At 44.4% G+C, this 240,700-nt stretch overlaps 2 protein-coding genes, 2 long non-coding RNA genes, 2 other non-coding genes and 1 pseudogene across 12 annotated transcripts; 4 read left to right on the top strand and 3 right to left on the bottom strand.

Annotated features, from left to right (window-relative positions):
* Positions 1-5,225: 5,225 nt before the first annotated feature.
* Positions 5,226-83,228, bottom strand: ERN1 (endoplasmic reticulum to nucleus signaling 1). 7 transcript variants are annotated; one of them, XM_038546867.1, is made up of 24 exons: positions 63,970-64,007; positions 61,003-61,111; positions 55,180-55,300; positions 46,760-46,818; positions 37,272-37,305; positions 36,006-36,078; positions 32,101-32,173; positions 29,638-29,760; positions 28,351-28,452; positions 27,232-27,493; positions 25,877-25,955; positions 24,891-25,056; positions 22,162-22,280; positions 19,160-19,351; positions 17,308-17,575; positions 16,475-16,565; positions 16,019-16,208; positions 15,133-15,232; positions 14,576-14,775; positions 13,958-14,105; positions 12,676-12,803; positions 10,887-11,010; positions 10,368-10,435; positions 5,226-9,811 (listed from the first exon to the last, which is right to left on the bottom strand). In XM_038546867.1, the coding sequence occupies exons 7-24, from the start codon at positions 32,102-32,104 to the stop codon at positions 9,599-9,601; spliced, it is 2,577 nt and encodes an 858-aa protein (XP_038402795.1). In that variant the 5' UTR covers positions 32,105-32,173; positions 36,006-36,078; positions 37,272-37,305; positions 46,760-46,818; positions 55,180-55,300; positions 61,003-61,111; positions 63,970-64,007; the 3' UTR covers positions 5,226-9,598. The 7 variants fall into 7 exon arrangements, with proteins under 7 accessions (XP_038402795.1, XP_038402797.1, XP_038402793.1 ...); XM_038546869.1 differs by having other exon boundaries at positions 46,767-46,818; XM_038546865.1 differs by lacking the exon at positions 46,760-46,818 and adding an exon at positions 56,206-56,310 and having other exon boundaries at positions 63,970-63,988.
* LOC119873254 lies at positions 66,012-82,904 on the bottom strand. Its single transcript, XR_005364302.1, has 2 exons — positions 81,976-82,904; positions 66,012-66,767 (listed from the first exon to the last, which is right to left on the bottom strand). It is a non-coding gene; the product is annotated as an uncharacterized LOC119873254 (long non-coding RNA).
* Positions 78,864-78,961, top strand: LOC119873466 (annotated as a pseudogene).
* A 16,135-nt stretch (positions 83,229-99,363) lies between the features above and the next one.
* LOC119873488 lies at positions 99,364-99,434 on the top strand. Its single transcript, XR_005365077.1, has one exon. It is a non-coding gene; the product is annotated as a small nucleolar RNA SNORD104 (small nucleolar RNA).
* A 199-nt stretch (positions 99,435-99,633) lies between these two features.
* On the top strand, positions 99,634-99,767 carry LOC119873504. The gene has a single exon (XR_005365096.1). It is a non-coding gene; the product is annotated as a small nucleolar RNA SNORA76 (small nucleolar RNA).
* Positions 99,768-100,658: 891 nt separating this feature from the next.
* TEX2 (testis expressed 2) lies at positions 100,659-202,204 on the bottom strand. Its single transcript, XM_038546863.1, is given in 14 exon segments — positions 100,659-102,308; positions 103,792-103,912; positions 105,809-106,018; positions 107,712-107,837; positions 113,521-113,653; positions 121,844-121,943; positions 126,452-126,598; positions 135,912-136,159; positions 137,433-137,772; positions 138,746-138,946; positions 157,095-157,613; positions 157,615-158,758; positions 200,887-201,104; positions 202,102-202,204. Coding segments are annotated over 12 exon segments (3,387 nt in total). The 5' UTR covers positions 158,734-158,758; positions 200,887-201,104; positions 202,102-202,204; the 3' UTR covers positions 100,659-102,185.
* Positions 202,205-202,475: 271 nt separating this feature from the next.
* LOC119873412 lies at positions 202,476-210,602 on the top strand. The gene is made up of 3 exons (XR_005364006.1): positions 202,476-204,950; positions 208,319-208,714; positions 210,329-210,602. It is a non-coding gene; the product is annotated as an uncharacterized LOC119873412 (long non-coding RNA).
* The last annotated feature ends 30,098 nt before the right edge of the window (positions 210,603-240,700 follow it).

The following is a 240,700-nucleotide window of genomic DNA, read 5'->3' as shown; positions in this document are numbered from 1 at the left end:
TAAGAAATAAACCATAGGCATCATGGAGGGATCAAACCCAGAGATCTAACATCCTACTTTGAAAGTTCCAGAAAATAAAAACAGAAAATGGAGGGGAGATAATTATTTAAAAATGAGACAAGCCAATTTCTCCTGGCAGAAAGACACAAGCCGTTGAGCTGAAAGGACAGTGTTCCAGCTCAAGGAAATAAGACTGACGCGCAGTCATGTCTTTGGGAACAAGCAATAAGGAGATCCTCCCCAAAGTTTCCATGGAACGTACCCTGCTGGGGGTGGGAGGGGTGCTGGTGGTCTCTGACTGAGGGCTTGACCACCTTCCTTTGGGGAGCCAGTAGCTAAGAAAACCAGATGATGAGCCCTTCTTCTCACCCCCACTCTCAAGGAATGTGATGACCAGCTATTTCTCAGCCCTGGGGACTGGCTTGTGGAAACCAGGATTTTTAATTTTAATTATTTAGTTTAAAAAATATTTTATTCAGAGAGAGAGAGAGAGGAAGCACACAGGGGGAGAGGGAGAAGCAGACTCCCCACTGGGGAAGGAGCCCGATACCGGGCTCAATCCCAGGACCCTGAGATCATGACCTGAGCCAAAGGCAGACGCTTAACCAACTGAGCCACCCGGGTGCCCTGAAACCAGGATTTTAAAAAAGCATATGCAATATCATTCAAGTTTGGACTTAAAAACTGATATACATTTATTTTTAATAGGTGAGAGACACACCAAAGCATTAAAGGTACTTCTCTTATGAGCTTCCTTTCTATAATAAGCACTATGGTCTAGATCAATGAACTTGGGTTCTTGAACTTTGGGGTGTGCCCAAATCACCTGGAAATCAAAAAAAATGCAGAGGCCTGGGCTTGTTGAAGCAGGATAGGACCCGGGCCTGTGTAGGTTTCCCCTTTCCCACAACACGAAGCTGATATGATCAGAGTTCAAAAACCACTGACCTAGCTAAAAACTCTGAGACCTACAAACAACAGCGCTGGGTTTGTCATCCATCCTGTCTAAGAGGGTTTCCTTTCCAACCAACAAGCCAATATTGCCACCCAACCACTGAAAGTGACAAAACATGGCTCATGTGTTGGAAGGGAAAGCAATATTTGCTCAGCAATAGCTGTGGTTCACTGTCCTGATCCCTGTCTCCTCTCTCTGTAGCACCAGAATGACAAGGTGGGCTTCTGAGCCTCCTGGAGTAAAGATCAGACCCTCAGCCAGCTCCATGCTCATGGGGCCTAACCTAAATTATCCACCTTCTGCCCCTTATTCCCTGCCTTTGCTCCCCCTAAAATTGTCCAGGGGAGGGCATCTGAGTGGCTCAGTGGTTGAGCGTCTGCCTTCGGCTCAGGTAGTGATCCTGCGGTCCTGGAATCAAGTCCTGCATCGGGCTCCCCCCAGTGAGCCTGCTTCTCCCTCTGTTTCTCTCTCTATGTCTCTCAAGAATAAATAAAATCTTAAAAAAAAAAAAATTGTCCTGGGGAGAGTGGATGCTAACAAGAGGGACTCTCCTTCCCACCTTCACCCTCCTCTGGTCCCTGCCAACTAGATGTCCCAAGCCCTGGGAGTGACCACAATGAGCCCAACAGGCCCTGTGGGGTCAAGGGAAGGCTGTGTGTTTGCGGGCAGGGGGTGCTATTGCCCTGCCCCTCCCACCTTCCCTTGCCAGGTTCAGCCACTTTTCATCAGGGGTCACCCTGAGCACCGCTAACCATCAAACCATCAGGTGGACCACAGGTAACCACAGAAGCCAAGCGGGGCATTCAGTGATGGGGGAGGCAGGTGGGTGGGGGAGCAGCAGGCAGAGAATCCAACTTCTTTCCCCCCTCAGATTGTTGACAGCACGAACTTTTTAGCTGGCTTAAGTCACGAATGGCTCAGCACTGTCCTTCACCTTTCAGATGGCACGTAGTAGCCTTTTCTGGGATACTTTCTTTTTAAAAAAGATTTTATTTAATCATGAGAGACACAGAGAGGCAGAGACTTCGGCGCAGAGAGAAGCAGGCTCCCCATGGGGAGCCTGATGTGGGACTCGATCCCAGGACCCTGGGATCATGACCTGAGCCGAAGGCAGATGCTCAACCACTGAGCCACCCAGGTGCCCCTTTTTGGGATACTTTCTACCAAAGTGTTAGTCAAGATGGTGTCAGCTGGGCTGCAGTAATTAACCCAGACATCTCAGTGGCTCAACACATGTGGGTTTGTTTATTTATCTATCTATTTATTTATTTAGCTGATGAGAAGTCTGTTGTAAGCCAGGTGACTTTTCAGGACAGCTTGCCTTCTGGGTGGTGACTGCACGATTCAGGTTGTTTCCATTTTGTGTCTTCTCAATACGTGGCCTCCACGATGGCCCATCACTGTTTCAGTGAAAAAGAGAGCTGGAGGGTTGTGCCCCAGCTCTTCAATGCTTGTCAGAATGCCAAGCCACTCACCTTCAATGCCACTCAGAAGTGGCACATATTGCTTCCACTGCCACCCACTGGCCAGTTAGTCACGTGCCCCAAACTAATTTTTAGGCGAGGCCGGGAAAGTCCTCTTCCTAGGAATCCAGAAAAAGGACAATAAAATAAAATAAGAGTTGATGAAAACATTCTCTCTGCCACTCTAAACCTCATTTTAAAAAGATTAAAGGCAATAATTTGAGATTCCTGTTAGTACATGGTTCTTTTTGGTTTTGTTTTTTTCAGTAGGCTCCGGACCCAACATGAGACTTGAACACACGACCTTGAGATTAAGAGTCACACGCTCCACAGACGGAGCCAGCCAGGTGCACCTGCCGTATATAGTATATGAAAAGCCCCTGAGTGGTGTTGCGGTGAATAGGAAATCTGTCTTTCATCCATCATTGCCCAAGTTATTTTTGTCATCGAGCCCTTTTTCTAAGCGCAATATTCCTTGGAACTGGTCCTTGGAACTGGTATACTGAAGCGCAAACTTGTCCTAAGTAAGTCAACTATGGCTTGTTTTAACCACTCGTAGTGCACCTGTGCCTGCAACACCAGACGCCCCTGGCAGGATCCCAGAGGACACCACCCCAGCCACCCTCCTGTCGTCAACAGCTCCTTTGCGGAGCCTCCCCTCCCCACTTCCTGTGATTCACACCCGGTCAGGCAGCCTTTTCCAGGAACTTATGGTGGCCAGGGGTGGGCCTCAGTCACAGATGCTTATTGAGAAGGGACCGGAGTTCAACTTCCGACCCAAGGAAGAATTTATTCCCTATATAAATTTATTCCTCATCCTAAAATGTTCAGGATGATGCCCTTCCCCTCTATTGGGTTCCTCCAGAGGCCCAGTGCTCACTCACTTGCCAAGCCTCCTCTGGCATCGTGGGGGCAGGTCAAGCTCCCGTTGGGACCATGTTCCCCACGAGGCCGGCCTAAATCCTCTGGAGCATGAGAGCAAAGCCAGTTCCTCATGTGACAGACGTCTGAGGTCCCAACAGCTCTCCCTTCAAGTGTCTGTGACCGTTTCCAAGCTCCTCACGGCCCTGCCCTCCACCCCCAACCCCATCGTCATCTTTTGGGTTTGAGCTCGGCCTTCCAGCTTCTTGAGATCTTCTGGAACCTCGATGGGCAGAGTCCCGTTGGCAATCAGGCACTCTTTCTAGGTTTGTGTTGCCAGCAGGCAAACCCAATGAGCGTCCTTCCGTGGTTTCATCCAAATCACTGAGCAGGCCTGAGTGAATCTGGAAAGGCAAAGGTTGGGGAGGGCAGGGAAGAACACCTACTGGGCTCACTCGCCAACCCTCTCAGAGGCCAAGTTCACTCAGCTACTGTCCTGCTGGCCCAGCCTCTTCTGTTTCTGGAACCTGCTCCCTCTACCCCATGCCATCTTTTATTATGGTTCTCCAGGGGCTGCCACGTTCTTACCAGCTCTGCTTCCTCCACCAACAGCTAACTGGCCCAGACACAAGCTCATCGCCTGAACTGTGGCCTTGGCAAAGGGTCTAGTCAGTGTCTCCCTAAAGCGAAAGATGTTGCATGTTTTTGGTCTGAAGGGAAATGTTGGTTGGCAAGGGGAGAGAAATAAGGCTGGCGTGTGATTAGGGCACAGGGTGCCCCGGCACAGTGCCTGGCCCAGTGGGAAGGGCAGACAGGCGGGGCTGTTAGTTGGCTCTTCATGAGCTCTCGGAGCTCAGGCACGCATCCGGCACAAACGACAGATGGGACAAATAACGAAAAGAGTACAAGTTAGGTGCCTTTGCTGATGAAATGCTGCCCTTGCACATTTACTTAATGGAACGTATCAAACATTCAGAGAAAAGCACCCTCTTTGCTGCCCAACACTGACCCAGCAGGCCCAACAGCAAACCCTGCCTCGGTGGTCCAGAACCACAGCCCTGGACGTGCCAGTGCTCGACTACCTGCTGGCCTCCCTCCTGCGGACCTGCACCTCTGTTCTCAGAGGCACTAAGGGTGCTGCTCTCTGTCCCCCTCCCTGGCCTGGGCCGGTTCAAAATGTGGCCCCTGCTCTGACTTAGCAGCTCTCTAGGGAACCCAAGAGCTGTTTCTTGCCAAGTGGCAAGAGGCAGCGAGCAGGCCTCTCAACAGCGTCCTGCAGCCCCTCGAGCTCCCTTGGGTTGGGGTGGGCCCAAGACACAGAGCTTCAGGGGTGGGGGCCCACAGTCCTCAGGGACGCTCCTGGTATCCTGCCGAGGCAGGGGCATGGGGTGGTGGCAGGCAGGGAGAGGGAGCCAGTCCCAGGGCTTTGTGAGTGCTCCCTTCCCGTGAGGCAAGAGAAGGAACCTCCTCTGCTCTTCCACCAGATGGAATGGGGGAAGGAAAGGAAGCAGCACACTGGCAGGATTCTAAATTCCAAGCAGACTGGCCTCTGGGCTCATTCCTCGGCGTGTGGATAGATGGATTATGTGTCCGACACACTCAGATCCTGGCCTTCCCAGCCCTGCGCTGGCCGAGTTACTGAAGTGGTTTTAACCCCTTCATGGGCTCCATGGTCCAGCATCCTCCTCACTGTCCCCCTCCCCAAACTCTGCTGGAGTCTCATTCTCACCATGGGGCATTTCGGTCCCAACCTGGCCAGCTTCCTGGAATTCAGCCCAAACCAATTCTTCTAAGGACTCTGGACAGTATTTCAAAGAACTTTATCCTGCAGCCACCAAGGAGGACATCCCAGCCCCTGGACAGGCAGCGCGTCCCTCCTACTCGTCCTCCTACAGCCAAGAAGACAGCTGGGAGTGACCCCTTGTCCTCAAGAAGACGAAGCCGACTTTCAGGTCTAAAACTATCTTTATTTGTGGTTGGCGCCACATAAGACGCCATCATCAATCAGCAGAATTATAAAACTGTACAGGAGGTACAAAAATAGGCTGTTTAACTTAGATAATTACCCTCACATCAAGCTTTAAAAATACACATAAAAATTGTACAATCTGGCAGTTTATAAAATATAAAGCTAAAAAGAGGATTGTAGGTTCACAGAGAGGATTCTATCACACAATTAACACATACCCATTAAACAACCGTCCACAGAGAAGACACAATGGCACAGAATTTGTTTTAAAAAAAAAATCACTCAGAAATGAAAATTCTTACCCTGACCAAATTTTTCACCCTTTAATGATAAAACTACTGTGAGGCGTCCATCCTGTGGAAAAATCCAGTATAACTTTTCCTTTTCCAGTTTTAGAGTGGTCAGGGGTGTGTTGTCCAAAACAAATCTGATGTGCTTTAAAAGCCAAGTGCAATTATAACTGGATATATTTCAGAGTAAAAATTAAATAAATATAAATAGGTTAAATAAATAGATCATTGCAAAAAGAACACTACGTAAGGTCTGCATCTGAGAATGCTTCTTGTTGACTGGTAATGCTTTCTAGGTAAGTGGGGACACCCCCGTCACAGCTTTTGGGATACTGAAAAGGAACACTGTACCCACCAAAGACAGGGCGAGGTGAGTGGGCTGGGGACTTTGGCCGGAAGTGTAGGTTAAGGCTGCCCCCGTGGGAGGCTCATTGCAGATGTGTTGTGGTTGTCCAATGAATACAGAAAGGATTTACATGCTAATACAAGAAACTGGAACCAGGGTTACCCATGGGGAAATCAATGTTTCATAAAGAATACAAAGTACAGGATGGAGGGATATTTTGTTTTAAAAGATACTGGTCCAGCCTTGGAAGGCAGAACTGTGGCTCATCTGTACGGGACACTCAGTGACTTTCTTCCAGGAAAGGCCCAGTGCCAGGCCTAAGAGGGACTACTCCAGGATGGTGAACGAATCAGCAAGGAAAAGACACAGGGATATGTGAAGAAAAGGGATTTCGGAAACTAAATGAGCAGAGAGAAAGCTAAAGCGAATTCAAAGAGGCTCTTTACAGGTGTGCTGTGCTCCCTCTCCCAGCTCTTGTGGCACGGAAGGCAGAAGTAGAAGCGGCCTTCCTTCCTCGAGGACCTGGAGCCTGAGGATCCGATCACCAGAGCTGGAGAATGAGAGCGGACTCAGGAAACCCACACCTGGCCAGAGTCCACCTTCTAAAAGAGACAGCGGCCAAGAGGAGAAAGGCCTACAACCCAGAGGCCCCCCATTCTGGGAGAGGTCAGATCAGCAGCCAATTCATCTTGCACTGCCGTGAGAAAGAAACGCAACGGTAAACAAATCGCATTCACACAAACCCTACCAAAAGCGGATTCTGATCAAGACCTCTCCTGTAGAGTTGGTAGGAAGAGAATACTTTGCTGGCCCACTGACCCGTGGATCTTCCACTACATGTTAACAGGTCAGAGTGAGTCTCACTGGCAAGAGCCTCGGCGGCTATGGCACGGAGAGGAGGGAGGAGAGTCCCTCTGCACCCGGGGTTTGAGGTCAGCCACTAGCTGATTAAGTGACTTACCACGGACACCAATGACTCCCCAAAGTGCAAGTGCTCTGAGGCCTTAGTGACGCGTGAGCTCTTGATAAACTGAAGTTAAAAAGACTCCAGGAGCAACAAGAGAAACTCTGGCAGGTGTGCCAGAGGCAGATGCAACACAGGCTTCACCACAGGATTTAGTGACAGCTTCCCCGGGATTCCCAACAGACGTGGCCACATTCTGTTATAAAAATGACGATAGTGTACTTCTGAGAAGTCACACAGCCTTCCAGGAATCGTGCTAAAGATCAAACAGCTCCGCTGTGACAGGATGCCTGAGGCTGCAGAACCCTGTTCCAGCAAAGGACAGAGACACTTTATCACGGTGCTGAGCACAACAGGAAGCCCGAATTCTAGAGACTAGAATGAGATGTGAGAGACGCTGCCCGAGGTGTGCTCATGACAAGCGTCCACACGAGACCTCTTCAAACCACTCGAGGGACCGTGGAGGGACCAGATTCCTAAAAGTAACAGAGAGAAGACCGATGGAGGATGGCTTCTCGTCGTCCCTGTCACCCTTACGGAAGCAGAGGTTTTGCCGGTCTCGGTCACCTCCGAGTCCCCAGCACCCGGGATCCCGCCTGGCTCACTCAGCGAGGACTCAAAATAAAATACATTGAGTACATGAGTTTGAGAAGGTGGGTGGTTAGAAACAAAGACGATAAGCAGCAAAGGAGTTAAAAACCAGTTGCCTGGCGACAAGCTGGGCCCAAACAGGGAGAGGACACAAGCCCCGGGCAGCCAGAAGTGACCTGGCAACCCTCCCAAGGACACCATTCAGCCGTGAGACCAAAGCAGCACAGAGCCGACAGCCCGGTCCACAGCTTATGGCACCTTCTCCACCTGACTGCCGGGGGTGGGGGGGGGGTGGCCATCACCACTCAGGCCCAGCAGCAAAGTGACCGCAGGGCCATAGGGACAATGGTGCGGATGCATCAGAGAGGGGGAGGGCAGGCATCTGGCCATGTTCCTGAAAAACAGGCAGCGTAGCAGAAGACGCCGTGATGCCAGCCAAAAACCGCCAGGGTTCCAAGGTCTGCGTGAGGTAACGGATGAGGTTTAAAGATGTAGGATGATGTTAATTTAAGAGGAAAAAGTGACTTCAGGCATTCTGAAAGGAAGGGAACTGAATTCTCCAAAGACAGAAGGGGACCTTTGGACGAGTGGCCCACAGGCAAACCCACCACCGGAAAGCATCTCACAGAAGAAGCAACAGCGAGTCGAGTCGTGGGTCAGTCAGTAGCACCCCAACTCCTGAGCGGAGTCTCCGAGCTCACCAGCGCTGAGCGAGGCGCCGTGATCCACTCACCCGGCTGGACGAAGGACATGGGGGACATCTCTTTACACTGTACCCTGATCACATTTAACCGCTAAGGCCTCTCGGTAGAGAAAAGACAGGAATTTTGGACTGAAACTAAAGCTAAAAATCATACTAATTTTAGCAAAAAAAAGATGGTAGTGACATAATTTAGGGAATATTACTTTGAAGTTGTTTAATGGATGTACATAGCCTTGCTATAACGTTTTACCCTCCAGCATCAGAGCGTGTTCTGAACGTGAACGCTCTTTCTGGAGGGGATGGAGACTTTTGGTATCACACAAAATAGAAACCGTATTATGTGTCTTGCCTTTATCTTCTTCACAAGTAAGCTCCAAGGTCAGCTTACTTATGCTAACGTAGCATTCTACAGTATGATCAAAATATAAAGTTATTAAAATCTGCCAAGAGAAACATAAAAGCCTGCCCACGAAGCAGGTGGTAACCCTGGTCTCAGCGCCCAAATACGCTGGCCTGTCTTGCTGGCTCCAGGGACGGAGGAGCTTCATTGCCCACTTGCTGGCCCGGGACTCTTCCAGGGTAGCTGTGTCCCATTTGGCCTGCTCCCCTCTGGTCCCCAGTAGGCCTGTTCCTGCCAGGTGCTGCTCTCCTTTATGGGGAACTTATTACTTCTTTCCCCAAATGCTCCTAAACATCCCCCAGAATCCACCAAAGGTCACCAAAGCACTGGGCTATACAGGCTCAGGACAGAGCATCCTCTTCATTTCTAAGAGATCTGCAGACACGGCCTCGTCTTCCAGTCTGTGTTGCTGACCTGCTCCAACGCTGCACCCCACACTCGAAACTCTCACTGCCCCGAAGGAACTCTGATTAGAGTGACCTGGGACTCTTGGGGCACGTTTGTGATGAGAGGCATCACCAATCCCCGGGAATCACCCCTCTGAACAACTTCCTTCTCCTCAGCACTCCTCGCCTCTGGAGCCCCACTTCAAGCAGAGGCTGCACCTGGTGCATCTCAGCTTAGCTGGTCGAGGAAAGATGTCCCACATGCAGGGAAAACTCGGGATTCCCTCCTTGCTCTTCCTCAACAGGCCCACAGGTGGATATCAAACAGGAAGTTTAAAAAAAAAAAAAGGTGTAAGTCTGAAGCCAGTGAGTCCAGGAGAAGGTGGAGGATGCTTCTTTCGCTGCCTCTGGGATGGGCCCTCCTTGACTGAGGACCCGCCATGTAAAGCTTTCATGGCCAGCATCTTCTCAGCCCCCTACAGGTCAGAAGGGGTCATGGTTCCCACTTCCGGGGACGGCATCATCCCCTGCGGGCTGCAGGGCGGGCAGCTCAAGGCACTTGGTTTGGGAGCCTGGTTTCCCTGCGAAGCTGGGAGGCGTCAGGCTCAGACACATAGAGACCAGGCCCTCAGTGACAGCTGGGGCCACCAGAATGGAGGGCCATCCTGGCTCAAAGGGTGTCTGGAGTCACTGGAGGCCGAGTGTCCGGGGGCTCGTGGAAGTAGTAGGGCTGGAAGAGCCTCTCATGGCTGCAAGGCTCCATGGCCCGGTAGGTGTGGGAGAGCAGGTGGGGGAAGCGGGACGTGAAGTAGCGCACAAAGTCATCAGGGAGGGAGCCCAGTGTCTCCCGCACCTCCGCGGGGAGCTCCCGGTAGTGGTGCTTCTGTAAACACGGGGACACATAGACACAGAGGTTAGCAGGTGGAAAGCCCAGGGAACACTGGTAGAAGACCCTCCTACTATTCATGGGACGGAGGATGCTGGCTGGTTCTCTGTTGAGGAGAAAATGCTCACGTACCCAGCAGTGCGTCAGCCCACCTTACCTCCTTCCCCTCAGTCCGGTGGAGGCCTCAGAGCAGAGTTAGGCCCAGGGCTGGGGAGGCAGGAAGGAGCTTCCCTACCAGAGTGGCCCTACTGCTGGCCAGGCTTGGGGGACAGGGGGAAGGTTCCCATAAAGGGAGTTTATACGGTGCTGTATTAGGTAGGGACAGGGCCCATCCAAATCAGCAGAGACCACAAATGACACCAGCATCCAAGAGCCTGCTTCCCAGAGCAGAACTCCTCACCTCCACATCCCGGAAGAGAAAACTTGCCTAAGGGAATAAGTTGCCCCTGCAAGGTGCAAATTCTAGTATGAATGGAAGGATCCAGAGAGAATAGAAAGGAGGAAGGCAGCTGTACCCCTATGCCTGGGCCCACCAGGCATTCGTGCCCCTTACCTTGTTTCTCATGGCTCGGAGGAGGTCTCGAACGGAGCCGCCTTTATAGGTTCTGAATTTCCGCAAATCTAGGAAAAACACAAGGAATGCAACATAAGAAACACATTCCTAAAGAAGAAAACTCCTGGGGCTCCTGGGTGCCAAGCGATCAGACTGAAACACAACATAACTGCACCAAACTTGTGGCTCACAGGAGTGGGTCCCCCAAAGTGAGCCTGAGGGCAGCACCAGTTTGAATTCCACCTTGTGGCTGCACCCACAGTCACGCATAACTACTAAGCACATGGCACCTGTCACTAACCTGTCATTTGAAGAGACAAAAATGAAACCCACATCAGCGTAATGGGGTGATTTGTGCCCGAACCCCAGAGAACACACCCACGAAAGCCTCAACTCTGTGAGGGGGAATTCAGAGCCCAAACGGCCTGAGCTACTACTTCCATGTTCACTTCTTAGAAATGGTTGCTGCTCCTGAAATGTTTCTGCCAAAGCGTACTGTCGGGGCTTTGGCGCGGTCACCTGTCTGCAGGGGGACGGTGATGTTCTCCCTCCAGTCCATCTTCACCACAGATCTCCCGCCCCGCTCCAGCTGCTTCACTATCGGGCCGTCCAGGGATTCCTTCTCTATTCGGTCGCTCACGTCCTGGGAGGGTGACACGGGAAGTGGATGATGGTCAATGTGTAGAGAACCAGAAGCTGGAGGAGTGACATGCCAAGTCACATAATGGTCACTGCCACATGAGCCTCCAGCCCAAGCTGAAGCCTGCCTTGGGACTGGCAGCGAACGTTCTGCCTCTGTCCCTCCTGATCCAGCAACCTCTCCCCTGGGAGCAGCCATGTCTATAGCTTGCTGGGGAGAGACCCACACAGACCATCTCCGTGACAGAGAGGGGTGTCACACCTCTCCATGAACCCTCATGCCTCCTCCACGTCTCACTCCATGCATACCTATCACATTCCACATGAGCCGTATATGCAATCTGTGTTCATCAATGAACCAACAACAACACAACAACACCACCAGCTCAATTTTGATTTGCATCTTGTGATTTTCTGTTTACCCAGGGAAATTGGACACGCTGAGATCCATAGCCAGTCATCACTTGTCATGCAAACAGAAAAGACAGATAAGCCCTCTTTTAGAGGAGGAAAGCTGCTGATAAGAGTGTGGGCTCTGGAGGCCCTGCCCAGGACTTGAACCCTGCTCCATGTCTGAGGGAGCACAAGTTCCAACAGCTGAGGAAATGGAGTGACAGGCCCCACACGTGTTAACACTGCACAGACTCACTGAGCACAGTCTTTTCTTTCTTTGATAAAGATGAAGCCAGATTGGCTGACTCTCAGACTTACAACTGCTAGAGGAAAGCCCTGGAGGGATTAGATCGTCACCTTGGATACTCTGGGGACATACACTTCCACCACAAAGCCAGTACCGCTACTTGATATGGTGGGAAGCGGGTGTGTTCACAAGATACAGGACTTAGAGAAACTAAGAGTTTAAATCCCAACCCTTGGTGGGCTGGAAGTCCCTTTGTGTGAGCTTTATTCCTGTTCTACACCTTGTCATCATCAAAGGAACACGGCTAGTTTTCAGAAGTCCTTTGATTGAGGACACCTGACCTCAGAACTGTCATGTTATGACCCAAAACACAGCGACCAATCCTAATGCTACCCATGCCCACTGCTGCCATGGGAAATGACATGAAACCCTCCCCTGCCCCAACCATCCAAATACTTACCAAGCACCTGCCATGTGACAGGCAGGCAATGACCCAGGCAGTGGAAACACAGCAATGAACTGAAAATCAGCTACTACCTGCCCTCAAGGAGCTTACATGCCGGAGGCTTCACCACAACCAAGGCTCTAGTCACACTCCAGAACAGTTTGAGGGTCACTCCTAAACTCAAGCTTCACTCCGACCTAGAGCCGGTAGGAAAAGCACTGCTCCTGTGTGCCTGCTTTTCAAAGCTGGTGTGTTGGGTAGGAGGTGTTCAGACGAGCTATGCTGAACTGATACCCGGGAGGGCTCTGAGAAACATGTTCCCTTTCCACAAAGCCACTGGCAGGCAATACCACTAAAGCCTTAAAACAGCCAAACTACTGATGGAGCTCATATCTACTGATCCTATGGTTTAACGTCTCAGAATCAACCTTAAGCAAAAAGAAATCTGGACAGAAATTGGGTAAAAGAGGATAGAAAGACTTCAATATGTCTTTTGTTATAATTTTTTAAATCTGGAAGAAGTCACATGAAGGCTTTAAAAACAAACAAACAAACAAAAAAACCCAAAAAACCAAGAGAACTACCTGAAAGAACTGGAGCTGCTTTTCCAGGCTCCAGAAGAACGGATGTTTTAGCACATGCTTTGCAGAAGGGCGTTTCTGAGGATCCATTGCAATCATCTTCTCTATTAATTCCCGGGCAATGACATCTTCTACAAAGAAGGAAGATAAACAAGTAACTCACTATCACTGGCCTACGGTCACAATAACATACCCGAACCTTAACAGCACACGTGCCTTTTGATTTAAGATTCTACTGACAGGAGCTTGTTGCAATAACATTAATTAAGAACTTGCACAGGGATGTCTGGGTGGCTCAGCGGTTGAATGCCTGCCTTCGGGTCAGGGTGTGATCCCAGAGTCCTGGGATCGAGTCCCACATTGGGCTCCCTGCATCTGCCTATGTCTGCCTCTCTCCCCGTCTCTCATGAATAAATAAAATATTAAAAAAAAAAAAACTTGCACAAACTTCAGCTGATAATGGGTGTCCTCAAAGCACAGTCTTTGAAAAGGAGTAATTGGAAATATCCACTATCAGAGGCTCCGGTAACAATGCCTCCAGGTCTGGGCTGTGCTCTTAAAATGATACCCAGGTGGAGCACTGGTCAACATGGAGAGATATTCAATAGCATGTACTATTTAACTGCATGTTTTACAAAAGGATGCGTTCCCGTCTAATTGGATGATTAAAATAAGATGTACAAAGATACTCATAGCATCACTGTGTAATGGAATTGTAGGTCTTTATGCTAACCTATTTTTTCTACAGAGAATAAGGAAAATTAATCCATGAGTAAAAGAATACTTTTTTCTCTAAAGATTTTTATTTATTGGGAGAGAGAGAGAGAGAGAAAGAGAGAATGTGCATGTGTGCACTTGTGAGCAGAGGGAGGGAGAGAGGGAAAGGGAAAATCCTAAGCAGACTCCACACTGAATATGGAACCCAACAAGGAGCTCGATCTCATGATCCTGAAATCATGACCTGAGCTTACATCAAGAGTCAAATGCTTAAATGACTGAGCCACCCAGGTCCCCAAAGATCCCCCAAACCTTGCCCAGGTTACACAGGTAATTGGGTGACCTGAAGGAACCTCAGAGCTGCCTGGCTTTAGGAGAAGATGCTCCAAGGCAACCTACCCAACCTCCTACCAGCTTTAGAATGAGTCAGCAATTCACTGAGGCCCACAGGGCAAGCAGATGGAATGAAGGGCCTCTGGGGTCACAGAGCCAGCACCTCCCAGGCCACAGGGGCCACCTAGGCAGCTGGGGTAGCTGCTGCACCCTCCTGTCCTTGCTGCCCGCTCACCGTGTTTCTCAGGATGTAAGCAGTCGAGGTTGTAGGCACCCAGGAGGATGTTGGCCTGCCGCTGCAGGGACTTGCCAAAAGGGTGGCTGCCCTCGGATATCACATAGTAAAAGACACAGCCCGCAGAGAAGATGTCCACTGTATAGGTCTGAAAAGAGATATAGGGTGTGAAAGGCCTTCTGGAGAATTCTCCCTCTCACTCAGCTATAGCAATGAGGATGGGAGTGTTGCTGCTGCTTCTCCCACCTTGAAAGGGTCTCGGGAGACCCAACTAGCATGCTGGAAGTGGCCAGAGCAGCATCAGCACCCTTCTAGGGCTGCGTGAGTTTTGGGTGCACAGCAGGGAACGTGGGCTCTAGAGCTGAATGGCTGGGGCTGGAAGTGATGGGAAAAGCTGAGGGGAGCAATTACCCACATTTGTCCCTTTCATTCGTCTGAACGGGAGACTGTATGGAAAGTGCCAGCAGCATGCTGTTCATGTAGAAGCTCTTTGAAAAAGAAACGTCATTCTCCAGCTACAAGTGCCAAAGCCCCTAAGTCTTGAATTTGGAGGCTGTCACTCCTGAAGATGCATGGGGCTGGTCCTGAGGCTTTTCGAGGGCTGTGCCCAGTACTCACCGGGTTGTCCTTGCAGTCTTCACTCAGCATCTCTGGAGCGATCCAGCCTTCTGTGCCCGGGACTCCTGAGCGGCGGCTGAAACTGTGTCTGCCTACCGCCAGCTTCTTGCAGAGGCCGAAGTCAGAGATCATGGCCTTGATCCTGCCATGTGCGTTGGGCATGGAGAGGAGAATGTTGTGGGGCTTCAGGTCTCTGTGAACTAATGTAACACTCCAGATTAGCTCCACGTTTACCGTGAGTAATGTCAGGGAGTACACCCTTCTCAGACTCCCAGCAGACCTGCTGCCACCTCTAAGGGTTCTGGTCTGCGACTATAAAAGATTTCTCCTCACGTTCTTATTGTTAAAAGACCACCTAAAAACCCCACATGCATAGAGCAGTGAAAGAAAGATTCTCAGCAGGGGCAAGGACCACCCTAGCAGGTCAGCTACTGCTACTACCACCACTGTTGCTGCTGCTGCTGCTGCCGCCGCCGCCGCCACCGCCGCCGCCGCCACCACCACCACCACCACCACCCCAACCCCGGGGTGTAGCCTGGTAAAGGGAAGCTTCTCACCGATGTTGAGGGAGTGCAGATGGGCCAGACCAGAGGTGGTCTGCTGCAGCAAGGTGATGGGCTCCAGGCCGAGGTGGGCAAAGTCCTTCTGTTCCACGTACTGCAAGAGACACGATGGCCAGGTCATGCGCAAAGTGCTAAGGGATGGGCCCCTCTGCACACACAGCACTTTCTTTCAAGTGATTCAATTTTATTTAGAAAAGTCCTGCCTGCAGGTTTTTGCTTTAGTTAATGTTCGGGATTAGGTCAGCTCATTTTCTTTGATCCTATTTTAAGAAAGAGACAGGAAGTTTTACTGACAACATTCTCTGCCCAAATCTACATCTGCCACCAGACTTTCTCCTGAAGCCATAGGCTAGCTTAAATAAACACAAGTTCCAATAGACTAGTGTACAGTGATAAAGGGAAGAGGACAAGGAACTCAAGTCCATTGCAAGTGAAACCAGCTGATACCAAGATAGGTTGATGGTGAGCCTGGAAACAGAGCAAAAGGTGTTCACTGGATGATCTCAATGTGCTGACTCCTCAGCCAGTAACCTGCAAGCCCACACCAGCCCTGATTGGTGATGAGAACAACTGCGAACCCTTCCAGAACAAGGGGTTCCTGGAGGCAGAGGGAGAAGATACAAACTGCGAGCAAACACTGCCCCACCCAAGTAAAGCTGGGGTGCTAAAATGCTCTCCATTTTGATGGTTTGTGGTCAAATGGGCATGTGCCCCTGTCAAATGCACCACAGTGTTCATTTAAAGGAGTGCATTGTGTTGTAACTTCAATAAAGTGAATATGAAGAAGTAAAAGAGGAAGAAATTGCAGTCCCTCAAGCCACCATGGTTGGGAGGAGGGAGGCTGCAGTGGTGATGGCAGAGCTGCCTCTGGGGCACCCACCTCCTGCAGGGTGGCTGCACACAGCTCGATGGCAATGTACTGGAACTGCCGGTCCCTCTCTGTGCAGAAGTAACGAATCACATTGGGGTGCTCATCTGATTCTCGAAGCAGCTGGACTTCACGATCAGCGAAACTAAAACACTCGGGGAGGATCCTCTTGACGGCCACGTCGCGGTTGTCAAACATGCCCCTGAGGATGAGGATCAGGGGTTGGTTTGGAGAGGCAAGCCAAGCAGTAGATAGGAGACCCACAGACCCACAGTATTCCTCATCCTGTGACGCAGCTACCTTGTGAGCTTCACAGCCCTGACCAACCACCAGGCGGCTATCACTTCCTCCTCGGAGGTAAACTCCTCCTTCTTGGTCACTGCACTCCTCTGGAGCCTGACATGCTACCTGTAAGCTGACAGGTACTCGGACAGGAGGGGAAGTTATAGAGCTCTCCAATCCACTCACCGGTACACAATTGTGCCCTCAGCTCCATGACCCAGCACGTCCTTGGGACAGAATGAAATTTTCCCAACTATCACCATGCTGGTTTCCTCATCTGGGACAAAACAGGAAGAAATTGTTTTAAACAAACATAACCTAAAACACTTTGAGGCTAGAATGGTGCCAGCTTCTTGAGCTCTGATTCAGATATGGGATCTTGCAGGCTGTCTGTTCCCAGCCCTTGGTAAGCAAGAGCCGGCGAGGTCTACTCCCCACTGACGCCCAGGGCCATGCCCCCACCTCCCTCCTGCTTTCTGCCCCCTGTTCCTGCCCCTGCATTACTGTCAGGAGATGGACTCTCCACAGATCCACCAGCGTTTTGCACCTGAAGCCTTCAGGGAGTGGCAATGGGTGTGCAATAGAGACTGGGGGGAGCCTCCAGGTTGAAACTAGGGCTCAGGTCTCTTGCAATAGCTCTGCATCCATCCCCTCAGAGTATCGCCTTGATAGCCAGTCTGAGCCAACCTCCCCGAGGAATGGGGATCGCCACCGGCAGCCCTCAGGAACGTTCTCAAGCCAGATAGCCAGGACCTCTGGTCAGCAGCAACTGTCTGCTCTTACACAGCAAGATGGAGGGAGGGCAAGGTAGTCCCCAAAAGGCCCCCTGAAGGGGCAAGGCCCTGGGATGGCGTGGAAGTCCAGCTGTTGGAGAGGGAATTAGGTGAGAATACAGTGCACTCTCAGAAATGGCACCCCATAACCCCATTGAGACTCCCCGGGAGGACATGGAACTTTAAGGTCCTCAGGCCATATTCAAATGAAAGAGAAAACACCACCAAAACAGCAACTGGCTTTACCCTCATCGTCCTGTTCCAGAAAGGGGCTGCTGCCAGCCTTGGAGGCAGAGCCACTGGAGTGGAGGGAGTGGTTAGAGGCTCTGGGGGATGTGTTGGGGCTGCTGGTGCCTGAGCTCTCCGAGTACAGGCCGGACGAGTCCAAGAGCTCAGCATCCTGAGCCACATCTCCGGGTGGATGGAAGGGCAGCTGCTGCTGTTGCAGGAGCTGGATTTTCTCTAGTTCCTTCTGGAACTGCTGGTGCTGGAGCTGCTGCTGCTGATGCATGCTCTGGGAAGAGAAACGCACATCCAGACAAGTGCAGCCTGATCCCTGGGACACAGGCAGTCTGGCAGGAAGAGGCTCCCTATGGCAGAAGAAGCAGGTACCCTTTATGTGACCCCACAGGTGGGCCAAAACCAGTGAGAAGGCACAGGAGGCAGGAGGGTTCAGTGACTGGGGATCTTCTTGCCAGTTAGGATTTCCTAGGACAGCCCCTCCCTGTTGGAGGGGCCTGGCAGGGGCAAGAGGGAGGATGCTGCTGTAGGTGGAGGCTGGGCCAGATCAAGGTGGGTGAGGGGGTGGGGGGTGTCCATTCAATTATAAAATTCTGGGACTTTTATGAAGGTCTAGGAGTTGTTACAAAAATGAAACCAAACAGAGCATGGTAGATACAGGAAGACCTGGGGTTGCTCTCTATTATGGTTGTACACTTGATAGAGACTAGCAGAGAGATGGTCACCAATACAGGCAGGAAGCAGCTGGGGCTCCCAGCCTCACAGCCAGAACACAGCTGAAACATGTGGTCTGGCCAAGGTCCCACTCCCCCCATTTCATCACGCTGCCTTCCCCACTCCCCTCTCATCTATTCTGGAAAATCTGTTCCATCATAATTTGAAGTAGTAGTGATCCACGATTATTACTACCTGTGTGTGGGAAAGGCCCTGAAGGGATGGGTTTGAAGCCAACAGCCCCTGGGACTCTTCTGGCTCTCGTGTACACCCCCACTCTCTCTCTCTGAACTTGAGTTCAAGTCCTGGAAATGCCATACACCTTGGAAAACCTTGAGTAATCTTGGGAAAGTTCTTTAACTTCCTAGAGCTTAGCTTCTTCATCTGTGGGTAGGGCACAGTAATAACAACCTCACAGAACTGTGTGAGGTAAAATATAAATATTTTTGTTATATATATATTTATAATCTATATACTTATAAATTATATATTTATCATACATAAATATAAAATATACATTTCATATAAGTATGTTTTATATATTTTTATATATATAAAACAACATAGGTGAACCCCTTCGCACAAATGGAAGGGTTTGTCATTCCCATTCCTGGATGGGACATGAGCTTTCTGGGCATTAGTATTCTAAGGTGATGACATTTCAGTGCTCTGAGCAACCTGATGAAGGAATATTCTAGAATGTTTTATCCAACCAATAACCTATTCAACTATGTAATTTTAGCTCACTCATTTCCAACTAGAAAGTGGAAGGGATGCCACCTCTTTCACTCTAGCTGGTATCTCTAACAGGCAGTTTGTAAGGGAGGAAAGTAAACTGGATTTTCATTTATCATGCCTACTCTTAAAAAAAGGAAAAGACAGTCAACTATACAAAATGATCTGCAAAAGCAAGGTTTACAAATCAGCTTTTACAATCTGTTAACTCTAAGACCTAGGTAAAATATTGTCTTTTCCTGAGAAGTTAGTGTCTTTTTAATTATGATGTTTCTGAAGAAAAGCAAATACTGACTTTGAAACGTGAAAGGAAACGTATCTGCTTGTTTGCCATGTGTCTGGAGCTCACGGACATAAAGGTGACCAGCATGGAAGTTCAGAAGGGCAAAGGGAAAGGGCAGAGCTTTACCAAGGGGTAGGTGATGATGAAGGCCACCCAGCCAATGAGCAGGAAGGTGCTCAGGATGATGGTGGCTATGTCCTTGAGCACGGAGTCCACGGGGGCCTCAGCCTTGGCAGGGGCATGCTCGTACTTCTCTTCCACATCCTGTGACACGGTGGTAGGTGCATTTTCTGAAGTCTGGTCAACCAGGTTGATAACCTTGTATGGGACAGAGTGACTACGTCACTGCAAAATTTCTAGCCAGACATAAATGAGCCAAACAATCAACAGTAGCCATGGGTACCAGGAAAAGACCATACTTTAAAATGTATTGTTGTTTTTTTTTAAAGCACATCAAAGATCACAAAGCCAAATAATCGTTGCCTTTATCAAAGTGACAGTCTCAAGAGGCCATGCTTTATTGCAGTGATGTTATCAGGACTCAAAAACAGTTCTAAGAGCAAAGTACTTTCAGAAGTGCCTTCAGATCCTATATGCTTTTGAAAATCCTCATTGAAGGCAAAGATTTCCCTCTTCGAGGGTAGACTTGATATTCGGGAAAACTCTGATAACACATCAGCGACAAAGTCTGGTGAAAATGTTGACAATTCCTTTAACAATACCATTTCATACTAAAAAGGAAAACCATGTGTGTGTACCCACATGTGGCTGAAGAGTAATAAAACAGCCTGCTTCTGTTCCTTGTAAACTTTCAGTGCAACTCCAAAAACCAAATCATTTTTTTCAGGTTTTCCACTGTTTTTCAGTTTCTGAAGAGCATCAGAATCTTTTGTTAAAGAAAATTTTAGTTGGAAGCCCAAAATTAAACCAGATAAAAGTGGGCTTTTCGGAGTTTCTAGGACTCCAAGAATAGTTTAGAAAAATGCATCAGTTGGTTCTCAGACATCTAGTGTCCTGGGAGTGCACCGTCACTGTGTGTCCAGGGAAGGAAACACACAGACTTTGAACAAGTGCAAGACCTGGCATCCCCCACCACACACCCACCTTTCTGCCTGTCCCAGACTTCTGCCTACGACTCTCCTTTCTAGCTGCCCCACACCCACAGTGTATGGGGTGGGGATGGCACGGCTTGGGGAAAGCAGGCAGCTGAGGAATGTCTGCGGAGCATGTGACCAGGAACAACACTTGGTTATATTCCCTTCAAATGTGTTTGTTAAAAAAGTTGTCTTCTTGCCATAAAAATGCACCTCAGAGTATTTTAATGGAGTCTTTAAAAACTCTGTTCTGGGATCGAGTCCCACGTCGGGCTCCCTGCATGGAGCCTGCTTCTCCCTCTGCCTGTGACTCTGCCTCTCTCTCTGTGTGTGTCTCTCATGAATATATAAATAAAATCTTTAAGACAAAACAAAACAAAACTTTGTTCAAGTTTGGATGATTATTAAAATCTTAACTGTGGGGCAGCCCGGTGGCTCAGCGGTTTAGCGCTGCCTTCAGCCCAGGGCGTGATCCTGGAGCCCCGGGATCGAGTCCCACGTCGGGCTCCCTGCATGGAGCCTGCTTCTCCCTCTGCCTGTGTCTCTGCCTCTATCTCTCTCTCTGTATCTCTTGTGAAAAATAAATAAAAACTTTAAAAAAATAAAATAAAGTCTTAACTGTGGCCATCTCTGGGCATTAGATTAAGGGTACTACTGTCTTATTTTCTTCTCTATACTTTTATTTTCTAAGGGTTCGACGGACATCCGATCGAGACGTTAAGATAGCAATGCTTTCCAAAATCGCTGCTTAGGACTCCATGGGCTTCTCCAATTGGCTACCTCCAGAGACGACAGACAACTCAAGATATTTCACTCTAGAATCTTAAACAGCTATATGACTTTTCCTTTCCTCTCTCTTTGTATAAAATCTGAACCCTACAGAGAACTTGCCGTGCTTGCGGTCCCCATATCAGGTAGCCCTTCTTGTCTTCCTCGGACCTTGCCCAGAGTCCAGGCCGCTTTCAGGCCTGGGTCCCCCATGGCAGGGCTGCAGGAGTTGCCAAGTCCAAATGGCCTCCGGACCCCCTCCCTACCCCACTGGCCATGCTGGAACCCCTTCCACAGAGCTACCCGCCTGCCTTCTCCACCTGCTCCATGTCACAGAAGGATGTCACCTCTGGGCATAGCAGTGGTCTCTCTGCCCTCTGGTTTCTGACTGGAACATCAGCAGATGGGGCAGGGGGAGGAAAACGAGGTCCGATTCTGTGGGGTTGCTGAGTATGTCAACTGAAGCTTCAGGCTCCTGGCCTGGAGTCCCTTTCCACTCCTGCCCACCCCCCTGTCCCATTTCAGGCTAAAGGATGCTAAGAGAACCCCTGGGGCTGTCCACATCTGTGTAAATAATCCCTTATTAAACTCCCCTCCGATCATCTTAATCTGGGTGGTCCTTGTGTCCAGCTGAGACCCTGACTGGCACTCTGTCTCCCCAGGGCTGCAGGAAAGCGGCCCAGGTCAGAGGCTCATGCCAGCGACCATCTGGGTGGGCCTCTTTGCTGCCCAAGTCTCCATCCTGTGGTCCCTGCCAGACCAAGCCTCTACCAGACCAAGTTGCCAAGCCGACTGCTTCTGAAGGGCCGCTCCTGGCTTCCTGAAGCTCCAGGTCTCCCACTTCCTCATTTCATCAACCATTTGTTCCACTTCCAGGTGTATGCAAACCTCACTAACATGGTTCTCCTGTAGCACGTGGTCCCAGTTCCCACTGCTCCCCACCTGGTGGCCTTGGCCCCCAGAGCTGCACATGCAGGATTAGTCCTTCCTCCAGGCCTTCATCTCTGCTGCTCTCTCCATCCCCCACCCTCTGGTGCCCTCTACCTCTCTCCCATCGGGCCAGCGCCCTCCCCTTCCATCCCTCAGCCTTCACTTCACTAGCGATTTGTCTTCCTCTCCACCAGGCCTTCACTGGGTGATGTTGGCTATGGATTCCTGAGCATTCCTCACCCTTCTGAGTCTACTGAAAACTCTTAAGGCAAGGGCAAATCCCATCCCCCCAACACCTGACAGGAGGAGCCAAGAACTGTTCATGTTCCCACTCACCTCCTCAAAGCTCTTCTTCTCTGAATCAGCAGGAATCACATTTTCCCGATGTTTGGGCAGGTTGTTGGGGAATCTCTCCAGCATCTTGGTAGATGCAGACAGGGGGGTTTCATGGTGTCCTGTGGAGGAAACAAACTTCCATGAGAACAGCTCTGTTTAGCTCTAATGTTAAGTGAATCCCATATTACTCAGAAGAGCCAGTTAACTCTCACGCTGTGCTGTTGGCCCCCACAACACACTTTCCTTTTGAATCTCTCAGTGTGATTCGGGTCACATCCTATGAGCTTTCCACTGTTGTTGCAAATCTATCAGAGATTGTATGGTCTATATTTCCTAGACAAAAATAAACAAGAACTCGTCTGCGCTATGAACATTTCTTGATTTGGAAAACTCTTTTTCTTTTAGTCAGTTCTCTATCTACAAGATTGTTCTTTCAGGGAAACCTCATTCTGTTCTGAACCATTGCCAGTTTCCCCTTATGAGAACTGTGAGACATGCTTTGCTGGGAAGCAGGATGTCTTCATGTGGGATCTACCTGCTTCAGACCCTGCTATCAGACTTGCAGATGTGGCCCAGGGATCTGAATGGGAGTTTCTCTGGCTACCTCTGAGGCTAACAGGAAACCTTCACTCTAGAAGAAAATAGGTTATCTTTCCACATGCTACTTTGCACTGTAGTGCCCTCCTTGTCCCTGCCCCCAGGACCTGTTCTCAGGGTTTTGAGTCCTGCCTCCTCTGCAGGGACTTAGTAACAGACCACAATGGAAATGATTAGCCTGGATCCTTCTTTCTTCCTGTACCTCTGTTCAGAGACAGGGGTCTCCCATAGCTGGGCCTCTGGTACTATCATGCTGCACACTAAACCAACTGTTTTATAAGCATAATTATAAGATCCCAAAACATTTTTGTACAAACAGTGGCCAGTCTTAATGATTTATCTATTCTATCATCATTGTATCCAGGCTCCTGAATCAGGATCTCTGGGGGTCACACATGTGTGTTTGAGGAAGCTCCCAGGGGAAGCCAAAGTCACCCAGGTTAGGGCCACTGCTCTGGGGAAACCCAGAGACCACACCACTCAAGCTAAATGGACTCATTTTATTTTCAAGACCAATGTGGAAGTGGAGATATCCTTCATGTCTTCCACAAAAACCAAATCAAAGGACACGGTTGGAAATAAAAGAGCAGCTCATTTTACCTGTGGCCCGGAGTCTACGCAAAGATTGTCAAGTAGTTCCCCGGCCTTATTTAAAGATGACTAGCTTTGGAGTTCCTCCAAAAGGCTTCAGAAGGTGGATGGTTCCCTAATGACTTCTTCATACTCTGTTGAGCTTCTCAGTTTTCTTACTTGGACAACCTTTCCATTTTAAAAGGATACCATTTTGTGACCTAGCCATGAAGACCTTTTTTCCATATTTTTTATAGTCTTATGTACATACTTCCTTAGTTCCCAATAATTTTTTCACTTCCTAGCCACCTTCGTTGGTGCATAAAACCATGTGACCTTGTGCTTTTAACAGCCTCCATTCATCTGCTACTTTCCTCCTCACACTGGTCCACTCCTACATGCTCTTGAAACTAGTTCTGGCCACAAAAAAGGGGGGAGGATTAGAATTCATTTTGTTATCTCCTTTGTCCATTATTTGGTAGAAATTATAACCAGAAGAAAAATGGCTACAAGGAGTCACGAAGAACAAAGAACAAGACCTGGACAACCATAAAGGGACTGATCAGGACTCCAGTATACTCAGGTTCTTGTCTGCAATACCCCGATACCCACTATGGGGCTGATGCTGAGGGCCTCCTGGGCCCACACTCTTCTTCCCAGTTGTTCCACATCCTCTCCCCTCCCCATGCCTCCAGTGCTGCCCTCTCTGCCCTGTCCCCCTCAGCACCTAGCACCCACTCGCCTCCTGTCCCCCTCACAAGGCTGCAACCCCACGTCTCACCACCTCTAAGGCTGGGTTGGGGGCAGCAGAACAGAGGGGATATGGGGCAAAAGGAAGGCAAGTCAAATTCGAGAAAACCGCCCTGCTCTAATTCCTTGGGACACTTGCCAGAGACACAGCTCCTCTCCTGTGACTCTGCCTTCATTGGTCACACTCACTGTCTTTGAGTGTCATCTCAGCTTCTCTCTGTAGCTGACAGGACCCCCAATCCATTCCGAGGGCCACTGGCAAGGGCAGCAAAAACAGAAGAGAAAGGAAGAGGAGATCCCTCCTCCCATACACACAGCGGGGACCTGTGCCATGCTCCCTGATCCAAGACCAGCCTTGACCTCTTCACAGCCCTTTATCCCTCCTGGGTCTCCAACCCTCTCCCCTCCCCCGGGCCAACTCCCAGGGAATTCTTCTGTAGGAATTACTCCAGTTTCCTGTAAGTGGAATAACATGGGTGTCTACCTCACAAGGGGCCACTGGCAGAAATGAGGCAATGGGTTCTACTCAGGCCTGGCACATAGCAGCCGGCCAGTGGGCCAGATAACTGCACAAAGGTTATGTCAGTCAGTAACTGGGTTTTAGAACATTAAATGATTTTTGAGAGCTGACTTGGTAACACAGCTACCCTGTTTATCTTCCTTGGGAGTAAAAAACGTTCCCAGGTCAGAAAGACTATCTTGGACCTGAGGGAGCACAAGGCCGAGTTGACCACGGTAACTAATAAGCCCTGGCCTTTGCCCACCAGGGGGCAGCACGTTGCAGCCTGAACCCAGGAGAAATGCACTCTTACCTATGAGAAGCCAGTAGTTCCTCAAGTAGTTGAGCTTGTTCTTCCCTTTGAGCCCAGGGTCAAACTTTAGGTCGGTGCTGGGCGTGATCACACATTCCCCTTTATCTCCAATGGTGACCCCGTCGGTCTGGGGGCCTTCCAGCAAAGGCAGAGTGCTGCCTCGGGGCTATGAATAAAGAACTGGTGTGAGGTCTGGGGCAGCCCTCAGAAACAAGCAAGGGAAGTGATTTCTGGTGTGGGGCTGGTCCAGGGCAAGACACAAAGGCCCTCAGAAGGCAGAAGCTCCTCCCTGAACACGTGACAATGTTGTGCTGACATCTTTATCGTGGACAGCTTCTTAAATTCTTATATCTGGGAACTGGGAAGAACGTGTGTGGAAATCTCAGAGGCCACTGTGAGAAGTAGAGGTAAGTGAAGGAACCCAGTCTATACGCTGACCCAGATGGAACAATCTCCAGCCAGGAGCCCGGTGCTGACTCAGCACTTTAAAGAGGCTAGTGAGGTCTGAGGAGGCCTTGAGAGGTTACAAAAGGATGGATTTGAGCAGAGAAAAGAAAGGAAGGGAGAACATTTGAAGCATGAGGCATAGCCTGAACCAAGGTGAAGAAAGGCAAACAGGAATCTTCCAGAATCAGGGAGAAGATGGACTGTACAACTCCCACAGAGATCCGAGTAGTGTGGTAGAGGGCCTTGAGGGCCTGGACTGAAGAGGGCATGAACACCAGCTTAGGCAGTTTAGACTTCAATATGAAAGCAAAGTGGAATGACCCTAGGCTTAGGAAGCTGCTCTTGTCATGCAACTTTCCTCAAGAAGTAGAATGTGGTATGGGCAGAAACTGAGGCTATGGGCAGTTTCTGAGGCTAAGACCTGTGTCTTGCATTCTTTACCAACGGGATGTTCAAATATAATTCACATTCTTTGCTAAAATGGAACAGGAGTGCTTGGGGAGGAGGCTGCACCTGTGAGCCCCCCATAGAAGACTTACCACCACGGCGACCCCCTCGTGAACCATAGAGGGGGAGGCATACAGGCTAGTAGAGTATTTCCCAACATATAGGGTGGGCCTAGGAGACAAGCAGAAACACGCATTCCATTTAATTTCTGCATTCCACAAAAGGCACCTTTCTGAAGAGAAGTATCCCAGCCCCAAATGCCATGCTAAGAATAACCAGATTAACCCCTAGCACCCCGAGCAGTGGGATGTGAAGGCAGGGCTACCATCCTGGGAAGCTGGGCTGCAGGCCCCAGCTGTCACTCACTGCCTACAGAGGTGTGCACAAGTCACCTAACTGCAAGCCTTGGTTTCCTCATCTGCCAAAGGGCAGGGCTACACTAGAGCATCCCCATGATGGCCTGCAGAAAGAACCATGTGCCGTGATAATCCAGGAAGGACTGAATGCTTGCAACCCCTGCAAAGCTGCTAAGATGGCCCTGGCCACAACATGCTCTGACAACTGAGCTGCCATTCTGTCTCATGATTCTTAGGGAGTCTAGAGGCTCTACAGAAGCCCTAAGAAATAGTCAACTGCTCTCATGTGGAGGACCACAACAAAAGGATACACAAAAAGTTCCAAACTGGGTGAGACTTCTGTTTCCTCAGCTGGTGGTCTGTCCCTGCCAGGAGCATCAAGGTGGGTGGGTGGGGGAACGGGAGGGTTTGGCTTTGTCTGTGGGGTCAGTGTGAAAATGTGGGGGCTGCACCTCCAGACCCTTGTGATTACCGTCAAGAGCGGGTTTGGGATTGGTCATCCACTAAGTTCTTGAAACCTCTCTCAACAGATACCTCATGTATGAAAGGTATCATACACCTTAGAGAGCACGGTCACAGTCTCATCTGCTCCCTCTGCAGTGCTGTAAAGTGGGAAACAGGGATTCAGCAAGGCCAAGGGACCAAGTTATAGTTTGGGAACAGGTGGGGATGGCGAATACAAGCCTACTGAGTCTCAGACAATACATGCAGTAACCTTCTTTCCCTAATTTTGGAAATGAATATAACTTATAATAAAAATTTGGGAAATACAGAAAGTTAAAAAGTAACTCTATTGCTATACTCCCGCCAGATCTATCCAAATTGTACTGTGGTTATGTATCGGCAGTCTCTTTCTTACCCCTGTCCATAATTTTACTTAATATTCAAGAATTCTGAAGTCAGGGGATGTCCCAGTTCTTATACGTATTGAGAGCTTTCTGACTGAGCCAGTCCTGGCCCTTCCTATACCTCATGGCTTCAAAGATGTGTGCCCTGAGCCCTAGAGTCCTGTGTACGGTATGCCACGCTGCAGCAGGACCAGGGTATTTGGGTCACAGCTGCCCTCTTCTGCCCCGGGTTCCTTGACTCACGTCAGCTTGCTCTTGGCCTCCGTCTCCTTGGGGAATGGGTACTTCCATTTGGTGATGCGGCCCACCTCCCCAGACATGAAGGTCAGATAGCGCAGGGTTTCCACGGCGACGTTGATGTGCATCACCTTCTTCAGACCCTCCCGCTGCCAGACATAGAAGGCCACCACAGGAGAAGCATAGTTTTGGATCCACAAGACATCACCAGATTCACTGTCCACCGTCACCACCAGCCCATCACCATTGGACACAAAGTGGGACATCTCTGTACAGATCAAATAAACAAAGCATGTGGTCTCACCCCGTCTTGTGACCACATCCTCTCTTAGCAGGTTGCAATCACTCAGCTAGAAGTAACAAGGCTTCTGGAGTATTCTCAGATACTCCTGACAATTTCATTTGTTTCCAAAGAACCTGTGTAGGCTCTACAACATCAAGGCAGTGAGAGCTGCCTGCTTTATAAACACAAGATAGGGTTGCTCTGTGGAAGGCAATCTACTTGGTGAGATTCTTCAGCACTCTATGTGATTAGTAAGAGTCAATAGTAAGAAGGAGGAAAGTGCCAGTGGAGAGGACTAGGATCCTGATATTTTATAGCTATCATTTCAAACCAATTGATCCAGTTGAAAGTCAAAGTGGACCACTGACACTGCCCACGTCTGCCCACAGAAGAGACTTCTGTCCGACTTTCAGGTGTCATTGTTCAGACAGCAAAACTGGCTTTCAGTTTTCATTTGACTTGGGGGAATGTTTATGAGAGACGTGAACTAGGGGATGAGTCACATTTAAGGGGTGGGTTGTTCATGTCACAGATGATACTTAATTCTGCCTCCCATGGGCTTTTGGTACATCCCCCTGTGACACAAAGGGACTCAATAAGACACATCTGTCCTCCTCCCAGGCTAAACTCCCCACCCACTTTACTAAAGTTCCCCTCCACCCTTCTCACCCAGGTCCCTGCCTTCAATGCTGACTGTCCAAGTATGTACTACAAATCCTTAGAAAGTCCAGAAGCTTGTGGCCAGGAGTGTCTTAAAAGAAAATCCAGCATTTTGGAGTGATCACTTCCTCACAGGTCACAAATACCTAGCCACCCTGGTGGAGCTGCCCAGGAGCACTTACTGTAGTCCCCGTCGTCCTCAGGCAGCGAGGCTGCATAGTCGAAGTAGGTGGCATTCCACCGGAGCTCCCGGGTTTTGGTGTCGTACATGGTGATGGTGTACTCTGGAGAACACATACCAGCCTGTTACCTGGAGGGGCCACAGCACCTGCTGAGGTGCTGACCTTAACTACATTGCAACAAATCCCTTCTACATTGTGTGTAAAATGTCTAGGCCATCCATGTGGAAAGAGAAAGGCCACGTGGACGAGAACTAAAGTCCCAGACACAGGAGTGAAGCTGGCCGACAGCATATGGAGCAAGGCCCAGCCACTCACACTGTGCCCTTGAACTCATGACTCACAGAATCAATATCACGGTGTTTATTTATTTATTTTATTGCACATCACTATTTTATTTTTTTGGTCACAGTTTCTTACAACCACCTATGTTATGGGGTGGTCTACTGTGTAGCCATAAATAGCTGATATTAGAAATCAGTACCTAGAAATGGGATAAGGACACTACAAAAAACTGAAACATGTGGCACTGGCTGGGACAAGGTGGCGGGGGAGGGGCTGGCAGGTTGGCGTGGAGACCAAAGGAGCAGTAAGGAAACTGCTCCTGGAAGTTGAAGACGGGGTTGCCCAGGTTTATACAGTGGTGACACTATTAGTAAGACTACTGTTTGCAGTAACTTGGAAAAGCACAAGAAAGCACCTAAGGGACTTGCAGATCTGGCTGAGATCTCCAGGCAGAATGCAGAAAGCACCAAGGAGTCTCTCTTAACTGCATATGATATAATGCAAGACAGATACACTGAAGACGACACTGTTCAGTTTCCAAGCTGAATACAGAGAAAAATATGGAGGCACCAGGACCGGCATTCCAGCTGGGAAAGAGTCTCACTATAAAAAAAAAACGGCCTCAGGATCAAGATTAAATCAAGGCAACAAGGTGCATACCTGGTGGAGAGAGACCCACTACCTAACGTCTTTAAAAATGGCACTGCTTATTCTGGGAACTGGAAAAGGTTTAAGTCCGGGAAATAGAGCCAAAGAGGCAGAAGAGGCAGTGGCTGCATCATGAAGGCTTTGCAGGCTGTAGTGTTTTGGGCTAATCCCTCAGGCAATGGGGAGCCATTGTGGGGTCTTCTAAAGGGGAATGACATGGTAAAAATCTGTGTTTGAAGGAGACAGCTCTGGCCATCTTCTAGAGAATGAAGCCCGGAGGAAGAGATCCAGAAGGTGCTACTTCAGGTCTTTTTTGGGAAATACGCAGGTTGAACACAACAGAAGCTTCCTTCTTACCTGTTCGCCCAAGATACAGCAGAGAGGTTGATGGGCAGAGACTGTCTGCAAAGGCCGATGACAAAGTCTGCTGCTTCTCCCCGGTCAGAAGGTCAATAACATACCAAATGTCCTGCTTTTTACCTGAAAGGTCACAAGGACACACTGGTTTACACTCACCCCATATGGGGGGGAGAAAGTATCTCTACCAAACTAGCAGGCCAAGATATTTTCTGTGCTGGGAGGCCTGGAGTCCTCCTGATGTTGAAGACATTTCTATGATGCTCTGAGGGTGACAAGGTGAATGCTACTGTGGAGATAATAAAACTTCTGGGGCTGCTGGGTCTTATAATAACTTAATAACCTAATGATGGTTTAAAAATGTCTTCAAGCATAATAACCTAATAAAACTCAGATTTCACTGCTTTGATTAATGACCTTAAATATGAAGACCTGGCCTCTGAAGGGTAATCCTTTTCCCACAGATGAGGATCTATATAAATATGGAAATGCACCCAGGGGTTCATCTCTCTGGTAACCATCATTCATAGATCTCCACACCCCTACTAATGAGCCCACATGTAAAGAGGATCTATAGCTACTGTTTGTAACTCTGACTGGTTGGTATCTGGGACTGAGTAGCAAAGCTGGTTGCAATCTGGTGCTAATGAAGCCAAACTTATCTCAGTCCCTGACCCCAGTCAGTAAGTTATTCCCTGGCCACACACTACACCCCTATATCTCAGTCAGCTAGATTAAAAGGTATGAACGAACAGGTGGACAGCATAGCCAAACAACATTACTGGGAAAACTTAAAGCATGTGCATCTACAGTACATACACCAGAGCAACTGGCTAATGATGGGTCAGCAGCATGGGCCTCCCACCTGAAAGTCAACACATTCACCATAAGGTATGTATGTCTGTTTTGTAAGGCAACACGTCTGGTCACTTGTATCTTCCTAACTTATTGGCCAAGAGTCCTATGTCAAGGGACTCTTGGAAGCAGAGTACAGAGATGTTGGGAAGATCACAGCGCATCAGAATTTCCAGAGCTACACTTAGTTCTAACAGATATAACATATATGCCTAGTCTACATATGTGAAACTTGTCCGTGGATGACAACTTTCTGTTCTCAATGACAAAATCTTAATATGAAAAAGATCTGCAGAAAGAGTGAAAATATCACCAAATAGCTCTGTCCATGATCCCTTTCCATATGATAGGACACCCTTCTGGTTACTTCGAGGGCTACTACAGTCTGAATAATTCGGCTACCTCTTAAAGGATGGACTGGGCAATTGCCAGTTTTAAATATGTTTAATGAACGCACTTAAGAGGTCACCACACAAAGATGATAAAAAAACACACTATCCTAAATGCATCATAAGTGATGAACCTCTGGCAAAAGCTAAAAACCCAGACAGACAACAGTGACACAGACAGTCGGAAGATGGCCAGGATTGGGGAGCCTGGGCAGCTCAGCTGGTTAAGTATCTGCCTTCAGGTCAGGTCATGATCCCAGGGTCCTGGAGTTGAGCCTACATTGGGCTCCCTGCTCAGTGGAGAATCTGCTTCTCCCTCTGCCCCACTCTGCACTTGTGCTCTCCCTCTCTCATATAAATAAATAAAATCTTAAAAAAAAAAAAAGTCAGGTAGGCCTGGAGCATGGCCCAAGGGAGAGAGAGAAAAAGCCTGTATTGATCACTTCCTTTGAATCCCGAGGCTTCCTCATGCGGAAGGTGTGGAAGAAAGCAATAGCCTCTGTGTCCCAGGCAAAAACTTAAAATCCAGCCTGTACTTGAGGCCCCAAAATACATATAAAGCTCCCGAGGCATGAATAGGCAATAACCACTTTCAGTTCCTCAGAAGGAAAGCTGCTATGTAAATACAGGATATTATTACTACTATGATTTCAAGATAAACACAGCTCTCCTTTGTATTACAAATGCATTTTTATTGACATTTTGGCAGCAAACACAGTAAAAGAAAAGCAGGTGATCTGATGCTTTCAAAGAGGTGACCCCATAGGTATGAAGGCGGCTTATCTAGCCAAGCTGTTAAGTGCTGTTTTATCCAATATTCTGATAGCAGGAAATACTATGAAAGTCCTATAATTAATAGGCAGAACCTGGCTTCCCTTTCTTGGCTCAGACTATTGTGTTCACTTTAAATTTCATCCAACTGCTTCTGGGTATGTTGCAATCTTTAAATCACAGGGGTAAGTCAACACAGCAACTAAAAGTTTTTAAATGAGTAACCATATTAATGGTGTCAAGTCTGCTCCCAAGGGGGGCGGGGGGCTTTCTTAATTGGTCAGCTGATCCTGGCGTGAAGAAGCATAATCAAGGCAAGAAAGACCTTTCTCAGAAGGGTTGGTGGGGAGTCACTGCACACCTCTCTCTCCGACGTGCCACTTTCCCAGATTCTGGGACTCCTTTCCAAACAGATCAAAGTTTCAGTGTTGAAAACAGGAACTCTTACCCATGTAGAGAATTCCATCTGAACTTCGGCATGGGGATGCCTGTACCAATTCTGGGATGGTAAAAGGAAGTTTCTTTACAAAAAAAAAAAAAAAAGAGGCAAAGGAAAAAATAAGTTAACCAAGTCTTGTGCAATTATTATAATTTTACTGCACAATCTGTTTCTGTTACCCAATTCTGCTAAAAAGAGAGAAGCAGTGTTGATGGCTGATGGGAGCTTTCCCAACTGGAAACCAAGGAGAAGGGATGCCCCAGGCTTCCATATCCACTTTGATCAAGCCTCCAGCTCTCAGCTCCCTGTCAGGAGCTCCTTAAAGTATCTTGTCCAGAGCACTTCTGGGGAAGACACAAACCTTTTCTGAAAAGACTTATACAAATATGGAGAAGTTACACAATCTTTGAAATTGGGAGGGGGATGGGACAGAAAGAATTCTGTCTTGGAAAACTGACCCAGAGCCAGCTAGGCTGAGTGGAATGACGTACTTTTCAGAGTGTAGGTGAGCCGTAAGATTAATTCTGAAGAGAAACAACCTCAGTACCCAGCTGAAGCTTTAAGGGAAAGAAGTCAGCATTATGCAGGTGACCTAGGAGTTCAAGGTGGAGCAAGTCGTTTTAATGTTTCCTTAATTAAACAATGCTCCACTGGAAAAACAAGGAAATTAAGCCTTTTGGTATTAAAAAGAAATTATGGTAGATGCCAGGAAAAAGAAACTCAAACTCAACCACATGTTTCAACTGCATTTCATCATAAAACTGATTCTTCTGAGTCTACAGCTGACATCTGATAAGTTCCTTTGGTTAATGTTCGTTTCGGTATACTTTATTTTTGGAACATTCTGTGTTCTTGAAACTATTCTGTAGATACCTGCTTCTACTATACTGTCATCTTTTTCTCCAAAAAAAGAGTTCTCTCTAGCTTTAATAAACAGAACTTTACATAATCAATCATTTGGATTTTCCGATTATCCCAACATTTAAACTAGGCCTTCGAAAAAGGAAAAATGCCACAGAGAGGCTGTCATGACTGACTGGGTTTGTGCCAGATGTTCTGGAGAATCAGAAAGTAGTTGCCAGGCTTCTAGTCTGGAGTCCTACAGTGTTTGCTGAGCGCTTCTACAGGTCTACCTGTTCAAGGCCCAACCTGGGAGACACCTGGTTCCTGGAACTGTTAACCTACAACAGGAAAATGTGAGGCGGAGTGGAGTGGTCAGAGCATTTTGGAAGTTCAAGCTCAAGTCTCAAGTTCCAACAATTGACGCTTTGGCCTTGGGCACATTCCTTCACCTCTACGGGCACTGTTTCCACGCCTCCTACATGGGTTACCATCTCTATTCCAGAAGGCTCCTGAAACATGAGACAACTTCCACAAATCGCTCCACATGGTGTTCAGCAAACAGAGTGTTTCAGAAATAGGTTCTGGGAATGTGAAGGGAAATGCTGATGATGAAACACACACACCTCTACGCAAGGCTTGCTTTCCTCCCATCTGTTCTGGTCATGGGCATTCAGAAGATTATGTTAAAATATCCCAATTAGAGCTCACTGCCAGTTACAGTCTAGACCACTGGTTCTCAATCCAGGCTGCACATTACAATCACTTGGAAGCTTTTTTTTGTTTTTTTTTTAAACTCTCTATTGAAGCAGAACATACAAACAGCACACGTGAGTATACAGCTCAGCTTACTTCAACTGTGCAAAGCATCCACATGAAGCAGCAGGATTTTTCCAGCACTTCGAAAACCCTCTTCTTGCCTTCTCTTCCAATCATAACTTTCCAGGGTAACCATTATCCTAACTTCAAGACAGCATAGACTTGTTTTTCCTGTCTTTGAACTTTATATAAATGAATCATTCAGTGTGCAGCCTTTCTTGTTTGTCATCTTCGGTCCAACCTTAGGTTAGTAAGATTCATCCATGCTGCTGTGCAGAGTTGCAGACTGTAGGCTCTCACTGGTGTAGACTATTAAATTATATCGCTATTCCATAATTTCTCTATCCTGTCCACTATGGATGCTTTCCTTATCCTGTTTACTACTGATGCTGTCTGGGTTGTTTTCACTTGTTGATTATTTTCAGTAATGTTGCAGTACGTTTGGGTAGCTGTCTTTAGTGAACACACATGGGTATATAATAAGCTGGGAAGGATTACTGGGTCCTAGGGCTTTACAGATTCTGCCAAACAGTTTCCAAACTGGATATACCAAGTAGCACTTCCACCAGCAGTGTCCAGGAGCTCTGATGGCTCCGCTCCCCCCCCCAACATCTGTTTGTCTACTTTCCTCGTTCTAGCCACTCTAGTATTAGTAGGGCATTGTGATTTTATTTATTTATTTTTAAATTTATGATTTTATTTATTTATTCATGAGAAACACAGAGAGAAAGGCGGAGACACAGGCAGAGGGAGAAGCAGGCTCCATGCAGGGAGCCCCACGTGGGACTCAACCTCGGGTCTCCAGGATCACGCCCTGGGCCGAAGGCGGCACTAAACCACTGAGCCACCCAGGTGTCCCAAGACATTGTGATTTTAACTTGCATTTCCCTAATGACTAATGAAGCTGAGTATTCTTTTCATATGTTTATTGACCATTTGGATATCCTCTTCTATTTCTCTACTGGGTTCTCCTTTTTTAAAAGTAATCCATAGGAGTTTGGGGTGCCTAGGTGACTCAGTCAGTTAAGCATCTGCCTTTGGCTCAGGTTATGATCCCAGGGTCCTGGGATGGAGCCCTGCATGGGTTCGCTGCTCAGCAAGGAGTCTGCTTATTCCTCTCCTTCTGTCCCTCCGCTCTGCTTGTGTTCTCTCACTTTCTCTCTCAAATATAATCTTTAAAAAATAATAATAATCCATAGGAGTTCTTTACATATTCTGAATATGAATCCTTTGTTGGAGTCACATATGTATTGCCAGTTCAGTGTATTCCAAATACATCCTGCCTTTCTTAATGATGTCTCTTAATTAAGAAAAACTCTTAATTTTAATATAATCCAATATATCAATTTTTTCCTTTATAGTTAGTGTGAGGTATTTCTGTTTTGTTTATCTTATCCTATTTAAGAAACCTTTTCTGGGACACTTCGGTGGCTCAGTTGGTTAAGTGCTGAACTCTTGATCTTGGCTCAGGTCTTGATCTCATAGTTGTGAGTTTAAACCCTGCACTGAGCTCCATGTTGGGTGTGGAGAAGGATGGAAGGAAGGGAGGAAGGAAGGGAGAGAGGAAGGAAGGGAGGAAGGAGGGAGGGAAGGAAGAAAGAAAGGAAGAAGGAAGGAAGGAAGGAAGGAAAAGAATCTTTTCTTACTCTAAAGTTGTGAAGATATTCTGTTACTTTTTTTCCTTAAAGTTTGGTTTCATATTTCGTACTTAGATATGTAATCTCTCTGAAACTGAGGTTTGTGTGTCTGGTGAGGGGTAAGAGTTAAGATACTTTTCATGGACATCCCAGTTGAAGGGTGAAAGACCACCCTTCCCCACTGCACACTGCAGCATCGCCTTTGTCATAAATCAGGTGATCATCCATGTGGGTGTGTTTCTAAATTCTCTTGTCCAGGGAGCTTTTAAAAATTGCTGATGACCTTGATCAATTAAATGGAAACTTCTAGGATTGGGATCCAGACTCAGTAGTTTGTTGTTGTTGTTGTTTTAAGAATTCTCCAGGTTATTACAATGTATAGCTAAGGCTGAGAACCACTGGGAAATTTGCTGGGGTGAATGGGGGTGGGGAATGCTTCAAACTACCCCCAATTTGAGAATCACTAGTTAGAGATCAAGTCCTGCTGCTAAAGGGAGTATTATACCTCTCTAGTGTATAGTAATTTTTTTTAAACTCTCACGGTGATCTCAATGTACAACAGTTGAGGACCACTGGTCTGGAACCTCTGAAGTACACAAAGAATCAAAATATACTCACTGTCAGGCCTTCGTTATTCTTGCCCCCAAGTGTATACAGACTGCCATCGTTGGGATCCGGGAGGAAAGCAGGCCTAGAGATTGAGCAGTAAGTATCAGTGATAAGTTATAGCCCAGGGCACAGAACAAAATATCAAAGCCATGCAAAGTCATGATTGGAGTGAGGGAGGCATGCGTGTGTATAAGACAATTCCACCCACTGCTCTTTCACTTTTAGCTACAAATAAAATATCCCTATGGTGATAGGCTATATTTGAGCAGAAAAAAGCAACCTGTAAGAAAAAAAGTAAAAAACCATAGAAGAGTAAGTCATCATTTGGTCAAGTACTCTGAATGATGATAAATAAGTGAAAAGGACCCAGGTAAGTCTGCTTTTCAGTTTCTAAGTCAATTGTGTATAGAACTTCAACAATTAATATTTAATAGCATGGAACAGTACATAAATGGTAGGACAAATCTACCTTCAGTCTTCAACAAACATGTATTTTTAAACTGGAGGCAATAAAAGCAGACTCTGAAAGCTTGACCTCAGAGAGAACTTGCCAAGGAGATATGGTGGTCTTTATTTTTTTTTTTTAATTTTTTTTTTTTTAATTTATGATAGTCACACAGAGAGAGCGAGAGAGGCAGAGACACAGGCAGAGGGAGAAACAGGCTCCACGCACCGGGAGCCCGATGTGGGATTCGATCCCGGGTCTCCAGGATCGCGCCCTGGGCCAAAGGCAGGCGCTAAACCGCTGCGCCACCCAGGGATCCCTATGGTGGTCTTTAACACGTGGCTTCCCATAAAGCAGATACGAGGTGATCTTTGATAAGGTTAATGTGGTGGAGTCTGAATTAGGACTAGGCACTCAAAAACCCTTTGTTCAATCTTTTCTGTACTTAGGATGTCCCATCATTTGAGCTCTTATAGGGGCTATAACACATACACTGTAGTAGCAGGTTACGCTCATGTTTCCTCTTCATGGTATGACACAATGAAAAGGGAGAGATTTAAACCCTTGGTAAGACTTTGGCAGTTTGGTAGGACTTAAACTCAACTGGAGTTTCATCTCAAGTAGGCCTTTTAGTATCACTGCCTCCCTTCCCTGGGGAACTGACTGCCCGACACAGGTCATAGCACCTGTAAGACTTCACGTCTCCGTCATTCTCATTATACCTTAGGTGTACGTATATATGTGCTCCCAGCAGCTAGCTTCTTAAATACTGACTGAATAGTTAAGAAAATGAATTAAAGGAAGGTATCGAAGCAAATTAGAAGACTTACTCTTCCACATGTGTTGGAACCTGCAGAACAGGATCTGTGCAAAAGAACAACAAATACAACATCAGACAGACTCTAAAATACCAGGATTCCAAGAAGGCCCCCAAGACAGATTCACAAGTGGTACCAATAACTTAAATTTCCCTTAAACTTACCAGATGAAGTATGTGAAGGGACTTTAGAAAACACATACCCAAAGACACAGATTGTCACTGAGATGGGATAGAGAATATAGCACAAAGGAACTGATGTCAAGAAATGTGCACATAGGGGCACCTGGTGGCTCAATCGGTTGAGCATCTGACTCTTGATTTCTGCTCACGTCATGATCAGAGGGTCATGAGATCAAGCCCTGAGTCAGGCTCCGTGCTCAGCAGGGAGTCTGCTTGAGTATTCTTTCTCTCCCTCTGCCCCTCCCCCCTGCCTCTCAAATAAATAAATAGACAAATAGTTTTAAAAAAAGAAAGAAAGAAAGAAAGAAAGAAAGAAAGAAAGAAAGAAAGAAAGAAAGAAAGAAAGAAAGAACGAACACATAACTTGGGGGATGGACAGTGAAGGAAGAATGAGTCTCAAAGCATAGTGGACAATGAGTCACAGTGTCACTATCTGACACATCAATGGCTTTTATAACCTAAACCGCCACCTTGTCACAGATATCTGGAGTGGCATTAGAAACTCCCATTAGGAAAAACAAAACTGTGGCTTAAGAACTAATCTTCTGGTTGATGAGAATTTGGTTGGTGATAAATGGATACATCCCACCGGGGCAGCAAGATGGCAAACTTGGAGCCTCCAAGTGCTTATTCCCCCTCGATTCCCTTTGATCCATCAATTCCATTTCTATAAAACCTAGTTTAAAAGCAATATAAGGGCAGCTCGGGTGGCTCAGCGGTTTAGCGCCGCCTTCAGCCCAGGGTGTGATCCTGGAGTCCCAGGATTGAGTCCCAGGCTCCCTGCATGGAGCCTGCTTCTCCCTCTGCGTGTGTCTGTCTGTCTCTCTCTGTGTCTCTCATGAATAAATAAAATCTTTAAAAAAAAAAAAAAAGCAATATAAAATATAGAAAATGCTTTGTGTACAAAGACACTCACAGTAGCATTACCAATGACATACCTAATCAACGATAAGGTTAAATTAGGGAATGTCTGCTCGGCAGAAAATTAAGGCTTCTAAAAGGGCTTATACAATTTAAAAATGTACAAATCTTTATACTCTGATATTCAGGGGAAAAGATAACATGATACAGAATATTAGTGCAGCTGAGGAGAAAATCTTCAATGCACATAGACAAAAATGATGGAAGGGCAAAAAAAAAAAAAAAAAAAGCCAATTGTAAGATATTTGTGTTGGAAATGTGACTCCTCTACCTGTATTTCCCCAAATTCGTCTAAGAACAGGAGTTACTTTTTAAACTGGGGGGAAAAAGTGTTTTCTCAAAGTCTCTTTTATACTTGCAGTAGGCAAGAACGGCAGAATTTTTCCCTCCCCAGATTCTCCCAGGCACGAAGCAAGAGGATGCTCCTAGTTCCTTGGGCTCGGTGGTGGTGGCCTGAGAGCGCACGGACACGAAAAGAGCGAACATCCACGGCCATGAGGGATTCCCGGCGACCCAAGCCCCGCGGGCCACACGGCGACACCGCCTGCAAGTTCAAAGCTGGGGTGAGGACGGCAGACACCGTCCCAGGATTGCGGATGCCCAGCTGCAGGCTCCGCGGGCCGTGCGCGACGTGACAGATGCCCCCAGTCACCCGGGATTCTCAGATGCAGAGAACCCTTTCAGGCCTTCTCATGTGTTGACTTTGCTCTACAAGCCCGGCTCCTACCCGAAAGGACACACAGTGTTCACGGGGACAGAGGTACACACAGCACGTGTGGCTGTGGGCGGCCCACAAACAATTCATTAAACCAAAAACATGTTAGGAAACAGGAGGAACTGACTGTCAGTTGGGAAGCCGGCGTTTCTCGTTCCCGTTAATCCCCTCTCGGTCCTCTCCCAGGAGGCTGATGCAAGAGACGGGGACGGGGCTCGCGGCGTTCACCTCCGGAAGAGGCGAGGCGCCCTGATGACCCCGCTCCCAGCAGCAGCCCCCACCGTGGCGGCGGGGAGAGCTTCACGGCATTCACAGACAAACACAGCGGGAGAGGGGCCTGCCGGATCCCAGCACGTCACCGGAAACCAGACGCGGGGCCTGACAGGATCTGGAGTCCCCGTCACAGGCTGGTCTTCAGGTGCAGACGTCCCTGGTTCTCTAGGGCTCGTCCACTGTCACCTGACACGGAGGCCTGAAGTCCCAAGATGTGTCCCGCACCTGACGGGTTCCAGTGAAGACACAGGCCACTGGCAGGAGCCGGGGAGGGACCCGAGGGACAGCTCTGCGTGCTCTCGTCCACTCAGGAAAATTAGGTCCCTGGGAGGAACACGCGCAGAGTAAGCCATGCACTGGCACCGCCATTCAAGTCAGCTCCGGCAGGGCAGCAAAGTCCTCTTGGCTTCTGAGGGGAGCAGTGACTATACCCTAGGTATAGGGGAGATATACTTCTTTTTTTCTTAAAGAATCATTTGAATCTGAGATTTGCTTTAAAATACTACAGAAAAAAGGTGCGCCTGGGTGGCTCAGTAGGTTAAGCGTCCAACTTTTTTTTTTTTTTAAGATTTTTTTTATTCATGAGACATACAGAGAGAGAGAGAGAGAGAGAGGCAGAGACACAGGCAGAGGGAGAAGCAGGCACCATGCAGGGAGCCCGACGTGGGACTCGATCCCAGATCTCCAGGATCACGCCCTAGGCCAAAGGCAGCACTAAACCGCTGGGCCACCAGGGCTGCCCAAGCATCCAACTTTTGATTTCAGCTCAGGTCATGATCTCAGGGTCCGAAATCGAGCCCCATGCTCAGTGGGGAGTCTGCTTCTCCCTCTCCTTCTGCCCCCCCCCCCCACTTGCTTGCACTCTCAAATAAGTAAAAAAAATCTTTAAAATACTACAGAATAAAAAATCATATGCAAGGGGAGATAAAAAATGCCAGCCTATTGGTAACTGGTAAAGAGGAACATGGCAAGACTGGGGAGTTTTTTTGCTATTCCTTCTACATATGCTTGAAATTTTCCATAACATAAAAGGATGAAAATATTTGGAAAGTCAGCGAAATAAAAGTAAACAGCATCATCTGAAAATGTGCAATGAAAGTCCAATGTGAAAAAGTGGTTGTTTTTATTTAATAATGAAAGCTGGTATCAGGTAAGATTCTTGTGGGGGGGGGGGGGGGGAGAAGAAAGAAAGAAAAAAAGAAAGATCCAGCTATGTGAAAAGCAACCTGGCCTAACTAGAAAGCTATAAACAAACACAGCTACAAAATAAGCCACTCTATCTATACAGAGACTGATAAGGATAAAAGCCAACCCACAAAGCTGTTTTACTTTCAGAAGGGAGAAAGGGTGTGTGTGGGGGGGGGAGGGTGGTAGTTACTTTGCAAGTATGAAAACAAGTGTTAATCAAGGTAAAGGTAAGGCTATCGCAGGAGGAACTGACAGGCAGAAACAAACCTGCTCACTGCTCCCCGGGAAACAGCCACCGGACTGGACCCGATTCCCCCAGTGGGTCCAGCTTGGGCTTAAAATGGCACAACCCTTACAACCCAGGAGACCTGGATGAGGTTGTGTGACAGCTCATTGATACTGCTGTGCTATTTGAATCCTCCTTTCTAACTGGGAACAGAAATGGCTCAAAACAAATATTCACACCCTTCCTTTGCCCAAATTCACAAGGGTGAAAACTTAAACATTTTTATCTCCCAAAGAAGTGAATTTTCATCTTTCCGTGAATACCTTTTTCACCTTTATTCTCCATTCCATCCTTTCTGGACCTCAGGCCCTCTCCCTCTGTACTGGATCACATGCATACTCTCAACTTTGCTGTGCTACAGGTCTCTGTGGCTCCATCCGCAGCACCAATAGCCCTACTCTCTCAGCTAGTTCCCAACCATTCGGGTGATCCCATGTGCCTGCTGCCCGGATCACACACCAGCAGGCAGCCCCTCCACGGTCACTTCTGGTTCTGTGGCTCGTCCCAAGTCTCTCATCTCTGTGGCCCTGCATGCGTGATTTCTGTCCCCCTTCTGTCTTAGCTCTTCCCCTATCTACTCCAACAGGAAGGCGCATTTCCAGGTTCTCCGGCCAGTTATCTCAGAGAGCACACTCATCCCTGAAATTTCAACCATAACCACAATGGAAGATTTCAGGTCACCATCATCTTCTGAGCTCTTCTTTCTGTATCAACTGGACCTTTCCACTATTTCCTACCAGCACCTCAGCCACCACCTGCCCAAAGTCATGCCCTTCATCTTTTAACTCAGACCCACTTCTACTCTTGACCATGCTATTTTGTTAACAGTACCACTATACTTTTAGAGGACAGACAGGCTCCAAATGACACTGGTGATACTCATTTCTCTCCAACACATCTCACCAGCTGCCAAACTCTAGAGTCTAATCATTTGTTTCCTATGCCCAGTATCCCTCCATCATCAGAGCACCTTCTTTTTTAAGGGCTCCTTCTTCTCCTGGTTTCTATGGCCTTTGGAATCAGATGAGTCTATGTTTAAATCCTAACTGCCAATTACCAGTTGGGTGACCTCAGCAAAATTACCTAATCTCTCTGGGCCCAAATTTCCTCAACAACAAAGAGAAAAAATAACACCACCAATCTCATGAGGCATCTCTGTGGACTGAATAAGAACTAAGTGTTTGTCAAGGCTTAAAAAGTCTGTGCCTTGACACAGAGAATGGTGATCCTTTTAAGGACAGAAGTCAGATTATTCTTCTCTACTGCTCAGAATCTTTTGGTGGTGCCTATCTCAATCGTAAAGATTGTCACACCGTAGCCTGCAAATCCCACACAATCCCACCCTCTAAGGCTCTCCCGCTATTTCCTCCTTTGCTTATTCCAGCCAAGCTGGCCCTCTTCATATTCCTCAAATACTGTCTAGTGTGCCCCTGCCTCAGAGCCTTTGCATTTACTAGCCCCCTGCCTACATCTTTGACCAAATATCACCATCTCAGAGAGGTCTTTCATGAATACCTCCTACCCTGTCCACCCCTCCTCCCTACTTGATTTTTCTCCATGACACTTATCACGTCTAAAGTACAGTATATTTTACTTTTAAAAAACGTTGACTCTAGCCACTGTTAATTACATAAAGACTGGGATTTATCTTTTGTTGTCTGCCATGTTTCTAACACCTCAAACAGTGCCTGGCACAGAGGAGTGTTCAACATATTGACTGAATGAAGCAATCAATTCATGTTACTTTCCTTCCTACTTCTATTCCTGCCCAGCCTGGGCATCCATCATTAATTACTTTTAATACTCCAGCAACTATGCTCTATCACCCCTCAACCCAAAATCTAATCAGCAATCCCCTTTCCTCCACCCAGGCTCTGGGCGCTGCTGAAGAAAACACTAAATCACTCTTGGAGAAACCATTCGACATCTATGGCCAGCTGGACCCCGTGTCATAGGAGATATACTTATCTACTTCCTGGTTGGCCTCTGTTCCCTGCTCCTCACAGCTGTTATTTCAAACCTTCTCTCCTTGACTCAAGCCTCCTCTCCACACCTGATTCTGCTTTCTGGGGGCACAGATGGAGTAAAAGGAGGCAGAGTGAGCTCTCCCAATCTTTCTACTCTTCTCAAGTTTACCCAATTCTCTATAAAAGGACAACATGTTCACCCTCGTATTCATAGATACTGCACAGCTCCCAGGTGGTACCATGTCTCCAAGGATCTTCTGGTCTTCCTCTGGCTGCCTCACTCCTTCTCCTCAGCCCACAAACATACCCAACCTCTGAGTTCTCCTTCACTCTTTGGCACAGGCTTTCCTTTCTCTCCTAATGCAGCATTTAAGTGTACAATTTGAGGAGTCTTGAGAAATCTACACATCCATGTAACCACCCTCACACCATAGAACGTTACCATCACCCCAAAGCATTTTCTCACACACCTTTGGATTCAATATCTCCAACTCCCACCCCATTTAGTCACTGATGGATTTGTTGTGTTTGTTCTAAAGTTGCACAAATGCATTTGTCTATTAGGTTCTCTTGTGGGCCTGGCTTCCTTCTCTCTGCCTCATGTTTCTGGAACTCATCTACATTGTTGTATGTATCACAGTTTGTTCTTTTATACTGGTTAAGTAGTGTTCCACTTTATGGATATGCCACAATTTCTTTAACTGCTGAGGGATACTGGGCTAGAAAAATGTGATTAAAGCAGTTATGAACATTTGTGAGTTTTTGTAGGATCCTAGGTTTTCATTTCTGTTGGGAAAATACCTGGAACATGGAACCATACTGTTTACAACTGACTTGACATGGAGCCACCGAACAGCTCTTGCAAGTGGTTGTGCTATTCAGGTTCCTGCCAGTAATGTGTAAGTGTCTGTATACTTTTTTAAATGTTGGTTCCCAGGTCCTTTCCCCAGGAAGCAGATTCTGTCGATAAGGCCAGGGAATTAGTGTCTTTAACTAGGAAACCATTGCTCTGGATCCTGTTTCACCTTCTTGCCTTCTGTGCCCTTCTCTACAGCCTGCTCTCTGGCCTCTACCCTCAGAGTAAGACCAAAACTTCCCCTGTCAAGTTCCAGTGACCAAATCTAACAAACACTTGCAAATCCTTCCTATTAGGTGTCCACATGGCAGTTTATGACGTTCTCCCATGGAGTCCAAGACTTGGTCCCACTTCCAGTTGCTTATGGGGTAGCTCAACCCCTGATGCCATACCCCCCAGAACTGGTTCTTCTTTTACATTCCCAGATTGGCTGGCCCCACTTGCACCTAGTCATATAATCTGGAAACTCAGAGCTGTCCTTGACTCTCCCCTTAATTTTAACCCACTCCCACTCAATTAGGTACTGAGTTATATAAGATTCAACTCAGTAAACATTTCTCAAAATCTGTGTCCTCCTTTACTACTGCCAAAATTAGGCAGCCACCATTTTTCACTGGGCCTACCCAGCAGTCTCCTAACCAGCTCCTCATCTGGGATCTTTGCCTGTCAGATATGCATTCTACCCACTGTTTGCAAGGATCTGACAAAGGCAAATCTGTTCATGTCTTTCCTCCACATAAAACCCTACAATGGCTCCCCCACTCTGCCTACTGAATACTTTCCATCTCTGTGGCTCAAGTCAAAGGATCCCAAACTTTCCTGGTTCACACCAGCCTTCATGTCTCAGTAATTTCTTCATAGGGCCCTAGGCCAAGAGAAATATCTAACAGTTCCATTTATTAAACAGTTCTACACAACCTAAGTATTTAAGGACTAGCAACTTAGAAGCCATGTGAAAAAAGGGAAAACACGAAAATGCAAAGAAAAGCCATTTATTTCATTCTTAATCATAATTACTTACTAATGGGATGTATACCTGCTGGGTGCCACACATATTCCAAACCTTATAATCGAATTAGACACTGCCAACCCTCATTACCCTTGATTATCATGCGGTATTTGAACTTTATTACAGCAGCCACCAAAAATCCAGCTCTGCAAAGCTCACCAAAAGGAGCACAACCTAATGCTGAAACTAGAAACTATCTCAAGCATGGTTCTGACCCCTGCGGAGTTCTCTTAAAAACTGGAAACAAGCTGTGGTGCCTCTCTGAGTTTTCTGTGGCAACCACAGCCCCTCAGCATGGTTTGAGAACCAAAGGTGTAGGCATTCAAGGGTCTGCAAAACCTGGGCCCAATTTCTTCTCCAGGATTTTCTTTCAATCACATCTCTTCCATGAACACCGTCATGGTGTTTCACGTCGGTCTCTGTGCTCCAGAAAATCAGAAAATTACCACCCCCTGCACCTGGTATGTTCTCAGGATGCACTGATCATGCTCTGCCAGGGTCAGGTCTCCTGGGTCTCAAATATCTGGGGGTTGGAATGAATTTTCAGCAGGTTGAAGGACAGACCATCTATGTTGCATCTAGTGAAATATACACAGAAATGTATATAAAGCTTATATACAGTTTAATGAGTAATCAGAGTGAAATCTGGGGTAACTGCAGCCCAGGCCTCTGCTCCCCTCGTATTTAGAAGGCAATGCTGTCTGCAGAATCAAAGGAAGTCAGTGATTTAAGATGTTTCAGAACTGTATGTGGGATATCATTATTTCAGTAAGTTTCTTCTAATGGAAAGGACTTTTCCAAAACAGAAACCTACACAATAAAAACTAAAGAGAGCTGCTATGCATGGTTCTGTTCACTCATGTTTTGTTCACTCATGTTTAAAAATTATTTAAATGTATGGGGAAAAAATGGTCTGATATTTGCTACAAAATAAAGTTGTTGAGGAAGGGGACTGCCATGTGCTGATTGCTATTGAAGTTGGGTGCTGGGTGCATGAGGGTTTCATGACACTATTCTACACTTGTGTGTTGAAGTTTTTATAAAATGAAAAAAATTTTAAAAAGAGAGAAGCTTACAAAAGCCATTTAAGGAAAGCCTTTCTAATATGTTCAAAAGAAAAGTCTGTTTTTCCTGCACTCACCTGTAATATAACCCTCCCCCTTTTTTTTAAAGGAATCTCTATACTTAACGTGGGGCTCAAACTCATGATCCTGAGATCAAGAGTCACATACCCTACTGAGCCAGCCAGATGCCCTAAACCTTCACTTTCTGAAGGTGAAGCCTAACCTACAACTTCACAGGGTTTGAAGGCACTGGAGGAAGATCTACTTGAAGAGCAAGAAGGACCCCATCAACACCCTGCAGGCTTCCCTAACGCATGAGTAGCAGAATTGGTGAGGGTATGGGAAAACAGGGGTGAGGAGTCAGCAAAACAGAAAAATGTCTCTGATGGAAGGCAATCAAAATTTAAATAAATAAGTGTTTCAAACCAGACTTCAAGTCTGACAGCTTCTTCCTGGAGGTAGCTCTGGGCAGACTTTCTTCCACGTAGGAAGGAATAGATTCCTTTGATTACAGAAGCCACAAGAACAGGTTGCCCATTTGACTGGGGCTCAAGGAACCTTACCAGATCACTCTCTTCTCTTTCTCAGATGAGCATTGATATTTCTGGAACACCCTGCTTCTCTTTTGGGATCTAGATGAGCACTGGTTTTTCTGCCCTGCCCCACCTCACTCTTCTTTCCAAAAGCACAACCACCTAGCTGACCCCTACTCACCTGGCATTTAAAACTGGCTTCCTCAAAAAAAAAAAAAAAAAAAAAAAACTGGCTTCCTCTTAGACTAGAAGACTTCTAGGTACAACTGAGATGTCACAGCACATTTGAAATTCTCCAAACCAGCCCCTTCTAAGTATACCTCCAGCAATGATCTGAACTCTTCTGAGTTGGCCTTTTTGAAAGGTATTTATAGATTTAAAAAAAAAAAAAAAGCAAAAAACAAAAATGAAGCCTCCTCATATACCAAATATTCAAGAGCCTTGTCCTTCCCTCCCTCCCTTTCTGAGAGTGTGAGAACTATTAGTAATTATCTGTTAAGATTTACCACACACAGCTCAAAAGCAAATGTTGGTCACTGCCATCAGGTTGGTTCTCTCCTCCATGCTGTGTGGGATAAAGAAAGAAGTTTATAAAGTCAATATACGTGAACAGTGTATAATGAACAGCCAAAACCTGCGGTACATACCACAGGATTTCCCAGGTGAGGGAAGTCACTGAGGGCTAGTGTACTCAGAGAAGACAAACTTCATAAAAAAGGCTGACTCAGAGGGTGGGGATGACCAGACAGCTTGAGTGAAGAACTATCACCCTACTTGTGGGAATGAGGACACAGGCTTGGCGAGTGTGAAATGTTCTTCCTGAGGAGCGATGCAAATAAGGGAGCAGGCAGTGAGGCCATGAAGCAGACAGTTGTGCAAACTTTGTGATGTGGTACAGTGGGCACTAACCAGGGGGTGACTGGAGGCTTCTGAGCAAAAGAGGGATGTGATCCACATCCACTGAAGGAAGGAGAGACAGGCAGGCATCAGGGTACAAAGTGAACGAGAAAGGGAAGGAGTCACAAAGGGCAGTGAGGAAGGCAGCCCAGTAACCCCAGTCTGACAGCCTGTGCCAGTGTGGGGGCAGGAGGAAGGCAGCAGGAAGGGTGGCAGGAGGGCTGGTCAGAAACCAAACGGGAGGGGAAAATGTAGCAAACAAAACCTAGTTCTGATCAGAAAAATGCAGTGGAAAAAGGACCTAAAGAGGACATGGAGATACAATCCTAGCAGGTAGTGAAGCTAGACTGGCTGGTCTGAACGCAATGAGCCACTGGCATGTCCTCAAGAAAATGCTTAAGGTAATACTATTTTCTTATAAAAATTATTAGTAGAAACAAGATCATTCACCCTCCCTAACTCAAAAGGTAAGTTTCCCAAATATGTTTCATGCACTCAAATGAACCAATTAGGGAATACTTCTCCCCAGTGGCAGCTCATTTCCTCCCCCAAAGGAAAGGTACTTCTGTAATCTAAACCTTAAGTTCCCGTTAAAGTTGTGAGGTCCAATGTGTAAGATAGCAAGTCTCAAATATTCTTCAAAGTTCAGCTTTTATAGGGAGAACATTTTAAAGCAGGCATCTAATCAAAAGCTGATCCTCAAATTCCAAATCTCACCAGAACTGGGAGACGACGTAGGAAGGTTTTTTTTTTGTTTTTTTTTTTTTTTGCAGGTGAACCTCTGCAAATCACCCAATGCCATGTCTAACAAAGACAATCATGTAGAGGTACCAAAGGACTCTGAAAAACCTCCCATTCTAAAGGCAGTCAGATTCTACTATGTCCTTACTTACCTACCTTCACCCTGACAGAAATAACTCGGACCTAAAAACTCACATTGATCACTATAATCAACAGTGAAAGAATTCAAGGAGGATAAGACAATTCAATACGATGGCCTGTACCCAAATGCCTCTAAAGATGTCAGACCTTCACAGAATTCATTCGTGAGCTATGGGAGTGCCATCAAACCTGGTGTGGTCATCCCAAGATAAAAAGGACAAGTAATCAAATCACAGCCTTCAACATTCACAACTGTGTCCCAATACAAACCTAGTAACATTGCAAAGAGGATCCCTTGGAGTTGGAATCTAGGCTACTATGCATGGAGACTACTGTTTAAGAGACCCCCTTACAACGAGAAATGTATCACTCTGAGGAAAAGCCCAGGCTTGAGGGGGGACATCAGAGGGGTTACTGATGAGACTGAGCATGAGCTGATACTCGCTGGAGCTAAGTGATGAGTACCTAAATTTGTATCTCTACTCGTCTCTAGGTTGGTCGTATTTCAAATTTTCCATGATAAAAAGGAAAATACAAGAGAGAAAGAAAATACATCTTCAAGATACTCAAAAGTAGAAACTGGCCTCTCTCATCCCCTCTAACAACTTAAATTTCAGTCCTCCAAAACAATGCAGGGCAAATTAATGCTTTTCTTTACGTAAGCAAGGAGGTACAAAGACAGTTGATGCAGATCTGAAGCCTAGAAAATTCTGAAAGAAAATACAGATTAGAACTGCTAACAAAGTACTGTCCCTTCTTATAATTCCTTTGTTTCCATCACACTTCTGAAGGCAGATCTCAGGACTCTTTCAGAGGAACATGCATACAACTTAAGGACAGGACAGAAAATCAACAGCAGAAAGTCACAAAAAGCCATGTGAAACTCAAGATCAGGAACTGGAACTGGAACGTGCTGTGACAATGGTCCAAGTGACAGATTATGCATCCCCACGGGGCAGAGTCTGGGCTCATCTGTTTCTCAGGCTTCCAAAGGACATCTAGTGGGAAGGGTTCTGGAACCCAAGTCAGCATTAGGTGCCTGATATATTTAGTGAGAACCCCTGGCTCTCTAGAGAGCCCAGCCTCAAGAAGTTAGAATTCAGAGGGCGCCTGGAGGCTCAGTCAGTTAAGCATCCAACTCTTGATTTCAGCTCAGGTCATGATCTCAGGGTCATGACATCAAGCCCCCTGTCAGACTCCATGCCCAGCATGGGTCTGCTCAAAATTTTCTCTCTCCCTCTCTCCATCCCCCACCCCAGCTGCTTGTGTTCTCTCTTTCAAAAATAAAATAAAAAACAAAATGTTAAAATTCAGTGGGAGGACAAATGTAAACAAAAATTCACAACAGTGCCCCAGAATCCAGATGAGGAAGGGGCTCACTCTGCTTGAGGGGTCAAGAAGGTAGCCTGTGATCTTAACAGAGTAATAGGAGCCTGTCCAACACTGCAGGCTGATGGAAGGGGTGGGGTACATAAGCAAAGGCCCCACATCTCTGAGGCCTAGAGGGATGGGTGAGGGCCAGGATGGTGAAGAATCCTGCACGTGTGCCAATGAGCTTAGACTTGACCCAGTAAACCAGTGCTTCTCCAACTGTGGCAAAGGACCAGCTACTGAAAATTCCAACCCATCACAGATGACACTTAGGATCCCTTCTGTACTTCTTGCAGACAGGTGGTCAGACCACACTGGGAGCACCGCTTTAGACAGCACCAAGGCTCTCAGCAAGGGTGCAGCACAGTACATGGACTCATTAGGGGACACATCTGCCAACAGCATGATGGCTGGAGGACAGCCAGGAAGCTGCTATATTGGTCTAGGAAATGGATGTTGAGAGCCTGGCTAAGACATTGGAGGACAGGGAGAAGGAGTCAGAATGGAGAGACAGGACTTCAGTCCACATAACACAACTCAGTGACTAAGTGGCCAAGCATCACTCTACTTTCCAGACTAGGTAAGCCATGGCTGTTAGCACCGGCAGGAAACTATGGGAAGAGGCACATGGTAAGAAAGGCAAACTTAGGTGAAATCTGAAGAAAATCTTTCCCTATAACTCTAGTTTATTCTTTTATTCTAGCCTATCTACTTTAGCCCTTCAAATAATTCTAGTTATCCAGTTAATTTTAATAACTAGCATTTCAAAGTGAATGCAAGAAGACTTAAAGCAGCCCCGTAAATACCAAAGGAGACCCCACCAAGCAAAAGCAAGCTTTAGAAAACCAATCTAATACCAAACAGAACAGCAATGTTTCCTGTTTGCATTTGGGCTGAAAGCATAGAAATGAAACATGTTCGACTGTCTTCACTGTGAAATTTCAGACAAAAACAGTGGTGCTGCTACAGTCACAAAATCACAGCCTAGAAAGATTGCACCTCACTTGGTATGTCAGAACTCAAGTTTCTGAAAACAAAACTCGCTTTTTGTACTCGGTGCAGTTTGCTGCTATGGTGTAAGAAATCTCCATTTCTGAGAACAGCAACACGTGTGGGAGAGGAACAAAAGCACCTGCCAAAACCAATCTGTGGAAAGAAAAAAAGAAAACAAAACTCTGCCAGTTTGTTGGCCCCTATAATAAGTAAACAGTCAGGAAACCATGAAACAGTAACAGGTATATATTCTGCATAACTCTAGTCTGATGAGTTACTGGGGTCTGTTTGCATCAGCAAGTTTCTTCCATTTGCCACTCAGGCCCAAACCCATGGCCTCCCTTGCCTGAACTGGTGCAGTAGCCTCCACCTGTTCTCCAGCTTCCTCTTGGCCTCATCAGCTGTCTCAACACAGCACCTGCTGACCCTGTAAAGTGGAGGCCAGGTGTCTTAGCACAGGCTGCCATAACAAAATACCACAGCCTTAGTGGCTTCAACAACAGATATTTATTTCTCACAGTTCTGGAGGCTACAAGTCCAAGATCAGGGTGTCAGTATGGTTGGGTTCTAGGGAGAGCCCTGTTCTGGCTTGCTGATGGCAGCCTTCTCAGAGTGTTCTCTTATGGTGGGAAAGAGCAAGAGTTCCGGGCTTTTTCTTTTCTCCTAAGGGCACTAATCTCATCATGGGGGCTCATCCCTCGTGACCTCATCTAAGCTAAATCCCATAAGCTCCACCTCTAAATACCATCACATGGTGAGCGGTAAGGCTTCACCATGTGAATTTTGGAGGGACACAAACATCAGCCTATAAAACCAGGGCATGTCACTCCTTTGCTCAGGTATCTCCAAGGGTGGCTTCAAAAAAGCCAACATCCTTGCACCAGCCCCCAGGCCCTAGACCTCTCGGGGGAGGATACAGCTTGCTCGACAATACTCAGGAAATTTGTGAAGGCATTTCTTCATGGCCACAGGGACTGGTGGGGGGGTTGGGGAGATATGGGGGGATGGTGAAGGGGTGGTAAGGAACACAAGAGCTAAGTGTGGGGCAGACAGCACTGCACAGCCAAAAATTATCCCAAATCTATACACTGCTTCATGTTCTGTCAGGCTCTCCCATAGGCCGAAAACCTTCAGTAACTCCCTGAACCTATAACAGCACTTGTATAAAAGCACAAAAGCAATTTTTGCATAATTTTATACAACTCATCTTCTCAGAATGTAATAACTCCTGTATGAATCAGGTAAAGTCACACTGCTCTTGTTTGGTGCATTACTAAGAATTGTTTGCCATCTTGGGAATCCAGTCACAAGTATCCTGGTGTTTTGATCAGTCTGCATCAGCAGGCACCACACTCACTCAGAAGTGGAGTGTCACCACGTTTCAGAGCATTTTCGTGTTAAATTACATCTATGGGAGTCAAAATTACTTTTCTATTATTCCAGTGTTAGATTACCAGCTGGGTAATACACGCATTTCTTTCTGTAATTGTATGTGTGTAGGTTACGGTCGCATACATTTCATTCCGGAATAGTAGTGGGGGCATTTTTATAATAAACAGTATATGAAGACAGCACTATGTCCCTGTGGGACTGGTGCTCTAAGTTCATTTCCTGCTACCCTTCCTCTCCTTTACCCCCAACTCCCCCCCTCCAGCCACTCCAAGATGCTTCCTCTACCATACAAAGGACTCTCCCACCTTTGCCCCTGATAGGCCTTGTCTAAAGACTCCCCTGCTACCTTGAGTTCTTGCTCAAATGACACCTTTTCAATGGGGCCATCCCTATCTAAAACTGCAGCTCCCCACCCCCACCCTGATGCTCCCTATTCCACTTCCTTGCTTTATTTTTCTTCAATAAAGTCAGCTCTTGTCACCACTACAAATTTATTTCCTCCTGTTTTCCACTAGAATGAAAAGCTCTATAAGGGCAGGATTTTGTCTGTTTTGTTCACTTCCCATATCCTCAAGGCCTAGAACAGCATATGGATATCTTTATAGGTGATTTACAGATCAATGGCTTAGAAATACCAATTTTGAAATCTTTAGTTAGAATTGCAAGATTAAAATTGAATCAAAAACTCAAGGTCTCAGGGCACCTGGGTGGCTCAGTAGATTAAGCATCTCCTTTTGGCTCAGGTCATGATCTTAGGGTCCTGGGATCAAGCCCCAACATGGGGCTCCCTGCTCAGTGGGGAGTTTGCTTCTCCCTCTCCCCCCCTTCCTGCTTATATTCTCTCTCAAATAATAAGTAAAATCTTAAAAAAAAAAAAAAAAATCAAGGTCTCTATACATTACCACTTTTAATCTTTGTGTAGAAATACATATATATATACACATATATATACTGTAATAAACACAGTACACAGATCTGTAGAAACATATTTTATATGTAAATATATAATTATATTATATATAATAATAAAGTATATATGTAATAGCTATATTATTATATAGTTTTATATATAGATATAGATATTGGTATCCAGGGCTGAATTTAACTTAAAAAAGCCAGTCTTAAAAAAAAAAAAAAAAAAAAAAAAGCCAGTCTATTCTAAGACAAGGAGACTTAGAACATATGAAATATTACTTGAAATTACTAGACCTTACTGAGATTTCTCAAATTCTCCCCTTAAGCATCTTTTAACACTTCCTTGCTCTGCCTCCCTAATCCGTTGCTGGATTCTACTGACTGTATTTCTGTGCCACTTCTTCCCTTGCCCCTGGCCCCCTTTTCAGGTGGACTCCACAGCTCTGGCCTCCCAGTCGCCAGCCCACACTCCCACACTCCGCTGCAGGATTAAACCTGTTGAATCACTCACCTGCTCAGTCATATTAATGGTCCCAATGTCTGTTCATTCAAGTATAAGAGCCTCAATGCTACCACAGGGCTCAACATCCCCTCCGCTTCTCTCCCATCCTTAAGCTCCTCACACCATAGCCCTGCTGCCTCCTTTGAAGGCTTTTAAGTCCCGACCACCTCCCTTACCAAACCCTGGCTCTGTGCTGAAGCTCTGGTACTTGTCACTGCTCCCTATAAGGCTGCAGGCTCCTTGAGGGAAAGGATGGGCTTTTTCTTCTCTGTGTCCTATAAAATATCCTTCACAGACAAGATTCTCTAAACAATGTTAAGTAAAAGAGAGGACAATTCTTAAGCTCTAAAGAATGGGAGAGAAGAGACTGATTCTTATGTTTAAGTAAGAAACAAGGTGAAATACAGTTTTGCCAGATACAGTCAAGACTACTTGTAGAAATTAGGATTTCGACAAGATCAATTTAAAACAGTACAGGCAGGGGTGCCTGGGTGGCTCAGTCGGTTGAGCATCAGCCTTCAGCTTGGGTCGTGATCCTGGAGCCCTGGGATTGAGCCCCGAGTCCAGCTCCCCCCCTGCTTTTCCCTTTCCTCCTCCTCCTGCTTGTGCTCTCTGTCAAATAAGTAAATCAAAATAAAATAAATCAATACATGCAGGGAAAAGCAAAGTAGAAGAATGAAGTAGCTTGGGGCAAAAAAAAAAGCCCTGCTCCGGAAGGCTGAAACTGAGGGCCCAGCCCTAACAGTCAACTATAAAAATGATGATCTCAATCCTTCTTGTTGAGGATTTGGTGATCTCAACTTTGGATAGAATCAGAAATTGTGAAATTTAAAGAACTCTGTTTTTGTTTTTAAAAAGCTAAAAGGCTTAAATATGAAGGAGAGACATTATGGATAATATTCTGGGAGCCTGTAATGCAATGCCAAAAGCCGGCTCTATGGTCTTCTCATGGCCACTTGCTCCAAGAGCTGGTCCTTTCAGTTGCCTAGGGTTCTTGTATATCCAAGCAGGACCCAGACAGGTGAGGCAAGTGGCCTGTGGTACCTCAGCTGCCATCATCTCTGGGTGGTAACCAGGTTTGCTGTCGAACTGATAAAATGATGTGTGACCTTCTGACATATGCCAATATTTTTCCATCTAAAACACTGTTTTGGAACATTTTATTATCAAAGGAAAAACACTTGCTATGCTCACGAAAATAATGAGTCACAGATCAATGACGAAAGAGAGCATGCTGGTCAGACTCTAATCTAAAGCCAAATCAGAATTATTACTGGACAGAAGAATAGAGAGGACTCTGAAAGCCCCAAATCCTTGGATTTGCATGGCTTTATCCAGGAAGATCACTTTGGAAATCAAATACAATTTCCCAGCTGTAGGACTCCACTCTGCTAACTATCACCAGGAAGACAAGATCATAAAAAAGGAGACATGGCAGATTAAATGAGAAACAAGCTCAGTCTTTCACTTCCCTCAACGTAAAGACCCAATAAAGTGGCTAATTTGGATGAATGTCAAATTTTACAGCCCTCAAGTATTTCAGCCTCTATAAAAACAAATGAGTAATTTGAGGTTACAGAAGATAGTTCTTATAATTATGATTACAAGATTCTAATCATTAGCTAGAACTTAAAAAAATTTTTATGCAGCATGTCTTTGTAAAAGGCCTGCCAGCCAGAACTATTAATAGAAAAGCCTAGAGCAAAAAAAAAAAAGAAAAGCCTAGAGCCACTTAAACATGAAATCTGGAAAGAAAAAAAAACAAAAGATAAAGCTTGCCTTTTTAACTGATGCACTTAGTTAATAATCATAATTCAAGCTGTATACATTCCCTCTGAGTAAATTCCCTCTCTTCTCCTTGATTCCACTATCCTTTTTTATTAAAAATGTAACTTTTTCTCTTTTTCTGGAATAGGTGTCCTCCAAAGCAGCTGAGCAAATGCCCGTGTCACCCAACAACTAAATCCAAATTACCTTCTTTTAAAGTCCATTTGATTGAGCCTGTCCTCTTGCTGACAGCATGCAAACTTCCATCCAGAGTTGACACAAACAACAAGGTTTCAGGAAGTGTCACTGTGCTGGGACTTCCAAAAATCTGCAATGAGATATAGAAGAATCTTCGTGTACAGCAGGATTCTTCATCTTGGGCATGTACAACCACATAAAAACCCCCTGGGCACATCTCAAAGTTATCCATCTAAAATCCACCACCTTACAGATAAAGGCATTGAGGTTACAGAGCCTACTATGTCTAAGGGCACATGTCTAGACAATAGCTGAGTCAGGACTAGACCCCAGATCACTTTATGGAAGCAGCAATCCTTCCTGCAGACAGGCTTAGAACCTGACATGAAGGACTGGGATTCTGAAATAACCCACAAGCAGTCTCCACTGAAACAGAGGAAGAAGTATGCTCAGCTTTTAATGGACTTCCTTCTCTTGGTTATACTTCACTTTCTAAAACCTGGTCCTCAGGGCACCTGGGTGGCTCAGGTGGTTAAGCATCTGCCTTTGGCTCAGGTCATGATCTGGGGGTCCTGGGATCAAGCCCCGCATCAGGCTCCCTGCTCAGCAGGGAGTCTGCTTCTCCTTCTCCCTCTGCACTCTCTTTGGCATATGCTCCCTCTCAATAAATAAAAAATAAAATCTTAAAAATAAATTAAATAAAACCTGGTCCTCTTGCAAGGCTCCAATATAAAGAAGAATGCCAATACACCCACATGCAATTATGGAATTTTACAAAGGCAAAGAATTAGAAGAAAGCATTTAAAGCAAAATAAGAAAAACCGCTCTCATTACATAAAAAATTTATATAATAAAACACCAAGATTTCAAGAGACAGGTTATAAAATGCATGAAAAACATAAACCAAATTGTTCTTCGCCTATAATCAAAATTTAAATAACAATGTAACTTTTATGCTGAGTTACACACACACACACACACACACACACACACACACCCTCTTTACAGAAAATAGCCAAAGGTGGTGATATTTACTTTCTCATCCATCATTGGTGGCGATGAAAATGATAAGTTAGTGCAATCTTTCTGGAAAGCATAAAAGGGCTCAGATTTTTGATCCTGTAATTCCACTTCTATATCCTAAAGAAATAGTTCCAGATAAGAAAAAAGCTGTGTGCACAATGATGGTCATTGTATCCCATTTACAAATACAAAAACTGGAAAGATCTGAATTTCCGGTAATATCTTAATGACTGAAATAAATTATGACACATACACTTAATGGAATATTATGTAATCATTAAAATAGCACTTAGGAAAATTTACAGCAATGCTTCTATAGGTCTTCATATGAAAAATACAGAATCCAAATTTTAATGTAAACTGCGGTGATGATGATTAAACTCGATAGATTTTTTTTTTTAGTCTGCCTATCCTCTAGCTTGGCTAAGAACTGCACCCTCATCCACATGGTTTCCACAGGAGCAGCTGGGTGTGTGCACACATGCACGTACACAAGTGCAATTCACACATGTGCAGGTGATAGCTAGTAAGGTTTCCTGAAACAACATGCCTTTGATGTATGAGCTCATTCAGCAATGCCTCCTTGTAGTAAGATTTCTCTTTGTCAGTATACTATCCCACAAATTATCTGCTTCCTGTGGGTCTTAAATTAAAAATGGGCCACACACTCTGAAAAACAGTATGGAGGTTTCTCAAAAAGCTGAAAATAGAGCTACCCTACCATCCAGCAATTGTGCCGCTAGGTATTTATCCAAAGGATACCAACATAGTGATTTGAGGAAGGACCTGCACCCCAATGTTTATAGTAGCAATATCCATAATAGCCAAACTACGGTAAGAACCCAGATGTCCATCAACAGATGAATAGATAAAGAAGATGTGATACACACATCCACCATGAAATAGTACTAAGTGATCAAAAAAAAAAATGAAATCTTACCATTTGCAATGACGTGGATAGAACTAGAGGATATTATGCTAAGTGAAATAAGTCAATCAGAGAAAGACAATTATCATATACTCTCACTCATATGTGGAATTTAAGAAACAAAACAGGATTATAGGGGAAGGAGGGAAAATAAAACAAGATGAAATAAGAGAGGGAGACAAACCATCAGAGACTCTTAATCATAGGAAACAAACTAGGGTTGCTGGAACGGAGGGGTGGGAGGATGGGGTAACTGGGTGATGGGCATTAAGGAGGATACCTGCTATAATAAGCACTGGGTACTATATAAGACTGATCAATCACTGACCTCTACCTCTGAAACTAATGATACACTGTATGTTCATTAAAAATAAGAATATAAATAAATAAGTAAATAAGGGCCAACACAACTTGCTTAATACTCTGAGAGTTTGGATTTTGGTGCAAAATTTTTAATTTTGCAAAAATTTTAATTTTTGGCTTTTAGCACTAAATGAAAGACTGGGGGTTTACCTGTGCATGGCAGCCTGACCCCAAAATACCTGCCCACTCTTGGTAAGAACCAGGATGGCACCTAGTTAATCCCTTAGGAAGGAAGGCCCAATGGCTGGCTCCCTCTAAAGCAGCCTGAGATGGCAGGACAAACATCTTGGTCCCTGCATTCCTTTTCCACTGTGGAAACCCACTGGCAAAGGGGGTGAAGCAGCTACCAGAACCTCACTCTCTCCTCCCTTGCCTGCTCCTGGCCTAGAGGCAAAGAAGTTCCACCCTTTCCTTTGCCCAGAGCTGGGGCCCACTCACCTGGAATGGGACACACAAGAGCAAGCTTCCTCACTACCTGCTAAGTCTGTTCTCAGTGTAAAGCCTCAAGTCTGAGGAAGAAGAGTCTCCTTTTTACCTGGCTGGGAAAACAGAAGCCTCAAGGGTAGTGTCTGCCTTAGCAGGGAATCCAGAGGTCAAGCACACCCAATGTTTGGGGGATGAAATTATTTTAGTCTACAGTGTATAGACAGTGACAAGCCTCATCTGAACCTGCTCACACCTGAACCAGAGAAATGCACCATTGCCCAGAGCACACGGGCCTGCAGAAGAGTGGCCTGAAGACCAGACCTGAGGGCTGCAGCTAAGGGAGACGGAGGACTGTCTCTCCCTGAGAAGGTGGAATGGGTTTACAGCTGATGTGGGACAGGGAGATTAGTAGGGGAGGGAGGGAGGCAGGCTAGAGACTGAACAAATAAAAAGGGAAGAATGTATGCCTCCCTGGGACCAAGAGGTGGGAAGCCCCCCCGAGTCCCCTCCCTCTGTCATAGTTCTCCCAGGAACAGGTATTTTGTACAGTAACAGGTCTTGGGAAGACACAAGAATTGTGTTGAACTCTGAGTCACTGATCTGGCAAGAAATTAAACTCAGGAGATCTCTGTGAATGTTTACTGGATGGGAGAGACAGATTAAAAGGGAGAAAGAAGCCTGAGAAGAAACACAGCTGAAAGATGGGGAGAGTGCCCTGGCTTCCACGCTTCCTCAAGGACTTGGGCTTCCAGTCCTTGGGCTCAGAGAGCCTTACAAATAATTCCCCCTCTTTGCTTATGTTTCTTGGAACTAGATTTCTGTCACTTGCCACCCAAAACTGTCCTAAAACAAACACACATAAACATACACATACCCCTTTTGTTTATTTACATAAAGATATATTATATATATATATAAAGATGAAGAAAATACTGCAAAATTATAGCAACAGTTTTTTTCTATGTATTCTAAATTCTCTATAATAGGATCGTATAATCAGTAATGAATTTTTCATAAAAAATAGAAAGGAGATGGGCAAGTTAGCAGGTTAGCCCAAATTTAAAGGAGCTTCAGCAAGACCCTAAGTTCCAGATGAAGTGCTTCCCATATCAGGACATCAGACAACCGGACCACTTTTGATCATTAATATCCACCAAACAGAAACAAAAGTTTAGCAACAAAAAGGTCCCTTGGTTAGACAGGGTGTATCCAGGAATAGACGAGTTTTGTCATGGTTATTAAAGCCTACAGTACAATTATAATGAACTAAAATATCCCCAAACATATCTTATCACAGTATGAACATTAAAATGGGTCCATATTTACTAAAACATATCAGTGCTGCTTCATTACTGGTGTGGAAACAAAAGCCACCTGCCTTGTCTGAGCATCTTAGAAACCACAGGAAGAGCAATTGTCTATGGTTGGTTGGTGAATCGAAAGAAGACCATTAATCACATAACTAACACAGTCCTCTGAAAATCTCAAAAATACCAGGTTTGGCTAGAAGTTGAATTTAGCAACCAAGAGCGCTGATGGTTAATCATAGTGTCCACACTGACGTCACAGACCCTGTCACAACAGGCTGCTCTCTTCTTTGGAGGCTGCTGATGGTTTCCAATTAAAATGTCCAGGGAGCTACCCTGAACAGTGTTATTCTCTCACATGGCAAATTACCATCACAACATTTCTGGCTCTTCTCCCCCAGCATTTTTGAAAGCATGAAAATGCCTGCCTTCAGATACAGTCGCTATTACCAAGCTGAACTAAATAAGCTTCTAGATGCTTTTCGGGATACTGAGCAGGCTGAGAACCATTTGTACCTGAACATCTAAAACGCTGCTTCACAACGATGAACTCGCAAGCTACCTTCACCTGGCCACTTTAGTCCCTGGGGCTCCCTTATCTCTGTGATGGATGAAAGGGCCAGAGGCCCACTGTTACACACACTCATTTCCAGAGAGCCAGAAAATGGAAACAAAATGCTGATTCTGTAGATCTGCTTCAAGTTGACTACCTGGAATCTAACTCATTTTTCCAAAGAGGAGGATATGTACTTCTGGCTTCAATGGCGACTTCTAAGAAGTAATTTCAAGGACACTGTGGCCAAGGAGAATGCTAGTAGCTGGTAACTTAGTCTAATTTAACACTGAACATCCATTAGCCATCTGTTCCTTGTGGAAACCCAATCACACACACACTCTCCCAGGAAGTGATCCCAAGGTAACAATGCTGGAAACACCCAGCCCGAGGAGTATGAATGAAACCTGGCAATTCAGGGCAGATGATGCTGGGCAGTTAAGTTGCTAGTAAAACCAATTTGTTTCATGTAAGTTCATTCAGTGGTGGTAGGACAGCCTCACTGCAGCCCTGCTTGGCCAAGACTTCAACGAAGAGCCTTCCTCCCATGAAAACAAATGCAGTACTGGGACTGAACCCTCATGCTCATGGTTCTGATGGTAAAGCAAAGTCCAGCATCTACATCATTTCGTAAAATGCACCACTCACTTTGCCTTTACTCTTAAGACGTGGAAGTAACTACCAACAGCTTATATAGAGATGATTAAAATTAGAATTTCATTCTAATATTCTAAACTCAGCTAATTGTTAGTCATTCTTGCATTAATTAACTCCTTATATTTTAGGTAAGAAAAAAAAATCTTTCCTAAAAGTAGTTCTGAAATAACTTTGTTTAGAAAATATCTTCAGGGGCGCCTGGTCTGCCTTTGGCTCAGGTCATGATTCCAGGGTACAGGGATCAAGCACCATCTAGTTGGGCTATCTGCTCAGCTGAGCAGGTCTGCTTCTCCCTCTGCCTCTGCCCCTCACCCCATTTCTGAGTGCTCTCTCAAAAAAAAGATGATGATGATGTCTTTAGTAAAGAGAATCTGACACGAGATAGGGATGTGTTGAAACAGCACAAAAACAAATGAAACCACCTCTTACGAAAAAAGCCCACCCATTTCTGAACAAGAACTTGGGGCTCATCAGGCAAGGCGGCAGCTCACCAGTGCCTTAAACAACCAGCAAAGCCCAGGGCTTGGTTTCAGGTGTCACATCTACCACCGGGGCGGCTGCTCATTTCTACTCACCCTCTGCCCCCTGAGGAAGAACAGCAGGGAAGCACACCGCAAGCTCCTCCAAGATTCGGAACATGGGAGAACCCAGTGGTCCCCATCAGGGTTTTCAGAAATGCTGCATCTTCCAAAGAAATACAATGCTTAAGTTTCAGACACACATTTCAAGAAATAATCCACACACACATTGACTCCTAATAACAAAGGTCATACATAAGTTAATAAAAACAGATTTTTCATCCTGAAATCAGTGGGAAGTAGTAGTGCCATGCACACCTGGGTCTCACACCAGCTTTCCAAAGTGATCTATAGTTGATAAATATAGGACTGCTTGGTTCTGTTTATGGCACTGGTGATGAATCAGCCCCACAAAAGAGGTGTACACACACCTCCAGAGGACCCACCACTGGAACAGGAAAGCCACATATTTCTCAGATAGCATACAAATCAATCAAGGCAAGCCCCACTACACCCCCAGAAGTTCAATCTATATGGCAACACTGTAGCACTAGCTTAGTCAGATAAGCAGAAACAGTATAGGGAGTTAAAATCTTTTCAGGGGCAGCCTGGGTGGCTCAGCGGTTTGGCATGGCCTTCAGCCCAGAGCATAATCCTGGAGACTGGGGATCGAGTCCCACATCAGGTTCCCTCCATGGAGCCTGCTTCTCCCTCTGCCTGTGTCTCTGACTCTCTCTCTCTCTGTCTCTCATGAATAAATAAATAAAATCTTAAAATATATTTTTTTCAGTGAATCTTCTCTACTTCCGACTAGCACCCCAAAGACCACAGTCTTTATAATAATTTTAGAATTATTAAAATTCTAAATTAATTTGTTATTATCTGGTTAACAGATAATTAGTTAAAATTAATTAAAATTAATTTGTTGTTATCTGGTTAACAACATAATGATTTTTTTTTTCTCTTTTAGGAGTACTACACTAATTTCCAGGCTATGTTCAGAGGCCATTTTTTTTTTTGTTTTACTAATTTTTCCTCTATGTTCATTGGATTACTGTTACATTACATAATCTAAACTTTAGTTTTCTTTATTTAAGGCTAAGAAAACCATTCCCCCAAACTAAAGGTACAATACTGTGTTACTCCAGCAAGGATACTGGCTTGCTTCCAGTAAAATATTACACAAGATACCATGTACCTAAATTCCTGGAACCTATAACCTGCCATCAACAACCAGTCTGACTTATGCAGTGCAGTGGCTCCTTGCCAGGGCTCAAACCAGCTGGGTGCCAGCAACAGAGGTAAAGTGACTTACAATTCATTTTGGTCGGTTAATACATACACATTATAGTTTTACAGGTAAGATGTAAAACAAGTCCCCAAGTGAGGGAAGAATTAGATAAGAAAGATTTCCACAGTGTTTTTGTTTTACTACTTAAGGGTATACACAATCTTGAGAAGAGTTAAAGCTGCATGTCACCAAATGTAGAATAATGTATTTTTTTTTAAAAGATTTTATTTATTTATTCATGAGAGACAGACACACAGAGAGAGAGGCAGAGACACAGGCAGAGGGAGCAGCAGGCCCCATGCAGGGAGCCCGACATGGGACTCGATCCTGGGTCTCCAGGATCAGGCCCTGGGCTGAAGGTGGTGCTAAACTGCTGAGCCATCCGGGCTGCCCTAGAACAATGGATTTTGAATGGATTAGATGTGCTAAGGAATCAGAGTTTATAATTATTAATCTTAGCAATAACACTCAGAGGTGAGAAGGGCATTCTCTGTGGGGGATGTACAATACCAAAAGAGGGGAGAGAGACTGTGTGTGTATATGTGTGAATACGGTAAGGGAGGTGGCGTCTGATGGATAAGGCGGCAGAGGTGAAGGGTAACAACAAACAGACTGGAGTATTCTGCTGGCCATAATTAGCTGAAAGCTACAGGATGGAAAAGCCAATTTTAAGAGAGATCAATAAAACACTTTCTAGCATGCCATAATAGGCCATCACCCCTATAGGACTTTACACACACACACACACACACACACCCCAACCTGTGCAGTAATAGGTCAATTCAGCATGACAGACCTTAAAATAATATTCTGAAACACAGTCCTCTGGCAGGCACTGAACAGTATTCAAGAAAAGGACATCTGCATCTATAATTCTATTTGCAGCAATATCATCTACTTCAGACTATATAAACTTAAAGTCTGGCTATTTGCAATTCTGGCTGCTTTATAAAAGCATCGAACTCAGTACTATTATTCCAACACCACTGATCCTACCTAGAAGACCATGTAGATGATGGCCAAAAACCATCAAGAATTCACCAAAGCAGCTGTTAAGACTGAAATCAGTGCCCAGTAAATGTCAGCACACACCCATTACAAATAAAGGTCTCTTGTTGACAAAAAAAAAAAAAAATTCCAAGGGCACCTGGATGGCTCAGTCAGTTAAGCATCTGCCTTCAGCTCAGGTCATGATCTCGGTGGTCCTGGGAGCAAGCCTTGTGTCTTAGGTTCCCTGCCTACTGGGAAGTCTGCTTCTCCTTCTGCCTCTACCCATTACCCCCAATTGTGTGTGCCTGCTCTCTCGGTCCCAAATAAATAAATAAAATCTTTAAAAAAAATTCACATGAGTTTAAGCCTCTTACTAATCCGGAAGACGGGGCTAAACGAGCAGATCCCAAAGGCCTACCTATGAGGATATCATATGTAAAAGCCTGATTAGAGAGACAAAGATTTTTATTCTAATCATACTCTGCTGCCCAGCCCCCATCTCATTACATGTCTGATCCAACAGTGAAGTACTCGTTCCAAACACAGAGACTTCTGGCTAGCCAAAGGTACAATGTGGCACACAAAACTCATTGTGTTTAGTCTCCCATCTGCTGACTTAGGAGAAAGATTAAGACAGAATTAAGACATTACTGACATTAAGAGACTTTCTGGTTTAATTGTGTCTGTTTTAGTGATCTCAGTCTACTACAAAATCATTCCAAACTCTATTATACTTTGTTTACCTGCAGGTAGGTCAGCAATAATCCATCAACTATCTAGTTCCTTCTAACCAGACTATTGGCTGTTATGCTTCCTGGTATTAAGTCAACAAAGGTAACCATGACATTTGCTTTGGATGGGAGTCAAGTGTCTGGTTGGGATGCAGAAAAGGGCAAGGCCTAACTGAATAGTCCTGTGTGGTTTCCAAGCTAAGCAACTAAGAGAGTTAAACTTGCATTTGTGGCAATTCTTCTGTGTGGTGTAATTAACCACCACTCAAGACAGTTACACTTCTTCAGTTTAGGCTATTCCTCTAATGGTTCTCATAAAAGGTTCCTCCTAAGTCCACTTCATTCCTGAGCTCGAAGATAGGTTACTTTCACAACAGGTGAATATATTTCCCCAAAACTGGTTCTGATGCCCCAGGCTAAGTGTCTGAGGTCAAGCAGCTGGCAGTTTTGTTTGTCTTCATGGTCCCTCTGCCATTGGCTTATATTGATACCATGAGAGAGGGAAATACACTTGGGCATGAAAGATGCTCAGTGAAACCCTGTAGCAAACCATAGCCAAGGAAACAAGCTCTTATTGTTTCGAGGAGTATCAAATCCCTAAGGTCCCAAAGCATTTTATGAACTGAAAACTAAAACCCAAGGTTACACAATCATTTAGTGGCTGAGATTTGGAATGCAGGTGTTGCCACTCTTACTTCGTTGCCTTCATTAAAGGGAAACAGCAGCAGTTTGAATCTCAAAAATTCAGAATCCTGTGAGGCTCACTTATCTTCATTGAGCAGCGTGGTAAACAAACTGATCAAGGTGAGACTTCAACCATCAATGCACTGGGAGACCACAAACCTCACAGAAAGCCAGACTTCATCTACTTGAGTCTGCATACTCATCTGCAGTTAAATGTATCATGAGGAAGCCCCCCTATGAAAACCCCAAGCAGGATGGGAGGACTCCATTAGATTCCAGATTTTTCAGTCCTGATAGTTGCAACTAAGTTGAAACTGTCAATTTTACTCTTTACACTGGCTAGAGAGTTCTTTGGCGGGGGGGACAAGAACCAAGGGGGTCAAGTAGAAAGTGGATAAATGCTCTAGTTAAATAAAAGCTATCTACAAACAACTGTATTTATGACCCAATTGCGACCTAAGCTTGCCAGATGTTGCCAAGCTTTATAGTAGAAGTCAAACACTATGAAATGCAGCTCTAGTTGAGATAGATACCTGGCCAGTCAGTTCTCGCCTAGACGGAATCCCCACTGTTTCAAGTACTTGAGGATTATTACTTCCCTACTGGCCCAGTGCACCACACCCATTCTTCTCTCCTATCAGCCGGGAGAGTCAACGGAGCCCATATGGTTCCATACGACACAGATCAAACAGTAGGGGCTGTTTACAGCTTCTGGGATAGGCTATTTTAGAGATGAAAAAGAGAGGAAGTCAAGACCTAGAGAAGTAGGGACTTGCCCAAGGCACCAGAGACAGTTAACCGTAGAGGACTGGAACCAAGGCCTCCGCCTCTCCGTCGGGTCCTTTGCCCACTACACCACACTATAATTTCACTACTTTAAAATCACGGTTCTCTAACAACCATAAGCTTAAATTACTTCAGGCCTGGAGCTCCTCCTTGAATTTTGCTGGGGCAGATGAAGATCCGCAAGTACCCTGCTCCGATATGGGGGCAGAGCTTTAGGAGGAGACCAAAATGTAATTTGTGGATTCTATATAGACACCCAATATACCAAAAGGCACTGCAAATTATACAGGGTGGGGTCTTTAAAAAATGTTCTGGATAAAAATTCCTGAGATCCCACTGGAGATCCAAGTGGGTGGGAATAACACCAGAAAAAGTTAAAGGTCATAGCCTTGACCACCATAAAAAATTCCTTCAACAGACATTTATCCAGCCCAGTTCCAATGGTTTAAAAAAAAAAAAATGCTCTTTGATGATGATGATGATGAGGATACTGTAGCCACTGCCAATTCCTTTGATGAAACGAGTCATTCTTTTAATGCCAGTGCCAAGGAAACACACATTACTGATTAGCACAGGACAACTCCTTTGAACAGCGAGAACCATTTTAATGACCAAACATACTGACGAGCTTCACATAGTAAGCCATGAGTGCTGCACTTAGCAGGAATGTGAGGCTCACAAAAAAGGAAGGAAATGCAGATCTGAATATTGACTTTTTCATGTGGAAAAAAAAATCTTATGCCACCAGATTTCCAGAATTGCAGCACAGGTTTCTATGTTCTAGGCTTCCTGGAGAGGCAAGTGTACACCTCCCTCTGCAATTCTCACACATCTGGACAGAGCTAGGAATGCAAAAGAGACTACTTGGAAGACTGTGTTGGCACAACCAAGTCTACAGAGTTGTGGTATGAAATCTGAGTGCTGAGAAATAGGCGAAGCAAGGGGACTGGCCCAGGTGCCACAAGGCTGCTTTCTCCAGCTTCCTGAGGGGTAGGCAGAGAACAGAAGCAGCAAGGCATTACCAATGGGGAGTTACCAAGCCTTTAGGGTCAAGGAAGAAGCCCTTCCAGACACCAAGGAGAAGAGAACTCCCCTCCAGACAAAGGACAAATGACCCTCTGGCACAGGGATGGGAGGATGGTGGTCCACTCGGCTGCCAGCAGGCTCCATTTTCCCAGGGACCTGTCTTCTTAAAGTCCTCATACTGGTCAGGCTTCTGCCTCATCTGGAGGTCATCCTATCTTACTGCTGATTTCTCCAGGTCAGAAAAGTGGCTGAGAGGGCATCCGCATTGTGGGGCAAGGCGGCTAAGCTCCCAACTCTGTTTTCTCTTTTGAAAACTGAGAAACAAAAAAAAAAAAAAAGAAAGAAAACTGAGAAACAGCAACTAATTTTTTTTTTTAAGATTTTATTTATTTGTTTGACAGAGTGAGCATAATAAGCAGAGGGAACGGCAGGCAGGCAGAGGGAGAAGCAGCAGGCTCCCTGCTGAGCAAGGAGCCGGATGGGATGCTGGGCTTGATCCCAGGACCCTGGGATCATGACCTGAGTTGAAAGCAGACGCTTAACGGACCGAGTCACCCAGGCACCTCGGCAACATCTCTTTAAATGCTAAGAAACCAAAATAAATGTTAAGAATGTCAAAGACAAGAGTTATGTAAATATTAGGGAAGATCGTTATATTAAAGAAATTGGTGGTAGCCAAAGATGCCATCAGAAAGTAAACACACTCAAAAACCTGATTATCTACTCTTTCTCTAGCCTCAACTGCTCCCTATTTACCCTCATGGGCAGACAGCAAGTAGACAGTGGCTGGTGCTGACAATCTAAATAATTATGAAAAGGTTAAAATATGTTTGTTTGGTGGTGTTTAAGCAGGAAGAATAGAACTACTGAAGAGGTTTTCATCAAACTGTACATTTCAAGTTCAGGGACTGAATGTGAATTATCTGGAAACTCATTCATACGGTACCCCCCATTCTCTGATGATGCTTGATAGTCCAACTTCCATTTGTTATGCTTCATTGTAGTGCCTGCCAGTACCCTGTGGCTGCTAGAGGGGCAGACTCTGGAGCCAAACCATCCCGGGCAGTCGCTTAGCTCACTGCGCCTCAGTTTTCTCACCCACAAGATGGGGACGGTAATAATATCTACTTCAAAGCATTGTTAGGAGGTTTAAATGAGTGAGTACATGTAAAGTTCTTACAACAGTGCCTAGTATACAGTGAGCACCATGTAAGTGCCAGTTATTATTATGACAACTCATTAAGAACTACATGAGGCAATAGGATCTAATAACAGATCTATTCCTGCCCCAGTGGAGTTTATAGACTAATAAGGGACCAGAGTAGTCAAATAATCATGCAAACAGAATGACAAACTGCAGTGAGTACTATGAAAAAGACATACAGGGAACCCTGAGAGCCTAGGAGAAGCTGCTCTGGTCCCATGATGGGGGTGCACAGGCTCACAGTGTCAAAGGTTCTCCTAGGGACCCCTCGGGTGGCTCAGTGATTGAACATCTGCCTTTGGCTCAGGTTGTGATCCCAGGGTCCTAGGATCAAGTCCTGCATCAGGCTCCCTGCAGGGAGCCTGCTTCTCCCTCTGCCTATGTCTCTGCCTCTTTCTGTCTCTTTCTGTCTCTCATGAATAAATAAAACCTGGAAAAAAAAAAAAAAAGAGGTTATCCTTAAAGAGTGACATTTGAATTAAGATCTATAGGAAGCAGGGGAAGGAAGGGAGGAATTGCCTGGACAGAGGAAACAGTCTCTACAAAGATCCTGGGACTACAGATAATTTACTGTGTTTGAAGATCTGTTGGCCCAAGCTGCTGGAGAAAGCAGAGGGAGAATGGGGAAGCAGACAGAAGCCCAAGCGTGCATTCATGCAGAGTGGGCCACAGAATCAGAACCTTCTTCACATGCTTATTTGTTACCCTTGCAGCTTACAGAAAGGAGAGTGGGCTATTGTGATGGGTGTAAAGCACATCTTGGGGCGGGGGGGAGGGGGGGGAATCCCTCCCCTAAGGTGAAATATTTGATATGCCAAACACAATCTGTGTTCACACCACAGGTGAGTCTTCTCTGGTGCTTTAACTTTTACTAACGTTAGACTATGTTTCTTACCGGTTTCACAGCTGAGTATGAGCATAACACACCAAAACTTCATGGGCACGTTTAATAAATCACTGTTGTGGTGAAATATGGCTACAGAACGAACCCCAGAACAAGGGCTCTTGTGTTATGAGGCCCCTCACCTGAGGGATCTCTCTGGCCAGCCACCATGCGTGGGATCAGAAAGCTCCCTCTGAAGTCTTTTTAAACTTCTGGGTGTTCCATCTCCCCAGTATCCTGCTCTCAGTTCCAGGGCCATTTCTGTACTGCAGGCAAAAAACTTGGTACTAACCTTATAAAATGGTAAGTCACCGGCTCACAATCACAGATTACTCAGGCAAGTTGGCAAGGATATGAAGTATTTATCAATCTCTTCCAGGCACTCCCTGTTTCACACTTCTTCCTGTTGGATTCTTCCGGGCCTCATATACCGGCTAGTTCACTCATTTCAACCCCACCCCCAGGCTGGACTCTCTCTTATCCCACAGCTATAAAGAAAGAGGGGTCGTGTCATACATAAGGCACTGGAGCTCCAAGGCCTATAACACTCCTGCCTTCAAGGAGTTTACCATCTGGCAGAAAAGTAGTACAACACAAGGGAAAAGATGGCAGGGTCCACATGCATGCCTCCTGGCAGCAGACCTGGCGGTGTGCCTAGGCCCCGCCTGGACCAATTCCCTACAACTCTGAACCCCTACTTCCCTGCTCAGGCCTTCTTCTCCTCCTGCAGGCTAGCCTGCATTCGTGTAACTCCAAAGTCTGTTAATCATGCTCTCAAAACCCCAAGTTAAAAACCCCAAATTTCCTCAGGTATCCTCAAGAGCCTGGGACATGCTCAACATATGCTTTTGGCTGAACAAAACTGAAAGGAAAAGGGATGGGATAAAGGGTATGTGATAAAGGGCGGGCTCTGGGCAAGTCATTAAATCTCTCTGGGCACCAGTTTCCAATTCTACAAAGACGGCGGGGTTGAATCTGCCTGTTAGCTCAGAAATGGGATGATCCATGATTTACCAGGCCTTCATCCCTCCTCAGGCTTTACTGCAGATTCTTCTAGCCCCAACCAATCAAAACATGCCCAAAACCCACATAAGAATTTGAGAGAGTTTAGAAGTCTTGATGCTTTTAAGCAGAGTCATTCCCAATCCTGGTCTTTCAACATCCCACTGTCTCCACTTATCTTAAAATATTTCAACATTGGAAATTAGTAATAATCTGATTCACTTAAGGTTCAGGGTGGGGAAAAGAAATACCAATAGAAATCGACTAATGTTATGTGGGAGGAAGTGGGTGACTCCTATGCGCACATTCTTGCTGTAGATACTAAAACCAACCACCTCCTAAACTGAAAGGGAGATCTCAGTCTTCTCCAAACCACAAATCAGATAAGTGATTGAACTTTACCCAGGCCCCAAAAGCCCTAAGATTTCCAAGTACTGAACTAACAGATCAAGAGGACTTTGGGATTGGTTTTCGAAGCAACTGTGGTTTGGTTCCCAGTCAGCTGAGTGGCAGAACTACAGATAAACTTGTTCTTAATCTCTATGCATAAAGGAAACCGTTTTCTGCTTTGCAAAACCAGACCACAGCAAGTGGAAAATGAACCCTAACACAATTATAGGATAAGGTCACTGTATTGCTCAGAGAAAGGTGGTGCCTTTGAAGTCAGAGATTCCCTGAACCTGGCTTTACATCTTTCTTGAAGTATTTAAATTTATCTGGAGAGCTTATAGATACTTCTACAATGGGGAAAAAAAATGGTTTAATCTTGTGTGTAAAAAACATATACATACCACATGTATATTTGGGACCAGAACCATCACAAAAATCAAAGAATTGCTGGCTCTGTTCCCTGAATTGCAGAGGTTTCTGAGATTTCCTTGACAGATTTTTAAACTTATTCTTGTCATTAAATTGGCAACAGTTACACTCAATACCTCATATTTGCTCAGTGCTTTCAAACATATGTGAGTTATCAATACCAGTCCTTCAGAAGAGGAGATGAGAAATAAACTAAGGCATAAATCTATATATTAACCCCAACACTGTGTGATATGATGCCACTCAGAGTAGGGGAAGGGCTCTTGTCTAGGAGAGGACAGTGATTAGCGAAGGACCCACACTCTGGCTGGGCACTACAGGATAGTGAGAGACACCAAATGAAACCACAGCAAATGAAACCACAGGGGTTCCTGGGTGACTCAGTGGTTGAGCGTCTGGCTTTGGCTCAGGTCATGATCCAAGCCAGGGTCCTGGGATCGAGTTCCGCATCAGGCTCCCCACAAGAAACCTGCTTCTCCCTCTGCGTAGGTCTGTGTGTCTCCCATGAATAAAAAAAAAATCTTAAAAAAAAAAAAAAAAAAAAAAACCCACAGCCCATTGTTGTGGCAACTCCCAGGCCCTCATCTCCCTTGCTCGCTCTGCTCTAGGTTTTCTTTCTTTCCATAGAATTTTATCACTTTCTTACAAACATATTTATGCATTTATCATGCTATTATGGCTTTACTCTGTCCACTAAGTAGAAGTTTCCTGGGATCCCTGGGTGGCGCAGCGGTTTGGTGCCTGCCTTTGGCCCAGGGCGCGATCCTGGAGACCCGGGATCGAATCCCACGTCGGGCTCCCGGTGCATGGAGCCTGCTTCTGTCTCTGCCTCTCTCTCTCTCTCTCTCTCTCTCTGTGACTATCATAAAAAAAAAAAAAAGCTCCATGAGAGTTTGGAGTCTGGATCTCTGCATAGCACTAGCATGTGGTAAATGCTCAATAAATGTTTAAAAAAAAAAAGAAAGTAGAAGTTTCCTGAGGGCACATGCCCTTGTTTTATTCATTAATGTGCCCCCAGCACCTCAAACGTGTTGGCCTATAATATATATCCTATAAAACAGGTGAATGAATTAATTGATGGAATCTACTACATCTGGGAGCTAGGGAAGCTGGGAGGCCCAAAGCAAAGCAGCCTTCCTATCTTTGACAACCCAGGTAAGAATGGATGTGAAGCTGTACAGTGTCAGGGGGACTGGTCATTTTAACCTAAATGGTGTTCCCAATTTGGAAAGACATTTAGGAAAAGGCCGGCCTAGATTTTCTAGTTTCATACCTTATTTTACAGAGGAAGAAAGAGAAAGGAAATAACTCATCTGCCCAAAGTCTCCTAGCTGGCAAGCACCCAAACCCTCACCTCCCACTTCCCACTCATTGAAAAAAATACGATGTGTATCGTATGGGTTAAAACACACATGAAAACAGAAGACTGTGCCTACAAACTACATCTCAAAAGAGCTAAAATGACAAGCTACACATATCCGACTACCTGAGGAGAACAGAACTGGGATTTTTGGTCAGAAAACACAGCCTCATCCCGAAGTTTACCCAACTGTTAGGTCAGATGCTCAGCCCCATGTAGACACTGTCATCAAAGAGTGACCTCCCAATCCTACTGACATTTGTCACCATTGATCCAGCCAGGCTTTAGATTTGGTCAAGCCCAGTCTACGTGACACTCAGAAGCGAGGTCCGCTTGTTTCTAAACTACCCATTTGAATTCCTAGGGTAACAACCAAGGCCAGTCCAGTTGCTGAGACACCAGGCTCACCAGCTCCTGCATGCATTCTACAATCAGGCCCTTCAACGTACCTGATGCAAAATTCCTGCGGGCTGATGAATAATCCAGATACCCAGCCCTCCCAGGAGAAGGGGAAAGCAGGTATCACAAACCATACCCTCCCACAGTTTGCTTCCAACCCACATTCTCACCCTGATAAGAAAGTTCCTTTTTGTTTATATGCTTCATTCTTGTACTTTATTGAACCCACTCCTTTCACAAGTTTCTTCCAACACCCACTCCTCTTAGCTGCTTCACTGTGGCTCCAGTAGGTTATTTTTATTTATTTATTTTTAAAGATTTTATTTATTCACGAGAGAGAGAGAGAGAGAGAGAGGCACAGAACACAGGGAGAAGCAGGCTCCCTGCAGGAAGCCTGACGTGGGACTCGATCCCAGGTCTCCAGGATCAGGCCCTGGGCTGAAGGCAGCGCTAAACCGCTGAGCCACCAGGGCTGCCCTAACAGGTTCTCTTAAAATCCAGAGAAAGTACTGTGAAGGAACCTAGAAGCCAGTATTGTTCGGATTCCTTAGGCCTCTTAATATATGGAGAAGGCAAAAATACTAGATAAGCATGAAGTAGAACTTTAAACAATTCTAAATATCTTATAATTCATTGACTAAGTGTATTTAATACAAAGCCAGAAAAAAAAAAAATACAAAGCCAGTTTATAAGTTAAAGCTGATTTCTTAAAAAGCAATTTCAGTAGTTAGTACTCAGAGGAAAAAAAATCTCTCTCTGGAATTACCAGTTCTTCAAAAGTTGGGTACTACAATATATTGGAAAAAGTACAATGCCAGCTTGTCCATTACTAGTTCTGCCACTAACTAGCAGGACATATCAATCCCAATTTCTCTACAAAATGAGCCAAATCTGTCTCCAGTCTGGTCCAGTGTTCTGATGTGACAAGGCACATGGAGATACATTTGCTTGTCCAGGATTAAGGTACAGGAATTACCTGACAGCACATTAGAGTCCCCTGGGGCTTGAAAAACTTTTTTTCAAGTCCCAGATGTCTAGTTAAGAAATGGGCAGAAGACATGAACAGACATTTCTCCAAATTAGACATACAAATGGCCAACAGACATATGAAAAAGTCCTCCACAGCATTTGGCATCAGGAAAATACAAATTAAAACCACAATGAGATACCACCTCACGCCAATCAGAACGGGTAAAATTAAGACAGGAAACAACAAATGTTGGCGAGGACATGGAGAAAGGAGAACCCTTTGCATTACACTGTTCGTGGGAACGCAAGCTGGTACAGCCACTCTGGAAAATAGTATGGAGGTTCCTTGAGAGCTACCCTACAACCCAACAATTGCACTACTAGGAATTTACCCCAAAGATACAAATATAGTGAAACAAAGGGGTACCTGCACCCCAATGTTCATAGCAGCAACATCCACAACAGCCAAACTGCAGAAGGAGCCAAGATGTCCGTCGACAGATGAATGGATAAAGATGTGGGTGGGGTGTGTGTGTATATACACACAAACAACAGAATACTACTCAGCCATTAGAAAGGATGAATACTTAACCATTTATATGGTCATGGATGGAACTGGACAGTATTATGCTGAGCGAAATAAGTCAATCAGATAAAGACACTTACATGGTTTCACTCATATATGGAATATAAGAAATAGCACAGAGGATCATAGAGTAAGGGAGAAAGAACTGAATGGGAAGTCATCAGAGAGGGAGAAAAACCATGAGAGAGCCTTAACTATAGAGGGTTGCTGGAGGGAACATTGGAGGGGGATGGGGTAATTAGGTAATGGGCATTAAGGAGGGCACATGATATAATAAGTACTGGGTGGTAAACACAACTGATGAATTACTTTAACACTACATCAGAAATTGAGTATGTATTATAGATTGGAGGAGGGAGGAGGGAAGGGAGGAAAGAAAGAGGGAGGGAGAGAGGAAGAGAGAGAGAGAGAGAGAGAGAGAGAAGAAAAAGCTAGGCTCCATTCCTTGAGATTCTGACTTCAGTCACTTTAGGTGGCACCCCAACAGAGGGTTTTTAAAGAGCTCCCCAGGTGACTCTAGGTGACTAATTCAGCCTGGGCTGAGAGGCACTGCCTCCAGTAACACATTCCTAGCTGCAGCTGTGGCCCTGCAGACAGGTGTTTCTCTCACTCCTAGAGGCCCCTCAGGCCTGATGGGCTATTTCCTTTGAGAAAAGAGATCTGACTCAGTTTGGTCAACGAACTCCTATGACCCAACTGAAGATCAATGACAATATCAGGTTCTAGGAATTCTGACAGCACCATTTGTTCAGAAAATGTATGAAAAAATTTGGTTTCCATGACAAACACTTCTGCAGCCTAGACAAACAATTACTCCCTCATCTGAAGTAGAGGGGGGGAAATAATCCACTGGAGAAAGGGGTGATTTTGAATTATAATTATAAATTAGTCTACTAACTAGGGAAATCATGTTTAATACATAAGAGGACAGCCCTAGATCAAGGTTCATTTTTTAACAATGAAACATCATGCTGAGTGAAAAATGAAACTGACTTGGAATAATCACAAACCATTTATCATACAGGGTTTGGCAATGGAAAAATTAATCTCATTACTGATGTGAGGAGCCCATCAAGAGGATCTCACACACTATGGTTCATGCCCACCCAATCAAGTATCCTGGAAGCCTCCCTCACTCTGTAGAACACTACTGATGAGATCCCATTAAAGGATACAGCAACATCTTCCATCCCCCTTCTCTCCCCCTACAAAAATTCATAACCCATATGCCTGATGATAAAACAGCTCCTTGTTTCATTGGTCTTAAACAGCTTCAAAAAGGAATATTCAATCATTATCTGCTGAGTGCTCACTACAGTGGGTATGGCCAACTCACCATGCTGAAAGCCACAGAGGATACAGATAAGCAAGACAGGGTCCCTGCCTTCCAGGGCAAACCAGCAAGAGAAGTGACAGCCCTCTTCCCCCGCCCCCCACTTCCTGGTAGCCCCCTCTCTCCCTCATTACATTCTCCTGAGACTCATCTAACCTAATCTTCGTCCCTCCATTGTGGTCCAAGGCCAAGGCCACTCTCTCTCCTGTCACCACAGACCCACTTCCTGGTGCCAGAACTGCTGGAGAGGTAAGGGCCTCTGCAAATGTGAACAACCCAGGCCCAACCTGATGACTAGAGGGTTATCTCTTTTCAGGATTTAATACCAAAGACTGACTGCACCATGGAAGAGCAATTCTGGTTAAAGCCTTCTAAGACATGAACTTTCAGTTTTGCTAGTTCAGAAACATTTCTGGGCGAGATCTTACCGAAAAACATGCACCTGCTTGGATATTATTAGACACAAGCAAAGAAATGAGCTTAAACTATGACCCTGTTTGAAGGGCCTCTGAATCTCCACTCTACCCACGATCACTGGACTTAACTCCAGAGTTGAAAATGGTTTTTCTCGCTGACAGAGTCTCTCAGATGAAAGCAGTGTTTCTAGCTCAAAGCTGCATCTTTCTACTACTGGAATAAAAGGGTTAGAGGCCATGACTTTCAAGGGAGGAACAAGAGCATTATCTGAGCATGTTCCTGAGCTTCCAAGAAAGTCTACTTCTCTCCCCTATCCTCTGTAAAGCCAATCTCTCCTTGCAATATGGTCGGTCACCCGCTCAAAGTGTGACTGGGGTAAACTGATGGGTTCTAACAAACCCACCAGAACATAAATAAGCACTGTAGGAGCTGCTCTTCAAAGGGAAACAGAAGGATTAGATTCAAAGTTCAGTTCCACCACCAAAGTATGACCTTGGACAGGTCACCAGCCCTCTGTGGCCTCAGTTTCCTCATCTGTCTGCTCTGGGGAACACAGCAGAGCAACTATTGTTCAACTTGGGAGGGGAGGGCATGGTATAGGCCCCAAATATCACCCTCCAAGGTTCTAATCAGCTCCCACTGTTACTGATGGATGCACATCATCCTATTCCTTACTTGGGGTGGGGAAAATACTGAGACCCATCGGGCTAGATCAACAAAACTCCTTCTCTGACTCTAGTTATCTTGAGGGACTATCCATTTACTCATATATGCTCCCACTGCTCACAATACTTCTGGAGTTTTCTGGAAATCCCCTTCAAAGAATATACTTTTTGAATCCCCTAAGTGATAGAAAATGTTTAGTTGGTTTTTAAAAACAAGCAAAATCAAATCCAAGTGTCCTCAATAAATTATGCAATCAAGCTGATGAACAGTTTTGACTAAAATTTCAGCATGAACCATGTAGAAGTTATATTCAAGCAAACACCAGAAGGAATTGGGAAAGGTTTTCAACTGTGTAAGGATCATTGGCTTAAGAGTATATGTTTGGGGCAGCCCCAGTGGCGCAGCGGTTTAGCACCGCCTGCAGCCTGGGGTGTGATCCTGGAGACACGGGATCGAGTCCCACGTTGGGCTTCCTGCATGGAGCCTGCTTCTCCCTCTGCCTGTGTCTCTGCCTGTCTCTCTCTCTCTCTCTCTAATATATAAATAAATCTTTTTAAAATAACAACAACAAAAAAGAGTATATGTTTGCTTTTTTGGAGTTCCTTGTTTTAAAGTTGAATGACTAAAACGGTTAAGTAAATTCCTAAATGAAATACTGGAAAATTTAAAAAAAAGTTTTTGAACTGATTTGTATGACACGAACCCTGACCCCCGAGGGGGCGATTATTTGGAAAGACATAACATTCTCTTGCAATGAATTAAGTTTAGGTACATTTGTGAAAAGACAAAACACCACTAAAGGCATTACTCCATCATCAAATAGTACCGCAATCTTCCCAGGAAACACAGCTGTATGGACAAGCTATAGGTTTAAGAACTATGGCCTCCACCAGGGACATTCAATGCACCAACTCCTGATTTATTAAGAGGCTTGAGGCAGAAGTTTAAATGGCCTCATGACAAACTACAGAAAGAATCTCGTCTGCAAAGGGTTGGCTACCCTCAAAACCAAACTCGCAGAATTATCCCGAGGTATTTCAGGGTGTTCATGGGAGCCACATCTGCTAGAAAGCTGATCTGAAACCACTGCAGACCAAAGGACTCTGCAAACAAGTTACTTAACAAATCAGAATAAAACATTTCTCAGCAGCTTTTAGGTATATAAGGTGTCATCAAGAGACTGCTGTGGTTATTTACATCTACAGCATATAAACAAAACAAAATCTAAACATTCCATTTTCCTTTGACCTAAAATCCACACTGCTAAAAGAAAACAGGTTACTTTAAAATGATTACTATAAAACCAATTTAAAGGGTAGTTTTGTGCTTTTAAAAACCTCCAATGTTGCTTGGAGTCTGGGGAAGAGGGCAAGAGTAAATAAGATTAGCAAATTCTGGTTCTGAGAATTTATTCCAAGGAAATAATTAGGTAGTTAAGATATACTTAGCAACAAGAGGGCTTATCACATTGCTTTTCGGGGATTTAAAAAAGATTTTATTTGAGAGAGAGAGAGAGAGAGAATGAGGAGCAGGGGGAGGAACAGAGGGAGAGGGAGAAGTGGAATCCCCAGTGAATGGGAGCTGACACGGGGCTCGGTCCTAGGACCCCAAGATCATGACCTGAGCCCAAGTCAGATGCTTAACTGAGCCACCAGGCACCCCATCATACTGTTTATAGTAATGAAAATTAAAAACAGCCTCAAAGTTGGTTGGTTGATCCAAAAAAAAACAAAACAAAACATAGTATATCCATTCAGAGAAGTAATATACAGCAGTGAGTATAATGTTGCAGAATTAAATTTATTGACACAGAAAGATCTAGGATATGCTCCAGAAGAAAAAATATCTATGCAAGTATGTGCACAGAAGAAAATGTCTAGAAGGATATATATCAAGATATTAGATCAGCCGTCCAGGAAATGCAAATCAAAACCATAATGAGTTACCACTTCACACCCACTAGGCTGACTACAGTCAAAAAGAGAATATCAAGTGTTGGTGAGGATGTAGAAAAATTAGAACCTTCTTACACTGCAGGTGGGAATGTCAATTAGCACAGGTGCTTTGGTAAATCGTTTGCCAATTCCTTAAAAGGTTAAATATAGTTACATGACCCAGAAATCTCACGCCTAGGTATATACCCAAGAAAAATGAAAATACATGGCCATTAAAAAAATCTGGACATAAATGTTCATAGCAGCATTATTCATAATAGCCAAAAGGGGGAAACAACCCCCATGTCCATCAACTTAAGAATGGACAAACACAACGTGGTATATCCATATAATTGAATATTCAGCAATAAAAAAAGAACATCAATACAACATGGATAAACCTTGAAAACATTATGCTTAGTGAAAGAAGCCAGTTACAAAAGACATATGCAGTATGATTCTGTTTTTATGAAATGTCCAGGACAAATCTATAGAAAGTCGATTCCTGGTTGCCAGGGGCTGGGAAGTGAGTGGGAAATAGGAAGTGACAGCTAATGGGTAAAGTTTCTTTTGGAAATGATGAAAATATTATAAAATTGACTATGGTGATGGTTGCACAGTTCTGTAAATATACTAAAAACCACTGAATTATACACTTTAAATAGGTGAACTGTAGGATATGTGAATTATAGGTCAATAAAGCTCTTTAAAATGTTAGCATAGGTAATGCTTGTATACTATGATTATAGGTTTGGTTAATTTAGACTTATTTATGATTTTTTACATTTCTATTAAAAATATGATTACTTTGAGGGATTTTTTAAAAATTTCCCATGTTGTGCTCACTTCAGCAGCACATACACTAAAATTGGAATGATTTTAGTGTGGCCCCTGTGCAAGGATGACAAACAAATATGTGAAGCATTCCATACTTTAAAAAAATCTTCCCATGTTACCATAGAAAGCAACACACACACTAAAGATTTAAAGAAAGGGAAATAACCTTTCCTTATAATAATGGGAAAACTGGAAACAACCCATAGGACCTCAGAAAGGTGGTCACTAGGCAAAGCATGTTTATTACCATATCAATCCTGGTCAGTATGACTATAGTTGCCAACCTCAAGCTGGGCACAGAAGGCTCAAATGCTTTTGGCAAGGGATGATTTAATAAGGTGCTAGTGACAAATGCAATAACATACTCAGAAAATTTCCTAACAGTTATAGAAAACTTCTGTGAAACTAAACATAAATGTAGAACACATATTTTTACACTGTTGTATTTGCTTTGTGTGAACAAAGATCACATGATAATCAGAAGTGATGCAGAGGGGCGCCTGGCTGGCTCAGTCAATAGATATTGCATGTGACTCTTGATCTCAGGGTCGTGAGTTCAAGCCCCACTCTGGGCATAGAGCTAACTTAAAAAAAAAAAAAAAAAAAAAAAGAGATGTAGAGACTAAAAATAAATTAAAAAAAAAAAGGAATGGAAGCAGGGAGTTTATGATTACTTTTAAAAATTCTACTTTTCCCAATCTGGTCTGTTGCACTGATTTGAATATCACTAAGACTGTGTTGCTCTGAGGCAGACAAGTCCGAAACCAAACCGGGTATATAGGTAAAGATAGAGATAGAAAAGAAAAAAAAAATCCCCAACCCCTGGGAAATACAGCCAACCAGCATGTTTATTATTCACAAACTATGATTCACTGTCCCTATTTTTTTTAAGCCAGCATCACACTCTAATCATATTGCTAGGTTACAGGCCCCTAGTTATTTGTGCATAATAAAAACGGAATCCATTAAAATGATACATTACATTTTTCTCGTCTATATCATCTCTTTAGGGAGACCATTTGACCATTATAAAACATAGACAATATTGAACCTAAAGATTACTTTGGATCCCCAAACCAGAGAGGTTTCCAGCGAAAATGAAATCATTATCCAAAGATTCCTCAATCTGAAAAACGGAGTCAAAATCTGAAGCAGGCAAAGAACGGGTTTACCCCAGGACCACGCAGGCGGCGCTACTCTGTCCAGGCAAGAAATCTTTACGTAGCTCACTGGTTTTACATTTAGGAATACAGTCTACTATTGAACTCTCTCAAGAGGAACTCTCATACACATTTTCTCTTGTGCTCTGAGAAGCTAAACTACTGTGGAAAGCCCAACTGGCAGGCAGGTTAATGAAACAAAAAACACACACGTGCACAACTACAGTCCAATTTCATGATGAGCAGCCCTGATCTGAGCTTGAGGAAACATTCTCCTCACGGCGTCAGCATAAATACTTGATAACTCCTACTAGGATAATTCATGCAGGTGATAACTATCAGAGCAAATGATAAGCAAGGACATTCCTAGTTAAGACTTGCATCCCAGATGGTATCCTCAGTGTGTTTTTATATATACATGGTCCTCAGTTCTTGGTGACATTGTTTATTCTCCTCTAAAACTGAAACACTGGTTATTAAAAGAAACTGTATATATTATAGTTGAAGAAAGTATTTTGCCTCACGTACTACAGATCTCTCTGGTACTTGGCAGAAATGGCACATAAACACCATTAAGTAAGGACTGTGACAGCGATGATGTAACGCACACCAACGTTAGGTACAAGATCCAGGTCTAGGAAGGAGGGAAAAGACTCTAAATAAGCACAATTTGGATTAACAAGAGACAGCCTGAAGTTAGTAACACTGATGTTACTGCATTTTGGATATGATAGCCTAGAGTCTCAGCCTATGATGAGTCAATGTCTGGCTCAATCAGACACACACTCTTGAAAGAAAATCACAGTATTGCTTCCAACGCACTAGTTATTTCATCAATCAAAAAGAAACAGCACTGGGGCACCTGGCTGGCTCAGTCAGAAGAGCATGTGACTCTTGGTCTCAGGGTCATGAGTTCAAGCTCCATATTGGGTATAGAAATTACTTAAAATAGATTTAAAACTTAAAAAAGCATTGAAAAATTTCTTGCTGAGGCACAGTATAATTTTTTTTTAAATGGACAGTAAAAAAAACAGGGACGGGGTTTATATTTACTACCTATGATATGCAAGGTGCTTTCACATGTGCTAGTGATCCTCACTTCACATAACAGAAAACAGACTCTCTGAGAAGTAAAATAACTTGTCTGAGGGCACAGCTAGCAAGCGACCGGTTTGAACTCAGGTTTGTCCAATTTTATACCCAATATGTTCTGCAGGACATCACTGCTGCCTAGTTTAACTGCAAACTCTGCAATGGATTCCACTTAGAATATAATAGTTCTATGTTTGAGGATCAAAATTTTTGCTGGTAGATAATTCTAAGAGTGAAATTCTAACATTTTACTTACAAAGCAGTTACGTGAAAATGTAATTTTTTGATAAGGGTCTGGAATATTTTACTATGAACTTTGAGAAGTTTGGATTTCTAAATACAATTTGGAAATATTTACACAAACTGAAACTATAGTCCCAAATAAAGCTAAATAGTTATTTTTGGCTCTAAGTTACTCAATAACTAAAATACTAGAATCCTGTGAAAGAACAACCCACGGAAAAATGTGGCGAAGACCATATATATACTTAGGCCCTGATACAAAATGATCAATTTCCATAACATTTGTTTGGTCCTTCTGTTTATATTCTTATTTATGAACAGCTGCCAAGCAACAGTTAACCAATCCAAGGTGAAGCGAAGTGTTCAAGTTCAAAGTGTGACCCTAGTTATGAAAGTGGAATTTTTTTTAATTAGAGATAAAACTTGGGGTGCCTGAGTGGCTCAGTTGGTTTAGCATCTGCCTTGTGCTCAGGTTATGATCCCAGGGTCCTGGGATGAAACCCTGTGGGGCTCTGTGCTCAGCGGGGAGTCTACTTCTCCCTCATAGCGGGCCCCCCCCCCATATTTCCTTCTTTCTCAAATAAATAAAATCTTTAAAAAAAGAAAAACTTAACTTACATGAGTTTTACTGTGAAGTGTGTACAAGTCTTTCTCTAACCCCCATCCTAAATTTGAAAAAGGTGATCTTATATCTTCATCTGTTTCCAAATTCTTGTTACTCCGAGAGCATGGACTATTATTTACCAAAAGTGCATAACCTCCGAAGACTTCACAGTGTGGTACTCAGGTACACACGTGTCAGTTCTCCACCTGGACACACCGGGTACACGATATACCATATTAAAGGGTACAGTGTGGAAGTCATTAAACAGAACCTGAACCGATGTACCATACCCACATCCTGAACAATGCGTTTTTTAAAAACCACTAATTTAGGTTCTTTCAACTAGAAGGAAAAGAGGCAACTCTGTCCACAAAATGTCCTCCCGAGACACGGAGCCCATATCCACAGGCTGAGTAGAGGCCTTAAATAGTTAAATCAATGTAATCCAGGCGCTTCTCTCCAGGAAAAGATGAAAAGAGGTTTCCAGACGGCTCCACAGAGCTCTACAAGAGGAGACCGTCTTTCATTTCAAGTTTTGAAGCGGCTCCACCGCTGTCCCACATGGGATCTTAAAAGGAGCGTAATTCCCACAGCTTAACTTGCTTAGCGAAGTCGTGGTGCACAAAAGGAAGCCCCTTGCCTCCGAGTCCTTAGAAACCTGCAAGGCAGGTAAGCAGAACCAACCTCGCAGGTAAAAACGCTGGCCCGCTCCCAGCTGCATTCGTTTCCCAAAGTTCTCGCATTTTCAAAAGTTCAAACAAGGATTATAAACGCAAGACATTCCCTTCCCCCCGATTACAGGGGCCCTTTTCCGTCCTTGCCCCGGCGCCACGCCAGGCAGTGCCCGCGCCCACCTGCGGGAAGGGTCCGGCAGGTGGGGCGGCCTCCCAAGCGCCCCGGGCCTTCCAGAGGCCCCGAAGTTGTGCGGGAGCGCCCGGGGCCGCGGGAGACGCAGCCCGTGACAGCGGCGCTGGCCGGCGAGGCCCCTCGGGAGGCGTGCGCGGCGGCCAGGCCGGCCCGGAGGGGCTCGCTCCCCGCCCGAGCCTCGGCTGGGGCGCGCGGGGCCTCGGGCCGCCACCGCCACCGAGCTCCCGGCTGGACCCCAGTCCCCGCGCGGTCCCCCACCCCGCGCTCCTCCGGTCACTCACCCCGGGGCCGGGCAGCAGCAGCGCCAGCAGCGCCAGCAGCAGCCGGGCCGGCATGGCGAGGACTTGGGCCTGGCTCCCGGCCCGGCCGGCCGGCTGCGGGGGGCGGTGCGGGCGGGCGGGCTGAGGACGGGGCGGGGGCGCCGCGACGACAGCGCCGCGGCGGCAGGACTTCAGCGGACGCAGAGCTGACTAGGCGGTGGTGGCACCCCCATGCCCAGCCCTATAAGCGCCGGGTGCCGGCGCTTCTTCCGGTCGGGGCGGGGCCGGGGGCGGGGCTGACCTAGAGGCGGCCCCGAAACTGGGCGGGAGCCGGGCCTGAAGGCGGAGCCGGGGGCGGGGCTGTGCCGCCGGGGCGGGGCCGCGGCGGGGATGCAGCGGAGGGGGCGGGGCCGGGCCGGGGGCGGGGCCGCGGCGGAGGGGCGGGGCCGCGGCGGAGGGGCGGGGCCGCGGCGGAGGGGCGGGGCCGCGGTGGAGGGGCGGGGCCGCGGCGGAGGGGCGGGGCCGCGGCGGAGGGGCGGGGCCGCGGCGGAGGGGCGGGGCCGCGGCGGAGGGGCGGGGCCGGCCTCCTGCCCGCGGAGCGTACGCGGCCCGGCCTCCGCCACTGGGGAGAAGGAGCAGGCCTGGGTGTCCCGAGTCTGGGGCGCTGAACGAGTGAGGCAGGGAGCTTTGCCGAAGGCTGAGGGAGGCGGGCAGTCCCGCCACGCGGTGCACCCTGGCCCCAGGCTGTCCCACCAGCCCCGCCCAGAAACCCGCTATGTAGGAATCAGGGGAAAGGCCAGGAGACGGGCGGTGCCGGCTGTCCAGAGCCCGCGTCTTTCCGTCGTGGTGGAATCGTGGGCGACCTCCGGAGCCGGGATCGGGAGCTGGCAGGGAGTCCAGCAAACACACTTCAGCCCATGCGCTGAGATCCGCAGCTCTGGGGTCCTCCAGCTGTGCCTCAGCTAGCCCGAAGGCCCCTTTCTGCCCTTTGCCCTCAGGAATTCCCCTCAACTCATGTCCAACAGCCATCTATTCCCTCTGGAATAAACTACAGACAAGTCATTCTCCAAAAATTATAAGCAAAGAAGGAAACCAATTCGGCCCGTTTGTATTGTGTTTAAGTGGCATTTAATAGATGTGACATTGTGGCACTAGAAATGACATGTGCCACAATTCATTGGAGGGAGTGGATTGAGGACTCATACAGGATCTATTTGAGGATTATGGACTATTAACCTGAATTTAAACGTCTGGCACCCATTTGGTCACTGGGTCCCATGCTGCTCTCAACTTGAATGGAAGTGGGGAGAGAAGACATTGCTTGTAACAAGAAAACCTAAGATTCAAAGCATAACATTTACATATCCTTGGAGAAAAAGAAAAAGGGGAGAGCAATTTCTCTAATTTTTTCTGACTTGCTCACATGACTGCCTAAGATTTTTCAGGGTTTGGGGGAAAGGTGTGGGCAATGCTAGAGAAAATAGCAAAGAACTAGCAGGAGACTGACCAAATGTCTGGTCCGTGTGCACTGTGGATCAATCCTATTCAGGTATAAGACAAATACTCGTTGGAAGTCAAAATCTGATAAACAGAATTCCCTATTCCCAGCCTCCAATGCCTGGATGGAAGTCAAGGGATTAATCTGTACCAATGCTGGAGAATCCAACACCAATTTCTAAGAATGAATCTTGGCAACTGTGAAAGTGGCAGGCACATTTTGAAAAGTGTTATCTGCATATTTCAATGTGGAAAGGCTTGGGACTGACAGATGTGTGGAAGCAGAGGCTCCAGGGAGCCCTGTAGCCAGGTGTCCAGGGAGGAGCCTACAACACAGAAACTGGAAGGAGCTCTTTAATGATTACCTGTCCAGCTTGCAAGCTGACAACAAGATCTGCAAGACCACGTTTGAGTTAAAAAAGGAGCTTGACTGGAAAATGCTGCTTTCACATCCCTTCTCTGTTGCTTTTTCTCAGAGTAAGTCTAGGAGGGGAACTTTCTGTGCTGGAACTCTGGCAGCCTTTTGACAATTCAAAATGTCATTGTGACCCTGTAAACATAGTAGATAAAACACAAAGGGAATCTAACTCATCTGACTCATAGATCGGTTTTAAAGATCTGATGAAAAAAAAAAAAAAAAAAAAAAAACCTGTTCCAAGGAGTCTAGGCCAGGTAGGTATATTTTGTATCTTGTACTCAGTCGGACCAAATCAGGCCTTAACTGATGGTCTTAACATGATTATAGGTTCTCAGACTTTCTTATGCACAGTTAGATTGTTTTTACACTTAGTCGGTTCCCATGTTTTATGTGCTTCTCCACTTGATTAACACTCATATGATAAGCTCTGGTTTTACTTATGGCAGCACTGCCATAAGTTAAGTACTATTTTAACAGCTTTTTGCTTATGATAAAGCAACAGCTGGCATCACTGATAAATACAAATAGAAATGGAAATATTTTGTTGGTGCCTTTGAAGTGGATCTGCCCAAACAAAAGACCTGAAAATGTGCAGTAAGTGACCTTTCTGGAAGTTGCATTAAATAGTATGCACTCAACAAGGCAAAGGTCATGGTCTTTGTGTAAAGATAAGCCCTCTTTTTTCACCAAGGCAAGAAGAATATGTGTATCAGATTTGACAAGGACTGTAGCAGGACCTGGATGTGTCTGAGGAGCTGGGGGGTTGGGAGAAAGTGAGTTTGCCAAATCTTATTTTCACTTCTCTCTAAACCAGTGGTTCCCAAACTTGGAGAATGTTTTAAAAACAGATTTCTGGGTGCCTGGGTGGCTCAGTTGGTTGGGCAGAGTCCTGATCCTGGGGTCCTGGGATCGATTTCCACGTTGGGCTGTGGGAGGCCTGCTTCTCCCTCTGCCTGCAGCTTCCCTTGCTTGTGTTCTTTCTCCCTCCCTCTCTGTCAAATAAAATCTTAAGAAAACAGAACAAAACAGATTTCCAACACCTTTTGGTGCCCTCATCCCTCACTGATTCAGCATCTCCAGGGGTGGACTCCAGAGCCTGTGTGCTTTCCAGTTTCTGCAGGTGACTGAGGGAAGCCAAGATCCTGGGCCCCAGCTCTCTCCTGGTGTCCGGTGTTAATTCCTGTGGCTGCTAATCCCTTTTGTTTATTTTAACAAATGTCGCCCTCTGCTGGAATAAATTATGACTCAGGCTTTAAAGGGCTTGTGCCTCTTTCTGTTTGAAACCCTTCAAGATTTCATTTAAAAATGATTATGAGGTTGATTTGCAGATAGCTATTTAATGAGAGGGTACCTGCCTTTGTAGGAATCTTCTTTGTAATTTAAAATCAATTTAATTGGGACATTTGGGTGGCTCAATGGTTGAGTGTCTGCCTTTGGCCCAGGGCGTGATCCTGGGGTCCTGGGATTGAGTCCAACATCAGGCTCCCCTGCAGAGAGCCTGCTTCTCCCTTTGCCTAAGTCTCTGCCTCTCTCTCTGTGTCTCTCATGAATAAATAAATAAAATCTTTTTTAAAAATCAATTTAACAGATAGTGTATTATTATTTTCAGAAGTAGAATTCAGTGATTCATCAGTTGCATGTAACACCCAGTGCTCATTCCATCACACGCCCTCATTAATGCCCATCACCCAGTTACCCCATTCCCCCCAACCTCCCCTCCAGCAACCCTCAGTTTGTTTCCTAGAGTTGAGAGTCTCTCATGATTTGTCTCCCTCTGTTTTCGTCTTGTTTTATTTTTCCTTCCCTTCCCCTATGTTCATCAGTTTTGTTTCTTAAATTCCACATATGAGTGAAATCATATTTGTCTTTCTCTTGAAGGATTCTTGAAAGGAAAAAATGGTAAAACCACAAAGAAAGGCCATGGTTGGCAGTTCCAGGAACGTCTCAAAGGGAACAGCGTCTTTATTAGAATAAGTTGACTTTTTTTTTTTTTTTTTTTTTGTGATCTTGCTGCTGCTGCTGCTGCCACTTACAAGCGGACTTGAACTTTCAGCGTGGGTCGGGTAGTTCCAGAATAAGTAAAAACAATGAGGCAAGAGTCTCTGGTAGCAAGTGAAATTTTTATCTCCTTCGTGTCCTGCCATTTGAGGGAAATTTAAGTAAAGCCCTTGTCACTGTGGGCAGTTGCTTTTAGGTAAACAGAACTCTGGTTCTTCCTGTTCCAGGATGACTGGATTTGAAAAGACTGTGACACTAGTCTGAAGAACTTCTCTTTACCACAGAAGCCAGCTCACTGAGTGCTTTCTTGTATCACAAAGGGGAACTTTTTCTCTCTTTTTTTAAAAGATTTTATTTATTCATGAGAGACACACAGAGAGAGGCAGAGACACAGGCAGAGGGAGAAGCAGGCTCCTCGTAGGGAGCCTATGTGGGACTCGATCCCAGGACCCCAGGATCATGACCTGAGCCAGTTGCTCAACCAGCGAGCCACCCAGGCGTCCCTGGGAACGTTTCTTATTATCACTAGTGAATTACTGGCTGTTTGCTATTGTTTGGAAACGCGCAGGTACATGCTTTGTGGGATCACCTCATGGTACCTGCATGGTAGGTCCAGGGGTAGGTGTTGTTCACCCCGTCTTACAAATGGCACGTGGAAATGTTAAAGGGTTAACCATCTGGTGGGGTAACGTGCAGCTAGCAAGAGGCATGACCTGGCTTAGGACCCAGCTACCTGCATGACGTCAGAGTTTGCCTGAGTTTGTCTGGTCCACCCCAGATGCTATAACATGGTCCCCCATTAGGTGCTTATTATCCTTGCTCGTCCCACAGCATCATGACAAGGTGCCCTTATGTGACCTGTAAATATAGTTAGCAGCCCAGCTTGGCATTTCCCTGGAGTACTGATAACAACCAGAAATTCATCCAAATATGTGAGGATGAGGGGCATCGCCTCAAAGAACACGTAAGCCTCCTGGCCTCCTCTGGGGCTTGTGCAAAGGAATGTGAATAAGAGAGCAGCCATCTGGGAGAGAAGAGTGAGCTTCCTCCTGGGAATTCTGCTCTGTGAGAGAATTCAGTCTAATCCTGACTGATTATCTGTTCACTTGCCTGTGAGCTGTCGGATCTCACACGGTTGTACTGAGTCCGTGTGCCACCATGGGGAAGCACCCACAGGATCACCGTTCATCATATATTAATATTCTCAAAAGGTCAATGCAGCACTAGTGTGAAAATGGCTGTCCTCTCAAAATGCCTCCACTTCCTCACTGGCCAGTCCCTCCTACTCCCCTGGGGTCTGGCTTATTTCCACAGAACTCTCTGGAACTTCCTTCAGGCAGCTCATAAACATTCTTCCTCTTGTGAAATCCCAATGGCCATGCTTCATCTACTTTTCCCTGGGCCTCTCTTCAGATGTGTTAACAGTTCTCCTTTATGAACTTTCCCTCTCTGGATATTACCATTTTCTGGCTCATTTTCCTCCCTCCAGACTCTGTTTCGCACAGCTTAATAGGTAGACCTTACCTACTCTCTCTCCTTTCTCCCTAGATCTCATTCACAGACATTACCAGATTTCAGAGCAGAAGGCAATCTTAGTTATAATCTAGTCAGCTTCCTTTTGCAGATGACTTCATCTCTGACTTCCACACGGTTGATGACTACTCATTCATTCATTCTTTTAACAAATATGGCCAAGGGCTTCTGAGCACAAAGGATTGGTGCCACGAGGGGACTATGATGGAGTTTGCAGGTTGGCAAAAGTGTTAAGACATGCACAGAGATGAGCACCATGAAAGGCTGACTGTGAAGAGTTTGAGAAAGCAGGAGTAACTCAGAAGCAGAGCTATGGTGTTCAAGAGAGCAATGGATCGGTGGAAGGAAGGGAGTCAGATGGATAGAGCAGGAGCAGGGGGGCTTCATGGAAGAAGTGGTTCCTGTGCTGAGTCCTCGCGGATTTGGCAAGGGAAGAGGAGGTCAGAACGAAGGCATGAGGAAGAGAGGACACCGTGTGGCTTCATGGGAGCCCAAGCTGACTCCTCAGTGAGCTTGTGCTTGGCTTCCACACAGGAGAGCAGTGGGCAATGTGGGGGGAAAGGCAGGCAGGATGGGCCAGTGGGGTGCCGATGTCCGGCTGGGCTTTGTCCACTAGGAAACAGTGTCAGGACTGAAGCTGGGTGTCAGGGGAGAGTCAGGGGAAAAGATAGGCATTTGAGAGACTATTAGGGCATTGTTAACAAGGCTCACTTTGGTCTTAATTAGAGCAAGAAAAGGAAGTGGGAACAAGTTAGACACAAGAGACCTTGCCAGGGCAGAATGGAAAGCATTTGACTGGTGCAATTACATGCATAAGATGGAGAAGAAGGAATAGTTCATCAAACATTAGCCATGTTCAAGGGGCTCTTCTCACTGCTAGGATGGCAGAGGGAGCAAGCGAACAAGAATCGGGGCCAGTCTTGCAAGAGGAGCTGATATGCTAGGTGGTGTACAGACCTGTTGACTGTCTCCTAGTGGGCACCTACCAGGCTGGGCCTATCAGGTCACTCTATTGTGGTAGCTAATTTTCAAAGATGGTCCCCTAAACAACACTCTCTGCCCCTTCCCCCCATATGCACATGCTGCTTTTCACATCAAAAGATAGAGCTGTTTCAGGGCACCTGGCTGGCTCAGTCGGTAGAACATGCAACTCTTGATCTCAGGATTGTGAATTCCAGCCTCATATTGGGTGTAGAGAGTACTTAAAAGTAAAATCTTAAAAAAAAGTAAGAAAATAAAAACTTTAAATTTAAAGAGTTGTTTCTCCTCCTTTGGATCCCAACTGGCTCTGTGACTGGTCTTGACCAGAGGTGACATTCAGGGACTTACTTACCAGCTCCGGTTTAAGAGGCCTGGCAGCTTCCATTTCCTTCCTCTTAGAATCCTCACTTTGGGGACACTCCTTCTTGGAATGTGGTTGCTATGTTGGGAGCAGCCCAAGCCACACACAGGCCACATGGAGGAATGGAGTTGCTCTAATTAACAGCTCCAGCTGAGCTCCCAGTGCGGGGGGCCAACTCCTACTGTCTGCCATCTGGGTGAGCCACCTTGGATGTTCCAGCCCAGTCAAGCGCCTAGGTGTCTTCAGCGAACACCACGTAAAATGGAGGAATTTCCCAGCTGAGCCTAGTTAACTCACACAATTTGTAAGAGATAATAACCATGGCTGATGTTTTCATTCCTGACTTATGGAGTGGTTTGGATATGCAGTATTAGTTAAGCAAAACAGCCACCCATCTGGCCACCTTCACGTGACCCATGAGTAGGCTTCTACCCATTCTGACTCCAACTAGAGGCATGAAAAGAAACTCATTGCCTTTCTAGTGGCCAAGCCGGAGGTATGAGGCCCATCCAGTAGAAAGCCAATAGAAAAGAAAGAAGTTGACGAGAGGGATCCCTGGGTAGCGCAGCGTTTTAGCGCCTGCCTTTGGCCCAGGGCGCGATCCTGGAGACCCAGGATCGAATCCCACGTCGGGCTCCCGGTGCATGGAGCCTGCTTCTCCCTCTGCCTATGTCTCTGCCTCTCTCTCTCTGTGACTATCATAAATAAATAAAAATTAAAAAAAAAAAAAAAAAAAGGAAGTTGACGAGAAAAGCACAGATGCAGTCAAGGTGCCCCGGACAAGCTTACATTCTAATTGGAGTTGGCTTGGGATTGGCCTGCCCAGCCCCACCTCCCCTATTTAACCAGACCTTCCCCCATTTACCTCAGCTAGTTTAAGTTGGGTTCCTCACTCCAAACCAATAAACCCTGATTAAAATGCTGGCTCAGCATTTCTAGGAGGACTAAATCAGCAATGCAAATGACCACACCTGGCCCACGGCCAACCTTCAGTAGTTTTCTTTCTTTTTTAATATTTATTTATTAATGAGAGACACGCAGAGGCAGACATAGGGAGAAGCAGGTTCCCCACAAGGAGCCCAATGTGAGACTTGATCCTAGAAATCCAGGATCACTCCCTGAGCCAAAGGCAGACACTCAACTGCGGAGCCACCCAGGCATCCCTCTTTCTCCTTTTCTCTTCCTCACCTACACCTGTACTCTGAAGAAGACTGGTTGAAGGAGGTTTAAAGAGGGACATGAAGTGCAGAAAATGTAGGGGTTTTCTTTTCACCCTCAACTACCCGGTGGACTAATTGAAGATAGGGACTGTTTGCTCGACATTCATATTGCCCGATCCCAGAACTGGATCAAGCATGGAAGGGGGACTCTTAAAGTGTTTCTTGAAAAAGAAAGTGAATGAGAGGCCACATCTTCTGAGACCAGAGAGAAGGGTCTCAAGGGTTGTGTTATGTTGAGGTAGAGAAGAGGAAAGTTGAGGGAAATCACACAATGGGATGATTTGGGTCCCTTTCAGCTTCCACACATCACCTCCCTCCACACATACACACCGATGGCAACCATACGAGCAAGTCACAATGCTGGCTAGATGACTGTTCTAGACAGTGTTCTTGGTCTTCTCCATCTTTCATCCCTACATGCTGGTGTCCCTCTCACTTCCCAGGAGCCCTGTTCCACATTCACCTCAGGCCCTCCCAGATTCAGTACCCTCCTTGACTCTCCCCCGAGGGCCTCGGGTCTTAGCTACTCTGTATAACATCTGGGCCTTCCTACTGTTCTGAGTTAGGACTCCCCACCACTCCTCCTGCTCCTGGTCCCTTAGTTCACTGGGTAGTTCATGGTGTGGGAGGTTAGTGGCCCTCTCTCAAAAGTGAAATGTGTAGGTATGTATGTTGGATGAACTCAGCCTTCTCAGACAACAAGGAATAGTTTTGGCTAAAACAAAGTTTTGCCCTTAGGAGGGTGCATGGTGTAGTGATCAAGGAGCATAAGCTTTAAAATCAAATTGTTAGGGGACGCCTGGGTGGCTCAGTGGTGGGATCCTGGGTTCCCAGGATCGAGTCCCACGTCGAACTCCCTGCATGGAGCCTGCTTCTCCCTCTGCCTATGTCTCTGCCTCCCTCTCTCTCTCTCTGTGTCTCTCATAAATAAATAAAATATTTTAAAAAAATCAAATTGTTATGAGTTCAAATCCCAGCTCTGCCTGGCCATCTATTAATTATGCAAATGTAAACAAATTACTTAATCTCTCTGAGCCCTGGTTCTGATTGTCCTGGGACTTACAGCTAAAGACCAGAAATAGCATTCCCTACCTTTTAGGACTGTCCCGAGAACTAGAGTTAAAATGTCAAGCCCTGCCTGTGGTAAGCACTCCCTTATTAGTAGCTCATGTTATTCTCAAGAGGGGAGATAAATCTGGATTGTGAGATGTCACAAGGAGCTTGAACTCCACCAGACTGTCACTGTCTTGCTTAAAACCCATCAATAAATTGGATTTCTTTTTTTTTTTTTTTTTTGGATTTCATTAAAATTTAAAATGCCTCCTCCTTGAAAGACAGGAAAATAAAAAGGCAAAATATTCACAACACATAGATATGAAAAAGGATTTAAAGAATTCATATAATTCATTAGTAAGAAAACAATTTTAGAAGTGGGCAAAAGATCTCAACACTTTATAAAAAGAGGTATAGTAATGGTCATGTGAAAAGAGGTTCAACATCTTTGGTTATCAGAAAAATGTAAATGAGGGGCACCTGGGTGGCTCAGTCAGGGTTAAGCGTCTGCCTCCGGCTCAGGTCATGATCTCAGGGGTTTGGGATCAAGCCCTGCATCAGTTTCCCTGCTTAGCAGGGAGTTGGCTTCTCCCTCTGCCCCTCCCCTTGCCCCTCTGCACATGTGCTCTCTCTCTCTGCCTCTCAAATAAATAAAATCTTTAAAAAAAAGTTTTTAAAAAGTGTAAATTAAAACCACCATGAATTATCACATTTCTACTAAAATGGCTAACATTAGAATGAGTGACAATAACTAGGATTTGAAGTAACTAGAACTCTCATACGTTGCTGGTGGGCATGTAAAATGGAAAATAGATTGGCAGTTTCTCATAAGGTTAAAGATATATGCTTATCACATGATCTAGTAATTCCACTCCTAAAAGGAAAGCAAATGTCCATAAAAAGACTTCTACGCTGATGTTCCTAATAGCTTTATTCATAATAGCCCCAAACTGGAAACAACCCAAATTCTGTAAACATGTGAATGGAAAAACAAACTGGCATATTCATAGAATGAAATCCTACTCAGCAACATAAAGGATTGGATTACTGATACAATAACATGGATGAATATGAAAAATATTAGTTTAAGTGACAGAAGTCAGACACAAAAGTACCAATTGCAGGAATCTTTTACAAGAAAATCTAAAACAGGCAAAAGCATTCTGTAATAACAGATCATGGACTAGTGGTTGCCTGAGTTGGTGATTGAAGGGGCGAGCACTGACTACAAAGAAGCAGGAAAGAAGCATTTTGGAGCGATGAGAATTTTGTGTCTTGATTGTGGGGAAGGTCATGCAAATGTGCCTATTTGTAAAAACAAACAAAAACCAGAGAAACAGACACTTAATATGGGTCCCTTTTATTCCATAGAAAGTTGAATTTTATTTTATTTTTAAAATATTTTTTATTTACTTATTTGAGAGAGCATGAGAGGAGAAAGAAGCAGGCTCCCTGCTGGGTGCTCCCTGGCTCCCCTCAGGGCTCCATCCCAGGACCCCAAGATCATGACCTGGGCTGAAGGCAGATGCTTAACCATCTGAGCCACCCTGGAGCTCTAAAGTTGAATATAAAATTCAACTTTATTTTTCAAAAAAAATTCATTTTTATTTTTTTATAAAGTTGAATTTTAAAAGAGCAACAACAGAAGAGAAAATCTGATTGTCAGCTGATTGGTCAATGGTCGTATAAAAATATATTAAGTGCGTTAAAAAGTTAACTACAATGAGATACCATTTTATATTCATGTATGAAAAGTCTGACAATATCACTAATTGGTGAGGATGTAGGCCAATGCCACAATGCAAAGTGGAGCATTCACTTTGGGAAGTTATTTGTTATGATTTAGAAAGTTGGAAATGTGCCTACGTTACCACCCAGCAATTGTGCTTCTATATACCTACCCCAAAGAAATTTTTTTGCGCACACACACAAGAATGTTCAGAGCAGATTCATTTGCAATAATGAAAGCTGTAGCTATTTTAAACATCCGACATAAAGAGATGTGTAAAGTGCAATGTAATTGTGTACTGAGATGCTACACAGAAGTGAACCTGGTTGCATTACTACAATTACTGACTGCATATATACAATGTGAATGTCACCAATATTAAGTAATAAATATAGTAAGTCATAGAAGATGCATATATATTCTATTTCTATAAAGCTCAAGATCAAGCAAAATTAAATAATATATAAATATATGAAGGAAAAAAAAGGAAACAAGACAAACTCCAAACTCAGGATGGTAGTTTCCTCTGAGAGTGTGCGAGGGAAATGGAATGAGAAAGGGCAGAGTGAGCTTTAAAGCTATTGATAATAAATAAATAAATAAATAAAAATAAAGCTATCGATGATGTCATTTTTCTAAAAGTGGTGAGTATATGAATGTTCAATTTGTTAATAATCTCCAAACCACACATATGTTATATATGCTCTTTTGTATGCAGAGACATTTCATACTAAAAATCTTAAAAGGTAAATATTGTCACATTGGGTTAACCATGATAAGCCAACCATGTACCTCATACAAAGGACACACTGAAAATAAAATAACACAGAAAGGTTAAAAATAAAAGGATGGGCAAAGTTATATCAGCAAACACAAACAAGAAGAAGACACAAGTAGAAGTGCTAATATAAGACAAAATAGAACTAAAGGCAAAAAATAGGAGTGTTATTTATATTTATATATTTATAGATACATGTAATCCATGATGGACTATCATCAGCCACAAAGTGCAATGAGATAAATAACATAGCCTCAAAATATACAAAGCAAATAATAGAAGTTATCAAGGAAAATGACTGAAGCATAATTTTTTAATTTTTCATTTTTAAATGTCACACTGTAAAGTGAAACCTTCTGGGGGTATAGTTCTATGAATTTTGATAAATACATAAAGTCATGTAACCACCATGATCAAGATACAGAATAGTTGTATCACCCTCAAAAATGCACTCCTGCTGCACCTTTGTAGTCAAATGCACCTGCACTTCCAATTCCTGGAAAAATCTTTCATCTGTTTCAGTTCCTATTGTTCTCTATTTTTAAAATGATTTTATTTATTTGAGAGAGAGTGTGTGTGAGAGTATAAGCAGAGGGAGCAGCAGAGGGAGAGAAGCAGACTCCCCATTGTGCAAAGGAGCCTGACTCAGGTATCCATCCCAGGACCCTGAGATCATGACCGGAGTCAAAGGCAGATGTTTACCTGAATGAGACACCCAGGCACACCGCCCCCATAGTCTTCTTTTTTCTAGAATATCATATAAATAGAATCATATCATCTTTTGAGTCTGGTCCCTTTCATGCAGCATAATGCCTCTGAGATACTTCCAAGTGTTGCATGTATCAATAATTCATTCTGTTTTATGGTCCGATAGCATTCAATTGTATGGATGTACCACAATATTGCTTAAGATTCACCCAATGAAGGGCTTTTGAGTAGTTCCACTTTGGAAGCATTATGAATAATGTTATAAATATTTGTGTATAGGGATTGTGTGTAAACATAAAATTTTGTTTTTCTTGGGTAGGTTGACTTTATGAGAAACTGTGCAAATTCTTTTCCAAAATGTATGTACTATTTTGCATTCCCAAATAATAATGGAGCAAAATTCTTGTTGCTTTGCATCCTCCCCAGCATTTCATACTTGAAACATAATCTTAACAAATCGCAGTCAATGACAGTACATATACCCTCCTGATCAAGAATAAAATAGATAGATGTTTGGACAATATGATTACAACACAATTAAGGTTGAATTAATAAATACTTCATGTCAATGTACATGATAGTGAAAACATCTCCATTCCAAGAATCCATGGAATATTTATTTATTTAAAAATATTTTTAAAAGGTTTTATTTATTCATGAGAGAAATAGAAGCAGAGACATAAGCAAAGGGAGAAACAGGCTCCATGCAGGGAGCCCGATGTGAGACTCGATCCTGGGACTCCAGGATCATGCCCTGAGCTGAAGGCAGACACCCAATCGCTGAGCCACTGAAGCATCCCTCTTTATTTAAAATTTTGCTTATTGGGATCCCTGGGTGGCGCAGCGGTTTAGCGCCTGCCTTTGGCCCAGGGCGCGATCCTGGAGACCCAGGATCGAATCCCACGTCAGTCTCCCGGTGCATGGAGCCTGCTTCTCCCTCTGCCTATGTCTCTGCCTCTCTCTCTCTCTGTGTGACTATCATAAATAAAAAAAAAAAATTAAAAAAAAAATTAAAAAAAAATAAAATAAAATTTTGCTTATTTATTTGAGAGAAAGAGTGCACTCTGGCAGGGATGAAGGGAGTGACAGAGGGCGTGGGGGGCAGGGAGGGTTGTGGGTAGGCAGAAGGGTAGGGAGAGGGAAAGATGGAGAGAGAATCTCAAGCAGACTCTATGCTGAGCTTGGAACCCTTCTTGGGGCTGGATCTTATGACCCTGAGATCATGACCTTGAGCTGAAACCAAGAGTCGTCCAATGCTTAACTGACTGAGCTACTCAGGTGCCCTGAGAATCTCTGGAACACTTATAAAAATAGATCATATTCTAGGCCACAAAGAAAAGTCGTATTCTTTTCCTAATGTAGAAACTGTACCACAATGTAATAAATATAGAAAATAATAACAAAAATTTAAGTAGCAATAAAAATGATTGCATAGAGGTCATAAAACCATTTGTCAAAATAATAATTACTTTGGGTCATAGAGGAATTAAAAATTTTAAAATTTTATTAAAGATTTTATTTATTTATTCATGAGAGAAATAGAAGCAGAGACATAAGCAGAGGGAGAAGCAGGCTCCATGCAGGGAGCCTGATGTGGGACTTGATCCCGGGACTCCAGGATCACACTCTGGGCCAAAGGCAGGTGATCAACCACTGAGCCACCCAGGCATCCCTTTAAAAATTTTTTTGAGTAATTTTTAAATTTAACCAAAGACTGTGTAGAAAATAATGAAAATAAGAGCACTTTTCAACTACAAGCTCAGGTTGAAATGCTCTTCTTATTACATTTTCTTTATTAAATTAGGAGGAAAAAAGGAAAAGATCTCCCAAAGAGAACATTGAGGAAATAAAGAAAGCCAGATATTGTGACAGTCCAGTTGCGGTTCTCTCTCTGGGTAGATCAAGCTCTTACGGGGCAGGGCCATATCATTTGCCATCACAGTTGACCCTTGAAGAACATGGGTTTGAATTGCAGGGGTCCACTTTTTTTTCCAATACATACCGTATAGCACTGCAAATGTATTTTTTCTTCCTTTAGGAGCTTAAGAGGAAGAGAGGGAGAGAGTGTCCATGAGCAGGGGGAGGAGCAGAGGGAGCAGAGAGAGCAGAGAGCATCTCAAGCAGGCTCCACACCCAGTGAGAGCCCCATGTGAGGCTGATCTTAGCACCCTGAGATCAAGACTCAGATGCTTAACCGGCTCAGGTGCCTCTCCTTTATGATTTTCTTAATAACATTTTCTTTTCTCCTACTTTACTGTAAGAATGTAGCATATAATACATGCAATGCACAAAATATCCGTTCACGGGCTATTTATGTTATCCGTAAGGCTTCTGGTCAACAGTCAGTACTACTAGTTAATTAAGCTTTGGAAGAGTCATAATTGAGTAAAAAATTTTCCACTGCCTGGTGGTGGGTGCCCCTAACACCTCCCTCATCCCCTTCCTTGTTGAAGGGTGGTGAAGAGTGTGCCTGACTTTCAATATGAATTCAGTACTTGGAAGTACTTTTCACCTTCCCAAAGTTAGCCATTCTCTCCTTGGTGCCTCCACAATAGGGTATTTTAGCATTTATTAAAGCGCTGCACTCACATAAGCTTCCCACATCACGGCAGTCCTTTATTTATTTATTTTTTTAATATTTAATTTACTTATTCATGGTAGACAGAGAGGGAGAGAGGCAGACGACACAGGCAGAGGGAGAAGCAGGCTCCATGCAGGGAGCCGGACCTGGGACTCGATCCTGGGTCTCCAGGATCACGCCCTGGGCTGAAGGCGGCTCTAAACCACTGAGCCTCCCACGGATCCCGCAGCAGTCCTCTAAAAACAATTATTCTGGGGCACCTGGGTGGCTCAGTCGGCTAAGGATCCGACTCCTGAGGTCATGATTTCAGGGTCACGGGATCCAGCCCCACGCTGGGCTCCGTGCTGAATGTAGACTCTGCTTTAAGGTTCTCTCTCTGGGGCACCCGGGTGGCTCCGTGGTTGAGCATCTGCCTTTGGCTCAGGCCGAAATCCCCAGGTTCTGCCATCGGGCCCACATCAGGTTCCCCGCAGGGGCCTGCTTCTCCCTCGGCCTATGTCTCTGCCTCTCTGTGTGGCTCTCATGAATAAATAAATAAAATCTTTAAAAAATGATTTGGGGGCGCCTGGGTGGCTCAGTGGCTGCCGTTGGCTCAGGTCATGATCCCAGGGTCCTGGGTTCCAGCCCAGCATTGTGCTCCCTGCTCAGCAAGGGAGTCTGCTGCTTCTCCTCTCCCTCGGCCTGCTGCTCCCCCCTACTTGTACTCTTGTCAAATTAGTAAATAACCTTTAAAAAAGATAAACACAACTGTTTACCACTCAGAATGCACCAGGCAACTGACGTTACTTAATCGTCATAACTTTTTTTGATATCATTTTCCTCAAACTGAGGATCGTATCACAAATTCGTCACAAAGACAGGATTTGGTTGCACACCCTCTACTTTCAAAAACAGGCTCTTTTTTTTACCCAAACAGGTTTTCAATTCAGGAACGAGGTTAGGCTGCCACCCAGGTACGCTCAGCTCCTCGCCTAGCTCCTGGCACGGAACATCTCAAACAAGTGAGCGCCAGCTGCGTCCCGTTTGCAAACTTCCCTTCGGTGTACCGTACAGAGACACGCTAATTACGAGCACCCGATTTACGCACGGAAAGAAATCCACAATTTAGGACACAGCGCGCCTTGCGGCCCTTCTTTCACGCCCGTCTCTATGGTTGGCAGGTGACCACTCTACACTCTGGAGGACTCAGCGAGGACAGCCTCTCCTGAGGCCCCTTTACCAGCACGTGACCGGAAGTCTGGCTTGCTATTGGCTAGAGCCGGTAGAGCCCGCCCAACCGCCTCCTGTCAGTTCCTTTAAGTAGAAGCCAGAGGCCCCCGCTCGGCCTTTCGGGGACTGTGACGCCGGACCGGCCTGGTGCGTTTGTGTTGGGCCCCGGCGGGCCGGCCCGCAGCCTGGTGGGTCGCGGGGGGCGGCCTGCAGTGATGACATTCCAGAAAAATGCACGTGTTAGACTGCTGACGCGGGTGATGCGAACTACAGTCTGAGTCGGGCCTCCGCGGCGGCGGGCAGGAGACGGGCAGGCCCGCGGGCGCGCAGCCGCTAACCACCGCTCTCGTTCTTGCAGGTTCCGGCTGGGCCGAGGACGTCGGAGCTTCCTGCCCTCCTCCCCGCCCACCTTTACCCCGAAGCCTCGCAATAAAATGGTTTGATCCAGCGCTGGTGTTAAGCGTCTTCGTCGTCCCGACGCGCTGCCTTTGAGCCCCCGCCGCGCCTGCGCGTGGCGCCGGGGGTCAGGCTGCAGCGCCAGAGCACGCGCTTGCGCATAACTGGGGCCGCCCGGTTCCCCCGCCGGCGGCCCTTTTAACCGCGAGCGACACGGCGGCACCTGCAGGGGACGCGAGCGTGGGGCGGGGGCGATTTGCGACTCCAGCCTCAGCCCTTGAAGCCGAGGCTGAAACGCCCCGGGCAGACGCGGCGATCCTCTAGGCCCCGGTACTCAGGGCCCTGCATGTTTCCTGGAAGTCCTGGCCTCCGTGGTCTTCGAGACCTGCAGGCTAACCGCGGCGTGGGTGGCCTCTGGAGGGAGGGAGGGAGGGGGCTGTCCGTGAGCAGCTGGAAGGGCCGCTGTATACTTGACGGGAACTGGTTTCAGTCTTGAATGCTTCCATGAAGTTACCTCACCTGGTTAAGGTGTAGCAGCGACCCACTTCGAGAAACTACAATTTAGGGTCAACTGCTTACCTGGATACTGTGCCAAGCATGGGAATAAAAGCTTTGCAGTTTAGCCCAGTTAGCCTAAACAAGGTAGTTCAGATGAAGTAGATCTTATGCATTGCCGGGCACATCAGGCACCTAAGTAAATGCACAGTCCTTCCCGGTCCGGATGATTGGTGGTGGTCTCCTCTGGGTTTGGGTGAAATATGCAACTTCGAGTACCAGGCAGCTCTGTTGACGGGCAAGGATGCCCAAGTGCAGTGTTTAACCTGCTTTGGCATGTAATAACTGGGGCATCCGAAGTTAACAGGATTACTAGGCTATTGAGGGTGTAAAATCCAGCACAGAAACAAAGACGGTCGCCCTCAGGTTTTTAAAATCCTTTGAAGATCACACCTACCTCCTAATATTAGAAAACCCATCTGGTGATCATACCAGGAAATGGAAGCTGCTTTGGCAGCTTGAGTGCCCAAGTGATCTGTACACCTTGTTTATCCTCTCCCTATTAATCTAAAAAGGAGGATTCAGCAAAAATAACTTAGATGCTTATCTAGTATTTGACATTGAGATATTTATTTTGTGAAACAAAGCAAGCGATTGTAAATCCCCACATACTATTTGAGTGCAATAGGGTAGTCGTGTGTAATCTCTTTACACAGTAGTGCATCTAGTCCTTTGCCTTTAGTTATTGCACAAAAATTATAGACCAGTGAACAAGACATGCGGACTGACAGGCAAATTGGCCTACACATTGAGAAATTAGAAAACAGTACACCAACTGGAATGATCAAATAATTTAAGTCAAATGTTTTAATGGTGCAATTAAAGTAATCAAGGGTTCAAATATACTTTTTCAATATATTAGTTTCTTTATCTTTAAAGTCCTGTTCAGGCAAGGTGCTGTTTAAAAAACCACTATTAGCTTTGTCCACAGATGTTATCAAAAGTTATCCACGGTAGTTCTGATGTTGAATGCAGCTTTAAACAATAAAAAATTGTGTTTAAAGAGTACTTCTCAAAGCAAATTACATACCTAGGGAGCCCCAAACTTATAAACTAAAGATTCTGACACAAATGCACAAAATAAAGTTGGCAACATTAAAGAAAGGTCACATGAATTTTGAGATAACGTAGTGTTTAATGTTGAGCAAACTTGGTCGTGACTCTCAAAAGTGATAGAGTTCTGTTTTGGCTGTCAGAGGAGGAAACTGCCCGCAACCTCAAAATACAAATCAGATTAACAAAGCATTTTAGATGCCTATATAAAGCACAGAGCACATAGGAAGTGCCAGATAGAAAGATGGCTCTGGCTTTCTGCTCCCACCTCAATCCATTATGTGCAGTATTTGACATTTTCACATCTGCTCGTGTCTCAGGAAAACATTTGGGATTAGAAACCAGGTGATTGTACCTCATTGGTAGAAGGCTTTGGATGGTTTGATCTCATGGCTTTGCCTAATGTTCACATAAATCCCACTGTCCCCACTCGAGCTGATAGTATGTTAGTGTGTGTATGTTCTATGGCTACTTGCTTCCAAAATGCACAATAGGAAAAAAGTTGCTATGCATACCTCTTTTTTATCATCCATGAAATGGTTCACACAAAATTCCACTCCCCACCCTCCACACATTCCTGAATTGACATTCAGGAAGTATGGAGGGCTGTATCACCTATAAACTAGGAGGAAACGTTCCATTGTGCACTGGCCGCCTGAGGAAAAGCTTTGGAGTTGAGGCAAGGGGAAAGCCTTCCAGCTGTATAGCTTTGCTTTTACTGTGCTCTTTGGCTGCCACAAAAACTGGTGGACTCAAAAAAGCCATGGTGTGAGTCATCTGTAACCTCCAGATCCACTGTGGTGACTCTTCCACAGTCTTCTTTGCTGAGTCAAAGCTTTGCAGCAAGGCATTTTGGGCCCCAGTTCCCAGATGCGTGGAATGACGACACGTCACAGTGGAATGGGCACCAGCAGGCAGAGGGCAGAAGCTGTGGCACGAGGAGGGGCCAGTGCTACAGCACGGATGGCAGCCAAGAACCCCACACCTTGAGCTAGATCTAATACTGGGAAGGTCGGATCTTCACCCATCACAACTGATCAGCAGCCTCCACCAGTGAGTCTTTGAGGAGGCAGGAGGCGGAGCGAGGGTCCATGGCTGAGTGCATTATAGGGATATAGACATCATCCATGTTTGGCATGACAAAGACTTTCTGAAGGAAGAAAGAGACATGTAGAAGAATGCTTTTAGATAAGTTTTAAAAGTACCTTTTCACATACATTCTAAACTAGCTCCTGTCACATTTAAAGAGTTGAATCACATCAGCACACGAATACAAGAACCCAGTAAGTCAGCTCTGAGGCAGAAGCGCCTTTGATTTCATGACATATAGCGACATTACTCATGAATTCATCAACCTTCAACACCATTACTTTAACAGAAATGGCTTAACCTGCTCATGGTATTTCCAAATACTATGTCCAGAACACATACTCCAAGTGAATTTATTCATTTAAATCTTAGCAACAAAATGTAAGCTAAGTTTTTTCACCCCCGAACAAGACAGCTATATAAGAAGGAAATCCTACTCTAATGAACACACGAAGAATAGTGATTGATAGTAATGGTGCTTTGCCTATCCTGCTTATAAACTAATTTTACATAAGTGAATTTTGGCAATGCACTCATGAAGTCTCCAGTAATACCCTCTTATGAAAGCAAAAAAAGGTGGCTATGGGAAGTGGTAGCAATTACCCATCAACTTCCCAACTTGCCTCAAAATACCAGGTGCAAAACACATATGGTGGCTTCCAGAAGCCTGGGTGGCTCAATCAATTGGGTGTCCAACTCTGATTTGGGCTCAGGTCGTGATCTCAGGGTTGTGAGATGGAGCTTTGAGTTGGACTTCAAGATGAGCTCCGTTCTCAGCAGGGAGTCTGCCTGAGATTCTCTCTCCCCTCCCCCCCAATAAATAAATCTTCAAACAAAAACAGGTGCCAACCTCTGTCCCTTTGTCTTGTCTTTTAGCTCCTTGTACCCCAATACCCCTGAAAGAAATGGCCTCCTCTAATTCCTATTATAGGATCTAGGAAAAGGAAAAAACTAAAGGTTCAAATTACTTTTCCACTTGGTGATATTACTAAACTTTACAGAAACTGGTTTTCAGTTAATGTTAGTCCATAGCCTTTAAATATAAGCTTTTATTTATAAATATAAACTTTTAAAGGCAATAGCTCAAAGTATACCATGGCAAAAATTAGTCTCCTTCAAAAGGTGAAGTGCATTATGAAGTAAATTGTTTGCCAATCCATAAAATCTCAAAACACAACTGTGCCTCGAATGTGATAAAAATTTGGTAGAAGTAGTCATCCCAGGGCCTCGACTACATTGCTTTTAGCTCTGGTGACAGAAAACAAGGCAGACATGGAGAATGAGTTCTGGCTTAGTGACTCACCTTTTGGGTTTCCTCTGAATTATTTAACAGGGTTCTGTGGATAAGGTTCAGGATTTCTGAAACTGGACCTAAAATGTTATGCCTGTTCGATCATGACAGGTACTTTCCTAGGATGAAGGTCCAAAGCTTTCATTAGCTTCTCAAAAGAAGATCCTGACCCAAATGAACTTCAGAACCTCTGTTCTGCTCTGAGCTTTGAGAGTCAGGTGAAACGCACACCAGACAAACACCACATGTTTACCTGAAACTCTTGTTCCAGTTTCTTCTCTATCCAGTCTGTCACATGAACTAAAGTCACTTCTCTCTCTCCAAGTTTTGGCCGAGCTTTCAGCTCTACATATGGTGGCTTCCGGAAACCATACCTTTTGAAGAAGACAAGTAGTAAACAATTACATTTAGACATTTAGATGCAAAGAAAGGAAGGACATAAGTACCAACAGCAGACCTAGTTCACTTGCCCAGGGCTTTATCACTATTTTAATTGTTCTCTTACTCTGAAGATCCCCTCTAAAAATGATGCAAAGCAGCCAACGCAAATTGTGAGCTCCCACATCCCCGGGCCGTGTGTAGGACTGTGATGATCTGACAACAGTCCTGACAAAATGGTAAAGTCAGGAAGCACCACTGGAAAAGTCTGTGACCTGGGCACTGCTTTCCGGTTTTTTGTTTTTCCTGAAACAGCAAGGATCTTTCTTGTTTCTTTTTCAATAAAGGTAGTGTACATACACTACAAAACCCAAAATATACATGTGTATAAAGCATAAAGGGAAAGATACTGCCTCTCTGAATCTTACCCCCAAGACACTGAGAGAAGGACTACTGAGAGAAGTGGGGTCGATTTTCCCCACACTCCTACATAAATAGAGAATATTCTATAACCTGCTTTTACGTTCCATACCCCACGGCATGCTTGTTAAGGCTTCCTAATGGAGCAGACTGACACTCAGCTGGTAAAGGATCCAGACAAGAGACTGTGTGCTATCAAACTACCTAGAAGTTTTTCGTCCATCTGTCATGGATCGATGTTTTAAAAATTACAACAAAAATGTCAAATTGCTATAAGCATTTCTAAATCTCTCAATATCTATACTTAACTTTATGGATTAATAACAAATGCAGTGGGTAGTACTACCCCAGAAGCCTTTAATTTTATCTTCCACTTGGGCCCCCTGCTCAGTAGTGAACCTGCTTCTCCCTCCCTCTGTCACTCCCCCTTGCTTATGCTCTCTTGCTCTCTGTCAAATAAATACAATCTTAAAAAATTGTTTTCTTTTCTTTCACTAAGCAGTAGCACCTGTAACTGATTTTTTTTATTTGTTCCCACTTTTCTTTTTACAATGAAAATACTACTGTCTCACAACAAAATCTATAAAGGTATTTTAAAGTTTTTACTGGGAAACACCAATATCATCATCAAATAGTCAATTCAAAAATCGCCTTCTGATCATTCTTATAAACCCTTCCTAATGCCAGGGATATGCACTAGCATGGAAGTTTCACTCTAGGATAGAACAGAGCTATCTTTTTCATACCATTGTAATTTCTGGTACAATGAGACCTCCTACAATCACTGTGTACACTTATGTACATTTTAAAGGACCTAGAATGCCAATCTTAAACTTCAATTCACAGATAGTGATTTTCTTCTACAGGACCCATGAATAACAGGTTAGTTCAGTGGTTCTCAATCTTGGCTTTGTCCCCCAGGCCCTGGATTCTGGGGACTGGGTGCATCTTTGTTCTTACCAAGTCCCCAGGTGACTGTGATATGCAGGCAGGGTTGAGAACCACCAGTTCAATGACAACTCCTTGGACAGACCTCCTACCACAATTACCAAGTGCATAAGCTCTGCCTCCTTAACATCTAGGTCTAACCCAAGGAGTCTTCCCTAAGCACCACAGGCTCTGCTGCATGCATGAACCCCTTGTGTAAGGTGGGGTAACAGTGCTACCTATCTCTGCAGGATGCTGTGTGGACTGACCAGGTGAAGCAGCTACACCCCAGGCCAGGCAGAGAATAAGAGCTTTACAGATGGTGGAAAGAGCTGGCTTTAGAAGACTGAGAAGAAAAACATATGAAGATAACACTTAACATGTGAACGAACCATTCACAGAAGAAAATAGAGTTGGATTTACAACAGACATTACGTTCCATGAAAAAACGTGTGAAAGTGCTTCTGCCCAAGAGGAGGTACTTCCCATAATGTCAAGGGTAAGCATGCTGGGATCTTTCTAGCCATACAACAGGCTGTACGCACCATATCCGGTCAGTCGGCGGAGGTGGAATGTTGACTGCCAGGGTTCCTCTGCATTCTTGTACTTCCACAGTTAGCAGCAGGGGTGTATTGGAGACTTCTTCAATCTTCTTCTTAATGAACTCTGTCTCAGTTGCTTTTTGGAAGTATTTTGACTTGGTAATCTTATCAACAAACCTCATAATCTTACTTGTTCGATGACCTCCCACATACCTTTAAATGAGGGACACAGACAGGTGTTAGTATAAATTTTGCTCCTCCACACACACAAACTCTGTGGCTCTTCGTTCACCTCACTTTAGACCAGAGTTTTTCAACCGAAGCATTACTGACATTTTGGACTGAGTATTTCTCTGCTGTAGGGTCTGTCTTGGGCACTGCAGGATGGTTAGCAGCCTCAACCTTCTAGATGTTAACAGCAGGCTTCCCCCAGTCATGATAATAAAAAATTGTCTCTAGACATTGCTGAATGTCCACCGGGGGTGGGGGTGGGGTGCCGGCAGGGGCACAAAATAACCTCTCAGTGAGAAACTACTACTTTAGAGATGGTATGGGGATCAGAACCCAAGTCTTGACCCATGGAGAGACAAAGTTGTCACAGTGCAGAGAAGACATCAGACCTTTCCTCCTTAATAACCCTCTGCTAGTGACTGTAAATCCTGTGTCCTCTTAGAGGAATCTCCCCATCTCTACACTTCAAAAAGGAAATCATGCTGCATCAACAGAGACATAAAATACAGTATTTAACTGACTGTCTTTTAGGTGATATATCAATTTTAAATGGCAACTACTTTTCAAAGGGCTTAGAACTTCTTTCTAAAAAAAAAAATGCTAATCAAGCTGGCATGCTAGCAGGTCAAGAAAGCAAGCTTTTCTATCAGGTCATAGTTACCATAAGACTGCTTTAAGAAGGGAAGATATTTGTTTTTTAAAAAACGCACACATGGGCAGCCCGGGTGGCTCCAGTGGTTTAGCGCCGCCTTCAGCCCAGGGTGTGATCCTGGAGACCTGGGATCGAGTCCCACATGGGGCTCCCTGCATGGAGCCTGCTTCTCCCTCTGCATGTGTCTTTGCCTCTCTCTCTGTGTCTCTCATGAATAAATAAAATATATATTTAAAAAAACCTGCAAACTTTAGATATCAATTTCTCAAATGTCTGGATTCTTTTCATATTCTGTAGGATTTCAAAAGTGAATAGGCTGATATCTTCTTACAAGTGCTTCTGAATCTCTGGTTTCTTTACAATCTTATTTTCTTCAACTCACCTTAAATAACTAACAGATCCTTACAGAGAAGCTATTTAACACTCTGATTATTCCAGAGTCCACATAACAGTCAAAGGGAGCTCTGAAAATGAAGTCATGATCTAAAAGATCAGCTAAGTGACCCACATCTTTAAAACACACCAAAGAAATCACTAGACTGTTCCAGCCTTGCTAGAAGGAACTGGCAGGCAGCTCAGCATAATTGTGACCCGACTGAAGGGGAGCAGTGCTCTCCACCCGGCACCAGGGGGAGGTGTTGTATAAGCTGTGCCCCTTGCGAGAAGCTCGCCTTTCAATTCTCTATGCATAATTTTCTTATATTCAAGTGATGCATCACTAAATTCTACTCAAACTAATACTACAATATATGCTGAACTTGAATTTAAATAAAATCTTTAAAAAATACTTTTTTTTTCAATCGCCCAAGAAAGCCATCCAGATGGGGACCTTCTTAGCTAAGAAAAGCTATTTGGATCTTTTAGCTGTGGGGCCTGGAGTTTCTAGCCACTCTGGGTTCTTAATGCAAAAACCATTCACTCGATGTGAAGGAGGAAGAAAGATTACCAGGAAGAGGGGGAAAAAAGCTCACTCCCAACTTGGTACCCCAACCCCTGGAGACCCTCAAAACTGGATCCACTCACCCTTCAGCCCCCGGGAGAAGTGGTTTGTCTCCTGCGCTGGGCTCTGGAGCGTCGTCTTCATCAGAGGAGCCAGCACTGGAGGACTCCTCATCGCTGTCCGCCAGACAGTACGCCCTGGGCCTGCAACTGATCAGGGCAGAGTCACCACCGTAGCCTGTCCTTCAGGCTCTGCTTAGAAAGAGAACACACATGCTCCACCGCTAACAGGTCCTCAGTCTCCCCACTCTGCCCAGAAAAGAAGAGGCCCAATCCAAGAGTCCTCGGATTGGTCAGGCTACCCAGGAGGCTCTTCAGTGCCAAGTTCCCTAAGAGCAGTGCAGAGGACTTGGACCTCAAGAGTTCTATTTTGTGCATGCGTCAGGACAGGTGGTGGGAGTGTGATGCAGTCCACACAAAATGCAGGGATCTCATCAAAGTGCAGCAGGAGCCAAGTGGGAGGGTGAATGGAAAGAATGATGGTTGCAGGGGTGAGGTGACAGCTTATGTTGGCGACATGACCTCCCCTCACCCATGACGGGGATGTTCAGGCAAGTCCCTTGACTCTGGCTGAGTTTAACAGCTATGATGCTTTCTTATTCACCTCCACATTAGTTTTGACTCGAGACTCCTTTCTAGTGAAACTACATATGTTACCCCATACCTGCCCTAGCCCCTAAAGGCCATAGAAAAAGCTAACAATCACACATGACAAATCTCAAGGGACTCGGGGAATCAACTGACAGGAGAACCCAGGAAGTTTTCTGGAGAAATACAAATTTAAAAACCATTTTAAAAATAAAGTAATAAAAGCATGTCTAGGTGGTTCAGCAGTTGAGCATCTGCCTTTGGCTCAGGTCATGATCCCAGGGTCCTGGGATACAGTTGCACATCGGGCTCCCCACAGGGAGCCTGCTTCTCCCTCTGCCTGTGTCTCTGCCTCTCTCTGTCTCTCATGAATAAGAAATAAATCTTTAAAAAACAACAACAACAACAAATAAAGTTATGCAAAGCCTCATCAACAAGCAAAGTCTCTCATTCATCTTCCCAGGTTGAATACTCAGTTTCCAGAGGCATAGGGATTACTAGATCACCAGCAGTGGCAAGTGCCCCTCTAATGGTATGGGACAGGGGAGGAGGATTCTTGGCTGAGCTTCAGCCCCATAGAAGGCAATTTCCTTCCTGGATGGTGGCTTTGCTTCAGAGAAGCAGAGAGGCAGGGTCCATCCCTGAGCCTCAGAGACTTAATTGGGATGAAGCGAACAAGAGACAAAGTAGTCTCTGAACACACTAAGCAACCAAATAGTCACAAAGCAGAGGCAAGGCCTTGTATTTTTGATAAGGACAAAATTACCAGGAGAGAGGAGGGCAGTGGAGCTTAGGTCCTATCCTTACAGGTGCAATGCCTTTGAGGTCTTCCTCTGATCTCACATCGAGCAGCCATCCCTTGGCCAATGGGGACCAAGGGCACCCAGGGCAGAGTACATACAGGAGGGCAGACTTGAAGGCCCAGCAGAGGCCCCAGCCCTGGAAGGGTGGGGCTGAAATCTCCACCCCTGAAACAGGAGCTTGACTGTAAGAAGACCCCACCAGTGTCCTCCCTGGCAGGACACCCGGATCTTCCTCAACCCCAGCTCTGAAACATGAGAGCAAGCTGTTTCAGCCAACAGGCTTTCATGTACAGTTAAAGGGAAACTCCCCCTGCAGATACAAAAGGGCATGGGGATAGCATCTAACTGATTCTTTCTCCTTCCGTTAGAATCCTGGCTAGTCCAGGAATGTATATGGGTGCTCATTGATCACAAAGCCATTTTGGAGCTTTCCATGGTTAGGCAGTCCTCACAGAGATCTTCTCTTATATAAAATGTGCACAGCAAAATATTATTCCCAAGAAAGCCCAAATTGGGTGTTGAGATGAGGAAAGTTGGGGAGTCAAATCCCCAGATAACACAACCAGCTGAGACATCCATTTTCCTTGTCCATAAATACAATGACTAGGCTCCCTGGGTCTCAGACCTAGAGCTATCAGATGAGGAGTCTGTGTCCTGACTGCACAGGTAGCCTGTTCCCCATCCACGCAGCACTAAAAAAGCTGCCTTGAGATCTGGGACTGCAGTGAAACCTGCTGAGCCACCATCCCCTCCTGTCCCCCCCACTGGTATTTGTCATCTGGCAGCCTCCAGACTTGAAGCAAAAGATGCCAAAGGCTGAGCACTGCAGAGAGCTCTCAGGTTCCCAAATTAATCCTCTGCAGGATAGAGAACAGGATAAATTTTTGTGGCTGAAGTTAATAATTTAGACAATGCCCTATCAGTTAAAGTAGATTAGGTGACATGAAATTCTGATTTTGACCAAACAGTACCTCTATGTGGCACCCAATACTTAACTAATTAAATGGGTAACTAAATGTTTGGCTGTTACTCAGTTTTATAACTGAACATGCATTTTATGATATCATGATGTCAGTATGAACTTCAGAGAAAAATACACTGCACATTCTTAAATAAGGTGTGCTAAACATAATAAGCCTAATTTTTAAAAATGCTTCTTAGAATCCAGCTATGATATCCTTTCAAAGAGCCACCTTAAAGGGCTAATTCTAGTTTTGCTGCCTCTGCTAAAAATCTATTTGGATATGAACTTGGAGTCAGATACATAAGAAAAAGTGAATTAAGCACAGCCCTGGTGGCTCAGCGGTTTAGCACTGCCTTCAGCCCAGGGCGTGATCCCAGAGTCCTGGGATCGAGTCCCACGTCAGGCTCCCTGCAAGGAGCCTGCTTCTCCCTCTGCCTGTGTCTCTGTCTCTGTCTCTCTCATGAATAAATAAAATCCTAAAAAAAAAAAAAAAAAAAAAAAAAAAGGATGCATAATTAGATTAAACAGCACAGTGAGGTGGCCACACAGGAGAATGTATTTTCTTGGGAGTGAAATTGGCACCATTCATTTGCCACAGACATGCATGTGCGTATACCCACAGAGCGAGACCAAGTCACAGTGTGGGCTGCAGGCACTTGGCTCACAAAACACAGGAGCTTCAGGGTTGTGGTGGTTGGGAGTATACTGTGACCTAGGGACCCAATTCAGAGGTCACAATGGCCCCCCTATGGGGACTGTCCCACCAGACCCAGGCTGCAGTGGAAGAACATGAACTGGCCAAGTGCCTCCAAAGCCACAGTTCCTTTAGAGAGCAGCCAGCCTGTAAAAAATTCCCCTTACTGACTCACTCTGGTCCTCTTCAAGTCACTTCCTAAAGTTACTACCTGAATTCCACTTTGAGCACCTTATTGCCCCAAGGTGATGTAAACTACAATATGTAAGAGGGTGGCTATTTGGGAAATAGAGACTAAAGGAAAAATGTCTACAGATATAAAGACATATTTCAGAGAAAGGACTTCACTAGAATAAAGCAACACAGATTGGCATTTCTCACTATCATCCTCAGGATAATAACGTGAGGACATGAACAAACTTTCTAACAATAAGTGGGGCTTCTCACAGGTTGAGCAGCTTCTTCTAGAGACTCCCCAGGCCACAGTCATTTGCACACTTGAAGGGGACTGAAAAGAAAGCCATGAAACAAAGCAGAGGCCCAGCCACAGCCTCCACTTTGGAGAGATTTGCCAATAAGGAATTTCGGTCTCTCAGTATTTAGACTTAGGGGGATTCTGATGTGCTCATGATTGAGGAAGTGATGAAGTGGGTTCTAGAATCTCTTCTGGGATTAGGTTCTTAGTTATGGATGGGCTTTCAGAGGCTCTCAGTGCTCCCAGAAATTGTGAGTCAAAACCGTACAGGTATAGACATTTTCAGGGAGGATCCAGAACTCCTGAATTCCTAAAGGGGTCCTTTATATATATATATATAAAGTTAAAGATCTATCTTTCTAGGCCTTTTTCTCTCAAATGAAGTACTTGGAATGGGTTTTTTCCCTTGCTTTTAAAATTAAATGACAGCCAATTACCCATCAACATATAACGTAACACCATAGGAAGAGGCAAAACATTTTATACCCGCTCTACTAGGACAAAAATGGTACTTCAGAAGTATATTACAAAATATACCATCATATTCCAAAAGCAGAGGATTTTTTTTTCATGTAGTCTGGAGAAGCACTGCTTACTCAGAAACATGCCCATCCTCTTTGATCAGCCAAGGTTTATGAACTTGAAATTGTGCCAAGAGAGTCACATGAACGTGGCACACCTAAATGGCCAAGATCTCAGGGACCTGGCTGTGTTGGGGCCCCGTCTGCTACCCAAGACACCCCTTTCTAAGGAGTCCAGTCACCCTGTGCTGTTGAGAATGGACTCCTTCCACAAGGCTTCTGACATTTGCTCTGTCCTCTCCTGTATAGTTAGAACTCACTTTCAAGGCTGCTTCTGCCCATGGTGCTTTGTCTTACAGGCTGGGCAGCTAATACACAGCTGTGCATGGCAGTGGGGTGGGGGCGTCCAGACACAGGAAATTGAGTCTGATTAGAGAACTAGATCAAAACACCAGCAACTCAGATGAGGGAAGTTGGCAAGACTTTCCCTCCCAGGAAAGCCTCTTATGTACTCTGACCTCAATCCTCTTAGGTCTACAAACTGAGCCTTTATGTTCAGGGACATGATGAAACGACAAGCTTCCTAGTGGCGTCACATGGGACCAAACAAGACTCAGCACCTACAGGGTATGAAATGCTACATGGAGAGTTGATAAACACCACTCACCAGAAAATACAATCCACAGATTGCCGAATCCAAACACATTTTAACAAATAGCAGAAAAGTGAAAGGAAAACAGCACAGATACAGGTTAGATTGCATACAGGTAGGGAAATTCTCCAATTGTTAAAATAACATTTCATTAAGTAACTGGGAGAAATCAGAATAATCTAAGTAAAAGCACATTCTCAAATGTCTAACCATCCCCCCCTCTGCCAATCTGCTATGACCATATGTATGAATACAAGCACTAGGTCAGCATCATAACCAAGCAAAAATCTAAGAGTCTGTGTGTCTTATATATAGACCCTGCGAAGGTGGCTCCTTGTGGGGTTTTTCTGTCATTGTACTGTTAATTCCATGCCAACAGATAAAAATGTGAGAAGTAGACTCTAATCAGTATTTTTAGTTTGGTCAAAACAATAATATAAAGGAGTATTTTAAGGTGTATGGAAAACTAAAGTTCCAATTTATCCATTCTAGGCCTCTAAGGGGGAAAAAATAAACCTTTATTACCTATCTCACGAATTTGAAATATTTACTAAATCAAACAAACTGTGGGCAGCAGATGCAATATCTTCTACAAAGAGGAATTTACTAAGTAAATCAATATTTTATTATTTAAGGAAAATACATCTCAAAACACTTTAGAAGCACCCTGTTGGCTACAAGATCAATTGAAATAATTTAGACTTTATGATTAAAGCAGATGGACCGACCCCCCCCCCCCCCCCGCCCCCTCCAGGGACCTTAGCCTTCCCACACAATGCTGTTTGTGGCTGCAAGTTGACAGAGGAAGTTTCTGAATGAGGATTCTTTTCACAGAGCATTTTCTTGTGCAGATGAGCCTGCCCTACTGGTCTGAGTCAATGATGCTTTCTGAATAATTGCTCTGTGTGCCCCCCTGGCAGCAATGAGGCCAAAAGGTGCTGAGCAGAGGTGGGGACTCCCAGTCTTGGGGAGATGGAAGTCGGGAACCCCTCCCTGAAATCCTCTGTGGTCCAGAAGTACTTGCATGGAAGCTCACTCAACATCCGAGGCTATTACACATCCAAGTTGCTTCCCAAAGGCTAGAGGAAGAGGTTGGTTCCCCGGGGATGGGTTAGTAAATTTGTATGGCCCCTTACCCTTCTTTGCCAATTTCTCCAACCTTCAGGGCTTCAACAAGAGGCTCTTTACCTAGTTTGGTCAAATTCATTTTGGTCTCGAGAGTCATCAGAAAGGACCCATTGTAGGACATTTCCAAATCAATCCACAGTCCTGGAGAGAGAAACAGTGAAAAAACAGAAGGTTCCCATCCCTGCCAAAAACACGACTATAAGTGACAATATAAAAACTTACATTTTAAGGTACTGAAGTAGGTATCACATTGAAAGCCTGTAGATTTATATTGCCTGTACTATCAATGCATGCAACAGGAGGTCATGTAAAGAAAAGCTCCTGGAAATGGTTCAAGTGTTTGTCACTTTGCCAACATGTGAATATCCATTAAAATGGTGAGCTCAGTGCAACCTGTCAGTCCTGGAATGGTCCTGTTCTCTGGGTTTTTCTCGCATTTATTTATTTAATTTTAAAAATGATTTTATTTATTTATTCATGAGAGACACAGTCTTCTCACATTTAATAAGAAAATACACTCCCAACAGGAGGATGGCTTGACCTAGGGCAAAACCAGGACAAAGTTGCTGATTCCCAGCCAATTATGAGGAAGAAGAGAGGTGCGGAGACCTCACTGAATGCTGGGCTATTCTTTAAAGCCACACATGAGAACCACTGCCTTAAAATAACCTCATGTTGGTGGGGGAGTGGAGCACAGGAAATGTTTCAGACTGAGCTCAGTATGATTGGGATAGGGACAAACATTTTTAGCACCCTATTCTTTCTGGAAATTGCTTAGTAATGGAAACAAAAGAATTAATGTTCAAGCACCATAATTATCCAGATAAAGTGGGATAACTGCTTTGTACCTTAGTTTAAAACCCTGTTCCTTAGAAAAGACACCAGTATCAGTGAGATCGTATCTAAGAGGGTTTCAACTTTGTGGAATTTCAGTGGGATGGCCCACCAACAGAAGCAGTCACTGACCAGAAGTCCAAAATGCAATCAGAGATTATCTCCTGACCTTCCACACAAGGACTCTAGGATTTGGGGTAGAACATGCTACGTTGTGATTTTTAGACTCAAGGTTCTGTGACACTTCATGGACTTTCAGTCAAAATGTGATTGTTCAAGTGGGTGTTTAAATGTTAATCCACTTTATAGATCCTCATAAGATGCATGACAACATCTAAAAGGAAGCAGGAAACTCATCTAAAACCATCGCTGACACAGAGCAGCATTTCAAGCAATTACAGTAAATAATCTATCCCCTATTTGGCTACCATTTTAGATAAAAGCTTTGCTTAACCTCAAGAAGCACTAATGGTGTAATTCCTCACTACAGGCAGAATAATTCCCATTTTGTTTTCAACAAATTCTTTTTATCATAATTAAAGGTAATTGTTTTCCATGAATGACATTAGGTGACATGTAGGTCAATTGTGACTTTGTTTGTAGCAACTCACAAAACTGCTTTATTTCTTGCTTACATTAAGCAGTTAAAAATCATCAATTAGCTTGCTCTTCATAGGTAGTTACTGGAAACAAAGGGTACATCTGCTTTAATGAAGACATTTAGTCATTAATCACTTCCAGTGGAAAGGGAATAGGGCAAAAAGCCAGATATGAATAGGCTTTAAATTCAGTATAGATAGAACATCAATAAAGAAGGTATTTATTGCTGTATAATATGTCGACCTTTTTTAAACTTGAGAATCGATAGACCCCAACTACCTGGCTGCTGTTATGTATTCAGAAATAACTTCTGAGAATCCTGGTCAGGTTTCTAATAAATATTAATAGTGTATGTAGTGCCTTTGAAGATTGTCATAATAAAGGCAATGCAGAATTTTCCTTCTTATAAAGTCCAAGGTTTTGTCTGTCTGTTTTTTTATGAGGAGGTGTGGATACAGCTTAGTGCACTGCTGACTTACACCCTGGTAACTGGAACATCCTGCCCAGTGACATGTGGTTCAGCGCTCCCTCCGCCAGGAGTTGAAGTGAGGCAGGCAGAGGGAAGATGCATGTGGAGCCCTAGCACATGGACCAGGGCTGGAGTTCCCTTGCAAGTTTCTAGATCTCCTCATGTGCACAAGGGAGGGACTGCACTGCCTCTTCAGGGGAGGGCTATGTCCATCCTGGCCAGGGCTCGTCCCTCTGCTGTCACCAGCCCCATGTCCTTACTTCCAGGACTCTCTGCTCCAGCCTAGTTTTCTGCTGCTGCCAAGGCAGATGGGGACTGAACGAGAGAAGGCCACTGGGCCAAGGGGACACAGGGCAGGCAGAGAGCCCTGTCTGGGCTGGGGAGGGTATGAAGCATGGACATCTGATCCAGCCTCTGCATGAGGAATGGGGTCGGTTTTTAAATGTCATTATACAGGCCCCAACAGGCCCACCCCCAGGGCTATGTCCAGCCCTGGCTGGCGGGGAGAATATGAAGGAGTCAAGAAGGTCTTGAAAACTTTAAAAAACAGATATAAACTGCAACCATTCCAACAAATTACTTGACACACTTGCTTGCATTTAGATGAGGGTAAGGAGACTATTTTAGCATTAGGTGCAAAGAACAACTTGCTTCTGTGACAATGATTTGGCGAGCCAAAGAGCCCCCCGAGAACCCTGGAGCACACACAACCTGGAGCCGAGAACGACCAGTCACGTCACGGGTCAGTTGGGAGGCTCCTGCCTGAGAGGACTGGACAAGGAAATTAATGGCACCTGGGAGGCTGTCTTCTCCTTGTGGACAAATGTGTCAGCAACGTAAGGATGGAGACACACCCTGTTCCACCAGCGGTGTCTTAACCAAACTGAAGGCCACTCGCCTGGATTAACGTGGTTGCAGAACTCTCTCTTTTGTGCTTCTGACAAATGTTAAGACTCCTGTGAGGCATTCCACTTAAAATGCTGCTTTCTGTCACGATCTGCTCTTGCTAGAGCTCAGGGACAAAAACCAGAACTTGAGCAGAACAAATTTTTAAGCCTTTAATAGGAGTAAGGCTGTCAGTGCATTCAGAGGTCTCCAGAAAGGCCATGAAAACAAAGGGTCTTTGTTAGTCTGCTTGGGCTGCTATCACAGAACACCACAGATTGGGCGGCTTAATCAGCAGGCATTGGTTTCTTGAAGCTCTGGAGGCTGGAAGTCTGAGATCAAGGCACCGGCCAAATCAGTCCCAGTCAGTGTTCTTCTGGCTTGCAGAAGGCCACCTTCTCCCTGTGTCCTCACACGGCAGACAGAGAGAGCAAGCTAGCCCACTGGTCTCTGCTCATGAGGGCACAGTCCCATCATGAGGACCCATCCCTCATGAACTCCTCCAAACCTAATCACTGCCCCCAAAGCCCCACCTCCAAATATCATTACATTGTAAGTTAGGCCTCTAACATCTGAACTGGGGGGAACAGGGGAACACAAGCGTTCAGTCCATAACAGATCCTCCCCCACACAAGAAAGGGTCCTTGTGCAAAGAGGATGTCCAGTGATGAAGAGTGGCAGCTGATTACCAACAAGTCCCTACAAGACGGCACTTCATCTGGCAAGATGGGGAACAAAGTGACGATAACAACTTCAGTCAGCTTTCATGCCAGAACCTGTGAGGAGCTCAGATGGCTGCTTTTCTGCTCTTCCGCCAAGGGCAGGATCAGTTACCACCATCACCACTTGGAGGGACACTGCAGCAAAAGTTACAGCCTGTTCCACTGAAAATGTTTTTCGAATTCTCAGTGCAAGACATTACGGCTAAAGACACTGAGATACATCCCCGCCTTCAGGCACCTTAGGCTCGAAGATGAATAAAGATGGCCAGGGGCACCTGGTACATGGGAGATAAGCATGTCTTAGCATGTGTCACCACGGACAGCATGAAAAGAGGCCCTTCAGCCTTCTCTTGGTATTCTATTTGACAGACACCATGCCTCAGAACAGTCTAGCTGTGGCCATGGATATCTAGTCATTTCACTCGGCAGCTCATTGTTTTATTATTATTAAAATAGCTAAAAGGCATCAGTCTCACTGGAGTAGGCTTAACAGGATACCTGCTGTTTAAAAGGGGTAAGAGAACCCAAAGCCTTGCTCACCTGAGCTTGGCCCTTATGTTATCTGCTCCTCCATTTCCCTCTAATTGTGACTATTACTGGTTGATTTTCACTTTGAGAGGCACCATTTGTCATCCAAAGAACAAACTTCTTAAAATGGCACATTTAATAACATATCATGAACAGATGTTGGTTAATGGGTTCTTAGAAAAGCACACCGGTGATTATTTTGTTCCTGGTGCCATATTGCTCACTCAAATACCACAGAAAATTAGCATTCCTTGTATTAGGATGTATCTTTTAGGACAGATGCTCTCTACCTGCAACTGTTCTCGGAAACAGCTCTGCCTCTCAAGATTGATCTAGTCACAAATCAGAGTGTCCTCTCTTCCACCCCAACAGAGTTCCACAAAATGGTATTTTTCTCTCTTTTCTGGAAAAAGTAATTTTTCTTCCTGCAACATGATCTGGTTAGAGTGTGTGGGTCCATTCCTGTCAGCACTGAGCCCCACGGTCTGGCCCTGTCGCTGTGCTCAGCCCTGGGTTGGCTGCTATATTTGCTCTTAACAAGGGCATAGTGGAAGGAATGGGCGGGCCACAGACAGACTCTGGGTCCAGTTTTCTGCAATACTCAGGGGCAAAGTAACTTCAGTTTCAGCACTGGATAAAGGTACCAGGCACTAAAGGTTAAGGTCCAGAAGATGATCTGTAGATGGCGGACACCAGCAGTCACAACCAAGGGCATCTCCGAGAACAGACAAGGTTCCTGTTCCTGTGGGACACGGTATTCTTGCCATAGAATCCAATACCTTCTGTCATGTGTTAAACACATGCGCCGCACACCCTGGAGACTAAATGAATTAATCTGAATCTGAGGGGTCACAGCCCACATCCATGGTTCATCCTGACATTGGGTGACATGCCTGCGGGTACTGCCCAGGTGTCTGGGCCCACTGTGCAGCCTAAAGGAAGAAAAAAGACCTATACACATCCCTCAGTCAAAGGTGCACATGGAGTGAGCAGGGCTCAGAGATGAGGTGGGAGGTGCACAGCCAGTTTCCAAGGGACAAATCTTCTCTATCTTCCATCTACCTGCCACTGGTAGGAAGTGAAGACGCCCCTGGGAAAGGTGGTCATTCAACCTGAGGAAACTGGCTGTGTGTCCTGGCACTTGGACAGGCCAATGGTAGCCAACATGTGATTTCAGAACTATAGGCGTTGCTTAGTGGCAAGGCCACAACAACTGAGAATGGCCTTTTTCTTTCCATTTATTCCTGTAAAATGGGTCAACTGGGCACCAGAGCCACCCACATTCTAAGCTCTCCAAGAGCAGCAGCAGCAGCGAAGGTGCCACTACTAATGGTAAAAGTAACAACAGCCGGCACTTCCCACGCTCCTCTTCCAGGGGCCTTTCATGCACTAACCCACTCCACCCTCAGACCAGCCTAGCCTACCAAGTCATATAGTCTCCTCACTGGAGAGAGCAGTTAGCAGGGTTTATGGAACCTGCCCTAGGCTGCAGAGTGGTGAATCCCAAAGCCTGACCCCAGAGCTGTGCTCAGAGCCACGGGTCATCCCCTCATCCCGAGGATGGAGTGATCCAACCAGCTGTGGTCCCAACAGCCAGCCCCCTCCACCCCCTGGCCAGGTGCTTCCAACAAACACGCACAAGTTAGGAAACATTTAAGAAAGAAAAAAAAAGGGTATGTGTGGGGATTCCCTCCCTAGAGATCTGGTGGCCGCCTTTACAGGGCTTGCATTTCCTTGGAAGGTGAGCTCTGCTTTCCAGAGTCAGTGTTAGCCAGTCACCACTGATTTTCATTTCCTTCAAAGAAAAGTTTACCTTAGAGCAATGGAATCCAAAACAACACATTTCCTTTATGTTTATTTCTATTTTGACTATCACATGCATCCTTTGCAGACTTGGAAAAGCCTAATTTGATGGAACTTTTAAAAACCACAGGCTTTATGTCTTTCATCATTCCTTTCTTTCGTAACATTTCCTCCCTTGTTACATAAGCAGGCAGACGTCTAAAACTTGCCCTGAAAGGAGTTAAATAAGAATCAAATGGATTAAAAACCAGCAAAGCTTTGATCTGGGTAGAAAAATGTCTTGCCCCAGAGGAAGAGGAAAGAGACTTAAGCATTTGGTGAATGTCACTCAAAGCCTGACAAAGCTGCCCTGGGAGGCCGCAGAGTTCAAAGCTATAGAGACACTCCTTAGATGCCGCAAAGCCCAGTTATGGCCCTGCTTCTTTCTTGCTGGAAATTTCTACTAATGCAACAAAGGACAGAGATAAGAGACTGCTAACACATTAGGAAATAGAGCATGTCCACATATTATTTACTTTATTTAAGCTTGACTCTGTGGAGGTGTACATTAGCTGATCATTTACCAGCTTGTTACAATTCCTAAAAGGGCAAACAGCAGGGCAGCCCGGGTGGCTCAGTGGTTTAGTGCCGCCTTCAGCCCAGGGCGTGATCCTGGAGACCCCAGATCAAGTCCCCCTGCATGGAGCCTGCTTCTCCCTCTGCCTGCATCTCTGCCTCTCTATCTGTGTTTCTCATGAATAAATAAATAAAATCTTAAAAAAAAAAAGAAAAAGAAAAAAAAAAGGCAAACAGCAAAGGCGAGTCCAAAGCCCACCAGAGCCAGAGGAAGGCAGGCAGCCATCAGGTGGATGAGGTGGAGATCCTGGCTAGGTACTCACCACACAAATAATGTATCTTTTAACATTTCATATGCTGTTAAAAGAATTCTAGCTAAACTGTCTGCAAATTACCTTTTCTAGTTTTACCCTCAGTGAACCAGAAAACAGCTAAATCAGGAGCACATGGATTCAATAAAGTATAGGCATGGTCAAGGGGTTCCAGGTGTTCTCAACACACAGGTATTAGGTGGACTTTGGCATTTGCAAATAATACTCTGGTCTATCTCTGAAATCCACGGGATGCTAAAAACATGGAAATACAGGCTCAAAAAAAAAAAAAAAAAGAAATACAGGCTCACTGTTGGCTGAAATACTGCTAAAGAGATCATCAGAGCTGCTAATTGTAGGGCTAGAAAAAAATCTCTGTATTTACATCAAATGTATACAACACAGAGAGTGATTTCACTCAACATGATTCAAGAGCCATCTGATACAGCCATGCAGAAACAAAAGTAGATGCTATAGTCTCTAAATTTACAAAACATTTACTTTGAAACAAATATCAGTCTCAGAAAGTTGTAATTATTTTCTCCCCTACCTTGGTCCTGTGCCTTTTGAGGAATGATGTCAATCCAGTTTAGGTGGAAAGAGGTATATAATGAAAAGGACTACTACAGAAAAGAAGTCAACTGCTTCCACGGTGGGAAGATTTTGCCTGCCCGTTCACGGACTATTCTGACTTACTGGCCTCATGCCTATTTTCACCCCACTCCTGTGTATTAAATTTTCCATCATGGTCCTTTTAAGCCCATGTGCCACAAAAGACACATAAATCTTTACATCATAATTTTATTTAAATGCTATATATCCGAATCAACTCTTCCTGCCCCAACCCACAAGAGTAGTTGTGAATAACGTGTCAGGAGTAGGTCTTATTTTTTTTTTAATTTTTTATTTTATTTTATTTATTTATGATAGCCACACAGTGAGAGAGAGAGAGGCAGAGACATAGGCAGAGGGAGAAGCAGGCTCCATGCACCGGGAGCCCGACGTGGGATTCGATCCCGGGTCTCCAGGATCACGCCCTGGGCCAAAGGCAGGCGCTAAACCGCTGCGCCACCCAGGGATCCCAGGAGTAGGTCTTAAAACTCAAATCTGAGCACCTTCCCCCAGCAGACAACCATATTCCCAAAATATTGCTGACAACACCTGTTTTCATTTTTAAAACACTTACTGAGCACCTACTAGGTGTGGAAAGGAACAGCAAGATGTAAAGCATGAAGGTCAGAGAACTTGCAACCTAGGGGTTGGGTCAAGGCAAAGGTGTGAGTGCGCACAAGGAACAGTGGCAGCTCTTGGTGAGAGCTGAGGGCTGCTGGCTATTTTCTAAATCACATAAAAGCCAACAGGTATAAAGCCATGTCTGGGCTGGGGCAAGAATGGTAGTGATCCGAGAGACTAGAAGGATTAGCAGGGAGATCTATTCCTAATCTGTTCCTCATCAGCTGAAAGCAGTGACTTAACAACAGAAAACAATCAAAGTAAGACAGATGCTTAAAATGTCCCTGAACTCCCTCCCAACACAAAGCTTTCATATTCGATCTGCAGAGATGGAGACATTTCGACACTCATATAAATGGTCAGTTCTCTGCGAGAGATTATTAAGAGTTACCTTGGTGATCAACGTAAGGCTTGAAGGCCTGAAGGATTTTTGGCATAGCCACCCCCATGTCAAGTTCCGTCAGAGTTAGTTCATTCATAAAGTAGGGGAGCTGGAGGAGAAAAGTAAACAATGAATGAGACATTAGTAACCTGGTCAGTGTTAGAATTCAGCATCTGCTCAGAAGGAGAGAAGGTCAAGGTTTTGGGGACACATTCATTTCCCTGAAATTTACTGAGTACATACTGCATATGAGGCATCATCCTACAGAGAGAGCTGTGGACAAGTCAGGCAAGCTCCTTGCTATCCTGGGGTTTATGTTGGAGAGGTGGTAACAGATAAATAAGTAGATAAATAAATAGTTTGAGAGAGTGGTTAGTGTTACAGAGACAGTAAGGCTAGTGGTGGGACAGAGGGAGCCAGGATGTGGGTCGGGGGTGGCTATTTTGGAAGTTGGAGAAGGCTTCTGTGAAGAGTGCCGATTGGCCAAAGACCTGACTGAGGAAGGGGGAGCCAGCCATGCTGGTCAGGTTAACAATGCCTGGCTAGAGTGTGGGAAAGTGGATCCCTCTTAGACTACTAGTGGGGAGTTAAGAAATTGCTGTAACATTTATGATAGGCAAATTCACAATATTTATTAAAATGCTTGGAAAAAAAGAAAATTCACATCCCTTGATACAGTGCTGGACATTTTCTGTTTGCACCCCCTGGATTCAAGTTCTGAGAGGCTGGTCTGTGCAAAGCACACCGATGGGCTCTCCTGCCCTCTGGCTTCTGGTTGGGCTGGCCGATGGGATCCACCAATGCGCAGGGAAGAGGGGAGGTATTTGGAAAAGAGTGCTGTCAGGTATTTGTCCCCTCCCTCTGTTGAAGGCCACAGCTCCTGTCAGACAGGCAACCTCTCCACACAGCCATGGTCTGGTAACTGCTCCCTGCTTTCCCCCTACAGAGAGTGCTAAGAGCTCCCCACTGCTGCCAGCCCTGGGTCCTGCCCTGTTCTTGGTTTCCTTACATTGCCCCACACATTTATAAATCTTTTCCTTAACAAACTCTCCTCTCAGGTGATGCCACTTGAGTGTGCCATTTGTTTTCTGCTGGGACCCCAACTAATACAGTGTCAGTAGGAACCTGCTCTAAAGGAAATAACAGGAGTACTAATATCATGCTTAGAAATTCCTACTTTGCCTTGAGACTGAGGAATTAATTCATCTATTTCTTTCACCTGAATTTAGGTATGTGTATATATTATTATTTTAATTTGTAGTCTAGTCTTCATTTTAGTATAAGATATAAATCAGGGATCCACTTTAAACTTTTTTCCCAATGCCTTCTCAGGCGTCTTATTGAACAACCAATACTTTCCCCACTAACTCGTAGCGCCATCTTTATATATGAGATTCCCATGACACTGGAGCCTATAATGAGCCCCCAGTTTTTCTACCAGCATCAAACTGGCTTTTTAAAATACATATACACTGAACATTTCCCATAAAATGTGGTAGCATTTAGCCAGGCATGGATTTAATGCCTATTTTGGCTGGACCTCTTCAGCTAAGTTGTACACTTTGACAATTCACCAGAGAAGTTTCTCCTTCTCTGTTTTTCTGCAGGGGTGGGATAGTTAAAGAATTATGACATCTGTGATGAACAAAATGTGACCAAAGGCAGTACTCAAATGTGCATTTTGAATTGGTGGTTGCTGGATATGGAAAACCTTTTTTCCAAGGCATCACTGTTATGTGGTGGCTGACCTTCCAATCAGCCTACTTGGCCAAGAACGTAGCCAGATTCTTGCACCTTTGCCCCAGACTGTCTATTATTATCACTCTAATACCCAGTGAGTCAGGAGCATGCTGGGTTTCTATGGGAACAGGAGTCCAACACTGATCAAGGGGAGTGGATGCAGAGATGGCATTCCCAGTCCCCTGTCCAAGCCCTCCCACTCTGTACTCTGTGGTTCCTACAAGGGTAGAGGAGGGACCTGAGACAAAGGGCTGAGGGACCAGGGACTGGGAAAGACTCAGCAGGGTTGGGCCAGGCCTAATCATCAGTAGGCAGAATGAGGAGGGGCTCTGCAGGGCCCAGATTCCTACTTATTCACCTGAGTGCCTAACTCCAAGATTCTAGAACATCTCTCACCCTTCCCCTCCAAATCACAACTGCTTTGAATAAAAACTCTTAGAACAGGCCCCCCAGCCTAGTCAGCCTCCTTCCTACTCTGCAGGGGAAGGCAAGGAAACGTCACTCCTTCTGCTCTTTTCTACCAGAAACTCTCTTCTTCCCACCCAAAGGCATCACAGAGAGACAAGAACCCACTGCATGTTCTTTACCCTCTTAAGTGAACCCAACTGGACATTCAGGTGAATGGAACATTCTCAGGTTGGTGGGAGGAACTGCTGGAAGCTGTCTGCAATAACAACATTTGCTGACACAGGCATAAGAGGCCCATGACCGAGGGCCCCGGGGCAGTGTTGGGAGGGGCCGGCTGAAGCCAAGAATGTACTTGCTGTTGGGGCAGAAACCCAGATTGTTTTAAACCATCACTGGGCACCAGATACACACACAGGGCTGCTCTTTCACAACATGAGTCATTATCACATGTGAGGGTGACAATCTGAGACCGCAGGGCAAAGCCAGCAAAGAGTTCTCCATATGTCAGGCCTTGAAGGGAAACCAGGAGATGGGAGATCTTTGTCAAAGCTCAGGCTCCTCCGGCTATTCTGGCTCTTGTATTGGCCATTAACCAACACTCACTACTAGATTTAGTTCTTTCCAGAATATGTGGCTTTCCAGAATATGATGATCAGAGTCTTTTTGGTAGGGGTGGCAACAGGTTCAGAATTGGTAGGAATATCCTGCTGCCTTTCTGTTTATTCCATTATATCCAGGGTCTCCTCTAGTCTTGCAGGACACTCAGGTATTGACCTGCTGGTACTACTGGAGCCAGGCCATTTTTTCCATCCTAACCTTCTAGCACTTCTGACCTCAGTTTTAAGTCTGCAAACTGAAAAAGCCCACATGACCAGCAAAGGGAGAAGATGAAAATAAAAGACTTTCCCTCAGCTTCCTCTGGAATGAGAGAGCCTATCATTCTCCAAGACGGTAGAGGATCCATGGACTTCCAGCACTCAAGAGAAGCGTGGGACAAGACCCTGCCTCAGTTTGTTTTGGAATGTGTGTAATTGGGACAGCAACGTCCTGTCCGGAGTTGAGGCACGCCCTGCTTTCTGCCTCCCACTGCCAGGACTCCCAGCCCTCATGTTCAGGGAAGGGCCCCCAGCAGTCTTTGGGAAAAGAAGAGGGCCAGCCCCACTTGCGTGTCTTTACCCAGAACTCATCAAGCTCTCCATAATTTTCTAAAAAGGGGGAAGAGGTGGAGTGAGCTCCAGCTTGGCTGCTTGTGTGCGAACATGGAAGGGTCACTGCTGCTTCCTACTCCCAGTTGGACCTGGCTAGCAGAGTGGTTTCAACCCTCAATCTACCTGAGAAACAACAGGCTGACCCAGGTCAACTGAGCCCTCCCAAATCCTTGCCCTGAATTCTGCACGAAATCCACTCTTCCAGCTCAGATGGTGGTCTCTTTTCTTCATGTCCTCTTAGGGAAGAGAGGACATGGGCCTCCAGCTTGCCAGAACTTGACTGAGCCCTTAAGATCCTTGGTTTGCCACCCAAAGGAATTACACAAGTCACACTGAAGTTTCTTCATGCCTGCATTTTCTAATGAAATTTTACCTTAGCCCACAGTTCCTAACCTGGAGTCCTTGAACTCTCTGAAGTCATGGGCAAAATTCTGCATCACTGTGCATTTTTCTAGGGAAAGGATTCATCTGTTTCTGCATCTCAAAGGTATCTCTGACCCATAATGATCTACAGCTGCTGACTGTGCCACTTCTCAGTGAAAATTTGGGGACCAAAGGGACTCCTCCTTGGCTGGGTCTTCCTTGAGTCAGAAACTTACTTCTATGTAACCTTAGTAAGGTCTCTGGGTTGGCAGAGGTGGTACTAAATGAGTCACTTAGTGGCAATCATGAGGAATATTTATACAGTTTAAACTTATTTCCAAGTGGACCTTGATCAGCACCAGGACTGGTGTTTTCAGCAAAGAGAGAGCCCAAAATAAAATACCATCTGGCCACAAGTAAAGGTCAGACCCAGACACATTTGGAGTGCCATGCTAACTTTCCCAGCTTGGAGAGAGAGCATGACTTGGGAAAGAGGTCTGTAGTCTGGCACTTTCTGCAGCAGAGATAGAACAGCCCCCAGACTCTGAGGCCGGGTGGGCTCCTGAAGTATGATTTAAGTTCCTTACTGATTTAAAGACAACAGAGGTCTACATGACACACCAGCTACAAAAGCTCCCATTTTCCCAAACCAAATTCTGGATTATCACCTAGAGTGGGTAATAATGAGGGGCACACAAAGGAAAAAGTAAACAGGCACATTCACTAGGGTCCCCAGGTCGGGTGAGTCCTACAGTCAAGGTCACAGCTCAAGATATACTGTGGTTCTCATATGTTATATGCTTTAAGCCAAGTTTTTGTCCCCTTAGGATATAATGATACAAAACTTCAAAATTAAGAAAGATGAAGAATTGGAAGCCTCTTGGGTGGAAAACGGTACCTTTATTTTGCTGAGTTTCATTTGGATTTTCTTAGATACCAGGTCAGACCAATATTTCTCTCCTAAGAAGTCCCAAAACATTCTTCCAAGGAAGGCGTTCACCCAGGCTTCCTGTTCTTCCTCCTCAGAGGGCGGAGCCTCTGGCAACTGGCAAAAGAAAGAGAACCAAAATTAGCTGGAAAGCAACTGGAGAATAAGACAGGTGCTTATTTTTACAAAGTCACTGAAGGTCCTTCCCTATAGAGATGGGCGGCCACGGGAGTTTTATTTCTCCCCTACAAATTACAAGCCTCATGTTATGTCAGTGAATAGAAAAAGGGAGCAACAAAAGCCACCATCACAGATAAAAACTCCTATTTGTCTCTTTTCTTTTTCTACCAGTCTTCCTGTGAATGAGCTAATATTTCATACAATTAGCTCAACCAGATTGCCCTGCCTCCCAAATGAGCTTGGTACCCACTTCTGATTAATGACACCTCTGATCAAATGTCTGCCTGTCTTCTTCCAGCAGAGGCTCCCTAAAACATATAACCATCAGGCTGGTCCTCCCAAGGCAGCCCCAAAGCCTCTAGGCCCAGGACTCCCTCAGTCAGCTGTGAACACACAGCCCTCTTGGGCGTGGGGCAGGGAGCTGTTTAAAAACACTGGTGCCTGGGCCCTACACCCAGAGGTACTAATTTAAGTGGGTATCCAAATTTCCAGCAGCTCTCTCACTGATGTAATGAACAGGTGAGGCTGAGAACCACAGCCTCAGATTAGAGAGAGCCTGTTCTCAGGAATTCTGTGAAAACCCCTCCGGCTGTTCTCCCCAGTCTCAGCCCAATGACATACCCTAGACCTCACCACCGCTGGGTACAATCGGTCTTAAACATCTAGCACAGCCAGTATGCGAGGCAGGAGGAGAGCAAACGTGAGTTAGTCTCTGATTTCCAAGGCTAATCATCAGACGATGGACCCTTGCCCAGAGAGGGCCACGTGGGGTGAAGCAGGAGGGAAAAATAGGTGGCAAGGTACCAGCAGTGCAGGTAATGCTTGCAGACCACAACTGTCGTCACAGGTGCCACCAACTGACCCTGCGCCAGGCCCTGATAAGACAACTTCTCAGGCTCCCTCATTTATGCCTTACAATAGCCCAGAAAGACGGAACCTTTACTTCTATTTTAGGGGTGAGGAAATGGACTTGGAACCATTCATGTCCTGCCTGAGGCCCCTCGTTGATCAGTGCAGCCTGACTCAGAGCCTCTTTCTCCCTGATTCCTGCTCTGTCCTGAGGGCAGAAGGTGGTGTGACCAGCACCTGGTGTGACAGACATTTCCTTATGCTGAGATCTCTAATTAGACTACAGCCTTACTGAAACAATTAGCCTGGAAAGCAAAGACCAAAAAACCCAGAAATGCAGAAATGAGCAAACTGTTTACCCTTTCTCTTCCCTCTGCGGTTTGTACAAATGCATCTGCCCTGACCTCCGGGCTGCCTGCAGCCATAACACACATCAGACTCCCGCAGTATCTCCAGGCTTGCTGCATGAGCTCACGCTAGGGCAATCTGTGGTGGGCGGCTGGGTCTAGGCCAGGGAGACTGTACCCAGGTGGCCTAGTGCTCATGCATTTGACACCTGGAGATGTGATGACTTGTGAGTACCCCAAAGGTCTATGGCATGTACCCGTGTGATTTTTCTGGAGCCTGGAGCTCTGTGGGTCTGAACCGCTCACTGAGCTTGTGCAGGGACTGGTGGACTGCCCAGCGCCCACCTGTCCACTAGTCTTGTCAGAGCAGGCACCGTTTCTCTCTTTGGGGGTCTGGGAGTTTGCTTGTGTTTTTATATTTAATGTTCTCACGTATAAGGGGAGATATTTTATGTTCTAGGAGTCCTTCAAGTGTGGGTGTTTTTGCAGGTCTCCCTTAGGAACGTTGGTGGGTCTCATTTAAAAAAAATTAAACTCTGGTTTAAAAAATAATACATGTTGGTCATTCCATTTCAGAAGACATGGCTCTACCTCACTGGTTTCAATGGCTGTACAACGCCTCTGTCCTTTCTAGTGCTGTAATATCTTTTGTTATTAATCAATACTTTTTTTAAGATTTTATTTTTAAGTAATCTCTATACTCAACGTGCAGCTCAAACTCACAACCCCAAGATCAGGAGTTTCACACTTCCCCAACAGAGCCAGCTGGGCACCTCTCACCCAAGACACTTCTACCACCAGGTCTTGGGTACAAGAGCAGAAGTCTGTGATCACTGGGCATTTGGTCATGCTACAGGTATTACATGTTTTTTGGAATCACTTTTCTCTCTGCCTGAACATCTGCGCCCACCCCCCATGGGGATCTGGTCCAGCTTTTCTGAGGTTACGGTCTTTGAGTCACATCAGATAATCTACACAGACTTCCGAGTAAACACCCATCCAAGGATGATGCCCTCCTCCCCCAGGTATTTAGGCAGTGCCAAGTTGTGCCCACACCAGGCAGTGCATGTCTTGCTTAGATCTGGAGGCAACATAAGAGAATTGGTCACTTTCCCCCCTCTATTAGCCTTTCTTTGCAACCCTAGATATTCACAGCAAACAGGTTTGGCACAAAAATAGCAAGGAACAAAGGGCTATTTCAGAATTTACGTCCAAGCCGAAGGCATATGATGTGGAAACACATTTCTGAAATAACTGACAAGCAGGTTGTTTTTTCTTTTCAACAGTTCCTTCTGCAGGCTTCTCTCCACAGATTCACTGGGAACAAAGAAAAATCCAAGAGCAGCAGGACATTGACAATGCATCAAAGCAGCTTTATGAACAAAATCTGGATTCACTGGACTACTAGAAAGAACTCACTTCCAATGAACGTCATAAAAATTTAAGAGCTTAAAGAATAAATATGCATGCGTTTCCTAACACTGCCATTTGCCTGCAGGAAGGAACGTGAGAATATTCATTTCACCATTTCAATTGCACATGTACATGTAGATAGGGTACCTTTCTCAAAATGACTGCCAAAAAAAAGGTCTGGAAGGTCCGACAGGCAGAAGCTAAAGGAGGCTACCAGGCTTGTCTGAGTAGCTTTTGGGATATAGTTTATTATAAGCTAACCTCCAGAGTAAAGTACAAATTTACTTAATTTTTTAGCCTAATCTTTGCTGTAACAAATGGCCAGGAGGCCAAGGCCAGCCCAGCTTTCTTTGTTCCAAAGAGAGCTTAGTGCCTCTGCTCTAAAGGTTTGGTCACACACAATCTGGTGCCACTAGGGTTTCACAGAGGACTACTGGGTCCAGAAGACACAATGGAAGACCTTTCCTCCAGATCTGTTAGCTGTTTCCCCAATTATAAAAACAATACATATTTATTGCAGAGAACACCCATAACCCCACTATCCAAATGTAAGGCTGATGAGAATCCAGATAGCTGACAACCTAGGGACAAAAGGAATTTGGGGTAGGGGGATTCACTGGTTGTAAGAAGAGTTCTATTTTCTTTTTTCTATCAGTTTTTTTTTTTTCAATGTATGCTTTTAGGATACTTTTTAGGATACAGAACTTTTTAAAAAAACAAAATTGGATCAAACTAACATGGTTTTGAATCTTCTTTTTTTTTTTTTTTACAGCTTTACAGAGATATAGTTTACATAACACACAATTCACCCATTTATCTAAGAGTACAATCTATGGTTTTTAGCATATTCACAGAATTATGAAGCCATCACCACCATCAACTTTAGAACATTTTAAAAAAATCTTTGAGAGCGAGCAAGCACACACACACATGTGCAGAAATGGTGAGGGACAGAGGTAGAGAGAAGAGGAAGCAGACTTCCTGCTGAGCTTGGAGCTCCCAGTGGGGCCTGATCTCTTGACCTAGAGATCACAACCTGAGCTGAAATCAAGAGTTGGATGCCTGACTGAGCTACCCAGGTGCTCCAACTTTAGAACATTTTAATTACCCTCCAAAGAAACCCTGTATCCCTTAGCAGTTACTTGCCATTCTTCCCCAACTCCATCCCTGCTACCACCGTTTCCACCGGCACCATCCCCATTAGCCTCATCCCCAACACCAACACCTCTCCCCACAAGCCCCAGGCAACCAACCACTAATATATCTCAGCAAATTCACCTATTCTAGATATTTCATATAAATGGAATCCTGCAACATGTTCTTTTGTGACTGACTTCTCTTGTAAGCATAATGTTCTTGAGATTTACCAATGCTGTAGCAGGTGCTGGCACATTATTCCTATTACAGAATAACATTCTATCGTGTGTATACACCATACTTGATGTAAGTTTCAGTTGCTTCCACTTTTGGCTACTGTGAATAATGCTGCCATGAACATCTGTGTACAAATTTTTGTGCAGACATAGGTTTCTATTCATTTCTCTAGGATATATACCTAAGGGTGAAATTGCTAGATCACATAGCTATATGTTTACTTTGAGAACCTACCAAAGTGCTTTCTACAGCAGCTGAATCATTTTACATTCCCACCATCAACCCAAAATGGTTCTACTTTCTCAATATTCTAATACTTGCTATTTATTATTATTATTATTATTATTATTATTATTAATTCTAGCCATCCTAGTGGTTGTGAAGTGGTATCTCATTATGGTTTCGAATCGAATTTCCCGGATGACTAATGACTGAGTATCTTTTCTAGGCTCACTGGCCATCTGTATTTCTTCTTTAGAGAAATGTCTATTCAAATCCTTTGTCCATTTTTTTTAAGGTTTTATTTATTTATTTGACAGAGTGTGTGTGTGTGTGTGTGTGTGTGTGCACAAGCAGTGGGAGCTGCAGAGGGAGAGGGAGAAGCAGGCTCCCCACTAAGCAGGGAACCAGGTGCAGGGCTTAATCCCAGGCAAACACTTAACTGACTGAGCCACCCAGGCATTCCCCTTTGCCCGCTTCTTAATTAGGTCATTTACCTTTTAAGTGTTCCATTTTAAGTCCTTTGTTTATTCTAGGTAACAGAATATCAGATACATGATTTGCAGATATTTTCTCCCATTCTATGGGTTGTCTTTCACAATCTTATTGGTATTGTTTGCAGCACAAAAGTTTTTAATTTTGACGAAATCTAACTTATCTTTTAAAATGTTTTTGGTTGCATGTACTTTTGGGTATCTTATCTAAGAAAGTTTTACCTAACCCTAAACCACAGAGATTTACTCCTGTGTTTTCTTCTAAGAGTTTTATAGTTTTAGCTCTTATATTGAAGTCTACAATCCTTTTGAGTTAGTTTTTGTATATGGTGTGAGGTAGGGGTCCAACTTCATTCTTTTGCCATGTGGATACCAGTTGTTCCAGCACCCATTTGTTGAAAACACTATTCTCTCCCTCCTACCTCCTTGAATTGTCTTGGCACTCTTTTCTGTATCCTTTCTAAAATTTATGTTTATTTTTTTTTATTTTTTTTTAAAGATTTTATTTATTTATTCATAGAGACAGAGAGAGAGAGGCAGAGACACAGGCAGAGGGAGAAGCAGGCACCATACAGAGAGCCTGACGTGGGACTCGATCCAGGGTCTCCAGGATCACGCCCTGGGCTGCAGGCAGCGCTAAACCGCTGCGCCACTGGGGCTGCCCTAAAATTTATGTTTAAAATGGCTCTATGGCTTCATATTTTTTATTCACTGTATGAAGAGCACTTTTTAATTCTACTTTTAAATGTCTGAAAAGCTGACTTTGAGCAGGAAAGGGGAAGCCTTGGAAAACCACTCTGCCAACTAAGATTTCCTGGTTTCTGTTGGATTCCTATTTGCTTTTTTTTGGGGTTCTTGTCTCATGATCCAGTTAATAGGTGACAAGATAATTAGTACAACTGTAATAATGAAAACAGGGCTCTCCAAACCTGGGAAGCTTACATTATTTCTAAACATTTAGGATCTTCCCTGAATGAGTGTGGTAGTGTGTGACATGATCTGAATACTAGAGCCTTGCACCTGCCTCAAGGATAGGCAAAGCACTGCCCCACCGATGGTCCTCTCTCCCAGGCAGGCCACTCTGGGGCACACAGAATTAGTAGCCTCTCTGGCCTCACACCCCTGAGCAAATCTGCAAGCAGCCTGTGTGGTCTCCCTTCTTGAGGTAACCACACTAGGGGTAATACTATGCCACCCTTAGACTTTTTTTAAAAGAGAGCTTCCCTCTTAACATACAGTGTGCTCTTAGTTTCATAAGAGTTTCCTTATTTTCTGGTTTTCTGAATTACTATTAAAATCTCCTCCTCCAACCAAGCCGACTACCTTGACAAGACAATAAAGCTCTGGTCTCCCCAGCCAGCCTCATGGTCTCTCAACTACTCTAGAGGTTAAGTTGCCTGAACAGTGAGAAAATGGCTCCAACACCATAGAGATTCAGAGGCTTGCACAGTCTGTGGCTGCGGGACAAAGCAGTCACAAGGGCAAGTCAGGGCTCAGTGGCTGGTCACTAACCACTACACATCTGGAGAACCAGGCCCTTCCCCCAAAATAGTAATTTTATGATTCCAATTTTGAGCTCCAAAATGGTTTCAATATGCAGAATCCCCTGGTTATGTTTTTAATAATAAATATTTGTATTTATTATAATAAATAATAGTAAATAATTTAATAATAAATTATACTTTAAGGAAGGATGATCACCAAAAGTGTTTTAGCATTGTTTAATGCAAACTTTGTCTATATTTACTAATTATACCCTAAGTGTTTTTAACAGTGGTTTGACTCCTGAGCCCCAGTGGCCTTATTTACCTCCAAACCTAGCTTAGCAGTGGGTGACATGTCAGAAAAGAGGCCCAGCGGGTGGAAGTTGCCATTAGTCTCAGAGCCCTCAGGGTAAGATACGCTTTGACCATGGCCAAAAAGAGGCAGCAGCAGGGGGAGAGTAGGGAGAAGAGAAGTTGAGGCAAAATCTGGAGCTGTGTCCCCAAGCTCCCTCTCTGAAAGAGGAAGGGGCCTGCTACTCTGGGTAAGCTCTGGCTGGTGGCTGACACTGACTATGTGACACTGTAACATGAAGAGATGTCAAAGGTTCATTTGTGTCTCTGAGCCCTTTGAGTTTCTCCTAGACTTGTGATATCAGAGGCACAGAGTAATAGTTAAATAACAGCTTATTCAAGACTGTCTTAACTAGCAGACCACCCGAGAGCCAGGACATGGCCCACACACGCTTCAGGCAGGTCAAATGGATGCGGGAGCCCAGCAATGGACCTCATGTGCTTTCTTCCAAAGATCCTTTTTTTAAGGACAGTCATCCTGTTTGCACAATACTGTATTTTTTTTCCCCCCAATTCTGGCTTTCTGGTTTCCCAGCCTACACAAACTAGAATTGTTATATTAAGGGTAGGGGTGGGAGATGGGCATTAGCACTCAAGGAAAATCCACTAGAAGGACATATACCAACACCAGCCAACAGACAATCCAGAGAAACTACTGCACAATCTGCAGCCTGGGATAGCTCAGATGGGGGTGAAAGGTCTCCAAGCTCAAGTAGGCCTGCATGACGACAAGCCTGAATTTCTGTTTGTTAAGTCCTTAAATTATCAAGATTAAATCATCCATGCCTGCTCTGCCTAAGGGGGCCAGGAAATGCAATGTGGTTTTTAAAGATTTTCATCAGATTTAGGAAAGGAAAGACATGTTTTGGTGCTTAAAGAGGTAAATGCCAAGTACTCAGAAAGGAGGTTTGCACTAGAAAACTCTCCCCTGCTTGGGGGGCAGCAATGCTGGGTGGAGGGGCTGTGTTATGTGCCATTGGAGCCTCCCAGCCCATCGTGGGGTTTCCATAGACTCCAGCAAGGACAGGACACACATACAGGTAACACACTGAGGAAACTATGTTCAAAGACATGTTTTTGTATTTTTAACTTAAGGAACTCTTTTAAAAAGCAAGCATTATCATTAGACAATTTTCTTACATTAGTATACAATTCTCCCCCTGATTTCCCTGAAGCTGATGAGAATCCAGATAGCTGACAACCTAGGGACAAAAGAAATTTGGGGTAGGGGGATTCACTGGTTGTAAACAGGACATTCCTAGAATAGTCTTTTATTACCCAACTCCACCCTAGAGGAAGGCCTACTTCCCACTCTAGTTGGTAACTTAGGTCAGAAAGCAGAGGCAGTGAGGAAGGGACCAGCTGAGGCACAGGGTCTTTTTGGCCTGACAAAGTCAGCTGAATGACGGTTCAGGGGCCTCTTTCCCACTGAAGAGGATCAACAGAATTAGTCAAAACCCATGACTGATGAACAGCACAGAGAAGGCACCGAGTGCTTCCCATGAAGAACAGAGATATGGTCACTTGAAGAGGTCAAACATTTCAGTAAGTTACTGAACAGGAGAAAAACGGGTTTTGTGCTACACAGGCCAGAGGTGGTGCTTAGAGCATGAGTGGAGGAGTGGCAGGAAGCCTCAGGTCCAGCACCAAAATGGCAGTGGTGGCAGCTGGGGGCCTACGAGTGTCAGATCAGGTTTTGTCTACGCCATCACTTAGCAACTGTGAAATTAAGCTACTTAATTCTTGTGAACCTGTTTCCTCATCTACAAAATAGAGAATACCATTCATCTGCAAGACTGTTGAAGGGGTCAGAGTAATTCTATTGCAGTGCCTAATAGAATCTGGCATATGGCAGCTTAGATTAGCTATCTTATTGCAAATGATCCTGAGTCAATGGCCAGCTTGTTACTCTACAGGAGGAATGCTCGTGGTAAATCTTCAAAAGCACTGGACATAGCTAATGAGTCCAAGAATCTGAGAATACAAACATAACTGAGGAATTAAGACCTTTATTACTAATGATTCTGAGAACTTCCCTGATTGCCCAGTTGCTCAGGTCAAAGGCCCCTCTGGTTCTCTCATACCCACATCTAATTCATCAGCAAATCCAGCCAGCTCCCCTCCAACACATATCCCAACTGCAGCCGTTCTCACCACCCACTGCTCTCCCTCATCACAGCCCCATCCCCCACAGCCCCAAGGGTGCCCCCTGCCCCCCCACTCTCCATGGACAGCCATTTTTAAACTTAAATCCTCCTTAGAACTGATCCCATGAGGCCCTACCTCTCCGTCATTGCAGGGCCTCATCACAGTTCCTTATACTCCAACCACATCCCTGCTTTGGGGTCTTGGCACTTGCTGGTCCCCTCACCTGGAAGGCTCCTCCCACACACAGCCCAGGGCTCACTTCCTCACTTTGGTCAGGTCTGTGCCCAAATGTCACCTCCTCAAGGAGGCCCTCCTGGACCACCACTCTAAAACAGCAGTCTGGCCACTTTCCATTCCCCCTTACTTGGCTTTATTTTAATTCTTGCCACCACCAGATGTTTGTTTCTTGCTGTCTCCCTGACTAGAGTATAAGCTCCCTGAGGGCAAGGCCCTTATCTATCTTGGTCATTACTGTGTCCCCAGTGCCTAGAGCAGTGCTAAGTGCTTATGTATGAAGAAATGAGTTTGAGTAGAAAAGCAGTATAGCCACAGCCCAGGCAGCCAGCTTTACCTTCTTCCCAGCCGTGGGGCTGCTTTCCGCACTCTGCACAGGGCTCCTCTGGGGGCTTCGGTTTTCCTGGGGGACACATCTGGCCATGTACACACTGTAGTCCAGAAGCATCTTCTGCCGCACACTGCCCACCAGCTCCTTCTGCTTCGGCTGGGACATGATCTCCTCCACGCTGCCTTTGCTGCTGCTGCGGCTGTGGGTCAGGTGCCCTGAGGGACTGTTGTGTCTGCTGTGTGAAGGCAAAACACCTGCAGCAAAGAGGGGCTGGCTGTTAATGCACGTGAAGGAAACAATTGCAAAGTCAATGGTACATCAAACAAACCTCCCTGGGCTGAGTTGAAAACTAGCTAAAATGCTAACAAGTGAGTGTTTAAAAAAAAATATTTATAAGGTTATTTCCTATCTTGGAAAATATCTTCCACTCTAATAACAGATCATTTTTTAAAAGTTTTTATTCTTCCCTAAGACAATTCAGAGGAACTGAAAGCCATGAAGTCCATGTGGTAAGTACCTTTTTCTTTTTTCCTTGTGATCATTTAAGGTCAAATACGGAACTGACATACCCCATGGACAAATGAAAAGTGGGCAGAAAGCTAACTGTTCACCCATAGCTCATGGCAATTCCAGACCTGTCATCTTTCATTTAACAAAGATTTTTATCAAGCAGTTTCTCTGGGCCAATTCCACATGAAACAAAGAATAAGACATAATCCCTGCCCTTGGGTTTGGGCACCTAGGCAAGTAAATCACAGCCCTCTATAAAAATCATTGTAACTGAAGCATAACTAAAGGACTTTCAAGACAGAAAGAAGAGGGTGACTATCTCCACCCAAGAGAGACCAGGACTAACTTTCACAGATAGTGTCCTCTGGGCTGCCTCTGGAAGAAATAGCTGGCATTTTCCTGGTGCAGGTGGGAGGAAGAACACTCCAGGTAGAGGGAAGAGCACATGCAAAAGCAATGACAGATCCCAGTATGTCTGGAGAATGCTGAGAGGTTCAGTGAGGGTTCAAGTGGCATACATGGGGCAGAAGGACAGGAAATGAACAGAGGCTCATTTATCAGTACAAATATGAATCAGGAGGCCAGGGGACTCTGCATTTTTATGGTGATCTCAGGTTTAGAGAACCATGTTTACAGCCAGGAGTTTGAGAGCACTAATCTGATATACTGCCCTGACTCATCCATCTCCTTATCACAACCAGGATTCTCCTGAGGTTTCTTCTCTCAGAGGAGTCAAAATATAAAGTACAAATAAATATAATCCTAAGGAACCAACAGAGGTGAAAAACTATATATCTGCAAGCTGTTCCAAAACTGGTTAAATGGTTTGGTACACAGAGCTGCCTAGAAGTGATCAGCACAGTGATCAACCTAAAAGGTAAACAACTCCTAGGTACACTCCTTAGGTAGCAGACCATCATCAGTTCAGGGTGGCTTTCCTTCCTTCCTACCTGGGAATCTCTCTCCCTTGCCTATGTGCCTTTTAAAAATACTGGAGCATTTAGCACGTGTCATTACCTGGTTTACTTCCAGAAACACCAGGTGGCTTCTTGATTTCTGACTTCAGTTTAGATGCCAGAATAAATCGCCTAAACCACTCCTCTTTCTCTCGGCCAGTTCTCCCAAAGAGATATAGTATCTGATCTCGCTGGCCAGATCTTGTTCCCTCCTGAGGATGGGGTGGCTTCTTAGGGTCCTCGCCTCCCAGCTCTCTCTCAGCTGGTGGCTTTTCTTCAGAAGTCTCTTTATCAGTCTGGGCCTTAGACATAAAGTCATCTTGTCGACCAAGTTCAATGCAAATGGGGTACTTTTTATTCCAAATTCGTTTTCGAGCCAAACTTTTAGGCACAAGATAAATCTACAGGAAAGAGAAATGATGATTGACATAAGAAATTAAGAACTAGCCACACTGTGCATTAATATTATGCAGGAAACAAATGCAAACTTTATAGCTTTTTTGACTAAAATAATGAGCGTAAAATAATTACCACCCATCTACAACAGGACTATAGAAACTGGGATAAATTTTTAGAAGTGACTTGTTATTCTTCAAACCCATTCCAGAAGTAGATATTTAAGAACTTTGCAAGAATTACAAGTATCTATAATTTTCAGGTAATAGTGGCATAAAAATTATTAAGCAGGTTATCATCAACTAAGTTTCATAACCCTGGATCAACTTTAAATTTGAAAAAAAAAGAGTTTATCGAACTAGATCTAGATGGGAAGCTCAAGTTTATCAGTCTCAAGTTAAGAATGAATTTATACAAAAATGATTTTAAATACTTCTGTCATTCAGGGTAAACTTAAAGCTCACTCATTTGAGTTATAACAACAGAGAACATATAGCTTTTTTGGAATAATAAACAATTTACATTCTCACAGTAGTATATAATACTTATCAAATGTAGTTATGTTGCATAACCATAATTTTCAGAGTCTTCATTCATTATTACCCTAGCACCACTACTCATAGCTTTTCATTGGACTGAAAAAGTTAACTCTCAAAGTCAGATGAGTGTGCTATGCCTTTGTTCCTCAAAGTGTGGTCCATGGACCAGCACCAGAGTATCACCTGGGAGCTCATAAAAATGCATCCTCTCAGGCCCTATTCAGACTTGCACTTAGAATCTGCATTTAAAAAGATGCTTGGGGGATTTGCATGAAGGGTACTGCCCTAAATTATAATAATACTTTAAACACACGCGTGCACACACATATATACATATTACACAATACACATACACCTTTTTGAGGGGAAAAATGCAGTAGAACAACCAAGATTCCAAATGCTTTTCTTTCATTTAAATTTCTCAAATTAGCAGGCTTACCTTGCTGTCTGAAAGGTCGTAGATTTTCTGGCTGATGTAGGTAACCTCTGGCTTTGTTTCATTGTAGCTTGCCCTCCTAGATATATTTTTATTGGGCTTTGAAAGTCTTAAGGTCCCACCCTCAAGTCGAACAAAGACTGAATGTGTCAAAGTTGCATGGTAGGTTTCTGGATCATAGTTGTAAATCTCATTCATCCATCCCTGATGGAGAAAAACTTCCATTAGTGAAATTAGAATAAACACAAATCTTATTCGATACAAAAATGAAAGTATTCGGGACACTGAAACCAAATCTGTGACGCAAGTATCAAGGCATTGGTAACTAGAGGTTGCTAAGACAAATGTGAAGCTTGAAGAATGATAATCAGTGTTGAGGTGTAATCTGCTAGGTTTTTGATAACTAAAAATCTGAATTTGGAGGGATAATGATAATGTCCATTTCTCTAAATAAAAGGTTCCTTTCTTTTTTATTAATTATTTTTAAAAGATTTTTATTTATTTATATGACAGAGAGAGAGTGAGCACAAGCAGGGAAAGTTGCAGAGGGAGAGGAATAAACAAGCTCCCTGCTGAACAAGGAGCCTGACATGGGGCTTGATCCTAGGACCCTGGGATCATGACCTGAGCCAAAGGCAGACACTTAACCAACTGAACCATGCAAACTTTCTTTCCTTTTTAAAAGATAACAAGCAAATCAGGAAACTCAAACGTGGTTTTTTTTGTTTGTTTGTTTTTTTGTTTTTTCAAACGTGTTATTCATGTAAATAGAGAAAGTCTTTCAGCCTGACCTCTAGGTGTGAATAATCCCACCCCGTCTGGCCTTCTTCAATTTGCCAAACTCATCCTCTTCTCAGCTCACCTGCAAAACATCTTTGGAATTTTACAGATCATATTCATTCACGCTACCATTCCAGGACTGAGAGAACTACCACTCCATTACTAACTCACTGAAATCACACAGTAAGGCAGATGGTATTAGGCATTAAGTATTATAGATATATGATCAATAGTATGTCAAAATCAAAAGATATATAGTAACTTAAATGAGTTATATTATGCCCCAGGTCCCCCTCAATCAACACAAATGTACTTATACATTGATCTTCAAAAGGAGCACATATATTAATATGTACAGGACAACACACCATAAAATTATGCTAAAGCTATTCTCATAACAATACTCAATATTTATCATCTAATACTCTACCTGCCCCACAGTCCCTTTTCAGATGATATAGTGGCCCAGATCTTTTTAAAAGAAGTTCTCTTGGGAATTTTAATTGATTCCCTTCCATACCCCTCTTTTTTTTTTTTTTTTTTTTTTTTTTTTACGATTTAGAGAGAAAGTATGCATGTGCACATGGGGGAAGGGAGCAGAAGAAGAGGGAGAGAGAATCTCAAGCAGACTCCCCACTGAATGAGGAGACCAATGCAGGGCTCAATCTCAGACCCTGAGATCATGACCTGAGCTGAAATCAAGAGTAGGAATGCTTAACCAACTGAGCAACCTCAGCACCCCTATACTCCCCTCATTTTATACATGTTTTTGAACCAGAGAGGTACTAAAAATCACAATGCAACTGAGAACGTCCTTCTTTTCAAAGAATGGCCATTTCCACAATGTGTACTTGAGCCTCACACTGAAGTCCCGACCTGAAGCCTCCGCAAATGAGGAATCCTTAGAATTCTTTTTTATTTATTTATCCATTCATCAAAACATGCACTGAGTCTATATCCCAAGTAATGTGTTAGGAGTTGATTCAAAAATTTTTTAAAGGACAGGATTTTTGACCCAAGCATGCTCCCAAATCAATAGAGAATTAGGTCTTCATTTTTACAACCCTCCTGGAGTAACCGTTAAAAGGTCATCACCAGGTGCCTGGATGGCTCAGTCAGTTAAGCATCTGCCTTTGGCTCAGATCCTGATCCCAGAGTCCTGGAATCGAGCCCTGCATTGGGTTCCCTACTCAGCAGAGAGCCTGCTTCTCCCTCTTCCTTTGCCCCTCCCAGCTCGTGCTCTTTCTCCACTCTCTCTCAAATAAACAAAATCTTAAAAAAAAGAAGAAGAAAAAGGTCATCACCAAGAGTATTCTGAATGTTAAGTAAAAACAGACAAAAGTACTTTTTCGTGGGGTGTGTGTGAAATTTATGAGCTAATTATATAATTTTATATATCTTAGCACAGTTTTATGGGGGTTTTTATTTTTTGTTTTTTTGGGGGGGTTTTTTTTTGCATGAGTTAGGAATATCTCTCCTTCCTCCCAGTGCATCACTGCATTCATTAAAAATGTTGAATGAGCAAGCAGTGGCCACAGGAAGAGGGTGTAATCTAGGTGTTACAATGATCAGAGCAATGAAATGAACAGGGGACAAGCGACACAGAGCACAGTGGGACCTGGAGTGGACTGTACTGCCAGGGTATCAGTTTGGGTAGGTTTATTTGGCTAAGTATAGAACCAAGCACATCTTTTGGTTCATAGTTTTTTTGCCTTTTTACTTAGTACATTCATTGATTTTTGAATGTTGAAACAGTCTTACATTCTTAGTAAAATTATGTATTGGTCACAATGTGCTGAAGTTGGATTATCCCAGCTCACAAGAGCTAATTCTACACATCTCTTCCTGACTCTGTGCTTGGGGACCTCACAGTGGTAGCTTACAACTGGCCGTGGTGGGAGTTTTTCATTTTTTTGTGGGATTTTCTATACCATGGAAATCAGTGAACAGTACAAAGAGGGCTTCCCCTTAACCCAGAGAGCCAGTTTACCAGCACAGTACTATAATTATCCTTTTCATACATTGCTGAATTTGGCTTGCTAATAATATTTTGTTCACTTGTCCCTCTAAGCTCATAAGGGAAATTGATCTATAGTTTTCTTGCAATATCTTTCAATATTAATTAGCCTCATATAATAAGTTGAGAAGTGTCCCTTCTCCTATTTTCTGGAAATTTGTATAAAATATTTCTTCCTTAAAGGTTTGGCAAATTTGCCAAGGAAGCTATCTCAGCCTGGAGTTTTCTTTATAGAAAGGTTTTAAACTATGAATTCAATTGAATTTAAATAACATAAAAATATAAATAAATAAATAATAAACTATGAATTCATTTAAGTTTCTACTGGAAATTACACTATTTCTTCTCGAGTGAGCTTTTGTAGTTTGTGTCTTATAAGGAATTTGTCTATTTCATATAAGTTGTTCAACTTCTGGGCATAATGTTTGTAATATTTCCCTATTATGCTTTTAAGTCTGTAGAGTCTAGTAATATTACCTAATATCAGTAATTAGTACTTCTAAAATGAGCACTTAATGCTATTAATTTCCCTCTAAGCACTGTGTCAGCTGTAAATTTTGATATGTTATATTTTTAATTTCATTTCATTAAAATATTTTCTACTTTCCCCTGTGGCTATCTTTGGACCAACAGGGTAATTAGAAGTATGCTGTTTAATTTCCAAATATTTGAGAATTTTCCAGATATCTTTGTTATTGGTTTTTAGTTTAATTTCATGATGGTCAGAAAACATGCTTTATAAAATTTCCGTTCTTTTAAACTTTATTTTTTATTCACTAAGTTTTTGAAGTTCGTTAAATTCAAACATTCACTATAATATGGTGTATCAGGTGAATGTTCCATGTACACTATAAAAATATAGACTTTCTATAAAGAACATGAAGCAGATCTGATTTTTCTGGACTGCTTCAGAGCCATGCTCAAAGGCCAGGCTGTATTTACTTGCAGAACTACTAAATCCAAGAAGAATCTGTGGAGGAAGGGATGGAAGGACTGGTGCTTAAACATTTCTTAGTCCCAGGGAATGACAATGAGATTTCATTTATTTTTCATTTTATCGTGTCATTTATGAGCCATTTAGCCATGCAGTCCTCACTTGGGAATGCTCTTCTTGAATTATTTCACTCTGAGTGTACATTTCCTACCTAGAACACAGGCTATTTGAGGTGACACCCTCTGTGGGGTCCATATTATATCTTAGCTGAGATGTTAAACCTTTTTTTAACTGATTATTCAGTTATAATAATAATTTGATATGTCAAAAGTTTCTACAATATCTCCATATAAGATTTTTCATTTGTTTCTAGCTATGTAAAATTATAGAACTAAAAAGCCAATAGAACTAACATGATACTGGAATTTTGGCTAAAATACCCAACATTATAAGTTATCATCTAGATATCACCAGATTAGAAAAGGCTGAAAGAAAAAAAAAAAAAGCATATTATGAAGTTATTCTCAAATAACAGGACAGTTTCTGAGAAATAGAGTAAGTAGTGTGAGCTGTTTTGAAACTTCTGAGATTGCACAGGTTAAATGATTTATGAATAAGAGACATTTTGAAAAAAAAAAATTAAGAGACATTTTGGGGAAAAAAAGGTTGTTTCTCTCCAATTGCTTTCATTTTATTTTTCCTAGTAAGTCAGAAAATGTAGAGTTGTCCCGGGAAGCACTATCTGTTGGAAATATAATATAAACCATAAATATGCATCATGAAAATATCTAATTTTAAATTGTCTAGTAGTAATAAAAAAGAAAAAAAGTGAAATTAATTTTAACAATGTATTTAACTCAATACAGTTGACCCTTGAACATGGGTTGAATTGTGCAGGTCCACTTACGTGCAGATTTTTTTAATGAATACAGTATATTAATGTAAATGTACTTTCTCTTCATGATTTTCTTAATATTTTTTTCTCCAGCTTATTTTAAGAATATGGTATACAATACACATACTGTATAAAATATATGTTGACTATTTGTTATTGGTAAGGCTTCCTGATCAACAACAGGTTATTTGTAGTTAAGTTTTAGGGGAATCCAAAGTTATACAAGAATATTCCCGACTGCACAGGGAGTTGGTTCAGTGGTCCGTATACCCAAATATTATCATTTCAACATATAACATTAACAATTTCTAATTATATTTTACATTCTTTGTTTTGTACTAAGCCTTCAAAATCCAGCACATATATCACACATAGAGCACATCTCAGTTTGAACCACCTGCACTGCAAGTGCTCAACAGCACCATGTGGCTAGCAGCTACTTATATTAGTACACATCCAATACATAGGTTCTGGCTTTTGAGCCTAGACACCAGGCTCAAGCAGATCGATCAACATCCTCCTCTCTTCTCTTACTGTACTTCCAGGATTCTAAATTTTATTTTATTTTAAGCAATCTCTATGCCCAACATGGGGCCTGAACTCATGACCCCAAGATCAAGAGTCATATGCTGTACTGACTGAGCCAGCCAGGTGCCCTTCTTGCTCAAACCTCCAACACATGCAGTTTTATGCTGTGTTCTACACTCTGCTTTACCAAATTACATGAGAGAAGATAATCTAAGTAATCTCCAGATGAAACATCCAATCTTAGAAATTCAAAACCACTCTAAAAAGCTAACACGCAGGGCAGGGCATCTGGCTGGCTCAGTCAGAAGAGCACATGACTCCTGATCTCAAGGTCATGAGTTCAAGTCCCATGTTGGGTGTAGAAATTACTAAAAATAATAAACTTTAAAAAAAAACTAACATGCAATCTTAAAAAGTATAGAAGTAATCTAAGTAAAAGGCTAAAGTTTTTGAAAACCCTTACAGTTCTATAAGATCATTAAAAGATACTCAATTTGTGAACAAACTTACATTAAGTTTTTGCTTATTCCTCTGTTTTTTTTAGTAGAAAAGACAACAGAAAAAAAAAAAAAGAAAAGAAAAGACAACAGGACACACAGGCACATGTATTAGGACATAAGCATGCTTCAGCTCACCTGTTTACAGGATCACTGGTGAAGAGCCATTGCTCAGTACTAGTCTAACGAACTGCTGCCCCATTACTATTCCTGGTAAACTTCCTTTATCTGGTTAACAAGAATAACCATTTCCACAGTGCTTCAAGGATTTGCTCTCGACCTAGCAGCCTGAGCTCCTACCCAAGCCAAGAGCCAGCCCTCCAGAATTCTTGTTGGGCTACAACCCAAGACCCCCAACATGGCCACAGTTCCAAGATGATATGTGATTGTCCTTCGCTGACTGCTCTGACAGGTCACTCTCTACCACTTGCCAAATTGCAGCAATATTAGAACCACTGGATATATAGAGGCATGTGGAGGAGAAAAGAGTTTCAAGTCCTACACAGTTTAGGAACAAAACCCCACACCTGACCCACCTCTCACAGCAGTGAGAGGCGAGGGTAGGCCTAGGGAAACATTCTAGGAGATGCCTTCCCTTGGGAAAGGTCATGGGAGCTCCAAGTTCCCTTCTGGTTCAGGGCTGGCTTGAGCCTCCTCTTCCCCACCCACTCCTTTCAGAACCACCAGTGGCTGCATTCCAATACAAAGGGCCCTGTGACTTTTCCTTCCTTTTATCTTCCTGCTTCCTGTGCTACCATTTTCTTTTCTTCAGGTTCAGGAGCTATCAGAGGCTAGAGCCCACAGCTGCCAACAAACAAATAAATAAAACCCATGAATCAGGATTTCAATTGCACGTCTATTGTAGACAATCATTTGTTAGCTTCAGTGAGGCGTGACCTTGATTCAGTGAGGCCTGAATACTTGATTACATGACAGACTGCTGGTCAAAACACATGCACTGCAACCTACCCACAAATATTAGCAGAACTGCTGCATCTGACACACCTGCATTCCAATCCTGGCTTCACCACTTTCTAACTGCCAGGCTGGATGATGCTTATCCCTAGACTCTCAGTCTTCATGCCAGTGAGATGGTCTAACATGGCTTACTCCCCAGTTCCATGCCTCCCCCATCCCCACATCACCCTCTTCTCTGGCCATTATGAATTTCTCCATGCTGATGGTACTTTATTGAGGTATAATTTGCATGCATACTAAAAGGAAGAAATCTTACTCATAGGATATTTAAGAATAATTGTAATAATAGTTGACATTTGAGCTCCTAGTATGATCCAGGCATTTCAGGTACATTAGCTACCTCAGCCAATTACCTAAGATTTTCTAAGAGAGGTTGAGCGATTTGCCTAAAGAATGGTTAAAAAAAAAAAAAAAAAAAAGTGGCCCAGAGAGTGGCAAAGCTAGTACTTAAGCCAAGTCTACCTGACTTTGAGCCCAGTCTCCTACCTCCTCTCCATGGCATGGCCCACTTTCTGTCTGGCTAGTCATCCCCTAGGTCGTGGCAAAAGTGACATTTCTTCTAGGGAGCCTCTCTGATCACTGAGGCTCTGTTTTCTATTACCTTCCTCCTATCACTGTATCTGTTAACTGCCTGGTCTACTTAAGTACAAACACTGCAAGACCATTGGAGTTATAACAAATGTTCGTTGACTCAATACATGACTGTAGCCTAATTTGGACAGCGCCTATGGGGATTACATGAAATCTGTACAAGTGAGTTGGACAAGCTGGTGTCCCCTTCACAGCCTGCAGTAGTATTCTAGCTGCTAAGTAGAAAGAAGCACAGAGAGTGGCAGAGGTTACTTTGAAGTAGAAGGCTTGACCACTGCTCCCAAGGAGAAAAACCAAGTTATAATTGCACAAAATAGCACAGAACAAGAGAAAAGGAAACCTCAGGAAGAATCTTAAAAGATGTTAAAGCTTTTCAGGACAAAAACTGAATTAGCTACTACTCCTCTGTAGCAGAGAGAGGCAGGTGTGATGACTGGTGCTCAGGTTTCCTGATCCTCATGCAGGGCTCCTTCCAGAACATCACAAGCTTTGAGAGGAAACCTGGAGAGACTCACAGGGGCTGCTACTTGCCCCATGTCAATCAGGCAACCAGGATGCTGATGGCCATTGGAGGCTTGGGCCAAGAGGTGGCCAGGTATGATTCTCCCGCTTCTGTTCCCAAACCACACAAGTCTGTCCTTGCAGAAAGTGATCTCCCAATTGCCTTTTGATACCATCAATCAGCCAATTTCTCCCCTGTGGCTTGACCACCGCCCCAGATTAAGCTGCAAGTAGAATTTCCAGAGCTAAGCAGTCAAAGATCAAATCTTGAGAGCAGTGCAGCAACTTCAAGGCCTTCACTTGGTTCACCATATAGTGCCCAGCTGTCTACTGCTCAGCTGTTCAATAACTCTTAACCCTCAATTTCTCAGTAGGTAAGATATTTCTCTAATTTTATTTTGTTATGGGACATGGTAGTGGGGATAAAGAGTTATAGTATAGAGTTAGCAACTCATTCCATTTCAACAGCTCAATTAAAAAACTCAGAGATGCTCTCAACCCACACTAAAGCAGCTCAGACAAGCCTTGTTTCTTTCTGAGGCTGGAAATGTTAAAATGGAGACAGTGCACACACTGGGGGGACAATGACCACAGTCAGCCGGGCTGCAGCTGTCTGGCCCACAGACTGGTCCTGTGATCCCCTCTGTAAAAGGTCAGGGGTTTCTCTTCAATTCTCCACTGGATTTAGAAGTCATATCTCTCTGAAAATACAAACCACAATCTATAAATGGACTCATTTAATGCTTGGAAAGATTAAAAGCTGCAATTAACCTTTTGCAAAATAATAAAGTCTGCAAGAACTACTACTGTGTCTACTTTCAGTTACAGGGCCAACCAGTAGGTCAAGACCAACGCTCTCTTGGTCAGCTTGATGCTGTGCGGACCAGAACAAAGTGCCAGCCCTTTGGCCTGGGGAAGCTATGGGGCTTTCCCTATCTATCTTCAGTGTCTTGTAGGCTGACATTCCGCCATCATATGGCTGTGCTGGTATTTGAGGCTGCCTGTCACTCAGCTCCCCTGCATCATTCCTTCATCTAGCCTATCAGGGAAGGAGCAAATCCTAAACAGAAGGATGGAGCCAGGGCTTGGGGCCCCTGCTGCTGGAAATCATCTCTGAGGAAGATAAAAAAGTCATTACTTTTCTGTCGTCCCCAAAACTAAAACACAAGCAAGGTTTTCTCTTTGCAGGTTTCAACTCTTTTTGATGTGTTAATGGTTTAGAACTGGAGTCATCAGTCAAAACATGATCTCACAGATCATGGACTTAGAGAATATGGCAGGAACAGTCTCCTTAAATTTACAGAACTTTAGACACAAATTTGATTTTACCTGTAAAAGACAAAAAAAAAAAAAAAAACCTACAGACATATAGACTTCATGCTATGAATTATTGCCTCAAGCAAATAATCAACATTCAAAATAAACACTACTAAAAGACCTCATCAAGAAGAGAAAAAAGCCCATCAGGGGAGAGAAGCACCAGCATCAATACCATCCACATCCTCCAACTGCCTACTTCACAGCCACATCACTAGAAGCAATGGAATCAGAGCTAAAGGCACAGACTCTGCCTGGCAAAATGGCCTTGATCTCAGCTTTTCCTATCCTCCAGGGTAGCATCTACCCAATTCAGAAGACCAAAGAACACTTTTTAAAAAGTTTTTATTTATTCATGAGAGACACAGAGAAGGAGAGAGGCAGAGACACAGGTAGAGGGAGAAGCAGGCACCATGCAAGGAGCCTGAGGTGGGACTCGATCCTGGGTCTCCAGGATCATGCCCTGGGCTGAAGGTGGCACTAAACCGCTGAGCCACCCAGGGTGCCCCAAAGAACACTTTTTAAAACATACTGGTAAATAGTAGGAGAAGTAAGAAAATGAACATTAAAAAAAAAAAAAAATTGGGGAGGGGGGCAGAGGGAGAGAGAGAGAATCTTCAGCAGACTACACACCCACTGCAGAGCCCAATGGGATTTCAATCTCACGACTCTGAGATCATGACTTGAGCTGATATCAAGAGTTGGACACTTAGGGACGCCTGGGTGGCTCAGCCGTTGAGCATCTGCCTTCAACTTAAGGCATGATCCCTGGTCCAGGGATCAAGTCCCACATCAGGCTTCCTGCAAGGAGCCTACTTCTCCCTCTAAGTCTCTGCCTGTCTCTCATGAATCTTTTAAAAAAAAAAAAAAAAAAAAGAGAGTTGAACACTTAACTGACTGAGCCACCCAGGCACCTCTGGACATTCAAATTTGAAAGAAAAATAACACGATCTCAGATGAACCAAAATAACCAAGGTCTTATTTATGTTAATACATGATAACCATTAAATCATATTAACAAGTTTTGAAATTATAAAACAATAGATTAGCAAGCCAATAATTTAGTAGCCTCTAAACTTTTTAGATCATACCTCCTTATCAGCTAAAAAAGTTTAAGTATATATCCACAATATGTCCATTTACTTATAAGTTATATATATATATATTCTATCATATTACAGCTTTTATGAAGGGTAAAAAATAGGAATTAAGAGAAAAAATGAAATAATTAGCCTTTTGGTAATTTTTAGTTTTTCCTTCCTGATAGCTTTGTACTCTGTTCAGCCGACACCTCAATGCATAATAATATATACTTAGGGTAAAGCTCATCATTAATGATAATGGATATAAATCTGTATTTCAAATAGTCTTTTTAAAAAAATATTTTATTTATGAGAGAGAGAGAGAGAGAGAGAGAGAGAGAGAGAAGCAGGCTCCATGCCAGGAGCCCAACGCAGGACTCGATCCCAGGACTCCAGGATCGCGCCCTGGGCCAAAGGCAGGTGCCAAACCGCTGAGCCACCCAGGGATCCCCCATATTTCAAATAGTCTTACTGATAATCATATATTGACCTTTGCTGAAATACTTAGAAATTATCTGTATGTTAAATATTAGCAATGCTTATTTACTTTCTTAGATGGAAAGAATAACAATATATACAAATAGAGACTTTAATACTTTCTTCGTGGATAGTGTCTTCAGCAACTCATCTTGGAGACCATTGAAAAGAAGCAAAAGAGGGATGCCTGCTTGAGGGTTTGCCTTAGGTTCAGGGCATGATCCCAGAATCCCAGGATCAAGTCCCACATCAGGCTCCCTGTGTGGAGCCTGCTTCTCCCTCTGCCTATGTCTCTGCCCCTCTCTCTGTGTCTCTCATGATAAACAAAATCTTAAAAAAAGAAAGAAAGAAAGAAAGAAATGAAACAAAAGAATGAAACAGTTTACAATAGCAGCCTCAGGAACCTCAGGAACCTCCTTTCCTTGTCTTTGGGGATACAAATATCCTCTTAAAGTTTAGCTAATTTTTGGGGTGGCTGGGTGGCTTAGTCAGTTGTGTTGTGACTCGATTTTAGCTCAGGTCATGATCTCAGGGTCGTGAGATTGAGCCCTGCATTGACTCTGTGCTGGGTGTGGAGTCAGCTTTTCCTATATTCCCTCCTCACCCTCTACTCTCTACCCCCACCTCGCACATGCACACTGCTTCCAAATAAAAAAAAAAAAAAAAAAGAAGATTCTCTCCGCCTCTGTCCCTCTCTGCCACAGGCTAACTATTATATAATAAGAATAGTCTTCAATGAACTTAGTACCTTTTTTATACGTTAAAATAAATTTTAGAGTGAAAAGATATCTAGCATTGATTTTTTTCCATGGTTAATACCCTACTCTTCCAAAAAATATTATTGAGAACTTTCAGGCCCACTGTACCCACAGTCTCTCTCCCCACCCCATACATAAAACCTACAACAAAACTAAAAAGCATAGTCCTGAAATACCTAGCCAGAATTCAAAATACATTTTCTCAAGGAAATGATGCTATAAACTTAGTCATATATAAGTGAACTGGAATTACTGCTTAGTCATGTTATAAGCTGATAAGTTGAGTGAGAAATTGGCAAAATGTTGATAATTGTTAAGATGAGGCTGGGTGTTGGGTACATGGAGTTTCATTATACTATTCTCTCTACTTCTGTGTATGCTAGACATTTTCTACAATAAAAAGTTAGAAAATGAAAGTTCAAGAAAAAAATTGTTCTGTAGTCACCTGACCTCCTTAGCCACATTGTTCCTATGTAATTCAGGAAGCATTTTCTACAGAGTTAGCTCTCCAACCAATTTTAAAACACGGGTACCTGCTTGTGAGGGCTGCCTGCAGCTGATACTTCTCAAATGACAAGGGATGCTGGGAAATAGCCATGTTTATAAAAGCCATCCATAAAATTCAAGTGACAGGATGCCTGGTGGCTCAGTGGTTGAGCATCTGCCTTTCAGCTCAGGGAGTGATCCTGGGGTCCAGGATGGAGTCCCACATCAGGCTCCCTAAAGGGAGCCTCCTTCTCCCTCCACCTATGTCTTTGCCTCTCTCTGTGTGTCTCTCATGAATAAATAAATAAAATCTTAAGAAAAAAAAAATCAAGTGACCCATTACGGGAGCAGGATATTTTCAGTTCAGTATAATATAGAAAGAAATGTTTTTAAAAAAATAATGTTCTCCCAACAAAATTATTTTTACATATCAAAACCAAAGCCTATATTTAGAGAATGCAATTATTTAAAAAATCTATCCCTCTTACTAAAAATCTAAATGTGATATAACCCAAGGAAAAAAGGTTCTCCAAAATTCATTTCTGTTAGTCTTGCAATGGTGGAAACATAATTTTAGTCGGCCTTTTGGGTCATATCTTTTAAAAAGAGACAGATCATCATTCCAGAAACCAACATTCTACTGTTGTGTTCTGCAAGTGGTCTGAAAGTCTGAGATAAAGAATTTACCTGTGAATATAATTCAAAACTGTATGAGTCATATAGGCAAACATAAATCCAAGAACCTTATGAAATCTTCAGGAAACTTATCATTACAGACATGTAGAAGCATCAGTGAGCAGGAATAGCACTGAATTAATTAAGTACACTCCTGGTCAAGTGACAAGTACATTCTTCGAGAAGTAGCAACCAATTTGCTTAAGAATGCTCAGGAAAAACAAATATCCCAAATGCAATGTTAACGCTAAATGGCTCACTCTCCCCATTCCCAAACCTACTCTTTCCCAGGGTTCCCAACTCACAGTATCTAGCTAGTCACCCAAAGTAAACCTCCCAGAAGGTTACCACACAGGAGCTGCTGCTCAAAATGAAGCCCTGGGACTCTGCAGCACACACACGGCTGGCTCTGCCTTGAGCTAACAAACCCAGGCTGCCAAGCTTTCAGGCACATTAGCGTCTCCTAACATTTTGGTCTCACCCACTGGCTTTCACGCATTCCACTTGTCACTTGGTGGCTGTCTAGCCACCTTTCTCCTATTTGCTGCTTCTCAGCATCAGCATGAATGTATGAATTCATCAAGTATGAAGATTAATGTATGAACATTAAGAACAAGCAGGCCTTGGAGGAGGCTCTAAGAGTCGTTCTGTGGGCTCTGTGACAACTATTTGGCCTCATGGAGGTTTTGACTGCTTCTGTGCCAGTGGAGAGAGCTGCTGACTGGCAGGGTTGAGTGAGAGATAGTGGAGGGTCATGAGGCCAAATCAGCTACATACCAGTCTTTGAGAACAGCTACTCCTTGGCCACTAACCAATCTTTGTGGCTCTCCATCCTACATACTCACCACAGCAGCAGGGTCATTCTTTTAAAGATTTTTAAAAATTCATTTGAGAGAGAAAGAGAGAGGGAGCAAGAACATGAGCAGGGGGAGGTCAGAGGGAGAGGGAGAAGCAAACTCCCACTGAGCAGGGTACTCAATGCTGGGGCTCAATCCCAGGGCCTTGGGATCGTGACCTGAGCCAAAAGCAGACACTCCACTGACTGAGCCACCCAGGCGCCCTTGTAGCAGGGTCATTTTAAAATACAAATGTCCACACTAGATGGAATGGTAAAATCACCTGGATAAAGTACAAAAGAGCTTTACTTTTCTCCTTCCTTTCATCTTCATGTGAAGTCTCATTGAAGAAAAACTGCAGTGCTTTCTGAATTGTTTATGGAGCCAATTTAGGACTCCGACTCTCAGTCCTGGACCCATCAATGAGAACTTACATGCCTCAGAAGTTTAAAAACACACAGTCTCCTAAAATAGTCCTGGAGCACTAACTCTCCGGCCTGTCTGGTTCATGGGGTTCCCAGATAAGAGTCTGCTTAGGGCATGAAGTGCGTAGGATCACTGTCAATGGGCTGTGCCTCTATACTAGAGATCTTTATCACAGGCAGGTTTTATAGCCTATGTCTGTGAATTTTTTTTTAAAAGTTTCCATACCTTCCCTCAATAATTGCACCATTACATCCTCTATAAAAGCCAATGGAATAGTACCAGATCCACAGAAAATAATTCAAAACCGCTAATTCCCTAAACCAAGCTATTTTCAAAAAGTGGCTTTTTCAATCCTAGAACAGGTTCACAGATCTGTTTCATAAAGAAACCAAGGCCAATCTCCTACATCTCTTTTATTTTATTTTTTCCCCCAGTTTGTCCCCTTTTTAATTGTACACAGAAGGCAGAGTCGGGACAATCTACATCTCTTTTAAAGCCATAAATCTAGACAGCAGAAATCTAGAACCTGCCACCATTTCCATTTCTCTAATACTCGACTCGGCAGATGCCAGCAGTCATTTTCCCTTGAATTCAGGAGGCCCCCACTGTATGAGTGCAGGTAAGAGAAAAGCAGACTTGCTGCCAGATGATTTCTAAACAGTAAACACCAATTTCCAGATCCTGTCAAAGATGGACCATCTTGGCCTTTTCACTGCAGTAGGAAAAGAAAAAACTCTTCATAACCTTATTTTCTAGTAATTATTTTTTGTCTTCTTAAAAGACCACCCCTTTCAACCTGACTACATTTTTTCCTTAAGTAACAGGGATTTCTTATAAAAAGCAACTTCATTAGGAGATGACAGGGTCAATATTGCCTCACCAGTTACATTTCCTAATAAAGCCTCATTCATTCATTCATTCATTCACTCATTCACCATCCATCCATCTACCCACCTATTCATCCAATAATTATTTATCATGTGCCCAATATGTGCCAGGTGCTAAGGACACAATGATACAATGGACATGGCCTGTGCATTCATGAAACCTATGGTTACTGGAAGAGATGAACAATAAACACGCATATAACTAGGGCTCTTATAAGTACTATGAAAGTGAGGCAGAGAAGGCTAGCTGTGCTTTCAAACTTTGGGCATTTTCTTCCTCTAGCTGTTGCAGGGAAGAAGCTGTTCATCCAAGTCCCAGAACCCCGGACATTTTGGAGGACCATGTGACTAGCTAACAGCGGAATGTGAGTAGAAATCACGTGTGTCACTTTCAGGTCCAGGCATCATCAGAAGGTATGTCTTCTTCTGCTTTCTCCTTCTCCTTCTGCCAGCTGAATGAAAGAACTCTAACACCCTAGGGCAGGGGTCAACAAACTGAGCCTGAGGCCTATTTCTACAAAGTTTTATTGGAACAAGGCCACACTCATTTATTTATACATTGTCTGTGGCTGCTTTCCTGCTACAATAAAAAGTTGAGTGACTGCAACAGAAACTCATGACCCACAAGCCTAAAACATTTACTATCTGGATTTCTGAGAAAGTTTGCTGGGCCAGAAGCTGGAAGGAACTTGGGCCTCTGAATCAACACGTGCGGATGGCCACCCACCCACCAGGAATAGCCATACTGAACTGTTTCGCAGGCAAGATACAAACTTCTAATTTGTTAAAATAGCTAGTGTTATCCTACCTCATATAGAAAGTAAAGCACAATGTCCAATGAGAAAATATAACAAAACAGATGCTCGAAGTTAGACTCCAGCATACTTTCCTTTTCTCACTACAGCATTTGAGTCCTAAATTTAATGTCAACACTGCTAAATACTTTAAAGTTGTCATATTTTTAAAATGGTGGGATCCCTGGGTGGCGCAGCGGTTTGGCGCCTGCCTTTGGCCCAGGGCGCGATCCTGGAGGCCCGGGATCGAATCCCACGTCGGGCTCCTGGTGCATGGAGCCAGCTTCTCCCTCTGCCTGTGTCTCTGCCTCTCTCTCTCTCTCTCTCTCTCTCTCTGTGACTATCATGAATAAATAAATAAAATCTTTAAAAATAAATAAATAAATAAATAAATAAATAAATAAATAAATAAATAAAATGGTTCCCAAGAGTATGATCTCCAACTCAGTAAAATTAATTGGCCCAAAAAACATTTACATTTGAAGTCTTTGGCTTACAATATACAACCTACCCTTCTAATCTGTAGTAGTGTCCCTTTTTAAAAATAAAGTATTTAGCCAGGTTTCTAAAAAACAGCCCTGTATACCCAACAAAAGAACTCAGGCTAAAATATAACTTTTCCTCAAGAGTAATGAAGCCATACCAAACAAGCTAAGGCTAAGAAGGAAAAAGAATTACCAAAACAATCAGTATTGTTCAAACATCAATCAGAAAGAATATTCATAAAACAGCATAAGATAATTTGTCAGTCCATGACTGCATTTAAGGAAAGTTAGGGCAAAACATCTTCCTCTTTAAAAGAATAATTAGTACTGCTTGGCCCGACCACTCACAGGCTATTAGTCAGGAGCAAGAAACCTAACTTTCTGTGCCTCCATTCCTCATGAGCACTCCCTAATTAAAAAGGGTTGGGATGAGAATTAAATGAGAGAATGTACCAAACACCTTTTTCACTATAGGTGTTCAGCATCCCAGGGATGCCTTTACTGCTTCAGTGATGCGATCAAAACAACCATACATATTTTCATAATAAAAATGAAACCATCTTTGAACTACTAAAAAACTACCAAAAAACAAAGAAATAAACAAACACACCAAAAAACAAGCATTGGCAAGGATATGGGGAAATTAGAACTCTTGTGCTCTCTCGGTAGGACAGCTAAAATGGTATAGCCACTGTGGATAACAGTACAACAGTTCCTCAGAAAAATAAAAACAGAATTACTATCTGATCCAGCAGTCCTACTTTTGGGTATATACTCAAAAGAAATGAAAACAAGATCTCAAAGAGCTATCTATATACACCCATGTTCACAGCAGCATTATTCAGCGTAACTATAACATGGAAGCAACCCAAGTGTCCACTGATGGATGAATAGATAAGGAAAATGTACCATATATACACAATGGAGTATTATTTGGCCTTAAAAGAAAAGGAAGTTCTGACTAATTCTGATTATACTAAATAAAATAAGCTAGTCACAGAAAAAGACAAATGCTGTCTGATTCCACTTTATGACATACTCAAAGAGTATTCAAAATCAAAGATGAGTGAACTATGGTTGCCAGGGTCTAGGAGGAAGGAAGAAATGAGGAGTTACTGTTCAATAGGTATAGAGCTTCTGTGGTACAAGATGATAAGAGTTACAGGGGTGGGTGGTGGTGATAAAGTGCACAGCAACGCAAATGTACTTAATGCCACTAAACTGTACTCTTTAAAATGGCTAAGATGGTAAACTGTATGTTATTTGAATCTTACCACAATTAAAAAAACATATATAGGGACACCTGGATGGCTCGGTGATTGAGCATCTGCCTTCAGCTCAGGGTGTGATCCCAGAGTACCAGGATCGAGTCCCACATTGGGCTCCTTGTATGGAGCCTGCTTCTCCCTCTACCTGTGTTGGGTCTCTGCCTTTCTCTCTCTCTGTGTCTCTCATTAATAAATAAAATCTTTAAAAAAAACCCATATATATATATATATATAAAACGTGTATGTGTGCCTATGACTTACAAACTATATAAGCTACAACTATATATTGTGTATATTTTGAGACACATACACAAAACCCAGAAGCTTTTTAAATATGCAAAAGTAAATATGAACGGAAGTTCTAATATTTTCTTCCTGCACCAGGATGGATCAACCTGACACCCCTTGAGAGGCCCAACCTGAAACTGTCATGCACCGGAAAGTGAGGTCTCTTTCTCCAGCCCACATCTCACTGCACACATAGGAAAGAGCAGTGCCAGCCGTGACCAGCCACTGACATCAATTTGCCTTCTCTTTCTCCTTTCCTTCTCTGGCATTCCAGGAGTGCTGAACCCTTCTCCAGGGTCTCAGGAATAGGCAATCCTAACAGTCTTAGCTATAACAAATCCTCAGCAAGTAACAAATCCCTGGAAAGTTTAAATGTTTTTTTTTTTTTTTTTTTTTTTTTAATTTTTATTTATTTATGATAGTCACAGAGAGAGAGAGGCGCAGAGACACAGGCAGAGGGAGAAGCAGGCTCCATGCCCCGGGAGCCCGATGTGGGATTCGATCCCGGGTCTCCAGGATCGCGCCCTGGGCCAAAGGCAGGCGCCAAACCGCTGCGCCACCCAGGGATCCCCCCTGGAAAGTTTAAAGACTGAAATACAAACTGGATGTAAATGCTACTCTCTAGCATCGCGGAGATCCTTGAAAAACTACTTGATGGATTGGTAAAACCTGAACTAGGATGAGATTTACCAGAGAAGTCTCTCGGGCATCCCAAAAACAGGGAGATCTAAAAGCCTTAAAAACAGTGCTGTGTGAAAACCCACAACAATCAACTAAAATAATGAAGTTGGATTTAAAATCAGGCTGGATGGGAGAGAGCACGTGTGCACGCCAGCTGCTGCAGAGACTTACCTTTAGTATTTCTGGTTCTTTGATCTCCAGAGATCTTGTGTTCCGGTGTTGTAGGTTTTTATGAAATCTGTGATATTTATGAGCACTTGGTGGTGTAAAAAACCAAATCATGCAAACCGCAGTCATGAATCCAAGACCAATTCCCAGAAAGAGTCCACTCACATAGTGGGGTAGAGGGAGGATGAGGTACCCATAGACACACATTATAAAGAAGCCCAGTGTCTTCACTGGTAATTCTGGGTGCTGCACGGCCAAGTGGGCCTCGTCCTCACTGTCAAGGGTCAGACCATCATCTGCCAGCACCTCCGGCTTGAGAGGGACATCCGGGAGCTTATCAACTGTACTCTCCACCTCCGCTTCCAAATCAAAGTCCTCGGTGTACAGTTCGCAAAACTCTTCATCTTCTTTGCTCACTAAGGCAGACAAGGAGCATTTCTCGAGCACAAGAGAGCTGGTCTTCAGGCCTAAGTCCTTCAGACCGCTTCCCTGGGATGCTTTAGGCTCCGCCTCTCGAGAAGGGCTCATCCGAGGACCTGGGGTGGTCACTTCCGGGGACACTGGGGTCACTCCCGGAGCCGTCCCCCTCGGAATCACACTCCTCCTCCTTGATGCTGTAGTTGTTATTGCTTTCCAAGTGGCCGTTCAGGCTGGACAGATTGGAGAGTTCTGAAGCACTTGAAGATAAGGCTTTGGGCCTGTGGCTGCCACTCTCTTCCCCGATGATTTTACTGAGGAGCTGAAGGGGCTCACATATGACTTCTGAAAGGCGGCGCTTCGTGTCCTCAATTTTAGCCTCCATTTCGGGCACTTTAAAAAAGGAGCGTGTGTCAGAGGGAGAAGTGAGTGGGGAAGAAGGTGCAGTTTTGGAGTCTCCCCCTGTGTTTCGCGGCTGTGTGAACTGCTTGAACAGGTGTAAATTGAGCTTGGAGTCGGGTGGTTTGTAGGACACGGTATCTGACTCCTGCCTGGAGGTGTCTGTGGACAGAGACTTAACTAATGTCTTCATCAAGTGCCTGTGCCGCGAGGGGTGTGGGGATTCTTTTGGCTCCACCTCGGTCGACAGGGACTTCACAAGGCTCATGAAGGGTTTTGCACTGGAAAGCGTGGAGGATGAGGCACTGGATGAAAGGATTGGAGACTTGGAAGGAGAGGACAACGGGGAGGAAGAACTGGTCTTCTGCTCCGAAAGAGATGACACGCTGGGAGAGCTAGCTAAGGGCCCTGACGAAGACGACCCTGGGGAAAGAGCCAATGGCACTGTACTTAATACTTGCACTGCTGGAGGAGGGGACTCCAACAGCTTTACAGTGTTCTCGGAGACGGGCAAAATGGCAGGGGACACGGACAGTCCATCTGCCAGGATGGGCTGGGCGGCAAGGCCAGTGGAGTCATGGCCACCCTGGGATTCAAGATAAAGGTCTTCCTTGGCTTCGAGCCCCGTTACAATGCTTTGGTCGTCCAGCCCCTCCTCGAGGTACTCCCTGAACTCCTCCTCCTCTTCCTCCTCCTCCTCCCCGGATGCCGAGAAGTGAATGGCGATAGTGTCTCGGGACACGGACCTCTGCACGTGCACTCTGGGGGCTGATGGTTTTGGCATGTCAATGGTTTTCTCGGCATGGCGACCATCCAGACTTGTCATTGCCGGCTTCACGAGGGCTCAGGCTCTGTGGAAACAGCAAGGAAACCAGAAGTCAGAAAGCCTTTTCTCCACAGGAGAGGCTGTCATGTGCACACTGGAGCACAGATGAAGCTCACTTCCAAATGGTGATTATGCTTTTACTTGGCAGATGGCCACGGTTTTTCACTTGAGCAGGTTTGATGGTTTAATTTTCACCAGATAAATCCCAGTTAGGCATTCTCTTTTATGAGCAAACTACAAACCGGTACTATAAATGCCATGCAATCTATCTGACTTCACAACATCTGAGTAATCGTTTCCTCCCTCTTAACTGGCTCATTTCTACCAGCCATTCTATATTTCAACACTTGGAATACCCGCACAATAGATGTCACCAACATTACTTCGGAAGTCCAACAGGATAGAATGCAGCAGCCTGATGATTTTGAGGATCTTGGAACAAAAATTTCACCACTGTTTTCTAGCTATAAAAAGCCAACCCAGGAGGATTATTGCTTCCATTGCTATTTTCCCAGCAATCCTAACAATTATTTGGCTTGCTTCTCCCACCAGGACTCATAGTATCCTGCCACTGCAAAGCAGCAGCAAAGTCTCCAAGGGTGGAAAGGGAAATCTCTAAATGAATTGCTATCACCTGTTGGCTTCTTTATTCCCCAAACGGCAGAGTACTTAGGGAGCCATGAAGACATGGCCATATTCTGGGGCTTCAGGATAAAGGAAACATATTTTAAACTGAAACCAGGATTCAGAGGGCAGGGAAATTAAGTATCAATGCTGCAACCTACCACCAACCAAGAACTCTGTTAAGGGCTATGGTGAGAGACATGGAAGCTATGCTTCCTGCCCTTCTGGAGCTTAGCAACCAGCTGGGGAGAAGACAGCTGAAAAGCTGGGGAGCAAAACAGAAGACACCAAGCTGCCCCTGTGACATCTAGTACATTACCTCTCTCCCTATTCACTAAAGGCCCCTTTACTGGACACCACACATCGTGACCCTACAAAATGGAAATTAATACCACAATCTGGAAAGAGACCCTGTCAAAGGAGCTAAAACACACTTGCGGAATGAACTTCAGGTGTTCTGAGGAGGCTGAGACCAGTGTGGGAAACAGGACACCTGCTCAACTTTTAAAACTGATGGGTAAGGGACACCTGGCTGGCTCAGTCAGTACAGCACATGACTCTTAATTTCAGGGCCATGGGTTCAGGCCCCATGTTGGGTGTGGAGTCTACTTAAAAAAGAAATAAAAATAAAATAATAAATGGATGGGCAGGTTGTGGAAGAAGGGGCATGATCAGAAAGCAGTGAGAAGGTGTGAAGATGAGCATGGGCATGATATGTCCTGCCAAATGGGTCTATCCTTTACCTCCAGGAGGGTGGGTAGGTGCTGGGGAGCAGTGGGAGACCACCAGTACAAGAGCGGCATCATGGGGAGTGGAAGAGCAGCCTTGGGAGCTGCTGGTATATACATGCTGGCAGGCAAATAGGGCTTCTGGTACTTGCTCCTTTTCCAGCTGACTCTGTGGGACCTTGAACAAGCCAAAACTTCTCTGGTTCTCAGAATCTTCATCTGTAAAATGGAGGATCAAGAGTTCTTTCCAAATCTAAAATCCTACATGTTTATAGATTGTATAAAACCCAACATTATACCCTTATACAAGTAATCTACAATAGACAATCAATGTTACATTGCTTGCTTGTTTCTTTAGTATGAAGAATTCCTATATTTGAGTCTTCTGTCAAATATTCATGTTCAAAATGCTGGCACCTGATACAACCAACAAGAGAAAAAGTAAACTTTTTGTGGGGGTAGAGGGTCAGTGATCCTAGGTCACCAGAACAGAAAATACCCCAATAATGAGGAGAGTTACCATCCAAGAGCACAGTCACAACATGGACACATCTGAAACTACGCCTTTTTAGCATCAATACCTAAGAGAAGTTACGTTCACAGAAACTTTCCAACAGAATTTTGCCCATGCTCACCATGACCCTCAGGCTCTCCTACCCCAGGAGATTCAGGAAAACGAAATGATCTTTATGGACAAAGCAATTTAAATCCAGCAGCTGAAGGCAAAATGAAAAGACATAGGACAATCCTTCCTGGTTATCTTTACACCAACAGGTTTATAGGCTTAGTAAGAAGAAAAATACCAAAGTGCAACACATGTTTTTCATTTAACTTTCACCTAGTTTTATAAGAGTAATTTAAAAAGAAAATTATAGAGGTAATTTAAAAAGAAAAGTATGATACTTGATAATTCTCAGTAGGCTGAAAAACTAAGCTTCACTTAAATTGCTTTAATAATGGGGCACCTGGGGGATCCCTGGGTGGCGCAGCGGTTTGGCGCCTGCCTTTGGCCCAGGGCACGATCCTGGAGACCCAGGATCGAATCCCACGTCGGGCTCTCGGTGCATGGAGCCTGCTTCTCCCTCTGCCTGTCTCTCTGCCTCTCTCTCTATCATAAATAAATAAAAATTAAAAAAAAAATAATAATGGGGCACCTGGGTAGCTCAGTCTGTGAAGTGTTCTACTCTTGGTTTCGGCTCAGATCATGATCTCAGGGTTGTGAGACTGAGCCCCAGGTTGGGCTCCCTCCTCATCATGGAGTCTGCTTGAGATTCTCTCTCCCTCTGCCACCACCCCCCACCCACTCACACTCTCTCTCTCAAATAAATAAATAAAATCTTTAGATTGCTTTAATAACATAAAGGATGACCTATAAGGTTCTGCTATTCTGAGGCTGCTCCCTGGGTAGCAGTGGCCATGTGTTAAAATGACTGTGGGCACAGGTGTAAAGGCAGAGCATCACTTGGGGGGCTGAACAGTGTGAATCGCTCCTCTGGGGGAGCAAGGCAAGAACGGAGAGGCCTGTCTGTAGTTGAGGGTGGGATGGCCTGGGTATCTGCAGACAAAGTCAGGTCCAGGCAGCAGCCAAGGGGAGAAAATAGTAGTGTATTCAGCAGCCTGTGGTAAAATGAGCAGGCACCTGCCCAGGATAGACCACCATCAGGGGCCTACTTGCCCAATCCTCCTTCACACAGTCAGGCCCCCTGACTTGGCAGTTGAAGGGCTTCTACTAATCTCTCATCAGACTGTCTCAAGGCCTATGTCAGCCAGTAGAGCTCAAGCTGGACCCCAAGGAGAGCTCAGTGCCAGGTACCAGCTAAGGGCAGGCAGCCTGGCTTAACATCCAGTGTCTTTCTCCAGAGCTTGGGTAGCAGTGTCAGAGATCTGGCACAAATTCCCCCACATCCGAACTGACCAAAGCCTTGCTCTACTTAACCAGTTTGGGGTTTTTTGTATGCTTATTTTTATCTGTTGTATCTGGTAAAACATTGTTAAAACATACCCTGTGAGGCAAAAGCAGCACTTCTATTGCTTAAATACAAGAAAATCTCAGGACCCTGTTTGCTCATCTGCAAAATGAGGGGATGAGGCAAAAGAAAAACTGCTTCTAGACCAAAACTGCTGGATACTTGAGGGAAATGGGACCAGAGTCAATGGTTTTGGGTTCTAGACAAGCCATTGAGTGGTCACTCCATCCTTGGGGGCTAATGCAAGCACCCACCTTTCTGTTCTCCAGATGGCTAGCTGCTGGGTCCAGAAAAACCCATCCTCCCACAGCCACAGCCCTGCAGGACAACCAAGATCAAGAGCAAAGAGCACCTGACTGTTGCCCAGGAAGATAACATGGTTTGTCTAAGGCCACAGCACTGAGAAGGGGGAAGGGAGAGACAGTTAGATGTGGGTTTTTTCTTTTTTTTTTAAAAAAGATTTTATTTATTTATTCATGAGAGACACAGAAAGAGAGGCAGAGATACAGACAAAGGGAGAAGCAGGCTCCCTGCGGGGAGCCCGATGTGGGACTTGATCCCAGGAGCCCGGGATCACAACCTGGGCCAAAGGCAGATGCTCAACCACGGAGCCACCCAGGTGCCCCTAGACGTGGGCTTCTGACACTGGTGTCCTGATGTCTTTTTCACCACAGCAAACTGCCTCCTCCAGCATGTCATGCACATTCTTTAGGACTGCTTTGTCCTGGACTTGGCATTCGCCCTCTATGCTCCAGCACAGACAGCTCTCCCAGGAACTAAAAGCTCAGTTCTCACCCACCAGCATGTGACCAGCTGCATGGAGAAATGAAGAGTCATCTCATTATCCATCTGACAATCTAGTATCCTAAAAAAAGTAACTAGCTCCTGCCCTCTACTATTGGTACAAACTCAATTATAACCGGACTTCAAAAAAGGAGAAAACCTTATCAAGCCCTCAGCAACTGAAAGGCCAGAAAAAGAAATTTCCTTCCCAAGAGGTCTCCTTCTTCCAAAGTCACCAGCAGATCACAGGGCCCTGGGCTTTTTTGATACTGGCTCCTGAGTCCTACGAGGGGTGGGCCTATAGCTCCCCTTGCCACGTAGGTGGATTTGTGGATTTCCTGCCAGAGGTGTGTTGAAGCAAAAGTTTGATTTGGTCATGAGCAAAGTGAGGCTGAAGAACCACATCCAGAATGAATGTGGATAGCAGAGGCAACATTGATAAACTGAGGCCAGAGGTCTGGTGTCTAGGAAGGCAATGTCTATCACCAGGCTCACCATTCTGCTGAAAACAACTAACACTGAATTCAACATTAAAAAGAAAAAAAAAATTTTTTGGAAAGCACTGAAACTTTAACCACTGGGAAAAGAATAACCAGGCTGAGACTAAGGCAAATGGGAACCCAGAGAAGAGCTCTAGACAAGCCACTCTAGCCCTCAAAACACTGGACGACTCTGACAAATTGGAACGTTAATTTAATGATCTCCTGAGCAGAAATCAAAGTTCAGGCCTGGCCAAGATGAAGCCCTAACTGAAGACCCTTCTACAATGAGCTGGAACCATAAAGAGCTACTACATCTACTCAGCAACGAGGGAACGAGAGGCAAAGGGGGCCCTCCCTAGATTTGAGAACTTTGAGGACGTTCCATTAAGTGAAGAACGTACGTCAGTCACAAAGAGACAAATACTGAATGATCCCACTTACCTGAGGTATCTCAAGTGGTCAAGCTCAAATAGAACACAGAATGGCAGTTACCGGGGGCTGAGGGTGGGGGAATTGGGAAATTGTTCAGTGGGTACAAATTTTTGGTTTTGTATGATCAAAAAGCTCGGAGATTGGTAGCATAACAATGTGGATATACTTAACACTACTGAATTGTACATGTAAAAACAGCTAATACGGTAAAATTTTATGCTATGTGCATTTTACCATAAATTCAAAATAAAAAATGTTTTTAAAAATATTCATTCAAAACTTTACAATGAAATAATAAAACTGCCAACTGCCCTCCCTATCATGAAGTCTCTCAAACTTAGTACAGTCAAGGTTAAAGTATGAACCAGTTATCATGCCAACTAAAACAATTCTACTCAAAAAGTTCACATTGTTACTTAGCATTCACCCATGGTTACGTTCTAAGATAACAAACGCAATTGTATTTATGTTCCCATACTTCTTGGGGGTCCAAAAAAAAGCTATTTAGACACCAGTGCTCTTCGAACCTTAGCCTTGGTCAGGTTTATGTTTCAGAGAAAAAGGACATTTCAAACTTTTGCTGATGGGTCTTTCCTAAGGTCCTGACTACAATTCTCCACCAAAGTTCCTATGCCTTGTAAAGATGGCCACTGTTCTAATTAAGACTGAGAAAGCCTCCTTTATAAATAAATAAGTGGTGCCTGGGTGGTTCAGTCAATTAAGCATCCGACTCTCGATTTTGGCTCAGTCATGATCTCAGGATCGAGAGATCGAGCCCTGAATCAGGCTCAGCACTCAACATGGAGTCTGCTTAAGATTCTCTCTCTCCTTCTTCTTTTGTCCCTCTCCCCCCTAAGGCACATGCTTGCTCTCTACATAAATAAATTAATAGACTGTGAGAGTCTCAGAGAAGGGCTTTTCTCCCTAGCATTTATGCAGGATTCTATTCTGTCCAGACTAAAGACAAGGAATAAACCGATGGCTTAGCTCCCATCTAATCTGAACTCATTAAAAAAAAAAAAAAAAAAGGACTTTAAACAGGAAGCCATTAGTCAACTGCCCTATCATGAAGTCTCTCAAACTTAGTACAGTCAAGGTTAGAATATGAAACATCCATGAAATTTATTTTATTTCTAGTCACTCAAAAAGGTTAGCATCATTAATTAGGCCATGAAAAACCAATCAACAATAAATCAGACTATATAATGAAAAATGAAAAGCTATTTCAAGATTCAATGTTGGCATTTATTAACTCAGATATAATAACATCCCTGAATTCTGGTGATTTGGAGGGGGGGTAGCTAATTTTCTAATAAAAAATTGCCCTTCCTACCTCCAATTGTCTTTGAAACAAGTCAATCCTGGGATCCTACAGAGCCATAAACAGAGAAAATAGCTCCTTCCAGGTCACTCACTTATCAGCAATTCATCCACTTGGTCCTCTCACATTAAAACAAATAGTGAGGGGCACCTGGGTGGCTCAGACGGTTGAACATCCAGCTCTGGATTTTGGTTCAGGTTATGATCTCAGGGTCCTGAGTTATTTTTTTTTAAGATTTTATTTATGTATTCATGAGAGACACACAAAGAGAGAGAGGCAGAGGCAGGCTCCCTGCAAGGAGCCCAATGCAGAACTTGGATCGTGGTATCAGGACCTGAGCCAAAGGCAGACACTCAAGCACTGAGCCATGCAGGCATCCCTCGGGGTCCTGAGATTGAGTCCCATCGGGCTCCACGTTTGGCAGGGAGTCTTCTTGGGATTCTCTCTCCCTCTCCCTCTGCCCCTCCCCAGCTCACACACTCTCTAAAATGATAAATCTTTAAAAAAGTAGTGATGTGGCCATTATTATTAATTTCTAATTCGTATACTAGATTAGAGGAAGTGCTGGAGGAAGGAAAATGAGGAGAGAAATACGGAGGGAAGAGAACAATTTTGACTGAAAACTGAACCAGTCTCCAGAGAAAGAGTGCACAGTAATATAGCAAATCTTAGGAGGCAAGCCTGTTTGGAAAATGCCTCATTTCTCAGGAGCATCACTAATCCTTCAAGATCATTATTAAAATGCTTTGTCTTTGTAAAATTCAGCATGTTGGATATTTGCTGCCTCTGAACAAACTTGCACTTGGATATGTGATGCTAGCATGGGTTGTGTCAGTCAATAATTTCAATTCAAAAACTTCTCTTGCCAGGGGAAAAGAGGCAAGCTGCATTGTGTGGTGGAGGATGGCTTAATACCTCTTATCTGTGTATTTTTAAATAGGATTTGGTTTTTATAAAAAGTAGTGACGAGGCCTTAAAACTCCCATTTTAACGCCTTGATGCTGCAGAGGAAACAGCTGAATCTGGTCAAATCGACCATAATGGGAAGGTCTGATCTAGCCTAAAAATTTCAGGTGCGTCTTAATAGCTGTCTCTTGATTCATTTAAATTCAATGAAGCAGCTCAGAATTGCTAGCAGCCATTCTAATCTGTTACTACTCCACCTTGCAAACAAAAATCAATATTGACATTATAGATAATGAACTAACTCTGGCCTTAGTTTCATTTAAAAAAAGAAAAGAAAGAGGAAAGAAAGTACCCTGCTTCCAGCACAGGCAACCCTTCCAAGGCACTTTGTCAGAAACTCAGAATGCCTTTCCCATTAGTTATTAGGTTCCAAGACCCACACTCCAAAGTCTCTTCCAACCCAGCAGGGTCTTGTACCTCAAACACAGGCTTTCGACTGTCCACCCTCTTCAGCCAATGCATGGACCCTCTACCTACCACAAAGAAAGCCCACCCAGGAGAAGTGCCATAACTATGGAGGAGAAAGGTGTTCAAATGCATCAACCCAATTAGAATTTTGCATTATAGACTGCTAGCTGGTTCCAATAATGAAATCCAAGTTCAGTTCATAGTATCTCATTCAAAACCAGGTCACACCTCCAGCACAGCCACACAAGGCCCATGGAGGCCGAAAAAGGGTAACACCGATGCTACCCATTGTGGGGAACTCAGGAGATAACAGGTGGATATTGTGTATGACATCTTGAAAGCAAGAAGACCCCAAAGTAAAATAAAAAGTTAGAACAGGCTTGCCCCAATCAGGTGGTGGTAATCAAGTAAAGATGTCTGGGAATATTTTCTTTTAAAGCAGAAAAGTCATGTCTCTGGCCTAGACATGAAAAGAATATTGCAGATATGAAATATGAATGCAATGGCAAGGCACTTGGGACAGAAACAAGTTAGAACAAGAGGGTGGGTCAACAGCTCAGTTAGCTGTGGCTGTGGTACCTGGCAGGAAGGTGAATATCTGAGTTTAGGGGCAGGGAATCGATTATTCAAAACCTTTAAAGGCTAAACATTTGGATTTATATTTAAATCTTAGGAAACAGAACCCCTGTGGATTCTTGAGGAATTTGAAAACTGGGTGTAGATGTTTTTGCTCAGTGAATGCCTGGAACCTAGGAGACTGGTGCTGGGAATCTGGAAGGAGGGTAAGAAAATAGTTTGTTAGTGGTGTGGTCCCCACATAAATGCATTTCAACAACTGACGTTCATGGGGTCAAATGTTAACAACAGGCCAACCTGGGAAAGGGTATATAGTGCTCCTTATTCAGTTTTTATTTTTGCAACCACTTAAAATTTTGACATTATTTCCAAGTTTAAACAAAAAAAGGCAGTGTTCCCTCGCCCTTATTTGGCTTTGGATCAGTTGTCAAATGTTGCTCCCTCCCACCTCCCACTGGCTCTACTAGTCAGAATGATCAAGGCCAGGTAGAGGTACTAACAGGAGGGAGCCTGAGTTTTAGCATACCTTGAACTTTTTTTAAACTTTATTTTGAAATAATTAGAGGCTCGCAGTAAGTTGCAAAAGTAGTACAAAGAATGCTATGTACCTTTCGCCAATCATTCCTTAAAATTTTTTTATTTTTACTTTTTTAAAGATTTTTTGAGAGAGAGGAAGGAAAGAGGCAGCAAGGAAAGAAGCAGAGGGAGAAGAGACTCTGCTGAGCAGGGAGCCCCACTCAGGGCTCCACCCCAGGACCCCAGGATCATGACCCAAGCCGAACAGATGCTAAACCCACTGAGCCACCCAGGTGCCCCATTCCTCAAATTTTAAGGCCAAATCAATCCCAAATGGTTAAGAAATCAGGTTTTAAGCACAGACCACCAATTCATCCCTGTAAGAAAAATGCATTCCACCTGAGAGTGAAACTTCCCCTTATAATAAGGACTGATAGTTTTTCTTAAGGTCTTAAAAATGGTCAGGTTTAGGAAGATACATATCATCAATAGGTAATTCCCAATATATCATCACAAGATACATAAACAGACAATTCACCCAAAAGTTCAAGTGGCCAACACACAAACAAAAAAAGCTCAACTCATCAAAAACAACGGCTGGGAAACAAATCAGTGAAACAATTTTGGTCATCAACGCCATCATTCCATCATTAAAGTGTGATGCTGTCAAAGGCACATTGAGACAAACCCACTATTGCACTAATGGTTGGAACATAATTAATAAGAACTTTTCAGAAACCAATTTTGCAAGTTCCTCATTCCAGGGGCACATGGGTAGTTCAGCCAGTTAAGAGTCAGGCTGTTGATTTTGGCTCAGGTCATGGTCTTAAGGTTGTGAGATGGAGCCCACAATGAGCTCCGTGCTCGTCTGTCCCTCTTCCTCTGCGCCTCCCTCCGCTGTGTGCACGCTCTCTCAAGCAAACTAATCAAATTTTTTTTTTTTAATTTTTATTTATTTATGATAGTCACACAGAGAGAGAGAGAGAGAGAGGCAGAGACATAGGCAGAGGGAGAAGCAGGCTCCATGCACCGGGAGCCCGACGTGGGATTCGATCCCGGGTCTCCAGGATCACGCCCTGGGCCAAAGGCAGGCGCTAAACCGCTGTGCCACCCAGGGATCCCTTTTTTTTTTTTCTAATAATGTTCATTCCACACATACACCAAACAAAAATACTGTTTTAATGTCAGTTTTGCTTATCAGTAATTTTTATTTTTCCAGTTTTAGGTGTTTCCAAATATTTTCATAATCTAGAAAAATTACATGTAAATGCATGTCAATCTTTAAAATAAAATCGCGATCTTTGGAAAATAAAATTGCACTAGCCCATCCCCCTCAAGTTATCCATCAGAAAACTAAGGCACAGAAAGATTCATTTTTATAAAATAAGACACACCATATGCATTCATGCAATCTGTTTTTATGCAAGATTATACAGTGATCTAGCATATAGGTATCAATGAGGCCTTTGGCTTTCAGTTCCACCAACCTAGGAGTATGACCCTCAGGCAAATTATTTACAATAATTAAGTCTCTGTTTCTCCATCTGTAAAATGGGAATTGCAAAAGACTTCAGATTAAATAAAACAATTTATGTAAAGCACTGAACGGTCCTTGATACAAATTAAGCATTCTCTAGATGTTAACTGTGCTTATTAAGTATTTCCTCAAGTCAACAGAGATTCTTTTACAGGTGATTTTAAATAGCTACATAAAATGAATTTTCCATAACATAACCCTTTCAACACAGGATACTATTGGAATATGTTGCTGTTACAAACAATGCTACAATGCATTATGATTCTATACTAACTTTTGGCTGCCTCTGATTATTTTCTCAGTAAACAGTTTTAGAAGTGAAATTACAGGGTTACATAGCATCTATACATTTGTATTCCATTTAAAAAAACAAAACAAAACAAAACAAAACGCAGTTTTAAGCTCATTCTAAAAACCTTCCCAGGGGATCCCTGGGTGGCGCAGCAGGTTAGCGCCTGCCTTTGGCCCAGGGTGCGATCCTGGAGACCGGGGATCGAATCCCACATCGGGCTCTCGGTGCATGGAGCCTGCTTCTCCCTCTGCCTGTGTCTCTGCCTCTCTCTCTCTCTCTCTGTGACTATCATAAATAAATAAAAATTTTAAAAAAATGTTTAAAAACCTTCCAAAACTGTTCCCCTCAAATCAACTGCTTGGAATGTATCTTTCCTAAGAGAAAAGGAAAAAAGAAAAGAAAGAGGAAAAAAAAAAAAAAAGAAAAGAAAGAGGAAGAAAAGAAAGAAGAAAGAAAAGAAAAGAGGAAAAAAAAGGATCCTTCCTCCTGGTCCTTTTGTATTTATAAACAAACAAACACATAAAGCTGTTTGTTTTTAGTCTGAAAGATCATACTATACATACCATTTTGCAGTTTGTTTTTCACTATTTTTCCTAAGATTTTTATTTATTTATTCATTTGAGAGAGAGAGAGAGAGAGAGAGACTGAGAGCACGAGCACGAGTAGAGGAGAGGGGCAGAGGGAAAGGGAGAAGCACATTCCCTGCAGGGCAGGGAGCTCGATGCAGATCTCAATCCCAGGACCCCAAGATCATGACCTGAGCTGAAAGCAGACAGGTAACTAACTGAGCCACCCAGGTGCTCCTCGCTTACTATTTCTTGGATTTTTTCTTATGCCTATATATATAAATTGACAGGTATACATATACACACATGCTTTCTCTACATAGTACAAATATACCATCATCCACTTACTCATTCCTTTGGTAAAAATTAGAGTTTTTTTTAGTTTTCACTATTAGAATTAATGTTATCTTGAAAAGCCTTCTATATAAATCTGTACAAGCAGGTCTATCTGTAGGATACATTTCTAGAAATGGAATTGATGGATCAAAGGAGGTGCATATTTACAATTTTGGAACTGCCCTGCCAATTTCCCAATTTAATAATTACACTCCTACCAAAAGTGTAGAAAGTGTCCACTCTGAACTTTTGTCAAGACTGAACATTTTTAATTTTTGTTCATCTGATAAAAAGGCATCTCGATGCTTTAATAATCATTTCAAGTTTTCCCCCCAACTGTTTCCCTTCTTCTGTTAACTGGTCATTCATAGTTCTCGCTCAAAGATTTTTCTTATTCACTTTTTGAGTCATGAACAGTTACCACTTTGTCTATTGCAAATATTTTCCCCCATCTCTGACCTGCCTTTTAATTTTTAAATATACAAAAGTTTTAAATTTTGAAGTGCTGAATCTCTCAATCTCTTATAGTTTCCGGGTTTTACAGTCCTGAGGAAGCCTTTCCCATTCTATCAGCATAAGAGCATTAAGTCTGAAATTATTGTAGAAAACAATGACAATGGTAGATGTAATGTGCATATTGTTCTCTGGTTCCCACACAAGGATCAAACTCTTCATTTTAGAAAAACTGACAGATATGAATGATCACTTCTCTGTACTTTCTAACTATAATAAATAGCAAAAGTATTTGGATTTTTACCCCTCCAAATCATATTAGTAAACTGGAAAACCTAGTTCACATACCTGAATCTATTAGTACCTACAGACTGTTCAGCTTTTCCATGTAAGTAAAGTATTTCAGATTAATTTTTCACAAATTAGTAAAACTCTTTTTTTTTTTTTTTTTTTTTTATGATAGTCACACAGAGAGAGAGAGGCAGAGACATAGGCAGAGGGAGAAGCAGGCTCCATGCACTGGGAGCCCGACATGGGATTCGATCCCGGGTCTCCAGGATGGTGCCCTGGGCCAAAGGCAGGCGCTAAACCGCTGCGCCACCCAGGGATCCCACAAATTAGTAAAACTCTTAAAGAAAGGAAGCAATGGGTGGAGGTAGGGGAAGGTGACTTGAAGTTTCCCAGAGGTGTGTGTGAGTTGGCCCTTGAAGACTTGACAGGCTCTCGCCAAAGAGACTCAGTGTTGAGAGTACATTCCAAGTGAAGGACAGCAGCCAGGAAGCAAGCAGCCACACTGTGGCTCCCTCCAAAGAACATTACTTGCCTACAGGCCCCATCAGGTAATGTTCCCCACCCCATCTCCTGCCATCCTACTCAACCACCATTGAGGGTGACAGGAAGGACGTGACCTGAGAGCAGCCCAATGATATGACGCAGCCCAACAGTTCTATCCAAGTGTGTGATTTTGAGAGTTGTTCAGCTAGCAGTGGAATCAGCCACTGAAAACTCATACGAAGTGAAGCCATGAGGCAGCAGGGCCAGGAGCTCTGAGGAGGACCAAGACCCTCCAATGACAGTACCCAATTCACTTCCCTGACCCTGAACTCTTCCACTGTAAACTGAGGGGACTCTCCTCATCTTCAAGGAGTTTTCCAAAAGCTCTAAATTCTATGTCTATGGTCTGTGATTCAATGTTCATGGAACAGAACCTACTGAGAGTTCCTACTTTTTCATTTTGCCCAGAGAAATCCCTGGCAATCGCTCAAGTCAAGCAAAGGAACCAGAGTACACTTGAAATGATTAACATGCCTAAGGCAATTAAGTCAAAATATTTTTCTACTAATATTGAAACAGTTCATCTTGCATTAACAAATACTTCTAAATCTTGTCTTGCTTTTAGTCCAGCTGTGGAAACATCCCTCACTTCTGGTCATAGGTGGAGAGTCTGCCCAGTCTACTAAGAATGAGATGCAAATAATCAGCATTTGCATGTGCTGTAGCAACAGAAAGCCCCACCCTCTTGCGGATTCAAACTATACCTCCTTTATATTCCCACCGATCCTCACATAAGGCCACAACTCCATACCCCCTCCTACTCTGCCTGGCTCTCTTTTTTTTTTTTTTTTTTTTTTAATGAGAGAAGAGAGCAAGGTAAGAGAATGGCTGGCCTAGTTTTTAAGATGAAACCACCATCTGTATTTTCAGACCAAACCACCATCTGTACTACTCTCTAAATCATTAACACTGCTATCTACTGCCTGCGAGACATCCCCCCGCCCCCATGCCAGCAAGTCACTCCCACTGCTGGGGATCTCCATCCCAGCTAGGGAGGGTGTTGGGGGAGAGGGTTGGGTGGGGGTTGCTTCAGATCGTAGTCAGGAGGTGAGTACAGCATGCAGACCTAGCATAGGACATGGCTGTTTCCAGAAAATTCCTGAATTAGTTCATTGATTTCCTGGTCCGATCCCCCCCCCCCCCCCCCCCCCCGCCGTGGTGTGATTCCAGGTCTCATCTCCCATCCGGGCATCCAATTTTCTCTCTTTTCTCCCTCTAAGCAGATGGGCTCGCCCCTAATTCACTGGGAAGATGGTAGGAGTTGCCATCTTGTCTCTCATACCTAACTATAATACACGAATCACTATTCCCATCCCTTGGCTAGAAATTCTTCTAGCTGTTCCTCTCTAATGTACACCCACACACAGATCCTATCTCAGTCCAAAGAGGCCTAATTCTAAACCAAATGAACCCATCTGTCCCCTCATTCCTGCCCACCCAACCCGACCCTATACTAACTTCCTCTCATCCATCAAGGGACCACTGATTTTCCAACCACCAAGGCTCCAACCCCAAAGGGTCATCTCTGATGTTCTCCTCTTCTTTATCCTCCAAACCTCTTTTGTTCCCCAAGTCTTGTTGATGGAGTTTTTGTCCCATCTAATCTCTTTGGCTTTTAGGCTCCAAAGTAACCCAAGCCCCTCTATCCATTCAACCTTATTTTCAGTTACTCTCCAGTGTGTTCTCAACATTCTGGTTGGGTCTGATGATCCACTGGCTCATATAAAAACCATCCACCTTCCCACTTCCTCTCATGCAGCTCCCTGTATTGGAAATCCCTTCCACTCTCGCCTCTGCCTCGTCAAGTGCCAATATCCTCCATGAAGCTAGCAATGCTTGAAATGAACCCCAGGCCTTCCTCCTAGACAACTGTGGCCTCTCAGCTGACCTCCTACCAATATTTATGCCACACAAGTAATCACAGAAAGTGAGTTCTCACCCAAGAGTAGATTGTGTCTCAAAAGTTCATCAGCAAAAAGTTCAATTGTTTGAAATTCAAAATCCATTTATCCTGAAGGAAAATACATGGGAAATAGGTTCCTAGGCCCACAAAACTTATGCAATCCACAATGTAACTTAACTGTGATAAAAATGTACCTTTCCAACCACACAGGACATAAAACAAAAACATATTCTGAATTTAGATAATGCCAGGACCCTAGAATTAGGGCCCCCTGTCCACACTCCCGAAAAAGACAATTCTAGAGAATGGGAAGACAAAGGCCCAGGGTGTAAACCCAGACACTTCTTACCCATCTGACCCAACCAGACTTGTAGAGTCTGAACTCCAATTTCCAATCCAGCCCAAGGACATGAGTCTGTTTTAACTCATGTGTAAAATTTTCTCATTCAATAGAACCAAGACCCTGGAAAAATACAGAGGAATTGGAACTTGCCTGCCCCCGAGACACACAGGGGGCCAGGCAGCAGTCACAGAAAATGCTTCCTCTTGGGGCCCTTCTACGCAGCAGATCTGCTTCGATGACTTCCAAGCATCACCATGGCAAAAGGCATCAGGGAGAACACGGGGAAACTTTTTAAATTTGTCCAGAGGATAGAGCAAGGCACACAGATAACTAATTAAGAACTTGGTGGCCACTCATCAGTGGGGATTAGGTTCTAAGGTCAAGGCAAAAAGCTATCAAGAGCCAAAATTACTCCACAAAGTACTATAAATAATGCTTCAGGCAACTCTGTGCAGTCATTGTGCCAAGAAACGTCAAGATAGGACGGAACTAAGGAAAAGACCGTGGGCTGGCTGTTCACCCCACTCTTGCCCCAAGGAAGACGAACAAAGCTCTGACTCCGATGGAAGGTTCCCAGAACTTCTGCTTGCCTGCAGCACTTGTTCTATTTATCTACTTATTTTAATACCAAGACTCTGTGACTTTACTGCACACTAACAGATGTGTTTGTTACGAGGATTAAGGTGGAAGGTGGTGAATTGTCTGGTCAGAGAAACTTCATTAAGAATTCAAATGCAGGATCCCTGGGTGGCCCAGCGGTTTGGTGCCTGCCTTTGGCCCAGGGCGTGATCCTGGAGACCCGGGATCGAATCCCACGTCGGGCTCCCGGTACATGGAGCCTGCTTCTCCCTCTGCCTATGTCTCTGCCTCTCTCTCTCTCTCTTTCTCTCTGTGACTATAATTAATAAATAAAATTAAAAAAAAAAAAGAATTCAAAGCCTAGGGATGCCTGAGTGGTGCAGTGGTTGAGCGTCTGCCTTCGGCTCAGGGCATGATCCTGGAGTCCCAGGATTGAGTCCCATGTCAGGCTCCCGGTATGGAGCCTGCTTCTCCCTCTGCCTATGTCTCTGCCTCTCTCTCTGTCTCTCATGAATAAATAAATAAAATCTTAAAAAAAAAAAAAAAGAATTCAAATGCTGCAGGCCACCAGGGTGGCTCAGTGTTGAGCATCTACCTTTGGCTCAGGTCGTGATCCCAGAATCCTGGAATTGAGTCCCACATTGGGCTCTCCACCGGGAGCCTGCTTCTCCCTCTCTCTGTGTTATTTAATCATGATTAAATAAATAAAATCTTTTTTTTTTTTTTAAAAAAAGAAGGAATTCAAATGCTAGCATTAAACTAACCCAGGTTCAGATCCCAGCTGCACCTCCCACCAGCATCTGACTGAACAAATTACCACAAAAAAGCCTCTTTCTCCTCATTATACAAATAAAATGGAGATAACAGTGCCTACCTCAGAAGGGCTGCTGGAAAAACTAAGAAACAATATTTGGCATATGTAAATTATTATTATCAGCATTTGCAGCAGGCATGAGCGCATCTTTTTTATCCATGCTGACTATGCCACCCAGCCATGTCCTCAAGGAACAAATAGCTTGTCTCTGGCTTCTCTAACTACCCAAATTTGCCTGTCTGGACTGTCTGACTTCAGGTTTAGTTCAGGCAACTGTGACCATTAAGAATTACAAACATAGGGGCAAAGCAGAAATATGGAAAAGTCTATACATTGTAGCACATGAAAAAACAGAACTTGGGATAGTGTGCATGAAAAAAAAAAAAGGGTACAGCCAACAGGATCCTAGGATCCTACACAGACTAAAGCTTAATAGTTGTTTTTCTTTTAATTTATTTATTTGACAGAGACACAGAGAGAGTGAGTATACACAAGCAGGGGGAGAGGCAATGAGAGAGGGGGAAGCAGATCCCCATTGGAGGGGGAGCCCAACACAGGGCTCAATCCCAGGACCCCAGGATTATGACCTGAGTTGAAGACAGACACTTAACAGACTGAGCCACCCAGGCACCCCAATAGTTGGTGCTTTAGTGTGGGCTGCCTTCTTTGCTTTTACTGCAGACCTGGTTAAAATGATTGCTTTAAAAATGAATGCACTGGAGACACCTTGTGGGGCTCAGTCTGTTGGGCATCTGACTCTTGCTTGATTTTGGCTCGTCATGATTTCAGGTTCATGGCATCAAACCCAGTAACAGGCACTTTGCTCAGCAAGGAGTCTGCTGGAGATTCTCTCTCCCTCTCCCTTTCCCCACTCGTGCTCCCACGCTCTCTAAAATAAATAAATATTTAAAAAAATAAATAAAATGAAGGCACTGAATGAGATCTGCAGTATGACCAACCTTTAAAAAAAAAAAAAAGATTTTATTTATTTATTTGTGACAGACACACAAAGAGAGGCAGAGACACAGGCAGAGGGAGAAGCAGGCTCCATGCAGGGAGCCTGATGTGGGACTCGATTCTGGGTCTTCAGGATCACACCCCGGGCTGAAGGCAGTGCTAAACTGCTGGGCCACCAGGACTGCCCCCCCCCCTTTTTTTTTTTTAAGATTTTACAACCTCTTTTTTTCTGTCCTTTCCCCACTTTGGCCACATGTTTTTGCCAAATTCTATAAAACGATATTTAATAGTAATTGGTTAATTCTGTTTACTATTTTTCCATTTCAATGCTGATCCAAATTTTAACCAACAATCCACATTTATAAAGGGTTTTAAATAACATTATGAAATCAAATAACTGCAACAGGTGTAATGATGATAAACACCGCTAAGTAAGCAAGAAACAATCAGTTGCTTAACTTGGACAGTCAAGGTCAACCTCATTCTAAAGGCAGTGAGAACATTCAGTTTGGAGAATGAGACCTGATACCAGCTCTAATAACAATGTCTAGAATTAGACCAATCCTGTCTCAGAAGTTCTTATTATGTCATCCACAGCCAATTAGAACTTGGAATCAGCAAGAAAACATACAGACTTGCAATTCCAAACAGAAGAAAAGAAACTTGATGATTTGGGTAGCTTTTGTGTCCTTATCCTGGGTAAATGCATAGTTTCTATTAAGTCTTTTGAAATCCTGAAAATGGCCCCCTGGCTCCCATGGGTTCCTTTGCAGATGTCAAGTTAGAACCACCAGCCTCTATCAGCTCCACCCAGCAGACTGCAGTGGGACAGCTGATCAGTCATCTCTGTGCACCTTCTCATTCCTAGTAATCAAAGGGCAGGTACATCTTGATATTGGGTAGAAGGCAGGTGTACCAGAAAATCTTAGGAAATGTATTCATGCAAACATGACATGTCATACACAGCCACCCCTTCCCATCTCAGGACCTGTCATACTGAGGAGGGGGCATCAGAAGATAAATAGTTTGAAAAAAATTCCCCACTAATCACAGCCTATGTGTGTGCATACACATGCCCCAATATCTACCATGGAATTGAGACTAAATCATCTTGGAATATCCGGAATGCAGTATACTCACTCACTAACTTATACACACATGGGAGAAGGTGATGAAATAATAAAATCACCAGAACTCAGCTGGAGATATGGTACCAGCTATTCCTTGGCACCAACAATTAGTTAATCCAGTCTACATCTATGTTAGAAGGCACACCTTAGGGGCAACTCCTTTATAAGCGCTGACTTCTCTATACCTGTATTAAAAAAGAGGGGCAGAAAAAAAATTAAAAAAATAAAAATAAAAATAATAAAAATAAAAATAAAAAATAAAAAAGAGGGGCAGGCCTATCTCCATAAAGGCTAATCAGTGAACTACTTCGGGTATTTCAAATGAAGAACCATAGGTGGGCCACTGCTTCCATGGGCACATGACCCAACTGGACTGAGTTTTGCTTTTTTTTTTTTTTTTTTAAGGATTTTATGTATTCATGAGACACACACACACACACACACACACACACACACAGGCAGAGACATAGGCAGGCTCCCTGCAGGGAGCCTGATGGGGGACTCAATCCCAGGACCCCAGGATCACGACCTAAGCCAAAGGCAGATGCTTAGCCACGAGCCACCCAGGCACCCCTAAGTTTTGCTCTTGATCTTTGATACACTTGACTGTGCTGTTTGTCCCTTGAGTTTCAGCCTCATCTCCTGGGGCTGGTCTGAGCCACTCCCCTCCCCAGACCCTAGGTAGAGTTGACCCCAGCCAAGGCCTCCACAGCTGCCCATTCCTGAAGGTCTGTTTCATTACCATCTCAAGGACCAAAGCAGGACAGAAGGCAGAAATGAAGGGCAAGTGAAATAAGCACTTGGATGCTCAAAGTAACAAGAGAAAAAGGTGCTTCTTGGCAGATCAGAGAAAATAAACACAAGGAGCATTTCATAACCAGAAATACGAGTACACCTCTTGGAACCAAACTGCCTCATCTAATTCTGGAGGTACTATAAACCTGACAGGGGCTCCATTTGATGTTTCAAAGAAGCAAACACTATAAAGTGTTGATCTTGATGTTCTTCTATTCACAGGTCCAGCCAACTGCCTAACAGCAGCATCCTGCCCTTTGTTTATTTCCCTTGCCCTTTCCAGATGACTAGTGCTGAGTATGTCATTGGGTTTTGTCTTCCAGCTCATGTGGGTCCTCAGAGAGTAGTCTCTGCCAAAGCAAAATGCCAAAACAGGAGCAAAATTTTCGGGCTGTCCATGTGTAATCAGGATACCTTAAAACCCCATAGAGATAACTCAACACCCAAAAGTGTAGCCCTGGACAGCTGAGGCTAACTGGGAAGAGCACCAGTTTGGGAGCAACCTCGCTGGGACTGCATTTCATGATCTGTCAAATGAGGGTCATGATGATGAAAACCCACACCTCAAACTGCAAGGAGAAAGAATAAATGGGACAGCACTTCATAAACTGTGAAGTTCAGGCACTGACAGCATAGCAATGTTATAAGTAACCACGATGCTCTCTCCTTATGGACAGGATGGAGTAAAGTATACCAAAAGAATATTATTGTTCTCAGAAGAACCTGTTTGGCAGTTATTCTATATAAAGATGTATCATGGTCATCTTCAGAAGACACAAGAGGTTTTTTCCCCTCCAAAAACTTTGTGACAGCCATTTAAATTTCCATGGTAAAGAACATCAGCTATGTACCGGGTAGCACATAGCCCAGTCACTTAAAGCTGCAGCAATTTTTTCTCGGATGAAAGGAGGGCCGGGGCCCATACAGATCCAAGTCAGACACAATCTGGACTTGAGAGGATGTATCAGAGGGATTCTGAACTGATAATTAACTTTTACATAGGCCAGGCCTCAGGGCCTTCCCAACAAGATCTCATATATAAGCTCATGACTTGGCAAGGTAAGTACTATTATGATTCCCACGTTTCACAGGTGAGGAAAAAGGATGAGTGGTTTGCACAACTTATCCAGGCAACAAAATCACTGACTAGCAGAGCTAGGGCTCACACTCCAAGGCCATTCCTCTACACTCCTCTACTAACTGCCTCATTCAGGTATTTCCAAGGACAAAAATCAATCCCTGATCAACAAAGGCTCTCTACAGGCGCTCTGTGCTTCAAGAAAGACTTCCATCCATTCATTCAACATTTACTGAGCACTGGCTGCACGCCAAGCCAACTGCTGACAGACAGACCTTCACACTGTCCAGCGGGAGCCTCAATTCCAGGGGGGACCCTGAGTCTAAAGACAACTCAGGAAAGCAATGAAAAGTACTTTTCAAAAAGTCCCAGTAATTCACAGAACAGGCTATAAAATACTTTATTTTCTCTATTGTTATAGGCCCCTCAAAGCTGGCTTAGGATAATCATCCAACTAATAAGGAAATATGTTCCACATTGGGAAGACTTTCTTATAGTACGGTAAACCACAGTCTACAGCAAAAAGAAATCAGTAGGCTCATATCAGCCCTCAGCACTACTTGTCCTACCCACCCCCCTTCTTCATTGCTGTATATAAGTAAATGTTCTATTGCATATACTAAAAATCTTAAGAAAGCCCTAAAAATACTGCACATCCCTTTTTGTGTGCTATGGGAACATATTTCCATCTTAGGGAAGTTGGTCACAATTAGCTGGGACTTCACTGAACCAGTGAGAGGATACATCAGATGAGGCTGCTGTTTGCAGCAAATGTTCCACCCATGTTATTGATTTACCTGGTGATTTTATTGATTTCTCTGTCTTCCCTTTTATACTAGCCATCTCTGGCGGTTGCTACCACAGATTTCTCCTATGTAAACCACTCCACAAAATGCTCCTCTACGTGTCTCAAGGTACTAAGATACAGAACCTGACTTCAAAAACAACACCTAAAAAAAAAAAAAAAAAAAAAAAAAAAACAACACCTAAGGACAAACTGGTATTCCTCTCAATTTACTATGTATAAAAAACAAACATTTGGAGTTGATCGTAGATCTAAGGCTCCTGATTTTACAATTTATGCACGGTACAGGTCTGTTTGCATGAACCTTTTTTCTAGCTGGACATGTGGAATTTAAGCTCTGAAAACAGAGACACATTTCAGCATTTAGCACTTGCTATTCATTTCCGGCCTTACCAATGCACAAAGCAACAGAGTACTGGAATGGCCCTCAGGGGGCTTAGAGACGGATAGGGGGGTGGGGGGTGGGGCATCAAATAATCAATGCAAAAGCTGTGAAGGAACGTGAAGAGTGCCAAGAGAGCACAGCCAGTAGGGAGACCCAATGAGTTTGGGGTTCAGTCAAGGAAGGGTCCCTGGAGCAAGTTGGAATTGAGCTGACATTTGAAGGATGAGTCAGAGTTGGCTAGGATAGTAGTGTGGGCAGTACACAAGGGAGAATGGCGTGAGCAAGGGACCTGAAGCAGGAGCAAAGCCAAACAGAGGAATCCAAAGGAGGACCCTTGAATATGGGAACAGTGTACACAGCATGAGACTGGAAAGGTGGGCAGGGACCAGGCCATGTAGGACTTTGGAGGCCGCACTGAGGAATGGGTTTTTATCCCAAGAGCAATGAGGAACAACCAAAGGGTTATTGTACATGGTCCAGAGGCAGTATGGAGGTGATCAGATCTACATTCTGAAAAACTCACCAGATGCAGTGTGAAGCAGACTGGAAAGGCACAAGAAGAGACTCGGAATGGTCAGTTATGCTCTTATAACATTCTAGGTGAGAGGTGACAGTAGCCTGGACAATACTGTGTGAGTAACATGTGTCATAAAACCATCTCAGAAATGTCCACCTGAGTTCAACTTTTTGGAACATCTTTCAAGAGAAATTTAATGTCATCTATTATTCTACACACACCCACACACCCACACACACACACACAACACAACTTTTGGGACCCTAAATTAAACCAGGCAGCAAACAAGAAACTTCAAACTGGAGCAGGAAAAATAACTGTTTCCTAAAATGAGGAGCAGGGTGTGTGTGTGGTGGGGGGGGGGGGGGGATCTTGGCATTACCCAGACAGCTCACTTGGCATGCACTAACTCATTTGAAGTTCTGAGTTACAGAGAACAAACTCTGATTCAAGATTTAAGTCCCAGATACATCAAGACACTCTTCATTTCATCTTCTGGCCCTAAGAGGCAGGAAGTGCGTTTTCATTCCAAATGAGGAATGGGAGACAGAGAAGTTGAGAGACTTGCCTATGGCATCATTGCTAGTAAGGGCAGAAATGCAAAGCAAACAGTCTGGGCACTCCCTTTAGTGATGTCCAACACCACCAGAAAAAGGAAGCACCAGCTATTTCCTTGACGCCAATCCTCTGCTGCAGAAGTTGGACATTGGGATGTTTATTTCAGAAGGTATTTCCTATGATTACCTGTCAAATTCATCCTTAGCTTCAAGATAACCTTAGTTTTTAAAAAGTTTTGTCAATTCAATCCTACTTTAGCTTCTGAAAAGGGTTTTGCCTGGTTAGACATGTAAATCGTACCCAAAAAGCTTTGTTTGACTTACGTGCTTTTACAAGCTATATGATTGCCTATAACAGTGGGGTCCAAATGTAAACTCCAATCTGGAAAAAAAACAAATATTTGTTTTTCATCAAATGCCTACTACATGCTTCCAGTCAAAAACCACTGAAACTATGGTGAATAAACTGCCTCTAGCTTACAGAACAATTCTGTAAAAACCACTTATTCTTAAGCCAAACTCAGAACTTTTTCTCCTGAAGAAGAAATGCTATCAGGTACATTCCTTGCCAGGCCACAAAGCCTAACAACTCAAAGAGTCAACCAAGGATCCTAAGTGTGTTAACAGGAAATATTACATAGTCCTTACAAATAGTTAGTATGGGGGCACCTAGGTGGCTCAGTCAGTTGGGTGTCTGCCTTCGGCTCAGATCATGATCCCAGAGTCCTGGAATGGTGTCCTGTGTTGGGCTCCCTGCTCAGCGGGGAGTCTGCTTCTTCTTCCGCCCTTCCTCCTGCTCGTGCTGGCTCTCTCAAATAAATAAATCTTTAGAAAAAAATAAGTACGTTCATTATATAGAAATGGGGCAATATGCAAATGAAATCATAATAAATGAGGAAAAGACAGACTAGTATTACATGGATTACACAATGTTTAGAAATATCGGGATCCCTGGGTGGCGCAGCGGTTTGGCGCCTGCCTTTGGCCCAGGGCGCGATCCTGGAGACCCGGGATCGAATCCCACGTCGGGCTCCCGGTGCATGGAGCCTGCTTCTCCCTCTGCCTGTGTCTCTGCCTCTCTCTCTCTCTGTGACTATCACAAATAAATAAATAAATACCTTAAAAAAAAAAAAAAAAAGAAATATAACATGACTGATACGCTAGTGATATAATTTTCCTCCAGATCTCCACACACACACAGATACGTATGTAAGTATACGTATACACATTTATGTGTGTATGTGTGTGTATAAAGTTGTCAACAAGTGTTTAAAGTCTATCAGCCCTGCAGGGATCTCGGAAGCACAGCTCAATCTGGTACCGCCCACCCCGCCCTGACAGACTCAGGTAGGCCGCCAGCTCATGTACCAGGCAAAGTGGCTGAGGTGACTCTGAAGAGGAGGGCAGAGCAGGAGTTACAAAGGAAAGAAGGGAGCAAGGGAGAGGTGGCCTGAGGCAGGTGAGGCAGGCCCTGGCAAGGTAGTAAAAGCATGCTTTTCCAACTCAGACAGGGAGCAAATCCCAGCTCTGCCCTTCACCAGCTGTGTGACCTCAGACTAGTGACATCACCTTTTTGAGCTTCAGTTTTTCATCTACCAAATGGGAAAAATAAAGTCTACCTTGCAGCATCTGTGTGGGGATGAAAGAAGTTCTGCACAAGCCCTTATACAGGCTTCTCCTCGGATGACTAGTGCCCTTCCTTCCTTGACAGGTATAGTTAGTTTCCTGGTCAGCAACAACAGGATGTTGTGAGGATTAAGGACAGAAGTACGGCCCTGGGTCTGTCCAGCGCAGCCCTATGCAAATATGTGTTATTAATGTATCCTGCAGCTACTGAGCATAGGGAGCTACCATGGGGCTGATTAACAGGCCCCAGGTGTGGAGATAGGCTTTGGACAGTGGCAGCATCACTGGCAGAAATATATACTATTTCCTAAAAGGTTGTTTTATAATTTTGTGATTCAGTGCTTAAAAATGACACTCAGGAGGGAAAAAAAAAAAAAAAAAAAAAAAGCCTTAGGCCAACAGCTGTAACCCTTCAGCCTGTACCCGGACCCCTGTGTCTGGGACTCGGGGCCAGCTCCAGTTAGCTGGCCTCTAGATACAGGGACCCTTCTCAGGGAAAGCATTCAGGTTGTCAAACCTTGTGGAGTGACAAGTGAAGGGTCAGTTCGTGCATTTTAAAGACCTCTGGGCGTGCATAACACCAAAAAGTGAGGTTCAGTAGTCAAGCTCCAAGCCAACCCATGAGCTGGGGGATGCTCGGGTGGCTTTGAACCACCAGGACACCAGCCAGAGGCAACTCTCTCTCCTCCTGTTTGTGCCACAAGAAAACTGACAGTAAGAAAAAGAGGGTACCAACCAGAATAAAGCCAGTCACTCTCTCAAAAGGTCACTGATACCAAAGTCTCAACTCCTCAAAAGGTCCTTCAAATTAATCTGGCAAAATCTCTGTAAAGAAGCTTCACTGAATCCTATGGCCCCAAAGACAATGGTTACTCCCCAAACCTTGTAGTAAAAACAATGTAGTAGAAACAATGGGAGGCCTCAGCTTTCTGAAGATCTCTTCAGAAAGACCTTCCTGACCACCTATCCTAAAAGCACAACCTCCCCATCCCCTTTTATTTTTAAGAACATATTACCACCTGACCTTGTGTTACCTGTCTACCTACTTGTTACCTCTCAGCCCACAGAATATATGCTCTACAGAGCAGGCACTTAAATATTTATTGACTGAATGACAGAAAGAACACTGCACTTAATACCTAAGTAACCTGTTTTTGTTTTTTTTTTTCTAAGTAACCTGTTTATGTCCTTTTCAGAAAATTCCATATGGGGTAGAAAATAAATATGTTATTTACAGTCCAGGAGATTTTTAGCAACGGGGCATCAGGCTTTAGCTCCAGAATGTAACATATGTATGACTTGCTAGGAGAAAGTGAGATCTAACTTCATACCCAGATCATCTCTATTGGATACTATCCTTTGCAGGAACACAAGCCTTTCCTAATGCAGACTATAAGCATGCTCTCTCCTTTCCAAAGAGCTACTGTGTATAATATTGTTTCTGATGGGAAAATGTATTTCTTCCAGGAAACCAAAATTCCAAGCCAGCTGCTGTCAAAAGAAAAGGATCCTTCGGTCAGCCCCTGTGGCTCAGTGGTTTAGCGCCGCCTTTAGCCCAGGGTGTGATCCTGGGGTCCTGGGATCAAGTCTGCCTTTGGACCAGAGCCACCCCACTCCCAGCTTGTCTCACACACCAGGCCCACTGGAAAGTGGAGCAGAGGCTCTGAAAGCAAGACACAAATCCAATACATGCAGTTTTTATGAGGTACTTTCTTAAAAATATATATTCTCAAATGGGAGAATTCTGAAATCATGTGCATAGGAAAACATGCAATGCCTCCTTTATAACTTATATAACAAGCAATTTATCTAACAAATTATTTTAGGCTCTTAAAACCCACTTGGTCAAAGGCCGTATCAGTCTTTTTACTCTAAGGGGAAAACCATATGAGTAACGAGGTAAATAAATGCAGAGTTGCTATTGCTTTGTCATATACATATAATAAATGATGGCACTTACAAAGACCTTCTCCAAAAAGCCTCTGACAGCAAACACTGGGCCCAGCTCTTGAGGGGAGCGAGGAGTTAGTTGCACCTTCTGGAAGTACTACTCAGATTGTACAACTCTCTCAAAATAGTCCTGGCTGCATGTTCCAGCCCTGCGAAATCTTACTGTCCAACAACCCACAAAGTACACTCCCAAGCGAGTGCTTCTACCCTCCCAACGAAAAATGGCATCTGTACCAGCAGCAAACTCCTTCCAAATGCTCTTCAATGAACCTTGCATCCTATTATTTTACATCGGGGTTCTTAAAATCCTACATGCAAAATTTGACCTGTGTGTACATGTGTGGTTTCCTAGGGAGACGGCACATAGTGTTCAGAGGTTCACAGGGGTATATATTCCAAAAGTTAAAACACCACTCTTGGGGATCCCTGGGTGGCTCAGCGGTTTAGCGCCACCTTTCAGCCGAGGGCGCGATCCTGGAGACCCAGGATCGAGTCCCACCTCCGGCTCCCTGCATGGAGCCTGCTTCTCCCTCTGCCTGTGTCCCTGTCTCTCTCTCTCTCTGTGTCTCTCATGAATAAATGAATAAAATCTTAAAAAAAAAAAAAACACTCTTTCAAGGGGTGGCAGAATTATCCATTATTTTCGGAACCCAAATTTTCTAAGAGCCACATCTGGTAAGCAAGATTTTTACCCAGTTGGGAACTGTTGCAGATCAAACACTTTTTCTCAGGAAAAATATTAAGAAGCCAAAGTACTAGCTGCAACACTTGTTTTATGGGTATGGATCCCTTGCATTTCTGGGGTGCCCAAAAAGAACCCATTGGACCACATGATAAGGTAAGTCAAGATGGTAAGGGAGCAAGAGGTCTGCACTTAGGATGTTGATTCCTGAATTTGTTTTGGACTCTCGAGTGTTGGCCTTTTCCACTGAAGGGCTTTGACACTTCATGATAACTACTATTTTTTCCTCAGAAACAGATTATTTTATCCAGCTTCGTAAAGATCAAAATTAATGTTGAGTCTGCAGTGCTTCATACATCACTCAAAATGCAGGGCACATCTCTACAGAAACTTTCCTCCTAGGCAAGTTTTTTTATTTGACTGAGTGCTTCTACATCAAATGTAATCCTTAAGGCACTGTTCCTGCTGTCCTCTGGCTCCCTCAAAATCCCTCAAATTTAGGTCCTAGGTACCTAAATTTTTTTTTTCAACATCCTATAAGATGCATATATGCACTTTCCGCCTCCTGTTTTTAAAAATTTATTTCCTACTTTGGTTTTAACAAACCGTTGTTCTCTAGTTTTTCCTACCTTGGAAATTTAAATATCATACCAATTTAAATATTCTTCAGATTACATGGACTCTCCACTTCCACCAACCCCAGCTGCTAAACCTGCTGTGATCGCACATCCTTTGTTTCTACAAGCCACATAAGAAAGTGACCTTATTACTCTGAAAATCTCACCTTCATTTCAACTCTACCCAGTTACCAGTATGCTTTCACACATACAGCAATTCTTGGTCTCTCTTCAAAAATGTGGCCAAAGGTATAATAAAAGAGAAGCTTAAAAAAAAAAAAAAAAAAAAGAGAAGCTAAAAAAAAAAAAAAAACAAAAAAAAACAAACACCTGTTCTCTGTCTCCTGGACCACAATCTTTATCATTTCTCCTAAACCAAAAGGTACCACTGTATTTGGAAAATAATCAGTTTTGTAAAAAAGTATCTTTACACTATTATTTCCAGAACTATTTGTACAGAAGGAGAAATTACAATCTGCTGAGGCAATTGCAAAATAATTTCTAACACTATTTGTTATAATTTGACAATTCTGTCTTCAGAGTCTAAAAACAGTACGATTGAGATGTCTCAAAACCATTGTCCTGAAATCTGTTTAAAATGGAACAGTTAGTTGTTTTTCAAGTCAAATAGAAGCACATATAGACCAGAAATCCTTTCTATTACATCAAGGGATGATATACCTATAAAGTATATCACAATATAAAATAAAAATTTTAGCCGCAAAATACCTCAGCCATTTATCTCAGTGTATGTACACACTGATCTAGAGACCTTCAAATGTTGACATACACACAAAATGAAACACTGAACAATGCTCCTCTAAAAAAAAAAAAAAATCGGGGATCCCTGGGTGGCGCAGCGGTTTGGCGCCTGCCTTTGGCCCAGGGCGCGATCCTGGAGACCCGGGATCAAATCCCACATCGGGCTCCCGGTGCATGGAGCCTGCTTCTCCCTCTGCCTGTGTCTCTGCCTCTCTCTCTCACTGTGTGCCTATCATAAATTTAAAAAAAAAAAAAAAATTAAAAAAAAAAATCAATGTCAGGAAAAGCAAACATGTTCTATTCATCTAGCTGATTTTCACTCACAAGTGTTCATTCTCCATACATTTTTATTGTTTTCTTTTAAACACATCGGACCTTTTGCTTCTCTGTGTTCACAGAAGAGAAAAGTGGAATGGATAATGCCAAACAATTGACTTGGGAATACACGGCATTTTTTGCTAACTTCCCGTTAAAATGGGTCCATGTGGGAGGAATGTGAACCAAGCAGAGCAGAATGGGAAGGGAGCCCACGGGCACAATGGGGTGCAAAGGGAAGCCAGCTAAAGGCTTAAATAGACCAGCAAGAAGTAATCTACTCAGATAACTAAGAGCTGGTGCCATAACTTCCTCTGTATTTAAAATCCACAGTGCTAACTCTTCATTAATTTTAGATGAATTTCATGGTACGTTTTTTGTAATTACCAACAGCTTGCATCACTAGCTCATGAGATGGCTCTATCAATTAAGAGATCTGGTTTCCTAAGCAGAGTTTCCTGGATCACATGCCTGCCTCCATGTGAAGGTGAGTGCTGCCAAGGGGCTAATGAATCCTCAAAAGCAGCAAGAGAAGGAGACTTTCCTCCCAAATCCATTCAGGACCAGACCATTGCCCCCCCCCCCCCCCCCCCCCCCCCCCCCGAGCACTGGGGGAGAAATTCAGAGAGGGAAAGAAGCTTAAACTACCCAAGGCAGAAAATGATCATCTTCTGTAATTTAAATTTCTGCTGTTTGCACATTTGTCACCAACGCTCTCTTCTATAGTGGCCTGCCCCTGCAAGAACAGTCTTTCTGGGCAGCCTGGGTGGCTCAGCAGTTTAGTGCCGCCGTCAGCCCAGGGCCTGATCCTGGAGAGCCAGGATGGAGTTCCATGTCAGGCTCCCTGCATGAAGCCTGCTTCTCCCTCTGCCTGTGTCTCTGCCTCTCTCTGTGTGTGTCTCTCATGAATAAATAAATAAAATCTTAAAAAAAAAAAAAAAAAAAAAAGAACAGTCTTTCTGAAAGCAGTAGCTTTTGTCTTTTCTGCCTCTGGCAACACTGAAATAAAGCATATAAAATGGAATCATACTTTTATGAACAGAGCTCACCAATCAGAGGATACATATGAGGTCCACAAGGAAAGGCCAGAGCCTGTGACAGCAATTGTGTGTGTGTTCCTGGCCAGGTGGAGGCCACCAGAGCAGATGGCTGGACCTCTGGGATGGAAGAGGGGGAGCCGAGACCCCAAGGCATCCCAGGGAGGGGCAGGATCCACTGTCCAGAACCACAGAGCTAGGAGGACCAGCCTCTCAGTTCTCTAACTCTGGGCCCCTTCTCTGGCTGCAGACAAAAATTATGAGACCTAAAAAGAAAAGCCAATGACAGGGAACAGACTAACTCAGAATACATTAAGGGGAAAAAAGGGAGGGGGGAGATAGAAGGGGAGAAAGAGAAGGTGATATAAGGAAGAAGCACAAGACAAATGAGAGGAGAGGCTTACGAGAAGTTAAGGAGCAGCTAGGGCTTTGGTCAAAATAAAATTACTAAAGAAACCAAAGACAAAATATCCTGGCACGTGGTACCTGGCTTGTAGGACAAGTTTATCCAGTGCTCTCTCAATAAAGGATACCTCAAGGATTTGAAGAGAGGAGAGGGCCCAGCAGGGAGGAAAGAGGATCTCAGGGACCCAGGGGTAGCCAGGTATGATGGTAGAAACCAGGCTTGTGTGCATGGAGCTACCAGTCAGGAACCTGCAGTCTGTACTCTAGGTTCTTCCTTACTGTTAATATGTCCCTCTGTTCTAAAAAGCTGGCTTTAGAGCTTACTAGCTGAGAGGTACAGAGACTTCAGAGCTGGAGTTCTTCCTTTTCTCCTTCAACAGCTGCTTGAAAGCCTGATGGACCTAAGTAAGACACCCACCACCAAACACAGATACACAAATACCCGCAAGATTTCACCTTCAATTTGCAAGAAGATACAAGACTGTTCCCTTCCCCTTCCCAAGGTTAAAAACCCTGATTTAAAGAACTCATTACACTGTTCTGAGTAAGAGGTAGAGAGTTTTGATGTATACCGTTTGGATAGTGGGTGTGTGGTCTCTTAGAAGTCTGGGCAGGAGAGAAGAGAGAGAGCAAGGTGAAGTCCTGCCCCAAGAAAACAATGTCTCCCAAAGCTTCACAGAGCCAAAACCTTAAGGGAAAATAGATGGCTCCTTTCTAGACACTCTACAACCAACCAAAAAATTGAAAAGCAAATATTCCAAAACATACTTAAATGCTTCCTGAAGTTAAAAAAGAAAAACTGGCAGACTAACGTATAAGCTAGCTATTAATCAGGAAGAAAAAAAATCTAATTAGCCATTCTTTAATTAAGAATTTATCGTGTTTAATGCTATGCAAATACTTGCTTTAAGATTCTTCGAGACCTGGGCAGCCCCAGTGGCGCAGTGGTTTGGCACTGCCTGCAGCCCAGGGTGTGATCCTGGAGCCTCGGGATCAAGTCCCACATCGGGCTCCCTGCATGGAGCCTACTTCTCCCTCTGCCTGTGTCCCTGCCTCTCTCTCTCTCTCTCTCTCTCTCTCTCTGTGTTTCTCATGAATAGATAAATAAAATTTAAAAAAAAAAAAAAAAGAAAGATTCTTCGAGACCTTCCTTAAAAAGAATGACAAAGTGGACAAAGACTTTCAAGAGACTCTTAAGAGAGTTACAGAAGACTGACTTTAACTGCAAGAGAGAGTCTGGACCTGCCCCCATGACAGTCTCCAAGCACAGCCACTGTCTTGGGAGCAGTGTCATCTGCTGAATGCTCAAGGGATCACTGGATAACCAGCCCATATTAACTCCATGTGGGGATAACCCATTTGAGGACTCCTTTCTCAAGCCCCAAAGATTTTGGCTTGAAATCATTAGGCTGGTTAGACATGCAGTTCCAAAGCTCGTTTCAGGGCTTCCTGTTTGTCTGGCAGGGTCACTCCCTTCCTACGCAATAGCATCACCCCACTGAGAGATGTGGATATGCACCCTACAACAATGAGCAGACACATGAACTGACAGAGCTGAACCAGGTAACGACCCTGCCTAAAGGTGGCAAAAACCTCTCATTTCCCCTTTAAACACCAATTTGGGCACCCATATGAATTCCTCAAATAGAAAACTATGGCAAAAAAAAAAAAAAAATCACACTTTTTTCCTTAGCTTGCTATAAAGTACCCATCTCACTGAACATTTACCAACGGTGCTCTCTCACTCTGCGGTGCCGGGCGAGAGGCCACCATACCCTGGTGTAGCGCTGTGCGAGGAGCCCAGGATAAACAGGAGGGTATTTCTGGAAGAGGAAATCGCAGCTAATGGGTCAACTCTGCCAGATAACACAAAATGGCTAAAATTCTTAGGCCGCAGTACAGTTAGGATTTAGAAGTAGCTACATCTGCAATTCCTGGAAGACTACTTCTAAGCTGTGGGTCATATATATTTTTTTCTTTTTGAAAAACATGTTTAACATTTTATTTTTTGAGATTAACACTCTGGCATTATACCATTCATATAGCTGGAAGGACCTCTTGACCATCCGCCCCAGAAAATTCTTGCAGCTAATGGGTCAACTCTGCCAGATAACACAAAATGGCTAAAATTCTTAGGCCGCAGTACAGTTAGGATTTAGAAGTAGCTACATCTGCAATTCCTGGAAGACTACTTCTAAGCTGTGGGTCATATATATTTTTTTCTTTTTGAAAAACATGTTTAACATTTTATTTTTTGAGATTAACACTCTGGCATTATACCATTCATATAGCTGGAAGGACCTCTTGACCATCCGCCCCAGAAAATTCTTGCTTACATTTGCTGCCAAAGCAACTCTCACTTAATTCAGAAACTCAAGATATGTTTTTTCTTTTCATAAGATTTTTGAACCACAAATCAGACCTCATGAAATAAAATTTGCTTCAGGCTGTTACGCCTCTGCCAACACCCCTCTTGATCGCAGTCAAGCCTTAAGACAAAAGCTAGGCTGACCAAATGAGTTTAGTCTCTGGCTCAGAGTATGATCAATAGTCATTTCTGTTGGGAGTTTTAAGCCTTAAAAAAATTAATGTTCTTGCTTTACTATTAACCTACCCCATCAGGATCGAATACCACTCATCACATCCCCACAGACATTAGCCTACCCTGGGAAATTAAAACAAAGGCAACTCCTTTCCCATGGGTTTTCTACTACTCTGACTTATTTTCCACTTCGATCTTGCCTCTGAACTTAGCCAGGGCAAGCAGCTCAACTCTCCCTGAGGATAACTCCCTTCAGACTTCTAGGACAGGTACTGCAATTTCTACTCTTAACTCTTAGGGTGATGAGGCAGATGGGAGACCGAGGAGGAGCCAAACCAAATCAGTCATTACTATGGCCTGATACTCAAAAAGTCTTTTCCAAAAGGATCTGGATTTGAGGACATGAAGATGGCTCCTGTTCAGCTTATGTGAGGAGCAGTTAGTGTCAAAGGAAACAATAGTATAAGGTAGGAGATGCTCCAAAGGCAGGGGCTGTGGAGCCAGCCTGCCTAAACCTGAGCTCTGTGCTTATTTCTGGGCTGCGGTCACAGGCTCCCTTGCCCTCTGGATGGCTTTACCCTACCCACACTCTCAACTGGCTTTTCCTTATTTGTCATCATTAGATCCAAACAGCACCCCGCCCAGCACACACACACACACACACACACACACACACACACACACACACACATACTTCCCTCTACCTGCTCTCAGAGGTAAAAAAAAAATACCAGCAAAATAGTATTAAAATTTACTGCATGGTCCACTTCTAATAAAATTCACCTACAAAAAAAAAAAAAAAAATTCACCTACAAACATTTTCATGATCTACTACATTTGTCGAAGGCCTCTTTTAAGATCTATGGAACAAAATCATTGCCACCTCGGTGTGGCAGGCCAGCCTACAATTACATACCAGCTCTTTCTGTCATAACTGGAATGCTTGCCACCAGCACTCTGTGGTCAAGGAACAAAAAGGGAGTCTCTCCTGGGACTTTGTTTGGGGCCAGGTGTGCCCATACTACTTTGCTCTATTCCAATCAGGCCTACCAGCAGATCATATTTACCTGGCTGTGCTGTTAAGGTTTCCAGAGCCTGGAGGCACTAGGCGCTCACCCTCAGGCATGAGTTTACAGATAGATACCTGACCCCTTCCCTCCACGCTGTTCTCAAGCAGCTTTGGTGCTAATGTCCACTTGAGAGTTTCTGGGCACCACACTGCTGCTGAGTCACACAGGTCTCTGTTATCTGGTTCTGCAAATTTCCTGTATACTTTATCTTTTTTTTTTAATACTTTTCTCTTCTATCCCCTTAATACTCAGCTTAAAGCCTTCCCAACCAGACATGCAAGGCTCCTGGAAAACACAGCACTCTTGTCTTCAATAAATACCCTGTCTCTGGTCTAGCGACCCAAACCATTCTTCCAGAACAAAACAAAAGAAAAAAAGAGTTACCTAGGAAACCAGCTAATGACATCCCACATCAGTTTTCTCTCTCAGAATTACAACCACCAAAGTTGTAGAAGAAATGTAACCGCTATCTCTGCCTCAAGACCATTTCCTGTTTAGAACTTCAAAGTCCCGGTGAAGATCCAGGTGTCTCCTATGATTTCCTCCCACGTAATAGGTGATCTGAGGAGGTAGATTTCTCCCTTTATTGGAAGCTGGCCTCAAGGAGAGGGCAAATCTGCCCACCTGCAGGGTCAGGTGTAAACACAGCTGCTTCCGTTCTCTGTTCTCTCCAACTGGGAGTCTCCCAACATCAGGAAGATTCTTCCCCTCCTACTGCTGCCCAGAGCCCTTTTTAGGGCCCATCTAGCGTTATGTTTGAGTAGTACCATTAGGGGCCATTAACAAACACCTGGTGAATACCTCCAAGGGCAGAACACTCTGGTTTGGGGGTGGGGGAGTGGTCAGGAAGTATGAGAGGGAGAGGACACAAATATAAACAGGGCATAGTCTCTACCTTCTAGATAGAGAGGAAGACTACTACATCCCTGACTGGGCTGTGTATGGAAGACGCTAACCTTGAAGCCTCAATTTGGAGCCCCATGATACCGATGACATACTGATGACATACTCGGCAAGAATGATGCCTCCTGAAGCTTGGATAGGAAGCCCATCCAGACAAGAGGGCTGCCCTTGCAACATGGCCCATATGAAGGTTGCAGGACGTAGGGCAACCCCCAGCCTGGAGGATGCAGAGACAGGCTGAGGGCCTGAGCTTCCTTGGTCACCTATTTATTCCCAGCACATAGTAGATGCTTGATGAATAGGTTTCAAAAGTGGATGACAGTTTTCAAGAATAGATTTAAGAGCAAATATGGAGAACAGCTTTAAATTTATCTAGAAATTCTGAAAAATAGGTGCCAAGGGAAGTGTAATACCAGTGAGTTGCAGAGTACGCACAGCCAATGTTTTCTGCCAGAAGTAATTTACATTTCTTTTCACTGCAAATGCAAGCTGGCCCTTACCTAGTCCTTCACAAGTGCTGTGATTTTATTTTTTAAACCTCTCCTGAATGGTCTCTTTCTCTCCAGTTTTGCTGCCACCACTCTGACCCAAAGGACCACCTTTTTGCTTGGAAGACAGCAGCAGCCCCCTCATGGCTCTCTCCACAGGACTTCCATCTATTCACCCCACTGTAGTGGGGGTGGTTTTAAAAACTCCTAATATGGGGGCACCTGGCTGGCTCAGTCAGCAGAGCATACGACCCTTGATCTCAGGGTCTTGCATTCAAGCCCCATATTGGGGGCAGAGCTTACTTTTAAAAACAATTTAAAAATTAGGGGCACCTGGGTGGCTCAGGTCACAATCTCTCCATCCTGGGATTGAGCCCCGAGTCCAGCTCCCCTGTCAGCAGGGAGTCTGCTTCTCCCTTCCCCTGCTCTTACACTCTTGCTCTCGCTCTCTCCCCCTCTCAAATAAATAAAATCTTGTTTAAAATAATTTAAAAATTAAAAAAAAATCCTAATAGGAGCATGCCACATCCTTGCTCAAAACATTATGAGAGCTTCTTGCTACTCATGGAATAAGACCCGTGTTCTGCAAAGTGCTGTATGATCTAGCCCCTCCTGCCTTCTCCCTCAGCTGGGCCTGTGCCTCTCCTCTTGGTTTATGATATTCCAGGCACCTTTCTGTTCCCAGGAGGAAGGGAGCTAGGCCTTTCAGAAACCGAACCACCTGCTCCTTCATCAGGAAACAGCTCCATCTCTCTTACTTACTTTACCTCTCTCACCTTACTCGGTTTGCTCTCATCCTTTGTAGCACTTCTCACTACTTCTTACGACATATTTGCTTTTCTCCTTCCTCCAGGAGGACAAGGACCTTGTCAATTTTGCTCACCACTATATACTCAGTACCTAGCACACTATCTGACGCATTGTGCAAGCTCCTTAAATGCTGGGTGATGAATGAATGAATGCAAGCATGGTAGAAAACAAGGGGAAAATTGAGAAATGCTCTTCACAGTTTGGGTTCACTGAAGGAATCTAACAGTTTTTAGAGTAGATTAATCCAGAAAGAGGGTAAGGGGGAAAAGAGTCCATGGGAATCCATCCTTGGAGCTGTCCAGGGGATTCAGATTCATCCTATGAAAGGATTTTCCATGCCCTTGACCCAGACTTGAAATGCATCAGGCTCCCAGCTCAGTGGGAAGTCTGCTTCTCACTCTGTCCCTTACCCTGCTCATGCACTCACGCTCTCTCTCTCTCTCAAATAAATAAAAGTCTTTAAAAAAAAAAAGACCAATTGTCAAAAGAAAGGAAGAAAGAAAGAGGAAGGAAGGGAGGAAGGAAGGAAGGAAGGAAGGAAACAGAAAGGCTAAAAATCTACCTCCCATATGAAACACCAAAGCAGACAACTGCAGGAAGGAGGTGAGGAACAAGGGTTCCGGTTGAGCATGGCCCCCACAGCAAATGAAGCTGAGTGTTCCCCAGGCACAGGTGCTCCATGGTTAGCGCATCACAGACTGTCCGACACCAAGCTACCCTAGAATGCATCCAGTAGCTGTGCATATTAGCCATCTTCGTCTCCTCTTCAGCCCCGTGGTTACTTTACACATGGAAGGACAGAAAATGCTGACCAAGAACAGAGGCCCATCCACTCCACATTAAGTTCCCCACTGCGTGAGAAATCAGCAAACCTTTACCCCCAGCCTTTCCTGCACATGCCTGGCACTGCTCTCAAGACTTCCCAGATGTCAGCTCATTTCCCACTCAAAAGTGGGAAATCGAGGCACCAGGAGCCTAAGAAAGCCCCATGTCCCCTGAAGTACTGCCTGGCTCCTAAGGCCAGCCTTGCATGGTTCTCTCTGTGTCTCCCCTTCCCCCCATTTCTTTTTTTTTTTTTTTTTTATTTATGATAGGCACACAGTGAGAGAGAGAGAGGCAGAGACACAGGCAGAGGGAGAAGCAGGCTCCATGCACCGGGAGCCCGACGTGGGACTCGATCCCGGGTCTCCAGGATCACGCCCTGGGCCAAAGGCAGGCGCCAAACCGCTGCGCCACCCAGGGATCCCCCTTTCCCCCCATTTCCTTCCCATGTCACACTTTCTACAAGCTGCTCCCTCTAGAAATGCTTTTCTGGACACTCCCAATGGCTGGCTCCCTCTCCTTCTTTCTTCTCAGTGCCCTGTTCTTCCCTTTCAGAGGAAGAAGCCTTCACACTTATCACAATGTAATATATACACACAATGCATACATCTCTTGACTTGTTTATTGTCTGGACTAGATAATGTGCTATGTGCCAGCAGGGACCACATCTATTTTGCTCCCCAACGGATTTCCAACGACAGGCACAACGGTTGGCTCCAGTAGATGCTCAAATATTTATTGAATGACTAATAATCATTGTTCAGGCAGTCCTTTCAATGGAAAGATTTTTAAATTCTCTATTTCAAGCCCTGAATGATAAATATAACCATCTTTAGGAACACTGCTTAAAAGACAACATTAGATGTAAAAAAGGATTTAAAATTAAGTAAGAAAACAGGCCAGCTTATGTCAGCTATAAGAAAGAAACAACAAAGAAATGAAACTAAAAAAATGCATATTGTGACTCTGAAAGGTGACTGCAGGAGGGATCCAAGGGGTGGGTTTAAATCTCAAATCCCCAGTAAGCTTACCACTGAAGAGGGCTCCTCTTGCCCTGTGCCATTCTCAACTATTAGGATAAGCCAGGGAGGCACTCAATTTGTGAGTTCCTATAACCTGCCTAGGGAAAAGCCCTTAGAACCAACATTCTAGGCAAACCCAAAGGGAAAGGTTACCTGATTGTTTCAAAGACCACCCGCGTTTCCCATCCCACCAGCTTCCACACTAAAGGACTGGATTCTGCTCTTAACAGTCCTGCTTATGTTCACAGTGACCCAGCTTGTGGCTTCTGTTCACCAAAGAAAAACCTTGCCTTTCAAGGACTTAGGTTGCCTGCAACGCCCATAGGGGCTGTTCTTTAGGTTGAACAGAGTTCTCCCAATACACAGCAGATGTCCTGAACAAGAACTCAAATTTAAACAGGTGTCAGTACCTGATAAAAGACTAGGAATATATGACCTCAAGGCAGGGGCAATCCTGCTGGAAAACTTCCAGAGCACTTGGCTTGAGAGGATTCCAAGATGAGGCAGGGTCCACCTGAAACAACCAAAGAGCTCGTACTGGAGAGTAGCAGAAGCCCTCTTCATCTTTGCTATGTGACTTCAGCCAAGGTACTTAGTTTTCCGAACCTCAGAGTTTTCATCTTAAAATAAGATTAACAGTGGTCTCTCCTACTCACCATGTGCCAATGTGAAGTTGCAAAGGAGACAGTGTCCGTCAGCACATAACAATTCTTCACGAGTGATACTCATATTGTTATCACCTAACTATCATTTTCTGCTTTACAAAGCCTGATCACAAACACCCAAGTGAGACTTTGGGAGTCCTGAATGAAGAACTTCTTTCAACCATTTAATTTCCCAGATCCTTAGTTCATAAACTCACATAATCTCTGATACTGTGTTGGAAGGAGTCAGAGGAGGAGACTGAGAAATCAAGTCCTCATTTTGGAAAACCCTCGAGGCCCAGAAACACCCTGGGGTCCAGAGCCCAAGAACAGACACAATAACAAGATAAACCCTCCAGAACTGGGACCAGGCCTTCTGATGCCCACTCTAGAGTTCTCTCTACCTCATCCAGTGCTAGTCGAGCATGTCTGTACCTTCATGACCTCCTAGGTTCCTTCTGATTAATGGCATCTTATGACATTTCACCCAAAGCAATTAAACATTATAAGGAGTTTTGAAAGGGGAAACACAGAATCTTGTATATAACCTTGAGGTGCTTTAAAATTCACATGTAAGACTATTCGCATCAGTGTAGGCTTCCAAGCTTCTTATAATGATATTTATTTTTAACATGGGATTTAAAGTTGACAAAGACCTTAATGAACAGGCAGGACAAAGGGAGCTGTCTGTCCATGGCTCGTTAGCTCCTGAAGTTAATGCTTCTCATGGGGACAAGAGTCAGCCAAAGGACAGAGTTCCAGGCGAACTGGAAAACATCCCTCCAGCCCACAGATTATGCATTACTGCCTAGGTTCCAAGTGGAAAATCTTATGAGATGTTCTCCAGATATACCCCAGAGCCACCTACCAGTTAACCCTAGCCCTGTCATTCAGAACCATCAACTGATATTGGGTGCTCACTATGTGCCAGGCACCACGACTACCTATAAAGAATGTACTATGGAGTGCCTGGGTGGCTCAGTCAGTTAAGCACCTGCCTTTAGCTCAGGTCATGATCCCAGGGTCCTGGGATGGAGTCCTGAGTTTGGCTCCCTGCTCAGCAGGGAATCTGCTTCTCTCTCTCCCTCTGCCCCGCTCCCTCTGCCCCCACCCTGCTCATGCTCTCTCGCTCTCTCTCAAATAAATAAAATATTCTTAAAAAATAAAATAAAGAATGTACTACTATAGTTCATCTAACGTAGGACCCCACTACTATAAGACGTACCATCATTGAATGTACAAAAAAAAAAAAAGACACCTCTGCCAACTACAACTGTGAGAACCCACAGATTTTAAAATAATTTTCTTTAGATATGTTAATATGAGACAAACTGTACTTGTCTTAGCATTGCTGGAATGTGAATACTGTCCCATTTTACAGATAAAGAAACTGAGGTACAGAGAGAAACAATAATCACAGAGCTGCTCAACAGAAGCATTGGGATATGCCCTGGTAAGTTGGGTCACCTTTTCACAGCAGTAAACTCAGATTTCCTGGCAGCCACATGAATGACCCATAAAGGTACCAAGCAGAGACACAGGGTGCAAATTCTTGATTCACCATAAGTACATTAACTGTGGCAATTCCCTGAACATCTCTGAACCAGACCTTTCATATGTCCAAAGAAGGCACTGTGCTAGCATGCCATTCCTCTTCTGAGAGAAGTAATGCAGTACAATGGAAAAAGCACGTTTTGGAATCAGAAAGTCCTAGATTGAAATTCTTGCGCCACCACCTAACCAACTTATCACTCTAGACAAGTTACTGAACTGCTCTGAGCTTCAGTTCCCTCTTCCATAAAATGAGGCTACCTCCATCGATCTCCCTCAGAGGGCTGCTCAAGGACTGGAGAAGATATCTCTATCTATATTTATAACTATACCTATATTGATATAGATATCTCCAAGGAGAGAGAGAAAGGAAAGTGGTGTATAGCAGAGTTGAAATTCAACAGATGCTCTTTTCTATACTCCCTGCCTTCTGCTTTGGGACAGAATGAAGGAACACATGTTCCCTGTGACCTCAATAACACCCTGTGACCCTCAGGAGAGAATAAAGATCAGAGAGAGGAAAGTAGATGCTGAGGGTTACTCAGGCAAAGAAAATGAAATGGAAGCACCTAGAGGCCAGGGACAGTATTTGTTCAATGAAGTTCTAAATTTTTGAATAAATAAATTGATGAGGGAAAAAGGGGATCTCTGAGTGGCTCAGGGGTTTAGCGCCTGCCCACGGCATGATCCGGGAGACCCGGGATCAAGTTCCGCGTTGGGCTCTCTGCATGGAGCCTGCTTCTCCCTCTGCCTATGTCTCTGCCTCTCTCTCTCTCTCTATCATGAACAGATAAATAAAATCTTTAAAAAGAAAGAAAAAAAGAACAGGAACTGACATCATGAAAAGTTATTGGTCAATAGATATGAGGATGCAGATAGTTTTATACCAAACCTGACACAGAAAACCACTCTTTGAAGTTTCAGTTTGACACCAACAGTAAACTACAGTGGGAAGAATTTCCCATTGTTCTGTTTTGCTCTTACATTAAGCAATATTTTGTGCATTTCTCTCCTTTCTTTCCTCAAGGACTTCAGAACATCCTCAAAAGAGAGCTTTTGACTTGGAAGGAAGGCAAACCCTATGGCAGGTAGAAAACAAACCCTCTATCCGTTTTGTTTTTTTCCACCGTAACCCATAGTGCCTTGCAGTTTCTGGCACACTACCAACTCAAGAAAAATTAGTTGAATGAATATTTTTCCGCTATATGCAATTACTTTTTGATGCAAACTCCCAAACATCCTGTACATTTATTCTACCTGAAAGCCTAACCTCTCTTGCTGCTTTTCCAGAAGTATTCTAAAAACATAATCTCTGACAAACAAAACGTTTGGTATATGTGATTATCTCCAACCCTCCCACAGGAGGACATCCTATTCTCTTCAAACCTCCAAGCTCCAGATAACTTAGCCAAAGGAAACTCCTGCACTTCCCTTCCCTTCCCTCCCTCTGTCCCAGCCCCTGGGCTACTACTTGTCAGTTGTCTCCATTACCTCCACCTCTGACTTGAATTGGATTGTTAATCTCCTTCCTCTCAGGCACAGCACCTCTTCCTGGAGATAAATGTACAGGCCAAGCTGAGTTCCCCCAGAGCCCTCCACATACTGACTTGAGGCCTTCACTAGTAACATTCCTGGAGAGGCCTGTGTGAAAGACAGAAAGTGTATGGCAAAAAACCCACTCTATACCCATCACCTTAGGAGGCTTACTAGTTTTCCATAAGTTGGAAATTCCAACTTCCAATTCTTGGAAGAATCTAAAATACCAAAATAGATTAAGAGTTGACCATGAGTTAATAGGAAAGGCTGGTTTTTTTTTTTTTTTTAAGATTTTATTTATTTAAAAAAAAAAAAAAAAAAAAAAAAAAAAGATTTTATTTATTTATTCATGAGAGACACATGGGGGTGGGGGGGGGGGTGGCGCAGAGACACAGGCAGAGGGAGAAGCAGGCTCCATGCAGGGAGCCTGGTGTGGGACTCGATCCCAGGGGGACTCCAGGGTCACACCTTGGGCTGAAGGCAGGTGCTAAACCACTAAGCCACCCAGGGATCCCCATGGAAAGTCTGTTTTACTCTTCCAGTACCTCCTATGAGATAAGCTTCACGGTGTCACATCGTTTTAAACCCACACACCCAGACTCCTCAAATACCCCCGAACCTGGAGTTCAAGGATCATTGGCTCCTCCGGTTTTTCCTCATTGGTTTCCATAAAAAAAAGTCACTCACTGTTTTCCTTCCAGCTCATGTCTGGCTCCTCAAAGGACTCCTTTAAATCCTCTGATGAGAATCACTGAAACATGCAGAAGGCTGGTCCCTTTCAATTCTTGTGCGGAGCAGCAGCCATGGTGGACTTGACACAGGAATACGGCATTACCGCCCCTGCCTTCGGGGGAGCCCACGCTTTCCCTTCAACTCTAAAAAAGTACGTCCTCCCTGAGCCGTGTCTGTAAAACGTAGTGACAAAGTACTTCGTCGCTTTGGAGAAAGAGCGAGGGTGGAAACAGACTTTGCCCTTACATTTGATGCCCCGTAACCATAACAACCGACGGTTTAAGGAACCATCAACCCACTGAGGGGCTAAGTTTTCTAGAAGCCGTTTTTTTTTTTTGTTTTGTTTTTTGTTTTTTGTTTTTTCAAAAAGGGGCAGACTCCCCTGCACCAGCTCCCGCGTCGCGCGTGCAACGTGGCGGCGTGCCCGGTGCAGCGCGGAGGCTGTGCGTTCCGTCCCCGGGTCCCCCGGGCTCCGCGGCGCGCTCGCCAGCGGCCGGCAGCACAGCCTCCACCGTCACACCCGCGCTCCCGGGCACGGCACCTGGCGTTAGGCCTCAGCCCAATGTCACTTGTTAACCTTCCTATCCCCCGGCGGTCGGCACGCTGCCGCCTCCTAAGGACACGCAAACCAGCCCACGGCCACCCGCGATTCCCAGCAGTTGGACAAAAACCACCTAAGCGCAGTCAACCCCTGATGGGTCCCCGTAAAAGTAGCTGCGGTTCTGCACTTGCAAGCGCCTCGCTACGTGGGCGAGGGGGGCGGCAGGAACCCGGGGCCCCATTCATAAAATCGCAGGCTGTTTTGCCTTAGTTTGCGTGCGGACTGCCCTCCCGGGCCCGGGGTGAGCCCGGAGCCCCGAGCCCGCCACCGCAGGCTGCGGGGACCGGCTGGCCGGCGCCTCCCGTCGGGGTCAAGCCCAAACCGCCACACCCGCCCCCAGAGGAGACAGGGGTTCGCCCGGGGGCGTCGCAGGTGCGCGTCCCCGCCAACCCCGGGCCGCGACAGCGGGGCGGGGCGGGGCCCCCGGCGGCCGATCCCCGCGCCCCGGGCACCAACGGCCGCCGGCCCCCCGCGCAGCCGGGACCCAGTGGGGTCGGGCCGCCCCCGGCCCCGGCCTTCTCCGCGGGCGCTCCTTCCGCCGCCTCCTGCCCGGCCCCGGTCGCGCTCACCCCGGCTCCGCTGGCTCCTTCATTGTACTGCGCCGGCGCCCGTGCTCCGCGGCCGCCGCGGCTCCGGCTCGGGCTCGGGCTCGGGCTCGGGCTCGGGCTCCGGCCGCTGTCCTGCCGCCCGCCCGCCCCCGGGCACCGGCCGCCCCGCCCCGCCGGCGGACCCGCCCCGCGCCCGCGGCCCCCGCCGCCAACCAGACGGCGGCAGGGGCGGGGCAGGCCGCGCGCCAGGCCCGGCCAATCCAGCCCCTACCCGCGCGCCGGGGAGCGGCCTCGGAAATGGGCGTGCGATTGGTCAGGTCTGTTAAAGGGACCACCGCCCACGGGGCTGGAGAGGGGCGGCGGCGGCGTTACCTGGAAGAGTCGGGATGGGAGGGGCGAGAGCTTCTCTTCTCTCCCCAGCCCCGCGGCTGCTGCGTTTCTTCAGTTCTTTGCGCTTATTAATTTCCTTGTCCCGCAGCCTAGGTAAACAAGCGGAGACAGAACCGGCCCCGATCGGAGGGGGAAACTGAGGCTGAGAACGCAAGGGGTCTCACGCTGGGCATAGTCACTGACATTTGGGTTTTAGAAAGCCGTCATCTATTCCGTCCAATTCCAAAAATTCACTTCAAAAGGCACATTTCTCAGCCTCACCCTGGAGGATTTTAGCATGAAGATCCCTAGGTCCCACTTGAGTCTCTAATTTCCCACGACTGGAATGAGACTGGGGAAATATCCCATGGATCTAATGCAGGTGGTGCAAGACCCACACGCTCCGGGGCATATTTCGAGTCCATCATAGTAACGACATTTAAATTTAACTGCCAAAAACAAAGCAAAACTCTTTTTTTTTTTTTTTTTTTTAAATCCTCAAAATCAGTAATATGGCTGGGAGACTCTCTAGCTGGGCTGGAGGACTAAACTCAGAGCAGTGCCCTAAGTGGGTCATGCTAAGAATTGAATTTGAAGGGAACTGGACTGGGATGAAACAACAAACCTGCCTGGTTCTCTGCCTGGTGAGACAATGCTGAAATATCTTAATGGCAAACACACCCAGACACAGTCATAAGCCCAGGAGGGTGCCTTGCTCCTCTGGAGCTTCCTTCCGATGTGTTGAGCCCTGCCCACTCTCCCAGCCACATTCCTCTCCTCATCCAGGTGTCCCAGATACACATCTGACCTGGAAGTCACTGCCTTCAAGGTCAGCCCCATCCACCTGGACACCCCCTATGAAGAGCAAATGGCCTCCACAGGAAAACCCATCTTTTGCTATAGTATCTGCTAGGTACTGTGTTTGCCAGGGAAGGCTCCACACACACATGGATCAGCCTTGTCAGGGTTAAGTCTCCCGCTTGCTGATATCACTGCCTGGTATTACCATGTCTCCTCTTGGCATTCCCAAAGGAAAAGAAACTCTTGTCTCAACAGGAGAGGGCTCCGTTCATGGGTATCTGGAAATGTGCAACAAGAGCGATCATCGGTGGAGAAACAGCCCCCAACTTCTGGCCACATCTTAAAACCCCCACCTCAGTGGGGGGTTGGGAGGGTAGGTCCTGAAACTGCACCACTGCCAGGGTCCACGGAAGCTGCGCCCCCCTCTGTGTCCATTTCGAGCCCTACATAAATCTTAGATTAATTAATGCCTTATCAACCTGACCTAAACTAGAGTCCGATAAGATCCAGCATGAACACTTAGAAGGATCCCTCCTTTTTGAAAAGTGAGGAATTTGGGTGCTTTGAAAAATAAATGAATGTATAATAACATAATATTAACACTTCCTGCCTATTAAGAGGCTACTATACACCTTACTATGTCAAGGCCTTTTTACATATTAATTCAATGAAACCTTACAATAATCCTGTGTGGTTGATAGGATTGCTATTTTCTCCATTTTACGGATGCAGAAACTAAAGCCCAGAGAGGATTGCTGATGCGTCCAAGATCACAAGACTAGCTAAAGAAAGAGCCAGCATTCATGACCCTAATGACTAGGATCCTCCTAACTGCTCTGCTCCAGTGTCTGCCAAAATGCCCTTTGTTGCTGCCAGAAACAGGATGGATAACTTCAAAAGGCAAAAAGAAGCAAACATCACTAATTTTTAATGAAAGACATAGAAGCACTGCCTTGGAGTTGAAGTTTCACTGCTCTAACTTACATCTGTTTGACTTTGAACAAGTTACATAATTATATCTCTTTAAGCCTTGGATTGCTCATCTATAAAATGGGATAATAACAAATTCTGATTCCTTGGGCTGGTATGAAAATCCAGTCAAATAAAGAATACATATGTGAATATACATGTACTTTGAACTTACAAATGAAAAGAGTAATTTCAGAGCTTGGCATCTGTGACTCATTAGAGTGCCTGTGACAAAGATCAAGGATTCTGATGCTAAATTTAGATATCAAGCAAGAGTCCTTACTCTATGCCCCAAATAGCTGCTCTATATGTACATCATGTACAAAGTAAAAAAAAAATTTTTTTAGAGGTAGAGGCAGAAGTCATAGAAATTCAAGCCCAAATTGTTAGTATTACTCTGGCATCTGCCCCCTGCACTTTGTCCCAACCATCAACCCAATCTCTTTCACAACCCAGATTTCAGCTTAAGCCTACCTAGGTTCTGGCATACTTAAATTATTCCCCATTATGACATTTTAAGATAATCCCTCTTTTCTCTTGAAACTCTAAACAAACAAAAATGCTCTAAGATTTTTAATTCAATATTTTGACACTGCATTGCACTTTTGAAGGAAGAAATGATTACAGAAGTATACAAAAACAAAAATGTTGATCCACTTGTTTGCCTAACAAAGGCTAGGGATCCATTGTGCCGCAAGCTGTACCATTGATGAGCAATCGTTGAGAGCTCAGTAAGTACCAGATGGAATACTACACACTGGGGATGGAGATGAAGGTAATTATAAAAAAGTAGGAAAAAAAGGTGGAAGGGTGCCTGGGTGGTTCAGTTGGTTAAGCGTCTGCCTTCGACTGGGGTCATAGATCCCAGGATCCTGGGATGGAGCCCTGCACTGGGCTCTCTGCTCAGTGGGGATCCTGCTTCTCCCTCTCCTTCTGTCCCTCCCTCTGCCTGTGCTTGCTCTCTGTCAAATAAATAAATAAATAAATAAAATCCTAAAAGAAAGAAAGAAAGAAAGAAAGAAAGAAGAAAGAAAGAAAGAAAGAAAGAGAAAGAAAAAGAAAGAAAAAAAGAAAGAAAGAAAGAAAGAAAATGAAAGAAAAAGAAAGAAAAAAAGAAGAAAGAAAGAAAGAAAGAAAGAAAGAAAGAAAGAAAGAAAGAAAGAAAGAAAGAAAGAATAGATAGATGAATTTGGGGACAAGATCTAGTAGAGAAAGATCATCAAGTTGATAGCCATTATAGGCTTCTGTGAATATAAGCCCAGGAGCTAATGGGGCACAGAATAGACACTAATAACCCCTGGAGAACCCCAGTAATGTTTTAGGGGTGGCCAATTTAAGGCTATTAAGAAGAGAAATCAGAAGGGCGATAAAAACCCAGGAAAGAATGTTGTCACCAAAGCTGAGGAAGAAGGTATTGGAGAAAGAAGTGGTCAATAGCAACATAGCCTCAGAAGGTTCAAGTTGGAAGAGGTCTGAGGAGTGAACCTTGGGATTTGGAAATTAGATGGTTATTGAGTCACCAACCAAAGCAACATAGGTGGGGAAATACAGAGGACCCCCCCAGAGCTGGGCTAAGGAAAGAGAATGAAGAATTTGGATAAGAGAGGAGCCATGGGACAGGGTCCCAGGAGGCCCACAGGGAGAGGGAGCCATGCTGGAGCAGGAAGAGGGTCCCCTCTTCCACTGCAATATGTTCCATGCAGCTAAGAATGGGTGTGGGTGCAGCTTCATTCATAGGTGGAAGGCAGGAAGTTGAGGAAATTCCTGCCTGCTGGCTTCTATTTTTTTAGCTCTAAAGTGAGAAGCAAAGTCATCTCTTGAGAGTAGGTGGGAGGTGATAACAGGGGTTTGCAGGAAATAGTGAAGAAACTGGAAAAGCCTCTGAGAGGAATGAAAGAGGGAGCTGCGAGAGGGAGAATTCTGGGCAGCCCTCAGGGGCCCAGGCACTTGAAGTGGCCCCAGGTCTTTGGAGGGCTAGGCACCTGGACCCAGGTGTGGGGAATCCAGAGTCACAAATCCACAGGGTCAGGAACAGGAGGAAAACAAAACAGCTCAGATACTGACAAGAGGGGGTTGAAGTGATGGGTCATGGGTCCTACCTATGTTGGACAGAGATAGAAGGAAATCCAGGGAAGAGAGGATAGGCAGGAAAGATGAGAAGAGCCAGTCTTGCTTTCATTCAGTATAGGATGGTAGAGGCAAGGTTTTCACAGAAAAGTGATTCTCAGTGATGACAAAGTCAGGTGTGGCCACAGTTAGCATGTGAGACCTGGGTTTACCAAATATAAATGTCTCAAAGCTCTGTCATTCCCAGGGTCACTGGGGGACTGGTGGCTTCCAATTGATGTGGAGCAGAGCCAGAATGGAATTTCTAGGGAGAAAGGCTAATATTTCCCTCCTTTTTCCTGCTCACTCCATGCCTTGCCTCTCAGCTCCCCATTGCCCCTAATGCTCAGAGAATGAATGCACAGTACAACAGTTATTCCCTTGTTTTCTCTATTACCTTGATGTCACCCACCATCCTGGCTACCTTCCAACCACTAGACCCACTGCTCTACTGCAGCACGGGACATTCGATCTCCAGCTTGCCCAGAATCACCCTGAAGCACAGTCCTAACCCCAGGGATGAGAGGGTCAGCCGCACAGCCAACAAGTGTAGCCCCAACCCTGCATCTCTCATTCCCATCAGAACACATCAACCCCCCCCTTTTAAAAAAATATTTTATTTATTTATTTATGAGACACACACACAGAGAGAGAGGAAGAGACACAGGCAGAGGGAGAAGCAGGCTCCATACAGGGAGCCTGACGCAGGACTCGATCCCAGGTCTCCAGGATCAGGCCCTGGGCTGAAGGTGGTGTTAAACCACTGGGCCACCCAGGCTGCCCCATATCACCCCTTAAGTAACAGAAATGGGAGGGCTCAGCTGGCCATTTAACAACATATATATCCACCTAAACACAGGGGAATGTTGGGCTTTTTGTCTTTGGTTTTGATTTTTAAATCTTGAAAAGGAGATTTATATATAATATATTTATATTTTTATATACCCTGGTATATTTCCCATGAGTCGGTAGGAAATGTTAGCTCCTGACCAGGTTGTTAAAAAAGAATTAAAATTAAAGTGGAATTGCTCGTCTTGACCATTTCCACACATCTATTCTTCTCAACACCTATGCAGTTCAGAAGACAAAGGTAGTCTGTATTTGAGTAGCACTTAGGCAAAGGAAATGTTTGAATCTGTACTGGCCAGGGTTCCCCAGAAGGCACAGCTTGAGACTAAACTCACATTGAATACATTATTGTGGAGTATGAAGCCAGGAAGCATACCCAGAGCTCAGGACTTGAAGCAAGGATAAAAGCAGAAATGTTTGATAATGTGTCATTGGGATGGCCACATTCCAGGCTGCTTAATTTGGAGGGACTGAGAAGCCCTGTGGAAACATCTCAGGACCCACCATCTGGGATGGGGGAGAAAGGAGAAAGCATTTATCCAAAGGCTTCTGCCCCCATTGGTGAAAGGCTCTGCACAGGATGAGCCCTGACTCCAGGATGCACTGGCCAGGCACCAAGTGGCTGTTGACACATGCCTGGGTTGGGGCTGAGAGGTGCCAGCTGTGGGCCTGAGGCAAGACACTGTCAGATTGCACCTGCTGGAAGCTGGTAGGAGTATAACCACGAACTGGCCGCTGCAGCAGTGGCTGGAAGTTCTCAAGTGGGGTTAAGAAGTTACTGATACAAACTCCAATCTCAAAAAGAGTGCCTTATACAATCCCCCCAAACTGCCATCTTGGGGTATCAGGATATAAGCTTTCAAATGTCTTTTAATGCTGTTATAATGTTCTCTTTAGGGAATCAGCGTTAGGCTAATGGCTTTGGGGGCCATTTGGACCTAGGTTCAGGTTTTGCCTTTGTCATTTCTGAGCCATGTGGCCTTGAGAAGATACTGGATTTCCTCGAGCCCCTGTTTTCTCATCTGTAAATTGAAATGCCCACATTGTATGATATTGTAAAGATTCGCTGTATACATAAATGCCTAATATAGCATCGTTACATAATAGGTGCTCAATTAATGGAGGCTGTTGTTTTTCACTCTAGGGAAAATGGAAGGAGACAATAGAGTGACATGCTTAAGCCTCAGCAATAAAAGTGAAAGAAGATATCGCATGGTCGCAGGAAACAAACAAACTAAAAGGACTTCTAATACTTTAAACGAACCAGACAGTCTTAACTACAGTAACTACCTATCTTGGAATTTCCAGGAAAGCATCAATATCAAATATTCTATCAGTACATAAGTTCACATTTGAGAAGGAGTTACCTTGATCTTGGACCAGAAAATGGCATTATAGATCTGTCCCATCAGGAAGGAGGAACGTTAGCCTTCTACTTTCCTTTGCCTTGCCCACTCCTGGAGAGTGGGAAGCACAGCTCTTCTTTAGAGGAGGTTCTTCCTCCCACACCTCAGTGGAGGGGTCAGCTTTGTTTGCACAGGTGAGCTAATTAGCAGCTCCATAACTTTCAAAAGACCCAGACACTTGAAGCACTGTGAATGCCACACAGTGAAGGAAGAACCAAACTCCACAGGTGGAGGGGTCCTCCCTCAGCACCCCCCCCTCCCAGGTCCTCCTCCAACCTCCCAGCACCCGTCTCTCTTCCTGGGCCTGTGCGATCCACCACAGCAGGAAATGGTTTGGGGTTTCCTATTATGAAAGAGATAGAAGCTCAATTTAGAGTATTAAAAAAAAAAAAAAAAAAAAAAAACCTAGAAGAAGGAAGAAAAAAAGCTCACTCATTTTCTTACTACTTATTAAAACCGTCAACATTTTGGTTGTATTTCCTTCTGTTCTCTTTAAAAAGCAGAGTTCGGGGATCCCTGGGTGGCGCAGCGGTTTGGCGCCTGCCTTTGGCCCAGGGCACGATCCTGGAGACCCGGGATCGAGTCCCGCATCGGGCTTCCGGTGCATGGAGCCTGCTTCTCCCTCTGCCTGTGTCTCTGCCTCTCTCTCTATGTGACTATCATAAATAAATAAATAAAATTTAAAAAAATAAAAAATAAAAAAAATAAAAAATAAAAAGCAGAGTTCGATTTAAATAGTTGTTATTTTTCACGTATACAATGTTGTATTCCCTATTTAAAATTTAACATTGTAATATATTGAGCATCAGTATAGGCTAAGGGAAAGGAGGGCTTGGCTTGGATTATCAGAAGGGTCTGAGTGTTAACCTCAGCTCTGCCACTTACTCACTATTTAACTTTGGGTGTATTATTGACTTTTTCTCAGCCTCAGGCTTGCCATTTGTACAAGGAAAATAATAGCCACATCCATTCTCTGGCACTAGTTTTCAGTGTGGTCCTGGATGGTAGGACCTAGACTATGATCTAAACTGTAAGTTCTGCAAGCTCAAAACTCTTCTGTCTGGTCCTCTGCTAAATCCCTAGGGCCTGGCTCTGGTGGAGTAAAGACAGTTACAAAGTCTTGGTCATTCCTCCCAGCCAGAGGTAGAAGAGTCTATTTCTCCACCCATTGGAATCTTGAGCTAGCTTTCTGTGATAGCCAGCCTCCAAATGGTCCCAGTGATCCTCACTTCCTGGTCTTTTGTGTCCTTTCATGGTCTCCTCCCACTGCAAGTCAGGGCTAGTCTAGCGTGACAAAAAGATATGGCAGGGGTGATGAAATCTGTCTTCAAAGCTAGCTTGTAAAGGACCGTCTTGGTCTCTTGGATCACGTGTTCCGGGGAAACCAGCTCCCATGTCACAAGGATACTCATGTGGGTTATGGAGAGGCCCGTATGCAGAAGAACAGAGGCCTCTTGCCAGAAGCAAGCCCAAATTTGCCAACTCTATGAGTAAGCCATCTTGGGAATGGATCCTCTAGTCCCAGACAAGCCTTCAGATAAGCACAGCTTGGGTTGACATTTTGACTGCAATCTCATGAGATACCCCAAGTCAGAACTGCCCAGCAAAACTGCTCCATATTTCCTAACTAACCCTCAGAAGCTGTGAGAGATAAATATTTATCATCATTTTAAACGACTAAGTTTTAGAATTATTTGTTATGCAGCAATAGGTAACTGATACATACTAACACTGGCTTTAACCAATAGAATGCAGCAGAAGCTTCCAGAGCCTGGGCATCAAGGGGACTGTCAGCTTCCACTTCCCGGCTCTTGGAAATCAGTCACCATGTTTTGAGAAACCCCAGCCATGTGGAGAAGCCATACAGAGGAGAACTGAGGCATGCCAGGTGAAAGACCCAAGCGATCTCCCAGCCCTCAGTCAGTGCCAACTGCTGTCTCTGTGAGTGAGCCACCTTGAAGGTTCTATCTGAGTCTTGCCCCAAATAACTGGAGCCTCTGCCATCACCATATGGAGCAAAAGAACCACACAGCTGAGATCAGTTGACCCACAGCTATGTGAGAAATAATAAAATAGCTGTTGTTTTAAGCCTCTGAGTTTTTGGGGTGATGTGTTGTGCAGCAATATCTAACCAAAACACTGGCCCAGCACTTGGCACATAATTGGCTCTTGAGAAATGTGTGGTGAAGAAATGGATGACCTTTGTTGGGATTCAGCCTCCTTTAAAAATCACAGAGGTTAGGCCATTCCATGCCTTATGTTCTACATGTGTCCATCTGTCTATTGTCTTATGGCTGTTTACCTGGCTGCCTGCCATGTGGTCACTTTACTATTATGAGAAGATTCCAATGTCTATGGCATCCCTGTTCCTCATCCTGCATAGTTCTGTTCTTCTTTCTTCCCGTGGCACACATACATTCCAGGCACCTGGTCCTCGTGAAGCTCTCCTGGGGATTTTCATCACAGACCAGTGACACTTGGCAGGAAGAGATCAGAGAGGCCTCCACCCTACAGGGAACACCTGCTCAATTCAGCCAGAGGAAACTGGAAACACTCCCAGCTGGTCCCTGGGATGCACGGGCTAAGAGCAGAACAGCCACAGCCTACATTTTTCCGTCTACCTTCCTTAAGGCCAAGTCCTACAGTTGTCTGTTGGCTAGAAAACGACTGGCCTCTTTCACAGTACCTAGGACCCTGGCTAAGTTTCCTAGAGTAGAGACAAAGTCTTTGCTTCTGAGAACACATACTCAGCTTTTGGTTTATCAAGTTTCCTTGTTTGCCACAGAAAGTGTCACAATTTTATTAGTGGCACCTATGGCCATTTGGGGTGGTAGGTCTCTATCACTTCCATAAAAAAACCAACCCCCAAAAAACAAAAGAGTGGGAGAAATCAAGTGGTTAACCTGAGGTCACAAAGCAAACCCAGCTCCTTGATGGAATTGGACTTGCCTTCCTCCCATTTTCTGATCACCCCCACCCCCACAGCCACTTTGCTACTCGTGTCAAGCTGAGCAATCATGGTGTGACCCATTTAAGTCATTATTCAGAAGAGTACTTGGTCCTCCCTGACTATAAGTCATCCCCCAAGTCATTGTCATTATTATGATTAACAAGGCCTCTCTCAAGAAGCTCTGAAGGTAGTCACCCAGTTACTGGAGGCTGAGGGTGGGGGTGGGGGGGTACCATGATGCTATGTATCTATCTAGACAGAAAATATTGATTGAAACCAACTGCTCTGTGAGGCTCTAGAGATGCATCAGTGAACAAAGTGCAGGCTGTGCCTGCAAGGAGCTTTCAGTCTAGTGTGCAGGAGACTTTCCTCCTCTTCGTGCAAGTCAGGACGGTGATGTCACACACCTAGGCCCGGCTTGTGCATAGTTCTCACATATTACAGAGCAAAAAGGAGGAGAAAAGCTCCCCATTACACTCCAGCCTTCCCCACCTGCCTGCTGGTCTCTGTGGATGCCTGCATATCATCTCATATTTAAATTCCTCAAACGGAGCTCTTGGTCTCTGCCACCCTCATCTTAGTCCGTGGCCCACCTGCTCACTTGCTCAAGCCAAAAACAAGGAGTTATTCTTGATTTCACCCTCTCTTGGCCACATCCAGTCCATGAGCAAGTCCTGGTCTGGACACATCCAAACTCTGCAGTGTGTCTGCTTCTCTCCTTCCCCCCAGCCACCATAGCCACCATCAGCGCTCACCTGGGCTCTCTGCTTTCACCCTCACTCGTGCTTCCACTTTAAATCCATCACCACAGACCTCTCCCATGGGCATTCCAGCCAGGCCAGCAAGGCTGCCTTGCCCCAGTGGGTTCACTCTCCTGCTCTCTGGGACAGAGCTGACTGCTCTCCCTACAGGTAGATGCCCAACACCACCTTCCCCCTCATAGCTGCTGACCTCCTCTCCTCCATCCCTGGACATATGGGCCCAGGGGGACTGGAAGCCCTCCGTCTTCTCAGCACCAGGTCTCCCTTTGGCATCTTCACGCATACTCTGTTTCCTGTCCTCAGTCCTGGCTTCCTAGGAATTTGTTGCTCTGGTCATTCTCCCCTCTTCCTCCTGCATATGAATTTCTTCCTCTCTACTGGTTCAGTCCCACCAACATACAAACATGCCGGAGTGGCTCTCTTCTGAAAACTCCCTACTTTCCGGTCCAAGACTCCCTCGTGTCCCATTCTCTGCCATCCTTTGGAGCACAACTTCTCAAAAAGGTTCTCTTCCTCTCCTATCATCCTCTCTAACCTGCTCCAGAGGGACTTCTGCTTCCACACTGCTCCCCTGAAATGCTCTTGTCAAATTCTTGATATCTGTACTCTGGCAATCTCAGGTCATTTCTCTGTCTTTCTTGACCCTTACTCAGGCCTTTCCAAAACACCTACTGGCTACCTCTCACCTCATCCCAACTTTGCTCCATTAGTCTGGTTTCTCCCATCCCTTCTGAGCCATGTTGGGATGGTGATGGTGATATTGGCCACCCAGGTCAGGTCACACATTTCTGATGATCTGTTTCCTGTCCGGTAGGCAGGATGTCAATCTGTCCATTGGTGCCAGGAAATGTAAGAGTGGGTGTTGGCAAGAGCAGGCCCTGGGATGTCTGCTATGACCACCAAATAATGTGCCCACAGGCCTGTGCTCTTCATCTTGTATGCAGGACTGGAAATGGAAATTTTAATTCATTGATATGAGAGTGTGATAGGATGGCTGTTATTTCTATCTACGCCCCCCCCCCCCCCCCCGCCGTTTCCATTACGTAGTTCTAATGGTGTTTGGGCAACAGAGAATAGTTGGATGCCAAAAAATGAAATGCCTGATAAGAAGATTAGGCCCTCATCTGCAAGGATCTCATTTGCAGGTGGAATGCCAGAGGAGGAGGTGCCCACGACGGACATCAATCCATGGAGGTGACTTGCTTGCCATAGCACTAAAGGATATGACATTCTGGGGCCTGGTCAGCATCACTCAAGACTCCCACGGAGCTGTGATTATATCTCAGTGACCTTTTCAAGAGCTTGACTATAGAATTCATGTATCTGCTGTAATTCTGGTTAGTGTTTACACTGATGGGAACAACTTGAAACCTTGCCTTTTTTCCCTTTCTGGAGATCAATCAATATCAAATATCAATATCAAATCCCAACTTTTGCAATCTTTTTCATCAATATCTACTTCCTTCTTCTCAGGCCTCTTCATTTTTAACAGAATCTTCCTTTTCTAAAGGTGAAATTGAGCCCCATCCCCCTGGCAACCATTTCCTTTGGCCCTAGGTTGTAAATCAGAGTGGTCTGGGTCCTGCTGGTGCTGCGTATCTCCTCTGTGATGCTAACCAAGAGTAATTCAAGTCATTATTGGCATCTCTACCTCCTGGACAGTGAGCTCCAAGAGAGCAGGGATCAGATCCTGTTTGTCTCTCCTCCTGCAAGATTCAGGCCCATCATAAGAAGGACCCTCTCTGGGCCTGTTGGACTGGAGAAATGTCCATCAGCTCTTCTCACCTTGGCTCTTATGGACATGTGTTTCCACCCAGCTAGAGCTTGGAAGGGTCCTGTCTGCCTGTAGCCTTGACTACCAGAAGGAAAGAAAGGCAAAGTTCCTGCAATTGAGATATTTTTAGGTTAGATGCTGCTGGGATGAGCCAGAGTTTTTCTCACTCCATGGTAGTGTGACGGACATCATTTCTTTCTATGCCTCAGAAGCTTCAAACTGACAAGTCCCATCAAGGGAACAAAGTGGCCTCCTGAGAAAAAAGAAGTGCAGACTCTGAATCCATAGGATGGAGTCTCTAAGGCCTGAGGAATAGTATGGAAATTCTTTCTCTGTGTGGTGGGAGAAGGGCAGTGACTCCAATGATTTTGTATCCAACATCCACTGAGCCTAATAAAAACCTACAACAGTGGTGTTTGTTTGAGAGAGTGAACTCTCTCCCCTTGAAGGATTTTATTTCCTGAATCACATGGAATATAATAAGGATAGGTAGAAATTCCTGTTACTGTGGCCAAGTCAGGGAAAAAATGAGGGAAAAGAATGTGCCAATCTTTCTTTCCCCTTAAGAGCTCTCTCCCTGCAAAAGAACTCTTTCCCCCCTGAATATCTAATATTAAATATAAAATAGTAATAAACTTATAATTACATATTTAAAAGCTGAAGGCATCTTATATTTACTAAGCACTCATTTTGTTCCTTTTTTTCTTGCCTTTCTTAGTGGAGATATAATTGACATATAACATTTTCAAGTGTACAACATACTGGTTCAACTTATGTGTCTATTGGAAAATGATCGCCACAGTAAAACTAATAAACATGCAACACCACACATAGCTACAAAAATTATTTTTTTCTTGTGATGGGAACTTTTTAAGATCTACTCTCTGAGCAACTTTCAAATAGACAAGGTGCCGGCCCACAGGAAGAAGTGCCTAGAGAGAAGGAATGGGAGTAAAACAGGAAGGGGTATGTGAACAGAGTGACAAAGGGTATAACTAACTCCCTTTCATTGTGATGCTGTGACCTCTCCTGGGGAGTCTCCAAAGGCTCAATGCTTACCCTTGTCCAGAACACACAAAACATTTTGCCTTTTAAATCTAAAATGATAGGTGAGGATGCCCACTAGGAAGGGAACACTGGACTGTTCCAGAAATTTAAAGCCTGTCCCAAGCAATGGTTGGGAGGTGGATGCACAAAATTGTCACAGAGCATTGATTATAATTCAGAAGAGGATTCTCAGTAGTTTAGAAGAATTAGGACCAGATCTCAAAGACCCTTTCTGGTTCTATGACCCTATTAAAAATAAAGAAAAGTCTTAGCAAAACAAAAGTGATTGATATGTTTTGGTTTTAGGGAGAACTTAACTCTTGTTTGATGTGGAGAGAGAGATGAGCAAAACTCTTCTGGAAAGCTACCCCATTATTCTTGCCTTTCTCACTGAATTTGGCAGAATAAGAATTATGGGTCTCGCTTCTACTGTGGATTATAAGTTTTTTTATGGGTATATTTTAAACCTTTTTTCATAGAAATTTACAAACATATATAAAAGTAGAAAGAATAGCATATTTGAAATTGTAACAGAGTTTGTTTTTTTTTTTTTAAGATTTTATTTATTTATTCATGAGACACACAGGGAGAAAGAGAGAGAGAGAGAGAGACTGGCAGAGGGAGAAGCAAGCTCCACGCAGGGAGCCTGACATGGGACCCGATCCAGGGTTTCCGGGATCAGGCCCTGGGGCTGAAGGCGGCACTAAACCACTGAGCCACCTGCCCCCAGTAACAGAGTTTTATCAGTGATCAACACATGCCTAATTTTGTTTTTATTTATCTCCCTACTCCTCCCTTACCTAAATTATTTTTGAGTAAATTCTAGATAATATTATTTCACTTGTAAATACTTCACTATGCATCTCTAGGAAAGGCTTTTTATTATTATTATTTTTAAAAGATTATTTAAGTAATCTCTATCCCCCATGTAGGGCTGGAACTCATGACATAGAGATCAAGAGTTTCAAGCTCCACTCATTGAGCCAACCAGGTGCCCCTAGGAAAGGCTCTTTACATACATAACCAAAGCACACCTAGAAAAATGAACAATAATTCTTTAATATAAAATATCCAGGCTGAGTTTGTTTTCCTGAAAACTGTCTCGTATTTGGTGTTGTATATTTATCAAGGGCCTTACAAATGTTTAGATGTGATAAGTTCACTTTCAGCAATATTTCCTGAATCCAGAAAAAGCTTTGTGCATAAAGATGTTTTCTGAAGCTCTAAAATAATGAAATTTGGCAATAAATGAAATGGACACACTAGGTAAATGGTTAAAACCCAAGGAAATAGCACTGTGATTAGAGAAAGGCAATTAAGCATCTTTCTACTCACCGGTAAAATACAGGTCATAAGAGTCCACCTAAATGGGTAGGCACTACTGTGGCGAGGATTCTATAAAAATGCACATAAAACACCCAGCAAATGTTTGCCTGGTTCCAAGTGAGCCCTTAATATACACTGTGTTATGTGTAGCAATAAACGTGTTTTTGAAGAACTTGTAGTAACATAGAAAAATATTATATCAAATATAAAAGTGATTAAACAATTATACTACCATATAGCCACAACCATGTTAAAAAAAAAAAAGTGTCCGAGTTAATATATCAAAATAAGTTTATCATTGAGTGGTGGTCCCCCTCACCAATTGGAAAGTGCAGAGTAGGGGAAAAAATGTAAGATCTGATCAGTTAAGAAGGGAGCAATCTTGAGTGTTTCTTTTTATTTTATTATTTTTTATTTTTATTTTTATTTTTATTTTTTGAGTGTTTCTTTTTAAAGACCTGAATGCCAATTATTGTACGCCAAGCCCTCTAGCGCCACCTTGTGATCAAATGAAGCAACTACTTGGACAAAAATCCCACGAAGGATTAAACCTACAATGATACATAGAGCCCCAAACGCAGCATCGGTGTCACGGTAAATTTCCTGCCATGGGACTTCCAACCCAAGGTCCATCGCAGTCTTTTGGCGCGAGAGAATCCTGAGGACCTCACGTACGTGTCCTCAGGTGAGAAACATGCATGGGTCATGTCATTTCATATGACATCCTTCATGAATCTAGCTCACCTGTCCCATACCTGTTCTAGGTTCGGTCTGAGCCTTTCTGGAAACTTGGGTTCACTGTGTGACTTACAGAGGAGCCCAACTGTCCCAGGGTTTACTGCCAGCGCGGAGAAAACCCGGCTGACACCTTCCCACCAGAAAATCACCTGAGAGAGGAGCTGCCCAGGAGCAAGTGGCACCTTGGTCACCATAGCTCCACACACACCAGGTCCTTTCCGGGTCACCCCCATTGTGTAAGGAGCCAAACCAGCTGCCAAGCCTCCTCTCCTGTAAAGTGGAAGGAGTAGACCTGAGGTTCCCTGAGGTTAGTGCCTGGATCAGCTACATTAGAGTCGTTTGGGGAACTTTGACATAATGAGTTTTGTTGCTTTTGCCCAGAGATTCTGATGCAGGCGGGCTGCAGGGGGACCCCGGAATCTGTAGTTCACAACCCCTCAGCAGGTGTGGGGATCTGGGAGTCTCCAGATGATGTCCCTTCCGGATTTGCCAGTCTCTCTCTTCCTCCTGCAGAGTCTGGAAAACTTCCTCTGGAGTATGGCGTCGTTTCAAATACATCCCAAAGTAACACATACGTCACCGCGGTTAAAAGCAGGGCTCTGGAGGCGGATGGAAGGTTTCCTCCTGGATCTGTCCCTTAACCTTGCTAACCCTTAGTTTATTCATCTGTGAAATGAAGATAATAATGTTACACCTACCTCACAGGGGTGTCCTGCAATGAAGATTATTTATTATAATCATTTAATTATACTTATATTTACATTTAATTATAATTATTTTATGTATGCAAAGCCTGAAGCCCTTAAAACAGTGTCTAATGCATAAGAGTTATTATTAGTGATTATTTTAACTGCTATCATCATTACTATTATGTACAGATGGGTATCTTTAGATAACAATACATTAAAAAAGATATAACTCTTAAATCTTGAAAGAGAACCTATGAGGTATAGTTAAAATACAGGGTTCAAACCACTCCCCTACTTCCCCCTCAGAGTGAATCCAGGTGGAATATCTGGGACAAGGATAAGCTGCACTATCTAGGGGCACCTGGGTGGCTCAGTGGTTGAGCCTCTACCTTTGGCTCAGGTCATGATCCTGGAGTCCAGGGGTCGAGTCCCATGTCAGGCTCCCCCCAAGGAGCCTGCTTATCCCTCTGCCTGTCTCTGCCTCTCTCTCTCTCTCTCTCTGTGTGTGTGTGTCTCTCATGAATAAACAAAATCTTTAAAAAATAATAATTTATCAAAAAGCTGCACCATCTATGTTGGTGATGCTTGCTCTCTGGAGAAGGATGAGTAGTGGGACCCTGAGGGGTCTTAGGACCAGGCAAGGCCAATTGCGGGGACAGGGGCTATGTCACCATGCTCCAAGGCTAGTATATAATGATAGGAAGCAGGGTTTCCTGAAGTGCATCACTACAGGCACCTGCAGCGTTTCTGGTGGTTCAGGGACCAGTTGGTCATTAAGATCCATGGACCACACCACTGTTTTGACCCTGTCCATGATGGGTCAGCAAATACCAGTGCTCAGTGCTCTGGCTGTTCTGTTTTTTGGTTGAAATCAGTTAACTGCAAATGAATGTACTGGACTGTATGTAGTCCTGCAAGGGTGGGAACTTGGTGTCTTTCATCCCTATGTGCCCGGCCCCTAGAACAGTGCCTGGCAAACAAAATGGGCTAATAAATATATGTTGAATGAATGAGTGAATAGAAGTGGCTCCCTGGATTACTTATCTAGCTCTCCAGGGCTTGCTTATTGAGCCTGATGAAGTAAGCTGGGAGGGAAGTTTTGGCGAAGGTAAAGCCTGGGTTAGAGCACTGCCTGGAAAGACACTCTACTGATGAGTGAGGAAGACCCATCCCCGCCCAGCACTTGATGCCTGGGCTTCCTGGTGCTGTGCTGGGGGCAGTCAGAGCCGGTCAGCGGGCCCTTGCCTCGGGCCCCTCCATCCCTGTTGGCTGAGTTTAAGTGCTCCTCTGACACATCCAGGAAGGCTCCTGTCCGGGGCTATCAGTGGATTCAAGGCCAGCAAAGTGAAGTCTGATGAAGAGTGGCTTCCATCTGAGGTTCCGTCACAGAAAGAAGCGACATCTCCAAGACATGGATGAATGGCTGCTGGGAAGTGGGATCTGATTCTCAAATGGTCACCCCTGCACCCACATCAGGAGCACGTAGCTGTTCTCAAAGGGCAGGGCTCAGGACAGAGAGCCACCATTTCCTTATCTGATGATCAACAATTAGAAGAGTCACCCAGGGGTGCCACAGCAGCCCAATGGCCATCTGGGGAAGTGAGAGTGATGTCCTGGGCCATCACACAGTCAGGATCTGCCACTGTCCTAGCAACCCAGTGTGACCATGACTGAGGAAGGAAGGTCTCCTGCCTTGGAGGAAGCTGCGCAATGCAGTAGAAAGAGCACTGTCTTGGGAGTCCAGGCAGGGCCCATCGCTATCATGAGCACAAGGTGAGCCAGGATGGAATCATTCATGAGTGGAAGTTTCCAGAGCAGCCATGGATGGACCTCTCCCCTGACTAAAGGAAGGTTTCAAGGTCTTCCCATCCTGAGGGGACATCATGAACCCTGGTGGCCACTGCAAGAAACAGCAGGACCCTTCTTCACAACCCCAAGCTCTGGGCATATCAGACTCCTCCTGGGACTTTGTTAGGGACTTGCCTCTGTGCACAGAGTCCCCTTGCCCTCCCTTTATGTTGGAGATTAAAGTAGACCCCCACGTGCATTAGATCCTGTTTCAAACAAAGCAACCATAAATAATGTTTTTGAAATGATTGGAGAAATTTGAATATGAACTGGGTATTAAGAATATCAAAGGAGGGAGACAGAACATGAAAGACTCCTAACTCTGGGAAACGAACTAGGGGTGGTGGAAGGGGAGGAGGGCGGGGGGGTGGGGGTGACTGGGTGACGGGCACTGAGTTGGGCACTTGACAGGATGAGCACTGGGTGTTATTCTATATGTTGGTAAATTGAACACCAATAAAAAATAAATTTATAAAAAAAGAAAACTACACCTATAAAGATGGAAAAAAAAGAATATCAAAGGAATAATATAATTTATTCTTGGTGTGATAAGAGTATTGTATACAGGAAAATATACTCATTTAAAAAATGTACAATATTTACAATGTACAATACTGAAGTATTTAGGGGTAAACTGCCACAATATCTGAAATTTACCTTAAAAATTTTTCAGAAAAAAAATCTAGCAAGATATTAACAGTCCCTAAACTCAGGTAATGAGCATGTAAGGCTTTCTGTAGGTTTAGAAATTTGTATAGTATAATGTGGAAATAACGGAGGTCACCCCCTCTGAGAAGCCTTCCCTGATCCCCCAGAACTGGATTGAATGTCCCTCTCATGGGCTACTTTTGTTCCAGGACAGGAACTATTGTCATTGGGGCACTTACTATCCTGAAGTCAAGCAACTGCTTCTTCCACAAGGCAAAGACCCTTGAGTGCACCTCCTGGAATCTGGGAGAGAGTGGAAGCTAATCAGGGAAGAAGAGGGGAGACAGGAGGCTACAGCCCCAGCACTCATCTCAGCATCTGGCAAAAAGCAAGTCTTCGACTCTTGTTTATAAGGCTGAATTTTCTTTTTCTCTTTTCTCTCTCTCTCTCACTCTCTCTTTTTAAAGATTTTATTTATTTATTCATGAGAGACACACACAGAGAGAGAGAGAGGGGCAGAGACATAGGCGGAGGGAGAAGCAGGCTCCATGCAGGGAGCATGATGTGGGACTTGATCCCGGGACTCCAGGATTACGCCCTGGGCCGGAGGCAGGTGCTAAACTGCTGAGCCACCCAGGCATACACTCTTTTTTTTTAAGACCAAATTTTCTAAGAAGCAGCCTGCCCAGGATGCCTGGGTGGCTCAGCAGTTGAACATCTGCCTTCAGCTCAGGTTGTGATCCTGGGGTCCTGGGATCGAGTCCTGAATGGGGCTTCCTGCAGGGAGCCTACTTCTCCTTCTGCCTGGGTCTCTGCCTCTTTCTCTGTGTCTCTCATGAATAAATAAAAAAAAAAAAAAAAAAAAAAAGGAAAAGAAAAGAAAAGAAGCAGCCTGCTCTCCTGTCTTCTTTTTCCCTGAAGCCTCCATCAGTGTGACAGTCAGAAAACAGGCTGGCTTTTGTGGCCACCATCACTGACTTTGTCTCAAGCACATCCTCAACCATAGTTCTGATGGAAATTGATATTAAGCATTTATGTCTACCACCCAAAAACTCGTGCATGAATGTTCCTAATAGCACCATTCATAACACCCCAAACAACCCAAATGTCCATCAACTGATGAAGGGACAAACAAAAATATGCTACATAGATACAATGATATTTTATTTGGTAATAAAAAGGAATGAAGTACTGACATGGTGATCCTTTAAAACATGATGCTAAGTAAAAGAAGCCAGTCACAAAGGACCATATCCATGTTTACATGGAATACACAGAACAGGCAAATCCACAGAGACAGAATGTAGATTGGTAGATTCCCAGGACCAGGGTTGTTAAAGGAAATAGGAGTGACTACCAGGGGCTATGGGGTTTTTTTGGGGGGTGACAAAAATGTCCTAAGATTGATGGTGGTGATGGTGGCACAACTCTGTGAATATACTAAAAGTCACTGAATTGTAACACTTTAAAGGGGTGAATTTTTACGGCATGTGAATCTCAATCAAGCTATTATTAAATCTATATACAGATATACTTATGGCCATTACCCAGTCTGTACCCACTGGGCAGAATTGCAGAAGAAGATGGATGTGGCATTGGCCATCTGTCCAATTTAAAATATAATAATAAAAGATGACCTTGGCAGGGAAGGGGGGGGCGGTTAGTATGTAACAGCGTCTATAAATAAGACCTTGGCTTTTAGCTGTCAGATGCAAGGTGCTGATGAGGGCTGGTTATCTGTGACCTGCAAGGGGAGAGATTCGATCTCAATCTATTTACTACAGAGTAAGTGTGATGCTACGGAGATAGGAAGGAAGAAAACTCCTTCCATGATGTTAGAAAGATAATAATTAAAAACATTAATTATACTTTCTAGGCTTTGGAGGCATTCATCATGCTGCTTTCCACAGGCACGCACAGATAAAGCAGTTTGAAGAATTCTATTAATTATCTTGAGAAAGAAAAGGCAGGGCCATCTCTGGAGTTGTGAGCACTGCAGCTGCCTGGAGGAGGAGGCAAGGGAAGAGGACAGAGCTGCAGTTGAGTACAATGTGGGGACAGGGAGATCATGAGGGGACCTCATGGCCTGGTGGTCCACACCAGAACATGTTTTGTGGGCTCACACAGCATTAGAGATTTTCTTCATCGGTTGCCATAAGAACATAAGCTCTGGGAGGGCAGAGATTTGGGTTCCTTTGTTCATTGATGCATCTGGATGGCTGGTGCTCAGTAATTTTCTGTGTGTGCAATGAATAGATGAATATTTTAAAATTAGGAGATTTGACTTCTGTGTCTGATCAAGACAGAGCACCCAGGGACCAGCCTGAAACATCTTAAATATTGGACAAAATATATGTGACAATGGTTGTCAAAACATTGGACATCGGGCAGCAGAGGACAGTGACCCCTGAGAGATGGGAAACAGATGAAGTGAGCCCTACGATTGCCTGGGAGGATTTGCAAGCCACGGTGTGGGCAGTGGGAATCAGATGGACTTTGGTAGCCTCCCCGAATCGAGAAGGTGGAGCTGTGTGGCCAGGGCAGCTATTTTGCAAGGTAGAGACCTGGAGAAGAAAGCATCACAGAGAGAAAGTTCCAGAAATCTGCACAGGGTCCTGCTCAAGTCATCAGCTAAGTACTGATCAGCGCAAACATGTGAAGAAACTATCAGAAGCCAGAGAAATGACCACCTGAGAGGAACAGACAGAACAATCTTTGCTGCTCATATAGGACCAGGAATAGGAATAGTCCGTGTTGCTACCAGCCAGAGCGGAAAATCTTGTAATTCACTGGGTTGCTAAAACTTGATGGGGAGGGGCCCCTTGGCTGTACCCCATACTCTCCTGGCAGCCATGCAGCAGGACCAAGAGGCCAGTAGAAGTACCTGAGAGTAAGGAAGAGAAGCCCCTTTGCCTACAGAATCCCTCTAGTGCCCCCTACTGTCAAAGCCTAATTTGGTGCCAGGGGCAAAGAAGAAAAAATGCTCGAGTCCCTGGCCAGCAATGAAGAATACATTTGAAACTGTGGGGGAATAAATGGGTAACTAGTACATTCACAGTCTGATATCCAATAAAAAATTATCAGGCATTCAAAAAAGAAAAAAGTGTGACCCACAATGAGGAAAAAATCAACTAACAGAAATAGAAAAATTGCAGACTGTATAATTGGTGAACAAGGGCATAAAAACAGCTACAACACACCCTATAGGTAGAGGAGAATGACCATCTTTGGTAAAGACATGGAAAATAGGAAATAAGATCCAGGCTAAACTCCTAGAGATGAACATACAATATCTGAGGGGAAAGAATACACTGTATGGTATTAATTTCAGATTAGACACTGCGGAAGAAAAGATGAGTAAACCTGAAGACAGCATTAGCAACTACCCAAAATTAAACTCTGAGGGGAAAAAAGACAGGAAAAAAAAAAAAAAAAAAAGAACAGAGTCATTTCCCTGCTTCTTTTATCTCCCAGTGCAAGGATTGGGATAGCTTTTCTTTTCTTTTCTTTAAGATTTTATTTATTTATTCATGAGAGACACAGAGAGAGGCAGAGACATAGGCAGAGGGAAAAGCAGGCTCACTGTGGGGAGCCTGATGCAGGACTCGATCCCAAGACCCCAGGATCACGACCCAAGCCAAAGGTAGAGGCTCAACCACTGAGCCACCCCGGTGCCCTGAGATAGTTTTTCTCAAAGGGCAGATAGATTTAGGCTGGTGGACCATATTGCCTCTTGCAGCTTCTGCTCAACTCTGCCTTTCAATCGTGCTCAAAAGCAACGGCAGACAATATGAAACAAATGGGCATGTCTGTGTTCTAATGAAAATTTATAAAAACAGGCAGCCAGTGGTAGCCTGCAGTTTACTGATGCTATGCTGAGAGCACCCATCAGCACCCTGATGCTCATTCAGCACCCCTAAAACTCAGAGGGACTGTCCGGCCCACTAGATGATAGCCCACCCCAGGCTGCTTCTCTGCCTTCCTTTCTAGCCCTGTCTGACCTTCTCCTTCCAGCTCCCATCCCCCAGGACCATCAAGACCAGCTAGCAGATAAGTGAATTTATCTAGCTATTGTGGCTGTTGAAAAATGGCCCTCCAAAAGATGGCCACATTCTCATCCCTGGAACCTGTGATTGTTACCTTATAAGGGAAAAGGATCTTTGCAGATGCGACTAACTTAAGGACCTGGAGATGGGGCAGTCATCCTGGTTTATCCCGGTGGGCCCTCTATGCCATCACAGGTGTCCTTATGAGATAGAAGCAGAGGGCGACTTGACATACAGAGGGGCAAGCAATGTGAAGATGGAACAGAGGGAGACGTGAAGATACTGGCCCTGGGGTGACGTGGCCACAGTGAAGGAACCAGCAGCCCAGGAAGCTGCAAGAAGCAAGGAATAGATTCTTTTCTAGAGTCTCCAGAGGGACCACAGCCCTGATAATGTCTTGGCTTCTGCCTAGTGATACTGATTTTGGGGTTCTGGTCTCCAGAACCATGACAGGGGGAAAAAGAAGTGTTGCTTTAAGCCACAGTCTGTGCCCATTTGTCACAGTAGCTAGGTAACAGATACCGCCATCTCTAATTATCTGCAATATTACCTGTGATCGGGTGCCAGGGTGGCTCAGTCTCTTGAGCATCTGACTCTTGATTTCAGCTCAAGTCATGATCTCAGGGTCGTGAGATGGAGCCCTGCTTTGGGCTTTGTGCTCAGCCTGGGTCTGCTTGAGATACTTTCTCTCCCTCTTGTTCCCTTTCTGCTCCTCCCCCTCTGAATCATCATCATCATCATCAGCATCATCATTATCATCATCATCTGTGATTATCAATATAATTAAATGGCCTCCCCCCACCCCATCCTGGTTAACAGGTCTAGAGCCAAGTTAAAGGAGGCTTTCTGGAGCTTTTGCCTTAATCCACAGCAGGCCTCTTGGGAATCGGGAGGCAGCCCCGTCAAGGAAGCGGATGGAGTCCCGGCCAGGGAGTCCAGAGATCTGAGCTCAGGTCCTGCTCTGCCTTCCTCACTGCCTGAGCGCAGCAAGTCCCAGCTTCTGGTTCCCCTGCCTGTAAAACTCCCACACCGGGGTGCAGGAAGAGGTTCTCCTCCGGCTCCAAGGGCCATTAAGCGTAAAGGAAATGCCTATGAGAACACTCAGCACAAATGTGCTGTTACCACCTCCGGGGCTGGGGGGTGGGGGGACGCAGCAGTTCTCAGATTCTCCCACTGACAGCCACCCTGCTCTGAGTTTTAGGAATAACACCATTGATAATAAGAGCAGCTAACCTTTAGCACATGTCTTCTGTGTACCAGGCACAGTGCCAAGCATTTTATTTGTGCCCTCCTCCAAAGACACGAGGACAGGGGAGGATAGCAGAGATCAACTTTTAGAACCAGAAAGACCTGAGCTGGAATCTCAGCTCTGCCACAGTTAGCTCTATGACCTCTATGACCTCAGGCAAGTGACAGCCTCTGCAAGCATCAGTGTCCTCAGCTACAAAACGGTGCTGCCTTGAGCTATCTTCCTGGGAGGTCTCGAGGTTCAGGTTGGTCTTCTGCAACAAGACAGTTTGTTCTTCATAAGGAGTGGTGGGTTCGTGGTGATCACACAGGCTGGTAAGGGGGTTGCTGATGTCTCTCGGTGTGGGAACACCTAGGTGCCCCTGGCATCCGCTCCCAACCCGCCCCACGGCTGCAGAACTACAGAATCCTTCTTCGATGACAGCGCCCAGACACCTGCATTTGTGGTGCTCTTCGGGCAAGGGCTGAGCCACTCATCTCCCCACCTAAAATGTATTCTCTCTTCTTTTGTTATTGTAGGCCGGGAAACATAATAAAAACTCTCTGAGTCTGGCAAAGAGAAACAACATGAAAGGTGGTTTGAAACGGAAAGTGATCACAGTGTCTACAATTCTCTCTCTCTCTCTCTTTTTTTTTTTTTTGTTAAAGATTTTATTTATCTATTCATGAGAGACACACAGGCAGAGACATAGGCAGAGGAAGAAGGAGGCTCTCCACGGGGACCCCGAGGCAGGACTCAATTCCAGGACCTGGGGATCACGCCCTGAGCCAAAGACAAATGCTCAACCACTGAGCCACCTAGGTGTCCCCTGTGTCTACAATCCTTAAAAAATGAATAAATCAAAGAGAAGCCTTTAGAGTCCGGCTGAAGTCACACTGTAGGGCCCGAGTTCATCAGAGGGGGCTTTACACATCCAACAATTCTATTTTTTTCTCTCTCTCTCTCTCTCTAACATGTGCTCTGCCTGGGTTTTCTGTCCTGATTAAACTAGACTCAGGGGTGCCCTCCAAAGTCCCTTCTGGCTCCATGGGGCTGCCCCGTCCTGCGATTTCCTGCCTGTCAGGGTTGTGGGATATTCCCCTCGCCCCACTGCCCACCTGTTCAGGCAGCAGCAAGGGGAGTTCCCTAGCCTCTGGGCCTGAATTTGGCTGAGCACCTCCAGGCCAGCTGCCCTCGGATCTTTCCAAAACACAGATGAGAATATCCTTTTTCTTTCTTTCTTTCTTTCTTTCTTTCTTTCTTTCTTTCTTTCTTTCTTTCTTTCTTTCTTTCTTTCTTTCTTTCTTTCTTTCTTTCTTTCCTTCCTTCCTTCCTTCCTTCCTTCCTTCCTTTCTTTTCTTTCTTCTTTTTTTTTTTAGATGAGAAGATCCTAATGGTGATAGTCAACGACCTAGTGTGTGTCTGCCTTCTTGCTTATACTTTCATTTTGTCTCCAGAAGCCCACCAGGTAGTTTTTATTATTGGTCCGATTTCACTGATGAGGCAACTTGCTTCAATGACTTGGCAAGGTTGCTGAGCTGGTAAACAGGGGAAATAGGATTTGAATCCGGTCTGTGGGATTTAGGATTGTGGGAAATAGGATTTGAATCCGGTCTTGTGGGACTCAAGTGTGTGCTGCTTCCATTTCGCTGGTTTTCCTCATGGGTTTCTTACTGACCACACCTGAGTTTCCCAAACTCTGCCCTTGGGGACACCACTGTGTAAGATGTTAATAATGAATTTTCTTTAAAAAAAAACATATCAGGGGCACCTGGGTGGTCAGTTAGTTAAGTGTCTGCCTTGGGCATGATCTCAGAGTCCCAGGATGGAACCCCACTTTGGGCTCCCTGCTCAGCAGGGAGTTTGCTTCTCCCTCTGCCTCTCCCCATCTCATACTCTCTCTCTCTCAAATTAATAAATAAAATATATACATTTTAAAGGCTTTGATGCATCCTGCAATTGAAAAAAAAAAAAAGAACAAGTTAACCTAGAGTTTTCCAAAGGCATTTTGCCATGGGACGCCTTCCCACTGAACATCTATCCATCAGTCTGAAGGAGGACTGGTATTCCTTGGCACACAGTCTGGGAACCACTGACCCTCCAGCTCAAATTGTAGGTCCTTAACCTAGTGCACAAGCCCCATAGAGGCCCTACGTGCCTCTCCCAAGTTCACCTCCTCTGTGCCTTGTGCAGACTTCTGCTCCAGCCACACCTCACTGCTCACATTTTCCCAAAAAATGCATGGGTGTTCATGCCTCCGTGTCTTCCACGCGGGCTGTTTTCTAGATCTGAAAAGCTGTTTCCCTCCTTCTCCTTTATAGGCACCTCAAGGACTGGCTGAAATGTCTCCTGTTCTGGAAGTGGTTTCCCAGGGCTTGTAACCAGAGCTAATTGCTCCCTGGATTGCAGCGTACCTCACACTTACCTAGCACGACATGTTTCTCCATGTATATTGAAGTGTTTGTTTTCCCATGGCTGCCTCCCATGGAAGTCTGTGAACTTCACCAAGGGCCAGACCATACTCACTTTAATTTTGGAATCAATGCCACTATGGGGCCCAGTACACAATAGGTGTTGGCCAGCTGCACTTCCCATTGTCTTCCGGTCTGTTTTCATAATATATTTTTCTTTCTTTTTGCAATATATTTTTTCTGATTATAAAAGTAATTCAAGCCTATTTGAGGTCGATTAAAAGAAAAAGCAAATTTAAAGAAGAAAAACCTCCCATCATGGAGGGACCAGGTAAATGATTCTCAAACTGGTATTAGCAGAATGACCTGCAGTGAGCTTGTTAAAAATAGAGATAATAGAGATGCGCCACCTGCAGCTAGGCCACCTGGCTTCTGCCCCAATGTGTGGGTGTGAGGATGTGTACGTGTGCATGTGTGTCCGTGGGGTTAGTAAACTTCCAGTTGGTTCTAAAATGCAGCCTCATTAAAGGTCACTGTTTAGGTGATCTCCACTATTTCTGTACTATAAACAAGGCTATGACGAACATCTTCATAGATAAATATTGTCTGTGGGTCTATTTATTGCCTCAGGAGGGATGCCCAGAAATGGACTCACTGAGCCAAAGGGTGGAAAGGTTTTTAAAGCTCTTGGAAGGAGCTTTTCTTCAGAAAGACCATGCTCCTCCCCTTTCCCAACCAACAGCTTATGAGGGCGCCTATCTCATCACAACCCATAATTATGGCCACTTTGGATGAGAAAGAATAGAAAAATAGTTGCTATTAAATGTGAAAGAAAAATTGCCTAGCTGGGTGGTTCTTTAAGAGACATTTAACAAGCTTTGGAGGTATAATTACTGTTGATTCAGGCCTAGAAACACATGGACTCATTTTCTTTTGGTGTGTGGCTGGTGACTTTGCCCACGCTGTGTGTACTGGTCCCTACATCCAGTCTCCAGGGCTCAGGTTGCTAGAGGGTTTGCCTAGAAGAGCTGCTCTCTCTCCGTGAGGGATGAGTTTCCTCCAGCCCAGAGACTCAGTGAAGGGGCAGGTCCCTGCCCTGAGGTACTGACACCCAATATGTACTGACACCAGCTAAGCTCAAAGCTCGGTGTACTTGGCCATCCTAGTTCACACTCTCCCCTCTTTCTGCTTCCAGAAACTCTGGCAAGTAAGCTCCCCCCCGCCCCCCAGAGCTTCTCAAAGCCTGGACCCACCTGCACCTGAAGCCTCCCTGGGCCGCTCATTCCTGCCTTAGGGTGGAATAGGCCCCCAACTGCCTCCCTGTGCTCAGGGAGCCAAGGGTCTCTGTGGGCTCCCATGTAGTAGGGAAGAGAAGTCAGGAAGGACCACCTGAGACTGGGTTCAAGAGCCATTTAAATACTCCATGTGCTCATCTTCTGATCCGCAGTTCCCAGTCCAGAAATGTACCCCAGAGAATACTCACAGAGGTGGTACATAATGGTATTTGCAAGAACTTTCCCTGCTGTTTGCAATGGAGGGGAGGGGGAGTGTGCTTTAATGAGCAAACTGGTTAAACAGTGAAGGTCCTTCCATAGCATGGGAAACCAGGCAGTTAAAAATAATGAGGCAAAAAGATGAGGAGGCAGGGCTGTACAGACACCAGAAAACAATCTACTTTAAATGAAAGCGGCAGGCAGAAGAAAAATATGTTCAAAATGATCCCATTTGTGTAAAAGAAAATACTTATTTTATTCAACCAACATTTAATGAGAATCTGTTCCAGGCTGGGCACCATGAATAAAAAGGCAGGCTACCCCAAGCCCCTGCCCTCGTGACATGTGCAGAGCCAGGGTTTATAAATGAACGCAAACAAGATGGGAAGGACCTGTTCACGTTGGTTATTTCTAGGCAGGGAGTATGGGACCGGAGCAACAGTTTTATTATTTCTTTATTTTTAAAGATTTTATTCATTTATTCATGAGAGACACACAGAGCCATAGGCAGAGGGAGAAGCAGACTCCCTGCAGGACCTGGGGATCATGCCCTGAGCCAAAGGTAGACACTCAACCCCTGAGCCACCCAGGTGCCCCAGGGAAATGTTTTTTTTAATTATTTATTATTTATTTTTTTATTTTATTTTTTTGGGAAATGGTTTTAATGAGGGTTTTCCTATTTTACTCTCTGTGCTTCCGTATAGTTTGAAGTTTTCCAAGATTAAATATGCCATCGTATTTGTAATTTAAAATAATATAAAATAAGGAAATGAATGGGAGACACGGAGCTGGAGATACAACCCTGAACCTGATGTCTCACTTCTACTCTTTCCATGGTCCGGAGAGGCAGGATCCCTGTAACTTCAGTCTTCCAGGCGCTCACCAGCTCGACCTTAAGTTGACCCCAGCTCTTACTACCTGATTCATAAGTCCCTGGTCTCCTTTAGTTTCTTGTGACTTAAAGTATGTCCAAAGATACTCATTTCCCTTTCTTATTCTGAAAATTTTCAAGCCTTCAGAAAAGTGACAAGAAATAATTCAATGAACACTTGTATATCATTCGTCTAGATTCACACTAGTTAACATTTTGCCCATTTGCTCCCTCTGTGTGTGTTCCATTTTTGCTGAATCGTTTGAAATTTAGGTACAGACATCATGATTTATCCCTAATATTTCAGTATGTATCCCCTAAAAATAGGGACATCCTCCATCACCACAGTATATTATTATGCTTGGGAAACCTAACATTTAATACTAACTTAGTACTAGCACACATTCCAAATTCAAACTTTCCAAATTGGCCCAATAATATCCCTTTATTTGTTATTATTATTATTTGAAGATTTTATTTATTTATTCATGATAGAGAGAGAGAGAGAGGCAGAGACACAGGCAGAGGGAGAAGCAGGCTCCATGCAGGGAGCCCCTCTGTGGGACTCGATCCCAGGACTCCAGGATCGCACCCCGGGCCAAAGGCAGGCGCCAAACCGCTGAGCCATCCAGGAATCCCTATTTATTATTTTTTTAAGATTTTATTTATTCATTTATGAGAGACCCAGAGAGAGAGAGAGGCAGAGACACAGGTAGAGGGAGAAGCGGGCTCCATGCAGGGAACCCAACGTGGGACTCAATCCCGGGTCTCCAGGATCACACCCTGGGCTGAAGGCAGCACTAAAACTGCTAAGCCCCCCGGGCTCCAATAATATCTCTTAATAGCTATGCTCACCTTTTTTTTTTCTTCCTTCTTTCTTTCCTTCCTTCCTTCCTTCCTTCCTTCCTTCCTTCCTCCCTCCCCCCTCCCTCCTTTCTTTTCTTTCTTTTTCTTTTCTTTTCTTTTCTTTTCTTTTCTTTTCTTTTCTTTTCTTTTCTTTTCTTTTCTTTTCTTTTCTTTTTTTTCTTTTTTTTTTTCTTTTCTTTTCTTTCTTTCAGGCCTGGGATCCCATCCAGGATCATGTACATGTTGCATTCTGTTCCCTGAAACTAAAGAGTTTCCTTTAACCTAGAGCAGTTCTTACCACTCTTTGTTTTTTCTGACATGGAGACTTCAAAAAGTCCAAGCCAATTGTTTTCAAACTATAATTACTGAAAATATAATAAAATATTTGAATCTTATATGTGATCCTTGTCCTAGAAATGTAAATTTTCCTAGGTCACCACCAAGTGGCGCTCTCAACAGCCCTTGGACCATAAAAACCCTGGTGGAAAGGCGATTTAAGGCAAGCAAACTGGCTTTGTCTCAATCAGATAAGGCTATTTGGTAAAGCATATGATGTTAAAAATGCCCATATATTTATAAAGCTGCTATATTTTTGAGCATGACTTCTCACATATGATTCATAATCTCCAGGGGATATTGCTCATCAGGGTTCTGATTCAGTGGGATTGTGGTGGGTCCCTTGAGTCTTCATTTCTAAGAAGCTGCTGCATGACTGTGATGCTGCTTGCTGGTCTGTAGACCACACTTGGAGGAGGAGCAGGGGTTTAGAACAAGTGTGTGAAGAAACATACCCATGCACAATTAGACAACTTTTACTTTTGTATGGTAATCAGTAAGGAAGCTGCTTCCATGTCCTTCTCCCCAGACCCCAGCACTTTGGCCTCCTTGCTTCCAACAGTAGGGGTTTCCGCTCTAGCTCTTTCCTCTGGCTAGAATATTCTTCCACCAGATGTCTTTCTGCTTGTCTAACTCTCTTGGTTCCCTCCAGCCTTTTCTCAAATCTCACCTCTTACTGAGGCTTGCCCAGACCACCCTCCTGAATACCACCACCTGCCCCCTTCCCTGCTTCCATTCCTCTTCCATCTGTTCAATTCTCACCACCTTCTCCATACTATATAATCTGCTCATTATGTTTATTGCTCATTTCTGTCTCTGCTTGCTAGAATCTAAGTTCCACGAGGGCAGGAATCATCTACTCTCTTCACCAAGATAGCTCAAACACCTAGAGCAGTGCCTGACAACTAGTAGGTGCCCAAGAAAATATCTGTGCATCTCATGGGACCTTCAAGATCACAGAGCCCAAACCCCTCATTTTCTGGTAAAGAAATGAGCTCCAAGTGTTTTGGCCAGATAAAGACTTGCCCAAGGTCACACAGACTGTAGGGACAGCGTCTCTAATTCTTCTAAATGAATCTAATTTAAAAACAGGACTTGTTTCTACCAGCCAAATTTTAAGTGACATTTTAAATTTCTATTATTTGTCTTAGGCCTTTTCCAAAAAGGATCTGAAGCAGCGGACAAGATTAAAGGTCACATAAAATGGAACAGTTAGGAATCAAAATGGAAGAGATATCATCTAAAGGAAGAGGGAGTCCACGTAACAGGCACTTGACAGTAGTTAATTACTCTAATGGGGTACAGGATTTGGCTCCAATTTCTTTGGCAGCTGAGTTAAACAGGAAGCACGTGGGACTACCTAGAGTTCATTGTCTGACCTAAGAAAGCCTGGACTCTCAGCAGGGACTCACTTCCAGGAGGAATTGGTGTAGGAGAACTCTGTGTAACATCTACTGGGCTCTAAGTTGGCCACTGTTTACAAAATACCCAAAGTCATCGTTAAAGAATGCAATCCCTTTATCAGCGAAGATTGAGAGTATAGCATTAAATCACATGATAGCTCTTTTTTTTTTTTTTTTCACATGATAGCTCTTATGGTTCAAGTGAATTCTATTCTGATGCTCTAACTGAAAACAAAGATGGAAACTGGAGAATCTGGAAGAATGCATAGTTTAACACATCCAAGAATATGTTTTACAAATATCTGATGTCTCAAATCTTTGATAAACATTGAACCCAGGCAATTCATGGATTGGATTTTTTTCATGTTCAACAGATACTTATTTTCTGCCATAAACCACCTCTTTCCTTTTCTCACTTTCCCGCATGGAACTCCCCAGGCCCAGTATCTGTAGGGCAGAGAGGACAGGAGTGGAAGCCACATCTGTTTCTCCAAGTTGCATGAAGTCTTTGCTAGGGTTTATTACGTGTTTAAAAGAAAGGGACCACACATATGGCAAATTCACCTCTTCTGGCCACTGGGAAGCTGTGCCTCACCTCTGAGCAAGGGCAAGTGCTCTGTTTTCTGCTGATGCTCTTTCAAAGCCTACTTCTTTTACAAAGCTTCTGAATACCCTGTGGATGAATTCTAGCCAACGTATTTGAACAAATGAACAACTGACAATACATGCTTTCTGATAGACCCTTTGTCATTTTTTAATTTAAAGATTTCCCAAGACATTTTTTCTGTCCAAAAGTTTTGTGTGCATGTGTGCATGCACCATGTGTCATAAAATACACATAATATAAAATTTACACTTTAATCATTTTTAAATGTGCAGTTCAGTGGTATTAAGCACACTCATAATGTTGTACAGCCATTACCACCATCCATCCCCATGACACTTTTCATCTTATAAAACTGAAATTCTATATCCGTTAAATAATAACCCTCTCCCCATTCTCTCCCAAGCCTTTGGGACTACCCTTCCATGTTCTGCCTCTATGATTGTGACAACTTTAAGTACCTTATATAAGTGGATTTATACAGTATTTGTCTTTTTGTGACTGGCTTATTTCACTTAGCATCATGTCCTCAAGTTATCTGTGGTGTAACATATTGCAAAATTTCCCTCCTTTTAAAGGCTGAATAATATTACACTGCATGTACGCACCATGTTTTGTTTATTCACTCATCCATCAGTGGATATTTGGGTGCCTCCATGTTTAGTTATTGTACATGCCTCTGTGAATATCGGTGTACAAATATCTCTTCAAACCCTGCTTTCAATTCTTTTGGGTATATATCTGGAAGTGGAATCACTGGCCCACATGGTAATTCTATTTTTAATTTTTTTTTTTTAGGACTTACCATATTGTTTTTCATAGTGGTCGCACGATTTTATGTTCCTACCAACAGTGCGCAGTGCTCGGATTTCTCCACATCCTCACCAACACTTTTATCTTCTGGGCTTTTTTTAGAAGCCATCCTGATGAGTGGGAGGTGGTATCTCATTGTGATTTTGATTTGCATTCCCTAATGATTAGTGATGTTGAGCATCTTCTCATGTGCTTATTGGCCACTTGTAGATCTTCTTTGTCAATCCAAGTTCTTTGCTAATTTTGTTTTTTTTTTTTTTAATTTTTATTTATTTATGATAGTCACACACAGAGAGAGAGAGAGAGGCAGAGACACAGGCAGAGGGAGAAGCAGGCTCCATGCACCGGGAGCCCGACGTGGGATTCGATCCCGGGTCTCCAGGATCGCGCCCTGGGCCAAAGGCAGGCACCAAACCGCTGCGCCACCCAGGGATCCCTTTGCTAATTTTGAATTAGGTTGTTTGGTTTTTGTTATTATTGAGTTTTAGGAGTTTTCTATATTCTGGATATTAATCCCCTAGAAGATATATGATTTACAAATACTTTAATATACTTAACATATTTCCCAAGGCATTTTTTTCTGTCTGGTGCTTTTTATTTTTTTTTTTTTATTTTTTTTAAAGAGTTTATTTATTCATGAGAGACACAGAGAAAGAGGCAGAGACACAGACAGAGGGAAAAGTAGACTCCCTACTGAGCAGGGAGTCCCACATAGGACTCAATCCCAGGACCTTGGGATCACAACCTGAGCCAAAGGCAGACACTCAACCATTGACGCACCCAGGCATCCCTGTCTGGTGCTTTTTTTTTTTTTTTTTAAGATTTTATTTATTTATTTATGAGAGACACAGGGAGAGAGAGAGACAGAGATACAGGCAGAGGGAGAAACAGGCTCCATGCAGGGAGCTGGACGCGGGACTCGAGCCCAGGACCCCAGGATCCGGCCCTGAAGCTGAGGGTGGCGCTAAACTGCCGAGCCACTGGGGCTTCCCCATCTGGTGCTTTTTAAAATAAAAAGTCACTGTGACCATATCTTCAACTGAGTCCTCACCACACTGTGCCTCTGCCCATCACAGATGCATCACACATACACAGATGCACAGACACACACACAAAATATTTTTTCTCCACTTGGCATTGATTATGCCATGTTAACAATCTTTGGCTGTGAGAGGGCCCAGAGCTTGAACCTGCAATGTGTCAAGTAGCCTTAGCCATGAACTGGAGCTAGGTTCTGCCCTGATGAAACCCTAGGCTTTTGCATGAATGGCCTGGTTTCCTCTGCTTTAGTTACATAGATCAATTGCTTCCATCTTGAAAGAGAAGACCCGGTTGGATTTGTCAAGAGTCTGCTGTGTGCAAGACACCATGATAAGGGTGCCATCTTTGAGGGCTGGGGGGGCCTGTAACAGGCTTCTAGTCTGTGCTGGCTATTTGTGGGCTCCTGTTTCTTTGGAGCATCTGCTTATCTTAGCATCTTCCACACAGCCATGGAACATGCAGAGCCTTGCACAAGCCAGATGCTCAGGGTTTGTTGAATAAAATAAAAGTAAAAGTGATATGTGGACTGTTTGGAGTCAGGCTGTCTTGATTTTCATTTTTTGACTTAAATATCACATATCCACATGCCAACACCTTCCTATATAACAGAGAGAAGCACCTGTGTTGGTCATGGCACAGGATCTCTTTAGGGGCAGGGCTGGGGCATCCTTGTTCTCTAGTGTACTGTATACATGTGCAAGTGTGCATATGGATGAGCACATGAGTACTTGTGTGTTCACGCACATGGATACTTACCAGGGGCTGGGCGAGCACATCACCTCAGGACAGTGATGGGACCTCTGAGAAACTCAGAGATGAATACAGTAGACCAAGTTGTTCAAGTTGTAAGGACTCTTCCTAACTATAGAAAAGTTTACAAAGACTCCCACATGAGTTTAATTGACCTTTTAGCATTTGTAGCTCCCTATGCATTTGAGGACCTTGTGCAATGGTTCCAAAGCTCTCCAGATCTGGTGATCCACTTCCTGAGTAGACATTAACACTGGAAAGGGATGAGTACTGTGAACATTTGACATTTTAGCATCTTTCCCCCTAAAACTCATGACTAAAAAGCATTACTTCTCTAAGCAACGCATCATAAGCACCAGAGACCATGTCTGTCTGGCCCTCTGATGCATCTTTTTCCTCTTCCTAGGATTCAGTCTCAGGATCCTTCAAAGTCCCAACAGCGGGAGGTTTTCTTTTGCTGCAGATCCTGGCCTGAACAGTCTGAGCCCTGAGAAGAAGTTAGTTGTACCAGAAACTAATGGAATAGTTTCTGGCATTAAACCAGATCTTCCTGTGCCAAGAGGTTCCAGGAAAACTAGCACATCCCAGGATCAGGAGGAAATAAGGCAACAACTGGGGACTTTTTCCTAATGAATCTAATAAACCCTTGGAAAAATAATCCACCAATGGTCAAATATAGACAGAAACCAAAAACAACTGTGCAGGCTTTTGGAGGCATTTTTTTCCTAAAGAGAAAAATAGAAAATATTCCATGCATTGACTCTCAAAATAAATGAGAATATAAAACTCATCTATAAATACAAGAAATATATAAAAGGCACTGCTGGGTGCTCAGCTGGTCAAGCATCTGACTCTTGATCTCAGCTCAGGTCTTGATCTCAGGGTTGTGAGTTCAAGCCCCACACCAGGCTCCACACCTAGTGTGGGAAAAAAAAGAAAAAAATATATATATAAAATTAAAATATAAATTCCACTACTGGTTATTTACTCAAAGAAAACAAAAAACACTAATTTGAAAAAAATACATGCACCTCTATGTCTATTGCAGCATTATTTACAATAGGCAAGATATGCAAGCAGCCCAAGTGTCCATCAATAGATGAATGGTTAAAGAAGATGTGGTATATATCTACAGTGGAACATTAATCAGCCTTAAAAAATGAGATCTTGCCATTTGCAACAATATAGATGAACCTAGACGGTATTATGCTAAGTGAAATAAGTCAAAGACAAATACCGTATGATTTCACTTATATGGGGAATATAAAAAACAAAACAAACAAAGCAGAAACAGAGCCATAAATAGAGAACAAACTGATAGTTGCCAGAAGGGAAGAGGGTGGGAGTTGGGCAAAATGGGTGAAGGGGAATGGGAGCTACAGGCTTACAGTTATGGAATGAATAAGTCACGGGGATGAAAGGCACAACATAGGTAATACAGTCAAGGTAACAGCGTTGTATGGTGACAGCAGCTACTCTCGCAGTGAGTACAGCATAACATACAGAATTTTTTAATCACTATGTTGTACACCTGAAACTAATGTAATGCTGTGTGTCAACTATACTTTGGGATTTTTTTTTAATGAAAAATTTCACAGTGAAGTAAAGGAATAAGAAAGGAAAAAAAAGGAATATACAAACTTCAATTCTGTATTAGGCCAAGTAATCGCGGATGGGGGAGAAAGGAAAGATGAAATGGAGGGCAAAAAGGAATGGCACAGCAGGGAAAGGATGAGAGATGAGAGGGAGGACACAAAGAACATTAGAGACAGTAACACGGTGATAATGCAGAGGTGGAGACACCAAACACAAGAAAGCAAAGCACAATGAGCAAACAAACACCAGACTGGGATGGCTCAACAGATTGATTATGTTATTTTCAGGTAAATCACTGGTGCCATACCTTTCTATTTATAGGAGCATCTTAGAAACATGGAAAGTCAGAGCTGCAAGGACTTGAGCTCATTTTATCTAATTCCTTCTGTACTGGGTTGAATAGTATCCCCCTGAAATTCATGTCTATGTGAAGGAACCTCACAATGTGAGTCTTTTTGGAAATAGTAATTAGTAAAGATGTGGTCATACTGGATAAGAATGGGCTCTAACTCGAATGACTGGTGTCTTTAGAGAAGGCCATGTGAAGACACAGACCAGATATGTATGGAAAAATGCCTTGTGTGACAGAGGCAGGGATTAGTGACTTAGCTGCAACCCAAAAGCTAGAGGAAGCAAGACAAGAATCTTCTCTAGAGCCTTTGGAGGGAGTATGGCACTGTGGGCAACTTGACTGGGGACTTGTGGCCTCCAGAGCAGAGGGAGAATACATGTTTCTTGTTATAAGTCAGAGTTTATGGTTATTTGCTATGGCAGCCCTAGAAAATGAATACACCTTGTTTTGTAGAAGAGCTTGAGGGTATGTGACATCTCCAAGGTTACAGAGTCAAGTGGTAGCCAATATCCTATTGCAACTTGGTTTTCTTTCATCCTCTGTAAACATAGAAATCATTTTTCTCTTCTATTCTCAAAATTCATGTTGAAATACAAATTTTTTTCCCACTGAATTTTGAAATCTATATGATGGGGACAATTCAGGTTTTAGAAATACTTTTAATTATTTTTTTTAAGATTTTGTTTATTTATTCATAAGAGAGAGAGAGAGAGAGAGAGAGAGAGAGGCAGAGACACAGGCAGAGGGAAAAGCAGGCTCCATGCAGGGAGCCCAATGTGGGACTCGATCCCGGAACTCCAGGATCACATCCTGGGCCAAAGGCAGGGGCTAAACCGCTGAGCCACCCAGGGATCCCCAGAACTATTAAGGTGTTTTTTTTTTTTTTTTTTTTTTTTTTTTTTTTTTTTTTTTTTTTTTTTTTTTTTATGATAGTCACAGAGAGAGAGAGAGGCAGAGACATAGGCAGAAGGAGAAGCAGGCTCCATGCACCGGGAGCCCGACGTGGGATTCGATCCCGGCTCTCCAGGATCGCGCCCTGGGCCAAAGGCAGGCGCCAAACCGCTGCGCCACCCAGGGATCCCGAACTATTAAGTTTTTAAGTTAATTTACTGTCTATTCCTTTGCTTTACCAAAATAGCCTAATAGCTTATTACTTTTGAGAGACTAGGGCTGTCCCTTTTTAACACTGAAATCACCATTTATTTCTTTATTTTGAGCAATTATCTCAAGGCAAGTCAAGTTCCTCTAGAGATATTGGACTTAAAACTATCCAGAAAGTAGTCTCTTTGAGAAGAAATGGGTTAATAACTCTTGGGTTTTTTGTTTGTTTGTTTGTTTGTTTGTTTTTAAAGATATTTTATTCATGTGAAAGCAAGAGAGAGCACAAGAGCACAAGCAGGAAGGTCAGAGGGAGAAGGAGAAGCAGGCTCCCTGCTCAGCAGATCTCGATCCCAGAATCCTGGGATCGTGACTGAGCCAAAGGTAGATGCTTAACTGACTGAGTCACCCAGGTGCCCCTTTTTGGGGTTTTTTAACAGACACCAAATCATATGGAGTGTACATGAGTGTTTATTTTGTAGTTCTTAACCTTGTTTTGGACCTTGTCTCTGAGAAACTGATAAAAACGGACTCTTTTCCAGAAAATTGCAGACTCTCACAACTTTTTGCCCCTACTTTCAGGGGGTTCACAGCCACCGTACCCTACCCCCCCGCCCCCCCGCCCGTGGACCCAGCTGTGGAGACTACCCTCAAATAGCTGGGCTTCCATTTCCCTGCAGTTTGCCACACGGTGGTGAACAAGGGCAGAATCTGGCCCATGGCAGAGATTCTTCTCTCCAACATGCTAATGACACACATGGAGGGGCTTAAAAATGACTGTGCTCAGGAGCTGAGTGTGGCTGAGCAACTTGCAGAAAACTTCTCTGAAGACTCTCAAAGATGGAGTCAGGCCAGTGAGGTGCCTGGCAGAAATTTCAGAGGACACTGGTAGCTTTTTGAGAGGGCCAATTTAAAAAAACAAAACAAAACAAAAATTAGGAGGATTAATTGATCCTTGGGCTGGAAAGGACCTGGGGCCAACAGACTGTCTTCCGGCCATTCCTTGAGGACACCATCCTCTCCCTTGCCTCGGGGCCTTAGCATGCTTTCCCCTTCTGTCAGCCATGCTCACCTCACCTTTCCCGCCTGGTTCCCTTTACTGTCCCCAGGTCTTTGGTTAGACCCAATTTCCTCTTGGACATTTTGTCTGATTCCTCAGGGTCAGTGTTAGAAGCTCTTTCTCTGTGCCTGCATCAGATCTGAATTCCTCCATCTGTCTTTGTCCCTCCTATTGTAATTGGCGCTCTACGCATCTGTATCTCTACTGAATTGTGTGTTCCAGGAAGAACAGAGGCCAAGGGATTCTTACAATCTGGCCTATTTCCAACAGTGTCGGGAAAACAGAGCATGACGGAGGCAAAATAAATGGTTCAATGCAGGCATTACTGGCATTTTCGACTTGATAGTTATTTGTGATGGCCAACTGTCCTGTGCTTTGTAGGACATTTAGC

This window comes from Canis lupus, chromosome 9 (assembly GCF_011100685.1).
Source record: "Canis lupus familiaris isolate Mischka breed German Shepherd chromosome 9, alternate assembly UU_Cfam_GSD_1.0, whole genome shotgun sequence".
Taxonomy (NCBI): Eukaryota; Metazoa; Chordata; class Mammalia; order Carnivora; family Canidae; genus Canis; species Canis lupus.
This window is presented reverse-complemented; position numbering and strand designations above follow the sequence as displayed.

Bases quoted from the DNA above. Each gene is read 5' to 3' on its own strand.
- ERN1 (XM_038546864.1), bottom strand. From the start codon at position 83,163: ATGCCGGCCCGGCTGCTGCTGGCGCTGCTGGCGCTGCTGCTGCCCGGC. The intron at 55,301-83,109 runs GTGAGTGACCGG...ATCTCATTGCAG, and splicing joins TGCTGCTGCCCGGCCCCGGG to ATTTTTGGAAGTCCCAGCAC. The intron at 16,209-16,474 runs GTGAGTGGATTG...CCTCATCCTCAG, and splicing joins GAGGGCACAATTGTGTACCG to GGGCATGTTTGACAACCGCG.